At 36.3% G+C, this 288,358-nt stretch overlaps 4 protein-coding genes and 1 long non-coding RNA gene across 15 annotated transcripts in view; 3 read left to right on the top strand and 2 right to left on the bottom strand.

Moving 5' to 3' along the window:
* The window catches only part of RYR3 (ryanodine receptor 3), a 234,166-nt gene extending 201,178 nt beyond the window's left edge, over window positions 1–32,988 (bottom strand). For 10 of the 11 annotated variants that reach the window (XM_066997680.1, XM_066997684.1, XM_066997681.1 and 7 more), the window contains exon 1: window positions 26,949–27,092. In XM_066997680.1, the coding sequence (XP_066853781.1) occupies window positions 26,949–26,999 (51 nt within the window). In that variant the 5' untranslated portion in view covers window positions 27,000–27,092. Of the gene's footprint in view, window positions 1–26,948; window positions 27,093–32,969 lie in introns of those variants that run through there. The other variant, XM_066997687.1, reaches the window with a different exon arrangement.
* Window positions 32,989–43,168: 10,180 nt separating this feature from the next.
* On the top strand, window positions 43,169–46,170 carry LOC125182170 (uncharacterized). Its single transcript, XR_007161325.2, has 3 exons — window positions 43,169–43,344; window positions 44,895–45,023; window positions 46,065–46,170. It is a non-coding gene; the product is annotated as an uncharacterized lncRNA (long non-coding RNA).
* A 16,277-nt stretch (window positions 46,171–62,447) lies between these two features.
* On the top strand, window positions 62,448–110,689 carry LOC125182184 (formin-1-like). Its single transcript, XM_066997617.1, has 5 exons — window positions 62,448–62,603; window positions 73,606–73,729; window positions 75,797–77,817; window positions 107,233–107,408; window positions 109,518–110,689. Exons 3-5 carry the CDS (start codon window positions 75,906–75,908, stop codon window positions 109,608–109,610), a joined length of 2,181 nt encoding a protein of 726 aa, XP_066853718.1. The 5' UTR covers window positions 62,448–62,603; window positions 73,606–73,729; window positions 75,797–75,905; the 3' UTR covers window positions 109,611–110,689.
* A 3,898-nt stretch (window positions 110,690–114,587) lies between these two features.
* FMN1 (formin 1) lies at window positions 114,588–258,208 on the top strand. Its single transcript, XM_048058754.2, has 17 exons — window positions 114,588–117,032; window positions 119,208–119,325; window positions 137,351–137,412; window positions 158,625–159,421; window positions 161,846–161,996; window positions 173,592–173,679; window positions 184,041–184,102; window positions 184,898–184,986; window positions 189,633–189,762; window positions 191,378–191,524; window positions 194,684–194,743; window positions 196,755–196,875; window positions 210,916–211,008; window positions 232,217–232,268; window positions 235,594–235,743; window positions 248,140–248,224; window positions 249,347–258,208. The coding sequence occupies exons 1-17, from the start codon at window positions 115,698–115,700 to the stop codon at window positions 249,389–249,391; spliced, it is 3,585 nt and encodes a 1,194-aa protein (XP_047914711.2). The 5' UTR covers window positions 114,588–115,697; the 3' UTR covers window positions 249,392–258,208.
* A 12,710-nt stretch (window positions 258,209–270,918) lies between these two features.
* Window positions 270,919–281,313, bottom strand: GREM1 (gremlin 1, DAN family BMP antagonist). The gene is made up of 2 exons (XM_048058767.2): window positions 280,892–281,313; window positions 270,919–274,606 (listed from the first exon to the last, which is right to left on the bottom strand). Exon 2 carries the CDS (start codon window positions 274,603–274,605, stop codon window positions 274,051–274,053), a length of 555 nt encoding a protein of 184 aa, XP_047914724.1. The 5' UTR covers window position 274,606; window positions 280,892–281,313; the 3' UTR covers window positions 270,919–274,050.
* Window positions 281,314–288,358: the final 7,045 nt, after the last annotated feature.

The following is a 288,358-nucleotide window of genomic DNA, read 5'->3' as shown; positions in this document are numbered from 1 at the left end:
TACAATGCATGTGGTGTCTGTTCTACCAAAAATCAGTCATCGCATTCGCTAGCAAATTAGAGAGCTAAACCTTAATACATTTTCAGCAGAAAAGTTCAGAAACTTTGCTATTATTAAAAAATCACTTAAATCCTTTGCAATTCATAGATTTTATCACACATATCGTGTTGAGGTTTTAGAAACTGTCCAGTCCTACCCAGTGCTCAAAGCAAGATCAACAAGAGAGGGGTGCTCAGGAACATCACCGGTCAGGTTTTCAACATTTCCTAAGAAACAGACTCCATAGCCTTTCTGAACAACCTGTTCCAGTGTTTGACTGCCCCCACAGTAAATCAGTAAATAAGTTTTTGTTTTTAAAAGTTATCATACAGGCTGCCTGGATGCTGGGACATGGGAATTCCTCCTGTTTGCCCCAAACCAAAGGAATCTCAGACCAACAGATCTGGCTGCTGCTAAAAAGTCCCAACTGTTCCTTTCCAAAGACATGGCTGTAGTTTCTTAATGGTACATTAATTAACATCTGAAGAGCTTTGGTCTTGTCTCCATTTTCCCATGTCTACCAGGTTTGTGAAGGCTGATTCTATCAGTAAAGACTGAGGCAAACGAGGCACTCAGTAACATGGCCTTTTCCAAGTCCTTCATATGACACGATCCAGTGACAAAGCAGAGGGCCCACACTTTCTCTGGTTTTCCTTTTGGTGCTGATACACACCTGAAGAAACCTCTCCTACCACCCTTTATGCCCTTCAACCAATTCACCTCTGGATAGGCTTTGGCTTCACTAACCACATCGCTCCTCACTTGGACAACATCTCTATATCCCTCTTGGTCATGCGTTCCCGCTTCCAGCTCTTGTATGCTTCCTTTTTATGTTGGAGTTCTGTCAGGTGCTCCTTGTTCTTCCAGGAGGCCTCCTGTCATTCCTGCTTGATTTCCTGCATGTTAGGATGGACCATCCCTAAGTGTGGAAGATATGATACTTGAAAACAGATAATATCCTGTGGAATTCTTCCGAGAAGTCCATGCACTGAATGAAGTCTGCTCTTCTGAAGTCCAGGATTGTGACTGTTTTTGTCTCATTTCCTTCTCTCAGAATCCTCAATTCCACTCTCATAGTCACTGCAACCAAGGCTGCCCCCCAACATTCACACCTCTAACCAGTTCTTCCTTGTTGGCAAGTATTAGGTCCATCAGAGCATCCTCTTGTCATCAGCTTGTCAACTACCTGTGTAATCAGTGCACTCCAGAAGCCTCCTGAATTGCCGGTACCTTACTATGTTGCCCTTCCAGATAACAGGGTGGTTAAGACTTTTATTAAAAGTTAGGGCCTGCAATCTAGAGGCTTCTTCCTGCAGTCTGGAGGGCTCGCCTCACCTACTTCTTCCTAATCAGGAAGTCTGTAAGAGACACCACCACATCGCCACCCACGTTGGTCAGACCATTAATCCTGACCCATAAATAGAACTGGCTCACCCCTGTTCAAAGGCACAGCATCATGCATTCCCACTGCTCTCTCTCATAACAGAGAACTTGCCCTCCTTACCTCCTTGCCTGTCCTTCCTAAAAAGCCTGTACCCATCCATTGCAACACTCCAATCATGTGAGACTGGATACATTATCCACATGCATTTTCTTCTTGGTTAGGCTTCAAGAGTCAAGGTCTACTACTCATGCTAAAAATTTTTGCTTGAATTTCCAAGACACAGCATATCAGCCAATTGCATCTAGACTTAATAAGCATACAGATTCTTGAAAATAAGTGGTATAAAATTCTACTAAGACTTTACAAAATGAATTTTATATTCCTTTAGGATAAGTACTGTCATGTCTAAGTAATGCCAGAAATTACTTCCAAGGACAGCAGAGACATTAGTCTATGAATAGTTAAGCTTCTTTGGCTCTTTCATGCAGGAACATCTGCCAGACATTTTGTTTTATACATTGATCGTGTCTAATTTGAGACCCAAAAGACTATATTTTGGGGACTATAAAAAAAAAAAAAAGACTATAAAAAAGAACAAGTTAGTGGGCTTGGATTACTTATCCAAGTATCTAGACTTACTGATACCCAAGCAAGGTGAAGGTTTGGAGTCAAATAAGCTCTCTAATTAGAAAATGGATACAGCCTTAAACACATAATGTCCTTAAAATATAGACCACCTTCCCTGAACTTGAGACTGCAGCAAAATTCATTCCCATCTATATTACTCTGGAGCATCTTTTTAATTTTTCACATCTGAGGCTTCCCTAAATCCACTGTATGTCCTCCACATAATTTCTGTTCAACTTCCCAGAAACTATGAAAAGTTCCAGATAAGACAGCAAACTACACTGCAAATAGGGATGAAGCATCAATGTTAGTCCTTGTTGTAAGAACTAAAGGACAAAGATTCAGTGAATATTTTCATGATACTCAGGGAAGGAAACAGTTTGAAGAATACCCTCAATTGCTGATACAGGGAAAACACAGGACATAGCTGAATGGGATAAAACAGAAATCTTACTTTTGAAATCCTGCTTTAAATGCAGAAATTCTTCTGTTTCAGAGATTGTTCCAAATTTTCTTCTTCCAAGTTTCCAAATTACTGTGTGCCTGAACATGCAAAATTCATTCACTGATTTTGTTTATTAAATGGCTTGGGTTGGAAAGGATCCCCCAGTTCCAACCCCTCTTTCTTGGGCATGGACACCTTCCACTAGGTCTGGTTGCCCAAAGCCCCATCCAGCCTGGCCTTGAACACTTCCAGGGATGGGGCACTCACAACTTCTCTGGGCAATGTGCTCCAGTGCCTCACCACCCTCACAGTCAATAACTTCTTCCTTAAATCTAATCTAAGCCTACCCACTTTTATTTTAAAGCTGTTACACCTCGTCCTGTTGCTACACTCCCTGATAGAGATGCTCTCCCCAACCTTAGAGACAAGGATCTTGTGCGGGACAGCATCAAATGCTTTGCACATATCAAGTTAGATGATGTCAGTTGCTCTTCCCTCACCCACCAAAGCTATAATCCCATTGTAGGAGGCCACCAGATTTGTCAGACATGATTTGCCCTTCATGAAACCATGCTGGCTGTCATCCATTGCCTCTCTGTTCCGTGTGCCTCAGCAGAGTTTCCAGGAAGATCTGCTCCACGATCTTGCCTGGCACAGAGATGAGACTGACTAGCCTGTGTTACACCAGGTCTTATTTTTTCCACTTTTTAAAAGTGAGGTTGTTTCCCCTTTTCCAGTCAGTGGGAACTTCACCAGACTGCCACAACTCCTCATATATGATGGATAGTGGCTTGGCAACTTCGTCCACCTGTCAGTCGTGTGTTATTTCCAAGTTACTGCTACACCACACTAAGTATAAACTTCCCAATCCACTGCTCCATCAAGTTCAGTAACAGGAAAGGAAAAAATCTCTCCCATCCATGCTTGTCCAGTCCAGTCCCAACTCAACCACTCTTATGAGAAAATAACTGTAAACAAATACTACCGATCAAATATGGCTTTCCAGAAATAACTATGTTCTGAAAAAGCTTGGCTAGCACAGTCATTTTTGCTACCAGTCTTGTTCAGGATTCACACCAGGGAAGCTATGAAGAAACACACAGCAGAACACTTATTATGCTGACTTTACTCATACGGTTTGAAAAGAATCAATTCAGTTACAAATCAGGTGTCTGAAGCTAGAGAATGGATGAGGAAAAAGTTTAGTATAGAGTCCAGACAAGGTCAAAAGCTTGGAAATAAACAAGCACTAAAGTGGCTAGCATGAGTGGTGGTGAGCAATCTATCCTTTGTGCCTCATATGTTTGCAACACTGAGATATTACTACATCTAGAATGAGAAAGCTGCAAGAATTACAGTCACTATAGCCTCTGTGTTTCTATACACTCTCTCAGATACTGTATTTTTCTACTTGTATTTTTTTCTACTTTTATGCCCTCTACTTCACGTAGAGACTAGTGTGCTTAGAAATTATCGGTCAGAGCACCAATAGAGTACATACAATCATCCATTTGTTGAGAAGTTACATGGAAAGAACACAACAGCAATTGCCTGAACACAAATAAGCTAGAAGTAATTTGAGTCACTGACAAGCTATGAAGACCGGGTTACAAAACAGTAGTATGGAGAAAACCTTTTCAAACCAACATTCCTGGCATCACCCGCTCCCTCACATAAAATCCAGTACTTGCTTTTTTTTTTTTTTCATACCTTGCCCTGGATTAACAAATATACTTGCTCTACTACAAATTTGTTATCTTCATATGATTAACTTCTCAGTCTAACACTTCAGAGAGCTAAACAAATCAGGAGGTTGAAGATGAGTAAAAATGGCATCAGACAATACAGCTGAGAAGAATAACTGCAATTCCTTTATAAGTTCATTTTTTCACTAATCATTAGAATGAAGTGCAAAGCATATATCTTTAAAATTAGATTATCTTTATTTTATTATAATTTTTTAAGCAAGATTCTTCCTACAGATCTTGTTATCAATTCCACCAATTCAATGCAGAGCTGCACTTTACCACCACCAAAACTTTGCAAGCATGGGATGTTCTAAAAATTCTTGCTAAATGTCAACAGTACTTTCAGGAACACACTACTCATCCACATTTGGCAAAACTAGTAACGTATTATTCTAACATTACTTACAATACAAAGTACATCCCAAAATGTTTTCAGTACAATCAACATGCAGGATTTACTTGCAAGTGGCAATAGCCCTGCAATTCTTGGCAGTCAAAACTATAACCATGACTCATTAATGGGTGGGTATTTAAAATGTTAAAACAAACAAACAAACAAAAGAACCCACCAAAATTATCTTAGAAAACATTCTGTCTTGAGTCACAGAAGCTATTATAGTGATATTAGTAAAGTAGAAATTATTCGATGTAATGCCAGCAAGCCACATTACCCTTTCATTATTCTTCCTTCTCAGTAGTCAGTCAATAACGCACGCTGCCTACCAAAATACTTTTTCAGCATCCACCAGAAGCCCTTTTAAAAACACAATAAAAGGGCAAAATTCAGTCTGAGAAAGTATTTGTCTTCATATAAATTCTATATGAACTTAATTTGTACACAGCCAGTTTTCACCAGCATGCGTACATGTATTTTTGGATGCTTGAATATCTTCTGGAAGATTTTTTTTCTGTTCAGACAAAAAAAAAAAAAGAAATTTTAGGCAGAAATAAGTACAGAAGGATAGCTGGACACAGAAAAAAGACTTCCAACTGTATTTGATTCTTTAGTAAATAAGTGAATAACATGTAAAAGACGTGTTTTTCTTATTGTAAAGCACCAAGATAAATACATGCATGAGGAAAACTAAAACCATGCATATGGTTGTTCAGCCCCCACACTCCCCTCCTCTTTTGTCAAATGGTTTAAGTACAGAGTGCTTAAGCACGTTATGACTAAGCACACAATTACAAGGAGTCTTCATTTTTCAGTCATTTATTAAATGCTGACTGTTCATGCACTCAGCTGGTACATTTCAAATGTGAAAAATCTGCCACTAAAACTGAGAGTTTGGATCACCATATCAAGCAGCATATTATCTTTAAAGACCTTCAGCAAGATGAAATCTCTGAGTGTGGCTGTTATGACAAAACCCTAAGGACAAGCCTAAGTTTACTGCTAGGAATAGCACTTCCTTCATCATAAACACAGCAGACAAGTGCATAATAAGTATATAGGGCTAAATGTTAAAATTGTGAAAACTCAAATTAGAAACAAGACACTTTTGACACTGAATGAAACAAATTAGCCTTTCTGCACTTTCATTCATGAAAATGATTACAAAATACTAGCCATCCTTAATGATTACTTCTCTGCAGTTTTACAGCAATTGCAGTCATGAAACTTTCATTGTAGTTTATATTCTGGTTTTAAAATACACTAACAAGATAAGCAGTGAGCATTTATCATTTAAACATATATTAAATAAATAAATGAGGAAAATCTCTTGGATCACCTGACGACACGCCCTTTTCAATTGGAATAGCTCACAAAATTACTACTAGCCTTGTAAATTGTGCTTCTTCCTGTCTTTGAGAGAATACTGCAAGTATTCAGCACAAAAATAATTTAGATACTATGACATGAGTTATCTTTGAAATGAAAGATCCTAAAAGATTTTTAAAAAAAAAAGTCTTGATTCTTTGAAGTTAGTAGCCACAACCATTACAAAATAAATTGAATTTCTATGTGAAACGGTAAATATAATACATATCTGTGATTCTGGGGCTGTAACCACAGCTTCCCTCAAGTGTGTTATTCCTGTCATACAAAGCAAGAGGAGATTCCTATTCTGGTCTTCAGCTAATACAGCTTGTCTGGTAGGACTTGAAGCAGATTTGACTTTACTAGCAAACTGGTATTGTGCTGTCATTTTAGAAAGCATTTTATCTTTTATTTTCCTAGCTTAGAGTTTAAGCTAAAAGGGGCATCTGTGCTCTCTGACAAAAATTTGGAAGCAACAATGGACAAAGACAATCAATAATTCAAAGAAATTTATTTTGTTTTAGTAAGATTCAGATCCACAGATCTGTGGCATTCTTTTAAAATATTGTAGCTAGAGTACCCGTACCATTAAAGCCTCTGGGCGACAAAAGCAAATAATAAAACAATTTCAGCTATAATAGAATGTGTGTAATTTTCAAGCTGTGATAAATTTTTATAGCTATGTCTTCCACTAAATAAAAAAAAAAAAAAACAGTCATTCTGAGTAGTGATGAAAGAAGTATTAAAAAAAGAGTCACAATAGATGGAATTATCAGAATAGTAGCATACATATTAATTTCACCATAGAAGGTCTCAGACAAGTTGTTAGTGGTTCAATATGGCTTCATTACAATGAGTAAGCAATAACACAGTGATAGTAAAATGGAAGTGTAGGACTAGTATCAGCTGAATATAATGCTCTTATATATTGCTAACATGGTATCCGCTTAAGACAGAACAGATAGAAAAAATGTATTCAGTATGCATCAGGCATCAGACTTCAAGGAGACAGAACCTTCTCTCCTTGATTATATGCACACAGCTGACTGAAAATAACTGAAATCCACAAAAATCTGTATCATTACGTTTTGGATCAAATAATTTCAGAAGCAATCGGATCAGTGGCTACTGAGCTATCACTATGATTGATGGTGAACACTGCTGTTTGAGTAAAGTAGAAAACATTCAAAATCCATCTGCTCACTATCTACACGCTACAAATTACCATGCAAATCTGAACAAGTCACTTCCCTTAAAAATGTTCTGGAAACTTCCTGCTAAAGAAAGTAATAGCAGTCATTGTTTATCATTTATTTTATCCTGTCAAAACCACTGTCCATTTATTATTATAAAATATATCTCCTTGTGTGTATTTTTTCTGCATGAGACTTTTACTTCAATAGAATTCATTAGAAAGGAATTTCAGTGTCATCTTCCACCTTCAAAATTTATCTTATACTACCAAACAGAATAAAGAAAACTCCTATGTAGCTTACAGATTATTTCTGTCACAGAACTGTTTCTTTTCTAAAGGTCACAATTATTTCAGCATCATTTAATTCAAGAGCATTTCCATACTCATCGTAATTTGTTTCCCATGTCCTGAACTTAAAAGGTGGCAATGGTACAATGCCTGCATATTGTGAGACTACACTCAAGTCATCATCTTAACATTCCTTTGTCCTTACCATGTTTTCCTCTGCTCACTCAGGGGGAAAGCATGAAGAATTATTCTGAAGTGATGACATCTGAAACCAGATGATCAATTGTATTTACACTTGACAAAACCTAGCTTAGGGGAAGAAGTACAAAGGAAAGGGAGACTGCTATAAAGAGTCTGGAGTAGATTTAATCGTTAGATAAAAGGGAGTGTTTCCTCTACAGTGATAAGATTCCTTAAGAGTTAAACTGGATATGGTTACCATGGAGCTAAGACTCCCACAGAAAAAAAAAAAAAATTACTGCATTTTGAAATATTTGTTGGAAGCACACAGGCAGCCAAGTAAATGATACTGCACCACTTTCAGGCATTATTAGTAGGTCACTTAAATCCTCCATGCAAGTGGAAGCTCAGGGGTACAGGCTTTTATCGAGTATTTCATGGGTGGTCAGGCACCGGCACAGGCTCCTCAGGGAAATGGTCACAGCCCCAAGCCTGTCAGAGTTCAAGAAGCATTCGGACAATGCTCTCAGATGTAGGGTCTGATTTTTGGGTGGTCCTGTATGGAGCCAAGAGTTGGACTCAATGATCTTTGTGGATCCCTTCTATGATTCCATTGCAGCCAATGCCTTTCTGATTTAGAAATCTTTACCTGAGAACAACAGATAAGTTTCTTGTGTAATGCAATACTTCACTATGTTAAATATAATTACTTACTATTAACCAAGGTTCTGAGTAAACTGAAGGGTATGGTTTTATGTAAATGCCAAGGGGAAAAAAAACAAAACAAAACACAAAAAGATAAAGCTGACAGTCTTTCCACTTCTTTGTTAGAAACTGCATTCCCTACCATTGAATTTGATCATATAAACTGTCTGAGAGCCTTAACAACTATAAAAATTGCTCTCGGTAGCTTGGCAAGACTCTCTCATGAACCGTCTTTTGTCTCAGACCTAGTTAAAGCACACTTCCAAGGCTAAACTTTTAGTAAATCTTTTGTTTTTAGTTCTAAATGAATGGTGATTAGACATGGTCTTTTTTTTTTTTTTTTTTGAAAGTTTTAGTATAAACTAGTCTATAATCCACAGAAATAAACTATCATGCAGTCACGGAAAAGGACCATACAGCAGTTAAGCTGCAGTTCTGGCCTAATAGCCCCTGACTGCCTGGTCTAGCTCTGTCACAGGTTTTCACCATGTGCACCATGAGCACAAGTAATTTAACTTCAAGGCTACCCTGGATCTCCACCACATGTGGAGAACACATAGCAAGGCTAAGAATATTAAAAGATTGTCATCTCTATAAATCAGAGACTTACTTATATTTGCTCTTAACTCTGTATTGTTCATAAATGCTCACTGGCCAGGAAGACCATTTCTGTTACTTGGCGATGGTCCTGTAAGTGACAGAAATCTGGCTAAGACTGTAAACCTGAATTGGTTTTGGGCCTACAGAAAAGCTACAGTGGTATTCCCAAATTCTGCCTTCTGACTCGACAGTAAACAAACTGGAGCACAGGAAGTTCAGGCTGAATATGAGAGGGCACTTCTTTACTGTGAGGGTGACAGCACTGGAATAGGTTGCCCAGAGAGGTTGTGGAGTCTCCTTCTCTGGAGATACTCAAAACCTGCCTGGATGCCATCCTGCGCAATGTGCTCTAGGTGATCCTGCTCGGCAGGGGGGTTGGACTAGATGATCTCCACAGGTCCCTTCCAACCTTGGCCATTATGTGATTCTGTAAAGACTTGTTTGCCTGTTGATTTTGTCTCAGTATGCTTCTGGCACAGTCTCGTGCCATGTACAATATAAGAGCAAACACTTAGAACCAGGTCAATGGTAACGTGTAGTCATGTTAAGACTCCTACACTCAAGTTAATTACATTTACCTCACGTTACCCATCTCTTACTTATTACCTTCACTACAAGAAGGCACACAGTAAGATTCTATCCTGAAAATCATGAGGCTTTGGAATTATTTAGATTTCATATACACTGGAGTTATGAAACAGTTCGGTGGTTCCAGATAATAATTTGCCAAAGCCACAGCTGCCATTTTTCTCTCAATTAAAAATCCTTGCACCTTCAGATTCAGGAACCAGGATCATTTCTATAAGGAATCAGAAAACTATCAAAAAAACACACCAAAATCCCTCAAAACAAAAGAGAAATTTCAACCATTATAAACTCTTTACCTGTTAATGGTTTCTCATGACAAATGTCTCTGAAAATGACAAAGTGAAGGTGGAGACAGACCATAACTTCAAGGCATAATCTCAATATTACAGTCAACAGACCATAACTTCAGAACCATATTCTCAAAATATTTCAGAATCAGAAGGTCTGCAGAAGTTCTAGCCACAACTTTAAAATACATTAGTTCATAACTCTGGTGAAAAATTACTACAGATCTCAAGAACGTCATTTCAGGTATTCCTCTAATCAATCATGAAAGTGGTTATCCCAAAAGTGATTCTTATCGCACAGCCTCAGAAATATAAAAAATAAAAATAAAAAAAAAAATCATCCATACAATTCTTCTTTCCTATGATGCTGTAAAAGGAGAAAAGAGGAATTATTTCCTTTTGAATTACAATGAAATTTATTTTTCCTCAGAATTAAAAAGTGATACCAAACAGAAACATAGCCACGAAAATGCTGTATTAGAACCTTAAGAGTGTCAAAAGCAATGCAAAGTTTCTCTTCAGTCAGTGTCAACCTAAAGACCAGCAACTACTTGAGTACCTGACATTTTGCTACTTTCTCTACACTGTTAGAGAGTGAACCACACTGGCACAAGACCACACAACATCTAACTCTTAGCATGACCCTGGGAAATATATTGGCTTGTACCTACTAGTACCTTGCCAGAAAATACCTCAGCATGACTTGGCGGTACAATACAGGCCAGGAGTGTTCCCAATAGGCATTACAGATAAGGTCACACTGAGGGATTAGTTCAGCTGTATGCACATAAACTGTGTTCTTCCTCTTCACCTCAAGGCTAGGGAATTAACTGTGGCTATTTTACTTACTAGCAGAGTCACAGCCTTCCCAACCTTTAGAAAAGGGCTAACAGTGTAGCTTGTCTCTTTTTAGTTAGGTCACTGGGTTCTATTTATATTATTTAAAATAGCCAGGACAAGGGAAGTAATGGATGATCTTGGAGACTGCAGTAATAAAAAAAGGAGTTAAATTAAACAGTAAAAATAACTTGAATATGGCTATGAGATGATTAAAATGCATCTGAATGGCCTTCCTACAAAAGGTGAGGAAATCTTGGCCAAGGAAATAGGAAAGTATTGTGTCTGTCTCCAAGAACTGTGTAAATCAGATGCAGTTGTCAACTATGTTTAAGGGGAACTCAAGCAGCAAGAATATAAAGACAGGAGAAAAAAGTTGCAAGGCAATCAAAGATACAGTTATATGAAAGCCAGCTAAACAAACTAATGTTATTTATTCCTGCAAAGTCATATCTGAGAGGGAATAGAATTATTCTTTATAAATACACTGATGGGTTACAGTGTTGACACACATGAAAAAACAAACCTAGAAATACATAAATATGTTTAATCTGAAAAACTGAATGAAGTTCCAATTTACTAGATAAATGGACTGCTACATTGATAAAGAGCAGCAGGGGAAAAGTTGTAATTGGGTTTAAAATTCTTCAGTTCTGAACTTCAATTCAAAACAGATTCAATGGCTCAAAAAGTTCTTTCCAGTACTATGTCCCTGTAATATGCAAATAAATGTTTCCACATTAAGTAAAAGCAACTGCAAGACTAATCCAAGCAAAGATAATTCACTTGGATACTTTGTGGTAAAAAAATAAGGTAGTCACAAGCAAATAAGCAAACAGAAAGACTAGAAAGTTACTTCGAGGAGTAATGACTACAAGAATTTCAGTGTTATGAACAAAATACCTTTATCTGTTTGTTGCATGTCTTCTGTATTCAGGAAGATTGGTCATTACCCATTTTGGAATATAATTTCCACTTTGAAGGTTTTCTTTTCCACAAAAATACCTATTTATTTTTAATTTTCCACATAAAGCAAACATCTTTTAAAGACTCTTAAGTTTGGCAAGCCGTGCACGTCAAAATGAATTAACGACTCTGCAATTTCTCATAATTTCTTCAATTTCTTCAATTCCAAGCAACAAGAAACATGAGGACAGTTGCTCTCTCTCTGACAGAGCTGAAGAAAAAGCCTATAAAAAGCCATGTCTCAGCCTCTCTTTCCCATTCTCTCCTTGTAAATATTTACCATTAATGTATTCTCAATGACTGAATACAAAAATTCTGTCTCCCTGGACAAGTTTATCCCCATAGCACTCTTCTGTGTGTGTGTATGACGAGGATAGCTGTCTGGTTTAAATACCATACTGATTTAATAAATATATATTTATATTATAAATTATTATAATTATATATATATATATATATATGGGATTGGGAATGCACCTTAGTCTTTTCTCTTTTCCCTCTCGTCACAATAATTGAGTCTTTTACAATCCGTCAATCCTTTAACTGCCATTGCTTCGGTCAAGCAAATCCTTATTTCTGAGGATTTGTTCTGATTACTAATCACAAATGCCCGTGTAAAAAAAATTCAAAGTTCTTTTTCCTTTTTTTTTTTTTTTTTTTTTTTGACAGGGAAAGTGGAGGGAACACTTTCCATCTCCTGCAGACGCAACTTCTTTAAAAAAGCCTGCAGAAGTAACCCACTACCTCTTTACTATTTTTTCTTTAACATCATTTTGCAATGCAAAAAAAAAAACATTTCAGCTGTTATGATTTATTCCTATTCATAGAGTTTAATTTTTTCTTCCATTGTCATCTGCAGCCTGTCTAACTATTGATCAAGAAAAGTTCTCCATATCACAGAATGTACTGTTTTCCTGTATTTGTACAGTACCAAGTAGATCCTACACCCTGTCTCGATGCAAGAGTACTATACATTTTTAAATCAAAACTACTCAAATATAAAAATGTTGCTTGCCAAGATATATTCATTCACAGGTATTAGACAATTTTGCTTACATATATTAACAACACAGCTTAAAGAAAAACAGATGAAAACATCAGTAGTCCTTCTTTGAAGCATATTAATTAGGCTAAAAACAGTTTCCATCGTCGTTCACTTTAGACGGTTTAAGATAATTCTCTCAAGTTTGGCGACCATTAGGTCACTGGACCGAAATTACTATTGATTACCGTAGCATAAGGATTGGTTGTTCTACTTATTATATGTTGAAACATATTTCTCAAGCAACTCATTATACAAACACAAATTAAATTTCTGATTAGCTGTGCTCATTCAACATATGCATTACTACCTTCCTTTTTTAATCTGCAAGCTTTCATGTTTACCACACCTGACTTCCAACTAGTTATTAGGCAGCAATACATTTTCATGGCATATAACCAAGACTAACCCCGATAGGGTGTTTCCCTGTGCTGATGGATGCTGAAGATTTTAGGGATGCACACAAAAAAGTTGGATATTGTTAACTGATGTTGCCTGGAAGTAGCTTGAGACCAGGATAATTTTCCATCAGCTCCCATGTTATGACTAACTTTTGTTATTACCACCATGTTTCTTTAGATTACCAAAAAACCACAGATGTGAAAGATAAAAGGAGCAAATGTATTAGGATAAAGTTAGTTTACAAGAGCACATGACAGAGCTGTGCAATTACATGTTTCATTTTTTAAGCAGCACTAGAGACATTCTACTGACCTCACAGATTACCTATAACAGAGGATCACTATAATCTTTTAGCCATTTTTTTCCCTTAAGGTCTTTCCCTCCATTTTCTGTGTTACTGTGACTGAGTATCACACTTAGAATTCTGTGATTTACAATTCTAGATGGTCTTCATATTGGAAAGGATAGAAAGGTCATACTACCACTCTAACGGGCAAGTTAAGCCTTCTATACGGGACCTTATTTAGTCAATGATGTTATTTAAGCCTAAGGTCAGCCATAAGAGAAGATGACTTGGGAAGATCCCTGACAAATAAAAATAGATAAGTCTTTCTAACTAAAACAAACATCTGTCATAAAGTAAAAATGACATGCTCAGGATGAATCCAGTATCTTCCATACCACCAAACTTCCTGAATTTCAAATTGATCATGGAGAGACTACAATTCATGATTCAGCTACTCTCAAAATAGATTTTTTTTATTCCAATATCAAGGCACCAATGGATACAACTCTATAGCTCATTGTTTGAGCAGGGGTATGACAAGAAGTCAGAACTACAGTCTGTTTAGCAGCAAAAGGTCATTAATGACAGCTTCAATTATCCGCAGCTAGGCTAGCTAGGGCACTTACAATGAGTCATCAAATTGCAGCATTTCAAAACAAAAATGAGCAGAAGCCTGAGTAAGGAAAGCATTTTCTCTCTTCTGATAAAATTCCTTTTCCTAGTAAGGTAAATTACAAATATTTAACACTATCACCTGTATTTAAACCTTTCACTTAGGAAAATATATTTTCCTAATCTCCTAATAACCTTCCTTCTTGAGGAATCTCATTACTGAGTAACAACACAAAATATTTTATAATGGAAAAACAATCTGTCTGTTCAAAACAATGTTTAAAATGAATGACCTATCAGGTTCTTGCTTCCAATTTTTATAATCATAAGAGCACAGCAAATAGCATAGTTAATTCATTGATTTTGTGCATAAATGATATCAAGTGTAGAATATTTTATCTGAAAGTTCTGAACGTCAGGCTGATATGCATGGGTAATACAACAGTTGTTAAGCAAGCCACACTTGACGTATTAGGCTCTATTTCATACATCGAACTAACAGTGGGAGAAATACCATACATATCAATGGCAAAGAATATAATCCCGCATCCTATACCCCTCTCTAGAAATACCATTACATACACTTCTATGAAACAAACTGTCCAGTTACTATAGTAAGTGTTGACTACTTCTATTGTAAAATAAAGACTTAGATTGACATGCTTCTATTACTGAAACTTTTTTTTATAAATAGTATTATACTTTATTTCATTTTGTATGCATAAAGAAACCATTTTTGATTCCATCTTGGTAAAAATAAAAATATTAAAAGAAAAATTGAAACGCATTACAAAAAATACTTCAATATCAACATCTTTATTAAGAAAAGCATGTGATGGGCTTGACTGGACGTAAATTTAAAGATAGTCATATTATCTACATTCTCATTATCTCACACAGTATGAGATGCAATATCACTTGATTTTACTAGTGAAAAGATTTTGGATATGTACGAGATTCGATGTTTTAGATTATTCCCATTATAATGGAAGCAATTTTTTTTAATAGTTTGTGGATACCTTGAGCGAAACTGCAATATATATTAAACAAATCATAAAAAAAAAAGAAACATAAAGCAACAACAAATAATGGGCAGTGAAAGAAGGAGGGAATTTGTACTGATTGATACAATTTCTTGAAAGGGTTCTCACAAGTGAATTTTCAGTAAAACTTCCAGACTTCTGTTTAGGAAGGCTTAATTTTAAGCTATGAATTATCTGAAGTAATTATCAATGATCATTGATTCCAGTGAGAATACTTACTCATCTAGAATCAAGTTTCTGTTTAAATGTCAGTATTGAACAGAACAGAGTACCCTGAGCTGGAAGGGACCCATGAGAATCATCAAATCCAACTCCACAGAGGGCAACCTAACAGTTAAACCATCTATGTAAGAGCACTGTCCAAATGCTTCTTGAACACCAACACACCTGGGGCCATAACCACTTCCCTGGGGAGCTTGCGCCAGGACCATGCTCTCAGGAAAGAGCCTTTTCCTAACACCCTATCTTTGTGTAGCACAAAACTGCACACAGTACTCAACGGGAGGCCACACCAATGCAGGCCATATGGGACAATCACTTCTGTTGACCAGTTAGCTATCCAGTGCTTAATGCACTCCAGGATACAGTTGGCCCTTTTGGCTGCCAGGGCACACTACTGACTTGTATTGAGCTTACCATCACCCCAAACCACCTGATACCCTTCTGCAGGCCTGTACTCATGCATAGACTTGTTCCTCAGTCTATATATACGTTCAAGATTATATCATCCCAGGTACAGAATCCAGCAGTTGTTCTTATTAAATTTTACACGGACAGTGATTGCCTGGTGGTAGTACTCAGTACTCAAGCATACATTTTACCCACTCAGGAAGGTTTTGTGTTAGAAATAGAGCCAATTAAAGATCTTACCTAAGAACCAGTACAGTAAGTAGAGAAAACTGCTGCCATCTTTGAAGATTTTGTCACATTTTGTGTAGCCAATAAAATAAAATAAAAAATACACACCACAAAACTAACTTTGCAGTTGAAATACCTGAGTGATTCAGTCATCAAAAGTGCACGTCACTATCAGCCATTCCCTGTAACATCATTTGTATCAGATTTCCTACAACTATATTATTTCCATGCCTCAAAATAATCAAAATAAAGATAATGAGAGTTGAATACCACATTATTTAGACAAGACTACTTTTAAGAGATCCACAAAACCTTACTAAAAAAGCAAGTAAGAAGATTAAGGAAACTTAAATTTAATCTACAGCAACTCACAACTCCTACAGAAAAGGCTTGGGGTCTGCAAGTTGGTTAGTTCATCTCGTAAGTCTATGCATTTTAAAATTCTCACTCCTGATTAATCCTAACATACGTAAATAGCACATATAAAATAAAGGAAAAAATGCAAAGTTTTAAACGAAGACTTGGAACACATTATTAATACAGTCAATACTCACTTCCTACCAGTAGTGACTAATCAGGAAACCAAATTTTATTAATTAACCCTTCTTAGTGTAATTAATTAGTACTTCTTCCTATCACAGTCAACATTTAACATGGTCAACATGTATGCGGCAAAAAATCTTTTGTCTTATGAATGTTCTTTACAAAATGTTTACCTGATATTAAACACACACACACACACAAAACATGGCATACATGATCAGACAGAGGTCTCCCAAATTCTAAACTCTACCTTTCATAGTTTTGGCTACCGGGGAACTAGAAAATTATTGATTTTGACCTTTTGGAAACTGCCAAATAAATGGATATGCATTATAGAAGGAGGATATACTAGTAGTATGGAACATAATACTGACTTTTTTGCAAATGTTTTACCTTTTGTTTTGTTCTAAGATCAAAATGTTAACTGACGGTACACTTAGAAAGTATCAACATTTCTACACATCAAACAGTTTCTGAATTCTGCAAATTACTGACATTAAGTATCTTTAACATCCACCAGGTGTATATGCATTCTGTGAATTTTCTAGATACAGAAGTTATGCCACAGTACAGACAATGAACTTCAGAGGGAGTCTTGGGAGATGGCAGTCACTTGGCCTTAAGCATTTTAGTGGATCACCTGAGGCATTTTTGTATATATTCTAAGCATGATGGTCCTTGTACTTCCTTTTGCATATGATACTGCTGATGCCATTTGAAAGCATGTTAAATCTTCAGTGGTTTAAATTAGATCTGCAGCTGCTGCTAAACAGCTGGTTCAAGTCTCTGAGTTGAAGTTCTATTGTTACCAGTAATTTGTGAAGGATTTTATATAAGCTGATTCTCTTGCAGTTCTTCTGCATTTCATGACTATTGACGAGAATTCACATTGTTACATTTGTATCAAGGGATGCTGGTATTCTGGTATTGGAGAAGCTGGTTGAGTGCTGAAGAGGCTGAAACACTCAAGACTGACAGAGATCGTTGTGCGCTAAAAACAGCCCAGGCTTGTGCTGGCTACTCGTCTTACTGAGCAACCAGCACTTGCTTAGTTGGATAAAACCCAGTAGAAGGAAGAAACCCGATATTACTACTGAATCTTTCACTTTATGCTGCTGTTGTTTCTGCCATTGCTTCTGTTGACTGAAGCTGCCACTCCTCACATAGGCATGATATACCAAGAGAGCAAACAGGAGGAAAGCCTGAGAGGACCTGACCTCTACAAGCCCCAGTTCACATCTGAACCAAATCTGTTAAGACAGAGTTGAACACAGGTGTGCAATTGCTGACAAACACCAGTGTGTATGCATCGTACTGCAGGTGAAACTACCAAAAATAGATCTAGGGGGAAAAAAAAAAAAATCAGTGTGCCTGTCAGCTTTTGCAATTCCCATGCATATCCCAATTTTGAACTACTTTAGAGACTGTTTGGGAACATGCAATATTTGTCATTTGTACTTTATAACACTTTTGAAAACAGGTTTTCCTAAAACTACACTTGGTACCCAAGCAAATTAAGAATTTACTATGGAAAAGTCTCCTGTAATTAGACCAATGAGCATTCTTTTAAAGTAACGTCTGTTACACGGTTTTAAGCCTTCCAACACCAAAACCACTATACTCTAGGTTATCAGGTATAAATCTTTGGTGGTTCAAACTTTTTTTTTTTTTTTTTTTTTTGTGGGGCGGGAAGGGAGAAGGGGAGAAATCAGCTTTGTATCATACTGTCAGAGTGCAAGAAAAGCAAAGCAAAAAAAAAAAATCCTATCAAAGCTTTTGTAACTCATGAAGATGTGTAAAAGTCATCAGAAAGAAAGATGAACTTCTTTTTACCAAGCAAATCTGTTGAGGCTTTTTTACTACCACATCATAGTAAACATTGGTCTTGTTAGATGATTAGAAAAGAGTGTTAAAGCTGTCAGCCACACAACATTAATACAGCTAGTTAATGGAAGAACCAGAGAACCATAAAAGTACTGTTTTTTCTGGACTTTTAAAACTTCCTTAAAATTCAAAAATTTCATTGCACATTTGAAGACTTTTCACAGTAGTTACATACAGCTCTGTTTAATGGAAAAAGATTACAGAAAGTGCAATGGCATTCTTTTCTCCTGACAACAACAACAAAAAAAAACGATGATTTATGTACAGATTCCACTGCATTCTAATCATAAGACAATTTGTGCTGTGTTAGAAAAAAGAACATTATGCAGCCACCCCTTTAATGAACTCACAATAGGATCTGTAGGCTAATTATTAAACTGACTTATATAGACGGAAATCTTTTGTGATATAGGTTTAAGTTTTCCCAATAACAAGAATTGGAGGGACTCACTTGTACTATAAATTCTAATCTGCTTTAAAAAAATCTGGACATTTCTCCCCCTCCCCCCCCCCAAAAAAAAAAAACTTTTTAAAGCGTGTAAAATATTAAACATTTCAAAACAGTATAGCTTTCACAAATTTTAACACTCATTCCTAAAGTTCTTTGCTTTCGCAAATCTATTCCTTTAAACAAACATTTTAAATTAGTGGTACACAGTTACCTCCTCATAGTTACATCTTGTCTGCCCTAATCATTCGGTAGAAACCCTGCTGCCAGAGTCCAAATACTGCTACCACATTCTGCTTCTATAGTTCCCACTTAATTTACTGTTAATGCAACACAATTTACTCGGAATCAAACTACAAATAGTATACATAACAACATTTCTTTACCTTTGGTCAGAACCTGGCACAGTTGGCAGTGTAAGCAGTGTAATTGCACACTTACTTGCCAGTAATAAACAATTAATATACCCCTCATTCCATAAAGAACAATGAAGAGTAAACCTTCACATCTATTTTTTTTGTCCCTTGAAAGAAATAATTTCCAAGAATACCGTAACTAATCCAAAAATTCATTTCTTGATTTAGCTGTTATCAGTTTTCTAGAAACCAATTATTACTTTATCTTCTTAGAAAAAAATTACTACTTCATAAGACTGGAGAATAACACTATAAAGAGTATAAAATTCCAACATGTATGAAGGGCAGGTATGGTCCCCTATCTTTCCTGCAGATATCTCTGAATGCAATTAACACCTTGATTATAGACAACGATGTGCATAATTTCTCACTCTTTCTTCACACTAACAGTAACTATGGCAAAAGAATTGGAAAAAAAAAAAAAAAAGTATGCTGTTTTGCTAGCGTAACCTGAGGTCTACAGGGATTAAGGTTACTTAAAACAGGTATCTACACACAGATATTCAAGTTCCTGATGTATTTCATCTTACATCATGCGTTCCTATTTGCCTGGATTTTCTAAGATAGTTGATCATTTGTTATGTGTACAGGAACATGTACTCTCCAAAAATATTCTAACAGGCATAAGGAATTGTCTGGCGACTTCTTAATCACATTAAAAACATAATGTTCAAATTAAATTTCTACGCTGAGCAAATAAACCAAAATGTTCATTGAGGCATACACTAATGCCTCCTATTTTCTTTCTGTATCTTCTAAAGTGTGTTTATGCTTGCAATTGTTTTCCTAAATAGAGATGATTTTACAATCCATAGAGGTCTATACTTACTAGGCATCTGCACTGCTATTAAGTGTCCTTTGGAAAAATACACATTTCATGAATGAAGTCAAGAAATACACAACTATAAAGCAGCATCCTGTCACCAAATTCAGTGTATTCTAAGTAACTGTGTGCCAAATCTATTTTCCCCTCTTCCCTGCCTAAAATTCAGTTTTAATTTTTGGAATCTGTATCTAATGCACCCGGCAGTATTTGGCGACGTGGTCACAGCACTGTCATGGGAACTGAGAAAGAAGCAGTATTAACAGCTGGGTTTCAATACGAATCATACCCAGTCACCATGGCAGAGGATTAGAAAAAAGGCACAGAGATCACTTGCTATATTCTATAAAACCATGGGAACATCACTAGTTTATTACTGAAGATACTAATTGCTCCTTCAGATACCAAGAAACAGAGTTTGCGCAGAAGTCAATCCCTACAGCAGCCAGCAGTGGGACTAGGGGGAAGATGGGAAATATATGCTTGGAGTATTCATTTAGGATTATTGCATAGTCACAAGTCCTATCCAAAATGCTTTAACATGTTGATTCTCTGAGGTGAGATTTAAGAGTTTTCCTTTTGATGTTATTTCAGCAGACTTCAGCAAATTCGATGTTATTTCAGCATACATGCATTATCAATAATATGTGACAAGGGGGACACTGACAAGGGGTTAGATCTAAGACAACTACATTCAATCTTAAAATTATTTGCAACAACCACCTGTATGTAGTATATTCTAAAACATGCACCTCTTTTTTAAACAGCTATTTTTAAATTTAAGCTGTAGAAGGGAACAGTAGTAAAGCATGATGCTAATTTCACGTAATGCAATGCTACTTCGTTTTTTAGCTGGTATAGACTGGGCCAATATGAACAGGCAAAACTGCAACTCTGTTTCATTAAGTGTAACATCTCACAGCACTGAAGACTGGAAAATGAGAAAGAATATGTTCATAACTTTAATGCACATAGTTAATAGAGAAGAAAATTACTGTTGACATGAGAAAAACTTCAGTTGGCAGAAAAGGAATAGGAGAAGCATGTGTGTTTGATGTGGCTTTAGATTTTAGAAGATCATCATATATAATACTACATGCAACGTTGTACCATGCATCTCTGAATGATATTGGTTTACCTCCTTACAGGGAAAAATACATTTACAGTCTATTGTATAGATTTCATGCCAAACAAGAATGGTATCAGGGAAACCGACCGAACACACGTGCCTTCTCTAACCTGTAACACTAACACCTTCAGGAGTCTTAAACTCATCTACCTGTCATTGATAGAGGTGAAATCCAATTTCTCTCCAACTAATCTTGATGCAACTCCTCATTGTCCCCTTGTTACATCTTCAGAAACTGTATTGACCTTTTCTCCTTTCTGCCCTCCTTTATATTCTTCCAATAAGCTATCAGCTTGCAATTTCATTTTTTCCAGAATATTTATTAAAGATTTTTTTCTCCTCCTCCTGACACCAGCATAATCTTATAATTGTTTCTGAAACTAGAACACAAAAATAACTACGTAGCAACATGGTGGGTATCTTTTCACTGCCTTCTTATATTCACTTTTTGTCTTTCTCTGTTATTTTAATTGGAAGATTTGGGGGCACAAACATTTTATTTTTTTGGCATCTGTACCAAAAGCTCAGAACAAATCACAAGATCTCTACTCAGAAAACAAGCAAGATCCAAGTACATCAAGACAAATGATGTCAAATTCTATGTATTTATAATGCAGTTGTGACTACATCATTTATCCATCTTTTCCTGGGCAGGAGCTACAAAATTCCAGTCATTAAATAAATTTCAAACAACTTTCATCATATGAAATGTATCAAACTACTTAAGAAATGTGTTTCAATTTATATCTAAACGTGGTGCATTTTCCCCAAAGAACTGTTCCTTGCCTGGAGCCTGAAATATCTGCTTGAATGAGACAATTTCACCCCAGAAGAGAGATTAATTGTTACAAATTAATCAAATAGCTCTGACACAGATATAGTCACTACTCCTGCATGTCCAGAGCTAAAACCAGACACACTATACAGGCTGAAGCATGATTGTCATGTTTATACTGTGGTAGAGCTTTTGTTTCAATTCCTGCCTTAAAAAGGGTTGAAAGATTGCAGGTCCTGTCTTTGTATTTCATCAAAAACAAATCACTCACGGTGTATTACAGCATATGATGCACAATGTCAGCACTGGCAAAATCTGTCATATTATCAACCTCAATCACAAAATATTACCTAGATCTTTCACAAGAAAATACTCCCAAGCAAGGAATAAGTATAAGGTAATAGTTTTGCATATAGTGACAAACTGGGCGAACTTACTCATCTAGCTGAGAACACATGCAGTGAGTAGAAATGGCAATTCAATAGGTAAAAATAATCAGAGCAACACTATTTACAAAGAAGAATGCTACAAGAAACTTAACTCTGGATAAATTAATAAAATTAGGTGTGATTTCTATGGTAGAAACTGGAAGACAAGAAAGGCAAGAACAGTGACTTGTTTATTAACACGATAGCTATTTATAAAGTTTAAGAAAAAAAGAAATGTAATTGAATAACTTATTTTAAATAAGTGGAAGAAACATAGAACAGAAATTTAATTTTGTTGTTTTTCTTAGAGTATACACTTACACAGTTGTTAAAAGTTGTGGCAATATGATGAGAAGGGAAAGATTTAATACACAGAGATAAACACACAGATACATAAACATTTAATTCAAAAAGTCACTGAAGCTCCTAATACATATCTATTCTTAGAAGTAACTCAAATTTTATATAAAATTATTCTTTCTTCCATTTCACTCTTTTTCCTAGAAGGAAGTGACTAACGGACAACTAATGCATCATGAAATGCAGTACACTTCAGTGACACCAGACAAATGTCCTGATTAATTTGAAGACAATACCATGGAATACATTCAGCTGTTCAAGCAGCAGAACCTGTGCCAGCTCCCTCAAAGGAGCTTCGGGAAAATTCCATTAATTTGATCTTAAAGTGTTCTTAGCCTTTGTGACTTACATTATATATTAGATTCTATATCACTTGTATATAAATGTAATAATGCACAACTCACCAAGAACAATTCCCGTATTTCCCCAGTAATTAACTACTAATAGAAACTTTGTACTTTACTGAATCGAGTTCATATTGTAAAATTGAGATCACTTCCCATCTCATCTACATCTGGACAACAGAGAACCTCATTTTCAAGAAATATAGACAGGAAAATGTATCCACATATAAAATTAGATAAACCATCCAATTATCTTGAGTCTGAACAGGAATTTAACATCCAAATGATCAAAAATCCCTGCGCACGGCAGTGGGGTTGAAACTAGATGATCTTTAAGGTCCCTTCCAACCCAAGACATTCCTTGATTCTGATTCTGTAATTAAGGAAAAAAAAACTGAAAAGAAATCTGTAAACTCATTATGCATATGGTCTAGATCTTGAAAAAAAAAAAAAAAAAAAAAAGAAAATCCATGTATTCTATTCCAGATCTTCATAAAACCAGTATTCTGCTAATTATTGCAGATAACTACATGTCTATGACAGAAAACAATGTCCCATTCCTGTCTGTAAATGTTTAGATGATTAGACGCATTTATCAAAGTGTTTAAAATTAGGTCATTGACATAAACTGTTAAAGGAATAAGAGTCCAAAAAGAATCAAGTGTAAAGGCCTTTGTCACCAACTAACCAATGTCATCACCATAATTCAGACCCTAAGCTAGGAAGTAACTTTGGCAGGCTTCATTACATTTAAAGTGTTCCTATACTTCCTGTACTTTGGGTGTGGGTGACCTCAACTCATGCTCTCTGTCAGCGGGTGACTATGCAGGTATTCCTGATGGAGGAACATGAAAGCCGTATGTTCCAAGGCATCACCTCGTATTTGATTAATTTCACAGCAGCAGGAATGACAAAGAACTTGAGAACAATTTCCACAGAGGAAGAGACTGCCAATTTGTCACAGTAGTTAAGTCTCAGTAGCTAGGAAAGGCTTGAATGAGAATGCTCTACACTCATTTGTCCACTTTGCCAAAGGTAGCAAAGTTCTCTCTATATCCTTCGACATGTTACCTCAAAACAGCACGAATTAACATACCTGTTGTCACTAATGCTGTAGATATGTTACTATCATAAATTTTTCATGTATTCGTACCTTAGGAAGAATAACAAATAAACAACTCATGGAAAGTCATATAAAGAACAAATGTTACCAGGGTAGGCAATTAAGAGATATCAGTATTGCATACTATGCATATGAATCAAGGGCTTTGCTTCTCCCTTCTATCCATGCCACACAAGCATGCGCACATACACCGAATACCCGGAGTCAAATCTGGATGAAAGCCACCAACTATAAACTAGAGGAATAATTCCAAGCATCATTAAAGAAACAAACATCAAAAAAAAAAAGCTTTCGTAACAAAGACACAGCAGCAAGGTAGCAGTATAAGGAAAAAGTGTGTGTTTCTATATTTCCTTCATCCTGAACTTACAGGTCAGGGAAAAAAAAAAAAAAAAAAGGGAATTACAATTTATTGGCAGTTATCTTCCTTTAAATAGTATCACTGTACATTAAAGGCTTTACACAGTAACTGGGACTGAATGCGTACTGAATACATACTACTACAACAATGACAACAGTGGAAGTGTTCTCATCCTCTCCTCTGGAACTTGTTCTCAAGTTTTTTGTCATCCCCATTGCTGCCAAATTAATCAAATCTGAGGAATGCTTTGGAGCAGAAAGTGATAATGAAAAGATTGCCATCAAAATTTAAAAATACGTCCACAAGTTTGTTGCTCCCTAGAAATAAATACAGGTATCATTTTAAGAGTTAATTCTTCTGCTCTTTCAAAAAAAAAAATACCATAGGATATTTTTTTGAACAAGAGCAGTTTAATCTCCTTTTATACCTTACCAATAAAGAGTTATCTCTGACAGCAATGTGGTCTTTATAACATCCTAAAGCACTTCTCCCTACAAATGCAAAACTATGAAAAGGGAGACCAACAGTTTCAAAAGATTCAGCTACACAAGCCTGAAAAGCATTCACTAACAATTCAAATGCCCCAAAATATTCTTCTCTGGGAATGATCCTGATCAGTCAGGAATTTCCCTGTTAGAGTTCTAAAGAGCTACTGTACTTCATGTTTGTATATACAAATACAGTGTTTAGGCAGCAATAAAACCTGTAAGTAACAAGTGCTGAAAGCTTACATCACTGTAGCATTTGGTACCTGTACTAAGAAAGGAAGAATTTATTATTGTGAAATGATTGATCTTTTCTCCATGAAGGTGTAGCTCAGAAGGAGACAACGGTAACCGATAGGACTGTTCACAGGAAAGAAGCTGGGGCTCCCAAGAAAGAAAACGAGACACCTTTTTTTTTTCCTGTAAAAGATTTCCTAACACCTAGTAAAAGAAACATTTCTGCATAGTCTCGCTTGCCGCTTCTCCTTTTTGTCCCCATCTCTGTTTATCTGTTAGGTAGAAGTGCAATAGAGTTCTACAAGCATGAGAAAGGGTCACAGCAGCATAAATTGCTGCATAAATTGCCATCTCACGTAGCACATATAGGCTACCTATAAACAGGCAAAGTGCCTCACTTCATCATTGAGGAAGACTGTTCAGTTAAGGCAACATCTTAGGAAGTGAAAAGATAAAGGATATTCATTTAAAGCTCCAGCCTCAGATAAAAGCACCACCTCCTAAAGGTGGAGTAATCTACTATATAATACAGATACTTTTGTAAGAAGTGGAGTCAGAGGGAAGGATGTTGGAAAGGATTCTTCATTGTGGTTATCCATCTCCCCCTACCACGAAATTCTCACAGGCTTAAAAGTGCTCATGACACTTCATCACACCTGAACAATTTATATCAGCTGCAGCAACCTTCACCACTCTCCAATCTTTTATTCTCAGAAATAAATTTTCCCAGCCTCACAGAAATCAGGCTTGCCGTCTTCTACTTTGGGCCCTTAACACATCTTATTTTAGAGACTTTATCCTTTTAAAGTTATTTCAACTCTAAGGGAGACCTTCTGGAACATTATTTGTGATGAATGTGAAGATAGTATGGAAAGAGAGAGGGAATACATACATTTTTCATGCTAGTTACAAAACAAAACACTCTTAGTCATGCAGGGTAAAAATAATGGGTGAGACAAAATGACACATGAAAAGGGCATTATCCTCTTTCCAAAAATTAATGTAGGAACACTGCGTAAAAGTCCAAATTGGTTGTCATACTCGATTTGTGTAAAGCCTTAGGAAAGAATGGTGTGAGGGCTCTTTATAGAAAATTACACCAAGTGAAAGCTATTTCACTAATTAACACCCCTTCCCAAATAAATCCTTAGGTCCTTTTAAAATAAGCCTCTTTTAAGCAGAGAAAAGACCCCAGAATATTTGCAGAGCCCCCACATCGACATCTGTTGGTATTCCCTATACACAAATGTGCTTCTGTGTGCATGTTTATTGGAAGAGGTCATCAAGGGCTTGCTTGGTTTATTCATCATTTTCAGGCTCTCCTATTTGCAAAGCTTCTGTTAATGTCAGTGAAATCTAACCTAGACAGAAGTTTCAGAGGTCAGATATTTGGCATGCTACATTTAGAAACCCAAGTACAAAGTTGACAGGGATGCTTCAAACACAGGGGGTTACAGCGGAAATAGGTCTCCATATACCAAACTGGCTATTGAGCAGATTCAAGGAAGAATACACTGAGAATTCCTGATGCTATTAAAGCTCATATTCTTGCTTTTTTTTTTCCACTGACTAAATCGATTCCCCCATTTGGCAAAGCCCAGCACAGAAATAACACTTTATTTTTAATACAACAGAAAAGGAATAAGACGCAAGACACAAAATCATGTACTACATAGCCTATAAAAAGCAGATACTTACAGTTCGTAGGAACTGTATTTCATCTTCCCCTCCTTCACCCCCTTCAGCCATGGCTCTTGAGGAGTCAGCTCTGCTAAGACTCTGTTCGCCTCCACCGGCAGCTCACTGCGCTCAGTACAGCTCCTCTTCTCCTATCAGTATTAGCATATAGCTAATCCACAGCCATATAGGGAGCTCAGCAAACTCCACTGCACTGCAGACTGTCAGTCAACCCCCTCACTGCCAGAACCAACTGCGCTGCTTTTACAGCTCAGAGCAAGCAATCCTTTTCCTTTTCGCTCTTTACTCTCTACCCTACAGGCACAAAAAAAAAAAAAAAAAAAAAAAAGCACACCACCACCCTACTGTTAAGGTATTGCAGGATGCATTATATGCATCACTAGGTTGTGGAGGTTTGCTTTATTTTATTTCATGTTTATTTCCCAGACACTGTTTGGTCACAACAGCAATAATGCTGAAGTGTTAATGAAAGCAGAGCTTGCACTTCCATTTTCACAGATCAGGGTAACCAATTTTGCACTGAAATGTATAAAATTCGGCAACTGTGAAGCCACTGATTTGTGCAGTAGAAGGATGTAAATCATCATAGGACAAGCTGATCACAGGACAAGCTGATTTTGACAGCAGATGTTTCCAGCTTGCTTGCAATAACTACCATTTTTTTGCTTCCCAGCATAAGCAGCTGCAAATATGATTTCTAAAACAACTTAATGATCTGAACCTACTATGTGTAGTTATTTGTGCTATCCTTTTAAATGGCATTTAAACAAATACCCTAAGGACCAGAAGGATTTTGTTTGTAGCATTTCAAAACTGCACCTGAATATACATAGAAGATAGCATAAATTTAGTTCAATACCTATAAAGCACTCATGCTAAAACAAAATTTAGAATAACTTTAAATTCAAGATAAACAATGAAGAAATTTGTTATTAATGAAAACGGCTAGTTATTTAGTTCAACATCAGCAAATGAGCAAGCGAAAAAAACGTATATATCACCTCTGGTAGAGAATTTGCTGGGATGAAAGGAGGAAAAGAGAAAGAAGGCAAGGAAAGAGGAGACAAGAGTATTAATGAGGCTTTAGCCAAGTAATTTAGTACACGATCTTGCATTTCATGACAAGGTTGCAAACACACCCTACCCACACACTGCATCCTTGAGAAGCCTTACCCAAAATCTGAGCCGTCCATTTACATGGCTACATGCTTTTGCAAAGATTACTGTGCATACACAATCTTTTTTCTGAGTAAAAGCATGTTTCTGCTTTACAAGTAAGAAACTGAGGCATGAAGGTAAGCAAAAAACAACTTTCTTGGGACCACAAGGACAAAAGTAGCAAAGTGAAAAATGAAACTATATGTACTATGTTCACTAGTAAATATGTTTATATACAACTGTCCTTCAGCCATGGGACCCAGAACACACTGCCTTCCTCCCCTCCCTCCCCATCCCCCCCCCGAATTCTGATTTTTCCCTTATTAAACATTAACAGAAGCCAAACCATGAGATACCCAAAAATTTCTCTTCTTCAAGGGCAAAATGCTTTGAGAAGTGTTTCACTCTCACTACCTCAAGAAACTCTGTCAAAAATACGACAATCCCATTACTCAGCAACAGAAGGAACTCCAAAGCTTCTACACAACACAGTGAGTCAGGCTACCTAGAGCCCTGCCAACCCATCTAATCCTCCACCCCCACCCCATAATTTTTTCCTGTGGTGAGCACAAAAAAAATACTGCTTTGTCCATGACAGAAGCAATGTGGCAGAAAAATGTTTTTACAGGATATATAAGTGCCAGAGAATTGATTTGGTTGGTGTTCTGATTTTTGTTCTTTTAAATTCCAGCCATCTTTGAAAGATTGTTTTCTCCCCTTTCCTTGTAAATACAAAGAGCAAAACTCAATAGATCCTCCTTAGGTTTACTAAAAGAATATATTTAAACCAGCAGAATTCAGTCAGATGAGGCAGAGGGACCTAACTATGTAAACACATGGGTAAGCACGTATCATTTAGAATGGATTTGATACACATATTGCATAGCAAAATCTACACATACAGGGATAGCTCCTCTGTTAGGTCTTACAAGAGACACCCTGTCAGACATACTACTTTTCTTTGGAAGATTATAAACAAGAAATACTCAAAATCCTGAGAAAACAAGTGCAGGTCAGAAGACTCATTACAAGATTTCACAAAACGTAGAAGTGTTCTTTCACAAATAGAAATCAATGTAATGCGGTACATCTGCTGGTCATGTTTTATTCCTGTTAACAGAGTAAGATTTTCAGATAGTAAATTCTGAACATGCAGAGCTGAGATCGATCTACCTGAATCACAAGGAAAGGAGAAAAAACATATGTAACTTTTCAAGTGTTTTTCTTTATTTCAGTAATCCATTCAAAATGGTTCCTATGAAAGTTTGATACAAAGAAAAAGCATATGAAAAAAATGACTGCTGATAATAGCTCTAGCACTGTAACATGTAGACAGCATGTGAGACATCTGAAACCCTGACTTGTCAAAATTCATCTGTAGGGTTTTCTTTTTTGAAATCCCTTTTTTTCTTCATTTGATACTTAGTTTTACAAAGTTACCTGAGAGCTGTTTTGGGAAACAATTTCTTGCTTCAGAAACCAAAACATTTTAGTAAAATTTCTTCATTTTAAAATTGTCAAGTGATCTACAAAAACATTTCACAGCACTTCCGTTCTTACAACTTTGTTCTGTTTGGTTCAATGCCTATAATTTGAATGAGAAAACTATTCACCTACTACAGCATAATGAAATGTATATCTTCAAGACATAACTGCTTTTTTCCAGAACCTCCCCAATCCTCTGACAATGAGACTTGTCCAGTTATTATATTATTTATATTATCTGCCCTGCACTTAATCAGAAGTCTCATTTACAGGAAGTATAAGGCCTTTCACTTCAAATTTCTTAACACCAACTTGTCTTGAATAATCTTTCTTTACAAAAAAAAAAAAAAAAAGATTTACTGAAGCCATGACTGAATGACTGAAAGAAAATTACTTCAGACCACTGCAGTAAATCAGTCCAAAAGGATCACACATCACACACAGCATGTACATATATAGTGACTCTGCGTTATTGGAGATGACTGTGAGGTGAAGTATTCCACCAAGAAAGCCACAAAGGTCAAACAATCTCAACTGGAACCATTATGTATTTTATGATATCCTATTCACATTGACCAATTTTAAACCTGTATTTCAGGTACTTTTGCTGCTGAACACATTCTGGACAGTCTGCTGTACTTTAAAGCTATCAAAAAAAGCCTCTTCTACGAAGTTTAAAAGAACTATAACAATTTAAGGAAAATTTGCTATTTTCAGCACAAACACACTGCCTGCTTATTTTTCAACACATTGAAGGGATTCTGGCTGACTCTTCACATGAGTTCCTGATTCTAGGTAAGCTTTTGGCAAGCTTCACTGCTGCCACCAAACAATAGTTCAGAATTTTTACAGTGGCAGTACCCTGGCAATAAAAGTTTATAAAAGGAACCAAAGAACCATCTAGCTATATAACAAAGGAATATCTGAATCTAAATCACTTTTTGCAGTGTATATTTTACCTTCTAGATTGAGTTACACTATCAGAGACTGGCCAAAAATCTATTTTACAACAATTTCAAAAGTGGGGTCAACACCAGTTACCTAAGCCTGTTGGGTAAGCAGTCACAACGTTATCTTCCACTGGCAGTAACAGACCTAAGCACTAAAACCTAGGTGCTGCTAAAAAGGGGTTTCTGCACCAACTTCTAGTTTCAGCTGTACCTGTTCTATTTGCTGCTCAGAATCAACAGCCACTGGTAACTAGACATAAGAGTGTTTTAGCTTGACGTTGGACACTGACAACAGTATTTAAAGATTAAATTTAAAAAAAAAAAAAAGATAAGAACACTGCTTGAAGACAGGACATTGCAATAATATGCTTTCCTTCCACAACTTATATTAAAATATCAGAAATATTTTAAAAATCATGATGAATTATTTTTCATTTTCAGTCGATGTTTTTTGTGTCTAAAGTGAGCAGACAATCCCACATAATCTCCCCAGGGTCCTCAAAAACCACATCTCTGCATCCTTTCTGCCTCACTTAAGTACAAAAACATGTATAAAAAGCCATTAAGAGGAAACACGTTATTTCCTTTACAAATAACAAAACAAAACAAAACTCACAAAAATATTCAAATTTGCTATGCTGACCATTTTTATCCCATTCATGAAGGGATTCAACTACTTGTCCAGTTCACAAACACCAGGCACTTAGTACAAGTTAACATCCCATCTACAGTAGAAAAAGCTGCTTCTGTGAATTTGCACGTACATTCCAGTTGCTTTTTGTTTGTAAGTGTACTCTAGAGGAACTAAATTACAATTTCCAGTGAAAAACATAGGATCTTAACTAGTCAAGATGAGGAATACATTCATCAGAAGATTCTTAGAATAATTTAAAGGGAGGACAGTTTTATTAATTTACACATATTCCTAAACCTCATCTACATTTTTTCCTGTCCTTTTAAAAAATAATCTTGTGGGGTCTTTTCACGTATCTTGTGTCAATACATTGCTGTGCAGCACCGAGTTTCATTTTTTTTAATAGCTTCAACAAACTGATGCAATTGTTCCTAAATAATGAAGGAATACAATGTATTATAGTGTTACAAAAACAATAACATAGTATCAGTACTGCTTTTAAGACCTAGTTCAGGAATTTTCCAATAAATTTCAACACAATTAGATTCAGCATGAGGAAAAGGCAGTACCTCAGAACTATGACGCTCAAAACTCATGAGGACCTGCTTCTATACAGGGGAACCCTGTAGACTACCAAACTGAACAATTCCTTGTAAATGCTCTTTTTTAAATTCACATTCCTAAAACAGAATGGTTCTAGATGAAAAAGTTTCAGGGAAAAAAAATAAATATATATAATATATATATATTATACTCTCAAAGACACAATTAAATTGTGTTGAATTACATAAATTATAATAAAAAATATAAGATAGTGCAACTTCAACATAGATTGAAAAGTTTACCTAACTTTCAACCCCATTTGAAATGAAATAGCTGAAGTAACACAAGTCAAGTCAATTTTTTAATTATATCAAAGCAGAATTGTTTAACAGGTCTGCAAAATATGTTCTAAATTATAAATTAATGAAATTTTATTTTAAATGCAAATTTAACTTACTAATCAAAAGCATCAGACTGATTACAGAACCTCTCTCTTTGCTTAATTTCTCAGCACTGCAGTCTGTGAGAGCTGAAGATCAGGTTCCAGAAACAAACTCAGGTCTTCACTCCTTAAATCTGATGTATTCTTAGTAATAGATGTGTTTTTTTTTTTAAACTTTGTCATATGGTCACACAGCAGCCTATTATTATCTTACAGGCAAGATTCTGACCACAGGGTATTATAAGTAGAGTTAAAACAAGCAGTATTATTTTGCAGTCCAGAAACATTTCCATTTCCAAATTTTCTAACTCAAGTAATCTCTCAGTTCCTCATTGTGGAGGAATTTTTCAGGTATCTACAACAAAAATTATTCAGAAGTACTTGACTTCCTTTGACCCCTTAATTAGAGAAAGCAAAATAATATAAGAAGTTATCGGTACTTCAGTGCCACAATATGTTTGGCATCTTGAAACAGAATGAAAAACAGTGTTCTTCTGTCGTCTCTCTCTGCTGGCAAAACATTTAATTGTATTTAAACTGACAGCAGGAGGACCGATAATCCTACTGGGGAGAAGAAAAACCTCTGGCTACACTTGCTAACACTGAGAAAGATGAGGAAGAGATTTCAGTCGAGCATACAAACAGCTATGGTCCTCTAAAATAAGTGAAATCCAATTTATCCTGCTCTGTGAGTTTAGCCTAACCTCCAGAAAACACAGGAAATTCTATTACTGTTAGAAACTGAAATGTGGTAAAGAAAACCAGAAAACAAGAAGTATAAGAGGTATATTATATAAAATATAAGATACCTTTGTTTTGTTTCCCTTCTAATCAATTCTCATCCACTGATCTTCAAAAGTTTATGTTGGATTGCCATCTGGTGGTATAAGAAAATAAAAAGTCTCTGACAAATTGGTAAGCATAATCACACATTATTTTAACCTATAATGTTGGAAGTTTCATTTACAATTTCATTATAGACTATTCAACACATTTTTAACTACAGTCTATAATGTGACAAACTTTGGCACTGCATCTCATTTTTCTTTTAAGAAAAAAAGAAAGAAAATGTTCACAAGTTTCTTTCTAAACCTAAAATTCTGATACACGAGAATGACTTTCTTGTTTCAAAGTTTGCTAAAAGAGATTTTATTAAACCTCTCCAAAATCTCCAATTCTAGATGACTCAAGCTGAGTTCACAACACTAACAAAAATATTTCACTATTTGGCTTTAACTTCCGCATCAGTTTCCCAGGAATTTATAATACAACAATAAAACATCCTTGTCCAGAATGCAGTATCTCACATCAAATAATCAGACTTTCAAAAATACCATTCAGAGCAGTGCACTTCCGCTTGGAACTGGAATTCAAGGAGTGAACAGGAAAATATACTTGAACTTCACAGGAAGACTTAATTCAGGCAGAGTCCTTACAGCCAACACTTAAAATAGCAAATAGTTTAGAGTTTACGTTGTATAAAAGACAAGGACTGTAAATTTTGATTACATAGAATAAGAATTTAATTAATTATGGAAAATTAAGTATGATTGCTGTTTTTGTGTCTTTTAACTTGTAAAAAGTTACTAGATACAATCAGATTATTTCTGGAATCACAAAAGCCATTCCTGCTCTCATAACAACACCAATAGGAAATTCCATGTTTTTGTTCCAAACTCCCAAAGTACAGCTTCTTGTGCATGTAATATGGACAAACGGACAAACACATTTTTAAGCCTGCTTTGTTCTAGAAGTGTCTGGTATTTTCCAGTTAGATATTCCAAAAATCTTAACTGCCTGGTACAGATCAAACATCAATTTCAGGACTTCCATACAAATATAGATTGCTTTAATGAACAATCAGGAAAATGTAATGAGGGATTTTCAATGTTTTCAACAGAGTTCACTGAAACTAAATCACACTTTATGAACAATCTGAAGATTATGCAAAAAACATTTCAGGCCACCAGCCAATAGAGAATTGAACTAATTTAGTTTTGTAGTAACAAAACCACTACTAATCATTTCAAAACATCTGAGACATACAATTTCGTTTATTAATCCACGCTATTAGACTATTAAATATTTCAATATTCACCCCTTCTATAAAATGAATTAACAGTGCACACTTTGAGTTACAGCAAATTTGAGCTATGGTAGTTTATTGATAATATAGAACATCTTCATTCATTTTATATTTTATATGTCTATGTGATTTCACATAAAGCCAGTTCAATTTGAGAACTCACAGCCTCACAGAAAGAAAGCATCTAAGAAATACACAGGTTCTACTGCAAGCAATTACCAATTAAACCTAGTCAAGTACCAGTCCCGTAAAAGTGCTTAAAAGAGGACAGTAGTGATCTGGATAGAATGACCAGAGCAACTTAAAATGTATTTTGGTAGTATACTGCTCCTTCAAACTGACTTACCTGCAGTATTTTGTTTTGGGGCTTAAATTCTAACTATCCTTATACTGAGGAGGAAAAAAGAGAATAAACCCTAAGTTTATGAAACTTTTACTGACTATACCATACATCTCCCTTTTTAATCAACCCATGTCTATATTAATGGCTGGTTTGCTTTCTTGTGTATCACAAATTGTATAAAAATAACCAGCAATGTAGTTCTCATTTGTTTTTCCAAGGAACCTTAGAGAATGAGATTTAAATTCCATTTATAAATATTGCAACTTATATTTTGTAACAATCCTAAAATATTTCAATTAAGACAGAACAGCATTATGCCCCATGCTACCTTGGTTGTTCCCAATGACCAAAATTAAGCAATAATCATTTCCTTATTATATAGCCCCTACTAATATGAAAAAATGAGCTTTCGAATGCACATGAACATCCTCTTGATTCCCTGGCAGCTTGCTTCAGATCCAAGCCTTTGTTACTTTCCTGGTTTGCGCAATTTCAGCTTTCTCAAAACATTCACCAAAAGCCAACGATGAGTTTTGCATGCCATAGTATGTACTTTGACATTAAGGGGTCCATTTTGACTAGCTCTGACTACTGAGATGGATGTGCGTAATTTATGAAAACAGATCTGCCCCTACTATTATTTCAACCACCTCTCAATTGCCATTTTTACATACGTGCAGTTGTGTTGGAGCAACACACCTATGAGCTAATACTAACAGCCACGACTACAGACCACAGCAACTTATGCACAGAATATTAAGAGATGATATGAAAGAAAATAGGTTGTCAATAATTAAAATACTTAATAATTAGCATATTTAACAAAGCAGCCATCTGCAAGACCACATTCTCAGTGTTCATTTATATACAGCAACTACTAAAATCTGTGATTGAAAAGTAAGGTCACACCGACATACTGAGTATCGTTATTCCAAATTCTAATCAGTCAATTGACTTTTCTAGAGTCAGCTCCCAAAGTGAATTAGAATTACTGATGTATAAGTTTAAAGAGAAAAATGTCTGCAGGCGACATTTTACCAGGTCAGTTGAATGGTTCTTCAGGAAGGTCAAAAGCAGAGAGACAATTTTGCGTAATTTTAAGGCATCACTTCTGGGCATACCCAATATACAACCTTTATTTATTCAAATAATAATGGTCTTTACCAGTTCTAGTTAGATCTAACAAAAATTGAACAGCAACATAAATATAAACATATATAAACATTTATATTAGATTTACAAATAAAGTCAGAAAGTTACATAAAGACTGCTAAGTCATAGCATCATAGAAACATTAAGTTTGGAAAAGCCCTCCAAGATCATCTGGTCCAACCGTCCTCCTACCACCAATATCACCCACTAAACCACGTTCCTAAGTACCACATCCAACCTTTTCTTAAACACCCTCAGGGACAGTGACTCTACCACCTCTCTGGACAACCTGTTCCAATGCCTAACCAGACATTTCATTCAGTCAAAGTAACAGCCAGTTCATCAGAGTTTCCTGTTTCTAGTACTGGCCATTTGTGAATACTTCAGAAAGAAGTAACAGAACAGAAGCAAGTCTGGCACAATATCCTTCACAAATCCTCTCATCTTCTGTTAATCTACAACAACAGGATTTCAAAACCTGAAGGTTCTATTTGAACAGTTGTATGTAGTAACTACAATACAGTTGCAAAGATAAATAAAAAAATAATCTTTTCCGAGACCTACATTTGATTCATTATAGAATTAAAACTTTTACCTTTAAAGATTCAAGTTGAAAATACATTTTTACTTGCACGCACTAATAAAAGAATCTGTAATAAACAAGAATGTGTAAGTACTGTTCCCTATAAAATGACTGAAACGTTATGTAATACCATTGTGACAATTTAAAATGTTATATGCTTGGAGCACACTTAATTCCAATTTTAAGTCTAATCTAGCTAATGCTCTTTTTATCTTAAAGCCATTGTGCAATATTTTTAATCTTATCTGAATTCTAAACCAATCTTAAATTGGTTCACAATTAAAGAACTGCAATCTAAGGAAACAGTGTAGAGTACTCAGAAAAATTTATTTGTATGAATTACAGTAACTAAGTACACATATAGCCTTTGCATAATCTGGCCTTAGATACAATCCACAGGGAAACTTCCTGCAACTTTGCAGGTCATGTTCTCTCCCACATCTGTAATTTCATAAATACTTGATTTTCCTTACTTTCCATTTTCAGTCAAATTTCCCAGCCTATGCACAAACTGGCCTTTTAGTTCCCATTGATTCTTGTCACTTTCCATCTTTTACTTATCCGACTTTGTCCAAACAAGATTTTCGCACCTCATCATTTCTACAACGTAGCACAATCATATCTCCACCACTGCACATCTCCAGGTTGCAAGTACTGTGAGGCTAATTCAAGGTATAACACTCATCCTCCTTTCCCTACCTTCAAACAAATACCTACTAACATCCTGCTTAGCCTTCTACTTGCTACCTACTTGTTTTACCTAAGACCTCGTCAATTCAACTCCAAATCTCATCTTTGCTCTTTCTATATTTCTACATGCCCATTTCCCAGGGCTCAGCCCTCACATCTCTTCAGAGAATGCACTGCATGGCTAGCCACTACCTGCACGGAGAGGGAAGGAAAAACTAGGTCTCCTTTCAGAGGCATTATTAACGAACATGTACTTCTTTGAGTCTGTTTGCCCTTTTTTTTTTATTCCAAAACTTGCAGCACCTGTGAGCCTGCAGCACCCTTCTCTTCTACACTTCACCTCTGCTGTAGTGAATTCCATGAAGCAAACCCATTTTTCCGCCATCCCAGCCTCGCTTTCACTCTGTGTTACGTTTTCCCCCCTCCTCGCACATACACCTTACCCATCTTTCACCCACCTTCCTCACTCAAGCACCTTCCCTCTCCCTTCTCGATTCCATTTCCATCGCATTTGGAGGCCCTTTACAGCTCGCCCCTTGCGGCCCAACACTGCCGCCCCCGGGGCAAACTTTCCGGCCCCAACCCGCACCAACAGCCCAACAACACCACAGCCCTGTGGGCAGGAGCGGCCGGCCGCTGCCTTGTGTGTTCACCTCTGCTGTGCTCTTGTTCGCGTTCATCTGTTTATGAGACATAACGTAAAAATCTGGGATTACGAAGAAAGGAAAACACCCCACTGTTATGTTTGTGGATTATTTGCTTTTGGTATCCCTCCTCTTGCATTTGTTTGTTTCTAAGAGCATTCTCAGGGTGTACAGGGGTCCACTGAGAGCACGGTGCCTTTAGTAATGCTGCTGTTCCCAAACTAGCTCAACCAAAAGCACAGTTCAAAACCCTTTTCTGCCGGGCCTGTACCGATCACTCACAGCAGCATGTCTGCATCCACAGGTGCAGTCATACCTACATCAATTAATTCTCACAGGCCCACTTACTTCGCACTTGGAATGTGTAAAGTTAATGTGCAAAGATTATGGGACAGCTTCTAGAAGGTTTAATGCTTGTTTGTAAAAATGTTACATTTAAAAATATGGCAGGCATTTCTACACATCCCTTTCTATTTCTTTATAAAGCTTTCATAAACATCCAGCTTAATTATTCTCACCAGTCAGAGACCTGTTTCCATCCAAGAAATGACATGCTCCTTGCTTTTACTGTATTTCTTTTTTTTTTACTAATCTGATAAAGTGCCTACAATAAACTCTAACAATACAGTCAGAGCAGAGGTCTATTTGCAATCATCAGTTGTCGTCATCATTCAACAGAATCATGTTTCTTTCTGAAAGCTATTTTCTAATGCTGAGAACACATGCTACATATTTGTGAGGTTGTAGCAGAGACTGGGAGCGCAGCTAGAAATATTAAACATTCTGCTCAGCACCCGTTTCACCTTTATTAAACAGAGAACTTGTATGTACCTCATCTGGGAAGATCTTAACTGAAGAATCTGAATGCAGTGACCATTCAGGTCTAAGGATGAAAATGACTATGTATGAATTAGTCTTAACGATCATTTCAAAACAAACCATCATTCAGTAGCCTTAACAACTTCCATGCTTCTAAAGGTAATGTTTCATAAAACGTTGATAATAAATCTAGTAATGGCACATTGTGGTGGTTTTACTCGGGTGGGTGGCCGAGCTCCACCACAACCGCTCTCTCACTCCCCCTCCTCAAAGAGGAACGGGGAGAAAATATGATGAAAAGGGCTCAAGGGTTGAGATAAGGATGAGGAGATCGCACAGTAATTATCATGACGGGCAAAACAGACTCAGCGTAGGGAGATAGTAAGATTTATTACCTATTACTAACAAGCTAGAGAAGTGAGAAACAAAGGAAAGAAACCAAAAGCACCTTCCTCCCCCATCCACCCTCTTCCACCTCCTCCCCCTGAGTGGCGCAGGGGAACTGGGGAATGGGGGTTATGGTCAGTCTATAGCGCTTCTTCTCTGCCGCTCCTTCTCGGTCACTCTCATCCCCTGTGCTGTGGGGTCCCTCCCATGGGATGCAGTCCTTGCCGAACTGATCTGGCGTGGGCTGCCCACAGGCAGCAGCTCTTCAAGAACTGCTCCAGATATGGGTCTGTACCACGGGGTCCATCCCTCAGGAGCGAACTGCTCCAACCTGGATCCCCCATGGGCAGCAGCTCCTGCCAGGTCACCTGCTCCTGTGTGGGCTCCTCTCCACAGGCTACAGGTCCGGCCCGGAATCTGCTCCAGCAGGGGTCTTCCACAGGCTGCAGCCTCTGTCGGTGCAGGTCCACCTGCTCCACCGTGGTCTTCTCCACGGACTGCAGGGTGGAACCCAGCTCCACCGTGGTACTCCATGGGCTGCAGGGGGACAGCCTGCTTCACCATGGTCCTCACCACAGGCCGCAGGGGACTTCTGCTCCGGCGCCTGGAGCACCTCTCCCCCTCCTTCTTCACTGACCTTGGCACCTGCAAGGCTGTTCCTCACTCCTCTCACTCTCCCAGCTGCTGTGTGGTACAGCGTTTTTTTTTCCCTGTCTTAAATATGCTCTCACAGAGGTGCAAAACAACATCACTTATTGGCTCAGCTCTGGTCAGCACTGGGGCCCTTACCAAACATGGGGCACCTTCTAGATCCTTCTCACAAAAACCACCCCTATGGCCCCCTGCTACCAAAACCTTGCCACGTAAACCCACTACACACATATAAAGGGTTTCTAAACTATTACCTATTCTTTCTATTCTATTGTTTCTGCTAATCGTTTTTTTTTTTTTTTGGTTGTATTAAAAATGCATAACAATATACCAATATTTACAATATTGGTATACAATATTTACTGGGTGTTATTTATTTACAGAAATCTCTAACTTTTATTTAACAAATTCACTCTCATAGATTTCATTCACTTACATTCACATAAAAGCTTTGAGATACTGGGCCCAAACAGCCTGCCCAAAATCACTGCTGCACACCACTGAGCACAACGGATGCCAGCTATTGAGGCCTTTCCAATTGGTGAAGTTCTTAATCTGCAACAACACGCTAGGGTACGAACAGACCTTTTAGGCAAAACTGGTGTTCATTGTGTTTTCTCCCCTTTGTCTGAAAAGTAGGTTTGAAGATTTGATTGTCTGTTTTCAGGGTAAAGCAGCAGGACAAAGAACAGCATTGCAGGGTCTGGTGCCCAGTGCTGTTCTCTTGTGATAGAACACGCTTTCTGGTCTCTTTAAAAGATGTTACTCTGAAATCAGTGGAGCACTGAGAGAAGTGTTCTTTATTATTATTGTTGTTGTTATTACAAGCCAGTTTTTAACCCTTGTTTTTCAATTTCTGCTGGTGCCTTCATACATTTTCATTTATTTCTGTAAAGATCTCCACATAATGATCAAATTGCTAGGTGTCCATATAAGAAACTACCTGACCTGGCATTTAAAATAAAAAGAAGTACACAGAAGATGATATTGGGAAAGAAATTTAACATGATTCATATTTGGATCTCAAAATGAAGAAGATATTAACATTATCTAACATTTATTCCCCCCCCCCCCCCCCCCCAACTTGTTCTGAACTTCCAGGATCAGAAATCATGACAGCATTATTTCAGGAGAACAAGAAAAAAAATGGGTTAAGCCCAATGACAGTCCAAGGAGTGCTCATGGTATTTTAGATTTACAGCAGAATTTTGAAATGAGTCATGTCTAGGGCTTGTAAAATATCCAGTTTCTCTTGCTTTGTGTTTCATCTCCTAATTTTCCAGTGTAACAAACTTGTTCTTCAGTATTTTTCCTCCACCAGAGGTCTCCTCCTCTACCTGTCCTTAATTGCGTTTTCATAGGTACATATGAAAGGATCTGTCTGCTAACATTTGTTGAACAAGTGCACACAAGCCTTGAACTGCCTTCTGCAGATTCTTCCTACTTCAACTGTATTAGAAATAGCAGTTATGCTACTTCACCTGTGCAAGTCTCACATATTCTGCTCACGAAATTCAAAAATTGAAAATATGTAATAGGGAAACAATTCACTAATGATTGAAAAAAAAAACTGGCAGATGACGTATGATAAGAAAAGGCCTACAAAACCGTCACTCAACTAGTTGCTAATTGCCCTTTTTTAATCACTATATTCATCATGTTACTACAGGTAATTTAGATTTCTTGCAACTGGGAGCTTATTAAGAAGCTCTAAGCTACTGAATTCCTTTTTGAATAACCATTAAAAGGCCACATCTTGGTTTACAGATCCTTTAAATACAAATTAACCCTTAATTCTACTTTATCCAACTCTTTTTTCCTTAAAATATAACTACAACAAAATGCCTAACTATTTTCAAAATTACTGTGCTTCGTTCATGCTTTCCTTGGTTCGGTATTAAATGTGATATTACCTACAAGGAATTCATGGAAATACTCCCTTACGTCTTCATGATTAAAAAATTAGAGGCCTAAAAATTTTCTCCCGTAAAATGACTTCTGCTGCATAGAGCACCTTTTGGTGTGGCAGATGTCTATTGATAAATAATTGCTGCTTATTGTAGAAAGTAGTAGTCTTTCTCACCTCTCCGTTGAACATATTGGAATTTATGTCACCTCTTTTGTTTACTGTCACGTTTTTTTGTTAATTTTCCGCAGCTTTAAATGGGTGATTCACCAGCCAAATACAAGGCTTTCGTCACCAATTGTAATTGATGCTTTTTCTCAACAGTAGACATTTTAAATTTATTAATCTAAATTCTACTGACACAAACGAAAATGTGTTCAAGATAATTTAATTAAATTTTGCAGTAAGATTCTACAAGTATTAGATACAACCTCTTGGGAAAATGAAGAAACCAATTACACAATTATACTCCCAAGATACGGGAGTAAAGATCTGAATGAAAGATGCTAAAATACCTTTAAAAAAATTTGCATTTCATTTGTCACTTTGGACTAACTTCAGCTCAACTATGCTAAGCTACTCTAGAAATACGAAATTTAATCATTTATATTCCTATGATGGATACAGAGAAAATGAATTTATTTACTGTAACTACAAATAGACATTGCACTCTAGATAAAACCTATGTTTTATCCAAAGCTAAACTCAAAGCCTAGGTAAAACTAAGTACCAGTCCCAATGGAACACCTGTCATTAAAGCACTCTCTGACAAAAATTGCAGTGTGACCTGCCTTTGCTTCAATGCCAAAACAGGACTTTCTACTATTCCCAGGCTGGTCTGTGTGCCTCATCCCCTTTACAATCAGGGCTCCATAAAACTCCAGAAGTCTGTAATTACCTCAACAATTTGAATTCTTGTGTCTCCAAAGCTTATTCCTATTTTTTAATTTTTTAGTTTGGCATACCTCAGAATTCGGTTTTAAGTAGTTCTATAAGTTTTTAGATAATTTTTAGACTCTCACCTAACTTTATAGCATTATTAGCTAAATCTAGTGACTCGGGGAAAAAAAAAGCTATTTTCTAAATAGTACAGACAAATTCTGCTTTGCTTGCTGTTTGGTTTGTTTGTTTCTAGTTCTGTGTTTCTGTTCATGAAACCTCATAGCACTATTGCATGACCCTTGAGAACACCTGTGTTAGGCTCACCACTAATTACGGGCTTTAAGAAGCCAGCCGTGAGTGCAGGAGGGATGCCAGCCCTCCCACACGCTGCCTGCCCCCCGCTTCCTCAGCTGCAACTTTTCAACACTGCGGAATCCAGCAGGCTCAGCAGGTCCTGTGATGAGCTACAAGCTGCCCGGACTAATTAGCTTTGGAGTCACAGTGCAGGCTGAATAGTACAGTACTGCTCGGAAGCAGGCTTGCCATAGATGTTGGAAGCGTTAAACAGCCTAATGACCACAGAAGTCTTTTCGGCGGTGCCGCCGAGTACAGCTTTTTGGTCCTAGTCAGTCCGACCCCAAACGCCTCAAAACCTCTGAGTGGAAAGGCGCGGTACTCACCTGTCTGGGGGCACCGCTGAAGGAAACCTTTATGACCTTCGTTCCAGGAAAGCACGGGCACTGGAGTTCGCCCACCGAGCCTGAGGAAATCCCTTCCCCTCGCCCCCAGTTCCTCACTGGAAAGGCTTTCTGCCGGGGCGAGGGAGCAGCGTTCCCCTGCCAGCAGCAAAGAACGGGGTCGGAAGGGGCCGGGGGCCCGGCGGCCGCCCCGCGTCCATAGGGGTCTGCCCTCAGCACCGGGCGGCTCGGTGCCGGTTTCACCGGCCGCCCGCCGGCACCGGGCTCAGCCTTCAGCACTGGGCGGCTCGGTGCCGGCTGCGCTGGCCGCAGGGAGGCCCGAGCAGGTCCCTGAAGTAAACGAGTAAGAAGCGCGTGCTTAACGAGGTTTGCTTAAGCTTGTCAAGTTTCTGCGCTATTAGACCGTGCTGGGCTTGGCAACGTAATCCCAGTTAAACCTTACACGGAGGGCTCCTGCTGTTGAATTCAAAATAATCGTGTTTCGGGCCGCCACGGGTCCGGCTGGAGGGAGCTGCTCTGGAGGCTGCTTTCCTGCCGCTCCTGAGGGCAGCCGGCCGGAGCCCGCTCCAGGCTGCGTGCCCCTGAGGGAGCTAGCTTCACCTGCCCGCTAAAAACGTGTAATAAAAATAAGTGAATTCCTGGTTACTTAACTCTTCTGAGCTTCGCTAAACGCCGCCTTCTCCGCTGAGCTGCCTAAGAGAACGGCGAGAGCGATGCTGCCTCCTGTGGTAGCTGAGGCGCTGCTGCCCGAGTGGCCTGGAGGGCGACCGCTCAGCTCCAGCTGGGGTCAGGCTCCTCCTGAACCTCGTGTGGAAAGGTTCAGAACCACCGCAGGGTGAGGCAGGAGGGAGAGGGTAGGAAATAAGACGAGGGTTTTGGTTTTTTGTTTTAAACATCACGAACTTTGTCTCAGACTCATCAATCGGGCTTGCAGTCAGATGAAGGTTATGTGATAGTGACCAGATTAAATGTATAAATGGTCTCAGGTGGAAGTATACGTTATAATTGCAAGAGGACTTCTTTATTTAAATTAACGGGTGGGGTAATTGTGTCTCTGACATACTTCCATTAGCTGGTAAAATAAGAGGAGAAAGATTAAAGTTTTTTGTAAAATGGAAGAATATTTTAAACATGGTAAATATTAAGGCCTCAGCAAGTTTAAGCAGACAGTATGTGTTATAGATGGTTATCCCAGAACCATTTATAGTAAGGTGGAGGTCTCTGAAAACACATTATGGATCATTGCCAAGGATTGTATGTTTTTTTTTTAATTTTTTTTATTAAGGTAGAGACTGTATGTTGTGGCTTTGTGGTGTTGCCTCCCCCCCCCCCCCCCCCCCCCGCCTTGAATGAAGAGCTCACTTGAGTTGTTAAATTGCATTTTGCTGTGGATACAACCAAAACAGCTTTTCAGCCAGCTGGTGTTGAAGTCTTCTTTTTAATATGTACTTATGTATGAACCCTTACAAATAAAGGGTCCTTTTACCTAACAGTTCTCATTCCATATCACATTTCCAAAAACTCTTATAAAACGTGTGCTATTACTGAGAATTTTCCATATGGACATACTAGAGAAAATAGAAGCAAAACATTAATATATTTCTATTGTGAGGTCCTTGGTTATATGCCATAGGTCACTGTGAAATTTGTACCCTGTGCTCAAAAAGATATTGTTTCCTTCTGCTGGCATAAAACCTTAATATCCATTATTCATGTAGACCTTCATGTTCTGAAAATTGTGATTGTAATATGTCAGTCTAATAAGCTCAGTTAATACTGTCTCTTCTTATGCAGAAAATGTAAACAAACTCCAAAGATGACAAGCACTCGCTGACCTGTGTTTGATCTGTCATGTTACACTAAACACTGACAATAAATATTTATTGTTACTAGATGCAAATAAACAGAAGGATGTTGGAGGCATAAGAATGTGTTTACCACTGCTAAATAAGTCACTTGGAGAGGAGAGAAATGAATGTTGAGGAAGAAGTAGAAATGAAAGCTAAGCTACTACTTTTTGAGGTAATTTCTGCAGAGCTGTGTATGTCATCAAGGCTATTGGTTTGCCACTCATATACAGGTTTTACATAGCAGATAGCAACAGTCATTAACACCAGCAAAGAGGTTATATAACATGCTTAAAATATGGCAAGGTTTACTGTAATTTGGGGGATGAGAATGTTTCTAAACTTCAATTGTGTTTGGTTTGCATTTGTTTTAAGGTATTATAAACTGGGTCCTGTCATATATAAACTTATGTATGTATTTAAATTGAGTGACTGACAGAATTTGGATTAAGGAATTAATTCTATAGCTCTGTGTCTACCTTTATAGCTCCTCAGTATGTTAACTATTGGGCAATGAATTTTCATGGAGTTCTGAAAACTGACACTGAGTTAGTTTTGTGATTATTTTTTTTTATGAATGGTGAGTCATAATGGCGTATACTGTGGGTAGAACATTATGAAAAACATCTTCTCTGGACAGTGTTTCCAACATACTTCTAATTAAAAGTTTTATTTCAACAGTGTTATTTTCTCAAATAGTTTATTTTTCTTTGGAGGCTACTTAAAAATTCAGTCTTGAGTTGTTTGTCTTTAGAAGGAATGTTTATACACAACGTTATAGCAATCAGCCTAGAAACTAGAATTCCTCCTAATGAACAATAGCTTTTTTTAAACACAAGAACAAAGACTTGCAACAGATGCTATTACTCTCAAAATTCTGATGTAGGCAAAAGAAAAACACACATTATGTGTAATATTTTTTTTTAAGTTATTGAAATCTTAACACACTAATCAAAGAATTACTCTTAGTCTTGATCTAATGATTTCAGAAAAAGAAACTGTATTATAGGGAAAGTTTCAATAATAACAGCACTGTTAGAATTATTATGCATACACTTCTATTATTTACCCGTTTATCTGGTGGTACGCTCACCCTTCAGCTGCCCCTCTGAAGGCAGCTTCAGGAGGGTTATGACAAGCCATCCTGAATTATTCGGCAGACGTATTATGTTTATATATTTGCTAACAAGCGTTTTATATCTTGCTCTTTTCTCAGTCATCTGCATGCTGTATTTACTAGCTACAGGGCTGAATGCATGAAATACCAAAAATCCTTTATAGGGTTCAGAAAGCATTTCAAAGGACATCAACAGACATGCAAGTTTCTAAGTTATTTTCACGTGACCTCTTTTTTGGGGGGGGGGGCGAGGGCTGGAGGTGGGTGGGAGGGGTTTGGCTCTAAAATGATGATCTACCTTGAGTACTATTTTACATAAATTACTTCCTTTGGATTTAATTTTTTAAAATAATCCTTAGAAGATTTTTTTTTTTTGCTTCAGTGAAGGGAGATTAAGATTCAAGGCTCTCAGGCTGTATTCCTAAATCTGCTGGTAAATTGTATGGCTTAGAAGATCCATCACTGTCTATGTTTGTATGTATAAAAGCAGCTACTTCTGTGTTAGCAGAAGGTTGATGTATATCTTACTATTTGCGAAAGCTTGAACTCCTGAGATGAGTAGATGTTCTAGCAAAGGTTTCGCTTAAAAATAATCACTGAAGAAAACCATTACAGTCTCTAATTTTATTGAAGTTTATTGAAGAAATACTCTGCATTTAGTTTCTCAGTATTTACAGTTGATTTACTACATCCTTGTTCTTACTAATCAATTAAAAGTAAATATGCAATGAAAAAATAATATATTCACGGCACAGGGAGATCACCAGACACCCTTGGCTAGTGTGCTCTTCAAGTGTTACCTTTTGTACGGAAAAAGTAAAAGACCATTTGCTCCCATGTGGATAAAAGTACTTATTACTCTCACATCCAAGTACTGCTCTTAAATTTACAATTTTATGATTAAAAATCATAAATGTTTCAGTCCTGTGTTTCCTAAACTGCTGGTTTGATCAAGAGGTGTGATGTTAAAAGGGAGTTACTTGAATAACTGAGGAAGGAGAGAGGTTAGTTAATATTCTGAAATTCTTTTAAACTGCTGTTTTGTCATTCTTTTTGCTTATAAAAGGCACAAACGTTTTATGACTGTAAATATGTTAAAATGTATAAGACAAAGGATAACATAGTTAAAGAGCAAACCTTTATAGATGGTATTCATCTTATAGTACAGGTAAGGTATCTGCCACTACCTTGAGTGAATTCAAGTGATTTCAATTTTTCTTTTTTTATTGGTTGGAAATGGGGGGGACGGGGTGTTAAAGTCCATTTTGAGTAAACTTGAGGGACAAATAACTAAGTTATGGATGAGCCTTTCAGAACAAGCTGCAATCGTTCATTTCTAAACTAAAGGGGGGAAAGTATGGATTGTCTGGAAAATGTGGTTTATATTACAAAACTTCTAAACACTACCAATTTTGAATAAAAACTTGTTTTGACCGAGGAGAATGTAGCAGAGCGTAGTGATACAGACATTGTTGCTTGCCATTGTATCAGATGCTTGATCTCATTAATAAATACACCAGAAAAAAATATTCCAAGTGTAAACAAAGCATGGCTTCTTAAAGGAAGTGAGTTGCAATGAAAATCATGAGATATTTGTTTAATGTTGTCAATGCTTCGTGAAAAAGGCAATTGTTTCCAGCTGTTACTGCAAATTCTAAAAGATCCATCCCAACTGTGAATTAATTCCAAACCAGTTAGCACTTCAACTCTTCATGAAACAATAACAAACAAGAATTCTGCTTTCTGGTGAAAGGGGAGTTAACAATAAAAATCAAACAACTAAGAAACTGATGGTCGTCAACTGATGTTATGGGTAACTAGACTTATTACTTAAGCATGAGGGAAAGCTTTTCTAGTACTATTGGCTTTTTTTTTTTTTTTCCCTCCACTAACTATAGGTAACTATAGATGGTTTAAAAAAAATAGTTTAATCAAATTGGAGCCTTCTGTGGTATACACTGGGAGTTTAAAAAAAAAAAAAAAGCTATGAAAGAAGGACAGAAAGTTGAGAGAGGGGAATCAGTAGTAGATTGATGGGGGGAAAAGAAAGTATAGTAAAAAAAAGGATAACGTATCACCTAGACGTGAAATACTCATTCTTCTTCTCGAGTTAATAAAAGTCATAAATATTGTATACTGTCATGCTGAATCTACTTAAGTCCTCAGCCAAGGAAAAAGCTATTGGTCCTAATATTTTTAATTATTCCTTTTCAATAATTTTCAATAATAATTCCTTTTCAAACAGACTTGAAAAGGAGAAAATATGGACATGATCTTGTTCCTTCTTGACCTCAATATTCATATCATTAAATCTGTAGACCATTTAGGACCTTACATCATGTTCTCATAGTTATGTATGCAAGGTCATGTTCACCTGATCCTGTGAATCTTGAAATTATGATTTTTCTGAGACGTATATTTCTCCTTTGTCTCTTTTTGATTTATACTTATGCTTATTTTTGTTGTTTTTATTGATTACACTCATGCTATATTCACACCTGTTTCTAATCTAACATCTACAAGAGTATCTCATGTCTTAAATCGGTGGCATAAGATTGATTTACTTTAATTTCCTTGTTTCTAGATTCAATTTATATGAGAACTTAAAATTTATCCTTATAGAAGATTGAAATTTTTAGCCCTTTGTATAGTAAAAAAGAATTCCCACAAATTTAAAATCAATCAAATAAAAAAAAAAATCTACAGTGACCCCATCAAGTTGCCTTTTTTTTTTTTGAACTGCAATATTTTTTGAATGCTATCAATAACTTCAGAATTCTTAGTGTTCGTACCCTGTGTTTCTCAAGGATCCTTGTAAAAGTGTTGTTTCTAAATTTTTCAATTTCAATTACAATTTTGCCTTTTAAATTCTTGTTATAGTATATTTTTATGTGTAGGATTTCTATCTCAGTAGCCAGTTGCACTGAAATATTTATATCTTTGAGAAGAATAAAGGCTTCATGAATTATTACTTTAACAGCTGAATATTATTATGTTAACACATCTTCATTCCATGGTTTCCATGCTACTTAAAAAAATGTAATCCATAGTGTCCGAAAAGGTTGAAGACCTAGATATTTGTGATCACCTCTTGTTCAGTAATATTAGAATACTAGAATTAGATCCATCATAATTTATATTATAGAATACTATTGAAAGGTTCTTACACTCTGCTTTCCCTGTGCAACTTTTCCTTTTAATACACTGGACAATGCTGTAAATGGTCTATGATCCAGATTTCCATCTTGGATAAAAAACAATAATGGGCTAATATTTTAAACTAAAATAACTGCCATCAATTTTTCAGTATTATTCAATGCCCGTCAGTACGGGTCTATGGTAGAGTGCTGTAAGTAATACACTGATCCTCTTTATGCCTTTTTTTTTTTTTATTACTAATTACTGATAGTCTAAAATTCAGAACAAACTGCACACATAACAATGAAGAACAGCATATTTGCTAAGCAGATTGCAAACAACCCATACATTATGCAAGGACAGAGAGATGGAAATACCAAGGGATGAAAAGAGAAGGGTCAGAGAAGGAAAAAGAGTTAAGCGGGTGAAACACCTGAGAGGCATAGATATTCAGAGTTACAGGAGTGAACAGGTACTTAACGTAGCTCAGAAACCCAATAAAGTAGCTGAGAGCATTTTTATTTTCTTCCAGTTAATATAAAGGAGTAATTAGTAACTGTATCATCTGTTACATTGAAATTGATTCCCTACATATTCTGCTAGATTAAAAAAATAAATTCTTAGCACTTTTGTTTTCTGGCCACGTCTCTGCCTTACTGCATACAAGCATTGTTAAAACAGTATTTTTAATTATCTTCTAAAATTTTTTAGTTTATCTTCTAAAAGCTTCTGGCACATTTTTTTGGGACATATTCCACGTTCTTTCCTAATCAAGGAAGCTTGCCCATAGCTGACCCTGCTGCTCCCTGGCAAGTTCACTGTAGTGAAAACAAGTTACTATTTAGTAGATTACAGTAACAGAAGATATGTTTTGTCATTCCTTGAGTATTGTATGATCTGTCACTGGTCATTGTATGACATGTAGTTTGACATGTTTGTGCTTTATGCTAGAAAGTGACTCCAGATAAGAAGTCTGATGCTACGCCGGCTGGTTTAAAATCCAGTTTGCAGGGGCCCAAGATGGATGTTATGGCCATTAAGTTGAATGTCATCTCAAGATTTTACCATGAATCTGTATGACACCAAGTGACCGATGCCTCATTATAGTCTGCTTTCAAGTGCCTAAATATTACACCATGAACTCGGAGGGAATAATTGGCTTGTATAAGTAAAATGGGGCCTTTTTCCCTTTCAGTGTGTGCCTTTTATGCTTATGATCTATTATTTCAACTTAAAGTGCAGACACTGGGCATGTCTCTGCATGAGAGATTATTTGCTTATGACAAATAATTTCCAGCACTTCCTGTTTGGCCTTTAATCTTGCATCTGACTTCTACGTTTGTGGGGAAGAGGGAAAGCATAAGAAAAGCAAGAGATGACAGAATGATTACCTAATTTTTTCTTTCCTTTCAGCTCTGTCTGGTGGTGTTAGTGTTTGTCGTTGTTTTCCTCCCTCCCCTCACACCTCCAACCCAAAAAGAGTCCATTTGTTATTACCATTATGTCATCCTTTGAGGATGGTAAAGGCACCATTTGCCCCTTCAAAAGAGTGATTTGAGGTAAATGAATTTCTGTCTCATCTTAATAAGTTTGAGAGCATGGTTAAATAAACTAATGTAAGAGATTTTTTCTGAGAATGTTCTTTGATATGAGTGGGTCCATTTTACATCACAAAAATGGAGTTTTACAATAATCCCAGCTCTGCCTCTTAATACATTTTGACCAACTTCACTGTGGTTTGGTTTTCTTTCTGTTCTCTTCAGTATGTTTGCATACACAGCAATGTTTCAGTCTCTGAGATGATCTAGGTTGGGTTTTTGATTTTGTAGATTGTCCCCTTCTAAATTTAAAAGGTAGATTCTGATATTATTGAATCATATTTTGTTTATTACATGCTTTGACTGTAGATGGAATTAGATCTGACTGTTCTGATATGTAAAACCTTTTTATTTTTATGTGAAGAAAGGTAAATATTTTTTAATTTCATTTCTGATTAAATACCACATATTAATAGATAATTTTAACTGCTCATAGGCAAATGTGCCCTTGGTAACCATTTTCAAATTTACCCAATCAAAAAGCTAACCAGTTAAATCCTGTTGCAAAGCAGAAATACTACACTGTACTTGAATATCTATCTCCAATCATCAAAGCAACACTTTTTATTTTTCCCTATGCATATATTGCATAATATGGTGATCAACAGATTATATTAGAAGTATTATTGAAAAGCTGAAAGATTTATCTACCATCCAGTGTACTGATCTGTTGATCAGTGTTTTACAAAGGATGTCAGTATCTTGTTTTATAACCAAGAACTGGAAGAGATAGGTGGCATGATGTTTTTAAGCAGAAAACACTTTTTTTTTTTTTTTTTTTTAGGATAAGAGTATTATTTAATTCATGGTAATTATATACTTCCAGTGCTTTTCACCTCCAAGCATTAATACTAATTCTAAAACATAAAAGATGATTGGACTTTATTAATGGGAGGATGGATAGTTAGAAAGGTAGTATGTTATTCAAGGCCACAGAAATATAAAGAGTAATAACTGGGAGTCACGTCAGCACACAAAAATTCCTTAAGATTTTTTTATGTCCCATTATACATTATATCCTACTTAAGGTTATTTTCTAAGTAAATTCTGAAGTCTTTTTGCACAGTGCAGGTTTGTGATTTTCTTTATAATTCCTTCCTTTCTGAAGATGGGTTTTACTCAACAATATATCTTCTGCTAAGTAGAAATATTTATTTCAAGAAGAAAATTGGGGGAATGGGAATAGATGGTGCCACCCAGTATGTCTGAGTCATGTGCTCAGTCTCCTTTAAAGGGAATAAAACTAGATCTACTTTAATCTCATTCTTGGTTTTTCATTTCTGTTTCTACTGAATTATTTTGATTTGTTCACTGCTAGTTGGATTGAAAGTAAAGGTCCTACAAGCAACAGAAGATGTGATCTAGTTCTATAAATCTGATTATGAAATAGTTCAGGTCATAACTCTTTAGAACATGAAAGCATTGGCAATATATATTGTGTTAACAGTATTATATAGTATATTAACCTTATACTAAATTTCGAATTCTAAATTATTTTTCCTGAGGAAACCAAACTGCTAAGTCCATGTTGAAGATGAGAGTCTAAGATGAAGAAAACAATTTATTTTCACAAAGAGCATTCTGAAATAGCTATTTCAGTTGATATAATAACAGCAGATGCAGCTTAGTTGCAGACACTAAGTGAGAATTGAAATGGGGTAGGGCATAGTGCAAGCTTCTTAAGATAAGTATCAAAGAGATTAAAGGAATAATTTATAAAACAGCAAATAAAGAGGTGGAAATTTTTCTGGGATTGTCCAACATGAAAGAACACAGGGAAAGTAAGATAATCCCCTTGGTGAGTGAATAGGAATAACGAATAGGAAGCTTTCCATGGAATAGAGAAGCCAGGCGATCATCTTCTGCAGAGTTTTGTCTTTCATGGGATAAGGATAATACTTTTAAAATACTGTTCCAAACATGAGTCAATGCAGGCTTATTTTACAACATCTGCAGGCAAGTGTCTTGAGTGGCCTTAGAGTGCAGAGTAAAATTTTCGTATTAAATTCTCATCTTTTTGATACTAGAGGGCTGGTGACAATGTTTGCACAGTCAATCTAGATTAGGAACTCTGTGGATGTTTATGAAGGAAAATATTAAAAGTTTTGTAGATTATCTGTAGTAAATTTAGATAATTTACTTTGTAAATCCAGTTGTTTCATCTTCATACAGTTAGTGTGTTGTTTTCAGCTAATTGTATAGCTATGACACTTTAATTGAAATAGTCCAACATACACAAAAAACTTGCCACAAAGAAACTGCTAGTCTGTTCTTGATCAACTTAATCAATAGTTATAAAATGAAATGAATAATGGCATTGTGAGGATATGCTCGATGTCCTTTTAGTTTATGAAATATTGAGAAAAGATGCCATAGACGTATATTAGAATTAAAGATATTGCAAAATGAGCCTACATTGAAAGAAAATTAGAAACTTGCTTACTTCTAAAATCTCTACTTAACACTACCAAACATCCTTCTGTGTAATAATCTGGAAAGTACTAATACCAGCAAATTCAGACTTCATTAGAAATAATTAATTTGAATTGGAATTCTCTGCTGTTGGCATCCATCTTGACATACAAATGAAGAAATTGTAGATGTAGCTGTACTAATGGAATGAAATGGATTATTAAATTGGAGAGCAGTGTTTGAAAAGTTTTATAGGAAAAAGATTCATTAATATCTTCAGTGATTAATGATGATGAATCAGTTGGTTTCTATGAAACAGTTAAATCAGTTTTAGATTCTAGTGTTTATTGTGTCATGGATAGATAAATTTGTCAAGTGGTAAGATGAGCAATTAATGGTACTAATAGTTGGAATTCCTTCTTTTAGAAATGATTTATTTGAATTAAAAGAAAAATCTTTATGATAAAAGTAACTTATACAGAACCTAAAGAAAACACTTTAGCAAAGTGTGAAGTGTAATGAATTTTTACACTGAAAATTGAAGCTTAGTGTGTGATTATATTCTTTCTTTCTTCTATACAGATTCATTCTGACATAAGCTTTCCTGGCCAGTGGTAACTCAATATTATTAGAAAATACGCAATATCTTTTTAGGTGTCTTGATAATGGGTGGATCATTTACTATGATCAACTATTTTGTATTGTCCCAGAAAACTGAATATATTAAGTACTTCACAAAAGAAGCATGTTTTGAAATCAAGAGCAGTCCCATTCCTACAAAAGAAATTTTAGTGAATATAATGCATCACCACATTTTTTCTTAAAAATGAAGCTCAGTCTTCTTGGGATGTGTAAAGGTTTTTTGTGCAGTTCAGAACAAAGCAGCATAAAAAGGCTGAAAATAATTTGGGCATTGAAACAACTGATGGTCTGGAATAGCTTCCCTCAAGGCAAACTGGAAACTGAGCTAGGTTTAAGCTGATCATCAGTAGAAAACTTGTCATATGGTATTTGTCATGTGACAGCGAAGGGCTGCAGTTAAGTGTTGTCTCTTAGATATATCTTTTGAGCTTACCATTTATGAAGTTTTCAGTGCTGATGAAGAGGCAGTGAACTGTGGATTCTTTTAAAAACTGTTCGGTAAGTGTAAATAGATGCAAAGTGATGCACAAGTGACATGACTGATGCATCTGCAGTGATGTCTTTAGATATTGTTGCTTTATTTCTGAATGGAAGAATTATTTATAGGCATTTTGAAGTGCAGATTTTTATTTCTGCAGCTTTCATATGCTAAGTTTACTTTTACTTCTGCTTTAGGACTTTCCTTCTCTTCAGTGCTGAGGAGTTCAGATTCTGGGGCCAGTTGCTCCTGTTCATCTTACTGACGTATGTAAATATAAATATATATATATATATTTCCAGCATAGATACAAAACATTTTTTTTATTAATAGGCATTTTGACCTTGATTTGTTGTTTCTTTTCCTGTTCTCCTTCCCTGCCTCCTTTTTTCCTCTCTTTCTTTCTTGATGCTGACAATTTCATAAAGCAATGAAGAAACGTTTTTTTTCTGATTTTCCTATACACTAGACATCTAGCAGGAAGTATCGGTGCAGCTTTCAATGTTCTTTCACTGCTGAAACCATAACAAACTGTCTCCTATCCAGTACTTTTAGAAATACTAAATAGTGACCACCAGGTGAGAATTGCAACAGTTCTTAAATGAAGAAGAAAAAGCACCAATTTGTTTTTCTGTGTTAAAAAACAAACAAACAAAAACTGCTAATTTCAATACTTACAGGAGTTGTGATTACTTTCTGTATTCATATTTTTTCATATGCAGTACAATAATAGTCAACAAGCTAAAGTCAAATTTACATTTTTTAAAAGTCAGTCTGACAAATGACTTGTCAGCTAATTATGCTGTCTAAAAGTGTGACCACTGAATTCAGATCTGTTGGGATTAATTTTAAGATTGGAAAGCTTCCAACAGCTTAACATTTGAAGTAGAATAAGTAGTAGTTCCAATTCTACATACCAGTCCTCTTCCTGGAATAAGTGGGAGTATTAATTGCTTTCCTCTGTCACCTTAGATTTGGCATGCTCTGTTTTTAGGTGGTGTTTTTGTTTGTTTGTTTGTTTTTTGTTTGTTTGTTTTGGAGGATGTGTATATGTTTTGGTTTTGTTGTTGATTTTTCTTAACAATGGTACATGCCAATGTGTCAGGCATCAGACAAGTTACAACTTACAAGAAGTTCAAATTCAATAGAAACAATTTTAAAAGATTTTAGATGATAAATGTCTGAAGCATTTGAACTGGACTTTGTTTTGCTGAGATTACATCAACATTTGCTGGAAATGAAATATATCTTGGTAACTTTCATTAAAGTTGTTTTTGTTCTAAGCTAAATGTTTTAAAGTGTTGGAGTCAAACTCATGATCAATTTTTGAAGGGCCAGTATCAGCTCACGTGATTAAATCATACAAGGTTATCTATTTTTCTCCTTGCAAATATTTGTAGTGTCTATGGAGCCTCCAGAGCAGCTGAATTTGTGCTTTCAAACAATAGACATAAGGAAAAATTTCTTTGGAATAATGGTTGTTTCATAAAGAATATAATTTTTAGACTTAGTAGCTAATTGTGGTCTAGAAGAATTATATTGTGCTCTACCCCTATCACTTTTTGGACTGAGATTTTTTTTTTCCTGCACCATACAGGAAGAAGTAATAATTCATCTTTGTGAAATATGCAGAGGATTGGATGTGATACGTACCTCTTTTATTTTCTTTTCATGTGTACCACTTCCTTGCTGTGACCTTAAACAATCAACTTTTCCTTAGTGTGTTCCTTGACACTCCCAAGTGTGAAACTGATTCTCTCAAAGCAGTAGTTTAATCAACTTCTGTTAAAGCACCATCAGTTTATTAAGAATAGGTTGAATTAAGTTCACTTGTTTTCAGAGGTTGCAAGAGCCATTGTATGAGTCTGAATTTATGTCCTAATTATTTTCACACAACTCTGCTGAGCATATGCATTTTAGAAAAAGCACAACAATTTTTTTTTTTGCTCACGTATTGCTTTTCTTCTTCTCCCCCACCTTTTTTCTCAGATTACTAGAGGAATCCCTGAGGAATTCTAATTTGGTATCTGATTAATTCTGCTTAATTGTTACTGCTCATAATATGCATTTGGTTAAAACGTATTTAGAGCATTTGATAGAAAGAATACAGCTTCTTTGACATATTCTTATTTATTATGCTGAACCAGCTACTGTTTTGTATTAACAGAAACATTGATTTATTGAGTTTTTTGTTTGTTGTTGTCTTCTGTTTTGTTTTGTTTTCTTCCCCTTAAGTAAGCATTTATAAGAGGCAAAATAGCTGTTGAGTAAGCTTTTGTAACTCTTGGTGTCTATTTTTTGTCCTGATTTTTTTAAAAGTTAGTTTTAGCATATATGTGAAAAATACTACACTAACGTATCAGAGACAGAAGTCTGAACTGCTTCACAGCTGATTTTGTCAATATGTAGCTTTGTGTACGAAGTGTAGTATGGATACCAAGAGTCTTCATCAGTGCTCAGCACTGTTTTTCATTTAGCCCTTATTTTGAATGCAACCTTTCAGTATGCAATAATTATGCTTTCTGTTTAAACTTCTTAAAATATTTTTATGCAAACTGAATCAATTTTTGCTTCAGGAAATATTCCTGTAATGTTAGGCATTTGATTTTAGATTCACTAGTGTCTATAAAATAGTATGTGTTATCTGGAAGAGAGAAAGAGGTGTGAGAGAGGTGGGAGTGGTGGTGAATTTCTGCTGACATAAGACCTGCTGACCTCTTTTTTTTTTTTTTTTTCCTTGAGACCACTCTGAGGGTAGTATAACTGACAGGTACATCATGTCCTTATACATGACCTTCTGGGTTTTGTTGTTGTTGTTTTTTGTTTTGTTGATGCTGTTGTTGTTTTGTTTTGTTCTGTTTTGCACAGCACTCCAGTGCTATTCTCACTTAAATAAATGTCTGCATCTAAAAATCCTATTAACCTTTCACAGAAAGTATTTAATACCATAAATATACACACTTATCTCACAATATGAGTATATAGTTTACATTGCTATAAAATCATGCCAATCTTACTGATTTCTTATGGATATGATGCTGTAATAGCCCCATGTAAATCTATAAGTATGTAATATATGCAAAACAGTAAATTTCTCCTTTTTAAAACGTTAGAACACACTAATATTCTGTATTTATTGTTATTAGAGAATATTTGTAATTTCCATGAATGTGTTTTCAGATTACACTATGTGAACCAAGTGATTTTTTCTTAATATTATTCCTTTATTCTCAAATAATTGTTGACTTTTCTTATTTTCTTTCTTGTACTTGAGACTGATTAAAAATCTAGTTGGTCAGGAAATACCTCAGCGATCAACATACACAAGTGGTCCTGCTAACATCCTTACCCTTAACAATCATAGAATGGCTCAGGTTGGAAGAGAACCTAAAGATCATCTAACTCCAACCCCCCTGCCATAGGCAATATTTTAGTCACTTAAATATGTTGTCATTTGCAGAGAGATTTTCTGTGATACCATCTCATGTCTTCTGATGATAGGTCATTTTTCACCCTGCTCTCAGTAACTTTTGCTTTTGTTATAAGACTGGCTTCCCTCCTGTCCAAAATCAGGTTATTTAATAGCAAGAGTTGGCAATACTGCAAAGTCTTATATTTTCCAAATTTTGAAAATTACAAAGACTTTTCTCTGCTGTTCTATTACACTCCATATTTATTAATCAGACAGAAAGCAATTTTGGCCAAAGTTCATGTGCGTGAAAGGAAAAATTAGATTTGCTATCTTACTGCTGATCATACATTTTGAAATGGTAAATCTGTTTTTCTCATTTAGATAAAACTTAGATATTAACGCATGGCAAATTTATTGCTAATATAAACAGTAATAACTCTGTAATAGTTGTTAGTGGGTCCAGAATTTATTTAAAAAAAATAACACAAAGCAATATGATGTTGCAAAGACAAAAACAAAACAAACAAACAAACAAAAAAAACTCTGCTCAAAAAAAAAATCCATCCAGTCCATTTTGTAAATGCATTTCAGTATCTTTGCATATATGTTGCTTGCACAAATAGGACAATTATCTTTTGGTGTTTGTATCAAGATGCAAAGTAATCTACATCTACAAGTCAAATATTTATTTTAATCTTACCTTCCTTGTGGGGATATGAAAGCATTTCACAGTTTTTAGGATTCCTGTGCGATACATATAAGTAACTATTTTGGTAGTGCCAAGGTACCTAACAAAACAGATAGTGTCTTACTAGATGATTTATTTTTTTTGTCAATCAAGCATGCCAGAATTGTAATTGATCCTGTTAGGGACTCCATAAAATTTCACAAATTATTTTCAGGATAACTGAGCAGAATCTCTACGTAGAGTTTTTGACATGAGAAGGATGTTGGCATGGGGGACAAGGGGACACAAACTAAATAGTAGGTAGTGCACGGAATTCCTGGAATGATGAATCAAATGAGCACTACATGCTCATAGCGCTACTACAAGACATGGGATGGTGTAGATTAAAGAATAAAATACAAGGAGAGTTTGGTGGTTGGGAACTGAAGAATACACAGTATTTGGCATATATAATAAGCTTACTGGTACTATTTTAAAAGAAAATCATCCAAATACTATGCCTTAAACATGTTCAATTCATGCATCTAAACAAGACAGAGAAAAATCTAATTATTTGGGGTTCGTTACTGGCCGTGCAAATATGAGTAGCCAATGAATCATTGAATTATGTGCCTGAATTTGTAGAAAATTCAAAGTATTAATTTTAAACTGAAACCATGATGTCTTACATCCTCATTATACCGAAGTGTCAGCTCTGATGTGCAATGTCAAGATGAGAAAGTAAAAGTTAAGAGAGAGAAGATCTGTTCTGGGACAGGAATTTCCTGGGGAAATTTGTTTCCTGAGGAAACAAAAAAAGGAAAATGGAGATGACATATACAAGAAGATCTTTCTGCATTTTAGTTCTTTATGTTCAAATAGACTGGTAGCCACAGCTTTGGCAGCAAGCTGATACCTTTTGTGCTCCCCTTATTGCATTGTACAGTTCAAGTTTGTACCTCATGTACCTCTGGGACATTATCCATACAATCTTCTGAATGTTTTCCTGACAATAGTATGGAGAAATATCTGAGAGAAGAGCACAAAACAATCATAGTTGGCCTTGTTGTTAGCCCTTAGAACTTAATCTAGAATCAGATTCCCAGATGTCAAAGATTAAAACACTACCATACAAGCATCAGACGTTTTTCTGTATGGATGACAGAAAGTATTAAGCCAGAATGTTATTTTACCCAGAGTGTGTTTAAAATGTGTGTGTAAAGCTAGGGATGAAGGATGGTGGTTGGGCACTGGCAGAGGTTCCCCAGTGCAGTGGTTGCAGCACCAATGAAGCCTGCTGGAGTTCAGGAAGAGTTTGGACAATGCTCTCAGACAGGGGCTGATTTTTGGGTGGTCCTGTGCGGAGCCAGGAGTTGGACTTGATGATCCTTGTGGGACCCTTCCAACGCAGGATATTCTATGATTGTATGGTTCCATGAATGAAACAGAAAAGAGGGTAGAAGGTAGCAGAAGTTGTCATTTTTGGATTGGCAGTAGTTGTTTTCTCAGGGATGATTTTTTTTTTTCCTCATGGAATGATAACTGAATGCAAGAAAATAATTGCTACATTAAAAAAAAAAAAAAAAGATATCTCTATCAACCTTCTGGTGGGCAGTTTTCTGGGGGATAAAGAGATGTAGGGTGTTGTAATTGGATGCTTTTTTTTCCATGGGCCATGATTAAAACAAATAGCTGTTCTCAGCATTGGATGAGTTTGGTAATCTTACCAGGTTTTTTTGTTTTTGTTTTTGTTTTTTTTCCTCCTTTCTACCGGAGGAGGAGACTGCAAAACCCTCTTTGCAGAATGTGGACAGAAGATCATTGCAATGAAGGCTGTGATGACTGTGTCTCTATTTTATTAAGCTGAGTCTTTATCATATGTATTCCAGTGACTGCATTAATAGGCCTGAGAGTGAGAGAGACAACCCAAAATAGCTTGTGCCACAAGTATTTGAACATACTAAGGTGAAAGCGTAAATATTATAAGAGAAACTTAGACTGAAGGAAACAAATTCAAAAGTTTCATAAATTAGAAAACGTTTCCAATATTAGAATCGTTTTTTATATTTCCCACTGCATTTTTACTGCCCCTTTTCCCCTTCATTTTGTAGCAGTAATACTCTGCTAGATTTTGCTAAAAGGTTTCAACCTATTTTTTTCACCTTTACTGATGTATCTTGTCAGCTAATCAGTACTTTCCCAATTGAAACTTTACTTCTGAGAACATTTTTGTTGATATGCAGTTGTTTCATCTTCCGACTAACTAGGATTTCTGGTGATACTGCTGCAAATAATGGAGAAGCTTCAGCAGGAGGCTGCTGCTCATTGCCTTGTTCCATGAAGGACTCCAAGACTCAGCTTGGTCTCTCAGTTGAAACTGAGACTAAAACAAGTGAAGATTGTACTTGCTAGGTCCACTCAACAGCGTGGGTTATTCACTGGAGTTTTACAGTTTATAAAAGCTCCTTGAAGGTTTAAGCAACAGCTATCATTGTTTATTGTCCACAAAGTCACAGATTATGAAATTAAAAGGTAGCTGAAAGTCAGGATTGTTTCATCTAAAGGAGGCTCAGTTTGCATATGAGATGAAGTGATTAGCTTTCTACTCTAATTAGTACATGAACTTAGCAAATAGATGAGTTACAACCTTTAATGTTCCTTTAAAAATGGAATCGTTTCAAGTTCCTTTCTGAATACGTTTGTACGTGAGCTCTTGCTGCTTGCTTCGTACAAACCTATACTGGCGTTCTATATAGGGTAAATGAAGCAGAAGGCAGGTTGCATTTATCCTATGACAAGATGAAAAGCTGATTACGCAGATGAGTGCAGATGAAGTGGAAACCTCTCAGAGATTAGGTTTTGCTCTGTGTGCCCTACATTGCAGCCTGACATAATCGTTTCATGTCGGTTGCTTTCTGTGAACTCTGTCTTGATACAGACCACATGCTCGCAAAAGGGAAGTTACTAACAAACTAATTGTTAATCTTTGCCTGAAAATACTAAACACCAGAAGGGAAAGTCTTACTTCCAACCAGTTGTTGTTGGTTGTTTTTGTTTTTGTTTTTGTTTCTTCCCTAGTCTGCAGACATGTCTCGGTATGCAGAATATGAGTTAGTATTTTGCTATAGGCAATCAGTTGATGGTCAGAAGATTTCAGGTTGAAAGGATAAAACTCTGAGATTCCAAGTGGGTTCCTTTTGATGCTGTAAGTATCCTGAAGTGATAGGAATCTGAAGATCCCTGGTGTTTCAAGTAAAGGTAGGTAATTTCTGTTAAATAATATCACATTTTGAGATCTGCACAGTGAGCTAATTAAAGCATTTATTAGAATGTATTATGTATTAATGAACTCAGCAGAAGCAAACGTGACATTTTCAGCAGGCTGTAAGCTACAGTGAGAAATGGTATTTCCTTGTAATGTCTCAGCATTGATAATGGTCTTAAACCCAAATGGGAATCAACGCACATTTTCTCTCGATTGCCTGATGTAAATATTTTAACCTTAACTCTGTTGCTTTTGAACCATCTCAGTTCTTTCCATCTAAGCATGTTTTCACCCAAGCCCTTCTGCTGTGGTGCCCTGCAGATAGATGGAGGACTTTCAGCGAACATGGCAGGAAGGTTATTTGCAGAAAAATAATCAGAGCAGCAGACCAGTTTGTTTGTAGTTTTTCTTGCTCCATCTACAATTCTGCACCTTAAAATATATCTGGGGCGGTTCAGAAAGCCAGCCTCTTTTGTCATTCGCCTCTTCCAGGGGCGCTCGGCAAAGGGCTGGCAGCCCGAGCCCGCTGCCGCTGCGGCGGCTCCTCTCCGGGCAGCGGCGCCTCTCGGGGTGGGGGCGGCCTCGGCGGGTCTCACAGCGGCGCTTTGTGACCCAAGCAGCCTCGCAGCGTTAGCTCCACGGCAAGCCGGGACCGGGGGAGCCGGGACCGGGGCCGGGCAGCAGCGGGGGCCGCGAGCAGCCCTCCGCCCGGCGCCCCCGGCCCTGGCCAGCCCCGCAGCATCGGGCGCCCGGCTCGGCTCGGCTCGGCTCCGCGCAAGGTAATGCCCGCCCTCCGCTCGCTCGCCTACCGCCCTGCTGCCCGCCTGCCCGCTCCCTGCAGTGCCTTCCCCTGCGGTACTCGAAGGGATTGGAAAAATGAAAAGGCTTGCTCGAGTGGGGCTGGGGAGAAGGGAGCCCTTTAGTCTTCGTGAGCATCTCCCGCCTGCTCGCTCTCTGCTTGTTTATAAACAGCTTCTGCGGTAACTCAAGGGCTGGCACCTCTGAGCTTTTCCTGCAGCCCTCTAGGTAAGCCCGTTGCTTTCCTCCCTCCTCCTTTCCTGTCAGCACTATTAATGTAAGTTTGTTACCGGTTTACTCACCCCCCCCCCCCCCTTCCCCCAACCCAAAATAACTCTTAAAACTATATTCTCACTTTCTTCTAGTCTGATGTATGGGATAGAGTCAGCGAAGTGGGAAATGGATTGCTGTAACCCTGTAGCATTTGATGGATGCAAATCCCTTCGTGCACTCAGGAGGGCAGATGAGTGGGAGACATGCGATTAATATTTAGAGCGTTCAGACAATCTGTTACTGTATATTGTAAAGCTCGTGGCAGTCACAGTTGCAGATGAGGCTACTTGACTGTTACCCAAAGTAGAATGCATTAGTATAATGACATTTGCAACTACTTTTTACGAGATGGAAAACTGTTAAAAGGACCCATACTGACCTTATGGATAAACCCTTCTCCTGATGAAGGGTATCATCATACAAAGGCAACTAAAACACACTCTCCTTCCTTCAGATGCAATAATAAATCACGTTATCATCTAGCTGACAGACTGTGGTCTGGCAACTGTATATGCTGAGTCCTGCTTGTTTTGGGGTGGTGTCTGGTGGTCTTTGTTTCCCCAAGAGTGTAGCAGTAATCATAATGGATCCTTACTTTCCTGGAACTTCCCAGGAAATTAATCAATGTAAAAGATTGCTGAGAAATGATAGAGATTCTTTGGTTAATGTTCTAATTTTAATCACTTATTTCCCTCCAACCTTTCAATTGTTCACAGCTGTTTAATGGTAATTTTACTTGTAGAAATGTCTTGTGTAAATGTTATCAACAAACCATTAAGTACTCATTTAAAGATACTTCTACAAGTACATAATTAATATTTGTATGGAGTGTTGGTAAACCACTTACAAAACATTCTGAAACTTCCAGGTAGCTTGGCCTGTGCTTGCAGGTGAATTGGCTTGTTTTGGTAAGTTTCAGCAGAAACAGCTCAGTCACTTTGGATTAAATGGAGAGTGGAAGGGAGGAAGGAGTGCTTTTTATATTTCTAAAGAAGCTGTCAACCCATAACATCATTAACTTAATTTGAATGACTGCAGACAGAATGTCTAGGGATAGAGAGTTGTAATGTGGTATGAAATCAAACCATCTTGTGAAGTGTCTTTTTAACAATGGAAATTAGTTTTGACTTGGCTGAAACCTATCTCATTAAAAACAAGTGCCATGAACATGCACGTTTTCTTGTGTTTTTTATATATGGTGAAGCATGCACAGCCACATGGGCATAGGTGAAATAATCACATAGTAAGTAGTGAGCAGCAAGTAAATGTTTCCCTAATATTTTGTAAGTCGTTATGAAAAAGCTAAAGCATAGGTAAAAGTAAGTTATCTCTGTAGAGGTTTTCTTGCATAGACAGGAATTTCCAGAAAATTTTATTTTTTTCCTTTTAATTTCTTAAGGACCATTTCAAAGTAGATAAATTATTTGAATTAATACTACAGATCTCTATTTTCACTTTTTCATATCTGTAGAGTATACAGGATCCCTCTATCAATCCTTGTTAACTTAATTTAAAATGATCTGTTAATAATTTTCAAAGAAGAAAATAATTTATTACCAGAAGATGATAAATTAGAGAAAATCTCCCTCTGAGAAAGCTTAGCAACTAGAGGCCAGAGAAGACCTTTTCCTTTTGTGGAGTCTATAGAAAAGTATCAAACAGTACTGAGAGACGGTAACTTTTCAAAATAAATGTCAATGTAATGAACATCAACTTCATGCTGACATTTGTCAGGATATAAAAATGTGGTGAAGGACCAGTTCTGTCTGGGGTATGAAGAACTACTGGTTTGTGGGTTTGGTTTGGTTTTGTAAAAGACTAATATTCCTTATTTTCTCTGGCAGAAAAAAAAAAAAATAGGTGGGAGGGGGAAATATTTTTAAGCTTTATTTGAGAAGAACTCTTGATGACTTGCCTATGTAAAGAAGCATGAAATCTTGGACTTCTACAATACCATTTAATAAAGTGATCCTTTCTGACGCTTTGATCCTTTTTTAGGTTATGTGCATATAATGTTTGAAAGTGGAACCAAAAGAGAAAAATAGCCTTTTGAAATATCCCCAAATGAGATGCTCTACAGAGAACTCAAAAGTAGAAAAAGGAAAGTGAGGACAATCATAAGAGGTCTTTGTTAAGGTTCTAGGGTGGGGCAGCTTTCTGCTCTTTGCTTTACTGTCATATTTAAGGACTGAATGAAAGAAATCTCCATGTGCCTCTTGTGTTGCTCTTTTCAAAGATCTTTGCATCCCTTTCTCCACCCAGTCTTCCTGACATCTGAGAACATTTGTCAGCTTTTGATTGTGCTTCGGCTATTTCGGTATGAAATGTATTCTTCTTCTAGCTTTTATCTTATAGGACTTTTTAAACATAAAATCTGGATGTGTATTCCATTATCATGATGAGCACCAAAAAGGCAGGAAACTGTCCATCATGAAGAGATCAAGTAGCTATAACTCAACAGAACCTGAACAATAGATGTGAATTATTTCTACTGTTTCAATATATTTTATATTTTTATGCACTATTCCTTCATGCCTAACCCCTCTTTGTTACTACTAATAATCATATAGCATTGTTATCATTGCTGGTTTTGACTGTCCATGTTTATTTGCTCATACTTGGAGGTAATAGATGGAAGAAATACATTACTGTTTTAATGACCAAGCACAAAAAGTCAGTTATTGCTTGTGATTTTACTCCACGTGAATATTGTCACAGTAGAGATTCAACATGGATAGTGAGTCTTAGCACTGAGTGAGTCTTAGTCTGAGAAGAGGAAAAGAAAGCCTACAAAATGTGCTGCAAGAGTTCTTATCCAAGTGACTGTGTTTCCCAGCCATGCAGATACTGCAGCTTCTTCCCTTTCCATGGAAGGTTCGACCACTAATCATTAGTTCAGATGTTCCACTTGATTTTCAGTCCAATCCTGTGTAGTCACAATAGAGGGCTTAGTACCTCCAGAAGACCACATGTATTTTGTTGAGTTGGGCCCTTAGAAAATTATGCAAGAGCTGTTAAGTCTTAATATTGAAGTTCTTTTGTCCTCCATTTAACACCATTCAATCTTACAAATGATTTTAAATTATTTTAAATGGTACTAGTGAGATCTCGAAGTAAAATGCGTAAGATCTAAGCTGACATTTTTCTCAAAGCTGTTCTTTTTATCCTGTGTTTTTGGGCTCATTACATGGAAATACTGTCTGTATTTTAATCTTTCTGCCTTTTTTTTTTTTTTTTGCCATGAGGTTTGTCTTGTTGCTATAGTTAGAACCAATTGGGAGATCTATGCAGCCTGTTTAATCTCTTGAGTTTTATAAATATTTTTAAATGTTGTTAAAAAACATTGTTAAAGAGGTGCCAGATTTGCCAGTTGACAGACTAGCTGAATTTTATAAAAGCTCCATGTGAATGGTCGTCTATGTAACGACACAGGCCAAGCAAACCACAAGGACATAGAAGCAGTCAACCATTTTCAGTACTTCTTTTTTTACTGTTCATTTGTACTTAAAACAGGACACATACAACAGACTAAATGTTGTATGTATGCAAGTTGTTACTTCATGTATTTGTTTGACAGGCCTATAGAAAACCTGTAATCTGTCCTCTCAGATGGGTAGCCCTTGAGTTTATAACTTTTTGTAAATTGGAGTTATATGTCAAAAACATTCACCTGTGAAATGGTGTCATCAGAAAGTTGAACTAAAGAAAACAAATACAACCATAGTTCTCTCCTGTAACACTTCCTCCTTTGAAGTATTAACATGATCATCACAAGTCATTACAACCCATTTCATCCCAGTACAGCCAAGATTTTCAAAAACTGGATGATGAAGGTTATTTTTGAAGCAACCTGATATTCTTTAAGGCTCAAGTAATTTCAAGTTTTTATGAAATATTTATGAAATATTTAAAATATGCACAGTTAAAAATAGGTTTAACTTGTCAAATGTTTCAATATTGTCCTAAGAACTTAGTATGGGACAGCATCTTTGATCTTTCCTTATGCAAAGATCACTGGATTTTAATTGGGGAGTTCTTCTAAAGGTATAAAAATTTGTTATTACAAGTTTTTTTTTGTTTGTTTTCAGTTGTTATTATTTTAAATTCTGTTTCTGTTCTGTCTTCTCTACTGAAACTTCCTTAGCACATGCATTTTCTTTAGCAGTTGGTCCAGACTTTTGCATCTAGAATTATTATCCATGCTCATGAGATACCTCAAAAATCGGCGGTATCATATCCTTTTATTTTTCTTCTCCTTGGCTTTCCTTATATATTATATTGGGTTTAAAGCTCAGAATATTTTAAACCAAAAGTGTCTCTGAAAGTGATGTTTGGTGAAAGACCTTTTGATCTGAAAGACAGTATACTAAATACTTGTTTTAAACATTAGCATGGCACTAACAGGCATGGGCATTAAATGAATACAAATCTAGTGTCTTGGTTTAACAAAGAAAAAGATGATACATGATACAAACCGGTGAGCTATTTGTAGCAATAATCTCACCAACTTGGATCCTTTAGCTGGTATGCATACAACAAAATACACTGGTCTATTTTGCCCCACAGTAATATCACAGGGTCCTTTCTGGAGTGTATAAGAATGTAAAACTAAAACCAGATTAAAATGAAATAAGATATGTTAATAAAGTTTTAAGGTTTGACACAAGTTGATTGTTTTAGAGAAATTACTTATAAAGCACATTCAGTATTCTATTTGTAAAGATATTTCCCAGACGTTACTTCTTCAAACCATACCTGAAAAAGATATTCTGATCAATATTAGGTATTTGCAAGCCAATTTATTAAAAACATTATGAGATGCAGCTCTTACCTGGAGAGTTTGCAGTTTGAACAATCAAACTTAAAGCTTTTGGACAAAGATTAACAAGAAGACAATTCTTCTATTAAAAAAAAATATATTTTTCATTTAGGTTGCTGTTTGTTTTTCCCCTGTAGAAATATCCTGTACATGCTGCCAGAAGTGGAAATAACCTACTGTGTAGCCTATAAAACTTAATCATAGACAATGTATGAAATAAAAAATGTTCTATTTTGTAAGGAAATATTTACCTGCGTTAAAATTGATCTATGGCAAAAAGTCATGCGTGCAGTTGATGACTGAATTCTAAAATATGTAAAGATGATCTTGCAAGTTTATATTATTTTGTTTGCTATTAATGTCAATTTCTGTTTTACTTTTCTTGAAAATATGTTTTTCTGTTGAAATATGCAATGATTACATTTTTAGACATATGAGTAGAGGTTTGTGCAAACTCTTTAGGTCTGTTATGGCTTTTATTTTGTTTATTTCTTGAAAATCAGTTGACTAGTAATTGTACAGCTTTTTGTTAAGACCTGTTTCCTGAGGCAAAAAATGTTTCTTCTTGCTTGTAATTATTTTTTCAAGCTCTATACGAATTCAGCTGAATGTTAGCCACATGCCTCTGTACACATGTCCTGGAATGGTTGTCAGTTTTAACTTACAAAGATTATTTTATTGAGAGTATTCATCTTAGGCACATAAAGTTGTAGGAAGAGTTATTAGAGCAAGGTGTATTATATTACATTATAATTGTATAATATATATGTTATAATTATATACACGTTATATTACACTAATGCATAAATAATAAATCACAAAATGTCCGTTTAATACTGTTGTTGAGTAATAAACCCTGTATTTTTTTAAAAATAGTTGACATAGTTGTAACATTCATTTTAATTTCCAGATTTGGCAAAATACTCTTCTCTTACCAGTGAGGACAGTTTGGGTTATTTTGTTTATAAATATCTTTTTTAATCCCTTTGAATTCATGTTCATACAGTCCATGCATGTATCTTCTAGACAAGGTGAAAGCATAAGTCAATTTGTCATGATAATATTGTATCTGGTACCCTAAACCTTCTAAATTTTTCATAAGTATCCTCAACTGATTTTCATTTTCCTTATGTATCATTTAAGAAAATACGGCCTGGAGTATTGTGAAAATGACTTTTCTATCTTCCTTAACTAAGATTAATTAACTGTAGTTGCTGGATTGACTGATGGACCTGGGCCAGGAGGGCAGCCTCATTCTCTGAAACAGAATCATAGAATGGTTTGGGTTGGAAGGGACCATAAAGACCATCTAATTCCACCCCCCACCCCCCCCCCCCCGTTGGCAGGGGCACCTCCCACTAGACCAGGTTGCCCAAAGTGCCGTGATATCTCTTAGGTCCACGTGTTTTGTTCCAGAGAGATGTGAGGGTCAATACTGTTGTTTGCAACAAAGTCTGGCTGGTATTTCGTGTATCATGCAAAATGAAGATTCTTATGCAAAATGGAGAGTCTTCATGTTTCACCCATGATGTAAAATAAATTTGTTTTTCTTATATAACAGCAGGACTGATTACTAAAATCTACATTGAAGTTGTTCAGGCATTTTTCATTGTAAGACTCTATTTTCAGCTACAACTTTGTGACACTTCAGTTATTTTAGATTCAATTTTCCATGCCAAGTATTGCCTCTTGAAATGTTTTTCACAAGGAAAATCTCAGTTAAAAATAAAATGAATTAAAGGCGCTTGTTTTTGCAAGCAAAGCTGGAAGAATGGAGCAAGAAGTGACAAATATAATTTTGGTTATGATACAATGGATTGAACCCATTTAATATCATTAAATTTTATAAGAGTTGCTGTTGCCATCACTTAGAAAAACCTCTCTTATATTATTTAATCTTGGAAAAGTCACTTTGCTTCAAATCTGTTATGATGAACATGTCTTTATCTGGAATGCAATGTTTTTAGTGATACTTTCCTTGCAATTTGCCTTCAGTGTCAGAAAATGCTGTTACAGTCCAAAATCACTGGAAGCAAGATGACTGACTCATCTGTTCTGTTGGTTCTTTCCCTGCTGAGTGCCCAGAAGCAAGATGGAGAATGTAAAATCCTGACTGAAGTGCAGAGGGGTTTATTGGTTCAGATGCTGTACTTCTTGAAGCATCCTGTTTCAAGCAGACTGTTATTGTGTTAAGAATGATTTCACTGGGATATGTGTACAGCTTGTCCATGCTCTTTCTTTCCTTTAAGGTCCGCTGGTTTACTGCTCATTAGATTAAGGTTTTTTCATATTTACAATATCTATTGCAGATTTTTTATTAACTACCTCTTAAAACAGTCAAATGGAAGAGTTTGTGATGGAAATCTCATCTGGTAACTTGTTGAAAATTAATTCAAACATGTACTTGAGAAAGGTAATTAATACATCCTATGATGTGGCTGAACTCTGCCAACACAGTTTTAGTAGTCATGAGGACACGCTGTGTGTCTTTTTTTCTTTTTTTAACTTGCTGACGCAGTTGTGTCAGAAAAAGCAACATCTTGCTTTGCTAAATTGAAGTAGGCTACAGAAGGATGAGAACATTCATGTCAATCTAATTCTTTGTTGGGGGAAAGGTCTTGTTTTCTGTAACTAAAATTGCAAAAGGTTGTGTTAGCACAGATAGAGTACTAACAACAAAAAATCTACTTGTACAAATTATGTTGTGTTTCCGAGTTGCTTTGGGTTATATTCAGAAAGTAACGTAGATAAATTATGTTGAAGGTCACTTGGCTCAAATTATGAGAGCAAAAATCTGAAGAAAGGAACTTTTGGAGTAAGAGTACAACTGAAAATATTTGCAGGATTTGTGATGCTTTATGGTGAAGAACTTCACTGTTTTTAGCCAAACATTTTGATAATTCTGAAACAAAAGACTGAGATAGTTACTATTGCATGTGGAAAAATATTTTTATCACTTCAGAAATTAAACTATTACTGAAGTCAGTAATTTCAATATAATTATAGTTTTGTGGTCTAGTTTTTTTCAAAACAATTTTTGAGACCAGATAGTATGAATAATATAAGCATTTTGTGTTTGTTTCCCAACCTGACTGCTCAAGTGTAGTATAAGTTTTAAGTATAAATAGTAGGCATTGATTCTAAATCCATCATTTCTTTTTTTCCATCTCCCATGTGCTGGAAAGGTAATATGTTTTTTTACTGTTCTTTCAAAATGAGTCTGTGGCCTATGAAGTCCAGGAACAAGTACAGGGTAGTTTGGCTATTTGTTTCTAGTGAGGCATCATCATGTTATTCAGTCCATCAGAAACTTTAATTTTAACTTTACATACCACATATAGAGTATCTTTTTAAGTGATGGTTTTAGAGTTTCACATTCAGATTTCCTTCTTTTCAGATCACAGAGACAGGGTTTTCGGGAGCTGAATTTCAGATTACTTCATTTCCTATGTTGGATTATTTGGACAGAATAATGTAGCCAGAGATTGTAAAAGATCCAAAGAATTTTAACATGCTTTTCTTAGTGATTTTAATTAAATTTATCTCTTTGTATATTTATCACGCTTTGCGTTTGTTTTAAAACCATTTTTGGTATGCCGAGCTCTGCATTGTGGATTAACTTAATGACTTTCAAACTTAAGTTCTGTGCTATCCCTTTGTTTCATCCAAATTTTTTGGCAAGCTCTAATATGCTTTAATACTTCCCCTATGCCATTGCATGAGATTTGAAATTTAATAGAAGATGTCTGTGTCTGGTATAGACTCTGTGTTTCTTATGTCTTAACAACTCTTTGCTAGGATAGTTCAGTATTTGTACAGCGAAGTAGAAAATAATTGTATTTTAAACTACCATGCATTGCTAACAACACGTATTATAGTTCAAGCTATTGCATGAACAAATAGCCTAACTTTTGAAATTTTTGTCACAATGCAGTAAATAAAACGTAGACTTCTAGTTGGAAATTTCCAACTGCGAGGAGCTGTAACATTTTTCTCCATGAAGAGCTAATCACCTTTTATTTTTCCAATTATAATGTTTATGATTAATTCAAATGATAGTTTGAAAAAAAACTCAGATAATTGTGAGAGTGAGCAAGAGAACAAAATGCTGGAGTTCATCTCTATCAGACGAGTTGTGCTTAGTAATTAACAAATTTTATTGCAATCACTTTCATTTCAGTTTCTTCTAGCTTGTTCTGTGGATCCTTCTGTCCACGTTTTTACTGCCTTTTCTCGACCAAGTTCGTTCTGTTCTGGTCTGGTTATTAGCGGTATAATACAGCACAGAAGTTACCAGTAGTGTACTCGGGAACACACTGCCACCTAATAACAGTCAGGTATTGGGGAGGGCTGGGAAGGTAAGGAGTTCCAGTTCTTGCTTGCCTAAAGATTAGGGGAAGAAGGAGCAGCACCTGCCATGCTGAGCAGAGGTGATATGTCCTGATAGAGAGAAGGGACTGCAGCCATGGGGACCTGACTTTCCAAGAGTGCATTTTGAACAGCACTTTTGAGAACTGACTCTTTTTACCTAGGATTTTGCTTAATTAAACCAATTTACTTTCTTTGCAGTCCTGGTGATATTGATATATATATATTATATATATATATAAAATTATTATTTTGAAAGCATGGCCTGCAGTTGTCTTCCCCACTCCACTCCCCACCTCCCATGTGCAGTGAAAGACAGACATCTGAGCAAAGCTACATAATTTTAGAAGACTTAACAGATCTTTTGGAAAGGCAGAGATGATACAGACTCTTTAATATGTCAATATGTGTGTACCAAACCCAATGGTTAGTTTGTTCAAGCAAGAAGAGATCTGATAGGATATATCCTCCAAAATGGGCCCAAACTGGCCTAACAGGTTGTTGTTAGTAAGATTAAAACAATAAGTCTAGAAAACGGTTTATTTGTTTCTAACTTAAAATAAATAAATAAATTGCACTTTTAGCTGCAATATGACTTCAGGAGGAGCTTGCAGGTCTTATTTCAGTAATGTAACCAATCAGAACTCAGATTAGATTAGGGCACCTGCTTGTGTTTTGGGGTTACAGCCCAGCAAATCTGTGTTGCAAAGACAAGGGCTAGCAAATACTCTCCTTTACACATATATTCCGTTGTCCAAAAAAATGCATACGTGTTACTAAGAACTGAGCTGAATTACTCAATATCGTACGTGTTAATTGAGGATATTCAGTTTGATCATAATGTTTCTGTTTATAGCTTCTAGATCTATAGCTTCCATGATGATATTACCTTGTAATCACTTCATCTTTCAGTGAAAAAATGCCAAGCCAACTGAGGTGAAACAAATGAACACACAAGATAATTCTGACTAATATAATACCAAGAGTTTTTTTCCTAGATAAGACTATTAAATTGGACCTACCACAGACCTGATTTATTCTGTGTATTAAATACAATTCCCTTTCTTCCTATAACTCCCTCCCTTTTGTTATTTTCTAAAGCAAATGCACTGATAAATACTTTGTTGTGATGCTCTACTCTACTCTGTGCTGGTGCGGCCTCACCTCGAGTACTGTGTGCAGTTCTGGGCACCACAGTACAAAAAGGACATTAAACTGTTGGAGAGTGTCCAGAGAAGGGCTACAAAGATGGCGAAGGGCCTAGAGGGGAAGACGTATGAGCAGCGGCTGAGGTCACTTGGCCTGTTCAGCCTGGAAAAGAGGAAGCTGAGGGGAGACCTCATCGCAGTCTACAGCTTCCTCACGAGGGGGAGTGGAGGGGAAGGCGCCGATCTATTCTCTTTAGTGACCAGTGATAGGACCCATGGGAATGGTGTCAAGCTGAGGCAGGGGAGGTTTAGGCTGGACATCAGGAAGAGGTTCTTCACCGAGAGGGTGGTCGCACACTGGAACAGGCTTCCCAGTGAACTAGTCACTGCACCAAACCTGTCTGAATTTAAGAAGCATTTGGACTGTGCACTTAGTCACATGGTCTGAATTTTTAGGTAGACCTCTGTGGTGCCAGGAGTTGGACTCGATGATCCTTATGGGTGCGTTCCATCTTGGGATATCCTATGATTCTATGCAGCATCTTCCTTAAGTCAATACCAAGCATAGATTTTTGGTCTACTTGGGCAATCCAGTCTCATTTTATTTATTTTTTTTTCCCAGCTACCTATTCTTTCTGCTTCCTAGTTTAACCGCTATGTTGCCAGTGGACCATAATATGGACTTTGGCATCCATCTCTCTGCCCAGCCACTCCCTTGAAATTCTACTCCTCAGTAAAGTTCTCCTGTAAGTAAAAACTGACTCAGCATACATTAGCCAAGGCTGCTGAGTATTAATTTATGAAAATGTCAACAAGTTAACTAGCTCATATTTGATGGAGCTTGCCGCAGTAGATGACTCAAGGGGCAATTTGGTGCTATGGCCGAGTTGATGTATTAGCAAACTGCTCCCATAAGTGTTGTTCTCTGCTTGGGTGAAGAGTGAGTAAGTTCAAGATGTCTCCTCTAAGGAAAAAATGTTCTTTGATGGTTGTTATTTCTATATGCAGAACCACTCTTGGATGCATCTGCCACTGACACACCCACCCTGTGGCTGCATGAGCACTCGCTTCTACACCAGAGAGGCAGCAGGAGTGCATAGCTGGAGATGAGGAGGACAAAAAGTGAAAATGCACTTTTTGGCAGTACTCAGCCTTGTCGGTATTTTAAACTCAGATAATGAGCTAAGACAAGGATACGAGAAGAAAGAGTAAGGCAGAATTTTCTTAGAAATTGTTTTATGTCTATGAAACAAGAAGTCAGTCTTCAACAGAAGTACTGACTAAAGGTTTTGTACCTGTTCTACCCTTTCTTATATCAGAGAAAGCACAGCTTTCTGAATGCCATCTAACTATTGACTGCTGGTGAACAGAATTAAGAAGCTGATCTGGCTGTAATGAAGATTTTCCTCACTGTTAGGCTCTACCCATTAGGCTCTCTCCTCTGAAGCATGCACATTAAGAATTTTGCTGACATTCAGTAAATGGAAAATTACTTCATTTTTACTCAAAGTAAACAGAAAGTTTAAAACTATTTAAAGAATACAGATGTGATGCTTTAAAATTTAGATCAAAACCACTGCAGAAATGACTACTTACCAGTAGAATAGGATGTTTTGAGTAATTGCCACTTGCTTCTTAGAGTTACGGTTTGCTAATTATTCTGATAATGTTATGGCATAATTTTATATCTAACTCACTACGCTCTACAAACTGATACACTGTTTGCATATTGACAAAGTATGTAAAACTGAAATACATGACATGGTAATGTGGTAGCTTCCTTTAATTATTGTTGCCTGAGGTTTGACTATTTTGAAATGATGGAAAGTTCTGCTGTACTTACACTTTCAAAGTTGAAAACTGTGATTACTGCACCTTCCAACAAAGAGAAGCCTTGGAGCAGGTGCTCTCCAGCTTTGTGTGCTGCAGGTTTTGCTGTGGAACTTTAGCTCTTTTCATTATGCTTATGCATTTCCTAGTGGCTGCAGAATACCACTTTGATTATGATAGCAGAGTTCCTCCTGGATAAAAAAAACAATTTAGTTCTCAAAAAGAGTAAACTAACTTCTATCATGGTGTATCAAAAGAATATAAGTATATCCAATCTGTAGTAAGAAAATGCAATGCAAAGAAAAGGAAATAACAAAGCTCAGTAAATCTGCCTGTAGTAACACAATTGCATTTTGGATCAAAATAAATTTATGCAGTTCTGTATCTGATGGGTCTTTTGCTCTGAATATACTAACCAAATAAACATATTATTTTTCTTGCAAGTTTTCTTGATGTCAGGGCAGTTTCACAGATAGATATGGGAAGAAAATTTTCTTTTTTTTTTCTCCTGTGTAATGATAACTAAGTAATGATAGCTAATGACACTGAAGGTGTTATGGTGCTGGTTTTACTGAGTTTAAAAAACATAAAACAAACAAAAAAACCCAGCATATATGCTTGAACAGTTCTTTTAACTAGATGTTCAAGAGCAAGTTAACTTTTAACAGAGAGGAAGCAATAGATTTCAGCATTAAACAGTAAATTCTGTTTGAAATGGATATATCAGTGAACATGTGGCCTTATGGAACCAAGAGCATTGACTGAGAACCCTGGAGACACAGACTTGATGTATGGGAGAAGGATTAGGACTCTAAATATGAGCTTTAGCAATATCATCCTTTTTGTGTCAGATTTTTCAAGGTTAAAGATGTGTATCAGGGAGGAAAAAAAAGAGCGAGAAAATTTTGCTTCTGCAGGCTTGTTATTTGTCATATTACATTTGCCATAACCAAGTTTGACAGGCTTTTCTTTATTTTTTCCAGCAGACAATATTATTGTTGAAGATTAGTCAGATGCCTTCTGTCCATTCCCTGCCTCACACGCTATGTCATGCAAGCAAGCTTTGATACACTTAGCATATAATTTAAATGAATGACTAATTTGGTAAGCATAATGGAAGGCACGCACGCTGTCCTTCAATTGCACAAACCCATTACGGAGCTTTGTTATGTCAGCTTCTATCTTCCAGAGGGAAAAGTCAGAGGATTTACTTACAAGGGCTGTGTAACTCTAGATAGAACCAGTAAACGTTTCTGTAATTGCTATAAAGTACAGGAACGGCCAGAAATGGAGATGAGAGAACAGCCATATGAACAGTTTGGAGATATTATTTTCAAGCAAACTACAACAAAAGACATTCTCATCGAGCTGTACAGACTAACTACTGAAAAGGAAAAACTGTTATCCAGTCTTTTGAGATCACATCATATTCCAAACCTTGATACAGGACAACAGGAGGGAAAGCAACAGGCTGTTTCTGGAGTCCAAAAACTTAGAGGTGATGACCACTCCAGTTTTACATATCGGCAGGAATTCTTTCTGGATCCCACAAGTAGTGACAATTTTAATCGCAAAAAAAAGAGTAAATATAGGAGGAAAGAGAGCTTTGAGGAATTCAGGCACTGGAAAGGGGCAAAAAAGGTGCATGAACAACATCCTTCTTTGCTGATTGGGCAAGGGATGCAACAGGAAAATCAGAAGATGCCCCCCACAGGATTTCCTACCAGGAGTTTTCCCAGTTCTTTTTCTGCATCCAGTTGTCTAACAGTAAAAGGTAAGGATGACTTACCACTAGAAATTGGTATTCAACCAGAAAGAGAGAGAGAAGATGGGTATTTTCTTGAAAGCAACAAAGTTATGAAACTGGATGCCGACTTACCAAGTTGTCTATCAAAAGGCAGCAATGATATGGTTGCAGTTGAACTATTGGACAATGGAGAATGCATTCCTGAAGTTAAGAATGTACAGCAGAGTATCACTTCGGTAAAGCCATCTCAGGACAATCTATCTAACCAACTAGAGACATTAAGTAAATCTGCAGCTGCTAAAAGCTTGAAAGACAAATGTACCGAGCAGGTATGCAAGGAGAAAGCAGCAATCGGAGTTGTTGTGAAAGTGCAGGATTCAGAAACTTGTGTTAAAAAAGCCACACAAACCCATGCAGAATCTTTATCTGATTTTCACAAAGGTAAAGAAACCGCTTCTCCTGTTCTCACAGCAGTACCTAATGAGTTTATATCAAGAACTGGTGTATATTCGGTAGATGAAGCTGCTGGAGACTCTAAAAGCAGTGTGCAGCAGGAAGAGGAGCGAGACGGCTCTGTTTTGCAGTACAAAGCAGAGAGAGTGCACATTACTGATGAGTCATGCAACCCTGTGGGAGCAGTCAATAAAGCTCTTCTGAAAGTTATACGGAGTGACAGTTTAGATGAAGCTGCAGAATGGAAGAGACTGCAACAAATTACAGCAGCAGACAGAAACCTGCCAGGCTCAACATATGAGAAAAGAACCACGGTATCCCGGGGAAGCAGCAAGCATTTATTTCTGAACCTGCCTGTAAGTGAAGGTCCTGATGCTTCTCAGACAGGTAATAATCTTAAACTGGAAGAGAAAAGGCTGCATTCACCCTCGTTAATAGCTGTGAGTAATGTTTTTAGTAATTCCTATCCGCTATCTAATACACACAAACAAATGTCACCTATTCCTTCTCCATTATCTTCAAGACTGCCTAGCCCACAGCTGCATCATCGGATTCTCCCATTACCTGCACAGAACGGCGAGGACGAACCTATGTTCGGTGACTATTGCAGTGGGAGGCACGGTGCTATAAACCTCTCTTTCAATGATTTGGAGCCGCAGTTTTATCTGAAGTTTTCTGAACCTGGAGAATTGGGATTTGCCATCAGACAACCGGGCCTACATCAGAATGCAACTGCAGGGCATTTTGAAAAGCGCACTCTACAAGGAAGATTCACTACTCGGACACCTCAGAATTTCTGCCCAGGTCAGTCCTATTTTAGATATTCCTAACCTAGCAGAATTGACCATGCATGAAAGTATCAGAGCTTTTTAAAATATTAGCCTTTAATGATAATCAATGTTTACATTGAAACTATTTTTCACTGCTTAAAGAATGAGTGAAAAGCTGTTGAATTTTTAAACAAAAGTTACAGCTATACAGGATATGCTTTCAGATGCTTTTTTTTTTTTTTTGTCGGATTATGTTCAGTGCTGTTGTTACCAAATCAGCTATTATGATTTAACCAAAGTTAAATAGGTACACAGAGAGGAAGCATGTTAAACTTTATTATTTATTTCATCAGTAACTGTGTATGATTTTTCAGCTAAGAAATATATCCTAATATAATAGCTAAGATAATATCTTAAATAGATGTTTTTTCCATATAAAAAGTTCCTCCTTTTCCTGTGTTTTAATCTGTCAAAATGCTGTCATAACTTTTATTGTCCAAAGCATTCTTTTTTGTTTGTTTGGCTTAACTTATAGAATATTGTATGAGCAAGCTAATTTACATTGCCTTAAGTATAGGACTGGTGTTGTGACCATTTAGTTACAAGAGGTTGATGTAAATTCTCTACCAACAAAATGCTTGTTTTTAAAAGGACTGCATGCAAGAGTCATGTTAAAAAGCACTGGAGTAAAGTGCATGGGTGTTTTATACATACACTGTGAATATAAAAATGCATGAATATATGACATACTATACAGCTAGCTTTATTAGCTAGAACTTTGACATTTATATCCTTTTTTTTTCCTGAGAAATAGGAAAGCTGAAGGACCTAATTCCACAGTGGTCTGGGTGTGGCTTAGGTAGGTCTGTGTTTTAGGGAGGGCTGACAATGCAAGGCAATAAGATTTCCCTATAAAAGAAAAAGAGGTCCTAATTTGCAACCTTAAAACTTTTCAAGGAAAATCAGATCACTTTCTTCAGCCTCAAATTTAAGGGGGGAAAACAAACAAACAAACAAAAACAAAATAAAACAAAACAAAACAAAAACAAAAAAACCACCACTTTTATATCTGTTTTCTAGTATTTATCTAGACTTGAGCCTTTTGTGCAAAACATGCTCCCAACCCTGCCTTCCTTCATAGCCAGTTTGGGTCTCTTGCCATACCTTTGGCTGATCCAGTTCACAAAAATGGAACAAAAAACCTCTCTTCTCTCTTTCTCTCTTTTTGTGGGTTAATCTTTTGCTGTTTTAGTTACCTAAATTGCTTCACTGGCTGTCTTAATAAGTGCTTTCCAGAGAGGGTGCAAGATGAGTTATAGGGTGCTACAGTCTAAAACAGGGAGGAAGACACGGCACAAGAAGAAGGGGAGGTGTGTAGGAATGTGAAGCCATTACCTTAGTCAAAGGGTGTTGAATGGTGCCTATGAGACTTGTGTTTATGTGTGCTGCTTCTAGAAGTTGCTCTGTAATTGTAGTTGCACTCAAGACTATGTATAAATTTAGAGTGCTGTTTGATGAGTTGACAAAGCTAATGTAAACACTTACTGCTGGAAAAAAAAAAAAAAAAGATATGTGTTACGCTCTTGTTCTTTCCTTTCTTCCTTGGTTCCTATTGTCCTATCCCTCTTGTTACTTGTGGTACTGATCATAAGTTTTGGTGAGCTGGTTTACCTCATGAAACCAGCAGAAAATATCACCCCTTTAGAATAATATTTTTATAAAAATAAATAAAAATATATTTTTTAAAAATAATATTTTTAACTACTTTATCATTTAGGATCCTCAGATGGGGAACTATTGTGCTGCACTCCATAAGAAAAATAAAACATGCACACAAATAGCATCTGTTGACTGCAAATCCAAGCTACTAAGCAGAAACATCTTAGTGAAGAGAACAAAGTGCAGACAAAACAAGTCCTTAGTTCTTGTTTACATCTTGCAATGTTAGTACAGATATAAAATATCAGTGCAACTTTCTGAAAGATGTAATACTATTCTGTTTTGTTTCATTTTAATGTAAGATTGAGTGCCATCATTATTACCCGTGTGTCAGAAGATCTGTAACTTTAGGGAAGAGCTTCCTACTTTACTACCCTATAGAAGACTGTAGATATGTCTCTGGATCTGAGATACTCTAAATTTCCATTTTGTTCTGAACTGGAGATGAAATCATTCTTACAGAGCATTGGTTGTACCCCTCTCCTGTAACCTAACATAAGAAATAAGTAATTGTCTATAGTACCGTAGGGCAAATGAAGCATCACCAAGTTTAGGCAACATAAGTGGTATTAAGATTTACAGCTGTAAATTTGCAGTCCTGTTTTGATCCTTATCAGACTCCTCCCATGTCTGAAGATCCAAATCCAAGACTATTGTTCAGATTTGTCTTTGGGGTACTGTTGTGAAACGGTTTCTCTCGCATCGTCTGTATTAAATTGTGTAAGTATCTACAATGAATCTAAGAGTCATGGAGATGTTCAGCTGACTATCAGTCGGTTTGGTTGAAGGTTTTATTTCATGTCAAAAATGTTGGTCTTATGAAAGTCTCTCCAAAGCTTTATTACTACCAGTCTGCAGTACTTAATACTGCAAAGCATTTGGAACCTTTCATTACCTGTGTATTTGGGTAATTTGAGGTATGAATTAAAATATTATTTTAAGTGCAAAACCTTAAGGTTTTGCATTTTAAATAACAAATTGGACTCATACAGCTCTACCCATATTTTATTTTAATTCTCTTTTGCGATTGTTTTAAATCACAATTCTTCACTCTGACTACAGGAATATTCTCCAATTAACTAGAACTGTAACATTTAGCTAAGGCAGAGTGCCTTTATCTGCTTCCACTTTTTCTGCAAGTTCAGTTTCTTTACAGCAAATATTTATGGCAAAAATCTCCTTGTTTCATTACACAAAGTTCTATCAGTAATTCACTTGAAAGTACAGATTTCTGGACCTTCCTGTTGAAGTGCAACTGCTGGCCATGGGAACAGGCCACAGCTTTTATTTTAGCAGGTTAATAGTTAACTGGGAAGAATTTGTATTTCAATGATAATTATTTAGCAATTTTCTCTGAAAGTGGGGCTATGAATTACTGTTCCTATATTTGCATTTAGTAATTCCATTTGAATTACTAAAATTCTAAATAAAAACTTTGGAATAAATTAAGACTTTCAAGAAATAAATGTCCTCAATGTATCTGAATACCTGTCTCAAGGAAAGATGTTTTGAAAGCTTTCACTTTCTGACTGTGCTTCTTTCTTAAGTTAATATTAATAAGTTAATAGTTAATTATAAGTTAATATTTGCACTGAGAAAAATCTAGGGAGAAAATTTTCAGAGTTGCTTTACTTAATTAATAGAGAATGCTACCAATATGTTGTCTTACTAAGTATTATCTGAAGGGAGAGGAAGATTACTGGTGTTTTTAGTAGTTATTTGATTCAGAGCAGGAAACTTAAAAATCTCTGGTTATGACATAGCCTCTATGACTTTGGGTAATTCAGCCAAGACATCCCATTATTCCAGGATGATGACCACACTTTGAGTCAGCAAAAGAGCCTGGGATGGGTCATTTACCATGCTTTCTTTTGTATATGTTAGTGCTGGGGTGTAAAAAGAATGAAGAACTGGTTAGGAGGAATGGTGAAAGCAAGAAAGAGAAGAAATTAGATGAATGGTGTCACCTCAGTCCCCCAGCCAGTGAAAATTTACTCCTTCTGTGATACCTAGGAGTTGTGAGAGAAGAGTATATCTGACAAAAACAGAAACTGAAAGTTAGTAGCACTGTAGAGAAACTGAAAATGTCTGAGCCTGTGCCACTGAAAGGGACAGGACCATTCTCCCTGTGTTATCTTCCCTTCTCCCAGCAGAGGCCTCCTTTCTCACTATCCTTGGCCCCATTGGAACAACTCTAGTGTTTGTCCTTGTTGGTATTTTGAGTCAGATCACTAAGCAAGTTGAAAACTAAACCACAAGGAGAGAGGTGAACAGCTTTTGCTGGTTTAGTGAGCTGAACAGTTCACTAGCAGCCTGATGAAAACCAAAGCTAATACTCCAGTACCTCAATTGCATCCAACACTGTGGGACTGGCTAAAACAGAAGTTGTTGGGAATGGTGAATGAAATTGGATGATGAAGCTTTTAGGTGGGTACAGTAGGTCTAGTTAATTTGGGAGGAAAAGAGAGAGGTTAGGAAACAGAGAAAGGGGAGCTCAAATAGAGAGGGTAGGGAGTCTGGCCTTGGCTAGAATGGAGAACAGGAATGGAGTATCATGAAGTAAGTGTAGCATAGCAGGTTAGAGTTGAGAGGATTATTTTTTGTGGGAAGGTGTGTGAAAAGACCTGTAACCATTAGAACGTATTTCAGTGGATGTAAAGTTACCGTGCTTATTGTGATGTTCGGAGGGCGACTTATGCTCTAGAAGAGATTGCTAAATATAATTCAGATTATTTCTCAAATATATACCCAAGAGCTCCTGGTAATATATTCTAGACATAATAGTAGCTGCATCTATCCCAGCTAATGATTAGATGGAGAATGTTATGTTTGCTTGTTACTGCCAATGGGAATTTTATGGCAGCAGCTTGATTTCCATTAGATGAGAGGTTTCTGTGGACAAAATTGACAATGAGCACTCTGGCAATTTTGTGTGGTTGTCAAAAGTTATGCACTGCTGTTTGAAAACATGCCAACTGTTAATGGCTACCTTCAGGAGATCCATTTTACAGTCTTAAAGTATAATAAAAGTGCTTCAACCTATAAAAGGCTGTTTACTGTAATATGGATAAATACTTGAGTAAGTATTATCCTTAAATTGGTCTAAGATCAGAATCCTTGTATGTCAGTCCTCAAGTGTTTTTAAGGGAATAAAAAGCATAAAACTATTTTTATCATGGTACTTCACATGCTGGTGGCTGGAGGAACAGTTTTCATAATCGTGCTTTGAAAGCTGTCCTACTCGTTATGACTTTCAACTTCCAGTAACATTTTTCTGGGTTCATTTGTGTTTTCAATGTAAGCACAGCTTACTTCCATGTGAACTACAATACTCTGATTCTTCAAATATAGCAGTTATATAGTCTATTTAAATTTCCAGCATTAAGGTAGCAGGCTGAAGTATCATTTGTGTAAGCCTTAGTGTTTGGATTTGATTGACTGTATTAGAATTAACCAGCAAAAAAATAAATATATATATATAAATCTATCTCCAGCACTAATGCGAAAAGATTTGTAATTGAAAAAAGGGATGCATGCAATGTTTTGTCCTAGATATGTAATGAAGGTAGCAAAAATAATGAATATAGAGTTACTATTTGAATTTTATTTTGTCTTTTCCTAACCTAACTCTTTGACTCTTTAAGATGAAAAGGGATGGCCAAAGTCAGTAAGAGAATTTAACAACACCTTGTGATGTGTTCCTGAACCATGGTTTTTGAAAATGAAGTTTCATATAAACAAAACTATGTTTGAAGGCTCTTATAGTAGGAGACAGGTGATATTATATTGTTTTTGATGTTCCTTTTATAAGGAAGGGAAGGGTTTATAAATATCTTCTGTAATTGAAGTGGTTCAGAGAATTACTAATTAGCATTTTAAAAGCACTATAGCATTCTGTCCATAACTAGTATGCACTTCATGAGGTAAGTTTGCATATAGATCACATGGAAACATGACGCATAGTTTCTCACAGGTAATTCACATGAAAGTAATATACATTGAGTGTGTTGCTTCACAAAAAAAAACAGCTTATTCAGAGTCTGTGTACTTTGAAGATTCAATAAAGAAGTTAAAGAACTAAGACTCTTAGGTAAAAACAGAATTACATGAAACGAGAAAAGAGAATTTATCACAGAAACTCAGGATTGTTTAGGTTGAAAGAGATGTCTTCATTTGATCTAATCCCCTGCTCAAGCAAGGTCACCCAGAGCAGGTTGTCCAGGACTGTGTCCAGCTAAGTTTCAAATATTTCCAAGAAGGGGGACTCCACAATCTCTCTGGACAACCTGTGTGAACGCTCAGTCAACCTCACAGTAAAGAAATGTTTCCTGATCTTCACATGTCATTACATACTTTTTAATGTGTGCTCGTTGCCGCTTGTCACTGGACACCACTGAAAAGAGCCTGACTTCCTCTTCTTTGTTCCCTCCCATCAGTTATTTGTACACATTGATAAGAATCCCTCCTCTGAGCCCTCTCTTCCCCATGCTAAAGAGTCCCAGCTCTGTCAGTATCTCCTCTTATGAGAGAGATGCTCCAGTCCCTTAATCATCATCCTAGCCTTTGGATTGGACTTTCTCCAGTATGTTCATGTCTCTTGTACTGGGAAGCCCAGAACTGGATGTGTTACTGCTGATGCAGTCTCACTAGTGATGAGTAGAGAGGAAGAAGGATCGCCTTCCTCAACCTGTTGGCAATACTCCTAATAATGCAGCCTAGGATTCTTTTTTTGTCACGCAGGTGCATTGCTGGCATTCTTGTTCAGCTGGCACTCATGTTCAGCTTGCTGTCCACCAGGACCTTGAAGTCCTTCTCTGCAAAACTGCTTTCTGGACAGCTGGCGCCTAGCATATGCCAGTGCTGGGGTTGTTCCTCTGTAAGTGCAGGACTTTGTACTTCCCTTGGTTGAGCTGCATTAAGTTCCTGTCAGCCCATTTCTCAAGCCTGTTGATATCCCTCAGAGTGGCATTAGAACCCCCTGGTGTATCAGCCACTCCTCCAAATTTTCTATCATATGCAAACTTGCTGAGGGTGTGCACTATCCAGTTATCAGGGTCAATGAAAATGTTGAACAGTAATGGTTCCAGTATTTTGTCCTGTATATTTTTTTTCCTCCAACAGGGATTAGTCCCACTGATCACAAACCTCTGGGCCTGGTCATTCAGCCAGTTTTTAATCCTGTCCATTTATCTAACCCATACTTTGTCATCTTGTCTGTGATGATGTTACAGGAGACAGTGTCAAAGGCTTTATTAAAGTAAAGGTAAACAACAGCCACTGTTTTCACCTCATCCACCACGGTAGTAACCTCACTGTAGAAGTCAAAGAAGTTGCCCAAGCATGATTTCTCCTTTGTAAATCCATGCTAGTACTCCCCATCATGTTTCTGTCCTTCACCTGTTTGAAAATGTTTCCCAGGAGGATTTTCTGCATCATATTCCCAGGGACTCAGGTGAGAATGACTGGCCTGTAATTTCTTGGGTCTTCCTTCTTGAACATAGAAGTGATATTTGCTCTCTTCCAGTCCTCAGAAACCTCTAACAATTGCCATGACCATTTAAAGATAATCAAGAGTGGCCTCACAATGACAACGGATTGCTCCTGCAGAAACCCACAAGTTGTGGGTGCAACCTGTTTGGTCCCATGGACTTAAGTACATCTAGTTTGTTTAAATGCTCCTTAACCTGGTCCTCCTCCATCGAGGGTAAGTCTTGCTCCAGAATTCCCCTCTGGTATCAGAGGCCTGTGATTCCTGAAAGCAGGTTTTACTGGTAAAGACTAAGGTGAAGAAGGCATTGAGTAACTCGGTCTTCTCCATGTCATTTGTCACCAGTTTCCCTGCCCTATTCAGCAATTATTCAACTGATGATTTTTCATGATTTTCCAAACTTGAATTGAGTTTCATCTCAGTTTTTCTAAACAAAATATGACAAATTTCTAAGATTAATTATTATAGTGATATTCAAAAGTTTGGAATCCAACCTTGGTCTTAATAGAACCAATATAGGTGTACACACCTAGGAGGAAACAGTCATGAGTTCTATTTTTCCCTCAGAGTTTTTCCTCTGGATTATCATCTCTGCAAAATCCAGTTACCTTCTCAGTGTTGTCACTAATATCAATTTCTATTCCAAACTTGTTTCTTTTTGCCCAATCTAAAGCCTAGACATGTTTCTAACATGTTACGGAATTATGCTACCTGAAGTCTCAGTATGGCTGAGATAGAGGTAATTATTTCTGAGACTATTCCAGATACTGCTTTTCTGTATCATAGTGCATAACATGACTATCCCAACTGCCACTTAGGTCTGTAAGATAGATATTTTCTTTGATTTGTACTTCTGTTGTGCCTTCGGTAGACAGTTGCAGTCTAAAACTAAAATTTTCTGGTTAAGTCTCCTTTTCCTTCTAGATATGTGATCTTGTCAACTGCTTTAATAGGTTCCAACTAAAACTACAGTAGGTATATAGCTCTTTCATGGATGTTTGTTTTGCTATTATGTTCAATGTACTTGTCATAGTTTGACTGTATCTTGATTTCTTTAAAGGACATCATTATATCTTGTGAGTCTTACAACACATTGTAATGATAAGAGATCATTAATACTTCTTCCTAGTGAAGCCAAAATCTTTTTTATATTACTGTAAACAATGTTAGCCAATGCTGCATTAAAATTGTACATTCATAACAGTTTGAAATGAATGTAGAGAAGAGTGGTAGTTCAAGACAGTCTGAGTTAAAAAGATCCTCTGAAGACTGACTTTCAGTAGATGCTGTGAACAAATAGTTCCTGTTTTACTTGAACGACTTCTCAGCATGACACGCTTAAGCAATAGTTGTATTTTCATCTCTTTCTGTAACGTGACTCTCTAGTCAAAGGCAATCAGTGAGGGGAAAGCAAGTGAATTAAATTGGAATGAAACAACAGAGACAGCTTAATGTTTGATGCTGGTCACAGATTAACAATTTTCTGTTTCATGGGTGGGAGAAAAGGCCAAAGCATTCACACTGGTTTACAGTTTGTGCATTTAATTTAAGAGGCTTACTGTAGTGAAATGGGACTTTTTCATCAGTATAAAAAGAATGTCTTGAAGTAAAATACTGAAATTGTAGAAGTTGTAATTTATTAAATCTGTAGTTGTAATTTGTTAAATCTGTATGTATTCTGTTGTCAGTTTAAAACAAGTAAATAGAAATGATTCTGCTGACATTCTTCTTGATGGGTCAGGATTATATACAAGCTGAGATCATATTCAAGTATTTACCTGTGTAAGTACAAATTAATAATATATACAGGAATATTAAAAAGCTGCTATAGCTACTCTTTGGTATTTTGTTTCTCAAGAAATGATGTTGAACCAAATCAAACTTGTAAAAATGGTGGAAAAAAGCCCTGTATATTCCCTTCTAAAAATGTGCTCAAAATTATAAGTAATGAAAATGAGTAAAGATGCAATTTCTGTGCATGTGGTTTATCATTATCAGTAAATAATTTTGAATAGTATTTCATGATTTAGATGTGACATTAAATCTAAAATAACACACTTAAATACTTATAAGTAGCGAATATTATTTAGAAGCACCTAAAGCTTTATCTTAGCCATAGTTTTAAAATATTGCTCCTAGTGGATTAATGATGTATTTAATTATTTGTGTCAGAGGAATTTTTCTTTGGGATTAGATTATGACTACCCTTGAATTTAGATACTGGCAGCCTCTTACTCCCTGGAAGTGTTTAGGTTTTTCCAGAGCATAGTCAAATATCTCCTCAGGATTGAACGTTATATTTCTTGGGAGGGTAGGTCAGAGAAAAGACAAGACTTGTTGGATACATTCTACCAGAGGTATTTCAAAGACTGAGTGAAATTACTCTTTACCAGAAAAAGAGGTGCACAAGGAAGGAAAGAGAAATACTTCACAATCCCTCACCTTGGTGATGTTCACTATATACTGCCTCCTGGAGTTTCCTGGGCAATAAAGATTTTGATGAAAGTGTTAAAAAAGAGAACTGTCATATTTTTGGCCTTTATATATATATATATATATATATAACATGTTCGATATTGCAATGAAAAAGCATATGTGACATCTCCATGCTTTAAGTACACTGAGTCTCTCTGAATAGTTTAAAATGATCTCTTAAGTGTTTCTTTGTCATTAGTACACAATCTATTTATACTAACTGGGTTCATTTAAAACTGCAAAGATTATGAGCATTGCCAAGTGTTTTGAGAGAGTGTTTTGGCAAATGTGTGGCTGTGATGGCTCTCATTTCTCTTCAGTATGTTGGAAAATGAAGGTGGAAAAACTTTATTTATGTACCAAAAACAAAACAAAACAAAACAAAAAAAAACTTGATAAAGGCATTCCAGGTTCCTAATTTATAACTTTCCAGCATTTTCTGTCTTAGTACGTCTACCTTCTGTGTAGAAAATACTTCCTGATTGTCATACCTGTAAACTCGATTCTCTCACCTCAACAAAGCCACTGAATGTTTGTAAGAGAAAACAATTTTCACTGGGTGTACAAACTGTAGTATATTGTTTCTTGCTCTCGTTTTGGTGACAGAAACAGAAGTGAAAATAACAACTGTTGTACAGAGGAGTCTGGCCAATAAGAAGCTAGGACTTCTATGAGCATATGAACTCGGTCATTATTGAGGAAGAAATAGCACAGGGCCTAAAATGGCGCCCTCCCATTCCTGTGGCCGCCACGCGCACCACGCAGGTGGGCAGTGTGAGGAGCAGGCCCTGTCAGGCCTGGGCTCGGCAGCTGCAGGCCTCGCCCTTGAGTCCCAAGCTGCGCCCAGCAGCTTTAGCCGATATTAGCTGCAAAATACCAGTTCCTTCTGTGTGGCCTGGGATGCTAATCATGCTTCAGATTAGAATAGGGGGTCTGATTTATATTGTCAGTATATTTATAACAAATAGCTTGATTTCTGTGTCTAGAGAAACTTGACCATAAGAGAACCACGAAGGCAGACTCATCTAAAAGCTGCAGAATTTTCTGGAACATCTTACGGTAAATTATGAGTATTAGTCACCAGAAGCCATTCCAAGTTCTTTGGGGCACTTACTTTTAAAAAAAAAAAAAAAAAAAAGCTTAGTTTATTTTTGTGCAGCACTAAAATCACCATTTTGTGTATCCTTTGACTAGAATTTTGTTAATATCTACCTGGGTAATATTTAATGTGATAAAAGTGAAATCTTGCAGTTTAGTCTTTTGCAAAGACTAAAACTTGGTTCTTTTCTTTACTATATAAGTTTTGTACAACCCGAGATGTATACGTAACCCTTCAAGCTGCTGGCATTGAGCCATTTCATGTGATGATAATTAAAATCTAGAGGTCACCTTCTGTAACTTTCTTCTAGACTATATATATGTCTAGACTATATATATGTGTTAGTAATGTAGTTATCCATACATTGTATACTCGTCCCAGTGTTTACAGATTTTTGATTCTTCAATACGAGCTCTGTTTTATCTCAAGAAACTAAAATAGTGAAATAAGAATGCATTGAAAATCTATATTCTATTTTGAAGTGCATACGTTTTTAAATGTATATTAAAATGAAATTACACATATATTTTAAATAGGTTTTACAACTTAAGCTTCAGATATATTTGATATAGTAATGCATACCAGTCAGGTTTTTTCTTCTTTTTGGAAAATGTCAGCTTTTGTTTTGAACAAACATACAAACAAATCCCACTTTGTTTTTTATTTATTTATTTTTTTATCAGCCAGATAGCAGCCTTCTGAAAATTATTTTCTAGGTGATAAATAACCCCCCACTAATTTAACAGATGACATTCTTTGGTTTTTAATACATCTTTTTACATAGGCAGAATCGTCTTGCAGAAGACCTAAGCATTTATTCATAATGCTTTTGTACTCTAATTTTCTCTTATATACTGCTTTCATGGGATATTGAACAAGTATTTTTTGTACTAGTTTACCACAACAGATTATTTTTTTTTACATATGACATAAAGTGAAACTGCAGTTTTTGATATTATGGGTAAGGTAAATACCACCATATAAACTGCCAAGAAAGGCTTGCACCTTTCTTTCTTATGATTCATTTGTACTCTACTTTTGAACTTGTTTATGCAAATTATATTTAACTAGGGGAGAAAAAAAAAAAGTTGTCGTCCAAAGCTCAGAAGAAAAATGCTAGCACATACTTCTTCAGCTTTTTACTTGTTTCAAGAGTCTTCTACTTTTCAACCTTCAATCTTCTAGTGATGTCACCTAGTTTATAAGGCAGTTTTTCATTTCAGTATTTTTCTTCTGTTTTTCCAAGTCATTGGGAAAAAATTCCCAACTTTGTTGCTTAGCTTGACAGCCTTGAACCATCCTGAGGGTTTTTTCTCTTGTCTACGGATTAGCAAAAGAGGCCAATCCTAATTAGCCCAAAGAACCATATTTTTCTTCTCATCAGGCACTGAATGTTTGTTCAGTCATTTTCATTAAGGTGACTGGATAACATTTAAACTATTTCACCCTACAATCTCTGCAAAAGATTTGTTTCTGTTCTCATCAGCTTTTGGTGGCCAGTAAGAGCTTAGGGTTTATAGGCTTCTGAAAGGTTTTGTTCAAAGGTTAGCAGAAAACAGGCTATAGTCTAAAGCTGGTTGAAATTTCCAGTATGACATAAAACTTAGTGAGAGAGATCTCTTTTGTTAAAGAGCTACCTTTGTGATAGTTAAATCCAGTGTGATTACTTTCTTCTGTAACACTTCCAAAAGGAAATGCTTTTCATCATGCAGATGTCTTTTATTAAATTTAATTTTGTTTTGTTTTTGTTTTGTTGTCTTCTGTGGTATTTCTGACCACACATTTACTTTCAAATCCAACATTTTTCCCTCCTCTACTTAATCTTATTTCAGTTAGAGTAATGTGGATGCTTTATATGAGAACAGTCATGTAGGGTGTGTTCACATTGCGTTTCTGGTCCACGCTAGCAACCTGCTGCTTTTCCAGTTTGAGAGTTGCTGGCTGGATACTCATGCTGTTCGAAGGGCTTCTGAAGCTTGGACAATTCTTGTGCAGTTGCAGTTGCGGAGATGTGTGCCCAGACCTCGTACATCTGTGGTGGCAGGGCTGATGTGACACATCTTCTCACACCCCAGTGACTTGCAGTCATTCCACCCTTGCTGCACAGAGGAAGGAGTTTAGGCTTTTCGTCTTGTGGGTTAGGTGTGATTCTAGGCTTAAAGGGGATTTCAGACTATAAACAAGGATAGCCTGGGCTTGAGGCATTAATAATGTGGATGGTCAATGAGACAGAGATAAAAGCAGGTTCAATTAACTTAGTAAAGTATGTTGCAGCTCTGTCATCAGAGAGGTGAATTCTCTTAGGTGTAACTCTCATGAAATTGATGTTAAACGTGCAAATTAGGCTGACAGCTGGGTGTTCCAGTGGAACAAATGAAAAGTTCCTTGGAATTCAGGTCTGCTTTCACTGTTTTCACTGCTAAGAACAACATCTAATGATACTTTACATTTGAACAGTCACGGCTTTGAATAACCATGGAAATATTTCCACCCATCCTTTTCATGTTGTGTTCATGAAGCAGATGTTTGGCATACTGCTTCTCTTTCTGATTCATCAGTCATCCTTACTACATTTCCACAACCCCTCCAAAACTTCTACTTTATTCCTATTACTTTTCTTGTTTAGGCAACTGAATCCCACTAAGTTCTAATGTAAATGATGTGACAGCTTTTTATTATGAAAAATGTTAAAATTCATCAGCCAAATTAATCCAAATTAGGGTTATTCCTTCAGGAAAAAAAAAAAAAAGAAAAAAAAACATTGTTTAGAAAATGTCTGAATTTTTGTCTAGAATCTCTTCGTGTAATTTGGCCCATGATAGCCTTTGTTCTAAAACTTGAACGATGCTTAATTCTGCGTTCTTCCTTCTGGGAACTACCTTTATTTTCATGTTGCATTTCTAATTAAGTGTAATCTTGCTATTGTTTCTGTGTCAGTGTAGTAAGGTACTTCATCTGACTTTTAACCATAAAACTTAACACACTAAGTTGGGGTTTTCTGGAAAATGATTATATAGTATTCAGTCCAGTGAAATAGCATCCTTTTAATTTATTTATTTAAGTCCTAGAAGGAAGTTCAATGAGGTGAGACTAATTGTACTTCTTGGTGAAACAAATACAGGGCTTAAGAGGACAGACTTTAGAGGTCTTTGGCTAACATGCAGAATTTGCATAATAGGTTTGCTGTTCCAACAGGACTATGAGCAACACAAATAAAAGGAAGTTTGTCTCTTATTTGGTTCCTTTGGCATCTACAGTTGCAGATGAAAGAATTTTAAAGTATAAAGTATACCTTTTGTATGAATCAGAAATATGACCAACAGCATTTTGCTGTCGTGCTCTCACATAGTGGTATGCTTTAGTATGGCATATGTTAGTCATTGGGCCTTAAAAGAGAAAAACACCCTTTTCAAGCACAGTGTTGAACACACACTTAACTTGAAGCAAGACTGAGAACAAGCATGTGCTTATGATCAACTTAAATAGGGATGTTTTCCAAAACAAAATTACATGCTAGATGGCCAGCAATTGCTAAGTTGTAATTTTATTTTTAAAGGAAATGTAATACTGGCAGCCTTGAGGCTGCTGGATTGTAGTAATGGCTGGTATTTGTATCTGGCCCATGAGCATGCCAGTGAAAAATTTCCTGTGACAAAAATCCATTTGGCTAATGAACCCCCTTTTAATTAGACCTCGAGTTTTCAAAGGAACACAGCTTATTTTTTTCCTCAGTAATGTAATATAACTGCATGAAACAGCTGAAAAAATGAAATGAATGACAGAAATACTTTCAAGTGAATTAAGCAGACTATTTCTTAGGTGCTTAGATGTCTAAGGCTTTCTTTTGCTCTGCCAGATTTAACTGAGGCCAATAGAAAGGGCTAGGTTACAAAATGAAGCATGTTTTCTTGTTTCGTGATAAAGGCATTTGGGTTTGAGAGTGACTTGATAAAGCTGAGAAATTTGTCTTTCTTCTGCTGGTTTATACAGTTATTCAGAGGTACAAGTGTTATTGAACATGCATGTAATATCTTGCAGATGTTACACAGTCAGCCAAACACTATGTCTGAAAAAAAGTCTTTCCATAAAATGACTTAAAACAACAAAAAAAGCTATCCCCCAACTTGACTAATTTCAGTGTGCAGATGTGTCAGAGTTGAGACTGCCTGTGCAATCTGCTGTAGGGAACCAGCTTTGGCAAAAGGGTTGGGCCTGATGATCTCTGGAGGTCCCTTCCAACCCCTACAATTCTGTGATTCTGTGAGACTGTCCAATGTTGCATCTCATTTTGGAAGTTTCTTGTTAAAAATACGAATAAATACAGACTATTACAAAAGAAATTCAGGTGGTAACTATAGATGTAAATTTCTAGCCCTTTTCTGCATTGCTTCTGATGAGTACTTTAAGACTGTTTAGCAGATTGCTATAGTTACCTAGTCCTTTACTGAATCTTACTGTAATACAAAGGACATGAGCAGTGTTAGAGGTAGCTATTCTGGAGCAGTGATGCTAGTCAATGTTCCCTCATGGTTTCTGAAACCTTCTCTGCTGCACTGTTCTCCTTTTCCTCCCCTCTTCTGCATTTCCCCAACAGTTCCTCCAGTCCTCATCAGTCATCATCACTAACTACGAAATCAGTGCTGATGTGCTGGAGGATGTATAACCTGATCTGACACAGTCTGCCTGAGGAGCAGGGATACTGATCTAGCCAGTGCGGATCATATCATGCTATTTGGGAAGAAACTCCACGAAGAATGCAGAAAGCACTTACTGGGCAATAAAAGGACCATTTGAAATTCAAGGAAATAAATACAAAGTGAGTGGCTGGAGAGGCTGTACAGGAATGGCTTTTTCACTCCCCGTTCAGCACAATAACTGATGTGCACTGAAGAATGTTTCTAGGAGTCAAGTTGAGAAGAAACAAAAGGACGTAGTCCTTCATGCAGAATGTAGCTATTCATGTAGTGTGTAGTGGCGTGGAATGCTTTGCCAAAGGATGCTGCAGAGAGCAGCATCCAGGTTAGTGCAGGGGGCCTGGGAACCAAAGTCTTTTGAGGGTTACTGAACAGCTTGTGCAGAGACAGTTTTCTGAGCTGTACGTGGTGGGAGGACAGGAGAGAACAAGGAGGAAGTATCGCTGGGCGTGCCACGTTCTTACACACTTGCTTAGGTTTAGGGCTCCGTTGGATGTAGGATGCTTAGCTAGTTAGACCTTTAATTTGACTCAGTGTTGCTATTCTTATGTTCTTTTTCTATCTTTTTCTCCAATATTTAAAAAACAATTGTATTTCCTGATGACACTGCTTACACTGATTTTATCCTTTGTATTGCTGCGGTGATCTGGTGCTGTTTAGGAATGCTTTGCAATGTCTTTAATCTGAAAAGAATTCTGCTTCTAAGGAAGGCAATCAGTTTCCAAAAATGCTGCTAGTGATAAAATAAATAAAACAAATAATGCTGGGCAGATAATTTTGGGGAAATATTTAATTCCTTGTAGTTATTTCATATGATGGTATTATGACTGATCCCAAGAGGGAAAGAAAGGGAAATGCTGAGGCAGTGTAGTCCACCCTACCGGACATTTTACATACAACCTCTAATTTGTATTATATTGGACTGTTCTAGTATCAGTCAATATATAGAATCAAAAACTTTCCTATGCTGAGAAGCAATACTTATTCTTAAGGAACTGTGTATACCTTTTCTTACCAGACAGATTAGAAGTAGTTTATAACTTTTCTAAAGTTTTCCTTCATTCTAATGAACAGATGATATCTCTCTCTGGTGTGGCTAGCTGATCGTGTTTCAGCTACTTTGAACTTGAGACTTGATTCTAGGTAAGGTCTGATATTGCAATACAAACATCTGCAGGTAAGAATTTCACTCATGAGGAAGGTCCTAGATCAGGTGGAAATAAAGAGAGGAACCACTGTCTTTCCTACAGTTATCTTTGAGCTGGAACAACCTTCCTTTACATAACTTTGTTAATTTTTGTTTGTATTTTACATGCTTTGATAATTTCAGTTAACAAGCTATATAGTGTGATATAATATTGCACTCACCCACTTCCTGAATTCTGTGCAAATATAACCTAGCTTGCAGGAGGCAAATACGATTATTGGTATTTTCTAAATATGAAACTTCTAACCTGAGCAGTGGAAAAGTTCTGTCAGGAACTTATGAAGCATGGGACTGCCAAGGTATGCATTGAGCCAGGACTGGAGCACTTGAAAGGTTGCAATAAAACATGCTTGCTTTGGGTGAGTATAGGTCGTTGCTGTGTCTTGATACTAAATATTAACCTTATAAGTCACCAAGTCTTCATTTCATCAGAGAAATAAATTTTAGTCAGTCATACATACCAAAATGTTGATGATAGAGTGAATAACTGTACAGCATCTTGTCTGAATGCAGAATTTTCAGCTGGCAACCATTTTTAACATTTGAAGAGAAGCTATTCATGAATGCCAGTATAAATTAATGTCGAGTTCCCTGATGTTATTCATGTCGAGTACATCTCACTACAGGCCCAAAAGACAAAAAAAAAAGATGCCAGGAAAGGCTTAAATGTAAAGAAAATAGTTTAGACCTTAATTTATTTCAAGCAAGCTTAAACATTTTAAGCAATCTATGATCTTTTCTAGTAATCATTACCAGGGAAGGTATCTAAATAGGTGGCATAATTTTTTTTCAGATGTACTGTTCACCTCTAGCTTCTTGTGAAGTCTATGAAAGCAGTGAATATTCAACAGCAGTGAAAATGGAAAAATATGTCTAGTGGTTGTATGCAATTATTAATCAGAAATGGTACAGGAAAAAAAAGTGATGAAAAAACTAGTGAATTTTCTGGAAAATAATTTGGGAAGAAGACCGCCTGTGGATTAATGCATTTTGTTTTAACTGCTTCATTGTCCTTTTTTTAGTACAGTTAGTTCAGGATTAGCTGATGCAAGTAGTGCTTTGGCATGTCTTAGATGAAATAGAAAACTGAGAAATAAAAATGGTAATAAAAAAGGCCATTAAATATTGCAGTTTAAGTTTATTGGGGAAAAAAAAAAAGAATAAAAAAATTTTAATGACGCAGCTGAGATTGTCCTGTAAGTGCTAACTGGAAATGAGAAAAAGATGTCACAAAGCTCCATGAATATGTCTATGCTTTCCTGACATTTTGGATAACATGAAAAGCCCATTTGTGAGGCCTGATGGGCTACAATAATGATAATCCAATCATGTTTAACTGGGAGTTGAGTGTGCATATCCAAAAATTGTATCTCATCCAGAATTTTTTCATAGGTAATGAGACTTGAGCATATATGAAAACTCAGTTCAGAAGATTTGCAAGATTTGTCATTGGTTCCCTTTTCTTTTTCAGTTCCCATCCAATTTTCCTAGGGCTTCAAAAGTCAGTATAAATCTGTCTGTGCCTACCAGCTTATTTGATAATGTTTCAAACATCATGATGATAAGATTTCCTTGATAAGAGCGTAGCATGGCTTTCCAGTTTCCATGCTCACAATGGATTAAAAAAAAAAAAAAAAAAAAAAATTCGGAGTTACCTTCATTAAAAAGAAGTCAGCTCAAGCTTTTGAAAGTTTGTGTGATGCAGACCAGGTTCCTCATAACTCAGTCAGCAGTGACACTGAGTGTAGTGATGTCAGACTTACAAGAGCATGAACACCAAAGTAATCTCTTTTATTACTGCCACATGGTGAGATGTCGCAACTGAGTCTCTGACCACTGCAGACAGGTGATCAGTGAATATTTCTGTTCCTGCCTTGGCTAAGCAGAAAATGTAGGTATCAGTTGTCGTATCACATATGAAAGCATGTAACTGTAGAACATCCAGGGATGAATTGTCAAATTAATTTGGGTTGTACTGGCTTGTTTGCTTCTTTTATGATTATATGTAAATATTGATGTAGCTACTTTTGCAGAACAGGTTGGAAACTTGCTTGGTGCCATCTAGGACGGATTCCTGAGACAGTTCAGAGACAGATTCTGAACTGTGTGGTTCTACAGTTGCAGAAATGCTTTTTTACTAGTCTTGAACACAATTCATTTGCTTAGGAATTTCTTACGTTTCAACTTACACTGAGTGATAAGTGACAGGCCCATTGTCTTTCCACTTGCACACATTCAGCACTCACATGGTTAAATGTCTTGACGTGCAAATTCTTAGTATCGGGATTATTTTTTATTCCTTATATCCTAAGCAGCCTGCCCTCCTAGATAAGTACAGCTGTTTAAGCTTTTTGATTATACACTTTGCCAAGAAAATCTTTGAGTGGTGCTTGTGGTAGTTAAGAGTACACTAAAGTCGTCTTAAAGCACTAAAGTACACTAAAATCTTCTTAATTGGAATCCTTTCACAGTCTGTTGCTTCTCCTAAATCTCCACCACCTTTCACTGTCTTTTGTCTTGTAGCTCTCCCTCTCCCACTTTCTCTCATCTTAATGAGTTGACCCTGGGCAACTTTCTGCCTGTTCCTCCAGTTAATAGCTCCTCTCCTTTGTCTCTCTGGCATCTTGGCTGCTTCAAACACTCTCCTTGTTCCATTTCTTTCTGCCTTCTGTTCACTCACGTCCTTCTCTCCCTATACCTCAGATATTTTGACAAGTTTCAGTGTTTTGTTCAGTGTTTGTTCAAGACTCATTTCCGCTTTTGCACAATGATCTAGCTCCTGCCCTAATAAAAAGGATTATTCTTCACTGGCTCTTGTAGTCAGTAACTGAACCCAACCTGTGTTATGTTGCACAGAATCCTAGAATGGCAGAGATTGGGAGGAACCTCTAGAAATCATCTAGTCCACCCTCCTGTCAAGCAGGGTCACTTAGAGCACGTTGCACAGGATCACATCCAGGAGGGTTTCGATGGATGAAGGAATGTAGTATGATGATGAAGTGTATTCTTTTCTGAGTATGAAGTATTTCTATAGACTACAGTTAGAGCAGTTATGGTTGCCTATCACTTATGCTTTCAGTTCTTATGAATTCATCAAATTTTCTGATAAAATTTTACATCTCGTGTGTGCTTTAAGGTTTTTAAAATGTCAGTTGGAATAATTTACCTAACTGAGAAAAATAAGTTGGAGAAAAATGTTGTTTTACAACGAAACAAAATGTTATATTAAAACAATTTTTGAAGGAAGATGCTAAATTTTTCTGAAAGGCTTTTTTTTTTTTTTTGTCAGGAGTATATGTTTAGATTTCTGTCAAATGTAAGTGATAGGACTTCAAAAACAAAAATCATTTGTGCATATCATATATCTTATTCTTAGCATTTTTTGCAAAATATTACAACTGCAGGGGCCCCATTCCAGCCTGTGCTGTTTCTTCCCACCACCACAGCCCCTGGCAGTATACAGAAGCTGAGATCTTTTTTAAATGACAGATGAGCTGGACTAGAAGTACAGCAAGATAACCATTCTTGAGTTAACAGCTTGGTAATTAACATCCAGAGGACAGACTGACACCATATAGCAGTGCAGAAATGTCCAGCCAGTGTCCATTTCAGCTGGTGTGCCTGAATGGCACAGTGCAGAATCAGGAAGAGAAATAAATTGGACTGAACTAGTATAGCTATATACCGTAGTTACGTACTGTAGTATAGATATGCAGAGTCTGTCAAACAGAATGCAAGGGTGCAATGAATAGCTGTACTATTAGTACTGCAGCTTTGATGCCACTGTCTCAGACATCCTTCCAGTTCGATGTAGAAAATCAATGTGACAAAATTTTTTGTGAGTCCTTATAGAAGAAAATGAACTCACAGGTCTTAGCTGAATCTGCCCATTCACAGCATGTTGCCCCTCTCACTTTAATGTGTATATAAAACCAGCCTGGGCAGTGAGGATATAGAGTAAGTTGTGTTTTTTTTTTTGTTTTGTTTTTTTGTTTGTTTGTTTGTTTTTGTTTTTATCCCTAAGAATGAATAATTAGGATGGCATGATCCTTTTGCCACAAATCTTTCGTATTTTGTCTGTCATGGATCTTGTGCAAGGTTGCTGCACATTGTCTTTGTTTCTTGATTTTCAGTATCTTTTGGGCTGTAGTGTGCCCTCCTGTTGGATAGCAGGAAAAACAGTGGCACGTGCCATCCAGTGTTATGCCAAGAGGAGGAGAAGCAGCAGCACATGCAATGTGGTGTAAACCCCTTGCCATCCTCCTCCTGTTATCAGAGTGTAGTTTTCCACTGATGAATCATCTGTACCATGGCCTTGATATAAATACCATGCTAAGTGTTAATTAGTTTTGTTGCTCTCGGTGGTTTCCCTGTTTATCTATACAGGTTGTTATTTTAATTTTTGCTTCTGGTGCTTTTATATGGTGTGGCTTTTTTTTTAATAGTAATTTAATAATTTTGCACAAATGTTTCTATACAAAGATTTTAGCAATGTAGAAGCGATCTAAGTGACCTCTGCATACAGATTAATCAGTCTTAGACTTCCACCTTTCTTATTTTGGCAATTTTCAAGACTTTGAAGTGCATTAAAAAAAGATACAGGTTGTTTAAAATCAATCTTACTACATTTGTTGTGCTTTTTCACTTATCTAATGCAAACCTAATGTTGTCTGTGGTGACTTTATTCATCTCAGAGTCAGCAGAAGAGTAAGAGCCAGTGTGTAAGGGAAAAATATTCTAAATAACAAATGAGAAAACTAATGTACACAGTTTGTGTCATTAAATAGCTTATTACATTTGCTTAACCTGCTGACGTTGTGGTTAAGGACTCTCAAAGCATTCATTCCTGGCTTGCTGCCTGAAAGATATTAGATTTCAACTGTGTAGCTTTTTGTCTTTATTTTCTACATACTACTTTATTCTTCCTATTGTACTAGCCACACGTAGAGTTGTTTTCCAAGACCGCTGTGTGTATGCTGTAATCTGTCTGAAACAAAACAATGAGTAAAGGATTTAAACATTAGTCTCTTCATCCATATTCTTTTAGCTCACTGGTTCAGGCCACAGATCAGAAAAGCTATTGTAAGAAGACATAGTGAAACGCTCTCCAAGTAGTAGATAGCAATTACAGCCTTAGGAATGCTTTGTTATTTCGGTGGTCACTTTGACTGTGATCTGTAATCAATAAGGTATGTACCGTGATTGGATGGAAGTGACTTCAGTTAATGAAAGAAACAGTCATCAACTGTTTTTGGAAAATAATCATTATCTATTTTAAAACCACACAAGAACATTAACCGTATGTTTAATATCAAAAGCATATGTGAATTGTAAGTTATTTCAAAGCCTTGTATAGTATGTACTTTTTGTATATCCATAAATTGTTAATTTAGGTAATGTTGTATAATTAATATATTGATTGGTTATTCATCTATATTATTTTGGATACTCTCCCAATCTAGAAGTTACTGTGAGCAGTGAAATTCTTTGGCTTTAAAAATGAGCAAATGAGCCTTTGCTAAAAGTTTCTGGCATTGTAGCTCAGAATCTTGGCTGGAGCATTGACTGCGGACTTTTGGCTGCAGTCGCCAGAATCTGCTTTGGAAATAGCAAGAGACTCAGACTTTGCATTGAAGTGCCAACTGCTTCTTGTGTTAGGTCCTCTTGTGGCTTTTTTTTTTTTTTTCCAAATCTTTGTTTCTTTGCTTATAACGCCAATTATGCTTGGAGAGCATCCTGCTGCAATCTGGAAGAAAGCAATGTTTGGCTGGGAAGTAACAAGACTGGTCCTACACATTATTTTCTTAGTGTAACAAAACATGTTAAATTTAAGTATGTGCTAAAATGCTATGCTGAATGGGATCAAACTACTCAATAGCTTATAAGACTATCCGAATTTAGTGAATGCATGCTGTACATGTTACTGGAGTTGGTATTCCTTAGCTTTCTGGAGCACTTGTGGGGTGGTTGCACAGCATTAGAACTCAGATTTAGAACTGAGAACTAGAACAGAACTAGAACTAGAACATTTAGAACTCAGATTAGAACTCAATTCTCTCATCTTTCTGCCCAAGATCTTGCTCTTATTTTTTTCTAATGCAAATTGTACTGGTTCTTTATATAAAGCTAGTGATGTGTTCTCACTTTCACTCTACTTTGTTAGAAATTTTTCTTGTCTAGGACAAATCTTGTCTAGATTGATGTAGAGGACAAAAGCAATATGAAGTACATACATTATTGTAATAATAATGTAGCATAACATATTGTAAACAAACACTGTTTTTTTTTAGGCCAGAGAGCTTTGTGTTCATTCTTTTGGCTGTTTGTTTTAATGCTAAGAGTTTCAAGTCAAGGTTATGTACAATTTATTTCCTCTTGTGGGAAGATAACTCACTTTCAATTGGAACTTCAGAACAATGCATTAATCTTTGTTTGTTAGCCAGAGAAGTAGGCCTTAATTTTGCTGGTAATAGATTTCTCTGTTCATAATTGGATGGATTGGAAGCAACCTAAACATTTTTCTCCATTATTAGCAATACTAAATTGCATTTACTGCTAACTGGGAGAATTACAGCACAGCCCAAAGGCAGTAAATTGGTGGTGGTTCTGGATACTGGTACTCCAGGAGCTTCTAGCTCTCCGAGCATTATGAGCCCCCCCCAGTCAGGAAGGATTTACTGGTTGGTGCTTGGTTTAGAAAGAAAAGATCAAGCAAGAGGGTTAGGTCATAAAAAGTGAGGTGTACACAGCAAAAAATAAATAAATAAATAATAGTTTGGATGGGGTCTGCATATTTTGGCTTTCCATATTTTTAAAATACGGAGAAAAAAAGCATGCTTTCAGTAACATCGGTCAAGCATAATCTGTTCAGTCAAGGAATTTGCCAAAAATTGTCTAACATGCTGTGACTTCTTGATGTAGGACCTTGCAAATACCGATAGCTATAGGAACATCATCATCTTCAGTTACTCACGTAAGCGCTCTAACTAGTGATGGTGTTGAGAACGTTCGGCTCTGCTGTTGAAATGGTGCCTTTAAATAAGCAACTTGGCCACTTAGACTGTTTCAATTATGTGAGCCACTTACCAAATAAGTCTAACTGGTTATTTTCTTGTCTTTCTGAAATTTAAGACCCCCCAAAATCGTAAAGGTCCACAGAACATGGTATTCTGAGAGTGGTTCTCAAAGACTGACATTTTATTTCCTCTACCGTTTTTTCAGTCCTTCCAAGAGGCAAACAGTGAAAAGTATCTAATTAACAAAAGGCTTTCTTTATTTCTGCTTCACAAATTTATAAAAATGTTTATAACATTTAATCAAATAGACAACAGATACAGAATTGTATCTTACATAGGAATCATAATACAAAAAAAATAACTGTTATGTTTTTATCTTGTGTGATATAACAAAGCAAGCTAGAAGGAATGGAGTGTGATTAAAAGACATATATAGAATAGACCAGCGGTCAGGAAACAGAAGCTGCAAAGACATTGTAAAGATTGGTCTCAGATTTAAGTGCTTTGTGGTTAAGCAAACCATGTTCCAATGGGGTATGGATATTATGACTCATCCGGTTTCCTCCGTCTAATAAAAGAAGATGTTTGAAAAGCTGATTTTTTTCTCCAAGGAGTTCTTTATACAAGACAGATGAGAAGGTAAAGAACAGCTTTCTAGGGAGACCATGGTATCACCATGATTATGTTTGGGAAAAATCGGCACGTTTGTGGACCCACAGATCCTCCTCCTGGCTTCAGGCAGACCTAACAAAAGCTTTGCAAGCCATTTTGCAGAGACCTAGGTAATACTGCTTGCAGGCTTTTCTTGGTTCTGGGAAATGTTCATTGTCCAAAACCTGATTAGATGTAATTCTGAAAGTGAACTTAAACTGTATTTAAAAACTGAGTTATATTGCTGCCAAAACTAATTGTAATGCTTCTTCATGTATTGTAATTAACCTGCAACTTTAATTTCTGACATAGGCTTACGAAATCCAACTTAGAGTTTGGTTTAGTGCTTTACACAAAGAGCTCTTAATTGCTACAGGGAATGTAATGACAAAAGCTCATGTGAATGTTTTATAATTGGAACTAAAAATGGCAGATGTGCTTCCTACATAGGAAGTGCTTGAGGTGAGAATTACAGCTGTTTGCATCCTCAGCTGATGATTTTGCTTTTCTTTGTTCTGCCCCTGCTTCTGATTTGTCAATGATTTAACTATGTAAAAAACTGTACATTTAAAAAAGAAATCAGTTTAATTTGCTGTTATGGTAAGTTTGCTTAACTTATTTAAATTATCTCACAGCCCGTCCTGGTCCTAAGCAACGTAAATAATCTCATCTAACATTTTTTTTATGCATTTCATTCTTATTTTTCTGAATGATGAAATATTCCAACTCTTTATTCAGCTTGCAAGCTGTTTCTTCTTTATGTATTGTTTAATATCTCTCCAGGTATTATGTACAATAGCTTAGGTTGTGTTGTATTATTTTTTCCCTTAATGGGATCTTTGTTGAAAAATAATTGTTTTGTGATTTTAGTATTTTAGAAAAAAAAAAACTGATAAAATGTGTATTAAAAATACTGCAATGGTTTGTTATCTTTGCAAGATAGAACTATGAAGTTCTAAAATAAGTGTTGCAAAAATATTTTTTATAGATTTCTCAGTTTGCAGAAGATATTACTTGTGGTAATAAAAAATAGCCACATATCTTAGCCATGTATCTGTGCATAAAAATAGCCATATATCTATTTTTTTTAGTTCAAAAATTAAGAATTAAGAAATATTTAACCCCTGTGACATTAAACCAGTTTACAGAAAAGCAGCAGCAGTATATGGTTCCTTTTCATTTTTAAAAATCAACCTGTAATCGGTGTGGAAAAAATACTTTTCATTTCATTATAAAACATGAGTCTATAATTTTAATGAATTGCATGTGCATTATTATGTACATTTAATATATCTATACACGTATTTATATAGATAGATACACATACATTTTGTGTCTGACTTGTTCCTGGTTCTGTCATTCTCATAATTTGCCTCTTAGAGACAGTGTATGTACCCCAGTCCCTTGCTGTCATCTCCTGGATTTTGGGCCACTGCAAAGTGTAGGAGCCAGTGTTACACGCGTTTGGGTCTCATATCCCAGGACTGGTGTAGCAACGGGGAAAGAGCAGATAGCCCAGCTGTGAGCAGGCTGTGGCCTCCACCCCCTTGGCAGCAATAGATGGCAGCAAATCTGCATTTGGGCACAGTTCTTTCTACATGGGGTGCTTGTGGAAGGCATGACCTTGGCGATGTCAGCTGTGAAACCTGGAAGATGGTTTCGGTAGCAACTGGATTCTCCTGGAAAGTCTGTGTTGTTTTTTTTTGTTGTTTTGAAGTACAAAACAAAACAACAGAAGTTGTTAAATTGATTAAGGTGGCTAAAGGATAAGCATATGCATTTCAAATTTTCCTTAATTAAACCTGTGATTGAATGGATATATACATTTGTCTGCATGTACATGGATAAAATGTACGTAACACCCAGACATTTGAAAGCATTTGTTATAAATTGATGTAGCAAATAAACATAAATCAACAATAGTCACTGAAATTATAGAAATGGTCTAAATTTCCTCTTGGCTCTTGTTTTTTGGAAGCAGGTATGACTTTATAGGTGACACCACAAGTTTTTGCAATGTAAAGTCAGTAGATATCCACAAAAATGTAACATTAATATGTGATAGGCATCAGGAAAAAAGCTAAAAGCTGGCACAATAGTTTGCTAGCATGATACAGGTGGTCTCCAATTGCCTCAAAAATGCTGTGCAGATACCTTTTTTTTTTCCTCAGTTGCTGCAGTAAAATGCTTTAAAATAATTTACTTTTGTATTCAAGTAGAAGTTTGTTTGAACTGCTGGTGTAAACAGTCAATCCACTGTCCATTTCTGAGTGGAGGGGAAAAAATATGAAGTACGTAAAGCTTCTCAATGTTTTCATTACAAATGACTCCTGTGAGTCCCGTTTCTTCAGACTCCCATTTTTCCTTTCCCCCAGCCTCTTTCTTGAGCTGTGTAATCATAGGAACTATGAATTTGTAGTTAATAGTCCCTTTGAAATCAAGGAATTCCCTTTTCATGAGCAAGTACTTGCAGACGTAGGACATAAATGTATTGCTTCGGTCCTTGCTGGGTTTAAAGTTTAGAGAAGCACTGTGCTGGCTCTATGGTGGTGGGCAAGAAAGAGCCTCAGGCTGGCAAATTTTAGTAGATTTTATTTATTGAAATTAACAAGCTTTTTTAACAAAATGATTATGGTATTGAAAGGAAAAATATATATATATATATGAAAAAACACACACAAAAAAAAACAAACTAAAAACAAAATCTAAAAAGCAGACACTTGGGGAACAGCTTTGCTTCCATGGGGACACCTCCTGCCCATTCCCTGGTCTCCAGCCCTCACACCAAACCTCATGTCCCTCTGCTGAGGTGGGCTGGGGAAGACACCAGGGCCGGGACATGGAGGCCCCTTTTGTCATGCTGCTCCTTGTTCCTTACACCACTGCTCCTGGCTTCCTCCACCAGTCCCTCCAGAGCTGTACCCCCCTCCTCAGTCTCCTCTCAGCCCCTGCTCAGGCCACCACCTGGCTCCAGCCCTACTTTGGCCCACAGAGAGTCCCCCTTTGCCGAGTTACGTATCTGCTGGGTTGAGTTAAATCAGTTCAGCACAGACACAGATGAGAGCCAGAGCCGATGAGCAAAAGCCTTATAATTGGGGCTCTGATGGGGATGGAACGGAACAGAGCCCCTTGTTCTTGTCAGTATCATGCCGTGAGGTCTGTTAAAGCTATAACATGACACTTCAGAGCAAGAAGTCTGTTTTTATTAAAACAACATTTTAAATACTTATAAATGCAATTACAATTCATATTATGTGCAGTGCATAATTTCAAAAAGTTTAAGGTATGTGTAAAAAGTAAAAGTTTAAGGTATCTCTTTTTGCAGAGATGCTGTCTTTTGACATCTGGAAGGATGAGCATGAACAGTAGCTTCAACTTGAAAATCCCTCTTCTATAATGTGCTGGTGCTTCCCTAGCTACGAATGACTAGTTTGTTCAATGCTGTAATATTCCCTTTTGTAAGTGGAATGCGATTTAGAGGTTCTGCTAGGAAAACAAACAAGCAAACACATTTGAAGAATAAACTAATTTGGGATACACACATTCAGCTTGCATATTAGTGAAGGTTCATTGAAGCATTAGGATAAACTATTATTGTTTGCTATACGTGTCTATGTAATCAGAATTCTTACACTTGCTTCTGAGTAGACCACAGAGAAATTTCTACAAATATTTTATGAAAACATAATTATTATTTCCTAATCTTGAGAATGGTTAGTTAATCAGTACCTCATAAGCAGTAGCATTTTATAATAAAATGGGACTGCCTTTGGACTCGAGCCCAGAAACTGTACACCTTGTAGACTAAGTCTGAGCTCTTTTGGCAAGAAGTGAAATTCAAGTACAACAATTATATTCAGCTACAGTGTTTTAGGGTACGTTATTTCATGAAAGGTTCTGTTCCATGAGGTCTTTACTTTTCATGGGGAATATTTTGGCTTTATGGATAGTTGGCACTTTTACCAAGCATTTTACCTTGCTATGCTTACTGATACAGTGTGTCATCTAAATTATTTGGAGCTATAAGCCTTCAGAAGCTTGGAAAATCAGCCTAAATTTAATCAAACAGTGTTAGAGATTATGATTCTCGTGCTTCTTTTTAACATGGTATTTTAAAATCAGGGGAAATACCAAAAATTAAAAATAAATTTCAAAATTGTAAGTACAGTTCCTTGTGCATTGTTAAGCTAACTACCATATGTAACAGCTCCGAATTATGTTAGGATCTGAATTTTCTAGGTGAGAATGTTCTAGGATTCTAGAACCGCATATATAATAGGATGGTCTGTGTATGTTCTACACCATGTCACACGTTACACTTCAGAGAACACACTGGCCTCGTGGAATTCATTGCTTTTCTCATTCATAAATTAGAGGCTATCGTTCAGAAAAAGAGTCACTGTTTTGGGGAGCTGAAATATTTGCAGCGATGCAAAGGAGAGTGCTGTGTAACTGGAGTGCATGACACAGGTGTATACTGTTGTCTGGCAGCTTTTGCACTTATCTCTCACACTACATTCATGACTGCATGTTTGTAACTAAATCATTCTAAAACTAGGTCGATATTTTTTTAAGGTTAATGGAGCAAGGTGAAGTGTAAAATACCATTTCTGATTGAAAGATTCTGCTTTTTATGCTTTTGCTGTAATGGGCTAATGTAGATTCGCACAATACCCATTAGGGCTGTGCTTAACTTATGTCAAAGTTTGTCTAATCAGTCACTTGAGCTTCCTTAGCTTATTTGTTATGCTTCACAGCCACCTCTGGAAATATATGCATGTAACAAATGCATTCAAGAGGGCCTTGGCAGAGGAGGTGAAAACTCAAGCAGCTTACATACTGCGTGTCTGTGTGTGTTTGTTGGGGAGGAAGACAAGCAGTCCACTTTTTTGCTAGATGAAAGTTAAGTGCAAAGGTATTTTTTTCTGAGTGAAAAAACATATCCCATTTATGCCATTTTGTTTTAAATACGAAAAGCGAAAGTGCGTATATGTTGGTAGTGTGCACTAGAATTTCTAAAAGACATAGAATTTTTTATATGTAGAAATTATCTGCAGATGCAGATAATTTATTTTGTTTCATTTTATTTTGGCATTCCAGCAGCGACTGCTTTAAAGGATGACTTCACTGAACGACTGACGAATTTGGATGTGTCAAACAGAGATGAAGATACATGGGTTTTGGATTGCAGATTGGGGCAGTCAAGCCCATTTGCTCATTCATGTGAGAAGGAGAAGATCAACAGAAATGTGTTGCATTTGAGCCTGGAACTGAACGTAAGTAGGACTCTATTCATGCTATGTTGGATTTCAACAAGCATTTATTATATACTCTTACGTTTCTGGTATGCATTTATTTCTGGTGTGTCTAAAACTGTGTTCTAAAAAATCTGACAAACTGGAAAGTTTTGGATGGGATGCAGTTTTCCAGATGGTTTCTGAGTCCATATGCCTATATGTGACTAAGCCAGAGAGCAATATATATAAAAGTATATAAATAAATAACATGCATGATGTGTCATTACTGAAATCATGATGGGCATTTTGTTTAAATTAGTTGTTTTCCTGGAAATGGATTGGAGGAGCTTGAAAGTATGAGATGACCAGAAAGATTTGAGTCAGCAAGTGGTGTGTGTGCATGCATGTGTGCATATGCACATATATATAGGCATGTGCACAGCCCAGGACTGCTGTTAGTTTCAAAACTTCTCAAGGTTTTGAAGCAGCTGAACTGGCATTGGAGTCAGACTGGCCATGTATGTGACAGAAAAAGTTGATAAACTTGCTGGGAGACACTGAAGTTTTGGGTGCCAACCTGATTTAATTGCAACTTGAGACACTAGTTTAACGTGGCCCAGCCTGATCTACCTGGAAATATTCACATGCTCCAGGGACAAGAAAGTAGGCACATTTTGGCAGTAGTTTTCAAATGGGAGGGAGAAGGGAATAGAACGTAGTAGATGAGAAAAGAACCATGGAAAGAATGAAAAGATCAAAAGACGATGCTTTGAAGACTAGACTACATTTACAGTATGTGCAAACAGGAAACACTGACCAAAAAAAATTGTGCAACAGTGACATCTATTGGTAGAAAGACTAAAACTGACATAGAAGAACATTTATAATACTTCACGATGATTAAACTCACCATTCTTGTTCTCTTTAGCTTGTTATAAAACTAGTTTCGTGTCCTAACCTTCTTTTCCTAAAATAATTAATCGGAATGTTGTTGTATTACCATGAAAGTACAGATTTATACTTGAAATAAACTGTTGAGATGAAAACAAATAACTGGATTGAAAAGACCTGTGGCACAGTTGTTATTACAAATACATGCTACAACAGGAAGAATCCAGTCAATGAGGGTACTTCATCTGTATTTAAGTCCTTGTATAGAGCATAGAGCAGTTGGGTCTCTACATCAAGTCCTTTAAGCACAATAATTTCAGTAAAGTAAGAGAAACCTAAGATTAGTAAGCAGTTTATTTCTATTTTTCTTTATTCAAGCAGCATTTGCTGTCTAGAAATCTTAGTGACTACATTATGAAAGAGGGAGTGATTTCAGTTTCTTAACATGTAAGAATATTTATTCAGCTGTTTCTAAGAAATTCAGAACAAGAGCCCCAATTTCTATTAAAAAAAAAAAAGAAAAAGGTATGGGGGGGGGGGGGGGGCGAGGTGTGCGCAGCATGTGGCTGATAAGCTGTGAGTGACCCACCAGGACATTGTATCCTGCAGCTCACTCCCTGTGACCTTCTTTCTTGAAAGTCTTTCAGAACAGAACTCAGGGCTGAATTACTTGCAGAGCCCTAGGGTCTCTGCCCATTTTTCTGCTGCAAGATGGGCCCAGGTCCAATTGTGTGACAAGGGGTCAGAGGAGGAACTGCCAAAAGAACGGTGGTGAAAAGGCTGCTGCTGGTGCTGCCATCAGAATCTGTTTGTACTGTAATACTATAAGAAGCCTATAAGAAAGGTAATGACCAGAGATAAGCTGCATGAATTGCTCTGGTGACAGCAATCTGTTCCCAGATGTCTTTCCTGTGCACTCCTCAGACTGAACAGGAAGACAGTTGTGGTCAAAAAATGAGCATGTGTCTAAAGAGCAACTCCAAAACAAAAATCTTTCCAGGAAATGCCAACCGAAATGGACTGATTTATTTACTCAACCATACTAGATCCAGTCATGTGATCTATGGCCCTTTCTTGCTGGTGGAAAAAAAGTTTAGCCTAATTGACCAAAAAGTTGGGCACTACTGATTTAAAATGTAGTTATATTCATTACAATGGCAATGTGAAAAACAAAGCTGCTTTGCTCCGCTCTACTTTCTGTGTATTAGGAGCAGCCTTATATAAATGTACAATATATTTGTATATGTGCATATCTAGGAAAATCATAGAATCATCCACGTTGGAAAAGACCTTCAAGATCACCAAGTCCAACCAAGAACCTCACTTCCATCACTAAACCACGTTCCTTAGTGTCACGCACACGTGTCTTTTAAATACCTCTGGGGATGGGGATAACACCACTTCCCTGGGCAGCTTGCTTATGTTATTGAACAGATGTTTCCATGTGACTATTACTTGGAAGGAGGCAGATAAAGTAGGTAAGGGAGACAGTGAATTAATTCCGCTCTAAGAGGAGTTTAAAATGCACAATCTGCATCAGAAGCCTGAAAAAAAGTCCTGCATTAGATTTTAAGATCTTAGTCTGAGTGTGCTGGGTTCTCATTCACAATCAGCATGTACAAGATACAGAGATACAGAAGATAATGAAGCAAAATAAAAATGCAACTCCACCCTATACTTTATACAGTATTTCATCTCAGATAAAAAGGCACTTAAATGAAGTATGAAACTGCAGCTAAAATAGATATTAATAGATAACAATTACTTAAAAAATTCTGACAAATTATTTGATGTGACTGTTAATTTTATTTTATAAAGTTGTGTTTGTTTTTAAATCTTCAAACTATTAAATCATGCTGTATAAGGGGAACAAGAGACCTGTTGAATGCAATGGAGGAGAGAAGAGAGCAAGCTAGAAAAGTAAAGCACAAAGGCAAAAGATTCAGATTTAATCTCCGTTCTTATACTAAGTGCCGGCCTTTGTGCCTTACTGCACAAAGGTCTCAGTTTACTTACACAATTTACAGTTATCTTTTATTCTCTGTCTTTGTTAATTGTATGTCTGCTCATTTTAACCCCGATCATCCGATAAATTCTCTTCTACAAGCTCTCCCTCTGAGCTACTGTAGGTTTCACATATGATGGAATTTCCACCTTCATTGTTCATTATGTTTACTGATACAATATAGATGCCTTCAAAACAGTAAATTGTATTTTTTAATGTGCCTTTTGTTTTTATAACTATGTAACTGTTCTGATTTTTTTTCAAATTGTCTAAAATAGTTAATATATCAGTGTCAAGCAGAACGGTGATTAAGGCATTAAAAAACGTTGGGTGTATACAGCCTCCCTAGACCAAATGTGTCTGATGTTCATTGTTAATATCACTTAATGTTGAAATTTGATAAGAATTATTGTATCTATGTATTTGTTGCTAAGTCTAAACTTAACTGTTTATATTTACAGTGAGTATAATGGTGATACCCAGATTTCCAAACTTCAGGAAAGTTGCTCACATATAGCAAGTTAACAAAGGTGAAGACAGTGGCATCAATCCAGGGCCTATACATTTCCTTCCATATTCTCTGTCCTTTCTATTTTAAAGCATCTGAAGAGTTAAAATACGAAGTATAAAAGATAAACAGTTGGCAGGAGAGGCAGAAGGAAGAGTTGGAGAAGGTTAAGATCCCTATCCTTATCAATCAGCATGGGGGACAGTGCAGAGGCCAGGACTGTGTCAGCTGAGCCTCAGATCAATTCAAATTGCAGGAGTCACAGCCTGCAGCTTTACTTGTCTTTTCTTAAGCCTGGCACAGTTTAGTGCATATTTTGATTCTATAATGATTTTCAAGAAATTATGCAAACTCTTGTTTCCAGCCCCTTTATGTTGAAAATGCATTGGAAATTTTTCTACACAGTTCAGCCATTTGACTGTTCTGTAGAGTATGTCTCTATGCCTTGTTCATGTTTCTGTGGTTTGCTGTTATAATCTGAAAAGGCAATCTAGGTAGATATGCTGTCAGGAAGGCTTGAGTTCTGCTGTATAAAAATGATTGAAAAGACTAGTTTTATTTCCGCCTTACTGTGTGTTTTCTTCAAGGGTAGTTTTAAAGTTTCCTTCAGGGGAGCTCTCAGACACCTTAAGAATAGCAGTGGAGTGAGGTGTAGGTGTGACTTCTGTCTGTGATGAAATGTAGGTCAGTAAGGATGTGGATTATTAAATGTTCTTTAAACTGTAAGGAATTATTGTCCTCTTGTATAATTAATGCACTGACTGTCCTGAAAGTTGCTGTGATGGGCTGTAGGGGCTTTTCAGAGGCACCAGAGGGTAGTCAGTTTTATTAAGTGAAGAGGCTTGTAACATTATCATAACTGCTTTTTTTTTCCTAACGAATTTGAAGTCATTTCATCCGTCAGATGCAACATTAAAGTCTGTTCAGACTTTCCTCATGAGATAGAACCACCCAATGTTAAAAGACTTCTGTCAGCGAATTGGCTCAGTCTCATTTGCATATGCACGAAATGATCTTTTTATGTAAAAATATTAAGGGCACGTATCAATACATGCATTTTACCCAGAAACACTGTACTTCTTCATCAGTTATCCAGTCCCTTCACAGGGGCTGTCCAGTGGGTGACTGTCAGACTGTGAGAAGCAAGTCATTACAGGATCTTTATTTGAGGTTGGGGCTTTATGCATCACGTGCTGAATTTAAGATACTGAGTGGCTTCTAGTTTTTGATAATTTCTGCAGTGGTAGATATAGGGATGAATTCCTTTCTTCATCCTAATGCTTAAAAAGCTTCAAGTTTTCTTCTCTGTTCCTCTAGTTCGTTATCAAGAGAAGAGGTATGAATAAAACAGTCTCATTTTCTGCAACCGTGTGATATTGCCTCTGTGGTGGTTTTACCCAGCTGGGCAATCAAGCTCCATCACAACTGCTCTCTCATTCCCCTCCTCAAAAGGAAAGGGGGAGAAAATATGATGGAAAGGGCTCAAGGGTTGAGATAAGAACAGGGAGATCACTCAAGAATTATCATCACAGGCAAAATAGGTTCAATATAGGGAGATTAATATAGTTCGTTCCTATTACTAACAGACTAGAACAGTGAGAAACTAAAACCAAACTAAAAACACCAACCCACCATCCACCCTCTTCTACCTTCTTCCACCCCCCTTCCCTCCTTCCCCCCCCCCCCCCCCCCCCCCACTTGAATGGGGGCTGCGGTCAGTCCCTAACACTTTGTCTCGGCCACTCCTTCACGGTCAGTCTGTGACCATCACCCCAGATGATCCTGGGGCGAGGGGCTTCCCACTGGCAGCAGCTCTTCAGGAACTGCTCCCACATGGCTCCGTACCACAGAGTCCATCCATCAGGAGAGGACTGCTCCACGGGCTGCAGCTCCGACCCGGGGCTTACTCCTGCAGGTGCTCTCCACGGGCCGCAGCCTCCTCCAGGCCACATCCACCTGCTCCACCGGGGGCTCCTCCACGGGCTGCAGCATGGAGATCTGCTCCGTGTGGGACCCATGGGCTGCAGGGGGACAGCTTGCTCCACCAGGGGCCTCTCCACAGGCTGCAGGGGAACTGCTGCTCTGTGCCAGGAGCAGCTCCTGCGCTGACCTTAGGGTCTGCAGGGCTGTTCCTCTCACATTTTCTCACTCCTCCAGCTGCAGTTTACAGCAGTTTTTTCCCTTTCTTAAATCTGCTCTCCCAGAGGCCCAACCAGCATCGCTCCCGTGCCTGGCTGGGCTCTGGCCAGTGGCGGGTCCCTTTTGGAGCAGCTGGAGCTGGCTCTGATCTGGCATGGGGCAGCTGCTGGGCTCTGCTCACAGAGCCCACCCTGCAGCCCCCTGCTACTAAAACCTTGCCACGTAAACCCAATATATTCTACCCCTCATCTCTGTGACAAAACATATTTAAGAATTATCATCACAATATGGCCTTATATGGAGTTATAAGGGATATAACTGAACTTTTCATACATACTATTAAAATCTAGAATAGTTAGATTGTGGCTATTTTCAGTAACCTGCTTACAGACAATATGCATAAGACTGTTACAGTTTGGTCACCCTAGATCATTACACATAAGTTTTATTCTATCTAAGTGTAGGTGTAGTGTTGTCACCGACACCTGCTGTCACCCGTTGTATTTTGGCACTATCTAGTAAGTATGTTTAGTTTAAAATACAGCTACATGAGCAACTTCATAGAAGGTTTTTGATCACTGAGCAACCAAACTACTTTTGAAAAATACAATACTGTTTATCCATCATAAGTTAACCATATCTCAAATAAATATGCATATAAAATATGCCAAGCATAACCACAGAAGTTATCAGGACAATAGTAATTGTTGTTTGAACAATTATCCCGTGGTTGAATATAAAAATAGGTATAAATTTAAATGTAATGAGTAGAAAATTTTGGTTCAGTAGGGTCAATCTTGCCCAATATTTTGTCATAAATTGAAGTTTAAAATTGCTGTAGACTTGCCTTAGAGAAGTCTGGTCTTGGAAGAAATTCTCACCAGTGCTGAGACAGCTTCCTGCCACTCGTCTTACTAACACAGGATTGTAAGAGAAAGTTGGCACAGGGAGTGAAAAAGACTTTCCTTATGCAGCACTTCCTTTTATGATATTGGTCTATATAAAGCCTAGAAAACAGGGGCAGTAAGTCATGGCTTATTGGGACATTCCTTCCCTTTGCCCCTGATGATTAAGCACAGCAGAGTTGCAAGTCCAGAGCTTTCTGCGTGCAGGAAATGGCAGATAGGAAGGCAGATAATGTTGTTCTACGCTTAAATCACAAGTGAAGGTGGGAGTGATTCCAGTACCCTTTGTCTATAGGTATGTATGCAACTTTGTAACTGAAAAGGTGTCAGTAGGCATTGTCTAAGCCCTTCCGTATTACAATCTGATTTCAGGGAAACTTGCTTCCTGCAGTAGATACCAATGACTTTCGCTGTTGACTTTATGACGACTTTACTTTCTATAGTATCCTTAAAGGGAAACACATGCTTTTTGTACATAAACACTAAACCAAAACATAAGTATGTTGGCATACATAGCTGTTGCTTGTTGTCTGTAGCATTCAGCTTTTCAGTAAGTGCTTTCCTGTAATGCGATACAATGGTGCCAAGCACAGTTGATCTGCCTGGGAAGGCCGGCTTTCAGCCTGGTGTTTACACAAGGCTACTCAGCACAGCTGAACGGCTGACTGCAGAATGACCCCTCCGCAACAAAAATCAGAGTACTGTCTTTGAATTTCTAACATACCGATGTGGAAATCTGAGTAAAGTAACTTCTTAAAGGCAGGGGGATAAGACGATTAGAAATTCTTGCAGATCTGCAGTCTCTGTAGATCCAAAAATAGGAAAAGTGAAGACTTTTGATGGGAACCTGACCTGAACATTAATGACTTCCTGAATTTCAACTGTGCCTAAGTATTTTGCACTTTCATGTGTGTTAAGAAACATATGTAAAGAGAGTCCCTGACAGCTTCTCTGAATGCCGAGTTATGCGGACGTGAAGATTTCCTTCAAGTACACTCACCAGTGTTAACTAAACAATCTTACCCGCGCACCGCACGGGAGCAAGTTACCAAAGAAGAAGAGAAAGGTGTGAGCAGAGGGGGTCCTTTCGCAGCAGTCCCGGCCCGGGGGCGGCGCAGTGCCCGCTCCTGAGCGGCTGCGGGCTCCGGGTGCGGGCTCCGGGTGCGGGCTCCGGGTCCCGTCCGGCCCCGTCCCGGCGGCGGCTCGGGGGCGCTGGGCGCGGTGCCCGGCGGTGCTCGGCGCAGCAGGGCGGGAGTAACGCGAAACCAGGCGCGCTGGTTTTTGCCCGTGGCCCCGCGGGCTGCGATCTGCATTCCGGATGAAACCTGCAGCAAATCGGAAGGCAGGCTCGCTCTCGCTTTTTTTTTTTTTTTTTTTTTTTTTTTTTTTCCATCGTCCCCCCTTTGGATTCGACTTCTCGGGCGGTCGCCGGGGCTCGCTTTGGGCAGCCGCGACCTGGAGCTCCGCACGGCAGCACCAGCGGGGAGCTTCGGGCTGACTCGGGCTTGACTTCGTTATGGGTGTAGGGCGGTGGACCCCGACCCCAGCGGAAGGGCCGTGCCGAGGCGTCCCGCGGGCGTTCAGCGCCGGGCCAGGCGCCCCGCTCGGCTCCCGCCCCGAGGAGGCAGAGCCCGGCCGCCGCCCGGCCGCCCCGCGCGTCTAGGCGCCCCGCACCGCCACCCCGCTCCGCCTGCCGTGCCCCAGAGCCCTTGGTGCCAGGGACCGGGCCCCGCGGCCGCCGAGGACTCGCCGCGTGTCCCCGCGGGCCCCATGGGCGCCGCGGCCGCCGGGCGGAAGCAGCCGCAGCGGGGCCGGGCCGCTGCCTGCCCGCGCCGGGCCCGCGCCCCTCCGCCGCTGCCCTGACCCCGCCGGGGCCCGGCATGGAGGGAGCGGGCGCGGGGCCGCCGAGCCCGGCAGAAGGCGCTTGCACCACTTTTTCCGTGAAGACGCGATTCGGACTGACGGCCAGGTTGGAGCCGGCTGCCGCCGAGGAAGGGACGGTGCTCAGAGGCTTCCAGCCCTTGCGCGGCAGCCCGGACGGCCGTGCCGAGGAGCCCCGCGAGGGGAGCGCTGGCGACGGCTCCGAAGAGCCGGGTGTCCCCGCCGGGCCGATGGCTGGCAGCCGGCCCGAGCCGCAGCCTGAAGCCCCCGAGCTTGGCCAGCGGCCCCCTCGCCGCCTGGGGTCGGCGCAGAGCTCTCCGGCCGAGTCCGACGGCGACGACAAGGATGCCATTCTGGTGCAGGGCACTTTGGTGCACACGACGAGCGATACGGAGTCGGACTGCGAGGGTAAGGACCTCGACAGCGACGGGACCCATGACAGCGAGTGTGGGCTACACAACGCTGCTTTGTCCGCTGGGGCTTCGGACGGTAACAGTGGAACCCAGGAGGAGTCAGAGGACTCGGAGGGGTGCAGCCACAGTGATGACACCGCGGATAGAGATGAAACTGAGTTACACCCGTCAATTTCGAAGTGGCTCCCCAAGGAGCTGGATGGTTTTCTGGAGCATGACTCCAATGGAAAAGCCCGAATGCTAATGGACGAGCACTTGAGTCGCTTGCTTGCTAGAGGGGAATGCCCTCCAGAGCTTCCAGACGAAGAACAAAGACCTTCAGCTGATAATACATCTCTCTATAAGGCAGCGCTGACTGAAAAGACATTTCAGCTGCCCGCTTTCTTTAGTGGACTACGAGTGAGGAAAAAGGGACTAGGCACAGAGGACGGGGAGACTGTTACAGAAATCAAACCGAGGGAGAACGATTTAGCTCTGCTGAAGTTACGACAGCCTGTTAAGAAATCCAGTATTACATCAGGTTTGACCACAAAGAAAAAATCAGCTGAACCTAAAGCAAGTCCTACTTTCCTGGAACAACTCTCCCACTTGTTAAACATAGATGTCTCCAAGAACGATGATAGAACCGAAGATTCTGGTGAAGGGTTTGGGGAGACCGAGGACAGCGATGAAGCTCAAGAGAACAAAGCCTCTGGCAAAACAGAACCACAGTTTCCCTCTGAGGATATAAAACCAAACCCCGCTGAATCTGCACTGGACGTCTTTAAAGCTTTATTCACACGGCCTCCCAAAAAAGAAACAACTGCAGATCCTTCAGAGCTGGAAGCCCTGAAACGCAAAATGAGAAACGAAAAGGAGTCCTTGAAAGCTGTATTTGAAAGGTCAAAATCCAGACCTGGTGATGGACCATCAGACAAATCTGTAGGTTGACTTACTTTTTCTTCCTAAAATCTGGAAGTATATGGATATAAAATATTTTCTTGTTTAAAATTAATGGTGGGGACTTAAGGTCAAAATGTCGGAATTGTCTTCTACTTTGGCAATCTCAAATTTTGGATTCCAAACTGAAGAAATCTTGGGGCTTTCAAAATTGTCGATCATCTCAAGTTCTAGCAGAAATCAAAGAGACCTGCTGATAATCACAGATTTGGATTAAAAATCAAAAATTAAACATCAGTTTCTGATTTTAAAAGATGATTACGAAACAGTTGCCCATATATTAAGTAGGGCTTAAAATGAGTTTTGTGTTGCAAATACAAACTGTAATATTATTTATTAGTATCTCAATCTCCCTTTGCTTTCTTTCTTTGATTATTTTTTTTGTTTGTTTTTTGATTTTTAAAAGTGGTATTTCATTTTACCTTTAGGAATAATTTTAGGATGAGACCTGATACAAGAAGTTGTGGATGATCTTCAGTTTGATTTGTCCAAGACAAATGTATTCACACAGCCTCCCAAAAAGGAAACAACTGCAGATCCTTCAGAGCTGGAAGCTCTGTAAAATTTAAATTTAAATAGAATTTTAAAGTATTTTTTTCTTATTTACTTACATATTTTGGCTTTACAAATATGGAGAACTATTTAACCTTATGCAAGTATAACCGAGTACTTCTAATTAGACCACTTAAGTTATAGTTAAATATTTGCGAGGTTAATATTCCTATGTGTATGTAGATCTGCTGATGTAAATTTTTAAGAAATGAAAAAAATCTGTGCTATTTATAAAAACCACAACGATAAATGAAGTTGAGTGCAATTTAGACTCTTTAACTAAATGAGTAACTGTCCCTGTGCCCCCCAACCAAAAACTCTTTCAGCTATGTCTCTGGCAGATAGTATCAGTCCAGAAGATTGTTCTTATTGGCTAACAGGGGAATTACCTGAATGATTAAATTTGCAGGAGCTGACCCTGAACCTGAAGCTACATACGTTAATTTGCTGCGTTGGTTGTCCTCTCTTAAAATTTTTATTCTTATGTATAATTAAAATGTTCATAAAAGATGACTGACAACAGGGCAGACTGCTAATACCAGTTTTAAGTAAATTACCTGTGGGGAGGAGGAGAAAAGAGGCACTCATTGGCCCTGGCATGTACAGCAAATGCTGTCGGTGTGTGCCCTTCCCATTCCTGGGTTGCTGGTTCCTGCTTACGCCATTCCCTGGGCTGTGCTGGCGCAAGCGTCTGTGTGCCTCACAGCAACCCAGTTCGGGAGGCTGTCCTCACGCCTGGTGAGGCAGGAAGCAGAGGAGTCAGTGTGAGTGGCTTTTAGAAATGTCTGCTCAGTGTCTGGTCTAGTACACAGGTACATTTTCCCAGAGCAAAGCCAGTGCAAAAGGTCTTGCTTTTCCTTTTTCCTTGCCCAAATCGGCCTTTTGTGGAACCACTTTCATAGTGTTCTGCTGTTGCTGCAGTTGTGTCTATGCAATTGCTCGTATGTTGTAAATCAGATTGCAGAAATGTTGTTAGAGTTGTAAAAAACAACCAACCAACCAAAAAAGTAAACTCTAAAATGTTCTTGTTTATCTCCCCCCACCCCTCCTGTAAAGGATTATTTCACCATTCCAATTGACAGCGCAGTCCCATAACCAGCTGCAGCAGCACTTTGATGTGGCAGCGTTACATACTATGTGGACTGAGCAAGCTGCCAGGGGTGTGGCAGGAATTTTTTAAACCAGCTCTGCTTCCAGAAAATTATATCGTTAAATGATGTCTTAGGTGAATCCCACTAATGTTTACTTGTAGGAGAAGTGCAGATGGGGCTTTTCATTCTTGGAAAAAAAATAGATACAGGGAAAAAAAAAACAAACTTTTTGACCTCTTGGTTCACCAAAGCGTAGACAGCCTTCCATCCTGATGTGAACAGTTTCAACACAATCATCATATGTCACGTGCATTAGGATATTTTCCTCCTCAAAATTATTTTTCCATACTGATTTCTTTGTGTCCCTTCCAACTAACTGAGCACTTTTTGGATCACTGGAATGAGACAGATAGCCATTCTTGAGTACATATGTAGAGCTGGGGATGGCAGTTGCTGTTTTGGAATTAATTGATACTGCTGACTTTAATTTTTTATTTTTTCATAATTTTAACAGCCTGACCTGAGTCCCTCAGAGCAAGATGACAAGACTCCAGGGAGACTCCAGACTGTCTGGCCACCACCGAAAGCAAATCATGAAGAAGTGAAAGTAGGATTGAAGTACACAGAAGCAGGTAAAACAAAGAGGCGAAGCATTTGCAGAAATTAGTTTCTGACATTTTTCTTGTTTATGATAGAGAAAGTGATAAGTCACAGTATTTTCTTATCTGGGAAGACAGGCCTTACTCAAATGAGTGACAGTACTGAGCTAATGGTGACTTGCCAACCTTATCCATTGGCTCTGGCAGTGACCCTGCCAGAGTCTAGTCTGATGTGTGCAGTTCGCTTTAGTTAGTGTCATGCTGTTAAGTCCAGAATAAAAGTAATTATTATCACTTTTGCAACTTGTGTATAAACACAGGAATGTTAATATCCACTCAGACCATGTGTATAGCTAGCCATGTGTATTCTCATATACAAATGTATAAGGAGGCATTTCTGAAGTGCAGTGCTAACTAGTCATCAGATAAACATTCCACAAAAAGACACTTTAAAGGTTTTTATTGTATAAATACTTATATCACATATTTACAAGGAAAGAGTGAGTATTACAGGTGCCACAACCAAATTTGTGTTTTTAAGTATAAAATAGGATGTCCTTGTTACTCAGAAGTCAGTTCTGAACCATGGAATTGTCCAAAATACTGAAATAGAAGACCATTTGTGCTTCATGCAGCTCAAGATTTTAGAAAATACCATGGCAAAAGGATTAAGTGGAATTAAAAAACAAGCTTTTCTACTGCCTTGCTGTGAGAAAGTGTGCATGGTGATGGTGTACATTTCTTTCCAATTCCAGTGAATATCCGTCTGGCCTTGTATTAGGAGAAAGAATAAGTAGGAGTCCTGAACCTACTTTATATTGTTCAATGTATTGCTTTTTTCTCTCTATTTCCTGAGCTCCCTCTACCTTCATCTTTATTTTTTCTTGTTTTATGATAAAGAGGGGATGTTAATTAAGGTGAAAAGCTGTTTAAGATTCAGAAGACTTTTTTCCCCTAGGTTTTGGCAGAATCAACATGGTTTTAATGTAGGCAGAATTGAATTTACATTGCTTCTGATTGCTCTGAGGTGTGTGTCTATCACTAGATGACCAGCACAGGTTTTTTTTTGTGCAAATACAGGTATTCAGCTGTTGACAACACCACAGTCTCTTTCTGTTATGCTTAGATTCTTATTAGAGGGTATGTGCTTTCTGTATTTAATTTTCCCCAGATAAATATTTTTTCTTCTAATGACTATAATCATCTGTGGCAAAAACACATGCTGTAAGAAAAAAGGAAAGGAAACTGAATTAACAAAAGCTCCAGATTCTACTACTTGCAGAGAAATTAGGTCATGCTTTCCTGAAATTTGAATAGAAAGGACAGACTGGCTTAGAGCCCGTGTAAATTGTTACTCTTTTGTTACTGTGATATTTTGGGTGGCAGTGTCATCAACATGCTGATGGTTGGTTTGCTAAGTCAAGTTTTTATACAGACCAGATTTTTCAGTTCATTAGTCACTCTAGTGTCTGGCAGAGAGGGATCTGAATGAAAACAAATCTCTAGTGATCCAGCTAGGATGAGACAGAAGTGGTGCTTTTAAAGGAAATAGGCAAAGACTATATTTTAAGAGTGTAGCAGCATTATAGGTATTAGCTGGTTTGTATTTCTTTCATCTCTGTTAATACTCACGGATGCCAAGAAAGCAGTGATAGCAGCAAGGACACTGGAAACACTTAGAAGTTGCATATGATGGGTCAGTTACAACAGTTGGCTTCTCTGAGTGCTACGGGGAATGCCTTAAATCATTATACACAGGAATGTGTATATACAATCTCCTGCAGGTGAAGGATAGCACTGTTTATGAGAGTGGCACAGATGTAATTAAAAAAAAAAAAAGAGTTTGTATTCAAGGTTGGTCTTACTGCTAGGTTGTTGTCATTTTTTTTCCAATTAAATGAAAGTTTTGGTACAGGATTACTTCTACCCTCAGTCTCTGCAAAGTATCTGCAAAGAAAGTACATGTGTGTAGTGGCATTTCCCTTCATGCCCCTTCCCATCCATAATTCCCTCCCCGCTACCGGTACCGGAGGAGCTTCTTGTCCACAAAGAGTGTTTCCTAAAAGTGTAATCCAAAGCAGATTATCGATGATCATTGAACTTTGACTGTTCTCAACCTGTAACCTGAAATCCCATCTGTTACTACAGTGTCTTGTTCTGATGGCTCTGATCAAATGAAGAGTTCCAATTTCAGAATCAAAGTCAAAAATTGTCCACATGGCAGAAATCATCCTCCATTAGTTCTCCTGAACAGATGATTATTGGTACTGTAGAACAATGCTAAAATGACTGACTTTCAGTCAACAGTTTATGTTAGTGTTTTAATTTCAGTGATTAGGAGTTCCATCTACTGAAACAATAGGAACCTGTATACAATCAGTAGTAGTAGGCAGAATTATTAGGTAAATTCATTTTGGGTTTTAAGCCAAAATAAAGCTGTCATAACTGTGATTACATCCAAGGAGAAGAAATCTGTGGACATATACCTCAGTACTTCTAACAAGGTACAAGAATCCATACTTATTTTATGAGGTAGCATGGCTTTTTCATTTGTCATGAGAAATTAGTGTTTGAAGTAAGGCTGTTTGAAAACTTGCAAGCTGGAATACTGTGATCTTTCTCACATTTCTGTTCTAAGTCTTTGATTTACTTCCTCCATCACCATGCAATATGACAGCTATGACAGGAAAGTAGAGATATTGTGTGAGAGGATTACTGGCTTTTTGATCTTTTCTCACCTCCTTGTCGTGTTTTTCCTCATTGTTCTTGCTGCCTAGTGGAAGCAAGAAATTCAGGCTTAATTTGGCCTACGCAGCAGACATCACAGTGACTCAGAGCAGCTTGGAGGAGCAGCTAACTCCCTCCTGAGGCTCGTAGTCTGGCCTGGTATGTGGGAAACCAACTGAAAAGCAAATGGACATAACAAGGAACATGTGTGTGGAACTGACTAGGCCTGTTAGGAATATTAGAACTGAAAGAAGTTAGTGAACAAATACAACTCCTCACCAGATTTTTTTTCATGCCTTTGATAACATCTTGTGTAGCCATAGTATTGTCACTCCCAACATTTAAAAATTACCAGTAAATATCCCCAAATCTTGAGTTGCAAATTTTGAATTAAAAGGATGATATTATGAGATTTTGGCACACCTTATTATTGTTTTCTTAACCTTTAATTCCTCTGTTTCCATAGTGTAAGTGACTGCATCGTCAACTGTCTCTCTGTAATTAACACAAACTGCTTCCACGGGTCTCTAGAGAAACTGGAACTTCTTTGAAGTTTGTCAGTCTAAAAATCCAGCAAGACTGTAGTACATTATAGTATTTACATCCTGGTAGACTGGAAGGAGGGTATTTTAATTTATAGTTACGAGTTTATTGCATGGAAATCTTTACTCTATACTCGAGACATTTCTGTGCATATTCCTCTGGTCCTAAAATTCAATTCTTCTGTTTTCAGTAAACGCTTGTTTTTCTTTTTTTCGCCATAATTCTTAGAGTAATTTCTCCCGCTGCTGAAGCATTATATCTGATAGAAGGGTGGATGTGTCAGCTGTTAATCAATGTGAGAATACCTAGCCACGTGGAGGAGACAAATTCATGTCTATAATGAGTGAACTCATCTATGGTGTTGGATCACATAGAATCCACATACAATGAATCTTAGCTGCTGCATATGATTGATAAGAGCTTGCAGCCTGCCATGTCCAAGAAGGGGAGTTTAGAGATGAGTTCTCATGCTCATAAAACTGCTGATGTTTGAAGAACAGTCTCCATGTTGAGGAGATATAGAAGAGAAGAACTTCAGGTCCTGTGATCCTTATTAAAATGTGCATTTAGCCATCAAATAAGTTCTCTCATAAAACTGAGAGTACTTCATCTTTTGCTTAAGCAGAGCAAAAATCGTAAAAATGATGAGAGAAGTATTTGTCATTCTGGTCACAGAAAATGTTGAAAGAAAATCAAGTTGAAATATTAATCCATTTAGTGCTCTTTTTCATGACATGCTTTCTTGCTAATTCAAAATTTTTTATCTGACATAAAAAACCTAACCCTGTTCTCTCATTGTCTGTCTTATTCATCATACTTAAATCTTTGATGACATCTTGTTGTCCACATGGAGCCACCATTTATATATATGTATATACATCCGTATAAGCTGTAAGCACAATTTCTGTTTCAGGGTAAATAAGGAAACCAGGAGGTGACTGAGAAAACTCTTATTAAACAGAAAGTGTCTAAGTCAGTTGCAAATGACATAAAAAAAATAATGGCAGAGGTTTACTCCCAAGTCTTCCATACATTAAAGCTTTGGTCCCCTATGCTCTGGGTTCCCAGCAAGAAAATCACTTTATGGTCATGACGTAAATGCAGAGAATAACCCGCTTATATGACAGAAAGAGAGGCATAATGATCTGAACAAAGAGATGAGAGAGAAGCTTTCATATCCGTCTTTAACATGTGCTTCTGTTGTTGCCTTAAACAATTTATATTTGTCTCTACAACAGACATAATGCTTGATGTTAGTATACTGAAGGAAGTTGTAACAGGTGATGTTAACGTTGGTTTTATCTTAAATTTATTTAAAAATAATTAAAATAAAATAAAGGCAAGCCCTTGCCTCATATATATATTTTTAATAGAGAATTTGGGATTTGACTTTATTAAATGAACAATCTTGTTACATGGATATGTTTCTCAACCTGAGAGGTACTCGCTTTTCAAACTGCAGCTCTGTTGAGCAGTGTGGTACCAGAGGGCTGCAGGCAGTGAAGAGGAATCAGTCTCTTCCTGCTGCCCACTAGAGGACATGCAGGGCTTACGAGAAAGGAACTTTTCTCTCCCCATCTCAGCTGATACTGTCATTCCTACTGTGCCTTTGGAGATGGGAATAACAAGACAGACATCTATTAATGCTGCAGATTTGTTGGTAAAATGCCTGGGTTCCATTTCCAGCCTTTATTATGCTATCTTCTGGAATGACTTCAGGAAACACGAGCGTTGACCTTTTCACACTTCAGTTTACCCATCTGTAGAACTGGGATAAGAATCCTGACCTATTTTTCAAGCCAAATTAAATCCTTTTTTCTGTTTAGAGGTTGTTAACATTATATAGGAGAGAAGAATAGAAAAGAACGCTGGCTTCCTATGTTTAAATCTGCAAATAATAACCCAGGATGGAAATTGTGCCTAAGGCCATGTGATAAAACAGTTGTGCCTTTCTATGCACAGGGCATTATATTATTACAGGGTAAAGGGGGAGAAGAGGTGTGACTCACTTTTTCAGTGAAAATTTCTGCTTTATTTCCATATTTATTTAAATACAGCAGTTTTAGGAGACCTGTTGGTTTTGAGTCTGGATGCATATTATAGCAGATGCCTAAAAAGGAAATGTTTCACATTATCCTAAGCCATACCTGAATACTCACATCTGTGTAGCTGTAGATACCATTTTGAATTTATATACAGCATTTATGTACAGAACAGCATTGGTCCACTTAAAATAGAAACTTGATTTTAAACTACATTTTCCTATTGAAGAGATCAATCTGTTAACTGAATATAATGAAGGCAAGTTCTGTGAATTCTTTTCTTTTACAGTAGTTTTTACTTTGAAATGCAGGCACTGCTATGGGTCCTACCAATGTGGCATTGTGAAGGCCCAACACGATCACAGGATTTTATGAGATGGTTATTGTTACTTAACTGAAACACAGTGAAAGAGCAGTTGTGTACAGCACAAGAAGAATGACCTTGTATTTTATTTCCCTGGTTCTATTTCAAAATATATGAGGCCCTTTGTGTAAGACAAATGCCTCCGATTTTTCTTGAATTCACTTCCTTGTATTGGATCTCATTCTCTAGTCTCATTGTTCACATGGTCAAGGTTCTGTTTGCTGCAGCATTTGAGCAGCACTGATTTACATACCAGTCCAAATGAAATGCTGAATCTGAACACCTTGAAGCTTTCTGAAAATATGAACCTGGATTCAGAACTGCTCTGGGGCTTTCTTAGTTACATCTGATAACGTCCTTCCTAAGTTTGTCCTCTCTGCTATGGCACAGACACGTACTCTTATCTGAAAAAGAAAAAACAAGCCACCACACCTATTTATTGTACATTTCATCATTTTGTACACATCCATGTTTTAATGTCTGTCAACTGCTCTAAACTCATAGGTTTCTGAGAATATATCGGGGAAGCAGTGTCCCTGTGTGTGTGTGTGAACACATTATGTTTCTACACCCACATCCATCCACGTTCGAATAAATGTACATGTATACTGCATATATAGTACACATGCATTCTCAATGCATGCCTACTATATATACTATATAGTGATTGAGAAGGTGTTAGAGATCTACAATCTAGAATAAGTGTTAGGTATTTTAATTCTGTGCTGAATGAAGTGGATAGAGAGGGTTTGTTACTCAGTAAAGAAATGCTTTAATAAATTTGTTCCTTGTATTTTTTGATAAGGCGTACTTTATTTGCCATATTGCACTTGTGAACGTGATCCTGAAATAGATTGTTATTCGACATATGTAATAGGACATACATTGAGAAAGAAATCATGTTGAATGTCCCCAACAACAGTACATCTAATGCTGCCTTCCTGTGAGGATGAAAATCACAAGTGAAACTTAATTTCTGTTATCAAGTAAATGAACTGTTGCTGTAACCTCACCTGTGACAGGAGGGGAATGATCAAGTAGATAGTTACTCAGGTGACTACTTCTGAATAGTGCTTTGTATTGTTTTGCAGCCAGAAAGAGTAGAAGCTATTTTCTCCGTTTACATAACAGAATCGAGGGGTTGCTGGTGTTTCCTTTGGGAGGCCTGCTTTTCTGTGGGTATCGTTCTGTTACTCCCAGGGAATTCAATAACTGTTGTGTAGTTACTTTGTTTTCTGTAGTAAGTTAACAGTTATGTCTTCAGGAACAGTACAGGTATTATCTCAATACTCAGACAGTGTTTAAATGCTTAACTAATGGCGTGTTTGGAACTTGTTTCTCTACGTGTTCCTTTCCAGCTGTCTCGCTTCTCCACATCTTCCATATTTTCACTCTAACAGAATCTTTAAGGCGCAGAAAACGATCATTTTAAATTTTAGGCTTGCATGTTTCTTCCTTGTCCTGAAAGTCTAAAAATTGTTCAGTAGACATGAGGGATGTCTGCTCATTTCTTAGGCTGGGGAATTGATTTCCATCTATGTATTGAATTACAGGGCTGTAAAAAAGTTCACGTCAAATGGAAAGTAAAGAAAGGAGGAAAGACAGGAGTAGATGGAATGGGACGGGGGAAGAAGGGTTAGAACAACGTGACAAAACTATATTCAGTATTGTTTTGGACAAACCCTTATTCCTAAACAAGTCAATTTTAATTTCTTAGTTCCGATGAGATGGTTAAATGTTAAGCTCGTTCAGATTGGTTCTGAGAAAGTTTAAGCCTTTCTGTCAATTCTTTACAAACCTAGGCTTTGGGCTTTCACTGACCAATCATCTTGTAAAAAAACATATAAGCTATGATTTATGTGCTTAAAACATTGCACTCGTTTAACATGTCAAATAAGTTTCTATATTTCTACCGGCTCTAATTCTTTTGTATAAAAATTACGCTTTAAACACCAGTTCAAGACAGAAGAAATGACATGTTTTGTAAGATGCTCTTGATTATTTCTATTGGGGGAAAAAAAAAGTGTGAACGTTTGCTGCCTTTTAGGACTGTAGCCCAAAAAAAGACTGTAAAGCTGCATCAATACATTTGTGGAAATAAATAAATAAATAGCTAAAAAGAAAGCATCTGTGGTGAGGAGATGCACTTCTGGCACCTGGTGGTTAGAGCGGAAAGCTGCACAGGAAAGTAATGGAAGAGAAAACAAAGGCTTCAGTAAAACAGAATTTGAAAGTGATGGGACCAAGCTTTACCAAAGAGGGAGGCAGGAATAAGAAACTCTCACTATTCAGAAGTGTAATGAATTGGCTCAATTTAAAGGTAATGGATTCCTCAAGGCACATACATCACACTCAAGTTTTCCAGCTTTTCTTCTGTAATTACTTTTAAATTGTTGGATAACATTATTTTGGATTTTTCATTTGATGAGTTTAATAAGTAAGATTTTTTACAAAAATGAATGGACTTTAAATGCCTTTAAACCTTTGACTGTCTACTTGAAGTTTTGAGATCATGGGGGAGAAGGTTTTTAAACTGCTTTTGTAAAGTTTTAAGGAATAACTCATCTGTTTGAAATGTCAGTTGTGGAATTTTCTGTGTGAAAGATTTTCATATAAGATTTTACTTAAGTTGAGAGAAAGTAAGTGATTTGCTTTGTTGTCAAAGAAGAAAAGGTAACCTTGGAATATTTTGCATCTAAGTTTGTTTGAAACTTTTCAGGGATCTTAAGAAATTGCAGGAGGCATTTTTCTTTCAGAAAGTCAGCATGTTTTATTTTCTGGAATCAGGTGCTCAAGGTCATCTTCTCCGTGCATAAAGGGTCTTCTGAAAAAAAAAGCATAATCAGCACAGTTTTGAACACATATAGAATAATACTGAATAATGTTTTAGTGTATACACTTGCTTTATGCAGCAGTTTTGGAAAATGAAAATTGCCATTCAATTTAGACAAGAACACTGTGATCCACTGTATCTAGTACTCCCAAAGCTTCAGGTTATATCTTCAGTTCATCAGATTTACCAGTGAATGCTTGTACCTTTTCTTTTAGAAATGGTAATACTCAGTGCAGCTTGCTCTGTATCATGACAAAGATTTAAATGAATATGTATATATTTGTGAATGTTATTGGTACTTTGTATTCAAATAATTTCTTTGTAATTACACATCTGACCACATTTTAAGCATTTGCTTGAATTGTGTAGGCTGTTCAAAACATCTAGTGTTTATTTCATGTTTGATTTTCTATTCATTAGGTAAAAACATGCATATTACAGTATATATTTTCTTTGCAAAATAGTGAAGCACGCCTCATACTTTACTTGTCATTAGTAATACCATATTATGTTTTATCTCTACTATCCGGTGGCATATGTCATATGTTGGCTATTGATTTATTTATTTTTAATGCTGACTGAGGTATATGCTTATAGCAATGAAAAAAAACAGGGAGTCTGCTGGACTGTCTGCTAGGATACATATTTAATGAGTGTAAAAATCTAAGTGCCCTGTGTGAAACTTGAATACAATCTTACTAACGCTTTTGTCTCTAGCTCACCTAAAGATTTATGAGGAGGGACCACCAGGTGGGTGGAACAGCGTAACGTTGTCTGTCTATGTCTAGTATTTGGTCTCTCTTGTTGTTGTAAAGGTGGTATGTACCTTTCCTTGATAGAACGGGAATGATAAAGGCAGAGTCTGCAGTACCTACTGGTGTTTAGGACTAAAAAATGAATAAAGACTACCGCAGTTCTGTAGTGTAGATGAGGAACTGTTTTCATTATTCTGGCTTGAGGGACTGCAATTTCAGTTGCAGCTATCCTGCTACAGCGAGTGGTACTTAGGTCGGTTTCCCTGACTTTCAGATCCATCCCACAATGCTACATGTCAAAGTTTGAAAAGTTGAAATTTGAAGACAGATCAGAGGGATGTCACAACAGAGAACTGATATGTTACTTTCCTCTAATTTGGTTTCTGTGAGCAAACTCCAGGTAAACATAACCCATTTTAGGGAGTATTTTCTATCCCTAATGCTTGGGCTTGTTATAATCGGGCATTGCTTTTTTTAATGAGCCTTGAAGGGAAGGCTGCAGCTGTAGTGAGAATCGGGCTGGAGACGTTCATTCTGAAGTTGTGGACTATACTTTTCCATTGTGAGATGTTCCTTATGTCAAAATAAGATAACAGCTGAATTTAAGCAAAAAGACAAAGTGAAATAAATTAATAAATGTTGAGAAATTTCATAGCAGCATACTTCTACAGATCTGAGTAAATATTGCATATAGAAATGGCAGCTGATTTTGTGCATGTGTGCAAGAACTAAATTTAGCCTGTACTAGTTCAGTATTAGACAGTTTTGGTGGATTAAAGGAATTACAGCTTTTAGATGATGATGTAAGTGATCATGATACTTGAAGAAATTAATTGACTCTGAAGCCTTGTCCTGTTGCCTCTGAAATTTCATGATGAAAATCCACTCCTGGTTGTTACATGTACATTAGTACATCTTAAAAAATAAAACAGCATTCAGGCATTTTTGCATAAATAAAAGCAACTTGTATTGGAACTGTTACAGCGTGTTAGAGTTCCCCTGCACATTCGATCAGTTATCTCAGGTTACAAAAGTTATGTTGTCTGTGCAAACTGTCAGCAAGTGAGCATCTGAAGAGTCTGGTCTGCTCGGTTCATCTCTCCCTGACAACTCAATTGCTGGCATTTTCCATTTCCCTCACATGAAGTGGGATTCTGATGGTGGTGTGGAGGCCACAGAAACACTTAGATCTTTGGAGTTCCAGGCCACCCATGTAATTTACTGCTTGCTTGGAGACCGGGCCCATAAAAATGTCATATTTTTTCCCTCCTTTCCAATGGAACAAATAAGTAAACATCACAGAGTTCATGAAACAGAAACTCCTACCACTCAACTCTGCTCTAAAATGTGTTAGCAAAGATTTAGGCTGTAAATCATTGTTTACAGCTATTTGAATAGCAATTTAGAGATGAATAATTCATTTTTAGTTCAGTTTCATTTCAGGCATCTTAACTTACAATGTAGGGGAGAATTGGAAAGGAATAACTTACCACGTTTCACGTATAAACCAACTTACTCTGATTCATATTCCAGAGCATAGTATTCTTGCAAAATTAGCTTTAATGGCCAAAATGGTAGAAAACACTGCTGTGTAAGTTATCCCAATGTATTGAGTACCTCTTCCTTTGTTTCAGGTCATTCCGTGTTAAAGTTTAAAACTCAGATATTAATATCTTCAGACACCTCTTCATCTGTTAACTCAGTTCTCAATATGCAATTAAAACATCAGGCTGTATATAATTGTCAGTGACTGTCAGCCTAGAATACTTCTTCCCAGTCTGTATGAAGACAGTAAGCGTTGCAGTATTTTTCTTATTAATTTTTTGGGCCAGGATGGTTGCTTGGAAGATTCATGATTTCTTTCTGCAAATTTTTTCCTTATGAAGTTAAAAATCAGAAGCTTTGTGTATACTTTCATATAAGGATACATACCTTTTATATACGTGTGTATATATATATATGTATACAAACATGCATATATTTATAAGATACATTAATATATTTCCAAAGTAGATTTCTGGAGGCACAGTGCTTTGTTATACCTACTACTTCTGCTTCGTGGCCCAGTTATCAGATAGGATCACATCATATAGACAGAAATACGAAGCTACTAATACTTTATGTAGCAAATTACTGACAAATAGGACACTCAACTGCAGGTCCGCACAGAAATATTATCAGGTAGACAGATATGCGTGCTTCTGCAAGCAGCTTTGATTTATAGGCATGTCAGTCCCTCTGTGGCCCTTCGTGGACTCCCTCTGCTAGCTCCATGTCTCTCTCATACTGGGGAGCCCAGAACCAGACACAGTGCTCCACGTGCATCCTCAGCAGTGCTGATTAGAGGGGAAGGATCACCTCCATCAACATGCTGGTAGTACTTTCCCTAATGCAGCCCAGGATACCATCAATTTTCTTTAGTACAAGGGCGCATTGCTGGCTCCTGCTCCATTTGGTGTCCACCAGGACCCCAAGGTCCTTTTCTGCAAAGCAGGGTTGCACCCAGCATGCATGGGTGCCTGGGGTTGTTCCTTCCCAGGTGCAGGACTTTGCATGTCTCTTCCTTTGCATGTTCCTGTCAGCCCATTTCTCCAGCCTGTCAAGGTCCCCCTTGATGGTCCCACAGGTGTATCAACAACTCATCCCCGTTTTGTGTCATCTGCAAACTTGATGAGGGTGAAAAGACTCTGCAACTCTGCACTCTGCACATATATTCATAAATGAACTGGAAAAGTGAGCAGGAGATGGGAAAGCTTACACCTGAAATGAAATTAGTAAGTGTAGAAAAGAATAAGACCTGAGAACGCACAATGCAAATTTATCTCATGAAAATGCCAAAGTAAAAAAGCAGCAAACATTTGAAGACTGTGAGGGATAATGGCAAAGGAAATCCAAAATGAAGAACTTTAAGTTTTGCACTTGAGGAAGAAAGAAATCCTAAGGGGGGAAAAAAAAAAAAAAGAAATCCTAAATTCACATATATAATGAACTCTGATCAGGTCATCACTCTTTAAATACAAGACCTTGATAGGACCTTGATATTGAAATAGATCTTGGGAAATGTCATTTCAGTACTCAGTAGTGATCAACCAATGGTGGTAGGAAGCAGTAGCACAGAAATAAAATACAAATATGTAGATCACTGTAATGCCAGTGCTTAAATGTCTACATTTTGAATTTGGTGGGAAACTGTAGTTTCAGAAGGGGACAGTAAGTTTGATCAATATTATAGAACATGCTCTTTCTTCATAAAGACTATATAGACTAGTATGCTGTCAACTGAAAAAGAAATAATCAATGGGTTTATGATGGAGATCTCTAAAATTGTAACAAATAGCAAATGGGTAAATAGTGAACATTTTTCTTCTAGTGCACGTATTGCAGACATCAAATGAGACTAACAGGTGCAGATTCCAAATAAACAAAAGGGTCTTTACCTAACGTGTAATTAATTCTTTGCTGCAGGATGTTGTCTGCTTCCAGGAGTTTTAAAATCAGCAATGCACATTCATGAGAGGAATCCACTTGCAAACTGTTAAATATGAAAACAACATCTGTGGTTTAAAAAGTTCTGAATTGCAAATCATGTTGCTGGAAGAGCATGGGAGAAAAGTATGGCTACCTTTTTGCCTGTTCTTATTTTTTTACATCACCTGCGTTTTGGCTACTGTCAGAGACAGGATACTAGGCAAAATAGACTTTTGGCATGGCTCAATGCAGATACAATTTTGTTCATTATGAAGCTGAATGATTTTTATGTCAGAGTGACAACTGGAATACATGTGGGATACATACGACTAGTCATCTTATGTATTACTTCAGTGAGGAATTTCCTCACAAAGTAATGTGAGCTGGAATATGTAATATGTTCTATATTTTTAGATTTTTATTTTGGTGAGACTCAGCTAAGCTTTTGTGTTTGGCTTCAGAAGTTTAGACCTGTGTGTTTTAAAGTTTCTGAGGCCTGAGGTGTTTTCACTGTCTGGTTTCTGGTTTGAGTTTTGTAACTAAAGCGTTTTCAAGCGACGAGAGAGCTAACTCTCCAGTCTAACTGGTCTTCTGGTGTACATCTAGTGCTAGCTTCCTCACAGTTTTGCCCTTCCTCACAGTCCTGCCACTCTACACTTGGTAGTTCTGTTTATCTCTGCAGGGACTTGTAGAAATAGGAACAAAATAGAGACTTTGCAATGTGTTCCCAAACCTTCATAGATTAGAAATATATAATATGAGTAATCCCAGACAAAATAAGATGTTTTCACTTAATTCACTGACTTTTATTTCCTTCTGCTTTGTAGTGTCTTCTGGAAACCAAATTAGTTTCCCATAAGAAATCCAACTCATTTTACTGTTTTAATGTTCTACAACAAGTTTATCTCTCCAAATTAGAAACAATCTTTTACTTACACAGCTATTTTTTCTCTACTATGAATCAATGATCTCTGCTGTGAAATCTACTTGATTGGGTAAATCTCAGGTACTTTCACTAGGTGCTAACTATTTCCCTGAAAGTGATCTGGATAGATTTCAGAACTTGGAAAAGTGATTTGACCTAGGCCAGAGGTATCTCCTTGTCCTGCTTCTATGTGCAAAGAGGACCTGCATGATTAATGTTGGTGTATGTTGCCTAAAGGATTTAAAATACAGATGGCAAACCGTAGATGCAAAAAGTGTGAATGTAAAGGATGAAAGTACAGAAAAACAGTGGTGGGGAGGGAGGGAAGGTTCGTTTTGTTATCATTATAATTCTAATGATAATGAAGTCCAAGTAAAGTTTTAGTATATCTGATGATAAATCTCTATGATTAGCACGACTGCTTTATATACCTGCCTTATCTACCTCCAACGGCAAAACATGGGATCTAATGGAAATTTAAGTTTCACACTAAGGAGATTTCTGTTTTTACAATTACTAACCAGTTTATTTTTCCAACAATGCACATACAAAATGGAAACCTCGCGCTGCCATGCTTTTTCATTAACTAAGTTAAAATCACTCTATGTCTTTAGTTTTCACCAAGGACTCTGTCCAGCTTCCTGTGTACTTTGCCAACATTTATGTTACTTTAAAGCAAGTATTTTATTGAAACATTTTTCAATATCCTGGTACACATAAAATACTTTTCTAACTACCAGAAGAGGTAAAAAAAAAAAAAAAACTTTATCTATGCCACGTGTATGTCTGCTTTATCTCAGTATCTTAGGGAAAAAACAACTAGTCTTATGATGGTTTGCTTTAGCAGCAGTGGGTTATAATTATTGACTGAAGGAAGCACCAAGTTGCATAAGTAAAGAGAATGCCCAAGTAAGTCAAAAACCCTCCAACTTTTATAATATTTTTCCTGGGACGGTCTCCTCTCAAAACAGAGAAAAAAGTGTACTAGAAGTAGTAGATTAAAATTGTTAGAGCTGGTTGGAACTGAATTTTTACAGTGCGATTATTTACTTCTTGCTTGTTTGCCTTATGTGAATGACTAACATTCACATTTTTCATTGTTTTCTCAGTAATTAAATCCTAATTTGCTTGTGGTCACTTGTCAGGGTAAGAGCATTTCCCATCTGATTTGTATCCGATTTGTTTGTTTAAAAAGCCCTTCAGAGTACTGTTTGAATCGGGATGGCTAACTTACTTATGCCTTACGGCCACTTTCTTCCTGGCAGGCTGTTTGTAGACCAGGCAAGCACAACAGGATGTTTCCACCATCAGTCTTCTGTTATCCAGGATAATGAAAGACTTTAAAACCTCAGAAAATATAAAAATCTTGACATTACGTAAACCCGGGGATGTGCTGAAATGGAATGCAGTAAAGAACCACACCTTGACACCAGGTCAGCTTGGGTCTGTAAGGGGAGATGGAGCCAGGCTCTCTTCAGTGGTGCTGGGTGACAGGAAAGGAGGCAATGGGCACCAAATGAAACACAGGAGGTTCTGTCTGAACATCAGGAAACACTTTTTCACTGTGTGGGTGACTGAGCACTGGCACAGGTTGCCCAGAGTAGTTGTGGAGTCTTTGTGCTTGGAGATACTCAAAAGTCATCTGGACATGGTTGTGTGAAACTGGCTCTAGGTGTGCTTGCTTGAACAAGGAGTCTGGACCAGATGACCTCCAGAGGTCTCTTCCAGCCTTCAACCATTCTGTAACTTTGTGCTTCTATGATGATTAGCTTTATTTCCATGTCAGTCTGAACGACATTAAGGTATTGTAGCACCATGTAGTGGGAGGTCTTGTTGCAGCATTGTATCTCAGCTGTCTCCAAGAACAATCCATAAAAACAGTGTTTCATTGAGTGTTGGTTTTTATCCAATGGGTATTTCTTTTTGTTATTTAACTAGGAGAAACTACAATGGTAGAAAGAAACAAAAGAAGCTTATGCTGTAGAATGCCTGCTTACTGCATAGTAGACAATGTTTTAAATACGTTACAGTATATCAATGCATGATACACTTGCTTTTATGTAGTAACAGTATTTTAAGTAATGAATTAGGTTTATTAGTTCTTATAATCTAGTAGTTGCTAAGCATACTTTTATTTGGAATAAGCAAACTGTAAAAGAATCTCTACTTTCTATTCTACTCTACTTTGTAACAAAGTTTAAACAAAGCAATCTCAAGAATTTATTTTGGAACTTTCAGCTAGAAGGAGTAATGAAAAGCACATGCCTTTGGGACTTTGGAACGTAAATAACTTAAAACGATGGTATCTTGCAAAATGTCTATCACAAAAAATAACACACAACTAATTTTTTAAAAATTCTTTAACTGTTTTCGTGCTGTCTTAGGTTTAATCTGCCAGGGTTCTTCCATCATTTTGTGGTTTCACAAACATTAACGGCAACATAAGAGAAGAGGCAACAGAGAGTTAGGAATGGGTAGACATGGTGAAAAATCTGCTTTAGGTGCAGTAGAGGTCCGGCACAAGTTCGTACCCAAATCCTAAAGAATGTTGAGCACTGGGCAGTCCCAGAGAGACAGTAGATCTTTTGTTAAGATTGTTAGAAGCATTTTGAAAGCTTGTTGTTTGCTCTGGCTATCATGTGACCTTAAAGAGCTAAACTTCAAGTCACAATGTTCATAAGGTTCATGCCCTGCAAACTGAGCGCTTAAATAACTGAGGTGCCAGAAGGGTCACCGATTGTTCTGGGGACCTGAGGCAGCTGGTTTTTTAAGTGTAGTTTAGGTGAATGGATAAGCAGAGTTTGTGTCTAAAAAGCATATCAATAAAGAGTTAAAGGAAGAAAATCTAAAAGTGTGTAGATCTAACCACTTATGATTCAAAGAGGGCAGTTAGGCAGTTTTTCCATGCTGGGAAGCTCTAAGGAGAACCTCGTAAGAGAGGATGGAGGTGTTCAGATGAGTGATTCCGACTAGTTGTAGTATTTATGTTTTTTATTTTGCATCTTGAAAAATATCAAACACTTCTTCAGTTTTGTTTATCAATTCAGTTGCTTGGGTATAGCTTCACCTGCCTCTCAAAATATTTGCAAAAAAAAGTTTCAAATTAAAAGGTTCCTCATCATACAGACTTCAGGGTGATGACTAGGCTATGTTTTCTTTTCTTTTTTGCTCATGTATTCTCAGAAGAAAAATAATAAAACCACCTAACCACTCAAATATTTTACTGATCTGGTGCTTTGGTCCATATTTTGATGATCTAGTGCTGTTTTACTGGTTCTTATGTTCCAGGGAGATAGCATTGGAGAACATTTTCAGTAAAATTTAAACTCCTTGGACTATTTTGAGTCCTTGTTTAAATTAGGATCTGATTCCCTTTTTTTTTTTGTTGTTCAGGAAGCAGAAGCCAGCAAGGGAACTGGAAATGAACCATCAGATAAATTTTGATTTGGAAGCAGATGGAAGTGGAGCCTTAATAGAATGAACTCCAGTTGCTTGTTTAGGAGGGCTAGAGCATCTGGGCCAGTGTCTCACAGGAGACAGGCTTTTCTTAAATCATTACACAACTGTAATGAAAATTCTTCTCTTTCTTCTTCGGTCAAATGTAGCCACAGTATGGAGTGAGGGACACCATAGCATGAGATACAGGTTCTGGAGGTTTGTTTGGTAAATCGACAGTACAGCCACCACTAAAACTATATAATCAATGCTCAACATTTTCAATTTTTCATTGCTGACATAAATTTCCCTGGCTTTAACTTTCATTCTCTGGGGTTTGTTATAGCCTCTCCAAATTAAAAAGAGTTATCTAGTATGTAGCGTATTTTCCCTCGGAAGTTACTTAATCTCTAACTAAGAAGCTTCAAATGACAAACTTAAGAATTTTTTGCATCTCTTACTGTTGGGTACTTCTTCAGGTCTTTGTTCGAATTTGTGGTTAGTCCTGTATCCAATTTGCATGTGTTTAGTGATTGTATATTTACAGTTCAGTTGAAATCATTTAATTTAATACATGCTTTTTTAGAACGTATGTGTGTGTGAATGCATGTATATGTCATAATATATCCTATCGGCTCTACTTTTATCTGCAAAGCTAACCCTTCTGTTTCTTCTTGTTGTTCCAGTCTGAAATATCTCCACCCCATCTTTCCCTCTCAACATGGAATACCTCTTTGCTTTATCCTCTGTTCTCCGTAAGACCACTGAAAATCTTGTCGTGTGGTCTCAGAACGAAAACGCTAATTACAACATTGCATTTAATTTTCCATCACCATTTGCAGAAGGTATTTTATTTGAGAGCCTGCATCTGCATTCCGGACCTCATGGTGTAGTATGAAATACACTATGCTTAAGATGTCATGTTGGTTTCTGACTCTAATGGAATGTACTTTTTTATCTTTACAGAGTACCAAGCTGCCATTTTGCATTTAAAGAGGGAACACAAAGAGGAAATTGAAACATTAAAGGTATACTTCTGTAATATTTTTTTTCCTTTCCCTGACTGAAATTTACAGATTAAAATAGTGCAACATATACTTACCTTCAAATAATAAAAATTTCTTTCTTTATAAAAGTCATATTCAGTTGACTGTCAATTCAGTTAAAATTAGTTTAGTTAAAATCCATACATGCGCTCACATAGGATGGCAAAAAGCAGTTTTTCATATTTTGCTGTCATAGTTTTGTTTGTTGTACTCACTTAGCATGGAAGACATTCTTCCCTCTATCTCAGCAGCGCAGTACTTTTACATTTGCTTATCATATTAGAGCACTGACATTTAACTACTCACTCTTTCTCACCGAAACATACTTCTCATTAAGCAGACCACATACAGTAATCATCAGATTAGTATGAGTAGAGTGTTTGTATTACAGAATGTTTATTTATGTCTGCACAAAGGCCAGGACATAATAGCATAAAACCTATTAAACTGAGAAGGCCGAGTTCTTTGAGTAGGCAGGGTGGAACGATGGTAGCAGCTGGTGGCATGGAAAGGACAGGCGAGGAGTCTCTGGTCTGTGCAGTGAGCTCAGTGTTCTGCAGGAGTGAAGTGCACTCTTTCCTATTAAGCATCCGTTGAAATTTAGCACAGGGAAATGCAAGCTGGCACTGAAGTAAATATAGCAATAATGTACAATAAACATTTAAAATAACTGTTACAAAGAATAGTGTAACTCTTCCACACAAGAAGATGGAAAGGGGGTTTAATCTTTTTGAGAGGTTATTTCAAAGAATACCTAGGCTTGGTGAGAAACAAATCTGTGTTTGCACATTTCCAGCAACCCTGGAAATAGTAGCGGCGGAGGAGGCAGGTACTCGTAGCAGTCCAGGAGAACTGAAGCTTGCCATGACCTAATTACTGGAGTGTTTTCTGGTTTTTTTGCCTTTAATGAAATTCAGATATTTTAGTTGTAACACAATGTTCCGAATTTCACCTTTCATTAAAATAGCATTGGTGTTGCACATTTTGTTTTCCATAAGAATACATCTGCAAGAACCTGCAGGAGAAATAGATTCATTTGTTTGCTGCTCATAACTTTGAATGATAAAAATATGCTCTTTCAAATCAGATTATTATTTTTTACCTGGATTTTACCTGGATTATTTGAGTTTTTCTCATGTCTTGCTGTTTAGCTGCAGTTCTGTGTTATCTTGTTTAGTAGCAAGGAAATTGTGAATGGGTCATTTCCAGGCAGATGGAATTGTGAAGTAACTTTCAATAATGAGTACACAATAAAATCTCACCATTATATATATATATATATATATAAAAATAGAATTTGAAGTCAGCTAAAATGCAAATGTTTGCTGTTCATGAAGTGGAAGAGTGATATAGTGGCAATTTCCGACAGATTGATTGCTTAGATTTTATACATTTGTTTGGTGATTATTTTGATGCTTGACACTGTTTTATCTCAGACTATTTAGTTCCAAACCAGAAAAGGCTATAGAACTGTTCTGTAAGCCTTTTAGGTTATGATAGTGATATGTAAGATTTTTATCACAATGATCAGAAAAATAATTGATGCAGAAAAATAATAAGTTCACACAAGATGTAATTCAAACAGGACCTTTTGAATTGAATTTAGGAGTTACTAAAAAGTCACAAGAGAACTTACACAAAGTTCTGTTTATAAGATTAATGATTTCCAAGATATAGTGTAATTTTTCATTTTACAATATTGAATGACTATAGCAACTTCCTGTATCAAAGGCCGGTTGAAGCAAATATTCTGTTTCCAGTAGTGTCCAGCAGTGGGTGCTAAGAAAACAGATAAAATGCAGACTATAATAATGCCTTCTTCCTGTACAGTGGTTTTGTATTTGATTTGTTTTTCATTGGCAAATCTGAGTGCCTTCATTGTCTCTTACTCATTGTTTCTACTACCACTGCCTCCATGCCCCTTCCTTAGCAGTGTGCTTGATTTTTGGACCTCAGCCCAGCCTGGTATAAGGTGTCAGGTTCATAAAAGATGCATGGTGACTAAACTGCTGAGAAATGCTACCCAAGTATGCAATTTCCAGCAGTTAGTATTTTAAGGTTTTCCTGAAACAGAGTCTGCAGTCAGGTTAAGATATACAGTACCAATGAATAAATTACAATATCACATGCTTCTGTGACTTCTGAATGCTGTGCCATCTGAACAGTGTTCCAGTTTTTTCTCTGTATGTCCTTGACAATGAATTCCTTGTACTAGAATGTGACCCTTTGTAGATGCATCCTTTCTGTATATACAATTGTTCAGAGCTCTTTAATTCTCTGGAACATAAAAAATGCAATATGAAAATCTCTATATAGTGACACAGTAATAATCTGAAAAACACTTAACGATGGAGATACTGAATTCCTATATTTTTAATATGTCCTATGAGTGCATTAAAAAAGGTCAGACATCGTCTGTATATGCTTTCTAGTGTCTTTTCATTATTTGAAGAAAGGTGAAAATACCTTTTTTTGAGATTAAAAAAATATGAATTGCTACATACTACTGTATTTGTAGAACTTTGCATTATAAAACTTCACATGAGACCACGTAGAGACGTCGTATTGTGTCATGATTTATTGTAATACCTTGTTGCATTTTATACTTTAAAGATGTAACAGAAAAATATGGTGGTAGATATCCTGACTATTGGAAGTGTTTGAGTTAAATATGATTTTGTATTATGCACTGAAGAAACCTACGGTCAGAAATTTCTCTGAACCAGCTCTTTTGCAATCTGATCCAAATCCTGTATTGTGTATTTATGAAGAAAGTTGTTCATCATACTTTCTGTATTAAAGATTAGGAGTGAGACTCTTATTCTCTCTTACTCCTAAAATGCTTAGAAAAACCTTAAGGAGCGCTTGAAGGTATGTGTGGGGGAAGATTCTCAAGAAATTATTAAACCGCCCTCTGAAGGTAAAAGCAAACAACAAAATCCTAGCTGTGTAGGGGAACTACAAAGAGTACGATTACAGGGTGTTGTGGTTTAACCCGGCTGGCAGCTAAACACCACACAGCCATTCGCTCGCCCTCCCCCCTCCCTCTCTGGGATGGGGGAGAGAAACGGGAAAGTGAAGCCGGTGAATTGAGATAAAGACAGTTTATTAAGACAGGAATATAATAATAACAATAATAATAATAGTAGTGATAATGATAATAGTATTAATAATAATAATGTGTGAGAAAACAAGTGATGCACAATGCAATTGCTCACCACCCGCTGACCGATGCCCAGCCTATCCCCGAGCAGCCGGCCCCCCACCCCGGCCAGCCACCCCTATATATTGTTTAGCATGACGCCAGATGGTATGGAATACCCCTTTGGCCAGTTTGGGTCAGCTGTCCTGGGTCTGTCCCCTCCCAGCTCCTGCTGCACCCCCAGCCTGCTCGCTGGCAGGACAGAGCGAGAAGCCGAAAAGTCCTTGGCCTGGTGTAAACACTGCTCTGCAACAATTAAAACATCAGCATGTTATCAGCGCTCTTCTCATCCTAGTCCAAAACATAGCACCCTACCAGCTACTAGGAGGGAAAATTAACTCTGTCCTAACTGGAACCAGGACACAGGGCCACAGCAAAGCATTGTAGAGGTGGTAGATAAGCTCGAAGAGGCATGTGTTTTTTAAGAGGATCTTCACTGCTAAGTTGATTAAGCTGGGGGGGCACCATTCAGTTGGAATGGTCTGGATTTTGAGCAACTAAGGTTATTGTAGACATTCCTTGCCTAGAACAGTTAGTCCTCAGCTATGTCAGAGAAAAAAAAAGTTATGCATAATCCATCCCATGAAATTTATATATATCATGGCTTGTTAGTGAGAGGTCTGTTTACTCTTCAGCAATTATGAAGTGTCTTACACTTCTGTCCTGAAGGGTATGTAACCTAGTCTTTTTTTTTTTTTTTCCCTTTTGTAAGTTATATTTTTCCTTGAGTACATGAAAGCAATTCAGAATGGATTCTTATTGTTTAAGATTTGTTATTGCTATGGTCATAACCTGTAAACTTCATTGGAATTAGAGCTTTACTCATACCACCAGTTTGGAAGGGTTGGTGTCGATGCTCTAGGCAGTTGAAGTTGCAGTGAATGTAGCAGTCGTGAAGTATGTAAAACAATTGCTAGAAAGGAAGGGGGAATGACATACTGTGGTTATTTGATGGTGCTCACTGTGTTTTGATAGTGACATGAAGCTTTTTTCTTTTTTCGGTGTCACTTGAAATCAATTCTAGTCATGTAATGGGCATATTAATTAAATTAAAATTACAAAATATTTGTTACACCAATTGGATTACTGACAAATCTGTGCCATAATAGTGCATACCATGTCTGAACAGGTTTGTTGGTTTATGTAATTCAATCGAAACATCCACATGAAGGTGATCTTTAGAAAGGGCAATATAGTAGAGGTAAATACTTAATTTTCACCCATTTGATTTCAACTACATTTAGTTAGCTAATGTGTTCAAGGCATTCCATGATTTTTTACCCCTCTTGTTTCCAGAACCGAAATGATGTGCTTTTAAGACTGTCCCCTTCCGTTCCCTCCCGCGGAAAGGCCTTTCCTGCCGCCGCCGCGAGATGGCGGCCGAGCCCTTCCGCAGCAGCCCGCGGGGAGGCCCCGCCTTCCTACCCGCCCGCCGCCGGCTTCCTCTGGAGCGGGGAATGCGGCGCACCTGGCGGAAGGAAAAGTTCAGTTGTTCAGTACATAAATAGCAGCTGTCATCATCGTCATAGGGCTGTAGAATCACAGAATGGTTTGGGTTGGAAGGACCCTTAAGGACCACCCAGTTCCACCCCCCTGCCATGTGCAGGACACCTCCCACCAGACCAGGTTGCTCCAAGCCCCATCCAGCCTGGCCCTGGACACTTTCAGTGATGGGCCATCCACAGCTTCTCTGGGCAACCTGCTCCAGGGCCTCAGCACCCTCTGAGAAAGGAATTTCTTCCAAATATCTAATCTAAATCTACCCTCTTTTAATTTAAATCCATTCCCCCTTGTCCTGTCACTTCACCCCCTCACAAGGAGCCCCTCCCCAGCTTTCCTGCAGGACCCCTTTAGGCCCTGGGAAGCCACTGCTATAAGGTCTCCCCATCATCTTCTCTTCTCCAGGCTGAACAACCTCAACTCTCTCAGCCCCTCTTCACAGGAGAGGTGCTCCAGAAAAATCAGACTGTTTTTCCCTCTAGAACCAAGTCTACAGTATCTAATAACCAGCTAGATGAAAATGACTTAATATTAAATCAAAATGTTGTAACAGGACTGCTGAATCACAAAATGAAGGAAATAATGTGAATGCAATAATTTAATTGTAGTACTTAATCATTAATCCAACACAAGGGCACAGTATACTTTTATTTTTTTCTGTAAGCTTATTTGATAAAATGTGTGAAAAGAAGTTATTACTTTTCCCTAATTTCTCCTTTAGAACAAAGGTACTGAAATCCTCTCCTCTTCAGTTACACTGCAGTGCAATACTGCTTTTGGATGATGGAGTCAAAGTCTTTAAGCTTTTCTCTAACTGTACTCTGTGCATGGATCTTCTGTCTGATACACTTTATTGTGCTTCCACCAACTCACTAATCTTTTGCATCTTTCCCAACCCAGAATGCTAGTGTCTTTAGCCATAAATCACAGCTTTTTATAATAATAAAATACTTTTATAAAATAATATAAAAGAATATATAATTATGTATATCGTGATTATATGAGATACGTAATAATGTATGATACATATACAATGATCTAAATAATATTAGCTATTTGATAAATAATATAGAAACCATAGATCATATGTAAAATATAATTATATAATTTTAATGTAAGTATATAAAATTATTATACAATTGTATTATGTATTATATAACATTATTCTAAAATAATAATAATTCTAAAATATTCTGTGATAATAATATATAATGTTCTAAAATAATAGAAGTCTCAAAGTATCCAGCTGCAAATTTTAGAAATGCGTGTAGTTGCCACTAATACAGTTACTATTGTATTATTGATATTTAGGAAATAGTCAACAGTAATGCAGTTGGTGTGTAGCTGCCCATGACATTATGAAATAATGGGCTGTCCTCATTTAGAGAAGAGTGTATCGTGGGTTTTTCATAGCAACCTTTGTGATCTCCTAAGCAATTTTCACAAAGGATTCAAGAACTGAAACGTAGAACTGAGTAGAAAGTAGTTTCCTTTTTACAAAAGAATTTGCTTAACTTTGAAAACAATTTTGTATCACAAGCTCAGTCTAAAGACTAGAGCCTTAAAGTTTCACAGAAAAAGGCATATGAAAGGGAAAGTCACAACACCAATCAAAATTGTGTGATACTTTCAAAGTGATTTTTATTTGATTCTGAGATCATGAAGGTATAGAAACATTTTCTTAGTTACTGAATGAAGAAATAAAGCTTTCCCTATGTGATGACATCTTCATTCTTTTTATAAATTTATTTTTAAATCTGTTATGCTTCACAATTCCTTTCCTGACCATTTGTCTTTTCACTTTCTCATTCGTTTTCCCTCATGGTCAGTGAGGGAAATTCCTTTTGTGAATGCCTCTATTGCTCTTTAATTGTATTTTGAGTATAACAAAAGGTGCTACTTCTCCCTGATATATTTTGAAATTTGTAATTCGGTTGTGAGAGGTAATGATGAATAGTGTTGAAAGTTGCTGCATGCCAGAAACCTTATCAAAAACACTCTTTTATGGAATAGGGTAATTTTACTTTTATTTTGACAATTTGAAATGCTTTTTACTTACATATGAAAGTGAAATTACAGCTTCAGAAGCAACAGCAGAAATTAGATGCTTTAACACCTAATCAAAACATTTTAAAATCTTGTATTTTGTCTAATCTTCTCGTTCTAAGAATAGTCTATAACAGAAAAGTGATTTTTTTTGAACAGATTCAACTGAAAAAATTCTGACCTGTATGCTCATAGGTAGGCATCTTTAAGAAATTTTTAAAAATTCTTCCCCCTCCCATCACCCTTCAGTTTTGTGTGTGCATATGTGAAATCTTTCATAGGATAGGTATTTCACAATTTTTCAAATCTGCTCTTAAACTATGTGGGCCAGTGAAGAATAGTGTTGAGAGCTCTGATATGACAGAGTTCTTAGCAAAACCGCATTGAAGTAGTGGATAATATGCTGACTTTTGGTAACACAGTTTTGCTTCAGGATGCTAAGATTAATGTTTTTAACCTTTACAAGATTAAATGCATATGTAATGTGGCTAGCTGCTTTGTGTGTTCTTCGCTGGATTTTCATGTCCCAGCATGTACAAATAGAAGAAAATCCATATATCGTGTATGCCTCTGTCTGGTGAAGCTGAGCTGCAGTCCAAAAGAGCAGCCAAGGTCAGCCAGGGTTTATTAGTCAGTCTTTCCTAATGAGCTGTTCAGGCTTTTCAGCATTTCCATGTGTTGTTACTGATGAAGTTCTCCCAGCTTGTGGTTAATTATTGATACTACTCTTGCTTAACTTGAAACGTTTCAGGCTTTTGTGCTTAGCTGCTAAATGAATGGTTCCACCACTGTGCGTGTATTGTGTGTCTTTATGAATCTTCCTCTTGGCTACATTGTCCTCATGAAGGAATTCTCCATGTTTAATATGGAGCCCATTTGCAGTATGTGACAGTGAAAATACAAAGAAAAAAACCAAACAAAAAATAAGAGAAAGAAGAGACTGAAAGTCTATGAAATGATATCAATATACACATTTTGGTATTCCTAAGACTCCTAGACAATGGGAGCAAGATTATCTTCAAAGTATATGTTTCCTGAAATAGATACACATTTTTTATCCCAATGTTCATCACTCTGTAATGAAAATTCGCATGGCCAGTAATGGAGAAGGCAGAGTAGCAGACTAGGGAATGAGAGCAAAGCACAAGAGCAATAAAATAATAACTTCCTACACTGTGCATACAATCACAGAAAGTAGAAGTTCTTCAGTCTCTTTAGAAGCACATGCTGACAATTGTATCTTCATTCAGAAAGGAAGTTTGGAATGATTCTTCATGGTGTATGAGTTAATTTCCTTCCAATACTTCCCCTTCCTCATCTTCCTCTTGCCTTTGCTAGTGCTGTAATTTGCTTTCTAGAAAGAATGTTAGTTTGTAGTTATTTGTGCCATTACAAAAAAGTATGCTTTTTATCTCTGGATACGGTTTTAAATTACTAATATGTTAAATATATCATAGTGCATTGCAATGCACATGAAAATATTGAGGAATCAGCCTATTTTAAATTTGGCAAGTTAGAAATTTCATGAATCATGTATATTTTTCAGCACTATTGATTATCTTTAAAGTAGAACATGAAGAATTACTGAAATAATAAAGATATTCCCCAGTTGAGTTGCTGCTTATTTACATCTTAAAAAACTTGCAGATTGTAATGCCTATATCCATATCATAATCTGTAATCACATACTTGAAGTTGTAAGTACTACTTCTGTGCTCTGATAAGCAAAATTAAGCAAAATTCTCCTTTTTCTTCTCCTCCATTGACTTTATATTTTCAGTATTCTTGATGTAACAGGTGTTTTTCATCTTCATTTCCCATTAATTATATGCTTACATTGTAACTATTTTCTTGTCAGATAGCTTGAATATCCAGAAGGATTTTTTCTTTCTTCATGTTGTTTTTTTTTTTCTTTTCACTACTGTTTGCCATGTCTTAGATTGCCACCCTATTATTTTCATCAGTGCAATTTCACTTTAAGAACTTGTCTTGTTTAGACTTCATGTCAACTGCAGAATGCTGTTAATTTCGTATGTTAATCCAAGGACTGCCTTGTTTATTAAACAATTTACCACAGAACATGGTATTATATAGTTAGAATGTGCATAGAGATCAACAAGATAATTTATAGCCTTAAAACGCCAGCAAGACTGCCCTCATGCTCAAATTTGGACACATTATGAAACACTTTGCTTAATTAGGGCTAAAATGAAAATTCATTATAAAAACCCCTGCATTTATCATAGTTCATGACAGCTCATTTATCCCATCACCTTAAGTGAGTATGTTATGCACTAAGGAGAATAAAGTAGAACGCCTACTGTGAACATGATGACGTTTTATTTTGACAGATTTGGAAGACTTCTGTAACACAGGAAACAGTTGCCCAGTAAAGAAATTAAGTGAAATGTAATCGTGCAATATAAAAGCCACTAGAAATTTAGTAGTATCCATGTTTCTGATAGCATTATCCTACCATTTTGATTTTGAAAATATGCACCCACGTGTCAAGCTTAGTGGCTTTTCAAGATTTATTACACCAGATGTTTATTTGAGTTGAAGAACTGGAAGTCGTATCTCTGAATGAAATGCATAATTTTCTGTACTTTAAAAATTTTGGCAAAATTCCCTTTGATAATCTCTAATATTCGTGGTTTTAGAACAGGGGCAATTTTGGCAAGGATGTACATTCTTCTGGTCAATGGAAAATCTATCTGAAATTGTAGCTTATAAGCTTTTGAAACAAAACTGTTTTTTCTCATATTCAGTAAACACTTCTGACTTTGCAGGTTTGGTGCTTATTGTACCTATTGAATCTTATGGTGCTGATCAAATTTTTCACATGCCAATTCCACAAAGCGTTTGAAGATACTGAAGCCACTGATGTTATACAATAGCAGTGGGGCAAAATTAAGTTCCACTGGTTAATGGGTGCCACAATTTACCCTTGGTTAGGGAAGGATCACGCTGCCAAGGATGTTTTCTAATCGAAAGCTAGGAGCCTGTCTCCTGACCTTATTTTTGATGACAATGCAATGCAAAAGAATTATCTGAATATAGAGTCTTCCATTATGGATTTCCAGTGTCATAGATTTTAATCTGTCAGGATGTTTCGTATATATAAATCAGATTTTACAAAATGGTTCGGATAGGCATATGCTATTATTATTCATTCATTATGTACAAAGGCCTTAAGTATAAAGTAAAAGCAACACTAATTTTGAGATTTCTGATTCAAGGTATTTCACAGAAAATTAATGGCTTAGGTTTTCCTTTTATGTTCATATCACAGTTCATTTTTAGCTTGCCTTGCACCTACAAGTTGGCTACCAGAATCTCAAGATAGTTGCTTAAAAAATCAGTTGTATCATTGATTACCACTTCAGAAACACTTTGGCTAAAATGGCTTGTGATACATCTTGCATGAACTTTGCATTTTGGGCAAGTACAGAATCTGCTTTTCCAGGTCAGCATTATAATACCTTTACTGTGATACTGTTATATCTTTTCCCAGAGTTCCGTATTTCGTTCATTATATACCTTATGTACCTTTCAGCTTCAGCACATATGAAGCAAAAGTCTTAAAACTGACAGCTTTTTCATAATACAGTTTTTATTCTTGTCTGGAATAGCTCCCATCATGTTCACTGAATGGGATTCTGGGTCTGTCAAACAGAAGGATTCTGTGTAGCTGCCTTACATGGAAACACTGATGGAGTGAGAGAAAACTTTGATTGCTCTGGCATCTACACTTGTATTTTTTCCTTTTATGTAATTGACCAAAGCTGTTTGTTGTTATTTTTTTAATAATTTTTAACACATTTTTGTGTGTGTGCAGTATTTTCTTTGAATCCCATAAAGGGAATGTCTAGAATAATGTGCTAATGCATAATTAACATTCAGTAAATATCAGTGTGAAGTAGCTATGTCTTTTACACAGTTACAGGGTCATTTCCATAATTGAAGTTTTACTTCTGTTTAGCCAAGTAGCATCTCTGGAGGTCATAAACTGTGTGTTAACTAAGTGTATCTTTACCTGCTAAGAAATTGCAGCGTAAACATCTCTACAGTGTTAAAAGAAGTCTGTTCGTAAATACAGTGTTGGGTTTTCTTCTTAACGTTACCTGATTGGTGACTATTTAAACACAGTATTCTGTTTTTGCCACTAAAGTGTACAATAGTATCAGCAGAAGTGGACTTCCTGACTAAACCAAGATAGAAGACGTGCAATATATCTTACATGTGTAGGATGTCCTTATATAATTTGCCTTGACAATATTTGCAGTTTGCGTTTTTTTCTTTAATCACTGTAACTGAGGCACATATTATATTGTCACTATAAAAAATTCCATTCTGTCCTGAAGTTGTGAGGAAAAGAATAGATTTTTTTTTAATTTTTTTTTTCTAGAGGGTAAAGAGTGTAACTTAATGAAAGCTTTTGCTTTCTGAATGTGAAGCTGACTGTGAAGGTAACCTCTGCCTTCATTTCCTTTGCTATAGAAAAATGAGGTAGTGTATTTTGGAATATAAAGTGTTGGAGGAAGAACTGTTTCACCAAGCAATCAGTTTGTTTTGATGTATTGAGGTCTCTCGTTGTAACACCTGAGGAATGTGACAATTTTAGGTGCAGAGAATTACTCCTTCAGGTGGCTATGTTCCATAAAGTAAAATTGAACGTCTGCTGTTACTTTGAGATCTGGTATCAGACAGGCTCCAGAAAATTCACTTCCCTCCATAGCAAGGAACTGAATGGCTTGCTACACTTCGAAATGTTTTAGTTGTTTTCATTGCCTGTGTGGGCACTCTATGCATTGGTAGAGAGGGTGGCCATCTCCTCAGTGTAGGTATTCATAGATTTATTTTTTCAAACAAAAATTATCTTCATGATGAATGAAAAGCTTCAATTTCTAAAAATGTAGAGTTACTTTATTTTAGAACTCATAATCTCGTAACAATGTATAGCACTGCTTGGCCAATTATTTCCTACTGCAAAGTAGTGCTCGTTGTTACTTGTTATCCTTCTATAGAGGTATAACTTTATCCTTGCTTAGTGTTTCCCATGTGCTGTACTAACACTGCTTTTTGCTTCAACTTACTTTTGCTTCATTCATTGAAACTTAGAATGTGATGCGTATCATTACTCCCTTACAAATCATTACAAGGCTTTGTTATAATGGCTTAATCTTGGAGTCTGGCTGCCAAAGAAATTAGTTCTTTATACTGTGAAGCAATGTTGACAGTAAACTCTCCTTTCCTCTCCACCCCTCCCCAAAAGAAAAGGAAGAAAAGAGAAGAAAAACAAGGTTGCATTACAATTCTGGCAACATCAGCCACACTAATAAAATCAAATTCAATGTTGTTTTACGACTTTGAATTTATGTGACTGCACAGGATCAAAGGATTTTTATCCCACTGGACTGCAAGGTCTATAGTTCATGGCAAAAAAACTCATCAAAAAGAACATTTTAGTAGTAAGGCTTTTCATTTTAATCAGCCACACTAATAAAAAAGCTGTTAGGTGTCCAAAAACATTCTCCCAAGATCAGAGACAACTTGCTCTCTACTACAATCAGTTTTCTTATTGGATCCATACTACCTCTGTAGCTTTAGTCGCTGAAACTTCATCTTCAACTTGTTTTCAGGAATTTTTCACATCGTTTTTGAATTTGCATGCCAAATCATATGAATTAGTAACAGTAATGATTCATACAGTTTCCCTGGGAAATGGTAAATAAGATGATTTCTTGAAAGTAAATTGTCAACAGAACAAATGATTAACTAAAACAAAATTAGAAATATTATTCTATATTTTTATATATTGTATTTTAAAGTATTTGAGTAATAGCAATAATTCGTTTTTTTCTCTTTGGGTATAATCTTTTGACCTCCAATGTAAAACATAGCATAGTTTTAGCATTCTTTTGTCTTTAAAGTCATAGTAACTTAGGCTGTCCTAAGACCAAGGTAGCAACCGTGACTGAGAAACAGAGTAGGAAGTAACTACAGCGCTTGTAATAGGAAAGGCTTTTGTTATTGTATTTGGAGTCTTCATGTTAGTTGTTCATGGACCAGCTTCAACAAAAGTTTGAAATGAATTTTTAACAGAATTTTAAAAGTATGGAGAGATTTTGCCAATGAAATTGTCCATGAACCTATCAGTTTTCTTTGAAATTTCTAGCTAAGTCTCAATTCAGCCTGCTTCCCTTTTTTTGCAAGCTGCGTGAGATTTATTTTGCCTAGCATAAACTAGTTTACATTTGGGAGGAATCAGCACATGGTCACTTTCTGCAAGGATCTCTCTCCCTTTCTATATGACATATCTGTATGACATGTATCTGTTGTTACATGTTTTCCTGTAGCTACTGTACGTTACCTATCCTGCAAAATTCTGGTGTGAGTGGTGTTCCCTGCTCACTGCTATTGGAGATTCATGCAGGTTATTTATTTATTTATTTATTTATTTATTTATGTCAGCTGAACTTTGTCATGGTTCTACTATTTTCAAAAACATTCATTCAAATGAGCAAGAACTTCAGTAATGGTAGACATTTTTTGTTACCTACCAAACAGATAAAACCTACATCCAATCCTAAGTTATCCACTGTTCTTATTTATTAATAACTTGAAATTTACCGTTTTACTCACATGTTATTAACAGTTGACTTCATTAAGTAATATGTAGTCTAGTTGTTTTTAGAAGTGCTATCATTTACCTCAAAGGATGACATTACTTAGCAAATGCGTCTGTGGCCAAAAGTTAGAGAATCCAAGGCATTAATAATTTTCTACTTGATGTCTTTTGGTCATGTCCAGCTTCTTCATTGTGAGGACAATTGTATGCCTGTGGAAGGTGTTGGACTGATGGCAGTTGCTGCCAAAGGAGAGAATGGCACTGCTCTGTTGCTCTGTTACCATACTAATTTACATAAGCCTAAATGTGCGTGGAAGACTGAATAGTCTTTGTATTTTGTAGGGGACAGAAGTCAGTAAAAAGTAGAATGATTGTAACCAGTCAGTATGAAGTTAAATCTGTATTTTCATACTTACGGTCCTATGTTTCCTTATGGTCCTTTTTTTAGCCAACAATTGCTCTGCTTTGAAAATTTTGTATGGTTCCCAAACACACTAAACTATATATTTATGTATCAGATTCAAGAAAGATTTAGGGTCCGGTGCGGTTTCTCTGTGGGCACAGAAGAGTAAATCACTGACTAGGTGCAAAAGTTGACATAATTGCATCCATAAATGTGGATAAGCTGTGAAGTACAATGAGCATTATTAGAGACATTTTTCCATGTATTGGATTTTGAGATTACTGAGAAATTTCAAGGACACATCAGGGGTTCTTTCCGTGTCTTTGATTAAAAGTTACAGAGAGGGGGAGATTTATTCTTAATGGCAAGGTTCATCTCAGTAAAGTTGCATGTAAATAGGACAGCTGAGGAAAAGCAAGGACTAACAGTGAGCTGTTGGGAGCTGTGTATTCTGTAACAGAGTTCTCCACGTGAGTTGATTTGTGTAATCTAAAACAGTTGAGTGGTAGTTATTACCAGTGAAAGGACTGAGGGGATAAATATATAGATGTGGGAAGAAAAAACAGTATTTTCACAGTAAATACTTAAAATTGTCAAATTTTAAGTCAATTAGTGCTTAAAATGTTATGTAAATTTTAGGCCATCTGTAGTCTTATATATAACTAATCATGCTGATACAATTAAAAAAAACCTGCATGTTGCACTGTAACTTACATTTAAATGTTGTATTAGACTAATGATTTTGTATTGAAAAATCAATCTCACTCACTGTAAGTCTGTATTTCTTCCTAGACTACCTAAATGCCAGTTGTCATTAAATAATTAAATATTCCAAAAGTATATAGAAAAACTGTGTTATATATATTTACTATGATCATATTTCCTCCCAACTATCTTCCTACATATTCTCTATAAAACTATGTATTTAATGTTTTTAAATTACAAAGAGAATAATACTTTATATATATAGCCTATTCAAAAATTTAGAGTGCTGAAAATGTTTGAGAATGGGCAATCCATTTGGCTTTTTGCTTTTTTTTTTTTTTTTACTATTAGCTGTCAGAATAACCCTTACTGCATACCCTTGAATATAGTGATATACCATATGTAAATGATTATATTTGTTGAGGTATTTGTTAGAGAGGAATTTTGATTTTTATATAAATTGGCACAGGCTTAATTTTTTTCATTGAAAAATTCTTTGCTAAATCTGTGATTGTTGTTAAAATTTAAAACAAATGTATGTTTTTTCAAGGACAGAGATTTAACAAAAAAAAGACTTTTTTGTTCTTTGTCAACACAATGCAAGAATAAAAAGTGTGAGCTCTTCCAAAAACTGAAGATGAAATCACTTAAGAGGAACAAAAAGTCAGAGGCTGTCTTTGAAAAATGTTTTTCCTCTCTTTTCTATGCACAGTACTTTGATGACCAAAATGCTATTAAAAAAAAAAGCTGTGAAGTCTATAAAAAAAAAAGTTTCAGCAGCAACTCAAGAATTCTTACCTTTTTTTTTTTTTCCCCCTAAGAGCATTTCCAGTGGTAAAATAGTATATGAAACTATCCTTAGATACTTTGCATTTTCTTTGTTCCTTTTCTTTTTTTTTTTATTTTCATAGCTTGGCATAAGATAAGTGACTCATTAGATGTAACAATCACTGTATAAAGTCAGAGAAGGGAATAAAATTGGGCTTTCTCACTACTGTGTTGTTTTTCCAGGCTAATTGGAGTTAAAAACTAGTAAAAGTATAAGTTTTTCAGTTAAAGATGTGGTCTGTGTCTGACATACGTTGAATGGCTGTTCATTACAGACGTGCCATTTTTACGCAGTCACCCTTCGGAGTAGAATTGCACTGTTAACACCAGTGAGAAAATATTAAGCATTAGCAGTGCAGCATTAACATGCTGTTTTCAAAGAAAAGTTTTGCGTGTTGCTTGCTCTAAACAGTGTTCTAAAGAATGTCTTACCATTGCAGTTTTCAAAGTTTTTTTAAACATTTGTAGGCCAGCAGCTAATTTTTGAATGTAGATTGCTATATAGATTTATTGTTTCATCATATTTGTACATACAAACTATTCTTTTTCTTTGTCCATGTAAAATCACATTATATAAAGCAGTAACACAGCAAATATAATTGATTTCATTGCATTTAATTGACTATATGGACTATTACTGGCTGTACTAAATTCAACTTTAATCTTTGTTACTTATCAAAGCACAGAGAAAAGCCATCACATTGGTATTACACAATTTGTTTGCCAATCCATATTATCATTTCAAAGACATTTAGGCAACCTGCAGGTTGCATCCTGAAAGAGAGAATTTAATCTCATTTGTGATAAGTTATGTGCTTTATTATCTGAGTCTGTAATGAGAGGTGGAGATAAAATACACTGATTCAGCATTTGGCCTTTCTTCTGCATTTGAATATGTTTCAGATGTTTCTGAGTCTCAATATTATTTCAGAAAATTTATCTTCTTGCCTTTTTTTAGTCTGTGCTGCATAAAGTCACGGGTGCAAAAAGGAAGTCACTGGAAGGCACTCATACAACAGAGGGCTGGGTATAAGGGAAAAAATACAGGAATATTTTTGTTATTTGTAAAATCATCTTTATGTTACGGCAATATGTATTTCAGTAAAAGGGGCAATTTTACTTTTTAGAGATGACTTTTATTTGTATTTTACCCGTTGATAGTGGTATATTTTTTGGAAGAGTGTAATATGTAATACTGACCTTCTAATCTTATATATAAAGTCAGCGTTTAAGGGAACTGAGAGTCAGCTGGGACCATTTGCTTTGGTGAGGTGATTTTACTCAAGGAAAATGGATGTCCTGTTCTGATGGCAAGTACAAGACAAATCTTGAGAAATAAAAGAAACTCATTTGTGAGTGTGACTGTACCAATGAGGCTTGAATAGCGGATAGGCACGGCCTATATTTGGTCAGAATCAGAGGTGCAAAACCTCTGTAACCTGCATTCTGACCGAGGGCAGAAGGGGGAGCAAAACAAAGGTTGAAAGGGGGAGGGCTAGACCTAACTGCATATTTATTTATTCAGCCTCTTCAGAATGGATGTTGGGTGGAAATAGACAAGGAAGAATAGAAAAAGATGTACATTGAACAGAAAGGCTAGTGTTAGAGGTCAGAAGAACAGTGAAATTGAAAGGACAGTTGACAACAAGCTAAGTTACATCTTGCAAAACAAATTTTACAGATAGGGTGAAGTTCAGCCATAGAAACAAAGAAATCAAGGAAAGACAGGGGCCATTATTTCATAAGGGTGAGATGAAGGCAACATACATAGAACCTGGAAAAAGAATACTGAATAAGCTGCCCCAGATTTCAATAGAAATTATCATGAACAGAGGGACAGCATTTTTCACAGACTGAACACCACAGCTTTCACTAGCACTGAGTAGAGCACAAGTGTTACTTTATTTTTATTACGTATGACATTTCTGTTTATATATTTTCACCCAGAGTTGCTGACTCACAATCCGTTTGTGACGCACTGTCCTTTACTGATCGTTTTCCCATAGAATTGCCGTCACACTGATCAGTCCCTTCAGTGGCTATGTACACTGCAGTTCTCTTTTACCAATTTTAGCACTGAATTTCAGATCGCTTATGAATCTGATAAAATTTTTCTGAATTCTTAGACTGTTATGCAGCATACTAGCATAGCATCGTTTTCAGATGTAATATTGACAATGAGCGCGTGAAAGATTGTACCAACTTTTTTCAGCAGCATATTGCTATGCAGATTAGGGTTAAGATACCCAGGAGGTACTTTCAAATTTATAATTGAGATCTGATTTTAGCATGTTAAAGCTGTTACAGTACGTGGTTATATGAATTTATTTGTATACTTATAGTTTCTTCTGAACTGACAATATGAAGAGGAAATAGGGGTAAGGTTTTATTGAAATTACCTACCTCTAACCTGGTACATTTAACAGTAATCTAGAGAAAATAAATCTTTATTTAAATTATTCTTAAATTATTCCCTAAATTATTCATAATATTTTCATTTTGTACAGATACTTGTATAGACATTTTACTGTGATAGGTTTCCACATCTTTTACCCTTCTTCAGGAATAAATCAGGTTCATTCATGCTGCATAGCGTGACTTTCTAAGCTTTAGTTTCCAGCCATCTACCTGTATCTTCCAGCCCTCCAGACTTCCCACACCTTCCTTCCCTCAGACATTGTTTCCTGTTTAAAAAAATGTCTGTTTCCTTCTGCTTTAAATAGTTGTGTCCAAGCTATTATGTTCTCATGATAGCCATTAGTCGTTGTTCATCTTACAGCTGTTGTCAAACACTCTAGGAATCTCTTTCATGGTGTAGTATGCAACAGACTCCGTATATTGCTGACATGACTCAGCAACAAGATCTGAATATTTTGATCTCTGTGTAACTGTAATTCCTATGGATTTGAGTTTCGGTAAAAAATCTGTTCTTATCATCAGCCACAGGTAGCGTTAAGTAGTCATCATAAACATTTTAAAGGAGTGTTGACAGACACCTGGAAATAAAACTGTAAGCTTAGTATGCATATGTATACTGTAGTTAAAGAAAAAAGCACAACACTTTAGTACCCCTTGAGATGAAAGCAGTCTTTTAACTGGAAGGATTGTGTACAAGTCCTTCCAAGTCCTTCTAACAACAATTTATATTGAATAAAATGTCTGTGTTAACATTATATTTTTAATATTTCAGGATTCCAGTTATAGCTTGTAGTAAAAAAGTAAATTTTGATTGATCTGTTTCCCACTTGAAATTGTAAGGTGTAATTAGATTCTTTTATATTCCATTTCAATGTAAGATTTGTTTATATTAAGATATGTACTGCATCAGCAATTGCTGTAGCAACATTTAATGATTTATCTTTACTAACTATAAACTGTACGATAGCTTACTAACTAACTTCTATACTAGTTAGTAACTAGTATGATTTACTGTAATAACTACAAACTATAGTGTTTATACTATGGTATAAAATAGCAACTATAAATTTGATAATATATCAGAAGAAAGATTCTAACCTAATGTAAATCTCAAAATTTTAAGCAACAACCAGTTTGTAAAGCCAAGAAATCATCTTGCACATTGAGCAGTTGTTTGACAAAAAAGTTGCTGCAAATCTTAATTTAGTTGAAATTTAGTTTAATGTAGTTAATATAGGTAATTGTATTTAAGTTAATTTAGGTTTGAACTCTGCATATGGTTCTTCCAGATTTGTGTATTCAAGTCTAGTTATTATCAGTAAGTATTCTGCAGCCTGAATTCTGAGACTGCATTCTAGTAAGCAGTAACACGTAAAAAGTTTGAAACTACAGACAAGTGAAAATTGGATTTTTTTAATTTATTTTTTTTATATAGTAACTAAATTTCAGGAGTTAAAGGTGCCTAAGTTTAGAACATGCTGCTTCTCATTATCGCTTAATATTACGTGATGATACCTAATTAATCCTTTGTGATGTAATAAAGAAAATATAATGGACTTCATACATAATTACCATATTACATGACAGAAAATGAAAGTTTAAATTCTCACCACATGGAACAGCTGTGTGCTGTTTGATCTCTATGGATTTTTGATTTGTTATAAAATTTCAAAGCATTTCAACTCTCAGAAAGAAATAATTGCCAGGAAACAGACCTTCATTATTATGTATCTGTATATATGTAAATAGTATGTATTAACATATTTGTACATATTCTTAAAATTCTGTTAAAAATACTATCATAGTGATGTAAGAAGGTTACAATATTACTTAATCTTATTCTGATGAACAAGATTTGTTTTGAGATGTAAGGTAATTAAAATCAAAACTTCTTTTATTACTTACTGCTCTTTGATATTTCAGCCAGTTGGATAATACTCATCTTCTCCATTGATGAGATGTTCAACATAGGTTCCCAATGGGTCATGTTTGTTAAGCCTGGTTTTCTCTTTTGTCCTTGGTAGTTTTCGTATTAATTCTTGTTAAAAATAATACAAATGTTATTGTAATGAACAGAAATCAATTTTCAAAATATGAAAGAATAAAAAACAAGAGAAAGGATAAAATTTTCATGTTGGATATAATTTTAAGTTTAAACCAACAGTTTTGTATTAAAAATTAAAGACTGCAGATCTGTAACTGAAAAGGAATATAATGCTACTAGAGTTGATTTCATGCCCAATTAAATTTCTTAAGTAGTTATGTTAAATACTGTGTTTGTTTTACAGTGTGTTTTTTAAGGTGACTTCAGGTTTACAACTGGGAAAGTCTTGAATGTTCAAAGTAAATTGTTCTGTTGTGGAGTTTTTGATATCCAATAGGGGCAAAATACTGTGATGAAAAAAAATAAAATAACTGAATTCCCTAAGGCAAATTTACTTCATTATTTTGTTTATATATCAGTATGCTGGATTTAAAAAGAAAAGTGATTGCTCTGGAGCAATTCAAATGGCATAAAATCTTGTGATAGTTTAAATAAACTACTAATTAAGCTGAGCCATGACAAACTTTGGTAGAGTAACAGTGTAAAAACAAAAAAAAAACAAGTGAAAGATGTTCAAATATACATTCTAGTTAGTCTATAAAACTTAATTGAAGTTGGGTTATTTCCAGTACAAAACTGTTTAATTATCTTTGCAAGAATTACATCAGAAATGGGGGAAATCAAGTTAAAGGGTAAGAAAAGTTTGGTTTTCTTCCTTGTTTTGTATATTCTTGAAAGACATTTGCTATTTCATTCTACCTCAGTGAAATCTTCATAATTTCTTTATGGTTCTAAGATTTATTTATATTTTCTCTGAATTACAGATTAAAAGATATTTGGTAAAAAGCAGTTTTAATCTAGTGATAATTTTGAGGGAGAATTTGTGTGTATCTCTCTGAATTTAATTGATGAGAATAATTTTAATAGATTGGTAATTTGTTTATTTAATATTTTATCCAGGAAGATTTTCACCTTCTGTTGATTTTCATATTTTTTTAAAATCTCCTAACATGTTAAGAATATAAGGTATATTTACGAAATGAAATAAAAACAGTAAAATACTGTTCGAAACAGGCAACTTTTTTCCATGATGAACTATTAGCTACTGCATTCAGAAACTAAACAACATTAAGTCTGCATAAAGACAAGTTAGAATTTGTTGAATCAGGATTCTGTATATTTACTCATAAAATGTGTTTTGCTGAACTATATATTGCTTACATTTCATTAAAGATTAATTATTAACCACTGATGTAATAGCTTACAATAAAGCCATTAAGAACCGGGAAAGTGAAGTATTTCTGTCAATATAGGTTGTAAAAGCATAGTCTAAATGTGAAAATTTTTAATTGCTATAAAATAAACACTTTAGCAAAATATGTACACTGAGGTTTTTTTTGTTGTTGTTGTTCTGCAGTCTCAGTTTGAACTCAGGGTATTCCATATTCGTGGAGAACATGCTGTATCAACTGCTCAGCTTGAGGAAGCCATTGCACATCTGAAGAATGAACTTGATAATAAATTAAACAGAAGAAATGAAGAAGCAAAGGATATTGCTGTTTCTACTGAAGATGATAACCCACCAAAGACATACCGAAATGTATGTATACAGACTGACAGAGAAACTTTTATAAAGCCTAATGAAGAAGAAAACAGAGCTGTGAAAAATAACCAAATAGTACCCAAAAAGCTTAATATTTCTTCTTTGACACATTGTATTTCTGCCCAAAGTGAAAATAAGGACAGTTACAATGTACCAACTTCAGAAAGTGTCTTATCTTGTCAACCAAAACAAATGTTGCCTCCTCCACCGCCACCACCACCTCCTCCTCCTCCTCCTCCTCCTCCTCCTCCCTTTCCCGATTCTTCACTACCAGGTTTAGTTCCTCCACCACCACCTTTGCCAGCAGGTTTGACTTCACTGACACTTCAGTTTGGATCTGGGCCACCACTGCCACCTCCACTTTCTGAAGGCTGTAGGGATTTTCAAGTGCCATCACCACCACCACCACCACCACCACTTCCAGGGCTGGGACCTCCTGTTCCTCCTCCACTGCCTGGATCTGGGTTACCTCCACCCCCTCCACCCCCTGGGCCTGGGTTCTTTTTTAATAGCACTTTATCTTCAAGTCAAGGTCCTCGGAAACCTGCCATTGAACCTAGCCGTCCAATGAAGCCTTTGTATTGGACACGGATACAATTGCAAGGCACCAGGTAAAATATATTTATTTAGACTTCATGGCTATTTATGCAACGTGTACAAGTGTATGGTCTTAACAAGAAGTAAAACATAAGTGTAGAGGCATGGAATTCACATGTCTAAACAAACAAACAAAAAAGGAATCAGTTCTAGAAGCCTAATAATAATAAGAAGAAATGGGTTTAAAATGTTAGATATAAATGAAAATGATGTGCATTATAATGGGAAGAAGTTTGATAGTTTTATTCCCCAAAATCAAAGTACTCCCTGGACAACTAGTGGCAAAGCAACTAAATATTTTGATGGTTCCTTGACTTTGCACTAAAGAGATAAGAAAAAAAAAAAAGTTAGCCAGGAGGTGAAAAAATATATATTTTTAAATAGAATTAGAATTAAAATTGAAATGGTAGAATTTGGTCAAGTGAGAACTTTGAGTTTCATCTCCTTTAGCTTTCCAGTCATTTGAGGCGATACCATCTTCAAAGCACTGTGTCAGCCTCTGTAATTTCAGCTCTGGAAAAAAATAAACTGGGACTAACCTCTGTGTATAATTCTCCGGGGGCAGGAAGCGTGAAGCATATGTATAAATAAATGCAGTGCAGGAACCTGTAGTGTAAAATATCCAGCGTGGAGGAGGCTCACTGCTGATAGAGACCTCTGTAGTTAAAACAAACAAAAGCTTACCGGTCTTAATTAAATATGACTTTTATTATAGTTTACAGCTTTTTGTCTGAATTTATTTTGATGAGAAAGAATCATAATTCTGGAAATTTTACTCTGGTGTAACCAAGCATAAAGTGTTCATATTTTATATAAAATATAAAACAGGAAAAAACAGTTAATGAAGTGTGAGTTGTATTTTTTCATTGCTTCAGAATTAAAGGAAGCGAAATATTCTGGAGCAGGAAGTTTTGGCATTTTCATTTTGCTTTCCCAAAATACTAGTGCAAAATAGTGAATAGACAGTTGGTCCAAAAATAAACCTTGTTGTAATTCTTCCTGTTGATTCACTGAGATCAAGATGATCATTTTGAAACATTGCTGGTTCATCAAGCTCTTGTTCAGTGCAAAATAAAGTCTAAGTCATAGTTATGGTGAACTGCTGGTCACCTGCTGTAATGGTCCAGCAACTTTATGGTCTGCACTAGAAATGGAAACTTTTTTAAGGGTTTGCTGTTCAGAGCAGAAGCTCTCTGGGACTTTGAAGTTCTTCTTACAGAACCAGAAAGCATTCTTCAGTGAAATCTTTGCAGCTGATGTCAGGAAGAGTGAAGCTGTTGAGTTCTAGCCACCTCCTGTGACACTGAATATGCTTCATCAGTGGATGCTAATGGAAAAATTAGAGTTCTTAAACATTCACTGTAATAAATATGTGTTTGTGTATTAAGTAAAAACAATCCTAAATTTGAAAAAAAGGATTTATATGACTTGGATTTCTCTTCCCACTTATGTTGGTAGGTACTACATTTGTTGTATATTACATCTAATAAATGTATGTTTGGTGATATCAGCCCTTTGTAGCTCATAGGGTTTTCATATATATATCTATATGTATATATATTATTGCAAAATATTTCATTGCCTTTTAGTGACATCTGCTGGAAGAAGTGGGCCCATCTTCCACTGATAAGCATAAGACAAGAAGAGTAGTTTGAAGATAGTTTTGTCACACATACTTGCAAAAAATATTGAAATTTTGAAAGTCTTTCAGAATTGAAGTACTCAGTTTGCAGCACCACTAAGTATTTTTCCTAAATTCAGATAAAACAAGAGGATTGCATTAATAGGTTCCAAGTGTAGATGGTGATGGTTATCTACACTACATCTGTTTTGAAAGCTGAGAAGAAAAGGAATGATAATCTCCACGTAAAATTTCTAGTTGGTTGAATGAAGCAGAATCTGTTCAGTCTCTGAAAGTATAGGCCACATAATTGTTATAATTCCTTAAACCTGCAACAATGATAACTATGAGGATAAAGCATCTGTGGCTAACATCAAGTGAACCAAGTCCTCTACGATGTTCTTAAAATGTGCTTGAATAAAGTGTAGTCACTATTTGTTGATACTGTTTATTTTTGTAGGTCTAAGCAGATTACTTGGAATTACTCAAAAAAGCTGTTGTTGAAATACTCTTAATCCTAGTTGAAGTGGCAGAAATCTCTAGAGATGTATTTGCACAAGCTGCAGTTGCAGTATTTGGTTGTTTTACAAAAAAACTGCACAATACATACAGGTAGTCTACTAAGTAGCTAAACTTAGCTACACTTACTTTCACAGCCTTGTGCAAAATACTTTGACTCCTTGCAAAAGAAAGGTATAGAGAAGGAATGCTATATGTGTGCTAGCCATGTTTGTTGTTTTGAGTTTTAATTCTATTAAAGATACATTTTTTTAATAGATATTTAGTGGAATTTTTATTATTATCTTTCCCTTTATAGGAAAACTGCTATACCAATGTTATGGGAATCACTAGAAGAACCTGATATACTTGATACTACTGAGTTTGAATATTTGTTCTCCAAAGACACCACTCAGGAAAAAAGAAAACCATTATCAGAGACTTACGAAAAAAAAAACAAAGCCAAAAAGGTATTTATTGTTTCTTTGTATTAGCTTTTTTGTTGTTGTTGTTTGGTTTGGTTTCTTTTTTGTTGTTGTTGTTGCTGCTTTGTTTTACATTTTTAAAAAATTGATTTCTTATTTCTTGATGAACTAGCGCATAATAGATTGGTTTGTAAATCCCACTTTAAAGCAAAACAGGTAAGATTGCTGAATCAACCCTAGCTAGATGATTCAGGTAAATTTATTGTTTACCTTGGAAGGTTTCTTCCTTGTGAAAATGAAGGTTCTATATCCTAGTGAGGTAGAAAAAGCAGTGTACAGGAGAACTGAATGGAAGTTCAAATATGTATATAAAAGTACCAGTATTTCAGGCCGTGTCTGCCCTTGCAATTATTTATAAGTAAAGGCTATAATTAAATTATTCTAGCAAGCATATTTTCCATTAAGATTAATTTTGAGAATTATAAATATTTCCAAATATTATAATATATATCTTAATATATAGATTTATATTAATATTAATATCAACATGTGATTTATATTAATATATAAATTTATATTTCTAAATATTGGAAAAATAAAGTATAAGGGAAGATAGGAAAATCACTCTTTCTTGTTTTGAATAAAGAATGTCAAAAAATACTTTTCTGGTATAGCTAAATAGCTGTCAAGGAAGAACAGGGCAATCATATCTTTGATGGCTAAAAGTTTGTGCAGTAACTATTTCATCATCAGAGCAGATACTATTTGCCTCAGATGTGATCTGTTACAGAGAGAGCATATGCTCAGTTACAATGTGCATATAGAACAAATAAATAGCATTAGTAGTATTTGCTGCAGGAAAAATTCTGGTCTGAACAATAGTTGAATAATGTTTTCCTAAACCAACATTGTTATAGATTACAAACCTGTTTAAATATATACTGTATCATAAATCTGAGTTCACCTGCTTGGAACCACAAGAGGGCACTTTGTACGTAAGCTGTGCTATCTATCTTTTTCAATTTTATCATACATATAAAGTGAGTTTTCCTACAAGTGTATCAGTGAAATTGAATCTTTCAAAACATCTTTGATCATAAACTTCCTGTATTGCACTTAATGTAGTAATTAATGAGAAACGTAAATGAGGCTGTAGAACTTATGAAATTCAAACTAATGTGATACCGAAAGTGAAAAATGAGAAAGGAGGCTGGTGGGGAGTTGGAGGGTGGGAGCATGCTGGCATTTGGAAGTATACCCTAAAGACAATATTTAATGTTACAGTCCTTTAAATATCAGATTGAAGCTGGATACAAGCACCCCTATGAAAAATATTTTTATATTACATTTTACTTGATAAACACTTAAGTGCTTGTAGCTTGTAACCAGTGTAACTTCAATGGGGAAACAGCATGAACAATTACCTATTTATTTCAAAATACCAGCAGCTAAAGGAATATATCTGGGTCTCTAGGTCTGTGGCAGCAAAACAGATTAGTATTAGTCCTGTTTTCTGAAAGATCAATGTGCATTATTCTTTTTCCTTACAGCTTTGTAAACTAAATTACAGCAGCATGATATTTCAATGATCCCTCTTAACTTTATCCAAAACTGGATAGTAGTTATTCTATACAATGTAGGAAATAATGGTGTAATAATAAGTACCATTGCTTGTGAGAAAACAATGTTTTCTTACAAAGATATTTTCTTTATTTATGTCAGTGGTTGAATTAAATTGTTTTGTTTTTAAAAGGAAAGTTTTTAATACTAGGAACATATTTACTGGAATTATAGGAATAAAAAAGTTCCTCAAAAATACAAAATTAAATCCCCCAAAGTTTAAAAGTTATATATAATATGTGTTATTTAGTTTGGTGAAACTCTTGGGATTATGATCATGGTATTACAAACCATGTAGTGTGGTTTTTTTTCAGTGAACATTTCAAAATCTTTTGCACAATAATATTAAAATTTCTGTCATTTGAACCATTGGAAAAAAAAAATCAGCTTTTAGAATTCAAATGAAATTTGAATTTAATTAGGTTTATAAGCATTTCTTATTTTATATTCTGTCTTTCCAACTTTCTTTGCTAAATGACACATAGTAGCAGTTGAAATTTTTAGACAATTGGTCTTTATATAGTCCTGTGTTTTCCTTTGTCTCTCTGAAATCCCAGATGTCGGTGGGCTAGTTCCAATGGATCAATCTTGGTGGGCTGTGAGTGAAATGATGATAGGAAGGTATTTTGTTTAATTACAGTATGGTTTATAAGTAGATGGTAACAGAAAGCTCTTGTAGATTAATGTAGAACTATCAGTTCTGCTGGCTTCATTTGTCCTTTCTCATGCTTTACCTCATCATTCAACTTCTCTTACCTTTTTTCTAACAGTTACATCGATCCAGAAGAGCTTTAGCAGCAATCATTTTCTCTGCTACAGTGCTGCAAATATGTGCTTGTCTGGTCTTAAGTATGGTGTGTCCTGGTGTATGGAATTGTATAGTCTGGTTAAAAATGCTTTATACAGACAGTATGAAAGATGAATCTGATGATGTTCATCATGTGTTATGTGTTTTTAGCTGATACTGTATCATTTTATGATTCTTTGTAAATCACTATTTTATGTTTTGTAAAAAAGCCTTCCCAAGAAAGATACAGCTACAGCTGTAGAATCTGGAGTAGCATTTTGTGTTTGGCATAGGTAAACTATTTTATTTAATACTACATCTTAGTGTTGACCTATTCGTTACATTACATCTCTTCTCACCCACCCAAATTTTTGTCCCATTTAATACCATCTTATACAAGCTATGTTTGGCATGCTTGGTATTTAGAAAAATTACAGGCCGATAGGCTGTGCAGGATCCCTTGTTAAAACATGATTACTTAATACTTTTCTCCTTGAATGAGAATTAAATCAGTGCTTCACAATCAAGTTTCTTGTGCAATTGGAAGAGTCGGTCTTTCAAATCCAAGGGGAATAGTTTCTTATTTAACTGGGTCTTCTTTATAAAAACTAAGGAGACTTTAACAATTAGTGGTTTGCTGAATTATGAAATCTTTACTACCTATTTACATTTCTCTTGCAGTTTCAAATAAAATCATAATACTTAACTTATTCTCAGATTATTTTTTTTGTCAGTCAGAACACTTTGTATGCATCGTCTGTGAAATGAATGCTTAAGTGCAAAACATCACATTAAACCTATAGAAATTTCACTTTGTTCTATTCTTACCTATTTGTCCACATAGTAGACACCTTAGGACAATCCTGATTAAACCATTCACTGTCAACTACACTTTTATTGCTTATAGGTGATAGATAATCTGCCATTTTCAGCCAGAAATATCTAAATCTTGTCCTACATAAATGGAACTGATGATGTCCAATGCTATTTGGAAAGTTATACTCAGTATATATTTTTATTCATGTATATAATTACATGTGTAACCATATATAAAATACAATGTAAAATTTATAATATTTATAATACATAATATATTTTATACACATCCATATCATCGTTGTCAAGATAGGAGAATACATTGAGGATTCTGTGGGGATCAGTGCTGGGTCTGGTCATCTCCATATTTTCACTTGTGACCTGGATAATGGAATATTAACTCTGCAGCTATCATTTAGTTGCAAGAGGCTGCATATGTTTTGGATTAGACCCTTTAGAAAGTTTTTATGTTTCAGTGGTATGATCTGAGAAATAGGGATAAGCACAAGTCTGTACAGTTAAGGTTAATCTACCTACTTAGAAGTAAGATGGGGTACAACTGACTGTCTAGGTGACAGTTTAGCAGAAAGGATCCAGGAATTGTAATGGAGCATGAGGAGCATGAATTGTCAAATCACGGTACTACAGAAAGGGAAAACAAGACTGATATATAAACAGAGGTGTTGCTTGCAAGACAATCTACTTAGCCATGTCTCAGTTAAGAACTGCGTCTAGATTTAGGCACTCCAGGCCTTCATTAAAAATGTTTGCTAACTGTGAAGAGTCAAGAAAAGTGGGAATGATCAGAAGTGTAAAAGTAGTCTCTGAGAAAAATTCAATGATTATGATTGTTTAGTCTAGAAAAGAGGAGGTTGATATGGGACACACAGTAAGTATCATCAAGTGCATACAGCTGCTGCAAAGAAAAATTATGAAAAGCTTTTTAAGAGTAAGGATACCAAAGGAATGTAGAGCACTTTTGGCTGGGGAAAATGTGTTTCTGTATTGGGAGATAGATCATTAAGAAAATTTGTTTAGAATTATACACATATAGTTGATACTGTATTGAAGTACAGAAATGCTTTGGATGACGTTTTGAGTGCCTTTCCAACATCATGATGCTCAATTTAAAGTCATAAAGTCCAGTTTCTGTCCATACTCCTATGGTTGAAGACAGCTGGCAGTCCTTTTTTTGAGTGGAAGTGCTTCTGTGACTCCCAAATTCATTGCTTTTGTGCCTGACAGAAATTGGCTTACTAAGTCAGTTACGGTAGTTTCTTGAGGCTGTCATCCTTGTGTAAGAATGTAATTACTATAACTAGCAGTGCAGTAATTAAAAAATAAGGTATTCTGACAACTACGTGGGGAAAAAAAGGAAGGGAAGTTAAGAACCTTCCAACAGTAATGGCAAGATAGTGTCTTAAAGGATTACATGGAGGGAGATTTCATGTATGTTTTAGGCATATACAGTATATTCATTTGACAGTGATAAAATATGAAAATAATATTGTTTAAATATTAATGTAGTATAAATTAAGGTCAGATGTACCTTCTGGTACACTTACATATTCTTAATGTTTGTTACAGTTATGCTTATCTGGGCTTTAGAAATTCTATAGGGTATATGACAGCTCATGCACTCCTATGGAAAATTCAGCAGATTTGGAAGAACTGTTTTTTTGTTTTGTTTTGTTTTGTTTTTTCCAGCTCTGCATTCCCTGAAATATTTCGTAAAACACAGATTCTCATGCATTTATCTCCCCTGCAAGTAAGCAGTCATGTAAAGTTCTACAGTTGTATGTAAATAACAATCAAAATAAATATTCTAGTCTTCTAGGTATTATTTCTTAAGAGTAGAGCCTGTCTTCTGGATGGGGAGAATTTATGTCATGTATTAGTTATGTCCCTATGTTAGAGCAAAATACTGTGCAATATCTTTAAGGATTAATAAATGCAATTGTTTTCTTACAATGATGCTTTTGAAGTGTAAGACTATAGGCATTTTAGTCTTATACAAGATAATACAATGCAGTGGTTTCTTGGATGTGATATTTATGAAATGGAAAAGAGGCAATAGCTTGAACCCTGACTTTCCCAGAGACTCTAGATGGATGAATAATGTATGAGTGGGATTTATTTTCTAGATTAGTTCTGAAGTGGTTGAATATGCAGCAGGCAAAGTCAAAGTTACTAGACAAAAATAAATAAGTGGAGTTTTTTAGCACCTGCATATGAATCAAATCAGTTTCTCTCTGATTTTGGTTAATTGAATTAGCTTAATTTAAATATTTATGTTACTAGTATGATGCAACTTGGCAATATACAGAGGACCTAAATATATTTACAGCGTTCAAGGTACTGTGGTCTGTAGCTAAGATTTTTCTTACGCATCTAGTTGGGCCTCGCTTTCAAAATGACTTAAAAGTTACAGCTTATTGGAAATCAGGAAGAAAAAGGGCTAGATCCACCTGGTTACTCTGACAGAGTCCCTCCCCAGCTTTCCTGCAGCCCCCTTTAGGGACTGGAAGGCCACTATAAGGTCTCCCCATTGCCTTCTCTTCTCCAGGCTGAACAACCCCAACTCCCTCAGCCTCTCTTCATAGGAGAGGTGCTCCAGCTCCTTGATCATCTTTGTGGCCCTCCTCTGGACTTGTTCTGACACTTCCATGTCCTTCTTGTGTTGGGGAAGAAAAAGGACAATATACAAGCCCCAAAGCTGAACACAGTGCTCCAGGTGGGGTCTCACACGAGCAGAGCAGAGGGGGAGAATCACCTCCCTCAGCCTGCTGGCCATGCTTGTTTTGTTTTGGTGCAGCCCAAATACGGTTGGCTTTCTGCTCTGCAAGCGCACATTGCTGGCTCATGTTGAGCTTCTTGTCAACCAACACCCCTAGGTCCTTCCTTCTCCTCAGGGCTGCTTTCAATCCATTGTCCACCCAGCCTGTATGGATGATTGTCCTATTTCGTCGGACGTTTAGACCTTAATGCATGTTGAATGTGACTCCTATTTTGTGACCCAATTTTTAAAGTATCACTGTGCCACTAGTAAACTGGACTGTTTTCATTATCATCACTGTATTTTCTTAAGCTTAGATTTCAGTTGTAGCTTTCTGAATATATGATTTCTGTACCTATTGTATTATCCAGTAAGAATACCATTAAAGCATTTGTCTAGGAATGTATGATTTATTTAAGAAAATATTTTAAGTTCTACAAATGAAATTGTAAATGGACCTCAAATATAAATTTTTCATGTACCAAAAATGTTCAACTATAGATTAAATACATTACCATTAAGGTCTGTAGCTGTTTATGAAAACAATGAAAACAGAAAACAATCAATATATAAAAACTCTAACCTATTTTGCTGAAAATAATCATCTGTCCTTTTTGAAAGAACTCAGCTTTCAACAGATTTGAATATAATTTGAAGTGTCTTTCCCAGACTGTGAAAATCTTCTATAGACATTTTCATGTCAGATGAAGCACTGAAGTTTTACATGCAAAGAATTTTGTTTTCATTCATTCTAAACTGGTAATATTTCTTGTCTGTACATGTCCATGCAAATTTTTAAGCTGGTAGGCACATGTAATTGTTTTCAAGCCATAGGGCTCCCCTTTCCTGTTAGATTTGCAGAATCAAAACCTGTTCTTGTAGTACCAAACAGAAGAAAAGGGGAATTAGGAAATGTAATTGCAAATGAAATAAAAAGCAAGATCCATTATGTATTAAGCTATGATGCCCTGTAAGCCTGGGGGAAAAAAAAAAAAAAAAAAAAAAAAGGTAATTTAGAAAAGAGCATTCCTTCACTGTGATTTATTCCATGTGCATTCTGTAGCTCCATTAGTGAAGTTACATGCTTTTTCCAGTATATTTGAGGACTTGTGACAAACTTATCCTCCTATGCTTTTTTCAAGAAACAGGATAGTTGGATGTTTGCGATGCCACTCTGTCGTCTTCTTGCCAAAAAAAAAAAAAAAAGTAAATGTAAAGTAATTTGTGTCAGGTGTATGCTCCAAATGAAAGTCCATCAATCATTTTTGGCCCTTTAGTGCAATGATTATCATTTCAAAGACGCAGGAGGACATTAAAGATAATGGCTTCTCTGTTGTCTATTATCTCTAACAGACTTCACATAATTATTAACATGTGTTCTCATTTAAGAAGAGTGTCAATATTTTGAGTGAATTGCATTTTTTTAACTGAAAGGGATATGTCTGTCAGCAAGTTTTTTGTCCATCTAACTAAATGAGGAATTACAATTAATGAATTTTGTGTTTCTGCAAGAAGAGCAGATACTGCAGAAAATGTTGGAAGCTTTGCAGGGTTGAAACACAATGACTGTCTTCAGCTGTCTGCATAAGATAATAAACAGTGTTCAAACTTGAGTAAAAGTAGTAAAATGCTAGTGCGTGCTCTTCTGAGGCACTCTCACTTTCTTTTATTTTTTGTGCTGTGCTGAGAAGAATGAATACAGCATTTCCTTATTTGCCACAAAGCTCTGCAGTCATGTAGGATGGGGAAGGTATCCATAAAGGGTAAATATCTATTTTGTGGTTTTGTTTTATTCACGTGGTTTTGATAGAAATTACTATCAGATTTACTAGATTTCTTACCCCTTATTTTATCTGGAAATATTGCCACTTGCTTGTCCTTTAGAAAGGAAAGCTAAAAAATGTTTTTTTTCTTCATCCAATAGAATTGCAGTTAGAAATACATGTCTCCTAAAATATTAGGAACATGGATAAAATATAAAACTATGGTTCATCCAGGTTAAGTAAATAAAAAATGGTTAAATCTCGCTCTCCTTTGAGAAGGTATAGAAGAGATAATGTATAGTATTAAGCTTCCAAAATTTCATTGGTAGTCTTGCGGTGTTTATGTAGAATGGCCTGCGGGGCGTGCTTACTTGCTTCTTGAGCAGGATATTCCTCTTCTGTTTCAACAGGGTTTCAGCAGACTACTTATGGGTCCAGGTTGTTGACTTCACTATAAAAGTTAATGAGTGGGAATGTAGGGAAACACTCTGATATACAGAACAGCCTTTTAGCTTATAGTTTCTCTCAATAAATTTAAATATTATGGAAAGAATCCATGCACCAGCAGGAGGAAGGATTTAGCTTTTAATCACTAAAGTAAACTGAATCTGTTCAGATTTCAGCACCAGTAAGTGTCCTGGACAGAATGTAGACATTGCAGTTAGACAAAACAGTGAAGTCTGACGTGTAATATTTAATGAAATACATTTCTGGCTACATTAGAGAAACACCTTTTAATGGGAATGACAGAAGAATTTATGAATGTATTTGAGCTTCAGTATGCCTCTTCTTTTAAGTTATATGATAAATATTGAAAGATATAAAAGAGGTACTTGTTTACAGCAAATCAATGAAATAACGTTAAAAAAACAGGGAACACCATGTCGAGCAAATAATGTTATGGATCAGTGAATTAAATACATTAGCACCGGCAACCACTGCTTTGTTACTGAGCCAGTAGATGCTGCATCCATTACAACGATACATTCATAGTCTGGAGGAGCAGCAGGCAGCTGGCAAACCCTGCCAGCTGGCATAGCAGCATCAACTGGTGTCAGCTGGATTTTAGCTTCTTACCTGTCACTGCCAGCAAAATGCAAGTCCCAATATGCTGAGAGGTGATCAGTGATTTGTCTTTTAAAAGCATAGACTAAATAGTTCAATGCAGTCTTTACAAACTTCCATTTTATTTCCCTTACGGTTTTTATGAGCTAGAAAACTGCAGAATTTTTTGTATCTCCTTTCCGTTTAGAATTCATACAATCATTTAATTATCTGTCAGTAATTTCCCCAAAATAAGCATTATTTGGGAGCAAAATGAGTATTTTGGAAAACATGTTCTTTGTTTTAGCACTGATTTTATGTTTTTGTTGCAAAATCTTTCAAGTTGCACATTGGTTTTAAAACCTGTAACAAAAGTCCTATGTAATTCTTCAGTATTACTACTGTGTTTTAGAATAGTTTTATGCCCAATTTGAGCTATTCTGTTGTCTTATTGCTCCATTTTTGCTCTATAATGAATAAAATATTAGCCGTCAATTATAGATTTCACTTCACTGAAACTATTTCAGGTAGTCTGAGGCTAGTTTGATGTCTGGTAATTGTGACCATGTGTACATTTGTCTAAAATGCGTGTGAACATACAGTTGGTCAGGCATTTTAAAACATGAATCTGTTCTAGCTTTTAAAATCATACAAGCTATTCTTTACATTTATTTTTCTAGCTTTTTAAAGTGAAAGCCTTGCTTAGCAATGGAAGCTAGTTTGATCATATTTAGAGGATGTTTTAGCATGTAAAAATAGTAGAATGATTTGAAATGTCGTATTATCTATAACAGCTATAGTCTGGAAAGGTTTTGCCTCAAACTAGGCATGTCTAATGGGGTTTATGACAACCTATGAATTTGCCCCTGAACAAGGTCAACCTGGAGGTCAGAGAATGCTATACAAATTGCATACTACTCAAGCCTGTAATTATCCCTGTAAGAAGTTAATGTGCTGAGGAGTTCAGCAAATTCATGTAGAGCTTCAGAAATGACCATGATGAACTGAGCAGTTACTTATATTTGCTCTGAAAAAAACACTGATAACCGGATGTGATGCCTAGAGAGTATTAATTTATGGTAACTTTTAGCCGAATCATCCTGTCTGATTGTGTACTCAGGAGGTTAAGAGCCTGAATTCTTTATCGTTTGAAGAAAATATTTTAAATAAAGTTTAAATAGTATTCCTTTCGTACCATCAAGGTAATATGCCTATACCTATAAATTTCCTACCATATAGGTACTATACCTGTAAATTGAAAAAACTCTCAGGATAGATTTTATTCCCAATTTTGGCAGAAAATAAGCAACATCTACTCTAACATAAGTTTATTTAATTTTGAATATATACAACAGGGACATAAAGTCAGATCTTTGTTGTTATATCTTTGCTGATCTTGTTGAAGGTGGCATGTATTTGTACTTTTGTTCATGTATTGTCCAATTTCAGCACTCTACAAGTAGTAGTAACTAACTGCATTTTTCAGGTGAAAGCGTCACTATTGCTTCTCTTTTGCCTGTATTTTTCAACTACAAATCCATTTTTATATAGGTGAATTACTATGTAGTCGCACAATTAAATATTCCTAAACACAGGGAAGAAATATTTTTATAAGTTAGTATAAGTTTATCATTTAACTATCTGTAATATGAGCATCTATAAGAATATTCCAGGGAAAACAACAGTTTATAGTTTTGAATATTATTAAATATACAAATATTAATATAATCCAAATATTAAAATTATATTTAGATGCATAAATTTAGAGAAAACTTAGCTATTAGTTTTAATTTTACATGTGATTTATTGTTATTAATAATATTTGTTCATCAGCACTATAATTTAAGCCAACTACTTGTATCTTAACAATTTTTTTATATTTTGAAAAACTTTACATCTGTGTTGCATTTTGTGATGTGCTGCTGTCGTATATCCCCTTATGATGTAAATCAAAATTGCAAATACAAACAGTCCAAACATTGTGGGAAGTTTGGTTCTGAATACAAGTTTCACATATCGAATCTCTCTCTTCTAACATCTGACCTACATTCTAAAATCCTGGTAGTTTACCTTATGTTACTTTATTTATGGAATGATAAACATAAGTATCATTAATTTAAATTGACAGGTTAATCAGCATAACTTCTTCAAGGTTTCCCTCTCTCTATTTTTGTCTCTTCCCTGCACCCGATATCTGAAAAATTACAATTTAAAAATTGGTGTATTATACTCACAAGAGGCTGTTACCCAAAATATGAACAAAATCCTCAAATCCATTTGGAATATCAAAGGCGGGGAAGAAGCAGAATCAGACAAAAGTGAAAGGAATCCTTTTAGTAACCCCTGCTGTTCCAGAGAGTGTTGGAAGTACACAAGAAATTTCTTCAGTTTTCCTTGGTCAAGAAGTGAACCTCTGTCAAAAAGACTTAGACGTGTTCACACTGAAAGATCAACTCTCAGACAAGCTAAGGAGTTCCTACTCAGAGTATCTCACGGAGTTTTGCCCTGATCAGCTTAAGGAGAAGGAATAAAATATATGTAACAGAATAAAGATTTGATGTGCCTTTCTTTTTTTACCTCTTAATAGCATCCTGCAAATAAGAGCTGGTAGTCTTTACCAGTGGTGAGAATTCAAGCTTATGTTTATCAGCCATTCATCATTATCAGCCATTAAGATGCAGAGCATCAGTATAAAGACCCTACTACTTCCTTTATTTAATAAAAATGTTTGTAGAGACATTGAGTTCAACTCACAGATTAGTTTCTGTCATTTATGTGAATGAAGACTTTGCAGAACGTTCATTTGATCTCATGTTATTGAATTATCTTTCTAGATTATCAAATTGTTGGATGGAAAGCGATCTCAAACGGTAGGAATTTTAATATCCAGTTTACACCTGGAGATGAAGGATATTCAACAAGGTAAGTGTTTCAAAACTATAATGTACCATATATACATGGTTATTTTCTCATAGGACCACTTAGAGAATTTCTTACAGCATTTGCTTTGAGTATGATCCTCTTATGATATCTTAAGAATTATTCTTCCAGTATGTTCTAGTATATGTAAAAGCTTCATCTAAATAATCAGAAACAAATTTTGGTACAACTCCTGTATCTTTTCAGCTCACCAATCACTTTTCTCATGAGAAAACAGTGTTTTCTCAAAATGTTTTCATATTCCTTTTCCTTCCCTGTGGTTCCCTCCTTTTGCCTAAGCAAGTCCCACACTGACAAAAATTAATTAGAGGTCTTGTATGTAAGTCTTTAGGGTTTCAAACATGCAGTTGGTATTTGTTGAATATTTAAATTTTTCTTTGCTAGCAGTATGAAATGCACATCCAAAACTGATGCAGCTACCATGTAACAAGAAGATGATTATTGGATGGTGTTTTTCAAAGCATGGGGCTACTCAGTGTATAAATTCCATTACTGGTAGAAATTATCTGAGTTTGCCAATGCAACTGTAGAGAAATAAAGATTTTTCAGAACCCTGGGGTAATTCAGATTCTGCTTATGTTCTGGATTTAAAAAGATATTGTTTAAGGATATTGTTTATTTCTTTTTCACATTAAAAAAAGGAAAATATTCACCATTTAAAACAACTGCTGGAAGAATTCAAGTTGATGTCTCCTTTTTGCTATTGTTTTCCCTCCATCACATGCAAATGCTGGGTAGGGTGTTGAGATGCTGCTGGCATTGATTATTATTAATTTCAGAAGAGCCTTTGAGCATCTAACACTTTAAAAGCACAAGGGTTTACAGATGGCTCTTGGGGTGGAGAGAAAGAAGAAGAAGAAGGAACAACTTTGTGCCTGCCAGTATTGTGTGAAAGGTATCAGAATGAGATGGGAAAAAAACTGCTATTATTAAAGATGTCAATAATTTACTGGCAGGAATTATAGCAGCATAGGATAGGATAGCAGCTGTAATATAAAAACTGAATAGTATTATTGAGTTTCTTCAGAGGTACTTTTTATTTTCTATGCCATGATGTTCTACTAAAATAAGGCATATGTGACTGCAGCATATCTATTTCTATCTCAGTTGTTTGCTGTACTTCTACAGCCTTTGAAACCCTCTGACCAATTTATCCCAAATTTGAGAGAGAAGAATAAGTGTTCAAAATATTTGTATGTGTATACACTAGCATTTTAGTTTGAATTAGCAGTGTGCTGTTGAAGCAAATCTACCGGTTTTCCCCTTAGCTGTGTTTGCAATGCAGTCTGAGTGCACAAATATCCTTTGGAATTAAATTAAACTAGAATTTGTGTTCAGGGAGCACACCAGCAGTCTTCACCTATAGCAGGCTTTAAAGTCCACAGTATCAGACGAGCTAGTTTAAAGTACAACTCCCTGAAATGTGCATAGTGTGAATAGTGCATCCCCAGTACCATCTGTAGATCTACAGGACTACACTGCTTGCAGTTTGTGGACACTGTTAATGTAGTCCTACAAGTTTAATGAAAATTAGAATGTTAGTAGAAGAGGGACACCAAAACAAGTGTCCTGTCACCGAGGAAAGTTTGTAACTCATCGCCTGCTCTGTTCTGAGAGGTAGCAAATGACTGGCCTGTCACCACATGTGTTGCTCAAGGCAGCAATAGGGTATGTATGCTGTCACTTGCTTTTGGAAGCAGCTAGGTGATACAAGAGGAATTTGGGAATACTGTGGGGTTTTTATAGGGGAACTTTTTTCCTTTTTTTTTTTTTTTATATAAATTTCAAAACACTATGAGTGACTCTAATCAAGATCCATGTGTAGATTCTATTTGGGAAAAAAAAAAGAAAACCCAAGAAAAATAGTTCACCAGATCTGGGGAGAACATCTGTATTGTAGAAGGGTCCACTAGAAATGCATCCTATAATGAGGACAAAAGTAGTTATATTTGTTCTCCATCTAGGGCATGTTTTTCCCTTATTTTTTGTTTAATTAAAAAATGTGTGGAGTCCTGCCTTTCAGCATACTTTAAGGGCTGCTGTAGTCAATGACAAAAAAGATCATAATAAGCTAAATAGCTCATGACAAAATTTAACCAAAAAAGAGTATGATCATTTCATGCATTTGATGCTGAATGTCAAAAGTTTTTTGTTGTTTTTTTTTTGTTTGTTTGTTTGTTTGCTTTTAGAAAGTAGAGTTACAAAGAGTTACTTCTGAGAAAAATAAAAATTAAACACTCATTCCTTTTTTCAAACCACTTTCCATTGCATAATTCAGTATTTGAAAGACGAGGAAGAGAAAAGTTAACTGTCAGCTTGCAACAGAGAATGAATAAACTTGTAGGAAAAGAAAACTGAAATGAAAAATAGGGCATGTAATTTTATTTCAAGTTGTTCTGACTGTATGTCTTGAAAAGCCATAAACAAAAGAAATTACTGTCCATATATAATGCATTGTTACTCTATTTTAAGTGTCATTTATAGGTATAGAAAAACCATCCCCGAATTACTTCTGTGAAGAATTGTCATATGCATAGAGAGGCATGCAAAAAAGTAGACAATTGTAGAGAAAACGAGAATAATCACAAGAAAAATTACCTACTTCTCTAAGATACTGTGAGATTTCTACAATCTGTAGGATTACCCTCCCAAGCTAAAGTAAATAGCTTCACAGTATATTCTTTAGATAACTCAGCAGTGCAAAACAAATAAATGATCATATCTGGCACCCAGATGTTTCAGCTTGCATTTGATAATGAGCCAGCTGCCACACTTTGGGAAGGGAATCTCCTGCACATGTTAGTTTGAGAGAATTAAGTTCATCCTTTAACAGATACACTTAAATTCTTGCTGTATCTGGGTACAGTCTAGAGAGATGGCAGGGTAAAAATGAATAACATTTTGTGTAGTATTGACACTTATATGATGAAGAGGGAAAGTTTATATCGTCATACAGCACCTGTCCTTATGCTCAGTTTTTTGGAAGGTGGGAGAGGAGGAGAGATCCTAAGTGCTGTAATGTTCTGAGAACACTAACAAATGTTACTGGTGAATTTGGTACTGAAGAGGGCAATACCGTTTCTAGTTAGACCACTATTAATAATATTAATTTCCTGAGCAGAAGTGGACAGAATGTCTGTCTCAGTATGCTATATAGAACCTGTATATACACTTAAAAATCAAATAGAGGTAAATTATGCATAGGTTTGAGATTATTTTCAAGTCATTTTCACTGTTGTTTTTTTTTTAATTAACATTTATATAGAAGGGATGAGGAATAGTGGAAATGAGCTGTTAGATAAGGAACATGCTGTAACACTGCAGACTTAAAGACATAAATTCCTTTTCATGGGTGTGCTTCTGTCTTACTTCTGTCATTGTTCAGCTGAAACATTACAGCTTGAGAGACAAACTTGTGGCTCAAGACTACTTGTGTGGCTTTGCTGTTAAAATATTACGACTCACTCCATAGTGAGGAGATTCAGTTATGTAACTAATGGGAAATGCTGGTTATAAGTATATGCAAAGACCCTCTGTGGGCTTACTGGCCATCGTTCCAGTCACTCAGGCAGTTCCCTTTAGAGAGCTAGCCGTAGCAGTAGACTAGAAAGCAAATAATAATAATGTTTTTTGTAGTTTAGGTCATCTGGGCTGGCTTCCCATGAGGTACTGAGAGAGTAAACTCAAAAAATTTTGGGAAAGCTCAGATGAAAAATAGTTTCAGTTACAGAAAGCAAGATAAAATATAGATGCCTGTGTCCAAAAGAGTAATTCTCCCAAATTACTGCCTACATCACTGCCTGCATTTTGCCACTAAAATTGTGAGGCACAAGAAGTTCTGCTTCTGTATGTTGCTGGAAATAACTCCCTGTCTAATACCTCCTGTTTCTATCAGGATGCATTAACTAGATCCTCTCACATACCGGAATATTTTCTTTGGGACCAAATCTATGAGATACGGTAGATCACACCAGATGCACACTTTATAGCTTATTGCGCTCTTTGTGGCAATAAAGTACCACATTACTCCATGCAGAACAGCTGCAGACTGTGCTAGCACATTTACCCAGGCAAGTGCTCAACACAGGGTAGTGCTGTAATGCTGTCAGAACTTAGCTTGTATGGCAGAGGAGAGAGCTGAATGCTGATCCTTGGCATTAAGACTCTTTCTAATGCTAATTATATATATATATAATATATATATATTATTTCGTAGACTTTAGGTGATTAAGTATGATGTGTAAGACTCCATTTATTAAATCATAATAGCACTGGCCAACCTGTAATAGCATGTATGGGGACCTAGTATGTTTATTGTGCATTTGAAGCATTCTTTTGTTTACCAAAAATGTAAGCTAGGTATGCAGAGGCACATTAAGCTTTGAAGGTAATAGAGAACTTAGATCATACTTAGATGGGATGAATTAAAATTGATTTTGTTACAAAACATGGGTCGTGCCATCTGCTTTTGTAGATTCACCTTCATGTGGAAAAGATTTATTAGGGGACTAGTATCGCAATAATGATATTCTGATGATGGACAATGCAAATGGCTATCATGCCAATCTACATTTAAAAAATTGCTTTGTATTGTGGGAGGAGACAAACTGACTTACTATAAAGAACACAATTATAATACTATTGTGCAATGGCAGTCAACCAGTTAGAAAAGTGTTTGATTGGTCTTCTCCAACTTGATTTGTGATTTACCCTCCGTTGTCAACATATTGAAGCAAATAATTGGAAGAATGTGAACAGCAGCTTAACTCTTCCACGCTGATGATCAGTTCAATAACCGTTCAAATTATATTATGTTTCTAATCATTCTGTCATTTCTGTGTGGTCTTCCTCTAATTAGAGGCTATACAAGTTATATAAATAGGCTGCATAGTTTTAATGCAATTTATGACTTATGACACATCTAAACCTTAGAGAACGGTGTCATTTTTAACTAGGCACTTGTCTTAACACCCAAGAACCTATGTCTTATATGTATAATGCAAGCTATTCCAAAGCAACACTAATCTGCAAACCTTAGTGGGCTCAGAATTTCTAAATCCCAGCTTGTGTTTTAACCATATCATGTGGCACAAATAATTTCAGAATTCTATTCTCTATTATATTTTGGTAATACTTCTGGATAAAGTAAAGTGTTTTGGAATATTTCTTACTTTCACTATATGAAAAGAGTGTTACGGATTTTCAACTAAAATATTTTGCAGAATGGAAGCAGAGATAAAAGTTACAACTGTTGTTCTGAAATTGTGTGACTTTTCCATCTATACAGAATATTATGCATATGCATTCTGTGCATTCTGCATACTATGGATGAAGTACAGAGATAGCTATATACCCATCTCAGAAGCTGGAAAGCAATTTCCTTTAAAAGTTATTTTCTTTGTTCTGGAAAATTCACAACATATGTTTTTGTACGTCTGCCTTGGGCATCCAATCTAATGTTGGTTGCCAGAGTCTTTTGCTTATGTCTTCTTGCAGCAGATGAGCTTTCCTAGTCTTCTAAACCTACATTGTGCATATGGTGCTTCTTAGTATTGTATATCTTAATGTTTTTGTGTTGTGTGATTGGTGAACGCTGGAGAAAGCCTTTAAATAAGTTCAAACCATCAGATCAATTTTTCAGAAGTAAACCAGAGCAATTTGGGTATTTTAGGTGGTTTTGTCAAGTAGGGATTTGTATTTAACAATCATAGTGACTTTCTAGTTGACTAGAGGGAAGTGATTGCCCCACTCTACTCTGCGCTGGTGCAGCCTCACCTTGAGTACTGTGTGCAGTTCTGGGCACCACAGTACAAAAAGGACATTAAACTGTTGGGGAGTGTCCAGAGGAGGGCGACGAAGATGGTGAAGGGCCTAGAGGGGAAGACATACGAGGAGCGGCTGAGGTCACTTGGCCTGTTCAGCCAGGAGAAGAGGAGGCTGATAGGGGACCTCATCGCAGTCTACAACTTCCTCGCGAGGGGGAGTGGAGGGGCAGGTGACCTATTCTCCGTTATCACCAGTGACAGGACCCGCGGGAATGGTGTCAAGCTGAGGCAGGGGAAGTTTAGGTTGGACATCAGGAAGAGGTTCTTCACGGAGAGGGTGGTCGCACACTGGAACGGGCTCCCCAGTGAAGCAGTCACTGCACCAAGCCTGTCTGAATTTAAGAAGAGATCGGACTGTGCACTTAGTCACATGGTCTAAACTTTTGGGCAGACCTGTGCGGTGCCAGGAGTTGGACTTGATGATCCTTATGGGTTCCTTCCAACTCAGGATATTCTATGATTCTAGATCAGTCACAGTTTCATTTGCATTTCCCAGTGATGAGCTTCATGTTCTTATGATACCGAGCCTTACTCAGAAGAATATAACACATAAAAGAAATCAAGTACTTTCAGGCCAAATGAATGCAACTTTTGCAAGCTCTTTTTATTTAAATAACATATTTCTGTTTTATCGTGAAGGAACAGTTAAGATAATTTCTTCATATTTCATGGTTTGTCACATTAAGTGGCGTGATACTGTTGCATATATGTAAGCTCTGTCGTCAGGACTTAAATCCTGATTTAACCAAAATGTGTTTAGTAGGAGTGAGGCTGTATATGAGAGTCAGCCTTAAGACTTTTGGTATTTAAGCAAGTTAAGAAGAAAGAACTGTCTTTTTCATATTTAACCTTTAAGCTCTACAGTTGTATGTAGACTGCAGACAGTACGCTTTAAATTCTCAGCTTTTCTTTGGTTTACATTTTTAAAGTGATAAAATAGAGCATGTGAAAAATCTGTGCCAGTAGGGAATCTGTTTTTTACAGTTAGATTCATTTTTAAAAAGAGTCTGTTAAAAACCTTTGGTAAAAGTTTATATTTGAAGCATTACTCTTAGTATGTGAAATGTAGTTGGCAAGTGTTTTTATGTGTGCCTGTTAGTTTGAATGCATGATGCTGATCTGTTTTTTGTCCTAGCTGACGGTTATTATATCCTAATGGGTGCAACCCTGCACTAATGATCCTTGTGTATATAAATTCTTCTTGTTGTGAGCAGACACCATAGGCCACATAAAAATGTTTGCCTCAATTTCCCTGCAAAAAAGGATCTCAGAAACCAGACTTGGCCAAGTAACAGATTTTTTAAAGGTAGAGGAACCCAATAAAATTACCAGCTTTTCACAGCATGAGTCTACTTCCTTTCAACATTGTGAGGTGTAGGTGAAATATTCTAACTGAACTGACAGTGTAAGGAAGACAGCTAACTAGAAAGCAAGATAAAAGTAAAAACCACCAATGATGATTGATATTGTAATAGCTATTAATTGTTTTGGAGCCTCTTTTGTAGATTTATGGTACTTCACCTATATTACTTACACTTATGTGAGTCTTGATATAATGAATTTCAATGCATTAAAGTATTGTGGCTAAATTCACTGTATCTGGAATAGCATTTTGAAAAACATCAAAGCTCTTATTAATTTTATTAATGTTAAAATACATATGAATAAAGCTTTCCTGTGTTTTTTAACAAAACAAATTGAAAAGGTTTAGTTCCTTGCAGCTCTAAGGAAAAAGTAAAGTAATTAGTTCCTTTGATCTAGAGAAATGTTTTTTTTTTCAGCTGCCCCAACTCAAGTTAATTTACAGAACATACTGTGAACGTATTGCACATGCTATATTTTAGGAAGAATATGAAGAATACTGAGACACCTGTGAATTTGGGGATTTCTTCCAGCTTTTAAAATCAATGTTTCTTTAAAAAAAAAAAAAAAGGGAGAGAAGAAAAAAGTAAATGGCCAATTTTTGTAATTCTATATGTTTTCATTTTTGTCTTCTGCTCCAAATGTGTATGGCATTAAGTGTGATCAGTTTGAATGAAAAAAGATAGAAGGAAAAACATAAAGATGTAAAGTACACAAAGGTGAAACGAATCTGCTGTAGATTTTGGCAGTACTTCTGATTTTTTGGAAGTGTGTCTCTACATATGCTAACATCCTAAGATGTCATTCTATCATTGAATTGAGAAATATGGCTAGATTTTTAACTGTGCCCTGTCTGCATGGACATTGCCAGTAACAGCAGGACAGGTTGTATATCAAGTAGGCCATAAAATATTTTCTTGATACTTCTGTTGAAACACACAGTTGCCCCAAAAGATAAAATAATACATATTAATGTCTTTTAACACTGATTATTGTTAATTCTGTTTAAAATTTGTTAACGGCTCATATTGTGTTTTATTAATCTCAAACATTTTGGCATAGGGAATAGTTTATCATGTTACTTGAAAACAATGCTTTTTTCTTAGGCCTGTTGTTAAGTACAAAAAAGTTTTTAACTACAGAGCATTTAGCATTAAAAAAACGCTTTGTGATTTTGGCACCATCTTTGTCACAGTTATATGTACAAACATTGATATTCCTGTTAATGTGTTCTTTTTTCAAAATCCTTGCTGTAATTCTAATAGTTCCATACTTAAAAGATCTACTATTTGTTACGTGTTTTGCATTTCTAGTAAGAGTTAAAATTACCTCCTATAAGTTGTTTTTCTAAACAACTATGGACTAATAATTTTTTCTTCATAAGCAGATTTCATAGTATCCCAAAATAGAGTGGAAGTGAAAGTGTAAGGGAAAATTTTTGAACTAAATATGCGTATTTAAAAATCATAAAGTTAAACATGTTAGACTATGAAAACAATTTTCCAGTACCTTTTCTAATCACTAAGGGTTTTTTGAAATTTCACTGGATAATGCAAAAGATAATGCAGTTCATGGAACGGTCTTGCTAGAGCCGACAGATGATCTCATAGATTCAATTCCTAAGGATTTTTCTTTAAAAACAGAATTTTATCTAGCTCTATAGGTGGGGTTTTATATTTGGTTACACTCTTGGGAGTTTTGGATATTTAAAATAGGACAAAATAGCTGTAGGTATTGTTTTGTTTGTTTGTTTGTTTTTTTCATTGATATTGTCTTCTTCAATACAATTATTTACTTCTAAGCCAGGTGTAATGTCAACAGATTGAATCATAATTGACAAGCAAAATTTTAAAGCGTTCTAAATGTCATTGAACCTTTTAATAAAATTAATTACCCTGCCACAGAGAAAATTTACTAGCCTGCTGGTTAATATCACAATGTAAAATCATGGGGTAGGTGGAAGAGCAGGCGAAAGCTTATTACTTTTAAATAATTATTTAAAGATGTGTTACTTGCCTCTTTCAAGCTTGGATTGCAAATACAGCAAACACTTTTAAAATCTTCCAAATTCACTAGTAGTCAAGTTTCCTTTGAATAAATATAATCCAGTTGAAATTAAAAGTTATCGAGTACTAGTAACAGGGTGGTTCACTGGTTATGTGGGAAACTGGTAGAGGCCTTAATCTTGATTCTTTTGGGATTAGTGTTCCCAATAACACTTAAACATAAGTCAGTAGTTGGGAAATTGTGGCCGATCCCATTAGGAATCTTGATGAAATAGTGTTCTAGAAAAATTAAACATCCAAGTTATTCATCTGCCATTGTGCATCTCTTAGCTTGCTGGACTTTTACATTAGAGAGCATTAGAAAGAGCGATGAACCAATACACTGCCTAAATTTTAATGGGATTTTCAAGTGTTGGAAACACATAATACTGTATAATCCAAATGTAGTAAGATTTGGAACTAAGCTAGGAAACATTTTGAGACTTCTCATTGTTGTTAACAAGCAATAATTAATCATTGAAAAGTATACTTTTGGTGTCTGTGTGAGATTTAGAAGTCTTTATCTGGAAATTTTCTTGTGGGTATTTTTCTAGTGGTAAAGCTAACTCAATTGCAAACTTCTTTGTGAAGATACCTTAAAAATCTTTAATACAACTGATTTTTTTTTTGCAAGTTTGTCTATCTACTTCCCAAGATTGGTAGCTCCAAGACAAGCTGATCTCACAGTTTCATATCTCCCTGAACTCCCATGCACACAGTGATACTTTAAATGCCCTAACTCTAAATTTCTTCCTATTCAGCCTTCTAAGCTACTGTGAAATCTGTGCTATTCGTTGTCTGGTATACAGTGTTCTCATGTTCTCCAGGCTGGCAGCTGCACAGGAAGCTGACCACCTGGCAGGTCATATCCTTGACTGCTGAATATACTGGAGAGTAGAACTCTGTTCTCCTGAGATAGAGTTTATAATAAGTTCTTGCATGATTGCTGCCATTTAAAATCAGAAAAATAAGATGTTGAAAATAGAAATTATTAATTGGATGTAAATACATTTCTTAACTAGGGCAGATCTCTTCTGTATGTTTCCCAAGAAACAGAATTGAACTCACAGTTTGTTTTCTAACAACTAATTTGTGACTGTATCCTATACAGCTATTCTGTGTGTTGATGACTCTGTAGTAGACCTGGAAACACTGGAAGCACTTTATGAGAATGTAAGTAAGTTGGGATACATCTGTGCTTAATCACCATAGCATTCAGAATTTCAGATGTGCAATAAGTAAAATTTTATTTTATCTTGTCGTTTAAAACTAGAGACATTATGTAAAAAAATTCTTTAAGGAATTTAACAATAATCCAATAGGTGACATCAAAAGATATCATTGAGATGCGTATTTCTCTGACTGGCTTAAAAGTCAGAAATTTAAAACATTGGCGTGCCTTTGGAATCAGGCTAAAATGATGTAACAGTAAATGATGTGACATTAACAAAAGAAGAAACATCTAGCAATGTTCTCTTCTGAACTGCCTGAAAAATACTGGCCTTATTAAGGGGATGTTGTGTGCTAACATGCTGATTTTTTTCTCATCCAAGATGTAAGTGGATAAAGCAGTGAACTCAGGCTAGTGCATTGCCATCCTTACCTAAGTTGCTTTGTAGACAGCATTCTTTAATTTAGACTGTGATGCTGAAGTTTCATACAAAAATATGTTTACAGTTGGCTGTAGAAATATCAGAGCTATATCTATGATCCAAATGCTTTGAAGCATCCTATAGCAATATTTGCAGTGCCATGCCCTACAAGGATGCCTTGCTTTATGAACATGGTAGTAAATGGAACTGCAAAGCAGTGAAGGAAATTGTCATACTAGATCAGTGCTAGCTCACTCTTTTGGATAGTCTAAATGTGTCCATCTAAGTATATAATTATTTGCAGACAAACAGGTAGAGCAATAATTTATTATTTTGTTTTAAAATGTTATTAATTACTTTATATTAATTCACTCAGAGAGCACAAAAAGATGAACTGGAGAAAATCAAGCAATATTATCAGACTTCAAAAGAGGAAGAACTGAAGCTTCTGGACAAACCAGAACAGTAAGCGTTCTTTTCTTAATATTTTATCAGTTATGTAGTGTAGTCCTTTGGTGATATGTTAAAAAGAATCTTTATACATAATATTTGCTAGATAATAATTTTTTTCCTGTATTTCAAGGCATGGTGTTAAATTTGTGTTTATCTTACTTTTTTCAGACGTCACAGGTAATACTTGGTCTACTTGGAGCACCAAAACTGATTAAATATGTGGCCTTAAATCAATAAAAAATTATGTTTCTATTCTTATATTTGTAGAAGGCTTATCCTTCCCTTAGAGCTCTTAAGGCTCTTTTAAATTAAAAGCCTGGTCCCATAAAGCAGGGCCAGACTGATTTTGCTTGTTAATACTTTGGAGGAGCTAAACAAACAGAAGGTTTTGGGGAGTCCAAGGCACAATTTACACTCAAGTCATGCTGTTTGAAGGCCTACTAGACTGATTCCACAGTTTGTCTTCTGTGACCATTGTGGGCAGTGACAAATGTTAGGATGAAACAGTTCCTAGGTGTAGCTTCTGCTGTTGTGATAAACTTTAGACCAATCTGGAAATCATAAAAATCTGTGAACACCATGGTAATACTGAATTTTATCTTAGTGTTTGCATTTGATTCCAGATTAGGCTTACCAGTGGTATTTGTCTTCTGCTGTTTTGCCACTTTTCCCTTTGTATTTCCATCCTCTCCTAATCACAGTGTGATTTCCTGCCTTGAAGCATCTACCCATTTTGCATCCTTTTCTCTCTCTTTCTCTTTTTGTCTCTTCTGCTCTCTTTAGCATAAGAAAGAGTAGCAAGGGAAAGGATTGAAACAGTAGAGATAGCATATTATTGTTTGATGTCAGAATATTACATTTCCATACCTTTTTTCCCATTAGACTGTAGACGGTGAAGAGTGGATTTTTTTTTCCTCTTTCTCCTAACACAAAGCAGCTAACTACTCAATGGTGATAGCTACATACAGTTCACTAGGGATAGTTCATCTTGGAAGATGAGGCTATCACGCTCTCTTGAATAAGAGTGGCTTAAGAACACTTAAACTATCTTGTTCATGTATCCTGTATCCATGTTTTTCATTGCCTTGGCATGGTGCATAAGAATACATTATGTAACTAGTTGATGTTTTCCAGAGTTTGAATCTTTGGCAACCTGCAAGTCTGAGTGAAATAAATATAAATGTATTTTGTGTTCTGGAAAACATGAGTCCTGTAGAGCTCTAGAGTTATAAAAGGTTGTCCCTTCTTGTAAATTATATTGGAGAGAGGTTGGTGGAGAAAGGCAGATCTTAAACACAAAGTTGGACTATCATTGTTCCATAATTAAAAGTAAAGAACTGTAAATAAAGCAGTTGTGCTTGGTCATTCAGAGTGAAATACTAGTGTTAAAAGCAAAAGCTACTCTATCAATTATTAATCTTTGTTGTCACTGCAAGTCTTATTTATCCCCTTTTCACTCTGTTAAACTGCATAGGTTAGGAAAGTTAGCTTTTCAAGATGTTGCCTATTAAGTAATTTCTATTGCTCCTTCAAAACGAAGTCCTTTCTGAAAACTCAGTAGATAAAGCTTTAACCTGAATGCAGAACTAGAGATTTGCTGGAACTGCATATGCTTAATAACTCCATAAAACGTTAAAGACAGAAAAGTGCAAAATTGTAGGTATGAGTAAAATAATTTGCCACAGGGCATAAACCTGATGTATTTTCTTTAATAAGGATCAGAACAAAAGTGCAAATTAAACCTTTTATAAATGGTTGTAAATACCAGTGATAGACATTCATTTATTGACTTGAATTCACTGAAGTCTAATAGAAATCTCTGTCATTTTAAAATGCTTTGGATTCCCAGGCAAATAGAAAATTTTACTTGTATCACTAACTTCACATGTGATTTTGATTTGTTTTGCTGGCATGTTACACATGCTATTGTTGGCACAAACTGTAAATACATCTCAGCAACATGACAATATCCCCCAAATTATTCTTCATGATAATAGTTGCTAAGATGCTAATTAATATTCATTAACACAATAAAGATTTATATGCGTAATTGGCCACAACTTGTGTCTTTGCTAGCAGGATACAGATGCTTAAGCTAGTTTCCAATAAGATCCTTCTAGTTTTAATATCTTTTTGAAGTCCTCGCTACTGTGAAAGAAATACTAATGAAGGAAATGGTAGCAAAATACGTTACTGAAATGTTCTGTTTTGTATGTAGTTTGAATTCAGAAAGTAGTGGACTATTGATAATTGCAGATAAAATAAGGCTTTCTGTACAAGCAATGCCATTTGCTTGTCTTCTACATACAAATAATTTTCACTGACTTCAGTTTAAATCCTACTGGCTTCCTTAGAAGCTTGCAGGATTAGATACACCTTTTTAACAACAACAAAAAAATTTAAATCTAAATTTTATAGTCTTCAAATGTGGATAAATGTGACCCAATAAATAGTTCGCTGTTACAGAATCATCCCTCTTTGACTCTCTTTTGAAAGAATGTTGTATTATACTAACAACATGGTAATGTGTCTGATTTTGAAAGTAGTTTCAAGTCCTTTGTTACAAGATTCTGGTAGGATAAAAGAGTTCTCAAGTAAATGTATTTTTTATTTATAGTTTCTGCAGAAGAGGAGTAAAATGGACCTCACACAGATGAGCAGCAAATTCTTTGTGTTTACTTTAGGCCATGAGAAGTGTAGCAATGAGAAACCCATCATAAAGTTATGTCACAGTCATCTCATTGTAACTTTAAGTCAAAATCATACTTTCCTCATTTTAAAATTGCAACGCTGACTGAACTTTTCTCTGAAAAAAGCTTCATCCACCTGAATGTGGTGGTTTATCTTTGATAAACCATAGGTTTATGCCGTGACATTCTGTTTGGTAACTGCTAAGATCAATTCTTCTTTGTGACATATTTCAGTTATAAATGTTTGGTCAGGATATTTACGTTGAATACTTTGAATTCCAAAATCTGGAGACATTTTCTTTTTATGCTAAAGCTCTTTTAATTCTCAGCACAATTATGTTGCACTCTGATGACCAGAAATGTGGATAAAAGTTCCCCTTTCAAGGGAAGGCAAGAAAATGTATCATTTGAATTTTTAAATTTAAACTTTTAAAATATATGTATGTATGTCAGAACTTTTGTGAAGCAGTTGGGGTTTTTCTTTCTTTTGTTTCTCTCACACGAAGTGCACACAAAATATCCTCTTTTTTTTCCTGGCAATACCATTCATTCCCAATAGGAAGTATTTTTATTAATACCAGCTTGGCATTTCTTTTTTTTCCCATTGCTTAAATCCTAGAGCCAAGCCTGGCCTCCCCAGTCCTTCTCTCACAATAGATTTTCTCATCAGGCAAGAGAGAAAAAGTCAGAAAAAAAAATGATGGTCCAATTAGAATGTTGTATTTCACACCAGCCACAGGTGGATGTTACCAATTTTTTAGACATGCACTGTGTATTCAGCAAAGCATTGCATGCATGAAAAATTTATAAAGGTGATTTAAAGATACTGGTATTCGTTATAGTGAGAAAAAAAAAAAGAAATAGTTTGAAGAAATCAGATGAATTGGTTTAAATAATTAAAATAAATTTAAGAATTCAATCTAATAATGATTCAGAAAATGTCCCAGAGTTCAATCAGGAAAAAAAATCTTTAAAGCATCATATTAAAGGGGATTTAAGAATATCTGTAGACAGGAGATTGGAGGAATTCTACTAAAGTGATATTGGAGCAAAAGACAGTTTGTTTCTAGATTTCAAGAAAGCATGCATAGCACTGGAATCATTGACTCAAAACCCACAAAGCAAATTATGCAAACCCTGTTATTATAAGAAACGTTAAAGTTTCTCATATTATTTAGCCAAACTCTTACATTTTAAATTGAAGAAAAGGGAGTAAATATTTGTGTCTTGGGATGCTTTCATTTTGTAATACCCGAACTGGAGTTGTTGAATATACTTCTATTTGTTTTTATTTACCAAAGAGTTAAAGTAAAAAAGGTGGAATAGCTTCATGAGAAGAGTGAAAGTGTGAGAAAAGATAAAGAACAATTAGAGAGTTGGTAACTTTGCTGAACAGTGACTGAAGAGAGATGTAATCTGCAAATATTTTACAGCTAAATACGCGGCTAGGTGCATTACCATAAAACATGCTGCTATAGAATTGGAAGCGTGGTGCAAATTAGTAAAAGAAAATTGAGGTTGAGCATCAGAAGAAATTTCTTGGCAGACATTCTATATTATGAAATAACTTTGTAGGAATATGTTGAGTTCAGTATTGCTGGGCATGTTTTAAATTGAAGCAAAAACACACAAGTGAAAACACTAAATAGCGTTTCTCTAGCTTTTGCTTTTTTTTTTCCTTAAACCTATGATCTTGGCTTATAATTCCTCTTTATTATTAGACAGTGAATTCATGTTACAAGAATTAATGTCTTACATCTTTCTTGGTATTAATAGGATTTCTTAACACATTGAACACAGAACACTGAGGAGAAAGTATACAACAATTATAAATTCTGTGAGAATTTTGAATCAAAGTAGGAAAGATTGCATTATATATGTATTTCATAACACTACAGCTCTGATCCAGTATGTACCTCACGGATGTGAAATGTAGGGATTCATTTAGTATCTTTTTTTTTTCCACAGATTTTTATATGAGTTATCTCAGATTCCCAACTTCACAGAACGAGCTCAGTGTATTATCTTCCAGTCAGTTTTCTCTGAAGGGATAACATCAGTTCACCGGAAAGTTGATATCATTACTCGTGTTTCCAAGGTAAGTCCTAATGGGAACTAAATAAAAACATAATGTGTTTTAGATTGCTTATGTGGGTTTGTTTGTTTGATTGTTTTTACCAAAAGTTATGAACCTTAAGCATGGTTATTGGCTTTTCAGGGAAATAAAAATATATTGATATTTTTAACTGCATATAAGAACATGAGGAGGAGGTAAGAGGGAAGATGAGTTGTGTGTGATGCTGTATGTTCTGCTTAGGAATTTTTTTTTTTTTCTTGAACATCAGATTTTGATTACTTCGCACATTAAGTGGAAAAATAGATAACGTCGATAAAATAGAAATTAAATATCAAACTAACTTAGTCAATGGCCTTGCAAAGTTACTTTGTTAGTATACCACTATGCAAACTTGACTTGCTTTTAGTCTGTGTCAAATCAGAGATCATTTGCTTTGTCCACTATGAAACTACTGGTAATACAATGTAAACATACTTATACAGTGAACTGTATAGTAGCTGCCTATGACATACATTAACTTATTGATTTCCCATGGTATCCATACATTTTTGTTACCATGATAGAGCAGATTTCTAGTACCCGACAAAGCTTTACCTAAGGTTTCTTTACAATGAATAACTGAAGAGAAGATTTTGAAATTATAACAAAATTTGAAAAGTAAAAATGAAATAAGAAATAAAAGAGAAATGAAATAGTGTCCTGAAGGTATAACAGCCTGGCCAGGACAGCATTTAATTTATTTATTTTATTTATTTATTTATTTTTGCTATGTGGTGTCTTTCGAACAGCTTTGCTGCCACAAACTACCCACACTCTATTCCTTTGGATATTCTTTGCATATTCTAACTAAAATAATTACTTAGTATTCCCTTTCCAAAGGAGACATAAAGAAGACACAAAGAAGTTGTATGAGATAGGGGAAGAGTCATTACCCTTAGTTTACTTAAGAGGACCTCATATGACAATTGATTTTTTCAATGTGTAATATAAAGCTACATAGTTAAGAATTAGGCTCATGGCCTCAGAAGCTTGATTGATAACATAAGTGTCTTTATATAGAAATTAAAATAATTTATTAATTCTCTACTTTGTTGCTAGATTTCTTTTTTCTTTTGAGGCATAATTATTTTGTCCTTAACCCTGGTATATCTGCACTAAGTATAGATCCTGAAATGTGAATTTTCAGAGCACCAGGGCCAATGAGAAGCAGACTGAATAATGACTTTCTGAGTGTAACCCAGTGGCAGCAAAAATAACACATCTCCATTTGACTGTGCATTATGTAAACTCATGAAAAAACACTTTGTCTGTGAGATTTTTAAAGGCTACTGAGGATATTTAGTAATATCCTGCTGTAAAATTTCTTCCATTAATCTTTCTGTCATCTACATAGTATATAATGCTATATAATTTACCTCATGTGGATTAAGTTAAAGATAGTATCTTAGGCAGCTATAGTCTAATAAATTCTTCTTTTAAATGTTTGATTCCTGTACCAGTTTTAGCTTCCTTTCCCTGTAGAGGCACATGAGAAACAAAACCTCCTTTAGCAAAAATAAAATCTAAAAAACTTTGTTGTACGAGCAATTAGAATTTTTGTGTCAATGTATGTTTCAGACTAGTATCCATTTTCCAGGCTTTGCTGAACATGACAAGTGTAAAGGAAATTTTAGGTTTGATTCTGGCTTTTGGAAATTACATGAATGGTGGGAATAGGACTCGAGGTCAAGCTGATGGATTTGGTTTGGAAATACTTCCCAAACTAAAGGATGTCAAAAGCAGAGTAAGTACTCTATTTAATTAAAGATTTATTTTCTCAAGTGATATCTTTCTGTTTCATCATTTGTCCAAACTTAATCTTTTCTCATTTCTTAGCTTGAAAGAGCAAGGCACTTTGTACCATTTTCTTCTTTTTTCTCCACGCTTTTTACCTCTTTCTTCTACTTACATGCTTGTCTTCATAATCTCCTATTTCTCCTATTCACTACCACTAAAATAATTTTCTCTTGTGAGAACTTCGGTGTGTCTGTTTTACTAGTTTTACTAAATTACAGTAGGTAGAGAGACATGAGAGATCACAGACCACTGAAGTCTTCTCCAGCAAATATCCCCATACTTTTTTCTTCTTTTAACTGTAGCTGTATGTGAGTAAAAAGGCTTTAAACATCATGTTAAAAAAAAAAAAGCAGCACAGAATGTACACTTAAGAATTAGACATAAAGGATTTAAATATATATATTACAGGATTTTAATCCTCTTCAAAACGGTGTGTCAGATCCAGCAAGATACTGTCAGTCTTTTTTTTGAATTGGCGGTTAAGCAGATAAAGGGCATGAATTCTGAATGGCATAAACAAGCAAATGCTCATAGATGGCAGTAAATTATTTTTGTCAAAAATTGAGAACCAGTAGCCCATTTTTGATTAGTCATGCTAGGAACAAAAGAAGGCTCAGACACACTGTGCATGCCTTTTGAGATGAGGTTACCTTGATCCTTATTTCAGCAGGGTAGAGGATGAGGTGCTAGATAATGCAGACAATGGAAACACCACTCAAAAATCCTCCTCTGCCAAAGCATACCTAGGCGCCATATGGATATCAGAACTAGCAAAGGGTAGGAGGTATTTTCTACTGATGTTGGTAAAGATTTGGAGGTAGAGAAAAACTGTTCTCTCACACGCTTCCTCTTTTCCTAATTGAAGTGCTATTCTAAATTGTAAGGAAAATACAGTTGTTTTTTTTTTGTTTTTTTTTTTTTCCCAGTTATGGTGTATGTAAATAGGAATGTTCTCAGTTTGGGAGACAAGCAATGTCAGATAAACAGTATGTCTAGGGAGCTTTTTATTTTATTTGTGAATGCGACCACTAACAAACAGTAAAACCAAGATTTAATATTTTTTTTCTGTGAGCCACTGAATTTATGAAAGTTTTTCCAAAGGATTTGTGTCTTTTGTCTTCTAACTCTTACTTTCCTCTTCACTGCAATAGTTCAGCTGTCCCATAAGACCACTTTTTTCCAGTTCTACTCCATGGACAAGACACAATACAGGCTGCAGCTAAACTAGATCTAGGCCCGGCTTCCCAGTACTCAGGTGTTCATTGGTCAGCTAGCTGCCATGAGGAAAAATGTAAAACAACTGAGCTCTGCCTGGCTTTTCTCAGTTGAAGTACTAATTTTATCTCTTTCTATCTAACCATTAACTTGTAAGAATTTAATCTTCTCTGGGACTTTCCAATTTGGCTGGATTTAGTCAACACTGCAAAATTATGAGTTATGAAAAGGAATGACAGATGTACAGTATAATTGCATAAGACTTGTTCTTTAGCAAAACAAGCTAAAAAATTACAGTACTTCCAGTTTCCTGGTAGCCAAAATAAATATATTATTAGTTTATATTGCTGTAAGAAGTAGGAAAAACTAGTCTCCAAAATGCATTAAAAAAATCAAAGGGGCCAGCTGCTATAGGCAGATATGGAAACTTAGAGATAACTGGAGAGTGTTTTTGTGAGGAAGAAGAATGGATGGTCTTGCATATTTGAATACTAAGGTGTCCTGTGTCCTGTTGTTCCCTTTCTGGAAATTGACAGCAAACAATATGACTTCTAGGTAAGCTAAATTCCAGGAGCTAAGGTAAAGTGTCAGCGCTGAATGTCTTTTATTTCATGTAAAGGTTATTTGTTGTCACAGGGATGAGCCTAGAAAGCTACTTGATACAAAAAATAAATAAAATAAAAATCTAGCTCACCACTTCAAAATCCCTGTGTTTTTTTCATATGGAAATACCATTTAAACAAAAGTCATAGGTTTGATAGCTTAATATGTAGAAAATAGAATGGGCGTATTTAACTTTGGAAAAACAATCAAATATTCATTCAGTTCTTTTTTGTCACACAACCTGCCAGCAATTCTGAAATGGTTATGTAAGCAGAGTGGTTTTGACTACATGATAGCAATGACTTGCTTAGTTAAGAATTTTGCTGGTGTTTGATATTAATAAAATATTACGTGCTGCAGGCTGTAATACAGGTGAGGCAGCTGTGTACAGGAAGTCAGACATTCACATACATTTATACTAATACTTGTCAATATAGGGTATAAAACCCCATTAAAAACAAAACAAAACAAAAACAAAAAAACAGGTAAGACATCCCAGATATAATTCCCTATATTCTAATTCTTTTCTGTTGTTCAACAGTACCCTGTAATGTGTAAGTCAAAGTTTTCTCCTTTTCCTTTAGTTCATGTCCTATGCTGAACCTATAACATACAGTAAAATAAAATGTTCTATACATTTGTTGTATACAGGACCAATGGAAAAGATGTTTCCACAAAGACAGCATTAAAATTCATGTTTTTAAACAAAAAGGAGATGAAATATACTTGTTAGGTACATGCTGTCCAGTTTTATATTTGGTGTAAAATATGAAAATTACCTTTGCCCCTTCCAGATCTTTATTGTACATGACTTCAGACTGGTCAAATCAAGAATTTCAGCTGACTTTAATATATAATACATTTAACTATATTTTTTTAGTTAATATTGTATTCAAGAATAATATATTATATAATATATATAATATATATATAATATTATTCTAATAATATTGTTAATGATATGGCTAATATAATACAAGAATGCCTTGTATTATAAAAAAATGTACAGTGGCAGCTTCTCCCACTGGATGTTTTCTGTACCTGCTATTTAGAATGTCTAAGTCCAGTGGTAGCATAATCAAACCTGTGATTGTTATATCATTTTTTTGTCAGCAATGTTAGGAATAATGATACTGTGAATTCTATTTCTCACAGCAATAAAACTAAATAATATATTTTGAAATACAGTAATTTTTTACTTACTTGAAAACAGTGTTAGTCATACAACATTTAACGTTTGTATGTATCCATAATCCATTTTTAATGATATATTACTGTTTTTCCCTAGGATAATCGTATTAATCTTGTGGATTATGTTGTCATATATTACCTGCGCCATTGCGATAAGGTAAAAGATTTATTTGCTGTACACCTCTCTAAAAGTGACTTCTTTAAGAATTTGTAAAAGGGTTTGCATTTGCCTTTTTTTTTTTTTTTTTTTTTCATTTGACCGCAGTAGTTGTGGACCTCAATAGGTCTGAAGTTTGCTGAAGGCTCTTTGATAGTGCTTTGGAAAATGTTACATTAACTCTGGAACTAAACACTGCAGACAGCTGTCTATGACTCTTGCAGGCCTGACAGGTTATCCCTCCAGTCACTTCTTCTTATAACCTGGTTACTGTAACATTGCAAATTTTATTTTGATGTGATAATAATGCAAGACAGAAGCAATGTTTGTCTCTCATGATAGAATACAATGACAGGTTGATATTTTAGAATAGGTGACTCAATTGATGGAGATAAAGTTAGATAAGGAATGTGGGAAGAGGCATGGCTGCTGATTTGAGTTACTTGTGTTTATGGGGCTTTTTGATGTGTCCAAAGTTTTGGAGTGGAAAATTTAAACTGTTTTCTTCAAATAAAAATGTCACTATTGATTGATTTTAAGTATGTAATTTCTTATTTTTGAAATTAAGATGATGTCTCCATTTGATATTTGAATTCTGGTCAGTTCATTGACCAGAATGATTTTTCATGGCCTTATCTCTGGTTGAATATAAATGTTATTTCTTTTTATTTTTTATTTTTAGTGTTTAAAGGTTTTTTTGGTTCGTTGTTGTTGTTTTTTCTTTTTCTTTTTTTTTTTTAATTCTTACATATGCATGTTGAATTGAAGAGTTAGTTGTCATAGAAATTTTTTCAAGGAGTAAGACTAAAGTAACTGAAGACATCACTAACACTGGAGGGTTTGTATGTCAGGACATTGTGGAACAGCTCCTGAGGCTGATCTATAGAGAAGACAGAAAACTAGCAGATATGAAGATCTGTACAAATAGGATTGTTGATTTTGTTTGTTTATTTGTTTGTTTTTTCCTGAAGCAGGAAAATAAAATTTTTGTACCCGAAGTGCCTGTCTTGTAAAAAAAAAAATCGCATTACAAAAGCAATTTTGTCTAGTCTGTAATTTTATTTATTTATTTGTTATTCCTGCAAAGTTTCTGCTGTACAGTAGTTTTACTTCAGGGAATTCTGTAAGAACAAAACAGTTTATCTTCTCTTCAGAGGAAGTGAAGACAATTTAAATTTTATCCATTGTACTGTTTTCTTTCCCTGAGTGCTCATATCTTTCTAATAATGAAATTATTTGTTCACTGTTTACAAAATAGTTCTCCAGCCCATGAGCTTTCCTTTATTTCAGACTGAAATCTGTGCGCAGATAGTATTTTAAACTCACTAGTACATAGTTAGGCAGAGTAATGTCATTGTAATACCATTTATACACTGTACTTGTTAAATTTCCCCTGCTTAGAATCTCCTAAAGCTGGTGGGTTTTTTTTAGTTCTAAAGTTTTTTTATTGTGCTAAAAATAAGGTATATGCTTTGGAGTTCCATACAGATATTAAACTTATTTAGTGAACTGCAGAGACCTTCAACTATATATTTTTTTCTGTATAAAATACTCCAGGCAATATATAAATATTGTTTTCAATTTATCCATATGAAGTGTGTATATATGTATTGGATTGGGAAAGGGTGAAACCACAAACTTTTGGTATAAGGTCACTTGCTCCGTTAAAATAGGCATTCATGTTACCTGGTTTTAGGAAACTTCTAATCCGTTATCTAAACTTCTGTTGATATAAAATGACCTAAAATGTTGTGAGCTTATTGTTGCTTCATAGTTCAAATTGAGCACAGTTTGCATTACAACGTCTAAAAGGAAGTTTCAACACTCAGACTGGTCAGGATTTCATCTTAAATGATATATATATGCTGTTTTAGCAAGAAATATTTAAAACGTTATTTTTGTGTGTTTTTAATAGTGTTTTATAGATGCCATTTCAAAAAAATAATTTATTTCACTGTAAATGCATTTAATTTTCATAGTGGCCTATTTGTTTGTTTGTTTGTTTTTTTAGGAAGCAGGAACAGACAAGAGTATTTTTCCTTTACCAGAACCACAGGATTTTTTCCAGGCCTCCCAAGTTAAGTTTGAAGACCTAATAAAAGACTTAAGGAAACTGAAGAGAGACCTAGAAGGTAACTGGGAACTTTCAAATTTGTTCAGCTAACAACTAAGTGCCATTTAAAATGTGACCTTTATGAGGTTTGCTTATTGCTAATTAGGTTTATAGTGTTGATTCATTTGAAGTTTTTACACTGTGGCACAAACTACCCCCATAAAATAGAAAAAAATATTTCAAACTCATGACTTAATAAAAATGAAAGTAAAGGTACTGAAAAATAATTTTCTATAATTCCCTTTTGCAATTGAAACACCCCTAAAGAAATGTGTGAATTTTTCTCTGGCTTCTTCATAACTCTATGTTTGACTGTAGATAACCTGCTAGTTCCATAACATAAATACTTTCTTCAGTACTCATGTAACAACAGTTTAACAGCTTCAAGAAATAGTTGAATGCTATTAATGTAGAAATAAAACACAGCTTGCCAAGGCACAGCAAAGGGAAATGGAAAGCTCCAGTTCAAAATATTTTCACCCTGGGACATAAAATAAACATTTAAAAATGTTTATTACAAAGAGGGGCTCAGAAACCCAACTCATCTATCAATCAAGGTATTGAGTGGATATGAAGTAGGAAGAGTTGCTCTCTAAGTGTTACAAGCAGTTTCATTTTTATTTTGTGCTTCATATGACTCTTAAAAATAAATCGTGTGAATGATGACTGAATATTTCAAGCCTGTCATTTTTGCTAAGGCAAAGTTGCTATTTTTACTGAAGCAATTACATGTAGAAAATAGAATTTTGGGACAGAATCTGCATAAAAACTCATAAAAATCTCCATTTACGTTTAGATAACACATCTGCATCAAAATGTGAGAGTATTTTTTGAATCAGAGTTGAACAAGCTGATTTTTCAATGTAAAGCAATGAAAACTGTTAGAAATAATTTATTGTTACAGTTAGAAATGGCTGAATTAGGTCACTAGTATCTTTAGGATAGTTTCAAAGGTTAACAGTGGTAGGAAGGTATCAGTTATTGTTTGTTCGACCCGGGCAGAAGTGAGTGCTCTATCTCCTCTCATCGCTTGGCCCTGTAAAACCCTTGGCCTGCCCTCTTTTGGGCTAGTTTGTGCAGAAACATGATCTGTGTTTGATCTTGTACTTTTTCAGCATGTAGTCCTGCTGTAACGCATCTTAGTCTTGTAGGATCTGCATTGAGGCTGTGACATTCACATCATATTTGTTCTATATTGCAAAGAGAGAGACAGAAAGTAGGAAAAGCACTTCAACTAACTTATAAAATTAAAACTGCAGCTTTCTTGTAATCACTGATTTCTCTTTCAACGTGTTTTCTTAGATATTCAGAGAAATTTTTTTATGTTGAGGTTGTTTTCACCATTTTTCTTTGTAAAGATGTATTTGAAACCCATCCAAAGCAATTAACATATAAAGTTAATGACAGCAAGGATTTGAAACAGAAAAGGTTGTGGAAATGTTTTCAGATGTTGGTATTTTATCACTCAGAAATATGCAGCAGGATTCTAACAAGCATTCCTGTGAATAATTTCTCCTACATTTAAACAAAGAAGCAATCACTCATATAAAAATGTTGTATCTCTTTCAAACATTCCCTTTCAATTTTTTTTCTCTTCAGATAATGCTGTAGTTTATTTTTAAATCGAAATTTTAATTGAAGAGGTTATAATTTTAACACGTTCAACAAAGATTTGATGAGTCTCTGTAGTTTATTGTAGCCATTAAAAAGTTGTGGCTGCTGGCAGAATACCAGTGAAAGTCTAAAGCTGAAACAGATGTGAGTAGCAGAAACCAAGTCCAGAGAAGCGTCGGGCCCAGCTATCCAGACAGGCGCGGCCCTTCAGATGTAAATAATTTGAACAATATTAACTGGAGCTGCCTGTGTTATAGGGTACATTGGATTTATTTCACACTTTGGTTGGCTAAGGTAGTCTTAAACAGATTGCCGTGAAAGTGGGATGAGACAAAGGTAATAAATGAAAGAGAGGTTTTCTTATGTGCCGTTTGGGAACAAACGAATGTGTCTATTAGTGACTTAGCTTTTTTTCTGAGATTTGTACAAGGTGAGTAAAAGCAGGATAAGCATCACCTATTGTGTCTGAAGTGGCAATTTTGATAGAAACTCTTCATAATAGTCATCATTTAGTATTTAAAAATATTTTTCCTAGTTTGTCAGGGCATTCATTCACCTTTTAATAATGGATATTAACATGGGAAAGACTGAGGATTCATGAGAGAGGCACATGTCTTAAAGGTCTGAACTTTGGGCTTGAAATACCTAGACTCTGTGGAACCAAGAGTTCAGATCTAGATGGAGCACAAACCCTTTCATCCATTTCAGATAAACAGATTGAGTTCCATACGATTTACTATTTTGAAGTCCTTCAGATTAGACTTTAAAGGGACAGTGTCAACTAAAGTTTGGCTCAAAAATTTGAACGTCTCTTTTTTGAGAACCTTAGTCCAGCAGGTTTTTAACACACATTCCAGAACAAACTTCGCAGTCATGAGCATTTTTAGGTTAAAAAGCATGATTTAAAAAATGCACATTTAATATATGTTTTTAAGTGGAAAGAAGTGTAAAAGCATTTGATTTTAAATAGTAAGATGGCAATTATAGAATGAAATCCGGTTCTGCTTTAAAGTCATAGAAAAAAAATGTTTTCTGTAAGCTTAGAATTTCACTTCAGGTCTGTATAGTCATTGCATTTCCAGGATTTCCAAGTATTGCATAGAATGGTATAAGCAGGTACACGTATACATTTGACAGGTATTAGCTTTTCAGTTCATCTTTATGTTTATGAAAACAAAGCTTTTGTTTTGCATCAGTATTTTAAGATCATAATATATATTATTCCTTGTCTAGAGCAACAATTACCACTTTTTCCTTTCTGTATGACCAAGTATTTCCTTTCTGGTCTGGACAGTGCCACTTGATTGGTATTCTTCTGGAAGAAGCATGGAATATTTGAAATATTTAGTCATATGAAGATTTTTAGAAAGCAAACCTCTTCACCAGAGTATAATAGACTTGTATATGTTTTACCATGAACCCTTTATTCATCTACCTCCAAAGCTGAACAACCTTAATTATTCAAAATTAATTGCATTGAAGATTGTTTCCATCTGTCATACTCATTGCTTTTCCATGCAATACAGTTTGAAAAAATTTAAAATGCTACACCATGCACACTTGAAAGCAATATTAGATTCCTTACATCATTTACCATAATGTTCATTGTAACTTTTTAGTATTCTTGACTCTAACAGCTGAAAGAGCGAAGGTATCTACTGAATTGTTAAAAATGGAAACCAAGGTAGTTCCATGCTGAATATTCCATCCTTATTGCTCATAATAAATTAAATTTCCTATGACATTTTGACATTCTGATCTCATTGAAAATCCACATTTTTTTTAAACTTTAGCTTTTTGTGAACTTTAGCTTTTACTTTCTTTCATGGCTGCCAGTACAGATTCTATCTGCCATTTTCACACAAACATTTTTTCAATGCTGTATATTTTTTAATTTGTTACTAACTTAAGAGAGTATATGAATATATATTTAGATATTTATAAATACGCACATATATGACCAAAAAGAAATAACTTCATCTAAAATAGATACAAGACTTCATGGATCAGCTATCTTTTAATAATCAGTTGGATTTCAGTACTCCAGGAGACATGGTTTGGAGCTGGGGGCCTCTTAACCTCGTTGTTCACAGATCTGTATCTTCCAAAAGTATGTTATCTCCAACTTTCCTGCTTTTAAGTAATGCACCTACATAAAAACTTTAGCTTATGACAACCACACCTTTTAAAATTGCATAATCTTTTTAGAAAAATTAAAAGGTAAGATAATAAACTATGCATGAAAAATGGAAAAAATACAATGTTACATTGGCCATTTTCATGTTGTTTTTCATATAGAAGCATTACAAATATCTTGTAAAGAAATGTAATTTGGAAATACCTCTGGAGGTCATCTGATCCAAAACCTTAGAGCAGGACTCACTTCACTTTTAGATCCAGTTCCATAGGGCCTATTGAGCCCTAGACTCAGTTCTGAGTCTAAGGATGGAGATTCCAACCCCTCTCTGGGCACCTCTTCCAGTGTTGAGTAAATGTCATGATTTTTTTTTCCTTATCCCTTGTCAGAATTTCCTACATTGCAACTTGTGACTCTTTGTCCTTTTTCTTTAGTTGTACATGAAGAGTCTGTCTCTGTCTTCTCTATATTCATTAGATATCTGAACATACCAGGCTTCCTCTGCTTCTTCTTCAATTACTTAATTTTATTTTCATTCTCAGATGGCATGACAATATACATGTTGTTTATCTTAATGTCATATAGTACCTGGAGTATCTAAATAAAGAGGCAAACAAGCACAATATGGCCTTCCTTAGCCAAGTAATTTCTAAATTCTATGCAAGGTGTTGCACAGGATCCTCAGTACAAAATTCATTTTTTAACTGCACTGATCATGTTCCATATCAGAACTCATAGCTTTGTCCTTACTTTCCTCTATTAAGTTTCACTATTCTGGTTCCTATAGCATCCCTTTCTTACTGTTTACTTCTTCAGACAGAGAAGGAAGAACCAGAAAGGGATTGCTATGCTTTTTTCTTCCAGATATGTTGGTGATGAAGAAATCTTCATTAATGTATTTAAAGTGCTCAGTACTCAGTATTTAGCACATCTTCTTTGAAAGATTGTTTTAGAATTTCACTTTTTTAGAAAATGGTCAAATTAAAATCAGTCTTCAGCAAAATAATCACACACATTCTATAGACTAGTCCCATTCTGTGTTTCAGGTTGCTATCCCTCTTTGCTGTGGCAATAAATCAGCCCTTAAAGATGTTTACAATTTTTCTTAGTGTGAGAATTAGTTCCTTTTTCAACTTTTCTTGTATTTCATATAATAGCTGAATAATAATACATAATTTCAAAACAAACTTGTCTTTTGACTAGAGACCAATTCTCTGTCTCCACAGCCTCTGTGGCCTTATTGCAGAGAAACATCCATTTCACTGGATATGATTAGCATAGGGTTGCCATACCAATAACAACATCATAGCTAATTAACCCTGTCTCTTAGCAGGGCTTAGACAAGAGATAGTATTACACAGTTGCATCTGCATTATCCTCATTCAGTACCTTCCTCAGGAAGCTCTGTATGACATTGTACTGTAAAGTGGAAATGTGTTACGAAATTAAGACAGTAATGGAACAGAATTTAGAAATGAGAAATAGGTGGAAATTGAAACGTCACTTGCATCCACTGTTGCTATACAGAGAGCAAAAAAGGAAGCTGCAAAAATAAAAAATAATTAATCCATGCTCATTTAAGACTAAAGCACTCTGATTGTCCTGATTGAAAATCCTGAAAACATTTGTTCTTATTAAGAATTATGGTGGAATATATTTACTAATAGGAAAAAATAAAAGTTTAATTGATATTATTTACAAAGAGTTGAAATAAAATATACGTGTGTATTACCATTGGAATCCTCAAAATAAGTTGCAAGTTTTTGCATTATGTCTATTAATGAATAATAAACCAATTTTGATCTAGAAAGTAATTGATGTTTTCAGTTAATGAATTGAGAATTTTTCAGCTTTTGTTGGATTTTTATATAAGCAGAAATGGAGAAATTAATTGAATGGAGAAATTAATTAATTGAATGTGTTACTGTTTGTTCAGATGGAATTATACAATTAGTTCATACATAATACTATAGGCCTGAGAAAAAAATATTTTATAGAATAGAGGTTTAGTATAATAATAATAAAATAATTATCAATAGGACAGTGATTACAAAGTTGAGAGATTTTGTCTATTGTTTGATTAGTTTTATTGACAAAGGTTACTGAATCACATCATGAAAATTACAATATCAGCTTGCATGTTAACATTCTAAATAGTTTGTTGAACCAGCAGATATTTTGCAGTAAAAGGTGATTGTTTATTTGTTACAGGTCAACATTCAAAAAAGTATCAAAGGCCCTTTTCAAAAATATGTTCAGCAGATTGAAGCCTTGGTCTAATTAAATGGAATGTTTTAAGTCACTCTAACAGTGTGATTTAGACATCTCAGTCACACACATTTTCTGGAAAAATTTTCCCGCAATCAGCAGAGAAGTTGAATGATATTTTCCAGGAACCAGTAACTTTACAGATTTTTCTTAAATATTAATTATACTTTCTAATTTTAAAATTAAACTTAAAATTTTGAAAGCGTAGGCAAATAGGAATTTGAACTGGGTGGTGGAGCATAAGGAACCAAATAGGTGCCTGTGATGTGCAATGCTCTTTAGATGTCAACATAAATGGAGCATGTTGTTATGTACCTGATGAGTATCACTATATTTTTGCACTGTCCAAGATTTACATGATATATTCAGAGGCAGTACAAAATGATGTAGGGAAAAGAGAAAAGGACAGTTTTATGCAGGGACAATTATTTTGTTTTCAATTATTAGTTGGTAATAATTGGTAAAATGAGTCTTCTCTTCTTAGATTTTTCCGACCTCTTTTTGAATAGTCTCATGCCTCTGCAGGCTGAGATACATTTCAGTTTGTTTTGATTTGGCAAAGATACAATACAGGCATTAAAAAACACATTTTGTATATGTGCACTGGATTCTATTGTACAATAAAACTAACATTTTGACAGTGTTCCACTGGTAATGTTCATATGCGAATAGATTAACTAGAAATCTTACTAAGTGGAGCATTTCTTAAAATTCCATTAGATTTTCTAGTTTATGATAATCATAGAATAGTATGTGAGGGTTTTAATAAGATTCGGAAGTATAGTAGAGGGGCAAAGAAATTATGTTTTAGAAGATTTTGTTGCATAAAAGCAGATGTCTGCACATGTGCATAAAGGCTAGGGAGAAAGCTTTCTATCTGTTAATCAATGGCATGCTGTTAATTTTTTCATTTTTCTTTTTTTCCCCTTGGCTAAAGAGTCCTAGGAAATTTCTTATTTAAAATTATTCTGCAAATGTTAAGATTCTCAAACAAATTGTGGAGATACCAAAGTTAAGATTTTCTATGCACCTTTCTTTTCTGTGTGCTGTTTTATATACGTGTGTGTGTTAAGCGTTGGTTGCGTAACAGTGTAGTATACATCTGGAAGCAGGTAGTGTACATCTGGGAGTAGGAATGTTGTCCCTATCAATGTATGATGGATAATGAATGATGCAGTCTGGAGAGCTGGAAGGAGCAATGACTTCATATTAATGGATCTCATCAGCTTTTCCTGTCTGAGAGTAGGCAGTAAAAGAGAGGGCAGATCTCTGCTAGATTTGAGGCAGTGGGTATGCATCTGCTACCAGTGATCAAAAATTGAAAGTACATTAATTTAGACAGTGGGATAGAAATTAGTAATAGTTATGGTAATTAGCAGCTAAAGAAGTATGAATTTACATAGTGATTTTAAAATCAACCAAGCAGCATACTCTAACTAAGCCATACGCTTGATAGAAGAATTAATTAGGTGGAACTTTATGATCTGTTTTGCACAGAAAATCAGATATCCAGCAGTACAGAGAGAAAGAGGAGATCACTTCTGGTTCTGCAGTTTCAGCTTATGAACATACTGTTTCAGTCATTGCCTGGCAATTCTCTTCTATCTGTCCAACACTCCAAGTAGTAATGTGTTTGTGTGTTTGGAAGGTCCTTTTTTCTCTCACTGGAAAAAGTTTAGCTCATCTGATTAAAAATATTATTGCTTCTTAAAAATCTCATCTTGCTCTAAATTAGCCAGACAAGATGCTTCCATTTCAGATATTCACTTTCTGTACTGTGCAGACAGAAGTGAAATGTTCCGATTTCTCAGCGGGTTCTGCTCGCGCACATTTCTACACTCCTGACAAATCTTAATGATGTGCGGAGGTCTGTATGTTTGGATCTTGACATTAAACCAAAACTTTCTACTAATAGTGTGTGCTGGAATCACTTAAAGAATCTTACAGAGACTTGACTGGAAAATTGTGAGGGTTTAGTCATTATATTCATTTGCGTGTGCTGTTCCGTCTGATGCAGTATGCTTTTCTGCTGAAGGGTGCGCTAAATGTAAACTACCATTTCAGAGAGAATACATTAACCAGAGTCTTAGACGTGTTGCTATGGTGTGAAAAATATTTAGTTTTACTAGCAATCTTTGTTCATTTTGTTAAATGTATTTTTAGGAAACAATCTTAACAGGACGGATTTAAAATGATATATATAAAATGTTGATGTGCTTTGTCAAAACAAGGAGAAAAAAAATGAAATAAAATTTCCTTTAGGTTAGTTGCAATTAATATAGGTCTGACAGTTTCCCTGCGTATCTTCATATACTGTAAAAGTTCAAAATATTTTAATCTTAAAAGAAACAGAACAAAAATCTCACAAATCTTAAATCTGAAAAACAAAGCCAGAATACCTGATAAAACTCGTGAGAGCTGTCAAGATTTACAAATCTAGTGTTCTATTAAATGTCCAGTAGAACAGGTGAACTTTACAGGCTGTTTTCCAAGATGCTAATTCAATTATTTCACTTTCCCCACCTTAGAATTTATCACTTAAAACGTCTACTGTCTCATTTAGACATGAGAGCTATTGCCTTAAGCACCTAAATAGATACTGGGTTTTGTGCATCACAAAAGGAAAGTGTATTTCAAACAGAAAAGGATCAGACTGTTTAAAGTTTTACATACTGGCTTTATCCTGTGAAATAGCTTTTTAAGAAAACAGTTATTAATGAGTGAAGAAAACAACTGTGCATATAAACATTCTTGTTCTAAGTTCACTGAAAATAACTTTACACAGAACTGTAACTATGGTGCATTTAGTTTTGTGTGCTAATACTTCTTTTGCATCACATTGTTGATCTTTATTTCAGACAATAAAAACCAAGCTTGAGAATACAGAGTACCACCATGATTTGTTCCTCTTCTGCTTTTGTCTCTGCTACCTTTTTCTCAGGAAACTTCACCCCTTCTTCATGGCATTTCTCTCTCTGTTTGGTTCAAGGGCTTCTGTATTAGTCAGCCTGGCTCTGGCTAGGGTGTTAGTGCTTGAACCTTTTGTGTGTTGCCATCGCTGATGTCAAATGACTGATTATCAATATAAGTCCAAAGCTGCAAGTAAAATGCTGTCTCTGAAATTATTCTGGAAAATAACTGAAAAGCAGTATAACTACTTGCATTCAGAAGGAATCATGATACATCTCTTCCTGTCTCCACACTTGTTTAAAAATCTATATGAAATTAAATATTAACTTGCAGGACTATAAATAAGGACAGGAGTTGCAAATGGCATAGGTATAATGGACTGTAATTAGGCTAATGCTCGTATGTGCATACCTGCAGTAAATATGTATCTAAAGTCACATTTAATAGCAGAAGAATATAATCAAATGCTGCAACAGCATTCGGAGGGTAAACATGCATCTCCTGTAATGTTCTATTTACCTTGGAAAGTTGTTTGCAAGTAAGAAAATGTAATAAAGCTGCACTATATAAGATAAGTAATGAGGAAAATGAATTAATCTGTATTTACAAACCTCCCGTTGAAGCTTGGGTATATAGGCCCAAGGAGTGTGATTCCTGCACTTTAAAATTTCATACAGAAATTTGGGTTTCTTCAGTAAAACATTGAATTCATTTGAGGTATGGTTTCAAATCTCCTTTGGAACAGGAAAGGAAAGGGTTCTAAAAATGAATTATCAAATAGTAACCTTTCTGTCAAAGATAAGCTGCATTATAACAAGAAAATAAAATAGCAAGGTTGGCAGTATGAGCTGCCAGGCTGTGAACAGACAAGAGGAGTGGGGTTTGTTAGCAAGTTTCACAATAGCATAACTCATGGGGGTAGTGTCAGTGACAGGTTTATAGGAATTCATGGTGTTGATACATGGTTGCACTGTCAGGATGATTCCTGTAAATGCTACTGGTGGGTTCTGGTGAGCAAATAGTTAGTAATTTACTGTTATCAACATTAAACTATTTCTGGTTTTGCGTTTACTTTAAAAATGATGCTTAAAAAATTCCAAATCCAGTCTGATTGACACTGAAATGCTCTTTACATGAAAGTTTGTTTATGGGCAGTGATTCTTTTGACAGATTTACAAGTGTCTGTGGAGTTTTAAAAGACTATTGCCCAATAGGCATTAAGTGAGAGACATTCTATTTTGTAAATATTTTCACTTATATTGGGGATTTTTAAAGAACTTTTTGAGCCAAATACTGCATTAAATCTGAAGACAGTGGCAAACTGATAATCAGCAGTTTCCAGCTTTGTTCTAATGTTTTGCTAATGGTTTCCATTTCTATGGCCAAGATTTGCAGTGGGTGAAGCATGATGTACATCCAAAAATTTGTAAGGGCTTTCAAATATTGTTACACACTCATATTTTCTTTTTTTGCAATAGCTCATTTAGAAATAAACAATTTTCAAAGTAGTATTTTACATTTAATTTTACTAACATATAATGCATACCAAGAAAATGACCCAAAGGTTTAGTACAGTAATGGAGAATTTGCATCTGCTTGAGCTCATTAATGCTGAAGCAGGTTGTTTAGTTCCTCAAATGATTAATTTGGAATAAGGTGGTGAGAGAGGAAGTGTACATTTGGTATGATATGTTAGCTATCAAATTCCTCAGAATTTCTTCAGATTCTTCAAAATTTCAGATTTCTTTTTCTCAGAAAGAAAATTTTCAGAATGTATGTCAAAGAAGGAATGTTTATTAGGATCCTTACTTCAGAATAATTCTAATAAAAAACCTTGCTAAAATAATTTTCCTTTTAAATCAGAGCAAGGAATGGAGCAGAACTTTTCAGTTTTAATTTCTTTATATAATGTTTTGCTTGAGTTGGTAGATTTTTTTTTTTAATATTAGTATATTTCAAGTAAACTTGTGAATAAACATTAAGAAAGTATTATTGAGCTTAATAACATGAAGTTCAGTAAATGGTAGGTACCAGAAACCTTCATGTTATGTTGTGTGGAACTGAGGCATGTCATAGAGTTGTATGGTAGCCTTTCACATATTGCAAATCGGGGTTGATCAGCTGACTTTAATATATAGAATACAACTGCCATTTTATTCAAAATCCTTGATTTAACTGGATCATGAAAATCATCTTCCTTTTCTGAGTGTCTTTACTTGTATCTGATTTGTAATTCCTTTGAACATACTTTTACTATTCTTTTCCATATCTTATCTATCCCTGGGCAAGTTTAATGAAGTTCCAAGCTTCAGCAGCCTGGAAGATACATCTCGTTGGTAGTCCTAGACATCACTTTATTATAAATTTTGGAGAAAGAATCATTATTCTGCATTGGACACTTAATTATTGAAGGGGATACTGAAATAGAATGGAGACATTTGAGCAGGAATACATCATTTTTAAGACTGCATTTCAAGCTGAAGTTAATATTGCCTTCAGCCACTTACTCCATATCTATGCTCTGTCTTATTTTTAGCTTTAGCAAGTAAATAAATTAAAGTTTTATTCAAATATTTCAGTGCAGTTGAGTTTAAACAGACCTAGTCAACCTTCAGTTGTCCAGAAAAATATTTTTATTTTCCTTTATAGAACAGAACTATATATATATGTCTTTGAGTGAAGTGTAACCTAAACTCAGAGTCAACTAAGGGAGGACTAAGCAGTACAGGGCAAAGACATTGCTCCTGTGATTTTCACCTCATCACCATTGTCCTTGATTGCCTTAGCTCAAATCTAAAACTTTCTTAAGGCCCTTCAGTCTATTTTTACAGCTATCTAAAGAACTTTGGGAATTTGACGAGTAGATTTTTGTTCCAGATAGGTAGTTTTTGTCTAAGTAAATATCTTCATCAGAGACTCATTTAAGGTGTGTTTTTTGTTGTTGTTTATTTATTTATGTATTTATTTTTTAAGGCTTTCCAATAATGTAATTTCGTAGAGTCTTCCAGCATTTACTTGACTTCTTTTGTCTCTTTCAGTTTCATTGCCTTAAGATGACTTAAGCAATGCTAACTGGCATTTCATCTCATTTTGTCTGATCTCAAAGTTAGAGTTTTAATCAGCGCCCAGGACTGACTTGTTCTATGTTATGTGTCCCATTTGATCTTCTCTGATGTGCCTTTCCTTTTACTCATTCTCTCTCCTCACTCCAAATGTTGATCCTCTTGTTAAGGATGTTAAGATTCTACTAAAGAATTCACCACCCAAATCAGCTTCTCTGTACACTGGCACTTCTACTTTTCAGTATTTTTCTTTAGCTTTTTTCATCTGAGTATGGTTAATGTTAGTTGTCTTTATTCAAAAAAATATTTTTTATTGAAGGGGTTTTACGTGTGCTTTCTTTCTAATTTAGAAACAATTGGTCCTAGTCTTGGTCACTTAATTATTTCCATGGCACATATCCAATTAACTGTTCTAATAATCTTGGGTTGTTAATGCTTGTAGGAAGAATCAAGGAGGCTAGAGTAATCAAGACAATACATTAGTAGCTCTAAGTTCGCAAAAACACCTTTCTAGAGTATGTTAGGGTATGTTTTGATGCTACTGTAGTTACAAGCTTATTATTATATATATATATATTCATATCTGTTTCTCTGTAGATTTTTACAAATTTATTTGTATAAGGTTATTCTAAAATAATGACTGGCTTGCAGTCATTAATACAATCATCAGCCTTAGGTGATTATATTAATCATGTGCATTCTATAGTCACTATATCAAACGCAACAATATAATGTGTATTAATACTTTAACCCTTTTGTCATTTTATATTGCTTTAGAATAATTTCTCAATATTACCTTATATACTTTTTGTGGATTTTTTTAAGCATGACAAAAATTAGTCACAGACCTGTAGCTGCTACTTTGTGTAAAATTTCAGCTGGAAATTGAAGTAGCATCTCAGTTATTTTGCTAGATTTTTTTTTTCTATAGAATTCCAATGTCCCTGTCTTATTCTGAAGTTTTACAGTTTGCTTGAGTAGATATAGAAAACTCCTCCTAATTCTACAAACTGTAAGTCCTGGTGGCCCAAAAGTACCATAGGCAATAACAGTAAGCAACACAATTTAAGTTGTACTATAAAATGTATGCATGTGTTTTCAACCTTCCATTACATGTTAATTTAAAATTCTCAGTTTCTATTTCCACAGTTTTGTATTAATTTTTGCTGGAATAAGTTGACTTATATAGTGGTGGCAGCAATATGGTGTGAAAATATTTCATGCAGCCAAACTTTAACTATCAGGTTTAACTCCAAAATAAATTTCTATCTAAATTTAGCCGCATAGGAATTAAGAGTTGTGGAAAAAAAATCATATAGTATTTAATAAAATCAGTTGCTAAATGGAAGGTAATTGCATTTTGATTTCCAAAAGTGTAATTTCATCTTTAATGTGGAACGTTAGAACCTTCGAAGTTTGACAGAAGTTCTAGGTAATGTTAAAATTAATTGGCAAACAACCTGAAGTTTTTAGAAATTGACATGGCATCAGGTCTTAAAGTAACAGACTAAACAGTAAACAAATTATAAGTTATGTAAGTTAACTTTCTTCTTATAGACTTCTACTATTTCATGTCATGGCCTATAATTTGAATACTTAAGTAAAGCTAAATTCCTGCATCTGTGTTAGAAAAATGCTTGAGTACACATGCCTGGTATTGATGGATTAAAATCAGTCCAGATAGAAGGCATGCTCCAGTCACCACAGAACAAAGCTTTGGGCTTTAAATATTGTCTAGAATTTGTGTGTGTGGCAAGCTGTGATAGCAGCAAGTCTCAGCTCAGAGCTGGAGTATTAAGACAAACAAATCATTACTAAAGACAAATTCCACTCTTTAAACACATACAGAGTTTTCTAATTGGTATACTAGACTATTGACACTTCAGTATTTTTTATTATAATGTAATTGCTTTTATATTATAATATTATAATAATATTATAATTTAAATTGACTATTTATTTTAATTCACTCTAAAGTATGCGTAGGTGACTAATTTGGATGTAGGCTTCTACAGCGTTGACATCTACTTCTTTCTAACATCTAACGTCTTTCAAATTCTTTTTATAGCCTCTGAAAAGCAGATGAAGTTAGTTTGCAGAGAGTCTTCAGAAGAGCATCTCCAGCCCTTCAAGGAGAAATTAGAAGAATTCTTCCAAAAAGGTAAGCACATTTGAATAAAAATATTGGTAAATAGCATAGTGTTTTACAAGGTGTTCTATACATAATGTATGCTACATTAAATACCTGATCCCTCTAAAATTTCATACTATCTGCTATGGATTATGTTCCTAATACACTAAATTTATGTGTTAAAAGTAATGGATATGCGGATCTTGGAATTCACTTGTCAAAGATGATTGTTTTCTCTTATCTCACATATTTCTTACTGATTATATTGTGCTTTTGTTCTTTATCATTATTGTAGGTAAAATGAAAACGATATTTATCACAGACCAAATTTTTCAGATAGAATATAAATCTTAAAGTCTATAAAAGGCTAGAATGAAAAGTACCCTTCTAGAGAAGGTACATGTACATACATGAAGTAATGCTGTTTTGTATTAATGGTGTGGGCCTATTAGCTGACTAATTCAGATTTAAATTCAGATTTAAGATTTTTGCCTTGCGTGAGACAGAAACAGACATAAGGAAGTAACCTGTGAGGGTAGAGTCTAGAGATAAAAGAGATGAGGTCTGAGGGTGCAATTTGATGATCAGTACAAGACACGTAAATGCATGTTGCTGATGTTGAAAATAGCAGTCTTGCTCTCTCCTGTTTTCCTACACTATATATTACCAACAGTGCTGCATGTGCCAGCACTGGGGTCTCTGGAGCTGTGGAACAGGTAAGGGAACAGATTTTTCTTCCCCAGGTTGTAGGGAGTACGTATAGTCTGTTAGAATAAACAAAGTATTTCTGATGACTATATTGAGAATTCTTAAGGATTAAATATTACCAAGGTACTATTATTTCTCCCAGAAATTGTGAACAATTTAACAATTTGCTGTTTGAGAAGTCAAGTGAACTATCTGAATCTACTATTCCAGGCAGAATGTGTACTTACTATTAGTTACATTCAAATTGTTGTAATACTTTATGAATTAGCTTAATCCATTTTATAAAGATCCTTGTAGTGCTTTTTTAATAACTTTATTTCATGAGGTTATCTTATATTATTTGCGAAGTGAAAACAGGATGCTTTAAAAGTAATAGTCCTTGTTAAGTTGTACTGTTGAATAAACTATTATTCTTCACCCTTCTCCCTGCCGATGGAGCTTAATAGATGTATTTATTTTATTTTAAATTTATTGGACACTATTAAAGCTGCACATTTCTTGCCACAGAACTTGTGAAACAAAAAAAAAAAAATAAAGAGGAAATCTTTGTGTCACAGCAGGACAGTTATCTTTCCCAATTATTTAACTGGAAATTTTTACTGTCAGCTTAACTATAATGCCAAGATTGAGGTAATGCTTTGTACATTTCTGCAGTATCTTTACGATCTCCAGTATGCTGCTCGTCACAGTGTTGTCGCTAAAAAATTGGTGTGTTATCAACACTGTTTGGGTCACAGGTCCAAAGCACCATATGAGCTGCTATAAAGAAAATCCCAGACAAAACCAAGGAATAGCAAATGCATGTCACCACAGTTCTAAACAATAAAGGTAACACAGTACCTGGTTTCTTCTGCAAAGCTGAACTACGCTGCTTTATGATGAGTGGGACTTGATAAAATTACTGAGCTGATCTTGGGAAAAGATTAGTTCTGTTTTTGAAGAAATTAGGAAATAATAATTGTAAAACAAAAAAACATGTTCCTCACAAGATTTACTATCTTTGTACAGATACATACAGAATTAGAATTTATCCTTATCAGTGTAACAGAAAATGTTACCCTTATGTCTGTGAATAATGTATATTTTTAAGAGAGGATACATTCCTGCACGATGTCCCGGGACACTGAGGTCTATTAAATTTATTGGACTATTAATAATATTGGACTAGTAAACTATTAAATTTATCAGACACTTTTTAGTGTTTTCCTGTTTGTATTCTGGGAAGAGCAAAACCACATTCATTAAGTGTCCACTTTCTTTTTATTTTCTCTTGTTTACCTTTTACTTTATAATATTGTTTTATGCTATACATATTTTAATTTTGTCTAAAATAATTTCTCATCTTCTGACAGTTGTTTTATCTACCTTTTTCTGAGATGAGTTGTCAGTAGACACTCATAATATTTGAAGTGGTAAATTAGGCTGTGCTGTTGCATGTTGCCATCACACACTCATCCATTTTTAAAAACAATGTATTTTGCCTATTACAATGCTCTGAATATCACACGTTTATTGAACTGCCTGTGTTGGCATCTAGGACTTCACTTTATTACTTTCAACTAAATGAGAACTTCATCAGAGTGAAACAAGAAGTCGAGTTATTCAGTGACACTTGTCATTTTTTAGCTTTCTTTGGGTTCTTCATTTTTTCATTAAAACGTGTGCTGTGGAGTTCGAGGAACTTTTTTATAGTAAAAGGAATACAGCCTTTACTTCTGATGTATTGCAGTGAAGTTTTTGATTGTACTTAGTTTCTACAAGAAATTGTTCCACAGGTTGAGCTAGCAACTGAGAAAACAAAGCATAAGTGATTTGATCAAGGCTACACAGAAAAATAACTCAGAACATGAGTATCTCAATGTCCTGGTCACTGCTGTGTTAATGTGGCTGCTTGTTTTGCTTTCTAACTACATTGGCATGTGGTTTGCTGTAGCAGGTAATTATTCTGAACTAAAGGGATTTGAATTTTGATCTTTTAGATAACTTGCTATCAGTTTTTTATGATTTACTGCTTCTTCCTCAACAGTCAGTGGACCAAAAGTTAATTTTGTAGTTTTATTTTTAAAATCGGCTTTAGTATTTTAAACAAAAATAAAACCAAAAACACTGACTTCACATATTGTACTAGCAATTTTCTTCTTCTTTCTTTGTTCATCTTTTAACATTGGATGGCTTTTTCCTCTGTCGTAGGCATGTAAATTTCATAGGTCTATGCCTCAGTCATAGGCTTAGGTAAATTTGCTGTTTCAGTTGTTTCATTGCCTCTTTCTTTCACTGGGCCTCTGTGGATTTTTCTCTTCCTTTCTTTTTGTGTCTGTAAGCATTATGTCAATAAGTCAAACCACTAGAATCAACTATGTTTGTCAATACATTTGATTGGCTGTAAATGTTCAGCCATGAACACTTTCAGATCTACTGTGAGTACACATCAGTAAAAGCAACAAAATCTGCTGTAGATGAGCAGCCACTTTAGTACCTATACTTCTCATACAAGCTTTTTTATAGCAAATAGTAATTTCTGGTAGGCTAAACGAGGCTCTATTAGACCTTAATTTCAGTCACTTTTACCTGAATGAGTTTTAGCTTGACATTAAGATAGAGTCGGAAATATCCTCTGTGCAGCTCTTCTACTCTGTGCCTGAGATTTGTTGACAATTCCTATTTGCTCCTTTCATACAAGTTGTGATCAGTAGTGAAAATCAGTGTGTTCCTGCATGTCTGGTCTCTTTTCTGAGAACTGATGAGCGGTTTCAATTGCTACACATGCAGACACATAGATAACCATTACTATTACGTTTGATATTATAAATAAATAACGGGCCTACAACTTTAAAGAGCAGCTCAAATATAGTTGTTTTGAAGTTCCATATCAGTTTTTCTGTCAAATTTTAAGATACCAGACTGCATTGAACGGGCAATAGTCTGTCAAGGCAGGTAAGAAATGGCAACACCGGGAACCATTGTTCATTCTAACATTTTTACAAGTTGTAGGGATTCATTTTGATTATTTTTTTTTTGCATGCACCTAATTTAAAATAAAATCCTGTATTCAAATCTTCACATTCAAAACAAATATTTTTAGTATGTATTTGTACACCAGTCTATATGCTCTTTCAGCTTCTGTGATTCACTGGGATGGTATAGGGTTTTTCCTAGGAAAGAAACTATATAAGATAGCACAAGCATACACTTACAAAAATAGACAAATGTCAACAAAGAGACAAAAAAAAATCAATCTCAAAAGTTTCAGAGTTCAACACTAAGCATGGAGAATCACACTGTTCTGTCTGTCTCTCTATGCTTTCCATTGATGTCTTTGTTATACTTGCCCTCAGTTTGTACTCATTTTCATTAGAATTTGCAGGTACAAAGTCCTGAGAGCTCCAGACACTGTTTGTCCGTCAGTCACCTACTTGGATTGAATCTTTATAATTGGTGGGTGGTACTTGGTGTGCTATTAGAAGGGAAATCCTATAAAACTGTACACTGGAGATATGTAAAAATAACAGACAACCATCTTGATTTATGCTATTGAAATAGGTATTGGACAAATTTCAAAAAGTTCAGAGGTTGAGTTCAGATAAGTGTCTGGAAACTCAGCTGCTTCTCAGAAATTAGGAGTTAACTGATAATACTGAGCATCCGTTAAGCATCTGCTTTCAGTTTTGTTTGTTTAAAAAAGAGTTGAGGCTGGTTTAAGCAAATGTATGAAAAATTTCTGTTATCTTACTGCCAGCTCACAGCAAGTATCCAAAGCTCAGATGCTTTTCTGAAACTTCTGGCTTGAAAATAGGGCTGGAACACATAGATACTCAGGTTTTTCTCAGATGCACAATTTCCCATCATTTCTTCTCAAAGCTAAATGGGAAATACTGTAGGGGGGGGGAAAAAAAAAAAAAAGCAACAGATTGATTTGCTTTAACAGAGCTGTTTAAATTTCCTAATTACAATTAATACTAATTAAATATAATACTTGCTGTGTTGTAATAAAAAAACACACAGTGTTATGGAGACTGACATTCTAAAATGCTAGAGGGGATAAACTGTACTTCTGCTGATGATGTCAGTGCTGTTTTGTGTAACTGGATGTAACATAGCCTATTGCCTTCAACAGAGAATTAGGTGCCAGAACCTTTAGGTTCTATTCCCAGTTTAGCTACTTGACATGTTATGCTAGAAGAGTTGGTTAATCTCTTTTTCAGAGAGCCTCACTTTTCCGGTACATAGAGTGTAAAATAATGATTCTTGCTCTTTTTTGTAATGAAGGATAATCTTTGTCAAGTGTCGTGTGATTCTCACAAGAAAGACATCATTTTTAAACTGTGTTAATACTTCATTAGCTGTATTTGATATTCCCATGCTATTTTAAAAGGGCTTAAATTACTCTAAAAGTGGAAATAATCATTAACATATTTTTATCCATACAATTAAATCTATTAGTTTTCCTACAGTATAGAGACCTAAGAATTACAATAAATTACTATACACTTACTGTATTTCCAGTGGAATTACTGCATGCTGTTTTCAGAAATACATTCGCAGTATTTTCTATTTAAATTGCCATGATTTGCAAAAATAACATTGAAATCTTGATATTAGTAGTTGGTTTGGAATGCACATTAATTTATGAAATTTGTACTCTGAATTGATTAGAAAAAAAACAACTCTTCTTTGGATACCAAATTATGACCAAAAATAATCAAAATCATTAGCTGTATGTGAGAAAGATGCAAAATAACTCTGTTTTGAAAAGGAGAAAAGAAAAGGTTTTGTTATTACAGCTATGAAACTCACTAGAAAGGGTGCTGGCCATCAGCCATTGTTTTTACTTTTTCATGACACTTTTTATTCTCTTCCTGCATTCTCTCAAGTATAATGTGAGCCAGAAAATAGACGACATACAGGAGTGGGTGACTAGCTTTAACAAAATCTATTTTTCATTTTACCCTTTGACTATCTCATATTTTTTGTCTGTTGTCATAAATATGGAAATGCATAACACATTCATCCAGGATCTTGCAAAATCTGGTCAAATTCCCCTTCATTGGTTCCAGGTCAGAAAGCATGTAAGAACTCTAATCTGGGCTGCATATCCTCCCTTGTATTCTGGAATGTGCAAATCATAAAGTCTGTAGTCTTAGTAGCAGTTAGCATAGGAAGTGCATAGCTGCCTCTTTTCATTTCTCCAAGAATAAAGCATCTTGGTGATGGAGACTGTGCTATTACAGGAATTCATTTAGTTTACAACAGAGTCTGGGAAGCAAGTAGTCTGATGTCAAGACAGAAGAGTTTCTGAAAATCATTAATAGTGGGAAGGAACACTATTTAGGAAAGGCACAAGATACGCTGAAGTGCCCAAGGTAACAAACAAGATGGAGAAGGAGGGATTTGTCAAATAGAGTAGATCTATTGAGACCAATCCCATGGTAGAAGAAGTTGTCCTGTGTTTAGAATTTTAGCCTGGCACTTGGAAGTAACATTGGTTAAGTTCATTGCTTTGCTACAATTGCTGTTCATCTATATTATACTACATAAAAGATGAATACTGTTCAGTCATGGTACTGTACAATAGAAAAATAGAGTCATAGACCAAGTGAGTCACTGCAGTGCTACGTCAGGAGGTAGGTAGTACATTTTTCAGGCAAGGTTAGCAACCACATGAAAAATGTCAGTAAATCTGATTTTTACTGCTAAGTGATTTCTTAATAATATTAGCCAGGCTGCAGTAGCTACCTGGGCATGCATCCAATCTGTTGTGCTTTTTAATGTATTTCTGCTGCAGAACAGGAGCTTTGATCCACATCTCCTGATTTGCCTGTTTGAATGCACCATAGAGGATTGTTGAGGTAATCCAGTGGGAAAGAAAATAAGAAATAAGTTCTATTAAGGCTAGCCCCCTTCATTTGTATGTTAACTGCCTTCCACTTTATATTATTCTTGGGGGAATACACTGAGAAATTAAGAAATGTCATGAAAAAACAGTATTCAAGTGCACTGGCCAGAAACTCTGATCAGAACTCCTCTATTCTTTGACATGAGAATGAGGAGGATAAAGAGGAGTGCTTGTCTGTTTCTGTAACAGACCTGGCTGCCAAAACAGGCAGATACCTCCTGACCCTTTCAAATATCTGAAGCAGTATCATGTGAATTGCTTGATCTAGGTCTCTGCAACTACATAAAGAATTGTTACTTCCTTTCTGGTGCATATCTCTTGTGTTTGTGATTTATTCTTTATCTACTAGCAGCCGTTGTATTAACCCAAGGTGAGCATCCTTCCTTCCTTAGTTTATAGCCCCTGTGTACATATCTTGATTTGTAAGATGATGATAATATCTTATATTAAGGCAAAAAAAAAAAAAGTCCACTCAAAACTCTATTACTTTTCAATCAAAGCAGCATATAAAATAGGATGTCAACATAAGAATACTCCAAGACAGTATTATTAATACCATTTTCACAATATAGTATTTCACGTTTCTCTTACTATTAACAGGATGTACCTTTATAAATTTTAATACAGTCAAAAATTAGAAAGAAATTTACATTGCCATTTATTTCCTTTAATAATCTGACAGCATTATATTGGTTTTAAACCAGATGTAGAAATTATGTTTTAACTCCTTATTCATAGTAGTTTGGTAGATCTTTCTTGTAATGACTTCCCAAAATGTCCAAAACCCCTGAAAAATATTTAAACTTCTTGCTTCTCTACAACAAAAATATAACCTTTCTCCCCAAGAGGTAAATCCACAGAAACAAAGTTAACATGAAATCTTAGAAAAAAATATTCTAAAACAGTATATGAAACTAAGACACATACTTGTTTTTCACTAGTGTTGTATTCCTCTACCTTAACCAACATACTGGGTTATGACACTTGTGTTTCATTTTCTTTGTAAAGCTCTTGAACCTTTTAATGCTGAATAAGTTAAGCAAAAAAATCAATTCTTAAGGAACATTGGATTTCAGTCACAATTGCCTTTTAATTTATGGTGTATAAAAAACCGCAGAAGAGCAATAGCACTTACAAGCATCTTATAGTTGCCCTGATTTTCTGTTACCTGCAATTATGAAGCTGCTTTTGTCAAACAAATACCATATATTTGTAAAGATAACCAGTTCGACAAGGCATCAGGCTCTCTTGCAGCATCTGTGACTGTCTACTCTGCGTATCAAATACTGATTCTTCCTTTTGTGAATAAACTGTACAAATATGAAGACTTTCAGCTTCAAAGCTGTATTTTCTGTTCGACTTATCATAACTCTTTTTCCCCTTCATTTGTTTTCTCTGAGATGTTTTATTATCTCTGCCACACATATGCAGTTCTCACATTAAACAGTGTGGGAGGATATTTACGTCCAGTGTCAAACATGAAAAATATGTCATACTTCCTTGCAGTGATAATGTTTGCTTATAACTTTTCATCCTTCCCAGCAATGACATTACAGACCCTGCAAAGTTTGTGTTTAGATGTGGAACATTGTTTTATATGCCAGCAGCAGAATTACTTTAATCTTTCAAACTGTTTGTGACAGTCATAACTGTTTTCATCACTCAAAGATCGTTGTATTTAAACAGATGAAAGAGTGATTTACATAAATTGGCATGAGTCTGCAAAGCACAGATCCTTATTGCTGTGGTACTCTGAGATTTTAGAGTTGGACAATAGCCTCAGTCCGTAAGACACCAAATAAGGTGTCCTGGAATGTGATTGCATCCATATGCCTCTAACAAATGCAATATTGACAGTGAGCTGATTCAAAGAAGAATTTCCTCTGAAATGAATGTTTCCTCCTACACTACCAAAAGAATTACCAGCATCAAAGTCCTGAAAATTGATGTTAATTAAAAATATGACTTCACAGGAAACTTTCGATTGATTATTTTTGAGACAGTTTTACATCACACTGCTACAATCAGTTTCACTATAATCATAACTTACTTCAAAATTGGAGGGCTAAACGCCATTGCAGTGTGTAATATGTAATTTAGAAGTGTTTATAATAACAAGTACAGTATCATCCTCTCCTAGAAGACAAGGAAAGAATCTTTCAGAGGAAACAGTTCCTTCCAGATCCTTTTCAGTTTGATTATGTGTTATACTGAATTACTGTGGATGCCACAGTCATTAGCACTTCATGATAGAGGAGGATTTCCTATTAATTACAATTGAGTGGCATGATGAATATTAGTGTTAATACCCTTGATTTAATACAAAAAACTGTGATGTATGTGATTGTTATAAAATGTATACCTAGAATCACTGATTCCTTTACATAATTGTTATCAGCTTGTCTGGAATCTAATATTTTAAATTCTCATCAAACCCCTTATTTTCAATTCAATTAGTGTAGATTTCTTCCAGTGCTTGTATCATAGGCATATAGGTAAACCAAATCTCAGGTTATATTTTAGTTTTCCATGGACTCTTCTAGTCCAACTGCTTTCTTCTTTACTACGTTATAATGAATTTTCTGCATGATTTCATATCTTTTCATGTCGTTATTGTCTGCACTGCAGTGTCACTCCATTAGCATGCAGTTTATCTCGGTTTGTTCTGCTATTTACATTCTTGTCTTATCCTATTTGTGCTGGTATTGAAAGTCAGTGAACTAATATAACTTAAATGCCTGTGAAAACTTTCCTTGGTGGGAAATACAGATACTTACTGATTAATTATTTTAGATTATATATCCTATGTAAGCAGTTTACTCATAGATGGAAAAAATTACTATGAGGAAAAGAGCAGAGTCAATAAATGGAAAGGATAGGATAGAAGACATTAATGCGTTTATTTAAATAATGAACGGCCCAAACACTCTCAAATGCCAATAATACTCACTGGTAACCTTCACCTTATGTTTGCCCCATATCCTCTTTTATTTCACACCGTAATCTTTGGATTAAGCTTGAAAATACCCTTCCCTGCTACTGTAACACAAACTAATTAGGACAATAACATGCTTAATCTGATATGCACTTATGTAGAATTTCTCTGTAGACTTCTGTAGTTTTAGTATGTTGATCATTTTTCTCAATCACGTTTCATACCTTTGCAAACACATCAATATCCTGTTCTAACGCTTTTGCATGATTAATACAAATACTCGTTGCTGAAAATTTCAGCAGGAAATTGCAGCTCTCTGGATTAGAATCTCTTCTGGTGTAAACTGTGTTTTTCTTTGTTAAGCAATGATAACAGGTAACATCTGTAGGCCAGACATGAAATAGACGTCAGAACGAGGCTTCTTTCTAAGACGAGAAGACAAATTAATTTGACACCCAAACTTTTTAAGCAGGATTTAGCAAGACCATTTGTTTTGAGAACAAAATTAACAGTCTCTATGTTCATAAGCAATTCTCAGAAATTTGAAGCTAGTTGAAAGACAAAGTACCAGATTACTATTAAACTATCAAAATTGGAGAATGAAGGAGTAAAAACATGTGAATGATACAGTGTTTTAAGATTAGAACTGAAATAGAAGACAGACTTCTAATAAATGCAAGAAAAGTCTGATTTTAGGTCACTTCTTTGCAACTTCTATTGTAATATCTTTGTGCCTAAATACTTCGGGTGCCAGGGCAAAATATTTAGAAAGGTACCATTGCAATTTCACTGCCTTTGTCCTGTGAAGAGCAGTTACAGTGTTGCTTTGTGGACATCTTAGCCAATGTGGAGAAATCAGTAGTCTTCTTTTTTTCTTAGTATATGAATTGATTGAAACAGCTCTGCTATCATGACATATACATAATTTTGTAAGTCTGTTTTTCCTTGTCCTAATGGAGAAATAAATGAAGAGAAACTAAGTTAATTATGACTGGGTTATTACATCAGGATGAGTTTAGATACAAATGATACTGGTTGTGTTAATTATCATTCCCAGAAATAGTTTTTTGTCTATTACTAGTTAAGATTGTAGCTGAAGTTTTATTTGACTACCATTTTGATTCAGCTATCAACTATTAACCCCTTCTACTTGTAGAAAATTGCAATTATCTCATTTTTATGATTTCAGTTAAATTTATCATATATTTCTATTCTTCTCTCTGTCTTTTGCATCAACCTACTATTATTATTGTGTAAAAGCAACTTGTAAGAGACAGAAGGTACCTAATAAACAGTAAGGTAGTAATAAAGGCCCAGAGGTACACCTACAAGGTACATTCCCTGGTCCTGTTATGTAATATTCATTTCCTTTTACATGAGGGTGAACATGAACAATGTAGAAATATTTACATACACTCTGAGGTAAAAAAAAAAAAAAAAGATACATAGAGGTCAACAGAAAATAAACAAGCTTAAAAATAGATCAGGTAGATGTAAAAATAATTCTTGTTATTTTCCCATTTTTAAATTAAGCAAACACAAGAATTTTTCTCTTGCATACTGTTCTCATTTCTCTCATCATGTTAAGTGTAGTAGGAGCCATAAAATGGCCCAACTGGTATGTGTCATGCATACTTTACTTTTCCCTTCATCCTTTCCCCATAAGGAGAATAGTTTGCTTAATTTTTTATTTAGAAGTTTAGATGTTCTTTTTATATATATATATATATTCTTATTTAGTATATATTTATTTAGTATATATTCTATATATTATGTTTATCATAAAGAAGGCAAGTTCAGCAATATATATGCCTTGTACTGGGAAGCAGGTTGTTGTTTCTTGTAAAAACATCAATTTAAAAGAATCCTAACAAAAGAATCTTTAAAACAAGAAGCCTAAAATACGCTATTTACTGCTGTGTTTTATTTGTGGCAAGAAGGAGAAATATTTCAGGTCTAAATTTGCTTCCTTTTTTTTACATTTTGTTTCAAATTACAGGTCTTTAAAACTAATAGCTAGCTGAATTTTCCCACTTAAATCTAAGATGTAGAATAACCTTGCGTTAAAAGCAAGATTTAAATGCATTGGTAGTATGAAATCATTTGATATATCTTCATGATCTTGAAAGGGAAATTACTACTTTTTTGTTTAGAAAATCATTTAGCTTATGTACATACATTCTACACAAATACTTGTGATTATAGTATTTTTAACCACCTATCATAAGTATTTGTGTAGAATGAATGTAGTCCAACAGTTATTTTTTTCTACTGACATGTTCTTTAAGTAGAAGTTAAATTAGATATACATGAATTTTCACAAAACATAGGTGATTTAAACAGAATTTCTCAGAATTTCTTTATTTTGTGCGTGTGATGTTTGGTTAAATCGTACCGATTCATATTTCCCAAGGTAAAGCTTAGGATTTCTTACTAAATATGAACCTTTTTAAATGGGTAGGTTGTTAATTAAAAATTCCAAGTTTTATTGAAATTTCTCTCTCTCTCTTATATATATGTTGTATAACATATACAACTTCTCTTTTTCTTGAACCAGATCTTACTAGATGTTCTCCAAATTCAGTTTTGATTCAAATACGATGAAGACTAAAACACCAAACTTCAAAGACCAAGTTGCATCAGGTTTAGTGATGTTATGTGGATTTATGTGGAGAGGTTTGCTCACTATATAGAGCAGAGTATAGAGGTATACCCACTATATAAACCTTTGTATAGCATTTTACCCACCATACCTAACCTGTAATATGTAAGAAATTTTCAAAATGAGGAGTGTTCATTTGGCACATTCCTCCTCACTGAAATGCTGCTACAGAAGCTAAAAATATATTAGTAGGTAAAATCTACCTTAATATTTCACTTATTTTTAAATATGAATATCTGATATCAGTACCTAGATTACCTATTTGATTTACCCTCAAATGTAGTCGATAATCAATTTGAGCTTGAAGTTCCCTGCCCCCATCCTGTCTATGTGGCTGAATAAAAAAGGGAAGGTGACCATCATACTTCCAAGCAGCACATTTTTAGAAGGTTAGAACGATTAAATTCATTCTCAATAATGTAGTTTTTCTGTTCATGCTTTTTATTGACAGTCTTTGTTGCTTAAAGAGCCTTCATTGCTTTTTTTTTTAAACAAAAACGTAGCAAAGAAACAGATGTGTCCCATATAAAATATGCAATAAATCTTGTCTCACAAATTCTTTTCTCTGAACTTTCTGACAGAAACTGTCAAATATCCACTTTAATTCTAGTATAAAATGTTCACTTTGTGTCATGGCGCCAACCACCATATGCTAGAATAAAGTCAGTAACCAGCAATAAAAAAGGCAACATACACACCTTTGAAACAGTACAAGCAATCAACAGTGAGAAAGGTCTATATAAATCTATGGAGAATTAATCTCAGCTTTGCCACTATCCTGCTGTGCATTTACAATGAGACTTTGCTCCCGACCACCAGAAGTAGCTTACTTTGCAGAAGGAGTGTATCCTAATGAGGGGAAAATGTATGGAAAACAAAGCAGCAGCTTTTAACCCCCCTACCCCCATCCTTTGGATCACCTAGAAGAGCATGTCCTAGTGTGTTCAAACGTGTGGGGCCATTACACATCACGCATTGCTGTACTTTAGCTGATCATGTGAAACCAATCTTTAGTGAGCTCAATCAGCAGAAATTAATTTAGCTTCATAAATCATTGTTATCATTCCACAGGAGGAGGCAATGCTATGGCTTTTCTCTCCTGAAAGCTTTCAGTCCACAAATTTCACAATCTTTTTTGAAATTAGTTTAATTCTCTTTATATAATTACTCATTCTTTACTCAGCAGATTAGCTGTTGGTTCACCATCTAATTAACTTTTTTTTTTCTAATCCCTCTCATGTTTTTGAGAAGACCTGATTCCTGTTGCTTTACACAATCATTCTACATGTATTTTAAAATATTGTCCTTGTTATAAAAATTTGCTGATCCTATACGTTTTTATTTCTACTTACAATACGAGATTGTAGTTACAGAAAAGCTGCATATTTAGTTTTCTCAAACACAGAACAGATTGGATTTAACCTTCTTCAGTTTGAAAGGATTAGAACTAATTTTCCAGTTCTGTAAACTGTTTAGATACATTTAGTCATCTCAAACAGTAATCTGCAAAATCACATTTGGAATTACAGTACAACATAAGAATTTATTAAATAGAAGTTGGAATTAGTATATATTTTCAGAGTTTTAAAAGGCTTTAAAAGCTATTTCTTCTCTAATACCACACATATGGGAGAATGAGAAATTAATGGTTTAATTGCACCTTAACAGAATACAGTTTCAAATAATGTAATTGGAATAAATTGAAAAATGTAGTGCTAATTCTTGCTTTCTAATTAATAACTGCAGAACATAGGAAAGTAAGGCTAATGATAATTCTAATTTTAATGAAACCATGAACTTTTTCTATACAAGCTAACTGAAAAAAAAAACTGCTTTAATTTTAAAATCTACTCTCACAGAATACAGTAAAAGTGTTGAGCTAAGAAAAATACATTTTAAGAAATGTAGGGCTTTAGTAAATACACATAAAATGTTTTATTTTCGTGGTTGGTTATGACATTCTGGTAAAATGACCTTCAACATTTTTTCTGAGAAATTTATAGACAGCATGATCACTTTTAAAAGAAAACATAATTTCCTAGTTTTTTATTACCTATGATAATAAACACTTCCTTGAATGTGTTGCTTGAGTGTGTTCTGCTGGTGCTGTGTGCCTCTGTATGCATACCAATATCTACAGTTTGTGAAGCTTTGGTAACATCAAAAATACTGAACATTTTATAATGTTTAACAATTTCTGTGCACTTGATGTTAATTAATTAGTCCTTGCCAGTACCTAAGGTACAGGTTGGTAAATAATATTCCTGATTGCTCATAGGGAACCTTGTTTGTTAAGCAACTTTCCAAGACTGCACAGAGACTCTTTGTATGATAGAAACAGTTGTACATTTTCATCATTGGATGTGGGTTTCTTAGTTAAAAATAATTTTTGTACCACTGCAAAGGAAAATAAACTTGTAAGGACTGGTTCAAGGAAGCATGATTAAGACCTCATGGCATCAAGTGTTCTGAAGATTGTTTTGAAAGGGTTTAAGATGTCTATACCAGTATTTAAACTGTCCAAAAAATATGCATAGCCAAATCCTATGTTAAAAATGTGACATTTTCTAATTTAGAGAAGAGGTAAAGGAAACAAGGCAAATGTGATCACACTGCCTGTTGTTTGTTCCCTTGCCAATAATTTTTAATGGACTGGCCAATTTTGACCAAATGTGGCAGAGTTAGAGGTCTTAAGATATTAAGCTTCTAAAATCTCAATAAAAATATGTGGCTAAATAGAGAAGAGTGACTCTATTAGCCTTCCAGGGAAAGAAAGGCTGTATCATGAACTCAACCCTTAATTAAATGTTAATGAATCCATCTGGGAACTAACTCTAAAATACAGATCAATAATAGGCCAAGGTTCATTTGTTCCATTGCTCCCAGACCTCCTTGCTTAACTGATACCATAAAAGAAAGATCTGTTGATTCTAATATGCTGGAATAGAAAAACTGTATTAGACATACAATGAAATAGTTACATGTACTTTCCAGGTTGTCTGTCAAATTTCAGGAGTTCATAAAGACAGCAAATTAGAAGTTAGCGACTAGCTAAAGAAAGCTAATCAAATTATACATATTAGAAAAATCAGTTGCTTGAACTCTGTACATAGAACACTTAAGGTTTGTGGTGATTTTTTTGTTGTTGTTGTTATAAGACAAAAAAGCTCCTGCATGAGAATGGTGAACTGTAGTGGAACAAATTGTAGTCATATTAAGTATGAATTTTTCAAATTTGAAATTGAATACAATCAAAATTAAATTGGAAAATGTCTTACACTACATATTCTTTCCTGTTTGCTATATTTATGTTTGAAGTCAATTCTTAAGTAGTAAGATTTATTTTGTATGGAAATAATGCAGAAGTAACATATAATAATGCAGAAATAGTAGAAACTTCAGTCCTTATGCATAGCTCTAGTTACATAGATTTTTCATGAGTATATCTCTTCCTACAACAGAACAGACACGTGCTTTAGGATTTCTGACACTGCATAGTTTGCTAAAATCTTTTAAATTTATTGGGAAAGGCTTTCAATCATTAAAATGAGAAGCATAAGTGTCTGAAATAATTAAATTCATTTTTTTCTGTAAGCAGCATTTCTGAGAACTTTTATATCCTATTTAGCAATGCTTATAATGTGTTTTCTGAAAGCAAATGAACCATTCTGAAATTGCATTCAGTCTTTATGAAATGTAAAATTTTATCCCAATAGCATATGGTACAAAATTAGAAATGTCCATATCTTTAGCAATTCCAAAACCCCAATTTCATTCTCAGTACTATACTTATTCTTGTCAGTTGATTCATGTTTTCAAAATGCAGTACAGATTATGGCTTTCTTTCCATTTTCTGATTTTACATTCTGTTGCATTCATATGTGTATGTCCACGAATATTTTATTATTTGCACTTGATACCAGTTAATTTGTTTAAAAAATTCTATTCCTTTTATTTCATTCCTTTAAAATTCACATTTCAAGAAAGGAGATTTTGGCAGTGTCAGGTAATGAAATGTTTTTTCATATGTTACAGCATGCAGATTGTTCACTTGTATAATTTACAATGTATTTTAATGATTGCCTTTTTATGCAGCACCCTTTCTTTTTCTAGCCAGTAAGATAACACTAATAATAATAATTAATAATAAGATTGAATGGATGTTGTGAACACGGTGCATGAGTTGTTAGCAACATGCATGTGGTTCTGCTATCGTCATCTAATCAATAAAATCTCATACTGCATTGAAAACTACAGATTGTTTAACATGATAAATCAAGTGACTGAACACTTTGGCTATATTAATATATATATACATACATACACACACTTATACACACTCTTTTGGAGAAAAGAGTGCTTTCTGATAGTGCTGTTAAAAGGGAAGAGAAAAGTCTCATTTTCCCCAGACTTCATACCTAGTGGATGTCTTGAATAAAGGGTTTCTTAAAAATGAAGTTTGTTTTGAAGGTTTCACTGGTAACAGTTCTACTGAAAGCAAAAACAAGGGAGACTAAATCCATCCTGCTTTAGAACCTGCTGTTCTTTATATTACTATAGTGTCTAGGATTTTAAGCCTGTCTAGAATTTTGTACGAAAACAGAACATCTGTATTTTTTTAATGATCATCTCTAGTCTCTGTATCCATCTAGAAGGCCTTCTTTGACCTTTTTTCTCACCCTGCACAGTCCTTTATTAAATACAGTTGTTAAGAAGTTTCCCTTTTATCATAGAATCATAGAATAGTTAGGGTTTGAAGGGACCTTAAAGATCATCTAATTCCAACCCCCCTGCCATGGGCGGGGACACCTCCCACTAGATCAGGTTGCTCAACATCCCATCCAGCCTGGCCGTAAACGCTTTCAGGGATGGGGCAGATGATTGTATGATGATTGTACTTGAGCATGGAGACATATATGGCGTACTTCTAACTATAGAGTTTTCAGACCTCAGCATCTGATATCCAAGTATACCTGCAATGCATAATTCCGAAGAGATTTGGATCTGTTATCAAATGGTGGCATGTCTTCATGCTTTAAAAAGACCAAGAAAATTAGAACGCTTGTTGCTTGTTCTCCTTACCTCAGTAATGCCACAGAATGCCACATCTGGCAGTTTGGAAAGATAACCCAATCTGAGCTTCTCTGGGTATACACCTTTCTTCTTCAACCCTTGTTTAAAGGGCTAATACATTTCTATCTTCACAAATTATGGGAGGGCTTCTTCTTTTGGCTCTCTTCTGGCCTAACTGCTTAAGAGGTTTTAGTCTTGACTAATAATGAATGTGAGTTCTTTTGTGCCTAGGAAATGTCCTGTCTTTTGTCTCACTGTCCAAGCTCTATAAAGTTCAGAGAGGAATATCATTAGGGGATTTGGTTTGGTTTTGCATGTTTAGGGTTGTTTCTTTTTGTTTTGGTTTCTTGTTTGTTTGTTTTTTTTTTGCTTGTTTTCTGTGACTACGTCTTATCCCAGATTCTGTTTTAATATAAGTGTGGTTGGTTGGAAAAGTCAGAAAAGACCCATTTCCTTACTTGAGACAAAAAAAAGATGAAATGCCTTGTTTTAGGGTAACATTTCCCCCCCCCTCAAAAAAAAAAAAAAACCTACAATTTGCTAGTCTCTAAATGTTCATGAAGCATATTTAACTCAGCCTTGAAATAAAAAACTAAGAGTTCTGATTTCTCTGCCATAACTGCAAGTTCTCTGGTCATTCTCATAATTTTGATCATTGCTCCAGAATGTCTGTAAAAGTTATAAAAGGTTATGCACAAGATCTTTTAATTCTGAAAATAATAAGACACTGAAAAATGAAAAGCTGTAATGGGTGTAATGGGCACAACTAATTCAGTAGATTTGCGTGAATTATTCTTCTTACATGCATTCATATACTTAGTATCAGAGAGAAATGCCAGAAGACTTTTCCACCCGGTGTTAAAAATTTTGACTAGCAGGCCAGGTGTAATTCATAGTTTTACACAGTTGTGTCCACGCATTTTTCTTTCTTTGCCCTCCACTCTTAGAGAATCCTTCTGCTTTTGTCTTTTGTTTACTGGCCTTCTCCAGTGTTCAGTCTGTGTCACTACCAATATTAACTTTCCCTTGTTCTTTGGGGAACTATTTCTTAGTAGCCAGATGTATGAAGAGATCTTGGTTCTGTTGTAGCTGGGAGTTGCTGTGCATTTATTAGAAGCATTAAAAATAAATATTTTCTTGTAATTTCTCAAGATAGCGTTTGGCATGCTGTTTTATCCTCAGCAAGTAGAATATGTATCATAAATAAATAAAGTGGGTTTTTTTGTTTTTGTTTTTACCACTTCACTCTAGTACTGTTTCACTCTTAGAATTGTTACAGGATCATGACTCTTAAAATGCTTACTTCTGTATTTTAGTAAAAAGAAGTTGCTAGAAATATCTCAGGTTCATAAGGCAAATTCATAAGATTGTACTCCATTTATTTTCTTTTTCTTTTAACTAGATACAGATAGCAGGATTAATAAGGCAAGTTTTGTTATAGTTGTTTGTATTGCAAAAGATTATTCTAACAGCATATTAAAGCTGCATATTTTGTCAGTAGATGTTTTCGTTTCAAAACTCTTGTCTGTAAAAAGATACAAATTCTTCACTGATCCTGGTTTTCATATCTGTATTAGAAGAAAACATATTCATTAACACTGTCTGTTAGTCATAAGATAAGGTCTGTGACTTTATTCCGTATCTTAACCAAATCCAAACAGAAGAGCATATTAAGAACCTGCATTTGGAGATGAGACTAGACAGCAAACTACATTTGGCAGTTCCCTTTATTTTCAAAGGTGGTCAAGCCTAATGACTGAGGGCAGACAGAAGGGTGCCACCTTACCAGATACAGTTTATGGTAAGTCATTTTGAAGGACCTATGTGTAATCTGTACACATTACAAAATTGCAGATTAAAAAATCTGTATTTTGCAATGTACATCTACATCTATATTGTGATTTGGCGCAGTAGGATTGGATCTGTAGATTGAAATAACAGAGGCTAATGCCACTGTGTATACAACAGAGATTCAAGCTTTGGGTTAGATTTAATCTGAGGTGCACATCTCCACACCATGTGTTTCAAAACTGTCTGAGTCTCAACATCTTAATTTCAAAGTAATGCTTTTAAATAGTTATTGGGTAGACATGATTATAGCTAAAGGTATGGAAAACAGTCACACATATAATACAGTTACTTTCTTGCTTCCTCTTTTCCCTTATGTTGGTGTGCAAACAAACACACTGTCCTATTAATGTAAACTATGCAAGTTCTTTCCTAGAAGTCACACCTTTTTTCCAATTTCTATAATAAATTAAAATGTCTTTCCTCTGTCTTCCCTTACTCTGCTCTTATGAGATTAAAAAACAGTAAGTGGGTTCCTACCACCTAACTATAAGCCTATAATCATGCTATCCTTGTTATTGTCTTCTTGCTTATGTGCAGTTGTATCAGGAAACTGAGGATACTGGATTTCTGCTGTAGCTCTGAATGTAGCTATGTGGGGATTTTGGTTTACTTAACATTTTTTGATCTCCTCAACAACAGGAAATTATTAGTGTAATCATAAAGCATACAGTTTTATACATAGTTCAGATTTTAGCCATCTTTGTTTTTCTATATGTAGTTAATTTTGTATCAGGATGAACTATCAGAATTCTCACATTTTCTACTTTTAATGATAAAAAATATATAAGAGCTGTGGAAATAATGAATTAAGTATAGTATATTAACTTTAGTTCAATTTCTTAGGAGCCTGAAACAAACACATAAAAGAGACCTGCTGTCATACTGTCTTGCCACCAAGATTTGAGGTGGATAATATAATGGTATAGAATTCATTGTTTTCATGACACAGGACACGTCACATTGTTTCTACTTTTGCCAAAATGAAATAATCAAATAAGTACCTACAACACATTCACTCAATATATGTGTAGAAATTAATTTGTTTTGTCCATGTGCAGCAGTGCTGTGAAGTAAACCATTTTTAAGTGATTTTAGCTTAGTGTAGATCTCTGTGAAAGTACCCTTGTCATGAAATTGGATCAGTGGCCTTGTATGAAAAAAAAAAAGAAGTTTATAACTGTAACTGTATTACAACCAGTGTATGCACTCCTGTAGACTAAGCAGCATGAAGATACAATTCTTCATTTTGTATCATTACCATGTCTGAATTCCGTTTGTATTAACATTTGCACTTAAAGAATTTTTGTGTTATGGAATAGCAATAACTTCACCACTTCAGTAATTTGTTTACGTATGTAGTATTCTACTGCAGCTAAATTGACTATACTGTATATGGAATTAAGAAGAATAGATCAACATTTTCGGAAAAAAAAAATGCTTTTGCTTGAGTATCCAGCTCAGGAAACATTTTCAAAAGCAGAGAATGCCCATCCTTTGAAAACTGAATCTCTTTAAGTAGTTCGTGTCAGCACTCTGTAACAGAGGGGTTCACATTCACTGACTATATTTCAAACTCTTGGCTTCTTTTTCAAAAAATGATGTACATACCATACATTTAAAACTTAGTACATGTGTTTTTATTTACCAGCTTCCTGAACAAAATGTGATAGCTATATGGAACACTTGGTGTTAACTATGTTCAGTACCTGTTCATCAACTTTCAATTATTAGCACTGCAAAAATGGATTTAAATATGTAAGTTTTTGCAGCAATAAAGGAATATACAGCAATTTAACGATTTTTTTTTTTTTAATCTGAAACTCAAGTCTAATTATTTGGTTTTTATTTTGATAAATATCTATTTCTATATATTATGGTATCAGATTTTAAATGACTTTTAAAATCCAATACACCTTATTGCTACGCATGCATTTATTGCTACGCATACATTTAGGTACAAGAAATAAACAAAAATTGAACATTAGTAATATTTTACCACTTTTATTATATTTAGTGTACAACCTATCCAATTTTGAATGTAAGAAATGTTAAATATGTAGGATCTCTAAAACATTGTGGGAGTAATTTATATATTTGAAATGTTTTTCATTGGCAGCTAAAGAAGAACGTAAAAAAGAAGAGAGCAGTTTGGAAAATGCACAAAAATAGTAAGTTTTTTGCTTGTGTTTTCTAACAGTTTATTTTTGGTCAAAGACGTTATTGATCTAGGAATTATAGTAAATAGAGAAAAGCATCTGTACTTCAAAGAAGTAATGTACTTTCTGAAAATTTCTTATCTAGGCTTCCAGGAAAGAGTTCAGTTGAATTTTTACCCAGTTTTCTGTTTGAGGTTTTAATTGTTGTCAACATTTAATTGAATCAGAGTCTTACAGAATATTGTAATAACTGATTAACTGCTTAATGTAGTAAAAATATGTTTCAGTATCATAGAACCTTTTCATCACCTAAGCTATTGAATGCAGTATACTAAGAAGCCAATGAAATCTAAATGTTTTTGTTGCCTGAACATCTATTCCTTACTTAGGCCTGAGGAGGCAACATATGGGAAGAAGTAAGATACGTTGATTTATGGATAGATAATAAAATATTTAAGAAATCAATATTTATATTAAATATTGTTTACCATGTTATATTTTTATGAGATTGAAGTATCTGCTTTTAACCTTATTTGTGTTAGCTATGGAACTCTTTATATCAACGAAGGTAATTTTAGCTGTTAAAACTTTTAGTTGTAAAGATATCACGTATCTATATGAAAAATACTAACTACAGTATTTTCTTTGTTTCATTTCTATCCTCATACATTTAGAGATTGTTTTGCTCTATTCATATAAAATGTAAACCAGCTGTAAGACAGTTTAAAGAAAAGCTTATAAAACATTTTTTTTTGCTTTTTTTGAAGAGCATCCATATAAAGAGCAATAGATAAGGTTTCTTCATCTGAAAATTAGAAAAAGTAGTTTTCTACATCATAATGTACATGGCCATATGTTCAATTAAATTAATCTTTAACTTCAATGAATATTTATTCTTCATGGTCTAAAGGTAGATTTGTTGCAGTCTGTATTTTTATGTTAGATTTCTGAGCCCTGAGTGACTTGACCTAACTGAGACACACAGATTAGTCTTCCTAGACAATCAGAAGAGAGAGAGGCACCTCCCAAACTCAATTCAAGTCTTAGGTGAACTGTTACCATTTGCTGCAGAAGGTGGCAGAAAATTGGCAGAACTGTTGATTAACATTAGCTGGCTAGGCTCTTTACTTTCTGCCTACCTCCAAACTTTCCTTCTCTGGCACAGTTGTGCTAATGTTCTAGCTTTGCAGCCTTTCTAGAGCAGAGTAGACACTCAGGGGTACAAAAGTACGCTTAATTTGCAATTGAGTTAAGGAATTAGTTGTCTGATAAAGAGTTTGGGTTCTGTTGCTCCTAAAAGTCAGAAAGCGGCACAGGAAGCTAGAGCAAGCTAAATGAAAGCAAAACAGTGCTACTTGGGGAACATCTGAAGATGAAACACAGAGAGGGGCAGAGGAGGAAAGAGAGGGTGTAGAAGAATTCAGAATTCAGGACAGCTATAGCTGGAATGGTGAAGGTTTCAGTTAGGAAGGAAGAAGAGATCATTATGTTAATAAGGCTGCTGTTATCTGAAGCAAACTTGCAAAGAAAGTTTCTGGTCCTACTGTCCCTCACTCAGCTGTCCTAGTCAAGCTGTATGAACAGCTGAGGAATACGTGGCCAGCTGAGTGTAATGGAGATGAAAATCACCTTCACACTGTCCAGCAGAGGTGAACTGTTTTTACCATACGACTGATGAAGGCATTTTAGTATTTTAAGTGTTTGAAATCCCAGAATGGTTAACACAGACATTGAAAGCTGTATTAGCTTATTTATTTATTTATTTATTTACTTTCTCCTGGTAGGGTCGCTACAGGACCCTTCAACTTGGAATATTCAACTTGGCTTATTCATACTCATTTCACTGTCATTCCTTTACCGTTGATCAGCAATTAACTTGAAATATATTTTCATGTCTCATGCAAAACCTGTGCAAGAAAAGTTATCATGTACAAGGATTTAAAAAACTATCAGCAATACAGGATATTCTCCAACATGTCCTAGAAGCTGTATGCGTCTTTAAAGAATCAAAAAACAGAGCATATGGCTAGCGTAGCTCGAGTCTGAACTTCCTTACTTTGTAAAGCAGCTGGAGTAAATTTTGGTTTGTTTTTTGGGGGGCATCTTCTCTGTCTTTGGATAGTTATTTTGTATTCTTCAAGCCTAGCTAATACTTGATGCTGACCTTGGCAAGTCCATATAAAAACATAAAATGGACTATGCAAATACATGTAGAAGTTAAGAAAGAAGTATTTCCTCAAGGTGCATCTATTGTTCAAGTAACATCTGTTTCATAGTTGAGAGACTCCTAACAGATCTTTCAAATACCTCTTATTTATTTTATTTTCAATATTTCCACTTCCTGTATTTTAGATTTAGGACCTATTGGCAGCTATAAAGAATAATATAATTTTCCTTTGTTTAAATAAGTTTGTTTTTTCAAGAAAAATGGATTGTTTTGAAATATGTTGTTACCTTTATTTTTAAATTATAGCATTAGTTTTAGTAAGTTTCACCAAATCTTACAGGATTGTGACATACACTTTGCAGAGAAAAGTGATTCAACCTTTACAGAAATGAACATACTATTTTGTTTTGTTTAGATGAGTCTCCACGTACTATCGCTAGTAATGTGAATTGCTTCATTTTATCTTACAAAGCAATGTCATAAAGGCAGTTAAAATGCCATCAGAAGTATCTTCTGTAATGAAAGGCTACTTTGAAAATATTCAGCTGTACAACAATACTGTATCCACACTATAAAATAAAAGGGCATTACAATATTGGCAATGTGTTTTCATAAAATTAATTGCTGTTATCTGTTTATTTACACACTTGGAAGGAGATTTGTTTTCTCTAAGAGCTTTGCAAAATGATTATTGGCACTGACTGTGGCTTTTTTTGCTGCTACTCAGAATTCTCCCTAACTACTTGAAAGTTATTTCTAGCCTAACCTGGAGATTTTTTATTGACTTGGCATATGACCCTTCCATAGCCCTTCAATAAAGATAAATGGCAAAATAAGTTCTCTGTGGAGTGTTGCAGAATAAAAATAAACACATAGATACAATATAGCATTTCCTTTAATACAGTAAATCCAGTTTTTCTGTTTTAAATTGGTTTGACTGTATGACATGTCTATATGATGGCTCATGCATCTGTAAGTTGACCTCCTAGGAGTGAGGTAGGTGTTGGAAGGTTAGTTATACTCAGCATGAATTGCTGCTATGATTTCCAAGGCTACGGGGAAGTTACGGTAATTACCAGCCTTGACTACTGAATCAGGAACCAGTCCTCAGAGAAACTGTTTCCCCCGTGGGCTTACGTGTTGACAGTTTCTTTTCCCCCCCCATCATAGCTTTGAAGAAACAGTGGGATACTTTGGGATAAAGCCAAAGCCTGGTGAGAAGGAGATCACACCAAACTATGTTTTCACGGTGTGGTACGAATTCTGCAGTGACTTCAAGACCATTTGGAAACGAGAGAGCAAAAGCATTTCCAAGGAGCGGTAAGGTTCTAATAAAGTCATTAATACCATTTTAGATGTCTGGGAAACTGTTCCTTCTCAAACCCAACAAATTATACTCCTATATTTCACAGGCGTCATTGTTTTCTTTCAGATCTAATGGACATCAAGGAAAGATTATTCCCTCAGGGTGCGTAGGAAAATTCACCAAAGGCATGCTGTCCCCACAAAAAGATAAACACATATAATCTGATAAATTACACTTTTGTAACCCCTTCCAATTACTAGCTAGTAAAATGAAAGGGGAGCTGTGCTAATTTGTAACAGATTGCTTCTCTGTGCATTTTCATGTTGAACTAGCCTAAATGAGGCGATATTGCTGTCGCAGACAGTACAGACAAATAAAAGTGAATGCTTTTCCAGTTAATATACTGCACTTGCATCAAAGGGAAGCCCCAGAGATTCAGGCCACACTTAGCACTGTGTTGAAGCCCCACACTGGATTTACAGCACCACTTCTGACTTTTGGTGTCCTGCTGAGGACATCAAACTACTTGCCGCTAGATCTCACCACAGACTCCTGATTTTATTAGTTAGAGTAAAAAATATATATATAAACCCTTCAATTATTTGCTTGATTTTCTTAAAGAAGCTAAAAATCTTTTACAAACAAAAAGCACTTCCACTACAAGTGAACCATGTTTACCATATCTTAATTCATTTGAAAAGACGTAAAGAGTGCTAATGTGGTCATGCTTTGGAAAAGAATGGATTAATCACTTTCAGATGAAATATAAATCCAGGTGTGTATTCCAAAGTGACAGAGATTTGAAAGAAAAGATATCTTAAAAAGTCTTAGCAAAAGTAGTAAAGTCATTTGCACTTATATTTTCCTTTTTGCTCCACATCAGTGGGGCTTCTAGATGTGTGTAAATGTAGATTTTTAAAGGACAAGATGTAGAAATTTTAAATTCCCAATTGTCAACATTATGGACATTGTTTTGCAGATGTTACAGGTTTTAGACACTTGAAAGTTGTAGCTTTTTGTGTTGTCTGCTTTATGATTAGGTTGGTTTTAGAAACTGCCAACTGTGAACATTTACGGAGAATCCTTTATTCCTTTGTTTCTAGTTCAATACACAAGTTTGATTTACACATTAGAAACCATGCAAAATAAGTAGTCACTGAGCAGATAACTATAATCATGCTTAAGGATCATCTCAGGGATATACTTTTCCCTTATTCATTACTTATTTTTGTTCCATAAATAGTTCATCGTAAATAGTTGTATCCATAGATACAAATTAACATCCAAGAAAAAAAAAGTCCAGATCATACATCCATTGTTTTTTCTGTAGTTAGCACCTTGATGGTGGGATACAGTGATCCCTTCAGTGAAATTGATCTAAAGTCCCTTGTAAATGTTTTAGTGCTATATTGGAAATCGTAACAAAACTCAGTTTCTTAAAACAATATTCAAGAGATCTTTGTTTCTAAGTAAACTACTATTTTCTGTGCTTTCCTACTGGGGTGAGGTGAGAACTTCTTGTTGTTTAATAACAATTTAAATAAAATGTAAAAGTCAAAATGTAACTAATATTTCATCAGTTCCTTTAATATATACCCTTAGTCCTATTCATAAATGTAAATCAGTATCAGTAGAATGCAGAATGCCAGTTAGTATATTTCTTCAAAGTAGTGATACTTTCTGGATTATACAGACTTTTTTCAGAGTTCACTTCAAATTATTTTTGTAAAGTTTCATTGGTGTCGAAAGAACAATGCATTGTCCTTTACACTCAGAATCTGGGTGATTCATCGAGACGATGTGCTGCTGAAATGAGGAGCCTTGTGTAATAAGTAAATTAGAATGGCAGAAGAGCTGTTTTCATTATCCTAAATTGCTTTGTAATGTACTATTGAAAAGAAGAACCTCATGAAATCAGTAAATTAGAGTGATGGGAAAACTATCTTAATCATTTGAAAATGTCCTGTGAAGTCATGACCTTTTTAGGTTTCTGTTTTATGAAGTACGAGACTAACAGTTGATGAACTGCTGTCCAAGAAATTTTGAAAGAAAGCTAAGAGTCATTGTGCACACTGGTAACTAAAAACCTTAGTATGACAGGAATGGACAGCTGTCTTCCTTAACTGGCTAATTAATTGGATTCACTGTTTGTTTTGCATTTTTAGAGATTGTAATTAAAAAAAACTGCTCATCTTCAACCAATTATTTTGTTGTGAAGGAAATTTTAAAGAGGAAAAATTGATAGTAGAAGTCAATATTTTCAATCTTGGGTTCTGAAACTGAAGCATTGACATCCTTATGTAAATACTTTTACAATTACCTTACCTTTCAAATTTCAGGATGAGCTGCAGAAGCATAAAATGGATCTGAATTAGACTAGGCATGTAGATACCTAAATATGGATTTCATTGCTTATATTTATAGGGTTATGTTAATATTAATATTGGGTTTTAATTTCTCTCTCATTAAATACAGCTCAGAAAATTGAAACATTAATTATAGTATGTACCATTATGCCATACCAAATCTATCATTAAAAATGTATAAGCTTAAAATTCATAGTAGTGAAACTAAATCAAAAGATATATTCCAAAATTAAAATTTTATGCTGAAAACAAGCTACTTTGGGTTGCATAACAGAAGCTTTAAAATATCTGAATTTCATGAAAAAAGGATACCACCTTTAAGAAAATGACAACCTCAGCTGCAAGAGCCTGTTTTGTCTAAAATCTACTTGGCTCCTAAATGTAACACAACTGTAGAAATCTAATTAGATTTCTATGAGGCTTTTTTGTAAAGTAAGGGAAACACTTTAACTGAGCTGCCCCGCACTTAACCTACCATGAAAATAAATTAGCTGCCTGTAAGATATAGTTGAATCATTGTCGCTTTCCTGGACAAAATTTGCACACCATTTAGAAAAGCAAGACAGAATTACAGATAGCTAACAAACTTAGATAGATACAATAAATAAATGACTGTAGAGATAAAATGAAGAAAATTTGAAAGGAAATGAAAGAACCTTTAAATTTAGTGTATGTGTGCGTCCAGGTACATCAAGTTTTTTGCTTTCTTCTGTTTATGAAGTTTTGAGATGCTAACCAAATTGAAGACTAAAATGAAGGTATATTTTTCTGGCAACAGTGCACTTATACCATGGTGGATTGCATATAATTCCAGTCTCACTTCCTTTTTTTAGACTATTAATTTTATTTTCAGTAGGTATGTCTGTGCATTCAGAATCAAAACAAGTGTGTATAAATAACAACTTGAATACATTTAATTGATGTGAATGCCTACCCATAAATCTATTAAAGCATTCAAGATCTGCTAAAGTATATTTCAAGAGAATATTCTAGACAAGTCTGAATGTAGAGAAAAAGTATAAATATAGAAAAAATACGAAGTAGTTTGCAGTGACTATTGTAATCACAAAATGTGATTGCACGTTTTGCAGAATAAGTGTGACAAGGATTATCATTGTGTTTATGCTTTACATATGAAATACCTATATATGAAAGGAATTATTGCTGTTAATTTTTCTCACTGCTTACACTGTACATACCATATATCTTACACAAAGGTAAGATTACAGCATAGTTGCCATACTGGATTAAGCCATTTCTTTTAGATAGAACATATATACAAATTTCATAGCTCAGGAACAGAAATCAGAAAAGAAAAAAGAGAACCAAAGTTTGTCTCGATGGCTGGAGAAGACATTATCATTATTTAATGAACAGAAATACATGCTACATTTTAAAAATAGGGCAAGTCCTATTTATGAAAAGTCCCTTTTTAACACCTTTTTTGTTCTTGAAATTTATCTCTGTCACAAAGCATGTCGATGGTCTCAGCTTAATCTTATGAAAAAAGCTATAGTGACTTTTTTGGCACAAAAGCAGTAACAGGTTCAAAAAGCAGAAGGTCTGAATGTAGCAGTGTAAGTTGCTAATATTAAAGAGGAAAACGTCTGAACAGTAAGAAAGACACTGAACAGTGCCCAGTAAATATTTGTTTATTATAGTAAATTGGAGTTGGCTATACTTTTCTACTTCTTTCTTTTCTGATGTTAATTTACTAAATACAGAATGAGTTGTATTGGTTGCTCACTGTTTCTGAACATGAAGAGAGTAAGCTTGGGGAGTTCTTGTTTGTAACACTACATGATCATAAGAGATACCCTGTGAATTGCAAAAGCTCATAAAAATGCTGGCCAACAAAATATTTAGAATCTTTAACCATCAAGTAAGCTAATCTATGAGGCTATTTTGCACCTTAGAAATGACTGAAATTTGACAGAAACACTTGCCACAGAGGAACTAGTGAATTGTATTTTCATTTTCAATATTACAGTGACCAAGGAGGAAAAATAATCTTTGGTTCAAGATGTTATACAACTTTTAGATGACCAGATTTACTTTATAACTTGATTTTAAAAGTGAATTCCCGTAACTGTGTCTTCTAGAAATGGGGAAATTTTACATAAGGCTGTGTTATACAGTTGTAGTGCCAACACTTCTAGCATATTATAATCATAATCTTCCTATCTTATCATAGTACCTATCATGATTCTCTGCACATGCGCACAACTCGATGACATGGAATGGGGAAATTAATGAAAAGCATAATATTATAGCATATAGCATTATAAGCATAATAATGAAAAGCATAAAACATTATACAGGTACTTGGAATAAGAAAATGCATAAGCCAGATGAAATTCCAATGACATTACAAATATAAGGTAACTACTTGATAAAGAATGTGTGCATGACTTACAAAATCAAGTTGTTATTCTTTAGAAAAACAAATAAAAACTTGAAAAATACCAAAAACTCTAAGGCACCAGAGCCAAAATTAAGCAATAAAGGTTTGCCGTGTATCTGAAGATGGCAGCTAGAACCTGATTGAAAATGCTGGCATTAGAGGCTGTGGCTGCATGAACCAAAGTGATTTTGGTACTAATGCTTATACAGGTCTGCATATTATTACAGGTCTAAATATCATGCACATATTAATGTGCTTTTGGTGGGAAAGTAATTAAACCTGTTGTTTTCAATAATGTGTTGCTTCAGTGTAACCTATAGTATCTCACAGATGGTAACATCCTGTCTGGAACCTCTAAACAGTATAAATCTTTCATTCATATATTTTGTTGATGCTTACACATTATATAATCACTGTAGTGCAATAGCATTCATGCCATATATATTTCACAGTAGTTTTGGAATCTGGCCTACTGAGTTGGAGGTGATAGGTTAAATATTTCTGAGCAGTGGTGAAGTCTGGGACACCTCTCTGTGTTCTTATTTCAAAGGGAGAAATGCTAAGCAGTCTCCCCTCAGTACCAGGGTAGTCATATTCTTTCTCTATCCTTTTCTTTTGCCAGTTTTCGCTCCCTCAAAACCTTTGTCTATTGATTGTCTTGTGTCTGTCACCTAAGACAATGAATAAAAAAATGTGAGAATCCAGATTTGCAGCTGTTTTGATCAAAATGTACTATGGCAGAACACACTGTACTGAGCATTAGTCCAACTGCAAAAAAGGGCATCATCCAGCTATCATAAAATCTGCTTATCTGGTTGAGTGAAGAAAAAAGAAAAAAGTGGTATTCTTCATGGCTACATTCTATAAGCATTTTGAGTAGAAATTAGGTGGCCAATGTAGCCTTTTTTCTATATGAGAAAGGCAGAGTTGAAGTAGCTGATGAATTGCAACATGAATTAATAAAAAGTTGTACCAAATTGTTTAGCAATGCAGACAGAGAAAAAAAAGTTTTTACATACTTCTGAGGTTGAAGTATAGCTATAGGACAAATCAAGGAGACAATTATGATTTACAGGCCTGTGTGGCAAAACAAAAATGGCTAGTTTCCATAAAGCAGATCTGGCAAGGTGCTGCCTTAAGGCTCTTGCTCTTGGAAAGAAAAGCAGTGTTTTCTTTTTAAGTGTTATTAGGGAACAAACGTACAACAAAACGGAAAACATTACTGAATCATTATATAAATCTACAGTTATCTATGTGTAGTTCTGCTCCCTTCCTTTCCAGCAGGATATGGTGAGAGAAGAGTAAGATGATCAGGTACAGAATAGCTTCTGCATAAGGAACTGTTTAAATAAAGGGGGATTTATAGGCTTGGAAAAGAACCTAATGAAAAGGATACAATAGACAACTGTACAGGCATGAAGGGCAAATGGGAAATAGTCATTACATACCTCATCTAATACTACAGTTGAAAAGCATCAAATGAAACTGGCAAGTGACTGGTGCAACCCAAATGCAATGATGCATCTTTACAGTAGGCATACTTAATCTGTTGAACACATTGCCACCAGATGTCCCAGGTGTCAAAAGTTTGCATTGCTTCTGAATGGTGACACTACAAATTCATATTAGAAAAATCTATGAAGGACCGTTAAATGTGAAAAGAGTTTCCAGCTGCGAAAGTATTCTGGGGATTATCACTGAATGCTTTGGCTGTCCTTACATGCTCCTAGGTATTTACTAGTACGCAGCTCAAATGGACTGAAGCATATTTTTAATCTGACCTGTTTAAACCTTTTTTGCCCTATTGTTTCCTTTTTCTTTAGCACCAGCTTTCATAAAGGCATAGAATTAGATTTTTTTTTTCTTGTGATTACAGAGCTGAAATTTCTCACCTGTAAACAGATAATCAAAATATTGACAGTAGATCCAGAAAAACTAGAAGCAAACCAAGTATGTTAGCAATTTGAGGTTTTGGAGTCAAATTCCACTGAGAACATAGATTTTGCTATGTATGTGCTAAATTAGTTAATGAACATTTATTCTAAATACAGTTTAAAGATTTGATCAATAATGATTAAGTTCTTTTCAGAAGGCTTGACTGAAAGCTTGAGTAGCCAATTGTATTGTACAACACAATAATAGAAGTGGAGTGTTCAAACTTCAAAGTCTGTTAGAAGGCTCCTGATTGTGAAGCTAAGCGAGGACTCCGTCAAATAATCTGCCAGGCCAAGTAATATACAGGCATCTGTCTTCTAAAATTTTAAGACTGAAGTGTAGGCTGCCATGTTTTATGGGCTTACAGTGTTTTCAGGAAGCTGTGCTGTTACTTAAGGGTTAGTTTATGGTCTACATACAGAAATTATCGTATGACTGAGAGCAGTAAGGCATGTAACACATGAAAGGTAGTTGAGCTATGGGGGTATTTCTTAGTCTCTCAGAGGGAGTCACTGTTTAGCTGTGTTTAAGGATTTGAGGTGGGTATGCAGCTTGGCTCTAGGTTGAACACTTGATGTTGACCATAGCTGCCCCTGCTTGTTCATCTCCACCCATATCAGAAGATTTGAATTGCACAACAATTCCTGTGCCAACACAGTCTTATGGGAGAAGTTTGAACTTTATGTCATGGAAAGCTCAAGTGGAGTGATCATTCCAAGCTATTTCATAACCCTCAGCTATCCACATAATCCACCAGCTGCAGGGAAGGAGCTATAGCACCAAAGAGAATGGATTATTCCAGAATATCAGGAGTTGAGAGAGAACCAGATAATTTTGTCTGTCTTTACACACCAGTAAGGGTTGAACATACCTGAGTAGCAATTGGCTTGCTTAGAAGGGATTTTATGTATCCCGACTGCGGGCTTTGGAGCACAGAATGGGCCAGCTCACACCTTCTGCTCTCTGACTCAATGAGAAGCACAAGTGAAGAAGACAAGAGTTTATCTGCTTAGATCCTATTGATCTAAGTTTGATCATATTTTTGCCTGTGAGGAGGAAAACTACTTTCATGAGCTTATGAGGGAGATATTTTATAAATACAAGCTTATGTATAAGTTTACTATGTTCCCAGTTATAAAATACATTTAAATATATATATATATGTTTTTATTACGTTTTGATCACTTCATTCAGTTTTGTTTTCCATATTGTGTGGTACTGTGCCATCCTGCTCAGTATTACAGTTGACACCACATATTCTCTGTTCATTAGGGTATATTGACCTCCTTTGCTCACTCTTGAATGAGAGCAGTGTTTCTTTTGAATGCATCCATATTGCAGCTGATCAGATTTTAAAGCTGAATTGACTCACATTCTTTAATTCTTATCTTTTCTTCTCTGCAACACACTGAAACACCAAAAGCTATTAGTGTTTAATGTCTTGGAATGGTAAGTAGACCTAGATTATGTCATTCACTGATTCATTCTGCCCAAAACACAATGTGTGAGGAATATCTATGATTTTATTGCCTACTCTATTTGAGAAGATTATAAAACATGCATTAAAAAAGCAGGTCTCCACTGAGGTGACCCTGACAGAAGTAAATCTTCATCTGTTTTCTGTAAAGACAAGCTAGTCTTTACACAAGCTAATGTGTCTTCCTATGCTATTTAATACTGATACAGGAAAAAAAATATAATTTTGTTGAGTCTGTTCCTTTGCACGTCTCCAGACTCTCCCTCGTGGTCATGGCTCTGTTCATGTGAGCTGCTCCTATGCACATTAATTCACACAACAAAAATTCAGAAGAAAGGGATATATAGTGGTTGGTGCAATGTTTGGTTCATGTTTTTCAGCCTATGCCTGCACGTTGAAAATTGTGAAGCTCTGTTTCAGAGCTAGATTCTGCTCCTGTTTCTCAAGGCTCTTGAGGAGACTCTTGTCAGACTAATTATGTATATTAACTGAACTTTCCTAAATCTAGAGAATGTATCAGTACCTGTTGTCTTTCCTGCTGGTTATTGTACTACCTTACTGATTTCCCGACCTCCCTAGGGAGCCCTTTTACTATGTAAAATTCTGCATGTTCTCCCAACTTCTGTGTGGTGTTTCAAGTAACACGTAAGTAACAAATGAACTCAAGTAGCATAAAGTGAGTAACCATTTTAAGTCCATATTTTGTAAACCTCACTCATTTTCACTAAGAAACTACTTAGTACAGTACGTCTGTAGTAAATGTTTCAGTAATGTTTTTGAAAGTCTTAAGACGTTTTGTTGGCCCTTGTATTTAACACAAGACTTCAAGGCATTCCTTCTATTTTTAAAAAATTTCTTTTTCATCAAATTTCTATAAAGTATACAATGTTAAAATTGGTTGCCTTCATTATCATCTAATATAACTGCAGTTACAAGTAAGAAGGGAAATTTAACAGAATATTTATTTAACTTACATTTTGACTTTGTCACTTAGCTTTTGTTTTACTTAAACTTTGAACAAGTAGTTGCTGAAGAATTAAAAGTAGATGAGGAAGTTATATTTTTGTAAGAAGTTAAACAATTAACATCTATATAAATTCTCATAAGCTATGTCTACTACCTTGAACAACTTTATAATAGTAACTGAAAATAGTAGCATATTGTGTGGTATGTTTGCACATTGACTAATGACATAATATGTGTGTCTAAGACAACATCAGAAAATAATTGGTAGTTTAGTTCTATCCTTTCAATTGTACTTTATATGTAGTTCTTTCTGTACCTTATCTCTAATTTTACTTTTGATTTTAATATATTTCTGAAAGTATAATCTGAAAAAAAAATGAAAAGTTTTTCTAATAAAGTTATACTATTATATGTTTTATACAAACGTAATTATTTTTATTTGTGCTAGGGAAAGGTAGTACAAAAAAAAAAAAGAGTGAACAGCAAAGAGGCATACCAAAGTCTTATTAGCAAAAATTGTCTAGTCACTAGATAATTGTTTTTTAAGTGATTTGTTTATTTTTACTTACCTGTTTCAGTAACAGTGTCAGACAAATATAATGCACACATTCATTTTTAGATGAGGATAAAGGATATTGTGTGTTTGTAAGTTACATGTTCGTTTCTAAAGTTTTTTCATGAAAGTGAAACAAGGGCAAGGAATACAAAGATTAGACTTCTGCCACTAAACAAATTGATGATTTTGAATTTGGATGGTTTTCATACCATTTCATTTTTCTCATTTCAAGGACAGTGCTTCCAGACACAATAGCCAGTCCTAGTATCCTACCCATGTGTAACAAAGAATCATTTTTATTTATTAGACACCTTTACATTGTGGTGTTTCACTGATGTAATTACTGAGCTAACTGTTTTATTAAAACCGAACTATTTTACTTTTAAAATCCCAAAGAATTACATTCATCTTAAATTATGCACTTACGTTTCCGAGAATGCCTACTAATCTTATTAGTCATATGTTAACAAAGCGATTTCTTTACTCCCTAGGAGACCAAAGAGTAATATATAATGTCTGTCATTTTTATGAGCCAAATATCACATGATTCAAATCATGTTAGTGAGCTGGTTTATTTTTATTCTGTATTCCAAACTATTCATTCTATTTAAAAAATTCCAGGTTTCCTGGCAGTGGTGCAAGTATGGAATAAAATACACAGAGCTCCGCCTAAATCAGTGATGAGCATAATTTTCTTTTCAAGTCCAAAAGTTTATAATCCCTAGAATTCTCCCTTCAGATGAAAATGTAGACACTAAACATTTAAAAATTATTCAGAAAACACTCCTAGGACTGAAGAGAATGTGATAGAAAATAAAAATGTGGTGGAAATAGGGAAGAGTTTAGAAATTGATCCGTCCATATGATTGTGCTAAACCTGAATACTGTCACTTGAAATGCATTATCATCTTTGCATAAACTTTTTAGCTGTGAGGAATGGCATGCTGTCCAGTGGCCACTGTCATCTATCATAAAGGAGCAAACTGTAGTGATTAACGAAAAACTGTAAAAAGATGGAATGGTATGTTGCAGCTTAGTTGTTTACTTGTGGAAACAGAGAAAACTAATTACGTTCTAAAAAGAGTGCAGATATGTTTAAAAATGTACAGAATAGTAATTTCATATTGGCGTATTTGAGGGTGTGCTTACAGCTTGAATCAATGTTGTAGCTAAACAGGGTTGGAAATAAGATCACTTAAAGGTAGTGTAACTGTTTCCTGCTGTTCTTAAGCACTGAAAAGTGAGACAACACCAATAACTACCCAGGAGAAGCTTCTAAAATGCATACCTCAGACAAGGAATGTTAGTTTCCAACATTGAACTTTGATAAACACAATGAGGAACTTATGAATACGTTCTGTATTTTTAAAAAGATGTCCAGAATCTGTTTTGCTGCTAGTGTTACAGCAAGGAAATACGTATCAGTAATTGCAGCTATAATCCACTTTCCTTTTTGCTTTTGTTCCAAAATTCCTCAAAAATTGAGCGTGTCAAAAGTAGCTTGAACTGGACATGGTATTTTAAATACTTTTTGACTGGCCATAACAATTATTTCTACTAGTGGAAAAAAAATAGGAGTAGAAAATACAATTTTTCACTTCCAGAGTGCCAAGAAATGTGTTGTTTATAGTAAAAGACTGATTTTGTGTGCAGTAGTGAAAACTGGGTTGCTGAGTTCTTGCTTGTAAAAACTGACTTGCAACTTCTTTCCCTCTACATTTTGTGTATAGAATTGTAAAGTAGGTGTCTAGAACATCAGCATTTTAAAGGCACTGATAGCTGGCCAGATCCTGTCTCAGGAGTCCAAGGAATTTTCTTTCCTTTTTATCACTGTTTAGCACATAACTTCCCCTGCCCTTTCCTTTCTGTAAGAGGAGAATGAAGTCCGCTTTTGTTAAAAAAAATGACTTGTTTTGTCCGTTTCTGTTTCTCCTTTTTCTCTTGATAAAACTTCTGATTGGGTTCTTCTCATTTAATCCCAGCAGAAACAAAGGATTTAGGGTCTGCAAGATCCTGAGAGAAAAAGGCAAGAATAGAAATAATGGAATCAGATGTGATCCTCTTTCCCCTGATCTCAGTAGTGCATTTAGCAGACCGGTCTGTAGCTGTACACAAGACTGCCTTAACTATCCATAGGCAAGAACCTCTTCTAAATTGCCTCTGCTCCTATCGCCACATCAGTGAGACTGGCCAGGCAATTCCATGTAAAGCAACAGGGAAAACATTAAGGAAAAAACTGGCAGATGCTTTCACTTCAAGGTTTTCAAAGGAAATAAAATGTGTAGCCTGGCAAATGGCCCACTAAAATGGTATATACTATATATACAAAAGATCTAGCCAGCTAGCTTGTGGTTTGTTTTTTTCATAGGAGTATCTTGCCTTCATACTGCAGCTGTCTTAGTGAGAAAGATATTCCATAAAACCCAGATCCTGCAAGAAGGGAGAAGTTGTTTGCCTAGTGGGGTTTTCAGTGAGCAATGCAGACAAACTGTGCTTTTGATTTTCTCTTCAGTTGAGAATGTACTCTGTTCTACTTTTTGGTACTTTACAAAGTGCCTTTGAGTAGTAATTAGAACTTTGTTTGGCTAATGTGCCTAAAAAGGTTGGTGGTGATGGTTCTTGCACATAAAGTATATAACAAGCAGACTTAGAGCAGTTTTAATTTCTTTGAACCTAACGATGTCTTTTGTACATATCTTGTTTCAGAATTAAAGTGGCTCAGCAATCAGTAAGCAAGTTGACTGCAGAGAAGAAAGTTGAAACAAAGAAAATCAATCCTACAGCTAGCCTGGTATGATGTGTTTCTCAGCATGACATTCAGAATGTTTTTTGTGACACTGTTCTTGTCATTCAGGATGATGGTGGGTTTTTGTTCTTGTTGAAGTGTGATATAGTATGCTTTGACAGTTTAAGCATAGCAAGTTGTTAGTCTTCCCAAAGAAAAGTCTTTAGGCTTATGCCCTACAGTAATGCCCTACAATAATTAAAATTAAAGCATGGTTTAGATGTGCCTAAGCATGGTTCTGCTGTTTGAGATAACAAAATACAATGAGCGCTGCTTTTCTGGTTATTTCCCCTCTGCCACTAAAGTCTCTTGTATTTTCTTTCATGCTATGTAATGCATTGGGGCTCACTGTATATATTTGCCCAATGGGCAAGTGTCTTCTTTTCTTCAAAACCTTACAAAATGTTGTTTGCTCTGTTGAATATGGTAGAAGGGATTGAATCCCCATTTTGTTCCTTACTGTTTCCCAGTTTTTTTCATAGGTCACAAAAAGAGGACTAATAATTGACACTGTAGATAAAAATGTTTTTTATCTTTATGCAAGGCAAAGATGTTAGAGTCACATTTCTTAAACTATGGGATGCGAGAGATTAAGGGAAGGAAATGTTCATGAAGGAATCGGTATATTATTTCCATTCCCAACACAGCATATCAATTGCAGGACAGGCGGCAGAGGTATGATTGACTAAACTTTGTTGGGAAGACGAAGAGGTCATTAGACAACACAATCTGCCTAATGCTAAATTAGAGTCTTTATGTCAGCAGAAACCGTTCTGGACAAAAGGTGTTAAGAGTCACAGTAGAAATGTATCTAGTTTTCTCTAGCTGCACTAGTCTTCACAGAGATGCTGGTTAGTCGGGGTATTTTTAAAGGCACACGGTATTTGACAACTGAGTAGCTAAAGCAAGCTTAGTTTCCCTACAGTAAGTAATGCAGTGGTTGAGAGCCTCCCTTGAGTGTTCCAGGAGGGGTTTTTTTTGTGGTTTTTTTTGAATTAAGGAAAACTCTAATCTGCTGTGACTCATTCAGTACTTCTTAGTATTCTAGACTAAATGCTTATGGCAACTTGAGAGAAGATGGAAAATTAGAGGAAAGAATGATAATAAAGCACTTTTTTTTAACAACAGAAAGAAAGACTACGTCAGAAGGAAGCCAACGTGACTGCCAACTGAGAGAAGAAAGATGAAAATGATAGCGTGTCTTAATACTTTTCATGATGCTTTACTACACCCGTGGCCCAGGGAGCACCTTATGTTAGCTATTGAATTCTGCTTTGCTGATCTGTTCCAAGACAATCCACTAAAGATTTTTCAGTTCCTTCAAAGGAGTTTGTACTTTCAGAGGAAGGAGTTCTAAGGTGTTTTTTACTTGGGAATTCAGAATGATTTTCTGTAATTCTTCCTCACATTGCTTAAAATGCATCTGGTTGTTAATGGTTATTTAAAGTACTCTATATGTAATGCAATAATATGGAAAAGCTAAAATGAGAATTTTGGATGCTGGGTTAAGTAATGACTAACAACCTGTAGGTTATTTACAGGGCTTTGTGTAGATTAGAGTGAATATGCCATTCAGCTCACAAAGGACTATTACATAATATTTTTTTGTTTACTTCAGCAGTAAGTAATTTTACAGTGTCTTGAGTATTGGATGCACCTTTCTAAAATTGATTAAATATAGTTATAGATTTATTCTGTATTTTACTATAAATATTTTTATAGAAGCCTCAGCTTATGCCACACATTGAAATGAAAGCAATATTTTGCACATTAAAAGGAATAGCTTCAAATTCTTTAGCTGTATGATCAATGGCATAACTGATTCATTATTTTTATGGTTTCAATTTAACATTTCCTAAATTCTGAGCTCCAAAAGAAAAACGATTAAGAAATATATTTTTATTTCAGCATGTATTGAAACTACCAGTTCCATAAAATGATGTCTTTATTATTCATTGAGCTAAAATATAACAGTGTGTCTCCATGAAGTTATACACTTGCCATTTAATCTCTGGCTTTCAAATCTATTGAAAGCTTTCTGTTAAAAAATTAATAATTCTCTCTAACATATATTTTGCAGCCTGGTCTTGTCCTGCTATATTTATGTGAAGAATGTATCCAGAATATATATATATATAATAATTTTAAAAGTAAAACTTGAGGAAGAAATAAGAGTTTGCTGTCATCCTGTAACATTGTCATAATTGCCTGTGAAGTAACAGAGCCTGAAAAAAAATCCACCGAACATCCACTGTTGCTTGAAGATTCTGACTGCATTTTAAGGATTCAGACTCTTAGAAGTAAAGATCTTGAAGCAGAAGTTAATTTAACATAAAACAGAAAATTGACAGTTAAATACAAGCATGATAATGGCCTATAAATATGAAGAAAAAATGGAGAGAATATGCTTCTTCTGTCCATAAGAGAGAAATCCCCTTCTTTATGATAATGGTATCTGAAATTGGATAGGAAGATAAATTAGGTAAAGAACCAAGTACAAAAGACACTGTGGGCAAGGCATTAGTCCTTTCACTTAGTAAACAGAAAGGATACATGTGAGACAACTTCATCAATAGAAATGAACACTTGTTGCTCAGTTGTTGGTGAATGTAGCTTGAAGATTTCATATATTACAGGTTTCTTAAATGAGTCTCTCTCTCATTCTTGCATACATAAAAATAAGGGAATCAAGATTGCCCAGTATGTTTTGGAGTATCTAGCTGCTATGGATATACTTGAGAAACGTAAGCATAATTCTTATGAAAACAGTCAATAATAGACCAACAAAAATAACTAAGTTTTAGTTCCACTATTTCCATTGCAGAAAAATAAATTACAAAGATTTGTTTGGTTCTATCATTCCAAGTTTTCTGTCTTACACCAAATAGATAAACTACATTTATTTCCAATATTATCAGTGATAAATAACAGGAGCAATAATGCTTATAACAACCAAAGAACAAGAGCAAGCAAGGCAATTCTGATGAGTCTTTAAGCAAACAACTGTTGAATTTTGATATGGTTTTCTATCACGAAGATAGTGTATATTGCAATTTGAATTAATTGGGAATTTTTCAATGAAATGTTTTATTTGGAATACTAATCAACAAAAGTAGCAATGTTTGTGAAAAAGAATTGATCTTGAAAATTCTCATTAAAATATATTATGGCAAGAAGTTTTTAAATTATTGAAATAGCCTGTTTCAAAATTTCTATATGTGAAGTTTCATTTTTCAGTTCAGACTGACTTTTCATTTTGAAATGTTGAAAAATGTATATAAAAAGGGGTTAAAATTAAAATTTTTGATGTAAAGCATTCCTTGATCAGATTTATAATTTTTTTTTCAGATTATTAACTAGCCAAAGTTTTAAGAATTTAGGCTATTTTTCAGAAGTCTTCAAAACTTATGTAGCACAGAGGCATTATTTCTTCCATATCTCTAGTTGTTGCAACCTTTCTCTCAAGATGGAGGTTTAGCTTACAATTTCACCTGTGACTTAAATTGTCTACTAGTAGTTATACTGTTTTTAAGTGAAGTAGAAAAAAAGTGCATCTAGAGCATTTGTCTCATTCTCTTACTCAAGACTTTAAGATTCTCGGATGGAATTAATCAGCTAAATTTCACACTGACACCCCTACAGGTACCCAGAGGTGTCATCAAACCGTGACTAATGGTATTCTTGCTGACCTTAACTAAACTTGAATTAAAGAAGAGATATTAACAGATATTACATACTGTGTAAACTGTTAAATTATGAAATGCCTAGGTGCTACAGATGTAACAAATAGGCATCAACCAGCATTCATCTTGAGGTCACCAAGTGTCATCAAAAGTTATGTTTTAAGTTTAAATTTAGTTTGGTGCCTGACTTTAACTGGATCTTTCTAATTTGAGGGGTGAAGAAAAGGAGTACAGAAAGGGAAAAGAAAGAAAATAAAAAGACAGAAGGGAACAAAAGTCTCTGGTAAATGTCTACATTGTTGTCAAGGAAGTAAAAGTAAAGAATGGACTAAATTAAGCCAACCAACTGTAGCAAGGCAGTTACCATTTTCCAAGCTAGTTAATTTAAAATACCTCTACACAACACGGAATTTGCTTCTGTGACCACAAAGTAGATCTGTCTTGAGAATTTTTGTTTTGCTTTGTTTGTTTACTGTCCTATTGTTGCCAAGCTTCTTACAGTCTGTTAAGCAAAACACTATTAAAACCCATGTTGCTCAGTAGGTGCTTTTTACACAAAAAATGGTATGTATACATTGCTATCTTATAAACTGGATTATTAGTTTGCTAATGAATTAATTTACTAATGAATTAATTTACTAATTAAGAACTCAATTTAGGTGAGTAAATCTCTAATTTGTGAAGTGCTGTTTAATGTATTTACAATGTTACTACTTATTGGTAGTAAAATGAAAGAATTTTTAGCACCTTTGAGATATTTTTACAGTATAAATTATATTTTCATGGTGTTTTTATTAATCTATGAGAACTACCCAGATGTTTTGCCATGACTCATATGTATTTTACCATGTGCTTTATTTTAAGGTTGTAAGTGTATAGCTTGAATAATATATATACTTGTGTATTTAACTTAGACATTTTTTCAACAAAACAGAAACTGTGTTCTTCAGTTTCTGTACATACGGAAAATGCAAGTCCAGTGGTTGGAATATTCAGAAAGCAGAGAGAAAAATAATTGAGCATCAGCAGTTCTAGGAAGGGTGGAGCTTATACAGGATTTCAAACTTTCTGACTTGCTGAGGATATTCCTCCAACAGCCAGGGTATCCCTGACCAGTCTAATTGTTTTCTACATAGAACATGAACAAAATATTCTGTTTTCCATATGAGGCACAGGATTCTTACTGCCCTGATATTCTAGTAAAAAATAGCAGTTTCTTTCTCTGATCTAAACATCTTTCCTACCTGATGAATATGAGGCAGTGGAAGACTGTATTTATATTGATATGATGCCTTAATCTTGTGTGGGTGTGAAATTTCTGAAACACCCCAACAAGTAAGAAATATGTATCTCATTACAGCACTGATGTGATTTTGAAAATCCAGCTCCATAATCTGTGTTTAGGCACCAGGCTAATATTAAAGTGTCAGAAAATCATATCCATCTAGTTTTTGCTTATTCATGGCCTTGTCTGGATCTTGTTTAATTTTGTTATGGATCTCACTCATTATTTATTCACTTTAAACTCCTTTAGACTTTATTAATTTATGATAATGGGTTTCAGGATTTGCTGTCTGGAGAGTTCTCTTTGGCTTTTCTCTTATGAAGATAAGCCTATATATTTGCATATAAATATGAAGATAGAATGTTAAGAGATAACTTGATTGTAGTCAATAAGTTGCTTCAGAGAGGGAAAATACTAGGAACTAAGTGGCTCCTTGAGCTAGCAAGGAAAAGTATCACAAAAAAAAAAATCTGAAAATTAAAAACAGAAGAGATATTAAAATTAGAAGTAAATTCCAAACTGTTAGTAATGAGCCTAGTTAACCACAGAAAGAAGTTAGCAAAGGTAGTTGTGGTTTGTCCATTCTTCTCTGATGCTTTCAAATCAGGTTGGACGATCTTTCTGAAAGGTTGATGTAGTCTAATGCAAATTACTGGACTCAGCTCAGATGTGCTAAGCTGAATCCCATGTACATTGACTTTCCAGATCACATAGTCTCTCTCAACAGAAAAATCTAGAAGTATGTCAAAAGACCCAATAAAAAAATATTTATTTTGTCATCTATAAAGACAAAATATTCATAGCCAAGCAACTCTTTGTTGTGATTTTAAATTTAAAATATCACAAATAGTGTGGTGTAGAACATAATGCAGGAAACGATTCTCAAATCAGCAATCTAATACTGAGGAAATACAAAGCCTTTTCATAGAAGCTGTTACTGTAAGTGCTTATATACACGAGTAATTTTATGTATATGAGTGTTCTTGCGGACCACAGTTAAAAATATCTGTAGAGGACATTATGGGGTCATGGAACTGAACAATATCTCTTTTTGAATCTTGTCATGAGGATTATCCTAAGCTGTTCCTGTATGGGATGTGGATTTCTTTTCTGTGGTGGGATCTGCCTCAACAGCTAACTGGAGTTCTGGTAGCTTTTGGAGGATGGAGGATGAGGTTGTTTGCATGGAATATTTGCCATTGGCCATCAACTCCTAAAACCACAGCTGCTGTGGAGTTACACTGCAGTACAATTCCCTGAGCCAAGATTGCCCCAGGGACTGCTGGAAGGGGGACTGGAAAATACAGTCAAGGGGTATACATTTTCAAAGGGGAAAGAGATCATAGTTATATTTCCAGATTAAAGTAGAGGCTAGCAGACTCTTCCAAAATAGCAGAAATTTTGTATGTATTCTTTAATTAGGCTATATGGATTTTCAGAAATGCTACATTCATATATTCATATATGAATTTAATTCTGTGCCTGTATTTTTGTTTTTATTGTTCATATAATTTAATATGAACAGGATCGTGTATATTTTCTTACTCTTTTACTGTGCTGTGACCACTAAAAGGTTGACTACACTAAAGGTTGACTAAAACTGTTGAGAGATCCATTAACAAGGTGCCGACAGGCAGTTGCATTTCAGGTTTCCATGTATTGCCCTGACAGGAATCTTCATATTTTCCTAAGGGTAAGAAGAATTTAGCAGCCACACCACCTGAGTTTTCAACCTCATTTAATCATAAACAGGTGGTTGTAGCTTAGGGCAAATGATGCTGCGAGATTTTGTCATTATTGATAACTATTGTTTCCACTGCAGTTACAAGTTAGCTGGGGCACAGTATAATCCTGAAGATGAGGGTGGGATGTTTTTGTGATTCCTAATGAACTGTAATGTACTTGATAAACGTAAAGTCCTAAAGCGTATTGACACGGCCTCAGATTCATGTACTATATTGACTCTGGCATACAGCATCCTTATAGGTTAAGATACAGTGACTTTAAGGAAGAAGAGCTGTAATATCTGTTCACCATTTGAAAGTCTTTCTTTAATCATTTTTAGAATCTGCAGCAAAATTTTGGTCAATCTTCTGTGATGTGAATTACTCGTTAAAAAATCCAAATGATCCATTTGCTTTCTCCCAGAAGGATCAAGCTTGTAGTTCTAATTTTTCACTTTCTCATTTGGCATGCTGTAAATACATTCCATTGTTGCTGGGCAAATGCTCATCCTATGCATCCGTTCAGAGATAACATGTTACAGAAACTGCATAACTGTGGAAATCAAAAAATGTGATTCTATTTCCTGCTGCCTGAAGCATCTATAATCAGCAAATTAAAATATTTATTGTATGGCACCTGCTGCTTATTTCTTAGCCAGTTGTAGTTCAAGGAATATATTTCCATTAGCAGCTAATGACTATGCACTGGGTAAAAGCCATGTTCTTTTTATAGTTTTTTTGTTGTTTGTTTTATTTTGTTTATTTGTTTTACTTTCTTAGAGTAAGTTTTTGTGGTGTGAGTTTATTCGAGACTAGGTGGAAATACACCATTTCATACAAAAAATAGAGCAAGATCACAGTTCTATTCTCTATTTCTTTCAAATCTGACAAGAAGGTGAAGGAACAAAACTGTGTTGTTGTTCTGTTTTGTTTTTCCATTCTGCATGAAAACAATCCTTCTTCTGATTCCTTTTCATTCCGGTTGTTCATTTTGTGTTACAGTCTAGCGTGTTTTAGGAAAGCTGTAAAGAAATTAGAAGGTTCAGGTATGAATCTCATTCCTTAAAGATTTCCTGTAATGTTCTAATTCAACAAACTGGCCCGAGGAGCTCCTGCCCTATTCCCCACTCTCCTTGTTTTATCAAAAGTAAAGTCACATAGTTATAAAACTAGTTGCTAAATGTCAAAGAAAAACTCAACTATTGGGTGAAGAGAGGTCATTTAGCTTCCAAGCCACAGTAAAGACTTACTCAGCTTTGCTGAGCATGATTTGAACCTTAGTAATTCAGCTAAACAGCTTCAGTTTCAAAGGGTTAGACAATCAGTACAACGTTTCATGCATTTCTGTTCCTTATTGTTTTACATCAAGAAAGCCTGTCTCTGAGTAGGAGGCAGAACTTGTGCATTTAATTATGTAACCAAGGCTTTTGCTCTATTTTAGACCAAAAGTATGTGTGATATGAGAATTCTATCTGAGTGTCTTTTGCATTATGTTTTATACATATTTTCACTCACTTATCAATGGGCCAAATAAAAGGACTCTGTAACATACCTGAAAACAAAGAGGCTGGTTAAAACGTCATTAAAAATATACAAAGCTCACTCTTCCTAGTTGATTTTGATTTTGATTTGAAGAAATCCATCCTCATTGAATTTCCTATTGAAGTGTTGGGATTTTGTTGGTTTGTTTTAATTCAGAGATGATTTTATATCAGATAATCAAGCCAGCTTGTCTTGGACAAGCTTCTATGGGGCCTTGAGTACTAGTCAGGTGAAATAATCCACGTGCATGCTCAACAGGTCCAATCTGCTAGCTACTGTAGCATGTACAGCATAGTTTCATCTGCATATAGCTTGAAAAAGGGAAAAACTTGAGAGGATTTTCAGGTGTCATGTTCAGAAAAGATACATCAAATGAAGTGCATTCTTGTCGTATAGCACTGGTTTTGAAATGTCACTGATATCTCTTGCAAAGGAAGATAAAGCTCATGCTCCATGTAAGATGAAATTGGATGAGGACTGTTTACAGGGAGTGGGGAAAAGTGCTATTTCTTGTACAAGTCCAGCAAAGCTGTGAATACCCAGCTAATGGCTGGCAGTATATACTCTTACAGTTTTTTGAAAATACATATTTGTTATAATGGCACTGTTTTTCAGGTATAGAACAAAAGCTGCCCCTGTCCAGGAAAACTACAAGCAAACCATATGTACTGTGAGAGCAGAATGAGTAAAATTTTAATATCATACAGGGCAACATAAAAAGGCCACATCTAATTTTCAAAAGTAACTTCAACACATTGGAATCATTCAGTGAGTCTTAGGCTTCTAAGTGCCCCAGTCTCTTTGAAAAGACGATTTAAACTTCAATGTTTTGATTTTGAAAATACAACCTGTCATTTCATACAGAATACCACTCAGCTATTACTTTCTGAAGTACAAAGCTAAAAGCTTAGTCATGTTCAAATGTACAGGAAGCAAAAATAAAGAAAGATTATTTTGGGAGGAATCAGAGTTGGCCTCTAGAAAGTGTTTTTAGTAGGATTATAGTATGATTTTCAACTTCTATTTAGTTATTTTGAGATTTTTTTCTTTTCCTTTCCAATCAATTTGAGTTGAATAGTTGCACTGTTGAACATTATTGTTGTTGGTACTCTTCCCTCTCTTCTCTCCATCTGACTCAAAAACATCAAAATACAGGCCTCTTTGGCTCTCTAACTTCTCTTTGAAGACATAGCAAAATGGCAAATTCTCTTGCAATGCTATTAATATCCTGTGTGTACCTAGCACGTTTCACAGACATAACAGGGTTTAGTCTCTCATGTCTGCATGTGATTTGCTTTAATAAAATCATAGTTTTGCCTTTATGTTAACACATACACTCAGCAGTAATATATTTGCTGTCATTTGAAGTGAGCTCAATGTTGCACTTTTCATACCACAAAATGTACTACAAAAATGGAATATTAGTATGGTTTAATATATTTTTTTCAGAAATTTAAGTCCTTTGAGTAGTTATTGGGTAAATATAATGTAAATGTCCAAAAAGAATAAGCTAAATAGATTCAGGTGTTTTTTTCCTCTCTTTACATTGTAATTACATATATGTGTGTGTGTGTGTATGTGCACACGCATGCGTGTGTGTGTTTCTACTATGTAACTGAAAGTTTAATTTTCTCAAAAACAAAATGTACACATGATTAACTTTGTAAAAGTTATTGTAATGGAATTGAGTATTTATTTTTAAACTAAATTCTTAAGGAACCATTGTCTGTAAATAAAAGACTATATTTTCCTCCTCTATTTTTGTTCGTCTTATCAATTGTATTTAAAATTTCTGTGTAAAATATATTCTTGAGATGCTGTAGGTTTTACTCTACTTTACTGATCCAGTTAATATTCCAGATTCAGTGCACTTGTTAAAAAGATACATAGTATTTTGGAGATCTGCAAAGCATTAAAATAAGTAGTTTACAGATGTAAATTTGTTGAAGATATTTTAATAAATGTTTGGGAGGATTGTGTCTGAAACAATTTGCACACATTTCTGGGGATGTGAATTTCCTTTAGTTCTCATGCTACTTTTGGCAACTCATCACATTTCCAGATACATAATATTGAAAAGCTCTTAAATGACTTTCAATAAATCAAAGCATGCTGCCCACAAAATAATATTAAAATAGTGTCTCAAAGGATGTATCCTTCATGTCTTCAGACACTAATATTTGAGTTCCATTAACTAAGAAAAAAAATGTAAATTACATTATCATTTTACCTATATTTTACTGTTACTTGTATTACTCTAGATTGATAGCCTAGAAAACCTTACTGTACATCATTACAGATATTTTTTTCCAATTTCTCTAAAGTCAGAATAGGAAACAGCTTCAATTTATAAATAAAATTATAGAGAAATTTCATGACCTTTTGGGGAGTACAGAAACTGGAAGCATCCTTGCCAGGATGCTAGGCAACTTTCCGAAGACTGGTATATTTGAGGTGGGTTTGGCATCATGTATCACAAAAATAATAAATAAATAAATAAGAGGTGTTTTTGGCATCATGTATCACAAAAATAAATAAATAAATAAATAGATAGATAAATAAATAAATAAATAGAAAGTGATTTCTTAGATGTTTCTGAGAACAGCATAAGTGTGTTAGAAGGTTGTTACCAGAGGTTGGAGTGATCATGTCAACGGAGAATAAGACAGAGATATACTATGAAAGACCTTGAAAATCACGACAAACTATTTGAGTTAAAAAGAGGGAATCAGTGGCGATACTCAACAAATCTACAGTGACATGATCAAACAGTATTTTTTTTGTTTGTTTTGTTCTTTTTTTTTGTTTTTAAAAACTGAATAAACTCTGTATTAAGACTGGAGAGGACAAGAACTTGAATAAAGATTTCAGCTATGTAAATGAATTGGAGATGCTAGATAGAAATAATCAACAAGATTTAGGCATTAACCAAACATGAAGAATGGTTTACAATCCACTTCCTGTAGAAGAGAAGGGACACATGGGTATTGGGAAAATAAGACAGAAGCTTAAATTACCACAGTGAGAAACATGTTAGAACTATCTATATAGACACTGAACAGTTAAAACACGTGTGTAATGATCATCCTAATAAAAATTAGCTAAGCCAAAGTAGTCCAATTTAGAGAGACGCTTGCTGTCTTTCATTCTCTCATTTTTTTATTGCCTAGTGTCTTGAAGTGAATTTCCAAGAATAAACCTATGCAATAACACCAAAACTGAATAGAAGTTCAAAATAGTTGGACCCATCCTTCAGTTTTAAAATAAATGCTACTCTTCTGAACATACAAAGGTGTCATCAGATATAAACCTTATTTTTTTCCCTATGCTGTAGAATTCTTCACTATTTCATTGTTAGTGTATTTCACCTTTAGAGTTATTGAAAAGTGTTATTTCATAAATACAGAATGAATTTATGGTAGACTATTGTAAAATGTTGTAATTGTTGAATTGTCTTCTTCTAATTAATAGGCAGATAAGATTTATACAATTCAGTAATTTCAGAGATGCACCATTTCATACCCATAGACGTTACAACTATTTATCTATGGGTTAAAATTGTAGATAAAAGCATGCAATTATTCCTAACTTATTTTGTTTATAAATATGTAAACATATTTATAATTATGCACTTATATGTGTGTATATATATATGTAAATATATACACTTCAATCAGAAGCTATGCTATTTATATGGCTGAAGAAATTGATCCAACCATAGCTTTAATATAAAAATACATATACTTCACTAATATATAGTGAAATTTTCATATATCTGTTGTTTCAGGATTGCACAAAATCAAAAGCTGGAATACTGTAGTTATTGAAATAATTTAAAACCAAATGAGCTGATGACAGTAGAATTTTAGATTAACTTCTGAGAAAACTTTAATCAAAGCAGACTGGTGATTTCTTTGTGTAACCTCTTTCATGAGACAAGGTGCTTTGCAAAATAATGAAATTAACAATGCAAATATTGATGAATACACCAGGTCAAACAAAGCAGTCCTTGGTCTTGAGAGGCCCAATACCGTGAGTCAACAAACCAAGGGATTCCAGATGCAAAGAGAACAAGGCACAGAGACAGCTAAATAGGATATGCCTTTCACTTGCCTTTCACTTTGTGCTGGTTTCTTTGGAAGGATGAAAAAATGTGACAGTTGTCAAGTCCTGGTTTTGCTGCATGTTTGCTGCATTTCCTTGGCTTTATTTGCTCTAGAGTTTTTGTTGTTGTTGTTGTTTGTTTTGCATCTTGCAAACAACCATAAATGTGTCCAGTTTTTTCTATATGACAGTGGAGGCATAGGCTTCAGAAGCTTCTGGTTTCCGTATAGGTTAATGTTAGGTTAATAGGTTTCCATATAGGTTAATAGGTTTTCGTACAGGTAGTCCCCGCACACTTAAGAAAATTTGGTCTTACAGTACTGTATTATCTGTCTCTGATGAAAGAAACAGGCTCCACAGATCGCAGCTGAAGACAGCATCAGAAGAAATGAGTGGTGATTTAACTTTCACAACTTATTCTTTTTGACTGAAATTGTTTAGGCATGCTGGGCCTTCATAAAAACCCTCTGCAACTTCTTAAAAAGAATGTGAGGAGTGAGTGAGGAATAATTTCTTCATTCGCAGTGTTACAAGACTATTATTTTCTCTCTCTTTTTTTTTTTCTTTTGACATTGTGTCGTTCCTGTAATTCTTTGCTGTTTTTCTCTTTCTGTCTCCCTGTTTAAGAAACCCTTGTTAATTGAATGTACATTCGTCTATCTCCTACATTTGTTCATTACTAATGATGAAATGTATTCAAACTCTAAATGCTAGGACTGCAATAAATGATTAAACCTTTTGAAATGATTTATGAAATTAACTCTACTAATAGATCTGCAAAATTCTCAGCCAGATTATTAGATCATAGAATCATTAAGGTTGGAAAAGACCTCCAAGATCATCTGGTCCAACCATCATCCGACCACCGATGTCACCCACTAAACCATGTCCCTAAGCACCGCGTCCAATCTTTCCTTAAACACCCCCAGGGATGGTGACTCCACCATCTCCCTGGGCAACCCATTCCAATGCCTGACCACTCTTTCTGAGAAAAAATTAATCATACTTATAAGATTATTCATACTTATTGATCATACTTATAAGAATTTGTATTAGCACTTAAGAATCTTTACTTCCAACTCTACTAGTCACAGAGTCACAGACAAAGCCTACTACATGATTCATAGCTAATCGAAATAGTGTGAATCAACCACTGAGAACTGTACAATTATGTAAATAGACAAGCAGTAGAATTTAAAACTAATGTCTTAATGAAAAGCTTGAGCCACAGATCACCATATGATGATGTGAGTTAAGACCTTCTTCAAAAGACAAGGTGTGTGAGTTAAGGGAAACGTTATAAAATGTTGGTGTCTACTTTTCTATCTTCCATTTCTCATTAACCTCAAAAGAGGGCAAGATGATGCTCTTTGCTGATCCTACTCACAGTGTCTATAGCATTATTTTGTGGCATTGATTTGTTATGAACCAGACAGAAGTGTGATGTGCCTTTTTTTTTACTTTGAGCATTTTTGATTTCCATTGAAGTATTGATGAAGGCTAGCAGTGCTAACTTTTATATCTGATTTGGAGCAGTCATAATCACCCTGTCTTTGAGAGATGGTATGATGCAAATGTTCAGAGGACATGCATTCATGATGTGGGATAATGGAGCTTTAATTATCACAAAATGCTTTTGATGTTTGAGATGGATGAACTCCCAAAATATTATTCCTCTTAGAGTCTGAAGTTCAGTAATTTTAAAGATTCTTTTTATTTTAAGTTCTTTGTATTTGAAAGGAAAGCACAATGTCAGATATATCCTCTGACCACAGAAATTAGTTGCTAGAGGATGAGTAAGAACTGAGAATTAAAGAGAGAGAGAGAAGGTGTTTCACCATGTGAATTTTGCCCTCTTTTTTTTCCTGATTTAAAATCATCATCAGAAGATCTCATATAATTATCATTTTTCCCCCCTATGCTTTGATGATGCATTCCACAACTCCAAAAAGATGATGCAGATCACTGAAGGTAGAGTTCTGAGACTGCTTCATGTACACACTTCTGAAGTCATCATCTTTATGGCTTACATACAATAACCTATTTTGGAAGTTTTAACAACAGCAGAAGAATACATCTTCTTTGTACTCATACACCATGTCCTGACAACAAAAAGAATGCCTTGAGATTTTAAAAGAAATTTCCCATCTCTCTGGTCTTAAGTGTCTTCTAAAGTAGCAAACCAAATCCAACCTCAAGTTTACTGTGAAACAATTGCATAAGCAAAAGATGTGAAGGGAAATCAGAGTTTCCAGAAGCTGAGAAAAGAGAAGATTCTTAAAAAGAGAACAGGTTGCATAGAAGGCTAAAGATCCTATTCAAAGCCAGGCAGAAAATCTGGATGTATTCCAAAAGCAAGATTAACATACATTCAAGATAAACTTGCATCACACTGTGAGGCTAGCATGTCCTTTCCTTTAAGCAGTATTGAACAGCTGAGAATCATTCACCTTACTTCTTTAACAGATATTTTTTGAGGGAAAAGGGGCAAAGACAATACTAATTTTTAAGTAATGTGAGCACAAGAAATCTGATGCCAAACTGCCCTTTTTGCTCCCAGGATTGTGTTGAGCTAATTCCCAAGGCATCCTTCTGAAAATGTATCCTTTGGATTAAAAAGAAAAAAAAAAAAGGCAAAAAACCCACCCTCTTGAATCCTACTGTTTTAGTTCCCTGTGTGAATCTTATGGTTTGATTTAGGAATGTGCTCCTTGGTTCCCATGTGCATTGTTGTTGTAGTATTTACTTTGGAAGGAAAAGTGAGTATATGGTTCACGCCTTAACCTTGTCAAGCTTTCCCCTTACCAACTTGAACTGACACCATAGAAATTCTGAAAAGAAAGGCCACAGCCAAAATTAATCATAAACATTAACCATAAAATATTACTCTTGACCCTACCAAGGGGCAGACCTCTAGGAATAACATCCTGCTCCTTAAGAAAATAACATCCCTCTCCAACTGAGAGGAGCAGACGGTCTCGTCTATGCATGACGGACGTGTTGACCTGTGCCTCAGGGAGTAACATCCGATTTCAACTCAGAGGGTAATAAGCACTCCAGGTCTTGCATTGTGGAAGTCCGTCCCCAGACGTAGCCCCACAGATAAGCTCTGGCAGCTTCTGCCTTCTGCAAAAAAAAAGTCCCGTCCAAGGTTGTACTATAAGGTTAGTTTTTTTGCAAGGCCAAACAGACTAAGGCTGAAACTAGAAAAATTAGAGCTGCCACCCCAGCTTCCAGGCTGTTTGGACCAACAATGAGCCTTGATGAAAGCCTACAGTCTGTTGCTCCTTTGTAATATTTCATATGAATAGACACTATGCTTGGTTTATTCTTAGAGGCACGATCCACAGATCAGAGAAGCTATTTAGGTTGCTATCAGTCAGCATGCTTCTCAGCAGCAAATTGATTTAATGCAAGCCTCAGAAATCTGAGAAACCCAGAACCAAATTTGGTGCCTAATGCTATTTTTATTTGGAAAAGAAATAACAGATCAAAGAACAACTTTACTGAAAATCACCAAAGATGAGACTTAAGTGCTTCAAGCAAGCAAGACCTGCAACGTTGAATGAAGCATTTTCTGAATAACACAAATAAAATAAAATAAAAATCTATGAATGGAGCAATAAACCAGATCAGTCCCCAGGAGATATTGGTTGTACTGGCACTGACAGCAACAGATTAAAGCAGCAAACTGTTGAACTTACATCAAGGATACACTGCAGACATATTTCTGATATTGCACTCTTCCCTGAGCTCATCCCCTTGCCAGCAAGGACAAGATGCAAGTAGCACCAATACTCACTTTTCAGAGGGTTCTCCTCAGCATAAAAGTTCCTTGCTTCAGCATCGCCTCACCAAGTGATTTTCTTATTATTATTTCCAGTATATCACCCCGGATGGAAGCTGAGCTGCCTTCTGGGACAGGCAGGTTAAGTGAAGAGAGAACTGGTGACACAATTGAATGTCATTCCTAAATGTTGGAGCGCTCAACAGTATGATGTAATCTTCACAGAAGATTAAAGGAAAATTTCCCTGATAACCCTTACTGGGACAGAAAGCAGGGTTTGTCCCACCCATTCAGTGATGTTAGTTAAAGAACATACTTAGAGCTTTTGCAGTTATATTATTACTGGTAAATGTGTTTGTGAGGTTAAAATTTATCTGAGGTCTATCGGCCACACAGAAGTGCAGATAGATAGACCCCCTGTAAGCAAATGTGACAGATTCACTGCCACAGAGATGGCAGAGGTTACTGCAGTGAGATCTGCTTGGAAAATGCCTTAATGTTTCCACAGGAATTGATTTGTACTTGATTTGTTCTTGTGTAGTCTATTCATATCGAACAAATATAAACTGTACCCTACCCGGATGTCTTTTTTCTGACAATGTAATACATTTGCTCAAACTGAGTATAGTCCTACTTTCACACTAATGCCAATACATCACCCCTGTTATTATTAAGCTATTTATGCACATTCTGACAGTAGACTAGACCTCATCTTTGAGATCAGTACCTGATGCACATATTTCTTCCCTCTTGCCCTCTGTTTCTTTCCACCATCCATCACACTGACTCTTACTTCCTATTCTATCCTGTGAAATAGACACTACCTTCTTTTTTCACAAACAGTAAAACAGATCAAGGTGGTTCTATGTGTTGGTAAAGATAAATGTCGAGACTAAAATCCTTCCTTGTGTGGCTTCCATTAAACTTCATTGGGTAGCATTTGCACACCTTTCAGTTATGATGCACAAAGGCAACTTTTTTTTTGGAGTCTCATAATATCATGCCTTTTTAGCAAACCAGTGCTTCTGCACAGTTCTTAATTGAAATCAAATGACATTTAAACCTCTATGTTTTGTGAGTTAGTTGTTCAGTCTTTTCTAATGGTACAGGTGGTGTACTATGTCTAAGAGAAGATGACAAAAGATGCCTTGGAATTATGCAAACAGTACTTCAGAGTACCTGTGATAAATAAAGACAGTAGACTACATTAAAGAAATTTTCATTCTGGAGATGTGGCAAGGATAATGAAGAAAAGTTGTGAAGAAGCATTTGAACCTAAGCAATTCACACTGGGGGACATTTTTGCTTTACCGAGCTTCAGTCTCTCAGAGTGAGGAAAATGGAAGTCTTCTCACTTATCACAGTGATGTGATAGGAAAGAGAATATTTATTACCATACATCGGTGTATAATGTTTTGTTCCTGGTAGTGAATTAAAATATTTGTTTCCGAATAAAGGAAGTTTTCTTTTGTTTTATGAAGAACATCGCTGCAAGAACTAAACTTAATTGTAGAGGAGTAGGGAGCCCTAACACACTTGCCAGCTGAAATTAAACCTGCCAGGGTAGCTGTTCTATCAGTTGGCTAACAACTGGCAATTTCATCACCAGACAAAAGTCAGAATTTCCTTCAGAGAAAAATTGACTCTGACTTTTTGAACTTTCAGATTACTGGGCTGAGCAGAGTGAAAACAATTGTTTAGAGACATCATGCACGGATGTAAGGGACAGATGGCTGTGAACTATGCCAGAGAATTATGATAAGATATTCAGGCTGCACACCAGGACTTTTTTTTCCATTTCTTTCTTTTCAACTATTGCTCTGTCTCTATCACTTGTTCTCAGCCTCACTTGCTTTCCACTGTTTCGCAATAATAGTGAATATATAAGACACTCTGCTAGAAACCTGAGACGACTTAATAAACTGCCTTAGGCTGAGTTCAACTCATATGCACAGAGCAATGGCATCCTTGAACCTGTAGATCCAAACTGAAGGCAAGACTTCTTGGAAGATGTGGTTCCTCAGAGGCTTTCACTGGTGTCCACCCTTTTAAAACATATTCTGTACACAAAGATTCCTAAAAGCAATCTAAAGGTGAAATTGAAGATCTACATAGATTATTCCCTATGCAAGAGAATGGATGAACTTTTCTTTCAACTCCTGCTGCTTAATGTTGATTTAATATATTGTCTTGACTTCTAATAAGGTTATTGAAAGATAAAAGCATATAAGGAGCTGTGCCACAGATGCAACCATCAGAACTTCATATGCAAAATAAAAAGAGACATTATAATAAAAGAAAATTGAATGTTGCTTGTATAAAATCTGGCTTTGTTTTGATGCATAAAACAGCAAACACTGTTCCACAGTGAGGTTTTCAAGAATGTCTTAAGTATACAACGCTTCTGATGCCACCCCAGTTGCCTATATATAGATCTGTCTTGTGTAAAGAATTTAAAAAGCATTAGAATGGAGAAATCAAAGAGACAATAAATTTTAAACCAATCTTATTGTCTGCAGCCTAAAGTGTTATTAAGATCAAAGTGGAGCAAACATCTGGCATTTGCCTTTCTGCAAAAATTAGATCAAATTACCTACCATAGGATTTAGATCCATTCAGTAAGATCTTTCCATTGCACACATAGTTTTCTTTCTCTTTTTATTTGCTAGATCTAACTTAGCTTCCAAAATCTACCCTCTTCATTCATTTGGAGCTGAAACAAATTAACAACAAAAATGGAAAAAAATGTTCCTCATATATGTTCCTCATGCACATCTGTTTCCCAAGGGACGTTCAAGGTCCTTCAGATCCTAAGCAGAGAGGTTCAGCTAGCCTTCATCATTGCCATTGATTGCAAATGTCTAGAAATAAACTTTACTGAGTACCCACAACCCTGTCCCCCTCCTCAATAAATTTTTCATGCTTACTGTTGTGATTACCGTCACCGTTGATTTTATTTTATAATTATCACTCATAAAGTACACTGTTAAGAAGATTGGGATACTGGCACATACTTTTATGTGTAAACATGGAAAATGTTCATTTTTCAGACATTAAAAATATCTAATGCATTACTAGGCATTTGATACCGTTTTTTTAGAAAGACAAATACATGTATGTTACATCTATATAGCACAACTTTTTATTCCCTGAAAAGAAGAATACACTAAAATAGAGGTAAGATTGAGAATACATACATTTTTTAAAATATAAAAATAACTGTGCCTTTAGTCCTCAACAAATTAATTATGAACTGTAGAAATTTGGTATAGTTTAACTTAAAGGAAAAACAATATAATGGTCTGCAGATTCATTATTAAATAAATCAAACAATCTTAACAGTGCTCTGTACTGATGCCATGCAATAGCTATAAAATTATGATTAATGAATTTTAGTGTTGGTGTCCCAGACGAGCTGTAACTGACACATTAATTCTTTCCAATTGCGTTCTTGCTGGAATCCATATTGGTATTACTAGACAGAAGGTTAAGATATAGCTCTCAATTATTCCAGAGATGGAGATATTATTTTAACCTTTGTTCTTTTGATCTCTTGTAATATGAATTGGAATATAGCTGTTTCCATAAGGCTTTCTTTAAAAAAGAAATGCAAACATGGCAATTTCAAAATTTATTTGCAGAAATTTTATTGGGAGTCATTGTAACTTCTCTATTTGATTCATCCCCAAGCTATGTGACTTACATCTGTATCAAAGCAAAGAGGAATTATTGCTTCTTGCAACTTAGAAATTTATTTTTTTTAAAGTGAACCCAAACATTCTTCTTTTATGTCAGTATATATAGTTTGATCCTCACATCTTGATCCTCGACCATTTAAAAGAGACAGACTATGAATTTCATTTTCAATATTTTTAGAAAATAATAAGAGAGTGAGCAAGTGACAGTTAAAATTTCTGTACTCCTCCCCCCAGACCCACAAAAGCTCAGGGAGGAATTCAGGCAGCCAGAAGCCACACATTGTCAAAGGGCACCTTAAAGTCATCAGCTACATTCCCAGGCAGGCAGTGCAGACAGGCTTCAGATGTTTTTATGAAGCTGCATTACAAGGTAGCATCAAAAATCTGCACTACTGAGATTTTTTACCATACCTTTATGTTGCTGTGTATTTCTGGTTTAAGTCCTAGCTGATAAATAAAAAATAAAGCAAGGTGCCCAAATCTTATTATGGTTAAACTTTTTGATACCTTAAGGCCAAGATCTGATGATTTGTAAAAATACATAGCAGTGATACCTCCAGTGTAAGTCCATACTAAGTCCAGATATACATTATTTTTTTCGTTCTCCAAAATTTTAAATTGTGCAGCTCCTCCCTTTGATTAGTGCAGCTGCCCAAGTAAGCACAGTCAGCCAGAAATAATTTCGGACCTTCTACTGCCGATACTGAGTGACTGATGTATTTCAATAATTAGGGAAGTTTCTAAAGCAAGTTTGAATTCTTCGGAGTGAATAAGACCTACGCTATTTTAAAAGAGAAGGAGCAGTCTGTGGTATACTGGTTTAAGCAAAGCAGCATTGCAGGCTCCATCTTCTACCGGTGATTTGGTGTTTCTCCTTTCAGAAGTCTGTTGGAACTAACAGCTCCAGGCCAGGCTTGTATGCTGGGCAGCACAAAATATCAGTCCCCAAGGCTACAGTTCCCCAGTGTTCCCTTTTACTTTTTTGCTCAGGAGAAGGTGAATTACAGGCTTAAATTACCACATCATTTTTGGAGACGCAATGCCCTTTTTTCCGGGCAGGCAGCGCTGCTGACAGGCGGCTGGAGCGCAGCCACGGTGCTGCCTGTTCCACTGACCCGTCCAGAGCACGCCGCACCTACCGCACCCATGTGTTGCTCAGATGTCTCGCATATGCTCAGCCAGCCCGACTCGCTCTTGATGCCTTAGTCTTATCACGTGTGTGCAAATCTACTGCACAACACATGGGTTGCAGAGCACACACGGAAATCCTGAACAGGAATCTAGCCTACCTCGCTGGGAAGACAGAAAAAAATAGCCTTATTTCTATCCGTCCCCTGAAACCTGATTGAGGTGTGTGATCTCTCTCTCTCCCTCTCATCTTCTTTTGATCCGTGCAACTATCTATAAAGCACGCAGGACTTCACAGTGGACATATCTTCAATTCAAAGTTGGTATGAAGGCCAAATGTAAATTATAATGACTGCCTCAGCTTGTTAGCATATAAATAATAAGGCCGTAATACTAGAAAGTATTAGAAAGGTAAGCCCAGGAGGTTGTTCTCTCTGTTTTAAATCTTCAGATAAAGATATATTTTCACATCTCTTCATGGAAATTTATTCCATGCAATTGTGCCTAAATCTCCGACCAGAAAAGGTCAAATGCCTTTTACAAATGATGATTTTAATGTTATTTCCCTTTCAGTAAATTTTAGAAGGTCCCTTCCCACGCCCCTCACCATACCCCCCCCCCCCCCAAAAAAAAAAAAAGAAAAATAAAATAGAGGAAACTGAAGAAAAAGCTTTTAAAGTACCCAAAGAAGCAGTACTCCATAGACTGGTCAGCTACATTATTTCAAAAGGGCTGCACATGAGGAAAAAGCAGCAGTGTCTTATCACCACCCTGCCTTTCACAGCTGGGTGCTGGACATCTGCCTCTGGTTACCCCTGTGTGCCACAACATGCTGCTCACTCAAGGGACTGTAGGCCCAACTGTGTCATTGACTCTCCTTTGAATGAAAAGGTGCAAGTCTGAAAATGAGCATGCCTTTGTTACTGCTCAAAGGCTTGTGTGAAATAAGAGGCTGTCCTCAGTGTGGTACGATGAGGTGCTGATCCCCATCTAAGCAGCTTTCACCACAAGGGCAGAAAACGCCACGGCTGCTGAAGACCGCAGCATTGCTCTGGAAGGACTGACCTAGTCCTCCGGACACCTGGCAGAGCAGCAGGTTAGAAAGACAGCATCTGCAGTGCTGCTGCCATCTCCTCCCAGCTGGGTGGCCGCAATCCACCCTCTGCGGCAGCAGTCTTTCCTCAGCACCAGCCTTGTTCAAGTGCAGTCAACAGGGACAGAGAAGGTGAAAGGAAATTACAGCTCTTCTTGTACTCCTTCATAATTCCATCTTTTCATCTCTTCTGTCCTCACTGAGAGCTTGTAAAATTCTGTGTTGCAAAGGTGTTCCCTACTCTTTTTTTTTTTTTAAAAAGTGGGAGTGAAATGATGAATAGACACAGAACTGAGGTGAGGTGTAACGCAGGCATGCTGAGTCCAACTCCAACTCTACAACAATTCCAGTTTGATTTATATTTTGAACTGTCACTATATGGTTTACAAGGGGAAAAGTGTGAGTAAAGATTGAGATTTTCCTTCTATAAATTGTGAAAGGGTGAGGGGGAAGTGACAGATCTCATTTAAAAACCTTATTGAAGTAGCCGTGTTGAATGATGGTGCCATTGCTTGTCTCTGTCTCATTGTCATAATGTAAGCCCTTTTATAATTAAGAGAAACCACAGAAGTCAGAGTAAAGTACAACAGATCCAGAAAGAGCTGGAAACTTAAGGAAGAAACAAAATTAAAAAAAATAAAAAACAACAATAGACATGGGCTGAAGAAGATATTTTATTTATTTGTTACTAGTAGTTAAAATGACGTACAAAATGCTGGGAAGAAAAACCTCCAATTCTATTCAGTTACAAAATAATTAAAACTTCATTTTAAACCAAGTTTTGCTTTGTGAGACTGAGCATGAAAATACTGCAGCCTTAGGTTATATAGTCCATTGTTTTTAGAATAAAGCAGAAATTTAAATACATATTGTGGTTGATATTAAATATCTTGTATAATTGTAAGTTAGCAGAACTTTCTTACTCTCAGGCAATAACTAGCAATTCATAAAAGTTCTTTGTATAAAATTTACGTAGTTATGGGGGGGATCTGCCTCCAGGGGAGTTCCGTTGTGATCTGTGCACAGGCTGTTTGGAACATAAGGATTTGTAACACTTTTATCGGTTTTCCTTCAGAATGCTAGTCTAATGTTAAATAAAGGAGTCGGTAACGTCTAAAGCTTTGCTTCATGTCTAAGGCTTTAGGGACAGAGCAGCCTAGAATGAAATCCCGTCACTGTTAAAGACAATGAGAGTTTTTCTATTGACAGCAATTGAAGAAAACAATTTCTTTATTAAGTTGTGCCCATTTATTGAACAGAAACACTAGCTAGTACAAATCTTTCAGCAAAGGCTGAGATTGGCCCTGTCACCTGCAAACAAACTCAAAAAAAGTAATTTAAAGGAAAACAACCTCTGCCTATTATCAATGAAAGAGGATTTGTATTAATAATAACATTAAATATCCATATCTTTCTGTTTAACTATTCACATTCCACACAGTGGAAATCTACCTCCTATAATTCCAGATTTTAAAATTGGATTTTAAAATCCATGAAGAAATGTGTCAAACCTGCTGAGTGAGAGTACGCCAGGTGAAATGCATTTAAATAATATGAATCAATGAGTTGCAACCTCTCAATCTTATAAATGCAGACCTTGTAGCTGTGGATTTTATAGGAAAAATATATTAATTGCAGAGACGCAGGATATCGCCAATAATTGCATGAGACATTGTGTAACAGTGGTGGCTCCTAATATAATGACTGCACATTGTACACATCTGTGACGTGCCACTGTGTATTCTTTCCTATGGATATGTTACTAAGAGCAGAGTGGTCTTCCTCAGAGTTTGATGGACAGAAATCATGTCAAAACGATCACCCTGTGGCTGAGAGAGGCTTTCGGTGTGAGAAAGAACAGCAATGCTGATAGTGGAGACAGAAGAGCATTGCTGCTGAAGGGGAAAACAAGTCCTGGGTGTGCAAGCCCCACCGTACCACTGACTGGGACATGGCTGCCACAGGGAAGCGCCATTTTGCAGGGGGCCTTCTGTCAGGGTGTAGGAAGGCGAGCGGCACTGCGGTGCCCTCACCGCCTGGACAGAAAGTGCCGTCGCCGAGCCAGTGCCCAGGAAGGCATCAGCAGGAGGCACAACGGCTGCTTGAGGTGCGGGGCGGCTGCGGACCACGGTGGCTGCGCAGACGGCCCCAGGGCCCAGGGCAGCGGCACCGCCTGCGGGGTCGCGTGGCCACGCGTCCACCCAGCTGCACAGGGCTGGCCGCGCTCTCGCCAAGAGCCTCCACCCTGGTCTGGTTTGAGCTCCTACTCCTGAAGGAAAGACGATGCAGGCTGGTCTCCCAGGTGAGTGTCTCTGAGCAGTTGGAAGTAGCGTGTCCCCTTTCGTGTGTTTTTCCCCCCAGATGAGAGGGGGCAGTTAGCCCTTAATTTTCAGGAAATTCTCTTTACTTAGTCCAAATCCTGTTTAAATGCAAGTCTGCGGTAAAAGATATAAAAAGAGGATTATTGCTGGCAAAGTTCTTCATCTCTTTTTCAACAAACTGCATGCCTGTGGCAAAGCTAAAATAACAATAACAATGCAATGTTTACTAGTCATGAATGTCGTGTCTTTTGTCTCTTGTGTGGTTATTGCATTTGCAGTCACATGATGCTTGTTTTAATTTTTGCTTTGCTCTTTATGTACTAAATTACTGCCATTCTGTACTTGATCATGGTTAGCAAGATTTTTGTGCTGCGGTATGTACGTTTTTATGTATGCGTGTGAAAAAGAGAAGGAGAGAGTTCAGATATGCACAATAGAGTATGCATACTCGTATGTATGTATAGATACCAATTAATAAAAGATACTGCATATACATATATATGTAATATGAGGAATAACTGATACCAGAAATACAAGACAGCGAATGGATCTAGTGGCACAAGAATGGGTTTGGATTGATGTGGAGAGCCATTAGAATTCAGAAGTGTATTTAATAGCCTTGTATATAGTTTCTCTTTAATTTATGTAATATATGACTAGGTATATAAATTAAAGCAAAACGTAAACAGAAGACAATATCTCTTCCTCTGTGTCTTCCTATTTGTGTATCTTTCCTTTTTCTACTCCCTTTTGTACTCCCCCGTCTACTTACTTTGGCCTTTTGCTGTCTAACTGGCTGTGGTTCTGTTTTCCATCCACCTATACTGACTTTTCAACACTCCCACTTCCCCCATTGTTCTCCAAAAGCGGCTTTTGGATTACAGCTATTTTTTTGAAGAAGCACATTACAAACTCTTGATACAGCTGCTATTTTGAGTGATGTTCTTGCTATGCCGTAACTGCTTGTAGCCTACTTCATATTTAAGAATAGATTCATGCTTTCAGATATATTGTCCTCTCACTTTGATGTTTCTCATAATACAGTAAAAGCAAATAGTATGGCAGGTGAACATTAGCAAAAGCCACAGCTCCACTTTCCCAGTAAGTGGCAAAAATGTGAATTTACATTAGGAAACCTAATTCATGACTGTGGGTAAATAGATTGTTTAATCTTTAATACCCCTTTTTTTTTTTGTCAGAGTGAACATTCATATATTTGCTTGCACACATCCATTTTCTCTCTTACACCCAAACTCATGCCTATCCTTTCCTTACATCCATTTTGTTCTTTGATTTTTTGTTGGTTGGTTGGTTGTTTTTTTTTTTGTTGTTTTGTTTTTTAGGTAATTCACTGGGTTCCTTTCAGTTTCATCCAGCCCCGAAGCTTTGCTATTTCATGCCACTCCCTCTCACACTGGCAATGATTGCGGACAGTCAGAGTGCAATCGGTACAATATTTTTCTCGGCTTAGTCCAAGTCGATAGATATACACCGGCACTCCTTCACGCGGGTGATCCTTTTCTTCTTCCTAGGGGGCTGAAGCTCAGGGCAGTTGAGGGTAACAGTCATGGTGGTAAATTTCTTGGGCTTGCAGAAAGAACAAGACTGGAAAGAACCTTCCTCTTTGCGGACATGCCTGGGTATATAGAAGGAATTGCATTGGCCATAGCAGAACCTGTTGATAATGGTGCGACTGTTGCAGCCTTCTTCATGGATAGTTTGTTTGAGGGGCTGAGTTTTGCACCAATCCCGCTTTAGGTATTTGCGCTCAGTGATGTGCAGTGCCTCCTGACTGGATTCCAGCACCTCCTCTGCAGGCATTGAGGTGCCTTTTCCTCGTTCTCGATGTCTGGAGCCCGACTGCTGCTGTGTCTGCATTTGCTCTGAATCATTGGGCTGATCCTTGTCAGGAGGAGGGATAGCACCTTGGGATCCACGGTTCCTCTTTCTCCCTTCTGCTGTCGGTACCAGAAATCCCATCAGAAGAAACACAGCAGCAACGGCATACAGCGTGCGGACCATCCTATAGAGAGGAAGATGAGGAAATAAAGCACAGTTGTGGATTTCAGATATCAACAGAAATCAGGTATGCAGAAAATTTTCAGCTCCTAAAGGAAGTGTGTGTGCACAGACAAAAGAAGTGTGCAGGAGTGCACACTTACTTATAAAAGATGAGCACTTTGCCTTCATCAGCTGGAAAGCTGTTTCCAAATTACCAAGTAATAAAAGCTTTCATATATGGTGACTGAAAGTCAGAGGCTACAATAAGTCCAAACAGAATTTAACTCTGTAGCATGCATCTTTTTCCAGCTCCTTTCTCCATGTATACTACCCTTCTAAAGAGTTCTTATTCCCTTCCTATAGCTTACTGACATTAGGAGCACTGCTCCTGATTTACACTGGTGGAAGAAGAGATTTTATGCTGTGCAATGATTTATGTGATATAGTTATCTGCAACACCAGAGGACTGAACTCTTTGACTCAGGGCATGCATCCTAACTGCATGTCCCTTAGACTCAGAAGCTTTGTACCTCTTCTTGCATATCACGTGTCCAAGTAGACTGACCATATGTGCAGACTATATCCACCTGCGGTCTGAATGCAGCATCCCAAGCTCTGCCATACTGCACCTCTGAATCGGTCCACTGAGTCTGAATGTAATGAAGCCTAAGGTGAGTAAGAAATGTGTAACAAGATAGGCAACAAACATAAATGGATATTTAGGTATAGGTTGAAAGAGGTGTGTCTGTAATTTCAAATTACACATTCTCACACATTACTCTGAATCCTTGACAGATACATTATAGAGATGCAGTCATAGATCTCTGAGTTTTATTCATTATCATAGATCTCTGACTTTTATTCATTATACCCAGCAGGATAATGAAAAGACATGAGAACAGCAGAATTTCATATATGACATTAAGTATGTGACATCAATATCACAAAGAATGTCGATTGCGCACACGCAAAAAGACTTCAAGTGCAATAAGTAGAGAAAACCAGGCTCTTTAAAACTGCACTCCTGCTCCAAAACCTAGTTACTAGCATAGGAGCAGCTTTTCTTTCCTTCCTTAGTAATTATGACCCAGTTACCTTCCACAAGTTTTGCTCTTTCCCAAAGCTCTGAGCAATATGGGCTGCTAGGTCAGCTGAAGCCACCAACAAGCCAGGAAGCAACTCATCACCTGTCATGCTTTTCCCCCTCCCTGTGGTCTCTGTGTTGTTTTGGAAAGCGAGGGATGTGGCAGCAAGCAAGGCATATAGGGGAGGGAGGCTCTCAGGAGACCCTTGCCATGGGGAGCTTGGAAGAAGCCACCAGAAGTGGAAGGCCCATGCATTAAAAATGCGAAGAATTGTGAAGAACAAATGAGGAAGCTGGTGTTTCCTACCTGCTTGGAGCGCTGCTGTCATATCCCTTATTTAACTCATTTTATTGGTAAGGGATGAATTACCGTTTGACCTGAAGACTTCTGCTTGTGTTACTACCCTACACAGCCAACATACGTGAAATCAAGGGCCCTGTCCTGTCCTGCTTTATCTGCTCAGCCTGAGACCACACAGCAAGGCAGAAAAGCAGCCAAATGCCAGCCCTGGAAGGGCCACCTAGAGACTCAGTCAAGGCTCGGGATAAGTATCCTTTACTGTGCAAGATACCTGTTAATTTCTGAGTTACCAGATCTTTCCAGACATACAGAGAAAATAAGTTTTTTATTATGCTGTTCAAAAAGCATTTCTTACAAAATGGACTGGGAAAGGAATTACTGGAGTGGAAAAGTGCCATAGGAGGTTCCCATTATATTTAGAGATTTGCTTGGGAAGTTTAAGTGTGGAGTTACTTTAAGCGTTTGTCTACACACTGTCAGTGTACCTGGAGTTTACAATATGGATTTTATCATACATATAATATGCATCCATTTTATTTATTTAGGTTTATTTACCAGTACAGATTCATTTTATTCATTTAGGCTTATGTACCAGCGTGTTGCACGTTTGGAAGAAGCTTCAGACTTCAAGAGAGGGGTGTAAAAAGTGATGCTACTACCGACTCCAACAGGCAACTTGGAAGGGCTGCTTTAAATATGGAAACGAAATATTGTACAGAGCATGCTATTTTAATAAGCTTAAGGCTCTGTCATAGAACAGAAAAAAAGTTGGGAATTCTAATTGAAGACCAATGCAGTTGAATTTCAAGCATTAGCTTGGACTTCGTATTTAATGTTTTTCCCGTTTCTTTTGCAGTCTCGATGTTACTTAAACATGTTTCTTTTTAGTTTCCATCTTCTGTCTTTAAAATATTTTTAAAAAACACAGTTATAAAATACTGCTTATTTCCTTAAGTGACCAGAATGACTCCTTCCAAAACTATTCTTATTTCTCCGGTGACTGTATACCCACATTGTATTTAGACGGTATTTTAATATGCATGTTATTTACTCAACATGGTGCCAGAACCTTAGAAAGAAAAAAAAAAAGAAAAAAAAAGGCATTGCATGCAACTGAAAATAATTTTCTAGTTTCTAAGCAGTGCCAGGAAATTTCAGGTATTTGTTTAGTGTCCCATAAGTCTGAGTTGCTGTTTCACCAGTATGCGTATTCCTGGGCTACTTTTATTTCTAGAACTGATCTTCTCCATGCTACTTCACCTTCTTTCCATAAGCATGCAACCGATGACATAGTCATCAGTCATGTGAAAATGAAATGTACTTTGGGATGGTAATTTGGGGAAAATCTGATGGTAATGTCTACTGTTGCATTATATGCATCCCAGGATCATGTGTCTGTAAGAAGCACATGCCTAACACTAAGGAAATGCAGCGATGTGTTCCAATATCATCCTAAAACTAAGGGCGAAATACTTTTTTTCACTGAGCTGATTTACAACCTCAAAGGCAGAAACTATATTATATGCTCAAAAAAGTGATTATGATTCAAATGAAAATTAACAACTCAGCCAAAGCCTTTGTTATGGTCACTTCCAAAATATGCATCTAAAATTAAAAATAATCCTAACATTTAAGACTAAGTACAGTTTAAACATAGACCCACCAAAGAGACTCTGTCAACTTCATGACCTTTAATGGCAGCTCAAGCACAAACTTCCTTTAATGGTAACTTATTAAATAGCTATTAAAAAAAAAAAAAGGTTATTAAAGAAAGTAAAAAGAAAAGCAAAATACAAAAGAAAATGAGGTATTATGCCTCAGTAAGGATAGCAGCCAAAATGCAGTGCCTGCATTCTGCACTATCCCGAGGCAATGAATGCATTTGCTTATGAGAGAAGACTGCACCTCTGCTTAAGTTAGGAACTAGAATGATTCATCCAATCTGCAATTTAGTGTTTGTGAAATGTTTCCTTAGCAGCTTTTTTTATTACTGAAAAAAAAAAAAGAACACGCAACAGTGTGCAAGTGACTAAATCAGTGTTACCATATCCAAAGTTTTACGAAAAGGAAGTCTCTCCAGATTTTTTTTTTCCTTGTCACAGCCATAATTCTGAAGCAGTAATAACTCTGGAGCTTGGGTAGGAGCTGTGAGGAATCAAGCTATAAAATCTTACATGCCAAATTTCTGCTAAATTTTCAATACTTGATAGCGGCTGCTACAGAAGCATTGGCATAATCAGAAACCTTTTTGAGAACCTTTTGAACATACAGATGTCCACAGAAAAAACATTCAAGTCCCACTTACTTCATTGAGATCCACTGAGAGATCCAATATCATTAATATTTATTTTCAAAAAGTAACAAAATACTTCAAAAAATCCTTTTTTCCCCCCTGTATTTCATTGCTGAGCTGAGTTCGACTCTTTATCATCTGTAAGCACTCAGTCCTAAAGCCTAAAGAAGTTTTATTGCTGACTTCAAACAGGAGCAGAATTGGACCCTAACGTTCAAATCACCTCATATGTGGATTATCTAGAGCTGGGGATCTACTCATCTATGGCAGATGAGGAATGCTGCGGATTAATACTAGCAACTGTAAATATGGAAGTGTAAAACCTTCCAGGTTTATTACTCAATACAGTAAGCTGTAATTTTTCAGTGTATACATTTTCTGCTATAAATTAAGGACCTCCAAATGTCAGTTTATAAACGGCACTTCCCTATGAGTTCCCAGGCAGAGTCGTAAAGCGATCACTGAAATTTTTAGCACAAAGCAACTTGTTTAAAAGTACTGGATGGAGTCCCGGTTCTGTTGAAATATACAGCAAAATTCTCACAGACCTCAGCAGGCCCATAATTTCATCTGTGAACCATATTTACTAGGAAAATATTATGATGAGCCATGGACTCATGTGCTTCGCAGAAAACATGAAAAATAATCTGCCGAAGACCTAGAAAAATAAATGTTCTTGGTGGGCTTCAAATACCAGCCAAGCAAAGAGGCAAAACACAACACTTTGGCTATTGAGAAAACTGAAATGGTTTATGTCCCAATGGATCGGAATAATTTTATGCCTGGTTTATAATATATGAATTACAGAAATAGTCTTATGTAATGTTTTCATAGCTCCTAGATCTGTATCTTTAAATACACAAAAAGTATACTTTGTATGGCGGTGGCAGTTCCCACAGAACCTTTTTTTTTTTTTTTTCTGAGATCAAGATAGCAAAACTAACATCTCCTTTTGGTAGAATCTGGATACATTTACATTTCCGATAATTCCTTCGTCTGAGTCACGGAGATGCCTTCCCCGAGACACGTAATAAGTGCGGGCAGCCGTACAAGGGGAAAAAGGAAACCACACACACACACACAAACCCCAAAACCCGATCCCTCTGAGAGTTCCCCCTGAGGAGGGATGTCTCCGCAGGGCACCCCGGGGGATCAGAGGGCAGCTGAGCGCTGGGCACGACTGGTGCCACTGCCACTGCCACCTCGGGACTCTTGGGCCGGGGCAGCGATGCGAGGCGGCAAGGAGGTCTTCGGGAGAGCGACCCCACCGAGGGGAAAGCAAACGCCGGGGAACGGCGTGGGGCTGAAGCCTAAAGAGGAGCGGACGGACACGGGCGTGGGCTCCCCCGAAGCCTTGCGTGCAGCCCCCGCCGCCTGCGAGCCGGCTGCTTCTGGGCTTTCTCGGCGTGGGGAGGAGCGGCCGGGACGGCAGCGGCTCTCGGGCTCGCCGACCCCAGTGGCTCAGAGGAAGCGGGGCCCCGGCGCTGGCCGCCCCCCGACACGAAGACCCCGCGCACCCCGCCGGGGTGCGGCCGGGCCCGGCGCTTCCGAGGGCGCTGCCTGCGGGGCCGGGCCGGGCCGGGACTGGAAGGGACGGGAAGGGAAGGACGGGAAGGGACGGGACGGGCTTCTCCCGTCACCCTGTCCCCGGCACCGGCAGCCGGGGGCGATGCGGCGGCCCCAGAGGGACGCGAGGTGCGCGTGTCCCCCCCCCCCCCCCACCAACCCCGCCGGCTCGCCTCCGCCCGGCTGGGCTCGGCCCGGCTCTTCCCGGCTCCCCGCGGGCACCGACGCCCCCCGAGCCTGCCCGAGCTCTGCGAAGGCGACGAGGGCCGAAGGAGCGCGGAGCCGTCGAGGCGGCAGAAGTCAGGTGGGAGACTGAGCCGTGCCGTGCCGTGCCGTGCCGTGCCGTGCCGTGCCGGGCTTAGGGGCGCTGAGGGCACTCCCGCGGGCGCGCAGCCGGGGCCGCAGCGCTGCGCGGCGCTCCGCTGCCCGGCCCCCGCACCCGCCGCCTGTCCCGGGCTGCCCGCAGCGACGGGACGGGACCCGACGGGACCCGACGGGACCCAACGGGATCCGACGGGACGGGACGGGAGGGGACGGGACGGGACCCGACGGGACGGGGCGTGCGGCGGCGAGGCCGGCACCTGGAGCTGGACCTGCCCCCGCCCCGCTCCGCTCAGAGGCCGGGCCGGGATTTGGCCGCGTGTCGGGTTCGGGTGGGCGCCGCATCCAATTTGTCGGGAGGGATGCTGTAGGCGGAGATGGGAGGCAGAGCTAACGGGGCTTCTGCAATCCCGGCGTTTGCCGGGCGAGAGGCATGGACGGCGCCCCGGCCCCGGTACTCGGCGGGAATAGCGGTGTCAGCCCCGCTCCCGCTGAGGGGCATCCTCCGCAGAGCCGGGGCGCCCGGCACTTTTGCTGGGCACCGGCGAACGACCCCTCCCCATGCCCCCAGCCCGGCGGTAGGATAAAGGGATGCACATTTTGCCTCCCACGGACTGGCCAAGCTCGGCCGCTGCCGGACCCGTTTGCGGCCCCGCTGTGAGTGCGCGCAGCGCGGCTCGGCTCGGCTCGGCTCGGCTCGGCTCTGCCACGGCTCTGCCCGGCCCGGCCCGGCCCGGCTCACCTGCGCGGCGGCGGCTCCTCGGGGGGCCCGGCTCGGTGGCGGCGGCTCCTCGTCGGGGCCTGGGGCTCGGCGCGGCTCTGCCCTGCGGTGTCACTTGGCGGAGCGGGCGACGTAGGAGCCCGGGGCTGCCCGGGAGTCCATAGAGGGAGAGCCTCGGATCCTGCCTACAAATTGCAGCAGCGCCGAGCTGTCTCCCATTTAAATGTCTGCCAGCTGAGATCTGCGCTCCAAGCCCCTCCAGATCATTGGACAAGCGCCTCCAAATCCCGCGTTATCCGCCCCCTTTAACACTTCCATGAACTTCCACTAGGGAAAGCTTTCTGTCGTGCAGATAAACACTCGACTACTTTCCTCTCTTAAGAGAATCGGTGCTAAAGGTCACCACCCCAAGGAATTGTTCCTGGAATGCACAGAAAATTCAAATTTTCCATCCCCGCTAAAGTATGACATTTAAGAAGCGTTAACCCCCCCCGGCCCGCCTCCGCTCAGCTCAGCTCCGCTCCCCATCCCTTCCCATCCCTTCCCATCCTTTCCCATCCCTTCCCACCGCGCTGCCCGGCGCCGCCGGGGCGAGAGGTGTCCTGCGGCCGGGAGGGATGCAGCGACCTCCCTGCCCCGACCGCTGCCAGCCGGCCCGCTGCAAACACGCCCGGAGTCACGCAGCTTCCAGATAAAATAACGCAAAACAGCGGGCGTGCTTGCAGGGGGTGATGCTAACGCGCGGCTCGCCGTCCGCAGCCGCTCTCACGGCTCTTGACCAGGGACAGGCTTCTCCCGTCGCCTCGGGTGGGCTTTTCCCCTGCCGTCACTCGGCTCTCGGAGGGCCGGGGGCTCCCCAGGGGTCCTGTGGCTCGGGGCTGCCGGGGACTGCCCGCAGCCGGAGCGGCGCCGGGCACACGGCGGAGCTCGGACCGGGGCACGGGGAGGGACCGGGGGGAACGGGGGGGAACCGGGAGGGACCGGGGGACACCGGGGGACACCGGGGGGGTCTGTCCCCTCCCGCGGGCTGCTGGGCACGGAGGCTGTCCGCTCTGCAGGTGGTGCCCGGCTGCCTGCCGTCGGGTCCCCGCCGCCCGACGCGCCCCGCAGCCCGCACACGCCGCGCCGCCGGGACCCCGGCGCGGAAGCACCGCGGAGATAAGGGGCTCTGGCGAGCGGAGAGTTTGTGCTGGCCCCCCGGCTTTGCAGGTGGGGAGGACGAATTGAAACTCACGTAAAAGGGGCTGCTGCTTTAAGGATGCCGGGCCGAGGCAAGGTGCCAGCTTTCTGAGCCCTTAGCATCGGCTTCCTCATCGCTAAGGCAGAAGCGTGGCCGCGCTTTGTGCCCGCTGCATAGGTGAGGGCTCAGCTCGTTAGCAAATTGGGTCCGTGGCTTTAACTCACACGCGGGTTTAGCTATAACTTAGTAAAAAATAAAAAAAAAAAATAATTTAAAATATCCCTTGACTAACGGGACCGGCAGCACGCACAAATGCTGCAGAAGCGGCAGTGGTGCAGTGGTAGATGGCAGCATGAGAGAGAAAATGTGCTGGTGTGCAGGGGCCACTGAAGTTCAGTGCAATGAAGGGGGGGAGGATTACTGGCAAAGAATCACAGTCAGTGACATCTAGATGGATGGAAAGAGAGGCCCTGGGAATTTTTTGGATTTTTCATTATTTTGCTCCAAAAAGCGCTATTGGACTTCATAGATGTTTTTAATTAACTGGGGTCCGTCCTTTGTGAATCCAGAGAGAAAGTCACAATTCCCACCTCTCAGTATGTCGACAGACTTTATGCGCCTTTTCTTTTCTTTTGTTAAGCGAAGCCGTGGCACTCGTGTAGGGAGAGGGGCTGTGCCCATCTGAACAGCTGCCCTCAAGCTGGGCTGGGGTCTGGGGGAGCACCTGCCAGCTCCTGCCCCTTGGTGCTGCTCTGGGGATGGGGATGGGGGAAATTTTTTCTGTGGTTGCTCTGAGCTCCTTTTGATGCCTGATGTGGCACTGGCACTGCACGCACTGCCACGTGTTGCTGACGGCCTGTGGACAAGCTGCCTCTCAGCTGTATTTTTCTGGGATGCAGCTTACATGCCACCCTGGCATTCACCTCTAGACGATGATACTCTGGGCACCTATGGCAGGGCGGCCAGCTCCTCCCAACGCCTCACTGCACTCAAACACGCAGCCAGAGCTGCTGATCTGGAGCAGATGTCAGCAAACCAAGATGTCAGCAAACCAAGAATCCCTTTTGGATGCATGTCCCGGTGCAGAAGGTGTTCTCCCTCCTCAAGCCCTCTCTCGATTTCTCGTGGCTGTATGCTCCGCGCCATATTTTCCCATCTGTTTTCTTTCACTCAGTTTAATCCATAAGGAGTGTTTCAAGTAGACACTAACATCTTGGGTCCAACAAGATGTTTTTTCAGATTTTTCTGAACATTGCAAAGTAGAATTATTCCTGCAAGAGTTTGTCTGCTCATTCAGAAAAATAAGCCAAATGGGGACCAAAAAGACAAATAATTATAGCCATATCTGCTTCCTTTGGATGAATGATGGTGGAAACAACATCAGGTTTTTTTAACATCAGGTATCCGGATCATTTCCAGCTGGGAAATTTGTATTCCTTCTACTGCTGGGTTCATTAACAAAATATTCCTAGAGTTTACTCCAAAGGCTTGACTGTGCTGGTCAGATCCCAACCGAAGATGAGGTTCTGGCATCTTCCAGCTTGAAAAGCCCCCTCTGCTTTAAAGAAAACACCTCCCCTTCCTCCCACCTTGTCCACACTTGGAATTCTCTTGATGCTCAGCAGTGCTGCTAATTGGAACTCAGTCACAACTGGGGAAAACTCGGGTAACTGTTTAGTACAGACGGCCTATGGGAATATGTATATTTTTGTGGCATAGGTTTGAGATGAAGACCTTTGACGCCATGAGGTAGTAATAGCACACACTGTCAACCTGGCTGGATTCAACTACCCGCTTGCTATTCTTTTTTTCTTTTTTTCTTTTTTTTTCTTCCTTTTTTCCCCCTTCTGTTTTTTGTTTGTTTTTTTGTTTTATTTTTGTTTTAATTTCCTCTCCCACTTCTTGCTGTTATTCGCTGTGTGAGTTGTTCTTTGTTTTAGTGGAACAGTAAGAATTGTTTTAAGCTTAAAAGAAGTGCTGTACTTAATTCTTGCATAGAAAAATGGTATTGGGCTGAGCTCCTGTCTGCTACTGCTCACTTTGAGCACTACTCAATACATCCTCATTGCCAGGACAGTTGGCGCCTTATTAAAAGCCTTTGCAGAGGAGCCAAAGACTGACAGGGGCCAGATCCTCTTCTTGAGAAAATTGGAATAGCTTATAATAACTTCAGGGAGATGTAACTGACTTATGCCAGTGGAGAATCTGGCCCTAATATACCCAGAAATCAAAAGCCTCTCACTCCTAGACATGTTCCTCCAGGTCAGAAGTAAGGCAAGCCGTGGGAGAGACAAGGCACATCTGAGCCGCCTGCCTTGGTGTTTTGAACAGTTCTGCTATAGAGAGGAAGGAGCTGGCTTTATAGGGCCATGAATCTGGCACTAATTTACAGAAGAAAAACTAAAAGGGTACATTAAACTCAGCCATTGATGACAAAATCACTAATGTTTTCAGTGCTTTTTGTATGGCAGCAACTTGATATGTTTCCTCTCTGCTGGTAACATTCAAGAAAAGTAATGCCAAGCCAGTCTATTCACGTATTTTGAAGTAGAAAACATGAATGTATGCATCTATATGCCTACCTACCGACATACCTCAACTCCCTGTTAATACATGAGGTACTGATGTTCAGCTGCACTTTTTGACCTTTAAAATTACATTGGCGCTTGTGCAAATCTTGTGAGAATAAGGGGGCAAAGTGTTCAGAAGTTTTCTCACCAGCACAACCATAACTTTTCTCTTGAGCGCTGCAACTGAGCTAGAAGTAAGCTCTGATGTTCACAGTGCTCACCACCTGCCCTCCCGGGGGGATTTGAGCTGTCCCGCGGAGGCGCGAGGCGAGGGGGCTTGGCATGGGTGTTACCTGATGTGACAGGAGATGTGTGCATTGCATAGGTGTCCTGCTGCAGACACGCGTTTTACAGGACATGCTCTGAGAGACGAGAGATACCGTCACGTCACAGGGACTGCCAGCCTTCTGGTGGTGCACACAGCTGATTTCCCTGACTTTCAAGAGGGGCAAGATGAGCAGCATCTCAGAAGCAGTTTATGACTTGGAGCATAGGCAAGGTCATATGCAGCACGTGTTGGATGGTCTGTGCATGGAAATGGCCTGTTGTTACATTATTGCCCGCATGTGGGAGTTTGTTAGCTTTACCTGGAAAAGAAAACATGTTTTGTCACAGAACAGACTCAAAGAATGAAGTTCCCTGTGGGGTATTGATATATCCAGAAGTAACGGATGAAAAGCCATGTGAAAAAAACAGCACAGAAAAAAAAAACACTTTTTATTTTGAGCTTTTTATTCAGGCAGAGAGTAATAAGTGACATAAAATACGAAAAGATGTTCTGTACTTTCACTTTAAGACACTTTACTAAAACACCAGTCCTGTGGTTCTTGCTTAGGCACTCTACTGTTTATTCTAATATAGATCAATGTGTAAAACAGAAAAAAAAATAGAGTTGTTGAACTTTATCTCAATATTGTATTTCATACCAAGCCATATAAAATAATACAAGAAAAACATGAGGTTAGTGTGAATTGTGATAAATTTCTTATAAAATGTACTGGAAAATCAAGCCAGGGACTGTGCTGCACTTTAGCAAAATTCTGTTTAATTAAATAATTTAAATCTTTCTTTTATTTGAGTTTTAGAATTAATGTCTGTTTGGTTGAGGCTCCACCTCACCAGAAGGTGAGAAGAAAGGTTTGGATAATATAGTACTTATTAAAAAAAAAAAAAAAAGCATTTTAGATTTAGGTTGAGCAAACATCATTCTTTTAATGTATAGATTTCTATAGGCTGAATAGAAAAAATAAGCAAGGGAAAATATATATATATATTTATTTATTTATTTTTAATGAAACGTTTTGATTTTGTTGTTTCAAAATGTCACAATCTAGAAATATACCTGCATTTCATTTGTGAGTGCTCAGAAACAGGACATGAGAAATCATAAGAATAAATGGCTTCAAGATAAAATCACTAGCTTTAAGCACTTTAATAGACTGGGATCCAGCCCTGAAAATTATGGTGTCCTGATATGTCTGAAAACCTTTCTTGTTTAGGGTATAATACATGTAGAGTCAGGTTGTGGGCTTGTAATGATCTCCACACCTAGGAGCCACAGTCACTGACCAGAATTCCACTGCACTATGTGCTGCAGACATAGAACAAAAATATGTTTTCTGGCCTCAAAACACCTACATATGTAATGCAGTCCATATGTGACTATTTTTCAAAAGTGATTTAGAAAAGCTTATTTTATTAGGATGAAGTTTGACTGTTGGACAAATATAAACTTTCATGCCAAATGAGGAAATATCATTTGTCAGGCTAACCTTTTTATTACTCTTTTCACAGATTTTTTTTTTTTTTATGCATCTTATGTATTTGATGACTATAGAAGAATTTGCCAAGAAAATGAAAGCCATAAAATAGCCATGAAAAATTCCTCTTCCCTCGTGCTTTTGCTTTGCGTGTTCTTTTGTGGCAGGGCTGTCTCATGAACCTGTAGGAGGTGTTTGCTGATATGCTTTGCTTTCCGGATGGTTCTGGAGCAACATGATAGCAGAAGTGACTCAGCCAAGCAAACTGACTTTGTCTAAGAAGCCCTTATAGTTTAAAGCTGTGGCTGGGTATTATGAAGGGAGGCATCGAAGGAGCTTGATGTGTTATTTGCTTACATATTTCACTCCAGGGATATGACAGCTATGAAATACAGTTTCCAGTTACACTGCAAAACTAAAAGACTCCCTTCCCACGCTGTACTGCATCCCACATGTTGATGGCAACCTCTTAGACAGATCACATTCACTTCTAAGACATGTATAGATATCCCCTACCCAATTCTGGCAAAGCAGTCCCTTCCTCGCTGTGGTGCAAAGCAGTTTGCTGTGGTGGAGGCACTGTAACTTGGGACGTTGCCATTTTGCACCAGGCTCAAAGAAGAGTGCTTGCTCTTTTCTGCAGTATGGAGACTCTCATACAACACCCATGGAGCACGCGATGCTAGCCTCGCAGTTAAGGTAGCTGAAAGTTAAGAAATCGTGGCCTTTTTCCTGACTCTACCACTTACTGCCTGTAGCGAAGGAAAAGGGAGTACAAGGCAGGAGAACCATTTTGTTATGTAAGAAGGTTCACAAGGCTTTTGTTTTGGTTTGGGTTTTCTTCTTTCCCATTGCCTGCTTTTTTAAATTCAAATCTTATCTGCTCCTTTTGTTTTTCCTGGCAATATCTAGGTAAAAACGGAACACCAGATAAAAAAGTGGCTTTGCAGGAATGAAGGAGCGTCAGCCCTCTTCTGGCTGTGACAACAACTTATTTAGACCGTGTGGAAGTTCTGCATTTCGTATTTGAAATCCACTGTAATAAACATGACTGCTATGTTACAGGAAGGAAAGAGCTCTGAATCTATTGTACTGCTTCAGCATCAGCTAGTCCACTTCTCTGAGTGAATATAAAGCAACAATTCCCAAGGAGGCAGGTAGGAAGAAACAGAACTTGTCCTCGCTGACATTTTATATTTAGATGGTCTCCATGTCAAGAAGATGACATGTAAGAGGCTCAAGTACCCTCCCACCCTCCTTCATCCTTTTCCCTTCTTTCACTCACACTGATTTTCTTGTGACTCCATTTCCCCTGCAACAGGGAACAGAGTTTTCAAAGGAGCCAGAATCATTTTGGCCCAAATTCTAAAAGCTGGTTCAGTACCAAACTTCCAATGAAATAAGCAGTTAATAAGAGGAGCTGGGAGTTCAAATTAATCTGGGAAGACAAATTGTATTTTTTTTTTTATCATTTCTGTCTATATGCCTGAATGCATCTATTTTGAAATTTCTAAGAGCTTTTAATGGCCTTTTAACTTCTGCAATTCTCCACAATAAAAAAATAATATTTCCAATCAATAAGCCAAGTTTTCACTGTTGTCGACAAAAAAAAATTAAAAAATAAAAAAAATCTAAAGGCAGACAAAGAAGTGTTTTAACCACTTGTGGTTATCTAAAAGAACTGCTAAAGATAAGGCTGCAATGCAGCAGACTCTGTTGATTTGAATAGTGTTTTAAATATATACATAAATGCAAACACACAGTTAAGTGCTTTGTTAAGGAAGGTGGACTTGTGTTCACACTGATTTTTTTTGCTAAACTTAGATTCAGACCCTAGTCCTATAGGGGCCTGCCAGACACTTTACTTCATTTTCAGTGGGACTATTCAGAGTGTATAAAATGAAGCACACATAAAATCCAAGGAGCTTGATTCAGGCGAGCCTTTCTGAAGACCCTCAAATGATTTATATACGTGTCT

The sequence above is a fragment of the Anser cygnoides genome, chromosome 5 (assembly GCF_040182565.1).
Source record: "Anser cygnoides isolate HZ-2024a breed goose chromosome 5, Taihu_goose_T2T_genome, whole genome shotgun sequence".
Lineage (NCBI taxonomy): Eukaryota > Metazoa > Chordata > Aves > Anseriformes > Anatidae > Anser > Anser cygnoides.
This window is presented reverse-complemented; position numbering and strand designations above follow the sequence as displayed.

Excerpts from the sequence above, each read along its gene's own strand:
- LOC125182184 (XM_066997617.1), top strand. The coding sequence starts at position 75,906 with ATGACTAATTTGGTAAGCATAATGGAAGGCACGCACGCTGTCCTTCAA. Across the intron at positions 77,818-107,232 it reads ACCTCAGAATTTCTGCCCAG|CAGCGACTGCTTTAAAGGAT; the intron begins GTCAGTCCTATT and ends TTGGCATTCCAG. Across the intron at positions 107,409-109,517 it reads ATTTGAGCCTGGAACTGAAC|GAAAATCATAGAATCATCCA; the intron begins GTAAGTAGGACT and ends GTGCATATCTAG.
- FMN1 (XM_048058754.2), top strand. The coding sequence starts at position 115,698 with ATGGAGGGAGCGGGCGCGGGGCCGCCGAGCCCGGCAGAAGGCGCTTGC. Across the intron at positions 137,413-158,624 it reads AGGAAATTGAAACATTAAAG|TCTCAGTTTGAACTCAGGGT; the intron begins GTATACTTCTGT and ends GTTGTTCTGCAG. Across the intron at positions 189,763-191,377 it reads TCATTACTCGTGTTTCCAAG|GCTTTGCTGAACATGACAAG; the intron begins GTAAGTCCTAAT and ends TCCATTTTCCAG.
- GREM1 (XM_048058767.2), bottom strand. The coding sequence starts at position 274,605 with ATGGTCCGCACGCTGTATGCCGTTGCTGCTGTGTTTCTTCTGATGGGA.